Here is a 288358-nt window from a genome sequence, read left to right as displayed (position 1 = left end):
TCTTCCTGAAGTCCACTATCATTTCCACTGTCTTCAGAGCGTTTAGCTCTAGGTTGTTCTGCCTGCACCAGGTCACCAGACGCTCAGTCTCCCACCTGTAGGCAGACTCATCGCCATCAGAGATGAGTCCAATGAGAGTGGTGTCGTCTGCAAACTTCAGGAGCTTGACAGACTGATGGCTGGAGGTGCAGGTGTTGGTGTACAGGGAGAAGAGCAGAGGAGAAAGAACGCAGCCTTGCGGGGATCCAGTGCTGATGGTCTGGGAGTCAGACACGTGCTTTCCTAGCTTCACGTGCTGCCTCCTGTCAGACAGGAAGTCGGTGATCCACCTGCAGGTGGAGTCAGGCACGCTCAGCTGGGAGAGCTTGTCCTGCAGCAGAGCCGGGATGATGGTGTTGAAGGCAGAGCTAAAGTCCACAAACAGGATCCTGGCATAGGTCCCTGAGGAGTCCAGGTGCTGGAGGATGAAGTGGAGAGCCATGTTGACGGCGTCGTCTACAGACCTGTTGGCTCTGTAGGCGAACTGCAGGGGGTCCAGGAGTGGGTCAGTGATGGATTTGAGATGGGACAGGACAAGACGCTCAAATGATTTCATGACCACAGAGGTCAGGGCAATGGGTCTATAGTCATTTAGTCCTGTGGGCCTTGGTTTTTTGGGGACAGGGATGATGGTGGAGGATTTGAAGCAGGCTGGCACGTGGCAGATCTCCAGTGAGGTGTTGAAGATGTCTGTGAACACTGGAGACAGCTGATCAGCACAGTGCTTCAGGGATGATGGAGAGACAGAGTCAGGACCGGCTGCTTTGCGGGGGTTCTGCTTCTTAAAAAGCCTGTTGACATCTCTCTCCAGGATAGAGAGAGACGTTCCTTTGGTAGGGGAGGAGGAGGGGGGTTCTGATGTGGCTCTGATGTGGAGGTTAGTGTCAGGCTTGTCCCACTGTCTTTCAAAGCGGCAGTAGAACTCATTCAGATCGTTGGCCAGACGGAAGTCATTAATGGAGTGGGGGGGTTTAGGTTTGTAGTTAGTGATCTGTCTGAGCCCTTTCCAGACAGAAGCAGAGTCATTGGCTGAGAACTGGAGCTGAAGTTTCTCAGAGTACAGTCGTTTAGCTTCTCTCACCGCCTTGCTAAACCTGTACTTGGACTCTTTAAACTTGTCCCTGTCCCCACTCCTGAAAGCTTCCTCCTTTTGCCTCCTGAGCTGACTGAGCTTAGCTGTGAACCAGGGTTTGTCATTGTTATAACTCACCCTGGTGCGTGATGGGATACAGCAGTCCTCACAGAAGCTGATGTATGACGTCACAGCCTCTGTGAACTCATCCAGACTGTTGGAAGCAGTCCTGAACACCTCCCAGTCAGTGCAGTCCAAACATGCCCGCAGATCCTCTATGGCTTCACTGCTCCACTGCTTTGATGTCCTCGCAACAGGTTTACACAGTTTTAGTTTCTGCCTGTATGTGGGAATCAGGTGGACCATGACATGGTCAGAGTGGCCCAGTGCAGCCCGGGGGACGGCGTGATAAGCACCACTGATTGTGGTGTAACAGTGGTCCAGAGTGTTCCCCTCTCTGGTCGGGCAATTAACAAACTGTCTGTATTTGGGCAGTTCATGACTGAGGTCACCTTTGTTAAAGTCACCAAGGACAATAACTACGGAGTCCGGGTTGGTCCGCTCCACACACAGTATCTGGTCTGCGAGCGCCCGCTGTGCCTCCTGCACGTTGGCCTGTGGTGGGATGTAAACACCGACCAGGATGATTGAGGTGAACTCACGGGGGGAGTAGAAGGGCCTGCAGTTTATGATGAAAGTCTCCAGGTCAGGAGAACAGTGCTGCAGGATCACTGTCACGTCTCTGCACCAGCCACTGTTTGCATAAAAGCAGATTCCTCCACCTTTGGTTTTGCCGGACAGCTCTGTGTCGCGATCCGCTCTGAAGAGCTGGAAGCCGGCCAGCTCCAGCGCAGAGTTCGGAATCGATCCACACAGCCACGTCTCCGTGAAGCACAGGACGGCAGATGAGGAAAAGTCTCTGTTCTTCTGCACCAGTAGCTGAAGTTCATCCAGTTTGTTGGGCAGTGAACGCACGTTGGAGAGAAAGATACCTGGGAGAGGTGTGCGGAGTGCGCGCCGGCGGAGACGCGCAAGCGCACCAGCACGTTTTCCTCTCCTCCGGCGTTTCACTGCGAGAGCAACGGTCAGTGCACCTCTGACCAAAATGTCCAATAATCCCACAGATGAGTCGAGAAAAGTAGGAAAAAAATCCACTGGAGTTGTTTCTCTGATATTAATGAGCTCTTCTCTGGTGAAAGAGCTCCGGAAACCAAAGCAGAAAACTGGATTTATAAAGAAAATAAGGCAAAAAAATGCGCACCAAAACACCGAGGCAGCCATCCGCGGCGCCATGGCAACAGAAAAATGATTTTGCCAAAATTTTGTCAAAAAAAATATTGCAGAGGTGTAAAGCTTCACGCTGGCAAAGTGGGGTGAAAAGCTTGAGCTGTCAGGTATTTCTCTTTTTGCTTATCTGTCTTTTTCGGCCCTTCACTGCTCCCTCTTTAATTTTGTTTCCATATCCTTTTCTCTATGTCAACTTACTTGTCTAAAATCAGCAAGGAGCACTGCCTCTTCAATTCTGTCTCTTCTCCCAGAAGAATCTCTGACAAGTAAAAAAGGAGACCTGATAATTCATTGCAATGCTAATCTTTTGAAATTCTTTTAAAGAGTGTAATAACAGAAAATAAGGATTCTAGCTCTGCTTTTCAGCCAATGTGTTAAAAAAATATCCCGAAATTAAAGTGGGCAGTCGGCAGCAACACTGTCATTTCACATCCAAAATAATAAGAAAGTGTCACTGTCCAAATACTTGAGGAGCTTGCTCTATAAAGCCTTTCCTGAGCCTGGAACCCACAGTGGAAAGAAAAAAAAAAAAGTCTATCATGCCATAACGCTCCTGGGCAGAACTCACGGGAAGCCAAAGCTTATTTTTTCAGCTTGTCCCCTTCTCCAAATTGATATTTGAATTCTCCTCACTTTGTGTAAGAAAATATAAACTACAATGCTACTGTAGCTATTGTGCAGTCTTTTTTTGGACATATTTGTGGAAAATATGTCTGAGCTTCAAAATATAGTGATTTAAGACACCTTTCCCTTTACGAGATTAAACATTTGGGAGGACCAAGCTTGTATTTCACCCACAGAGTGGAAGCCAGCAAGCTAGGCTAACTAGTTTCTGCTTATACCCCATATATAAGCACTGAGGACTGAGAACACACACAACTGCAAGGAGCAATGTCATCACATGCACTTACAGAACAAATACACAGATGCAGTGGAGGAAGAGTGAGCTGCCAGCCACCAAACTGGTGTGGGAACCTCCGTCTGAGATGTTTCGATCAGTTTAATATTTTCAGAGCTGCCGCTCACTCTTTTACCCCTGAGCACAGTGTAGCCGCGGTGTTTCTGATGTAACAGCACTGTCCTGGACAGGTGACAGGCCTGTGTCTGTGTGCTCCGAAAGAAGTTACAGCAGGAAAGGGGTGAAAATGAGCAGTTTCACCTGGGTGTTGTGTTTACATCAATCTGAGCCGAGCTAAGCCGGAGCTGATAAATACCCGTGTCTACTGCAGAGTCATTTGACCTGGGTGTGAATGATGATTAAACCCATTTCCCTTGCCGACAAAAGCCAGATGTTAGTGGGTCTTAGCAGGTATTTGGACCAGTGGAAAAGGGGCTTTAGTTTGCTAATGTTAGCACCAGATTCTACCTCGATTTTACTTGCTGAGTTATTAGCAGCTCAGTGCTGTTTGCCTTTCATTATGGTCTAGCTGTGACCGTCAGTCTGAGAGTGAATGGAAAGTAAGGCCCCCAGACATGAGATGCAGGCTATCACTTCCTTTTGCTAATATAGAACATTAGCCAGATTCTTTGTTTATCTGGGAAGACAAGGTCCTGTTTCCTTTTCATCCTGACAAGGAAGGATGCCAACATTCTACATCAGCTCCACTTATATAACCAGGTTGTATTTTTGAGGTAACTTCGCATTAATCAATATTTAGTAGCTAGTATTTTTGTCACACCTTGCATACTACAAGATAGGATATTTTGCTTTTTTTTTTTTTTATCTGACAGGAACATTACATTATCACTCACCTTGTAAAAATGTTTTTTTAATGAGCAGAAGTGATGCACCTCATGTTTAGAGGCTCTAAAGGAAGTGATTAACCTCACATCTGGGGACCCAAGGTCTGTTAGGGAAGACAGTCGGGTCCGTAGATGTGAGGTCTGCAGTAGAACCCATCTCCACAGATGGCACAAACCATCAGCTACCAAGGTAGATCTCCCAGCTGTGAAGCTGTGTGTGTGGTCGGTCGTTGGCACTGAACTGATATTTGGATTTGAAAAAATCAGATGACAAGAATGCAATATGGTCAGTCGCAACGAAATCACGCCACCTGAAGAACACTAACGTAGGTGGTGCTATCGCTGCAGAAAAATAATAACACTTAAATTCCTTCTTTTTGGTTGTTACAATTTTGACCAAATGAGCACACAAACCATAACAAACCCAAATTATACATATACTTATTCCTTAGCAAAAATAAATTTTACTTTCAATTCAATCTTAGATAAACTGTTTCCCAATTTGTACTCTTATTTTCATGTATTAGTCACAGTGGTAGAATGGTGCTTATAATCCCCACTATGACTAATTGTAGCAGCTTAGTTTTCTTCTACCATCCACTGATGTATGATTCATATTCAGATTTGTATGTAAAAGGGAGGGCATGAGAACGACAAGGATTCTAGCTGAGATAAGTTTTTTCATTTGTTTTATTTTCTCTGTCTGCCTCTGGGCAGCACACCACAGCTGAGTCAGCCACAATAGCTCAGAGAAAACATTTCAGGCAGTCAAAATTACCAGCAGATATGCAGTTTATGCATAAAAAGCACTGCTGATGAAATGTAGATTTGATATTTTGCATCAAGATCTTTCCTCTAAAATTTTCAGAGAGCCTTGTTTATGACAGTGACCACATGATTTGGCATTACAACAACATACCAGACTGGATATTGTGAACACCATGTTGTTCACAAGTAATTTCACAACACTGGGGTAGGTAATGGAAACAGTTAAATAGCCTTCATAAGCATTCACAAGGCAGAATCAACAGATTTTATTGCATGAAGAAAAAGCTCCAACAACAGGTTTTCATAGAGATTGAAGGCAGGCCCCTGGAGATACGCTAACTGTCTCCACAAAAGATGAGAGAGCAAAGCAAACAGCACTTAAAAGCAACGGCAATAATATGCCACAGGTAGGAAAAAGAAAAGGCAGTGGTAGGAATTCATGTTTGCATTAGCATCAGGAGCTGGAAGCAGTGTTCTACAGGCGTAGCTAATTGGATTGATGAAGAGGATGGTGATTAGTGATTGGTTCCTGTGTGCGTAAGTGAAAGGAAAAGTAGCTTTAGGCTTACTCGATTAGATTAAATTAATCAGGAAGGCGTGTTCCTCTTAGATTCAAGCTGATAGGATAATAGCAGGAAGCAGGGAAATATCTGAACAGACAGGAGCCAGGAGGCTGTGAGGGTGATGAATGAAGGTTGAATGAAGTATATCAGGCACCATATCAGGTGGTTATGGATTATCTCACATTTATAACATGTTGTCAGAGCCTAAGTGCTCTTGTATGAGCCCAATATGATTCCAGTGCCAAGAAAGGGCAGCGAAACGGCAATTAAGTAGCCCAGCCTCAGAGGCAGTTGCTGTGGCTGTGGCTGTTTTTGAAGGACCAAAACACCACCAACCAGTCTGACTAAGAATGAGCTGCCAGAAAATAACTGGTTTTATTTCTGCTCCAGGGAAGTGCCAATTCTAATAGACAACAGCTCACTGTGCTGTTATGGGGTTTTGTCTGTATCCTGCTTTATTTTCTCCCGTGCATGTCACATTGTGCGGTGTGGTTTGAAATGGAGGTGAAGTGGGCTAGCCCAGCGGTGTGCAGAACCCGCGGGTTCTTTGTCAAAGGACGCAGGTGGGCACAGGAGGGTTTGTTGTAATGCACAGTTATGGCAGAAAATAATGGGTGAGGTGTTTGTCTGACTCAAACAGCATGTATAGAAGTGTCTATTAAAGCTTTTCAACAACTGCTCAAAACGTATTCTATGACGTGATGGGAATTAATGCAGAATACAGGCTGGTGGGAGGACTTGGAACATAAGGGTCTGTGCAGGCGTGTGAGGCATCGGCAAACATCCTATAAGAGTGATGAAAAATCAGAGAGAGCGGATGTGTGTGGTCTTCAGAGATAGACCTGTGGTATGAAACCTTCATCAAACATAAACTGGGAGAAACAAGAGAACAGAAGATTACTCTAGATGTTCATACAGTAATTGTCCAGCTATGTATGCTGGGCACCATTTACTGTGCTAACGATCACTAATTAGCGCCACTATAGCTGCAATGCTCTGGTACTGCACACGCAGGCGAGTTCAGACAGAATCTAATCTCTCTGTCGATGTGAATTCTGTCAGTGTTAATGAATTTAATGGACCATAAGCAGAGTCTCAGGTTAATTTCTGTTGTCCTGTAGAGTTAACAGCTCTGCAGTGCACATCCACATCCATAGATTGTATTTTCATGTACACACACATACGCTTACAGAGTGTAGGTTCAAAAACACACATTTGGGCTGTTACTGTAGTTCAGCAGCCCATTACAACTCATTCTGTGTACCTCAATAGCAATCTGCCCTTACTGAAGCATAATCACAATTCAAACCCAAAGTTGAATTTAAATTAACTCTAAACCTTTCCCTTAAAGCTGTACTAATCGGTTTTTATCGCAACAAAGAATCAAACGATTATGTGGGTCTTTCAGTGTGTGTACTTTCAGTGTGACTCCACTACATTCTTGTGATGACAGACCCACAGAGAATTATCACTCAACTGGTAGTTCCCCTCAGCTCAACCTGGAGCCCTTTGTCTCTGTCAGGTCATTTTGTTTGCTCATACTGCAAATTGGGATCTCATCTGGTTCATTTCCAGCCACAGCAGGCAGAGGTTTCAGCACAAAAGCTTTCATATATCCACTGTGCAGTACCCGCTGAGCACCAAACAGCTGACAGACTGAGTTAGCAACATAGTATTTAGCAGCTAAAGAGCTGGATAATGTATGTATTCCTGGTGGAGACCAAACTAGAGCTAAAAAAAAAACAAGTGAATATTGGATTTTCATTTTTTTCAGATAGCCAGAAACACAACTCCATTTCAGTGCTCATGTTGATCTGACTGCAAGATATGTAAACCAGTTTGCCATTACAACTAAAAATTGTGTTTACAGCTTGTTCTGTTGTCCCCTAGTGGCCAAAAACTATTGCTGCATTGATCCAAGTCTGAAATTAATTATAACCCCAAATCCAGATTCTTTTTTCCTAATATTGTTTTATCCATGAGGATGCTGGACCTCATAACTATAGGAATAAAAAAGTGCCCACATACACACACAAACATTTCACAATCCACTCTAACACACTGTGGTAGACCACAGGCAAACAGCAGGGAAGTCACAGAGTAATGGGACAATCCATCACCAGCAGCTGCATGCTGCTGCATGGTCTTAGTCAAAGAGACCCACCCATGGAGACACTGAGGCAGCAGGCTGGAAGGAAGCATCCAGAAGATACTGATTTAGAGACCAGAGGTGATAACTGGTGAGTGGGAGGAGGAGGGGGAGGCAGGAAGTGTTTGCCAAAATCATTGCCTGCAATCGTTGCACTGTGGTTGTGTGGGTGCACTGTATGTTTGGTGTATCTTTGTATACAATTAGTTTTATATAATATGGTTCATTTAAAAGAGTCAAAGAGTCAATCATGCACATTTAGATTTGAATATAATAAATTAGTAAATTTTCATTTAGAGATTATTTATTATGAGTATTTCTATTGTTATTTACCCCAATGCAAATAAGGGCTTTTCCTCAATATCACTGGTTACTGAATACAAGTTTTAATAAATGAATGAAAGCCAGCTACAAAGGACTAAAATGAAATAATGAACCCTTTTTTGAACAATAAATGAGAAGACATGTCACAATAATTAGTAATATTTTATTCTGCTTCAACAGACCAAGGGGACTCAGTTCACTTTTTGTCCTTGGTTTTTAAAACGTTTAAATTGTCCATTTGATTTAGACTGATTTCATCTAGAATTTAAAATTCAAATGACTGAAAAGTGACCCATTTTCCCCGAGCACCTTATTAGACAAAGCATGAAATCTTAATAAAGTCACTCTGAGATGACTGTGTAAGTACAGCAGCTGGTTCAACAGAAAAAGTGCCTGGCAGAACAGAGAAAAACACAATAATAAATGGATTTTCAAAACTGTTAGGTCAGCTAGAACTAGTGGGATTAGTGGGACGTTAACACTTTCTGTTGGTTTACTTTCAGTGTGACTCCACTACATTCTTTTATCATTTTTCCCCATTTCTCTCCATGTATTGTCTTTTCTGATTCCAATTCTGTTTTTGCTGCTGGTCATGGTGCCTTAAAAACAAAAAGTATTGCTTTTGGGCCATCACAACACACACAAACATACAAAAGATCTTACCACAATTAAATCAAACACACACAGACACATGCTGCCAAGGTAAGTCTGATCTCTTCAGAAGCTGATATGCCTTGATCCAATTCAATCTAAAGCTCACTGAGACCTGTGTGATGGAGACATGTGGTCAAATCACCAGGGAAAATGAAATTAAACTAGATTTAATAGAGCTGTATCAGGCAATGAAGAAAGCTATCATGGAATCAGCCCTCCATCCATTGTCCAAATGGAGACAGGTGATCAGCAAAGACATGGCCCACAGATACAATTAACAAGAATCAAAAAAGAGAAGGCTAGAGTCTGCACACACAAACATTCACACACATGAAAAAACAAAGACAAAGAGGAACACCAGTGCATTTCAAAAAACTGGAAAAAAAAGTATTGAAATCAATGGACTACACACAGATCAAAACTGGGCAAACAAGCACAGTATAAAGGTCACGACAAACCGGAGGAACACACTTTACCAGCACCTACAGTATATGCACATACATGCAGACACAAGCACGCACCCAAAAACGGCACTCACACAGCTGGTCCCACCTCTTTACACATTCATGCCACGAACGGACAGATCGATTCCTAACCCGGGGATTCAATAGTAACCACATTAATCCACCACTGGGCACAGTCGGCATGTCTACCAGACAGGCACTCAGTCAGCCACTCTGCTGCTTGGAATCAGTATTGGTTTACAGAGGGAGTCTGAGGGAGAGCGGGCAAGAAATGGGGATGAATGAATGACTGCAAGGCTCCCTAAAATGTCACTATGTTCTCTCTGCCTGCCCTTTGCAGAGATGCCTGGTAGTGTGCACCAAATCAAACTACTGTGTAAGGCAAAGTTCAGTCAATTGTACACCGTGTGTTTTGTGTATGCAACTGTCCTACAAAGAAATACAGCGGCATCCATCATGCTAAATGACCAAAAATGAACTCGTAAGTCATACAGAACTTTCATTTAGGATTTATTTTCTTTTCCTGCCAACAGTCAGCTTCAGCTTCTTTTAACCATGACCACTATCTTTGCCCAACAACGACCAAGTCGTTTTTGTTCCTTGACCTAACCCAACATTAACAGTTGTGGTGTCTAGTCAGAAAGCAGTTCATTTGTGAAACTTCGTCTTGTTCCTTTGCACGAACAAAGGAAATCTTGATATGGTTTCACTGATGAAAAATGAGGTGACAAAATTTTTTTAAAGAATGATGTAATCCAAATGTCATTCTTTGAATGGCTGCACTGTACATTTATCATACTGTGTGTCTGAGTCATCTTCCTGCGAATCTTGCGCAGCAGCGCACACACAACAGTGCCAGGCTGGGTCTTGCTGCTCTATGCACTTTAAAGGTCCCATATTTTATACTTTTCTGGTGTTTTAGCTGAAGTGTTGATATCCATAAGAAAATACATTTGTGGTTTTAAGGACCAACAACCATCTCAGTGTAGTTTTACATCTACTCTCTCAGGCTTCTCTCCAAGAGCTCTAATAACAACAAGTCAGTGTGCCAATCACAGGAGAGACTCTGAGCCTCTCTTCTGATTGGCTGACTGTTTCTGAGTGACTGAATAAAAATATAGCAGATTTCTGGTAAACACTCCAAGAAACCAAATCCTGCAAGGCTAGATGGTGGGTCCAGGTGGGCTGGGCTTGGGGCATTGCTGAGGGCAGTGCCTGCTTTGTTGTGACATCACAAAGTTACAGAAGTCCTGATATCTCATTTTCTGAGTTTCTGAATACAGGCTTAGCTTTTCTTTGTGGACTGAGCACATTGATACTTTCACAGTATTACTGCTTTATAATCAAAAAAAGACATGGAAATCTTATTTTATACAGTATGGGACCTTTAACGCTATGACTGTAGAAGCTCTGGCAACATGCATGAGGATGATGATGACGATGACGACCATGATGGCAACAGAGGTTCCTGGTCAGAAAAAATGGATTGACATTTGGACCCATTGCAAATATGGGAATGGGTCCAAATGCCACCAAGAGAAAAGGTCAGTTTGTCACATTGTTGGGCCAGAAGCCTTGTCCCTAAAAAAATTACTATGAAGCAAACCATATACCTGAGGAGACACTTCAAGGCACACCACACACAAACTGAGGTCATGTTAAGATGCTGAATACTGTTATGTTACTTTTAAAGCTATATTAAGCTAAATTCTAAAGGCATTAGTGTAACGATCATCTCACAACAACGACACACTCAAGGTTTTGGGCTTGAATAAACTGTGTTGGGCAGTAGCCAGCAGTCTTACCTAGTGTTGTATACAAAGAGGTTTCATTGTTTTCTTTACAAATATATTATATATAAAGGTAAAATTAACATGTACTGTAGGTGTAAAGCACAGTCTAGTATGACACTACCATTAAGTCCTACAAGGTTACAGAATAAAGTCAACACTTCAGTGGCACAGTCTTGACAAAAGTGACTGTTATAAAGGTAGGATTTAGTGCAGGGCTGTTGTACAGGGTTCTTTTTAATTGTGTAGGGTTTTTCTTTTTTTCTGGATCTTTGGGGTTTGTGTAATCAAATTGAAAGTTAAGATCATATCATTGACGCACTTTACAAGAGTTGGATTGCATAGGATTTGCTAATGTTGCATTTATCCATTGTTTTATTCTCTTTCATGTCTGGATGTATACGTAACATTAGACACAATCTCTGCAACATTGCATTTTAAATCATACAACTTGCCATTTTGTGTTTGCTTGTTGGTTTTCACTTCTATTTTCTTCTAACCTAAAATCAGTTGGATGAAATCTTATTTGCTAAAATTTGATTAAAATGCTCGTTCTTGGTCTGAACCAATACTAGACTAAAAATGTTCACAACATTTTTGTTTACTAATGTGATGTGTTTTTGTCAACTAAAACAAGACTAAAGTGTTTTTGGTTTTCTTTGACTAAGACGAGAGAAAAGTGCCCAGAGTTTTAGTCAACTAAAAATTGACAAAAATTAAAAAGGTGAAAAATTAGGTGGATTAAATATGACTAAATAGGACTAAGACTGAGATGAGGTGTAAACCTAGCTTCCTTAACCATCAGAAAGTTCTTGAAGTTCTTCAAAAGGTTCTTGGTCCCTTGGAGGAATTCCTGCAGTAGAAACACCACATAACAGAAAGGATTTTTTTTTTACTCTGAAAAAGCATTTCACTAAAAGTAGAATGGTTCCATATAAGTTACAAGGAATTCTACTGGGAATGCACACTTACATTTTCACTCATTCGAAGAGCACAACTGTCCCTCGTGTGTTTTTCATGTACTCCTCTGCTTTAATTCAATCAAGTAGCTATTTCTTTGCATGCCTTTTGTGTTGTCTGCTCGTCTCTGCACCTGCTTGTCTTCTCAGACTCACTAAGTGTTCCCACCTCTCTCCCCAATGAAAAGCAAATCTCTGGAACTCACTGAAAGGAGGACAGTTTCAGCAACCATGCTAGTGCGCAGGCTGCTGGCAAACTCCTTAATGAAGCCATCACAGCCAACACTCATTGAATTCAGAGAAAGCCGAGCTCCTGAAGAGCCCAATCCTCCCTCTCTTTCAGCACTCATTGAGATCAACTGTATTTTCTCTGCTTGGCCCGTTGGTAGTTCAGTTGTCTATAAACAAAGGAAAGTGTGAGGCTGATGCCTGAACCTGACGTGGCCTGAAAAGACCTTGCTGTTTGACTTAGGCTTTACTTTTTAACCGCTTTGGCTTAAATTTTATCCTTCAAATACACTTTCAAAACTTCTTACTAGATTACAAACATAATGAACTCCTTTACTACTTCACTTCAGTTTAATTGTATTAGATTAAAGGAAATGTCTATGTTTCCATAGATAAATGTGCTAGAGCCTGAGTTTGTGAATGAGGTTTGATCCAGTCATTTGTTTTCTGCCTGCAGTATTCCCACTGCTGTCCTCCATCTCTTCTTTTCTGTATCTCTCCCCGTCTCAAATAGCCTTAGGAGAATCTGCAAGCTTTTTTTTGTTATTGATTTGAATTAAGGAGCTTCAAAACACAGATAAATGGATTTTGATCCCAGCATAAATTTAGGAGAACCACATGCTTCTTTAAATGGGTTTGACGACCATGCAAAGCTGCTGTTCGGGATGGATTACACTTTAAGATCATCAGCTTTACTGATATGCATGAGTGGACTTCCACTAAGTGGGCGCGTGTGTATATGATTTAGTTTGTGTGTGCTCAAGGATTCGTGTTTGTGTGTGAATATGTTGCCTCTAGTGTCCTCTTTACAGCATAGAAACTACCGTCCCCGTGCCCTATGTCTCCGCAGAAAAACTAAATTTACCTGGAGCATGCACAAGTGCACACACACACACACACCTCTGTCAATAATCTCCCTTAGTGTTCAATAGCTTTTTCCTCCCACTATCCACCTGCCATCTTTAGTCTTTCCTTGGGGATCCTCACATTCTTAATTCATGTGCTATGAAACATTTAGCAGCACAACTGCTCGGTGCAGTTTCCATCCTTAATCGAAGCGAGGAACTAAAGCAAACAAAGCATGATTCATGAACCACTTCCTGAACCAATTCATATCCAGAGACATATATCCGAAGCCCCGGTCACGACAAGCACACTAATATAGAATAATGTGAAACTTCCTTGAAGCTAAGTAGCAGCTTTGCAGGTGTTTATTGAGATTAGAAATCAGCTTTCATACTTCTGATGCCTTCCAACCACTTTAAAATTGGAATGAGTAATAAGCCTGCTGTATTTCATATTTGCACTGTTTTTTAATTAGACGTAATAAGTGATAAACAAAGGCTGTGGACAGATTTTGAGCAAGTTAATTTCTTGTTTTGGGGCTTTGAAGAAGGGCTGATGAATACTGAATGTTATTAGGCCGCATGGCAACATGGATGTCAGTCTGCTGGACCTGTCAATCCACCACTGAAATATTTCAACAACTGTTTGATGGAGTGCCATGAGACTTAGTAAAAAACAGTCATGGTCCCCAGAGGATGAGACCTAACAAAGTAAGCAATACCCTGACTTTTCCTTGAGCGCCATCAGCAGGTCACAGGTTTTACTTCTTTTGTGAAATATCTCAAAAGGTACTTGTTGGATCTAAATAACATTTGGTACAGACATTCATGGTTCTCAGTTGATGAATCCCCATGAGGTCGACTCTGCTCTGTGACTACCTGCTGGCATGAAGGCGGAACAAGAATGACCCACCTCATCCTGTATTTGCACCTTTAATACAGGACAGTGAAGCCGAATAAAGACACAACATTCCTGCCTTGAACAGGATGTTTAAAAGGTCTGTTCGCTTGAGTCAGCCCTGGTTGGGGCTGAGGACTACAAGTTTGAAAATGAAAAATGGGTTAATGTAGGGACAAGAAAGGAGACAATATCTCTAGTTCTCCTATATCAATTTCAATCCTTTTTATTTTTTTTATTTCTATGTTTAGAAATAACAAATGGAACAAACTGCTCATGCAGTTATAATCACTAATTAAATGTTATCAATATGAAAATAGAAAACAAAAACAAACAAACAAAAAAATATATATATGGGCATTGGCTGTGTGGATGCAGATACAAGGTAAAAAAAATTATTTGTGATTACTCTGTATCCTGCTACAATGCATATACAGGTGGTGTTCTTCTGTTTGACAATTTGATGACCACTGCTATCTTAAATGGTCATATTTGGCTGATTCATGTGCATATAAAGTAAGAAAGAGTCACATTTGAGATGGAAAAGTGAAGGAATTTAGTTGATGCTGTCCCCCAGGATTCCTATCATAGCAGGTTAGTGTGATTGGTTCCAGTCCAGCGCTGCCTGGGCCCATTTAGATAATAAAATGGCCCGCAGTCTCGGGACTCATACATATAGATGCAAATGCAGTGTATGCACACTTGCACACACAAACAGACACATGCAGATAGGAGAAGGACGATATTTTCACAGACACTGAAACACAGCCCGACAGGCACAAACCTGCCTCCTCTGAAGTTTAAGGGTGGATGTGAATCAATTCCAGTGGATGAAGGCAGGCACCGGTGGCTGCTTCCATCTGTTTTAAAACTGCTACACATGGTGAATACACTCTACTATAAGCTCCTTCTCAAGATCGACTTGCCGGGCAATCAGGCCACTGCTTCACCTTTGTAATAGTTTTGTGTTAGGAAAGTTTAAAAATATATATTTCCTCCTCCCCCTCCGCTGGGGATGTAAGGAAGTATCCTCTGTCGGAGGTCTCATGAATCATTTTTAATCTTGTTAGGAGCTGTATACAATGACCTTTCTCGGGGCGTCTGTGTTTACCTGCCAGCCGGTGGGTCTATTGTGCAGTTTATAGGGCATGCAGCTCCTACACACTGTCATTCGAGACTAAGGTCAGACTGAGTCATTTTCTAAACCACTGGGTGTAGAACTGGCCTCATGTGAGCACACATACTGTACAGCAGCATGAAGTCATGCTCACATACACCTGGCCGGTAAGGATGCGGGGGATGGCTCAGGTTATTGCACCAGCATCTGTGTGAAGCCCCATTGACTTCCTGTCTGGAAACTTGCGAACCCTGCGCTATGATCACGGTAGAGCAAAATGGATGGAATATAAGTCATAGAATGTGAATGAAACTTCTTCTGTTTTTTTTTTTGTTTGTTTGTTTTTTTCTTATGCATAACATTGAATACATCAAACCAATTGCAGCTTGCATTTTTGGGGTCTGAACTCTCCATATAGTACACTGCCATGACAAATCATAATAGAACAAGGTTCATCACTTTGGAGACATCAGAAATGTCAGTGCTTCTGGTAAGACTTTATTTGGATAGTCTGCCAGGATATTTGTAACCTTTCAACAGCTTACAATTCAGCCCTAACCCTAATCCTCAACAACTCAGCTGTTGCACTAACCCTAACCATTAAATGGTTTAATAATTGTTGGCTGAATACTTGTATACATTATAATATTCAACAAAATTAGTGAAATGCTACAAACACTGTAAGCATCCAGATAAGTGTAAGTGTAACCATGCTTCAAGCTGAAGGGTTGTTGCTATGGGGATGGCAATGTTGTCCATCCAGTCTGTAGATCAGTCCAGACTGAAATAACTCAAGAACTACTGGATGAATTGTCATCTAACTGTGCACAAACATCCATGGGCCCAAGAAGGTAAGGTCTACTGACTTGGCAATCCCCTGACTTTTCCTCTAGTGCCACAATGAGGTTGACATTGTTGTGTTTTTACTAAAATGTCTTAAAATCTATTGAGTGGATTGACGTGTAATTTGATATTGCAATTAACATAATGATCAAGCCAGAATTTTGAGCCTCAGCGGTAGTATGTGTTTGCAGTGCTAATTAGCGAATGTTAGCTAATGCTAAGACACTAAACTAGATGGTGAATGTGGTTACAATGCAGCTGCTTAGGATGCTGATGGTAGCATTTAGCTCGATACACAGCTGTTCTTAAGACTCACAGAGCTGCTAGAATGGGTGTAGACTCTTGGCATTTTTAATCACGTTTTAATCATGTACAGTCATGTACAATGATTGTTTTAATCATGTACAATTTGTCTTCATGTTTCATCAGAATATATGATATATAAGTATTCATATATAATTTATATTAATTGTACATGTTATTTCAAGTTACACTTTCTTTTCTTTTTTGCATTTATTATTGAAGTTATTGAAAATTGTCCTTAAGAATGCTTACAACTAACATAATCCACTTTTGTGCAGTAAACGTGACCAATGATGTTTTCATCCCTAAGGTGGGTGTGCAGTTAACTTCTGTAGAAATTCAAAGCAGTACCAGAACTGGTCCAGGTTGATATTCTCCAAAAATCAGACCCACAGGCTTCCAGGCAAACACATGCAAACACCACTTGCTCAGATAAACACATATGTACATGCCCCCGCACGAAGCATGTTGCATGTCAATTATGTAAATGAAGAGCTGACATTTTAGTGATGCCTATATTTGTAAATTTGACATTTTGCTAAAAGCCTTACATTGTGTCCAAAGGAGCTCTCAGTGTAAGTATGTTGTAATCAAACCACTTTCACGTGACAGCGCCTGCTCCTGAAAATGTGAGTAATTACAGGAATAATTCTTCAAGGAAGTAAGAATAGGCAATCTTCTTGCTACGTGAAAATGGCTCTAAGAAGCGATTGTATGAATTTTAGAGGACAATTTTAGCTAAATAGCCAGATGTTTATTTTCAGTATTGGCACCTGGAGTTATAATCAAACCACTCCACCTGGGATTTCCGGCACCATATTCCACCCATTTGGCACCAATGGATCTCTTGTTACCATCTTGACAGGCAGTTTGAAGCATCTGTGACAACATTGAATGTGTACTGATGTTATGAATGCCATTTAAAGCAAGTGATTTGTCTCTTTATCAAGCTGTAGCACAACTTTTTTGAGTGGGTCCCCTGGAACAACTTGCACACACGGCACTTAATCCTCTTTAAGATGATACAGGTTTCTCCATCTCATACACATGCTTACAGAACAATATGCCACCATGTACTTTACAGATGTAATAAATCCCATTACATCTACTTAAGTTGTTCTAAATGTCTGCTTTGCAATTATACTAATTGATATGCAGTGTCTTAAGATCCATGTCTCAGCCAATTGCTCCTGACCCACGCCAAAGGTCCATCTGCCAGCCCCACACTTAGGCTTGAGACTTTGCACATCTCATATCATGAGATGTCAGCTCCAGATGCTTATTCGCATCCTGAAAACTATTCTAGTGAATGCACAATAAAACAAGCTTTGGTTCAAACCAAGACATGACCCAGTTCATCCCACGGCAGCAGAGCTGTCTTGTCTAAGACTATTATACTTCCTGCTGCCAAAGATTTCCATTTGAACTTCTGTGGAAGTGTTTGTTTTCCTTTTTGAAGATTTGAGTCCATGAAGTTGCACAAGCAACTGCGGTGTAATCACATTAAGGCTCCACTTTGGCAATATTAGTCTTAGTGGTTATATATTATACAAGTAAATTGGTACATTTCAGGGCCTTTTTAATGGAGCAATGTCAGGACGAGAATCCAACCCACTGGTTACACACTGGGATACTATATATTGTACACTTATTGGGAAACTGACTTCACAGAGTTGGATTAATTGATTTATTGTTGCACATTCCAGCAGCTCTAATGGCATGAGTGATGGGTGCCTACATGAACCCCCATATTTCAAGTTAAAACAGCCTTGGTTATTTTAAATCACAGATTTCTGTATATGTGTTTTTGTTCTTGGTTTTCTCGAAGGTTCGACATGGGAAGGGCTCATGTTGTTGTCCTGGTAACAATCATAAACACATGGTTTAAATTGTGGAACCAGTGTGGTTTAGTTAGCTTTAAACACAGAAACCACTTGGTTAGATTTAAGAAAATATCATGGTTTGCATTAAAATAAGTTCTTTGAGGACCTTTATCACCACGAACACAATAATAAACCCAGTTAAGGTTGTGCAACTGTAACAGATAAAAACAATTACATTCACATACGGGAAACGAATAATATACAGGATATCCTTTGTGAAAGTTCTGTTTTGTCGACCCTCCCTGGGGGCGGGGGCTTTAAATAAGCTTCCAAGAATTGCTTTGCAGCATGTCCTTTGTTCACCCAGACATTTGTTTAGTGCTAGAGATAGCTGACAGAGGAGCTTAGAGAAGCCACCTGTCTGATAGTTTCTGAGGGATGAAACTGTCGATTGGTCTGATTCAGGATTCAATACATCATACAGAGAGCAGCCATCTGTTCCACCTTTGCTGTCAAATATATATCTAGTCTACAACAAATCCACAAAACTCCACAGGCCACAGGTAGATGCTGGTAGCTGATGTGACACTTTCCATGCTAAACGAGATTCAGGGTTACTGTTGTTTTTGCCCGATGATTCATTCGTAGATAAACGGTGTTTGGTCTGGAATAGAAGGAGTCAAAGTGACACTTCTATCTAATATGAGTGGAAACCAATATATCGGTCTAACCCTAATTAATACCAATATGTAAATCTAATTCATTTTCATGTTCTTTCAGACATCAGCAGTTCAATAAAATGACAGTATGACTTTCTGTATTAAAGCTTTATATACATGAGTCTCAATGTTTGAAGTATATCAGACAGAAAATATCCTGCTCCTCATGTCCTATGACACTATATAAAATTCCAAATCAGATTATGTGTTGAAATTTCTTATAAACTGTGATTGATAGAGTAAATGATGGAACGAGCACTGGGCTAAATAAACAATTAATTAAAGTGTATTATATTTCTTTCTATTAGTGCAGTGACATAGCAAGTGACAGTTTATACTATATGCTGTGGAGTGATGAAAAAAAACAACTGTAAAACAGACACATATATCGTCTGTCATTTTACCAACTAGCAATTACCCATAACACACTGTTCATAATTACAAAATGCTGTGCAATAATTACCAAAATAAAATATTTGGATGACATGATAGTACACAAGCTCGAGATCATGCGCGCGCACACACACACACACACACACACACACACACAGATAAAAGCCTCTCTCAAGCAGTTGTTGTCTTTATAAAATGGTCATTTTCTTAATGGCAGAGGCACTTAGGTCCTGCTAGTTAGAAATGTAGTTTTTCATCATCAATTAGGATGACTTGGAGACTCTCTCATTCTTTTTTTCTTTCTTTCTATTGTTCACACACACAAACACACATCTACTTCAGAGGCTGTGCAGGCTGAGTGTCAGTGTTGATGAGTGAGGTAGCAAAGGGAGCCTGATGGCCATACAAATATAGCAAAGGTACTTATTGGCTTGTGTCCCTTTACCTTCTTTGTCTGCTCTGCAAACACACTGAGTCTGCTGCATCGGATCTGATGAATGTGGTCTGAATCAAAGTATACTGTGTGTGTGTGTGTGTGTGTGTGTGTGTGTGTGTATGTGTGTGTGTGTGTGTGTGTGTGTGTGTGTGCACTTTGAGTGGATTAATGCTTTGAGCAGGCCAAAGCCCGCCCTCACATATCTTGTTTACCATGGTCTGAAAAGGATGTTTGTATGGGGCAGCAAAGGTCTGTGTGCAGGTGTATGAGCGTATGTGTGTTTGTTTGTGTGTTTGTTTGTGTGTGTGTGTGTGTGTGTGTGTGTGTGTGTGTGTGTCTTTTCCCAGTAAGGAACCTTTCTAGACAGCCATGAGGTACTGATGTGGAAGAATCATCTGTGTCAGTATTAAGTATCATGAAAAAAAGATGCAAGTGGTCAGAAACACAGTGACACACATACACTTGTGCACACACACTTGCTCACAAATAGCACAAACAAATACCCACAGAAACACACAGGCACGTGAATACAAGACAACAAAGTCTGACCCACACAGAAATTGCCCACGTGGACATGTAATCTATAGACGGCAATACCTGAATTACAGTAAGTGATATGGTAACAGTCTAATTATTTTTCATCACAAACGTTATTAAACTCTTTACAATCTCATGTGCATAAATTATGGTGCCAAGTTGCCATTTGAAGGCCATGAATCTGGTCCTATATCAGCAGGTGGATAGCTAAAAAAAAAAAAATCCAATAATGTGTCCAATAATGTTTCAATCTTGTGCATGTATGTTGCCATTCAAAATTGCAACATTTGTTACATAGGCATTTCTTCTTTAGTTAGAATAAGCCTGGACACACCAGGATTTAAAATGGTGAAATTTAAAAAAAAAAATCTTTGAAGTGCAAAGTGCTGAAACCTGAAGGGTCAAAAGCAGAGGTAGAAAAACATCTTTTGAAAAAACTGTCCTAACTTATTGTCCTGTTAGCGACTGAGCTAAGCTAACAAGCTAGCCATTAGCAAGTTTGTTAGCTTGGAAAACTTTCATTTCCCTCTTCAATAAGGGTTTTTTGTGCAACGTTGAACAAAATGATGGAGCAGAACAGCAGAGAGAAGCTCCGGGAGCTATTGTGAGTTACTCGTGCTAGCCTAGCCAGTGCACGAGTGAATGTCACTTTATGCTGTGACCCTCACATAACATTAAGGGCTCTGTCACACCACCTTACAACTGAAAAAACTTTGCCATGAAATCAGTTTATTTCAACAAATTTGCTTTGCTTCACAAGTGGTTTTGCTTGAGAGGGTGCACGTCGAAAATGACGTGCTGCTGACCAGTAGTCAGTCGTCTTGACTGAGCTGATCTTTGAAAGGATGGAGAACTCAAAATGATGAAGCTATTGTAGCGTATTAGCTGTGTGGCACAACCCAGTTTTGTTTATCCTTACTCCATCAGGACATAAACTGTTCTATAAAAGAGGCATGGTTTGCAGATAGTTATTAGAGAGGAGTTAATGATAAAAATGTGTCTTTAGAACAACGTGTCATTGGTGACCAAGCTTACTAACCAATTAGCAAGCTAGTTAAATTGGAGAGGTCCCTACATTCAATGAAAATCGATGGGTGAATAACCAAACCAAACCCCAAAACAACCAAATCCAGTGTGCAAAGGTTAAGATTCCAGTATCATTTTGGATAAACAAAGCTGACAATTTCCAACAGCAAATGTAAAAGACAAAAAAAAAACAAAACAAGATGTAGCGTCAACCCTTTCATGTTGCTCCTTCCCTTTAGGTGGCAGATGTGAGCATGTGTCCTCATCTGCCCACCTGATGTGCTGCTGCTGTTTCTTGTCTCGCTGACAGGTTGGACCATTGTCTCTTACATACATTATTACCTGCAGTGCATTAAGAGTAGCAATACATGTAGAAGTTGTTGCATTAATATAGACCTTGATGTGAGAAAGAACATACAGTGTCAAGGACAAGTGACAGGCAGAGGATAACGATTCAAGTGGAAAAAACAGGAAGAGAAAAGAGAAAAAAAAAAGAAAGAAAGACTTGACACTGAATGACTGAGAGCAGTTATACAACCAAGGGCACAGAAAAACAAAGGGGAACATAAATGAAAGAGCTTTAGCTGTATTTATGGAGGAGGATGAAGATCAAATCACTGGAAATGTTCCACAATAGGGTCTGAGAACTGGGCTCCGATAAGTGAAAGCATTTTGAACATCAGCTCAAAATGATTTTCAAATCACATTACAACTGATTAAACAGTGGAATTAATTCCTCACTCGGTGGTACCACACTGGAAATAGAGGTGAAAACAGAAGTGTTATTACCTTATTTACTTCTCTTGCACACTTAACATTTAGAAAATAAACCAAGCTACTTTCGAGCTACAAGGCTGCTTCTCTAAAGGCTGCCATTACTTGCCACAAAATTGCACAAGTAGGTAATGGCAAAGATGCCCTGGATTCTAAGAACATACTTTATATCAACATATATAATATATAAAGTGTTCAGCTATGAAAAGCAAAGAGTGGTGTTCTAATTCAATACAAGACCATTCATTACCACAGTATGGAGTCCATATGCAGCTGAATGCCATTAAACAAGTCAAAGATGTTGCACAAATCAACCATGCACGAGGGTAGAAATATCATCTTCTCTGACCTTTCTACTGTTTATTGTGCTAATTAAGGGTAAGTTTGAATGTGCCTAAAGGTGATGGGATGTGGTACTCATTAGGCCTTACACTAACAGTGGAATTCATTATCGTTAGTACCACATGTGCCCTGACAATGCTTAATTAGTTGATCAAAATAACCTTGTAACCTAGGTGCTACAGCATAGTGCCAAATTATTGTCTACAATTGTGTGTGTGTGTGTGTGTGTGTGTGTGCGCGCCATCAAGCCTAATGGAGATACTAGAAATGGAAATGAGCAATCACTGTGAGACAGGGACACATCATTAAAACATTTATGGTCTTATAGTGTTATTAAACACTGATTTGCTTCATATCTGAAATTTGTCTGTTCCCTTTTTTCCTTTTTAGTTCGTGAGACTTCAAGAGGAAACACAATTAATTTAGTCTGCGGCGCTTTTGGTAAATCAGCAGTGAGTTTGTTTAAATGCATTCATTATTCTGTTCTGATTCTTGGGAAAAGAATACCACATTAATGTTTTCATTTATATGCAGTCATCCATATTATAGTAATTATCTGATTATGTCAAACACAGTCTTCCCAAAGGGCTAACTCACATCAATCATTTCCCTGCTGTCATAAACTGCATTCATATTGGTCCCTTGGCATATCTCCTGCTGCCATTTAGCTCACTCACATGAAACATGCTTCCTACAGGATCTGTACATGGCAACTATGGGTGTGGTAAACTTGAGGGAAGAATCTGAATTACAGCAAACAAATAAATTATTAAGCTTAGGCAACTAAAACTCCTGGTTAAGATTGTAAGTACAGTTGCAAGGCGGTAAAAAAATTAAAAAGGTGAACATTTACAGTTCTGTCACACGGCAAACTTCCACACTACCTCCTGCATTGGTAATAAAGCATGGCACTGGATGTAAATCCTGAGCTGATGCACAGAATAGTTTGACCAATCCCTCCTGCCAGCTAAACCGAAATCTAAAGTGTCTGTTTTGTTTTCGCCAGACAGCATACCTTGCAACTATCACATTTCCTTTGGCTCTTTTAGTGCCCTTGCTGGGATTTCACAGCCATGGAGGGAAACTTTCACAGATCACACATCAAAGAAAATAAGCTTAGTTTGAGCTTAGTTTAGTGATAAAATGCCAGCCTGCTGTCGATGGAGAAGTTTGCACCCGCTGCTACAAAGACATGGGATTCATATCTGTGTGCATTCAAATGAAAACAACTAGCCATGTACCACAGCAATGGGCTGTGAGGTGAGTTTGCCATGGAAACCACAATCTGTATTGCAGGATCACATGACACTCGCCCCAAAAAGACTTTTTCCTGTACACAGTCATCACAAAATTAAACAGTAAAAGGATGAATACATTTTCCTGATCATCACAAGCACCCAAAAAATTTTATTCATTAAGGTGAATACAATTTGTCACAGAGCCATATCAATAAATATTTTCATGCCTTTAATGTGGGCCAGGGGCCAAAATCAGCTGACTCAGCGAGTGAGTCCCAGCAAGCAATCTCTATGGGTCCGAAATCATGGAAGCCAGAGGAAGCCTGAAAAACATATTTAGCTGGGTGAGCAACTTAGACTTTAATGAAAGAGGAACAGTATTCAGTTCTCTTAATACATCCATGGTCTTTGCACACTGGAAATCGTGCAAAGGATTTGTGAAGGGGGGTAAAGTAAACCTATGCACTGCCATAAAGCTCATTAGTTGCAGGTGAAAAGAGACGGCTGGCTACAGCAGTTGTTATAAAGGTCTGTCTGCAGGCCTGCACTGGCCAACAGTAGAGTGAGCAGTGATAAGGTCCACAGGGCTTAAGGAACTGGGCATTTCATACTGGGAGACAACAGACAGAAATTGGTATAATAAAAGAAAAGATATACTTCCACTGCAGAGCACCATTTTTGGCCTCAGTTATCAGCTGCCAGCCATTGGCAGAAGAAGCAACAGTCTGTTAAGGTGGGGTGCTGTCTGGCCAGCCCAGCAAGAGTTCTGCTGCATTGTGACCCTGTTTCCACTGGTCAGCTGGAACATAAATATATATAACAAGTCTTGCCTTTTAGATCTTTGCAACTCTTTTTATTGTCCAGCTAGCTGATCTGCCAGTGTCAGCTGGCTATTAGCCAGGTGGTAGCGCTATCAGCTCCATTATGAGCTTCTAAAATGTGAAGATATTCATAACGTCCCACGGGAATGTTTTACTGAATTGTGGTTCTCAATTCAGACAGCAGACTGAGCTATAGAGATATTGCCAATCATGCAGAAGAAAGGAGAACGTATCTCAGCCAAAATCTCCCACTAACGTCAGAATAAATCAGTGGATGGCAGAGGTAAAGGCTTCCAGAAAGACACCGAAAGCAAGGCAGAGTATTATACACTGCAGTCATCGAAAGTTATCTCAAGTATTGAAAACTGGCGACATGCTCATTTAATGCCACCTTTATTGCTTTTTTCCTGTGTATCGACGATTTTTAATCAGATTTTTTCCCTTGTGGATGAGCAATGTTATATATTGTGTAATTAAATTTTAACTTATAATTAACTTTTAGAAAACATAGCACTAGAATGAAACAATGTCCTATTTTACACATTTTATGAATCGTAATGTGTATCTTGCTGCAAAATGCATCCCTAAAGCTGAAAGCATCTACAATCAAAGCTATTTTTCATGTGTTATTTAGATGGAAAGTAGTGATGGGTTCCTTTTTTTCATCCTGCTGCAACATCCTCCATCCTTCCCTGTGAAACTGTCACTGTGTCCACACGCATAATGATTAGTTTCAACCATGCATGAAACTACATTGAGGGGGATTGGGACAGTGGTCACGCTTGTCAGTGGTAGACAAAGGATGGGTCCCATTAAAGAGATGAGCTTTCTCACACACAGAGACACGCACATACACACATGCACATGCTCACTAAGTCAAGTAGTTATACAATAACCGAAAAAGTAGATGAAAGTCAGCTACACTGGGTAGAGGGTGATCCAGGAAACCAGTGAGAGCATTTTGAGTTCCTGTCACTTTCTAGTTGATGAAAAGCTCCTGTGAGCTGTGCTTTGAGGTTCAAGGTGAGAAGAAAAGCTGTGGGAGTAAGGGCCCATCCCCATCTGTTGATTTAAATGAAACATCTGAGCCCATATGTCGACACCAGAGGCCTTGCACTAAACATATTGCCACAAGGGAAGTACAAGGGAAAATAGAAAGTACAAATTTTTTCTTTTCCAAGCTAGAAAAGGTGGCGTGACTTCAATCACAAATTCAAGATCTACCAGAAAAAGGTTTTTTTTTTTTTGGCATTCATTAAATTAGTATGATGATAAGGTTAAAGGTCATATTGTGAATTAAATAAATGTTTTCATTTGACAAAGGTAAAGATTAAAAAAAACAAAAACGTCACTTAATATTCATTTCGACTTCGAGGCAGTATAGACCTTTTTCATGGCATAACGTTTAAAATATCTTAGCTAGAAAAGCAAAGCTGTAGGGCCTTTAATTATTATGAATTATTTGGTTTGACATTTTGGGAAATATGTTTATGCTCACTTTATTGGAGTTAGATGAGAAAATCAATATCACTCTCATGTCACCGTATCACTCTCACGATGCATTTACAGTGGAGCTAGTGCGGAGTTAGCTTTAGCATAAAAACTTGAAGCAGGTTTGGGGCTGTGGGCAAAGTTCAAATAATGTCGGAACTGTAAAAGCCACATTTATCATTTTTACATTTTTGCTTTTTAATTGACTAAATAAACAAGATATAACTTTTGAATGAGAGATTTTTTTTGAGAAGTATTTTGAGAAGTATTTTCTAAATTTGGAAAGAGCAAGACTGCTGTCAGTCTTATGGTAGGCTAAGCTAGTTGACTTATGACTGTAGCTCCACAGTTAATGCACAGACACAATAGTGGTATCAATCTTTTCATCGAACTGAGGTCAAGAAAGAAAATATGTTTATTTCCAAAATATCAAACTAGCTCACTAACTGAGCTAACAGCTAATGTAACTGAGGCATGGTTAAGAAATGTTATTTACACCCGTGCTTCAGTCAAAAGGTCTGCTTGGCCAACATGTCGTCCATGTTACCATTAAAAAAAGAACCTAAAGAATAGACTTCATTAATAACGGGCAATTAAAACTACATGCTGTGCTATATTTCCAAATAATATCACTGACAAGCTAACAGGGCGTGTGGAGACAGTTGCAAACTTCTTATTATCTTATTCACAGATGTTCCTGTGTACTGTGTCCTACTATTGGAAAGCACATGTGCTTTATTTCTGCAAGTTTTGTCCTGTTGTTGCGAGTTTCAGGCAGCAGGGGAGGGTGAAAGAGCTCGCGTCCCACCAAGAAAACTAACCTTTTGTGCTGCTAATTCAGAGTGTGTACAAATCATTGAGAAAAAGCACAAATAGTTACTCTGCAAACGTCCAGACAAGCTTTTCTTTACCTGATCTCCTTGCACTTATTGAACATGTCATGTTTAGTGCTTACAGCAAGGTCTCCTACAGCAACAAAGCTTTAGTGTGTTCCCTCACCCGTAACTCACTTTAGATAAAGGCATCAACGAAACATGTGAATATATATGTAAATGAGTGGGATAGCTAGCCTTTATTTTACTTATTATATTGTTTACTGTTATACAAACATCTTTTTTTTTCAATATTTTTTAAGAATCAAGTATTATAATTATTATTAAAAATATCACAACCTGAGCAACAATGCAGACAATTCAGTGAAGAATATGTAAATACGTGTACTAATAGGCTTACTCACTATCACAAATACAGGCCTTGCTGATGGCGGGCATTTTGAAATGTCACAGTGAGAAATGCACAGGTGTAACTAATAACATTACTGGTGGCTCTTCTCCAATGTATCATGCCAGTGAGCCAGCATGCTCAGTGCCAGCGGGCCCTGAAGCTGGACCAACTAAATGGAACACAGCCATCTTTTATATTAATTACACCTGTGTTTTTCATGCCGTAAGAAGCAAGAGTGCCTGCCATTAAAAGAACCTGTTATCAGGCTTAAATAAACCTGCTTTAAATTAGTATTATCCTGTCATATAAGAGATTAATGACCTAATTTCTTTCCATAAAGATGCAGGCAAGCTCAAGGCCACAGCACTTGGCACTCGTGCCAAATAAAATGGCACGGCCAAATCGTAGGCACAGTTTTTGACTTAACAGCGCAGTGGTTCATTCTGCTAAAAGAAGCCTCCCACAACAGCTCCTCTAAGCTCTCCCTCCCCCACCTACTCATGGCTGTTAAACATCACCAAACCCACCACACACTGTGTACACTGCGATTGTGGCAGAGGCATCACAACCTAAAATTCAGTGTTGACAAACTGAGTCACAGTGACAAAGTATAGCTTATACTTGTAGGAGTGTGGGAAGTAACGTGTTTTTTGCTGGTTTCTTGCTGTGAATATGGATGAAAAACATCCAACGAACTCTATGTGGCTGGTGTTGCAGCAGGTGCAGCAGGGACGAAGTGACTTTTTACATGCACACTCACACCAGCTTATGATGTGCTGTGTTCTTTTTGCAACATAACCAGTGAGAAATTCTTTCTCAGCTTATCGTTTTATGCAGCGGTTCTTTTTGCTTGTTGATGCTTTTTGTTGCAGAATGTGCTTCAGTAATTAATTTGCTAGTGCCCACGCTCACTTTCACAAATGACAATCTATTAGATGACTGCAGGCTTGCTTAAGTGATTGTGGGCAGGATGACAAAAAGAAACTCTTCTGCGTTTGTGCACTTTATGGTTGATGTGAATGACAAATAAATTTGTGAGCGTAAAACAACAACCACTTGAGAAGTTCTGTAATATAAAAGGATAATATTTAATGATGAGTCATGTGATAGAACACACACTAAAAGCCACAGGTGCCAGACAGGTCCCATAGCAAGTGGGTGTGAGGGTAAATTGTGTAATGTTTTCTGATCCAATAAACAATCTACCCAACATATTATTCCCAGGGGTGTGTTTTGTTCCCACATACCCCCTCCTGCAACAAGCCTATTTCTCATTTACATTAGAAAACATATCTTGTAAATTAATGAGCAGAAGGTTGCAATTAAAGACGTTATGGAGCATCTGTCCCTTAAGCTCCTAAAGCAGAAATGATTGGAAGCCGGGCCAGTATGCCAAGTGTTTTTCTACCAGACTGCCTCCGATTTTAAATTGTAAATTTGTAAATGGTGACAGGTGTTATGTTTAGTCTTTTTTTAATGCCGTGAACCTGTTTTAAATGGCAGCTGGTGAATTGTGGTGGATTTATCCTGTTTTTTTGATGAAGAAAGCAACTGGACTGCATGCAGCAGCGTTAGGTAATAATTGAACAATTCACCAAAAGAAGCAGGATAGTTAAATCATGTGCGTGTGTGTGTCTGTAAAAGCAAGTGAGCAGGAGATCAACTGAATGGGAGCGAGCTAACTCCTTACCTGCACATTAATTACTCTGTGTTGTGATTCAAACAGTGTTGCCAACTTAACATTTTTTCTCCCTAGATTTGACTAATTTTAAGACCCCTTTGACAACTATTTTTCAAAAAGAGCCAAGCAAATTTTAAAACCTTAACGCGTCTCTGAGGAGCCGTGTTGTTGTGAATGTACTCTATGATTTTCCAGGCTGACTCTGTACAGTGAGATGCGGAGAGAAGCAGAACAGACCCTGTGAATGTACGTACCAAACGGTTCCCCACGGTTTGTCCGGGGAACTCTTCTTCTTTTGTTTTTACTCTGAATGGTTTCGCTTTATTTATGACATCTCAGTCCCACGATCTGTCCCAACCATCATGAAAGGTTTCTGGAGTTCAAAAAAAAATCTGATTTCCTCTTCCAGGTTCTCACTGGACACCCTAGAGGTCAGGACCATCATAAGTGGGGGCTCCCAAAGCAGTTCAGCAGTTTCTATGGCTGGATCAGCCCTGGCGATGTGCCCAAACAGTCACAACTTTCTAACCTTGCCGACAGCTGAAAGTGGTGGCTGTGCAGTGAGCTGCTGGACTGGGGACCCTATGGTACCACCTCAGGCCTGATATCCTGCACAGACAGCTGGTGTTTAAGGCATCCAGACATCTATCCAGATTTGAGAACAGTGTTAAAGTCTCGGCAGCTTACAGGAGGACAGATGGGACCAGGCTGTTGTACAGGCTCAGTTTGGTACAAAGGCTCAGCTGTCTGTCCCGCCACACATGGTTGAAACTTGCTGAGGTGGTACCAGCATGAACAGTCCTGTGTTTCACATGTGGGCTGCAGGGATTGACCCATAGGATATGTGCAATATGTATGCAGCAGTGTAGAGTTATGTGCCCAGTCCTAGTGCTTGCTTGTTCACCTCCCAGCTGCTGCTGCTGGCCAGCCCCAAACACCATCCAGGCAAAAATGGGAGCTGAGCATCTGAGCATCCCCCTGCCACTACATAGCCTCTACCAAGACTCCTGCAGTGTCTTCTCATAGCAACAAAAGGGCATCATTCAACCTCAGGCTGTACTACAGGGGATTTCTGACCAGCAGTGGGTCACAGAGGCTTGAAGTGCAGGCCCACTGGTTCCAAGCCAATCACTGCCCCAGCTAAGGGTCAAAATGCTCACAGTAAGACTCCCCTCCCAGGCTGTACTTAAAGTGGGGTGGGGTCGTGCCACACGCCATCAACCCTCCACATAAAACCCCTCTGCTGAGAATGCAGCTCGCTAAAAAACTCAATGGATCTGATTGGACCGTCTTAATTTACAAGTAAAGAAACACTCACTCTCCGAGACCTGGAATGTCTGCAGGATGTATCGAGACGGTTCTTAAGTCAGGAAGACTGAGTCAGGTAAGACTTGCACAGAGGGAGTGAACTGCCTCTGGTCGGGAGAATCAAAGACAAGCTCGAACAATCCTCCTCTCCTGCCAGACACGGATGCCTTTTCATCTGTGTGCATGTGTATTATGCATTGGCCCAGCTCCTCACACAGACCTTGTGTTGAAAATGCACAGATAAAAACTGATTCAGGCTGGTTTTAGAGTGCGGCGTTTGAGGATTTATGTGTATTGGGCTGGTTATTTCTCACAGAAACTCTTTCAAAGTTCCCACTCAAACAGGCATGGCTGCGCCCACAAGTATCTTCCTGAAAACATCACAAACCCAGCCTGTGACAAAATACATTTTCCTTTTTTCTAAATATTTAATATATTTCCCCATAAATGTGGATTAAAACTTAATTGGGTGCCCTTTTCATTGTTAAAAAAAAAAGGCTAACTATTCTTTTATCACTATTAGCCACCTTTTTCTGTTTAGAATCACAGCGGGGACTGGAAGGCAGGTCAACTGGGCTAATTCTCACCACTACACAGTATTTGTACTTGTCACATCCACTGTATAAATTTAAGTTTGGAAAGCTATAGTTTAACTACACTTCAGCAAGAGTTACTCTGTGATTTTTTTTAACCTTACTCTGCATGTAATGTATGTGATATTGTCTGTGTTTTTATCCTGTCCCTTCAATGATGCTATTTTGTCTTAGACATATACATTTCTCCTCATCTCCCTCTCAGCTATTGTGAATCTGCACATATTTCTGGATTTCTCAACCATTTTTTTGCTAAACTTGTATAAATGTGAACAATACTGGAAACAGGCACTGCTGGAAATAAATCCTCTCGCTCCACTTCTCCTCGTCTGAATGCACAGTGTATGACATTTTGAATGAGACCTTCCCCCAAAGGATTCGACGTTTCTTGCAGGAGACTGGTGAAATAAAACATTCAGTATCCTAGTTCATTACATGTTAGGGCATTTGGAGACAAAATATTGAAAAATAAATAAATAAATAAAAACTTTGAGAAGATGTTCATTTTCTAGCACCACCTTGACAATGGCTTTAACTAGAAAGAGAATTTTAAAGATGAAATTTTAGCTGTGTCTAAATGGAGAATAGGTATTTTTGAACCGATGAGTCATATTCTGTCTGACACACTCATGCTGTCTTGACGTCAGTTGGAAATTTTATAGCAAAAACAGGATTATTGTTATTCTGTAGCAAGAATTCTTATAAGGTAGAAATGACACTCGCGCACTGTCTTCACTTGCTGAATAAAGAAGATTTAATTATTATGGTCATGGTCCAAGATCCTCTTCAGGTATGTAAGTGAAGAGCATACATTTCTCCACACCTTTGCACCTGTCACAAAGAGAGATTTTTGATGACCTGGTACACACATTCTTGAAATGTGATTGCACGATTCAACCCGTTGTTAGATTTTTATGTTAAAGGGGCTATTTGTAACTTTTGTTATTGCCACATAGCCAAGATTACTATGAGCAACTTCCTACCAGTCTCGAAGAAATTTTGCTGTTTGAGCATCAAACTTTATTCCTTTACTCGCCAAGAGTTGTCTCCAGTGGTGGAAAGCAACATCACTGTTAACTCTTGTCTCTATCCCATCTTGTCTTCTAAATTGACCTGTTAACCAGCTAATCCCAGCCCATCTCATCACTGTAGCCTCTAATCTGCCCCGAAGATGTAGCGCTGCTCAGAGAGCGTATTATAACCTATTGTCTTGTTAGCACTACAATGGCCGAACTCTTGGCAAGACAATCACCACCACCCACTCCTGGCAAGAAACGGCATTCAGTGGCAGAGAAAGGAACAAGTAGCTCCTTTAAATGGTTCTGTCTAGCTGTCTAATTCATTACAGTAGCAGTGGCAGTACATACTAAGCAAAGAAAGAAAGAAACAAAAGAATTTACAGGAGATCAAACTGTTTTAACTTGGCAGTTTGACACAGGACAATTCCATAATACAAAAAAAAACTAAACAAACAAACAGTGAAACGATGTATGAGACACCAGCTAATTCTTCCAAGAGAGACACATCATTTTATACGTGTACATCTATTGTGACTGCATTAGCTAACGACAGCGGCTACAGACAGACATGACATAGTCCTGCATTATAAATGTGACCTAAGTAAAAGTATGTAAGCATAATTAGGAAAAATGTACTCAAAGTATCACAAGTAAAAGTACTCAGTGGAGAAATACGGCCCCTATGATGGATAAACTGTATATTATGTTATTAGATTATTACTACTGATGCATTCATGTGTGAGCAGAATTTTACTGCTGCAGCTGACTGAGGTTTAGCGCATGTCTAACATTTTTTATTTAAGGCTGCACCTAATGACAACTGTAATTGATCAATGTGCTAATTATTTTCTTGATTGGTCTCCATAATAGTGAGACATGCACATGACACCTTAAAATGACTTGTTTTGTAAAAACCAATAATTTAGAAACTGTAATTATAAAAATAATTACAAGGATAAAGCGACAAATCGGCACATTTCATTTGATTAGTTAGTTTAATCTTTAATAAAGCAGCATATTTTATATGATCATTATAGGTTTTGCTTGTAAAAAAAAAAAATCATTTGTAAAGTACCTAGCAGTCTAATAAGTAAAAAGTACAACATTTCTCTCTTAACTGTGGTGGAGTAGAAGTATAAAAGGCATGAAAAAGAAAGTACTGGACTATTACAGACTTGTAACAAGTACTGTATTACAGTACTTGAGTAAATGTACTTTGTTACTTTCCACCTCTGACCTCTACACAGGTGAGCGAACGCACTTGCGCATAAGGGAGGATCATTAAGTCAACAAGCTGTAGCTGTGCCAGTGTGTCCGCCAGTTATTAAGGAGGATATCAGCAGGAACAAGCACAAGGGAGCTTTCAGTGGTCGCCACTTTTGCATGTTTCCAAATTCCTAAATTACGTCTTTGAGGATTTAGCCATCTGGCGAAGATTTGGAGAGGGGGGCACGAACTGGTGAGTCTTTTTTGATTTTATTGTGCTGTTGCTGGCAGGTTTTTCTCACTATGAATGTTACTGAATCTCTCTGTCAGTTTTGTGACGTTTGTACAAGTACAGTTAAGTAAATATGGATAGTTAATTGATATTGTACACATTTGGTGTCAGCATGCTGAGTGTGTGTGTGTGTGTAGTTTAAGAAGTTGTTGTAGTAGTAGTAGTAGTAGTAGTGTTGTTGTTTAAGGACACTTGTTTGATTACTGCTCCCCTGCAGTACAGAAGTAACTAGCTCTACTCAGTATAACTTTTTAAAGGCCATAAAGGTTAAAGTTGATGACATGAGCACTTTGAAATCTTTAGTCAAGTACCCTCTTTGCGTTTTGCCATTGGCTACTGGTAGACACTTGTTTAATCTAGGGTGCTGATACAGCATAACTTTTCCAAATGGCAGTTAAATGTAGTATATGGGTCCTGATGGGGTGTTTAAATAGGACACATTAGAAAACCTGCTGTGAAGAGACATTCTCTGAGGGGACTCAGATTTGTTGCTTTGTTGTCCCAGAGAATGCTATTGTTTGGATTATACGTGTTCTTTTATTGCCCCCACTAGGAAATAGGAATCTAAAACATGATTAATGTCTTCTCTAATGTCCTTTGGTAATGCAGGAAAAAAAAAGAGGTAAAAAAAGAGGCCTTCAAAAACCATGGTAATGAAGTGGTGAAGCATATCATTCAGAATCAAACAGCATGACATATATAATGAACATAGCCCATGCTGAGTCATGGTGTAAAAGTATTTCTGGTCCTTACTTTAAAAAATCAATTCATATCAGTGCTGCTCTATTTCGTTACCTGTATTAATATACTATACACCAAACAGCTGTTTTGATGACCAGTGTGAAATTGAACACCACTGCAAAAACTAATTTAATGCATGCCAGCATTTAAAATGTACTGTGGCCATTTTATTCATTAACCTGCATTAATAATACATTTTAAGAATAAATAATATATTGGCCCATTCTTCTATAAATTACAAATTTGAGTTTAATTGAGATTTTTCTTGTGCTGTTGTATCATTTATAAACCATCAAATGAGTCATTAGGGTTCAGTGGATTCACTGATTGGTGTATTTTGTAGACATTCATCTCTGATACAGTAGATATTGATTTCTATAATTGAGTAATTTGAAACTACATGCATGCATATAGTTGCCTGAGAGCCCCACAAGCATTTGTAAGTCTTTTCCACCCATTTTCATGACCAACTGACATGTACTGCAGCTCTTTGATTGCAGTATGTGGGAACAAAACGACCATTTAGCTGCATGAACAATGAGATGGCGCCTCTGTGCAGTTTAATGAAGGTTTCTGATTACAAATTGATTGATCTGTAGTACACATACTTGTGAGAGATGCCATCATCAGTGGAACATAAACCAACCAGAGCTGTTTTCTTTTTTTTTTTTTTACTTTTTGCCCTAGGTTACTGTCGTTGAAATCACGGGCAACGCGTTTAAATTAAGGCTACAAATAAAACTATTTTTGTATCAATTACCCATAAACTTTTATGTCTAAAACCCAAAGATATTAAATTTACAGTAATATAAAGCAGCATTTTGACTTGAATGATCAACTTTCAAAATCATTATCAAATATTTGATGATAGAATAGTCAATAAATTGTTTTAGCTCTTGTTTATATCCACTGTCTGTAAGGTTACAAGCAGTCATCATCATTGAAAAGGACACACGGAAAGTTTTGCAACACGATTGATGGTTAAAAGGGAAGTCCACAAATTTACACATCAAAGTCGATTTACAGCCTCTGTTACACTGAGTTACATTGTGGGTAATATAGCAGCAGGTTTTGATGAAGAATAAAAACTTGTCCATCTTGTGTTCAACAGTGTAATAGGAACGCAATGCCAAATAAGTGGATTACTCTTTTTATAGTGGTGATGAACTGAATCAGTGAGCAGAGCAACAGTCATTTCATCAGTTTTCATTAGTGATAAAGTAAAAAGAAACATTTGACCTTTTGAACCCACAACACAAATTGGTTAGTTACAAACTTTTTGGATGAGGTTGCAGGAGATGATTGTAGTCATTCGATATACGTTAAGTGTTTTTTGTTTGTTTCTGCCTTTTGGGAGAGATAATTATGTTACATTAGCAGTGTAGGCAGACTTGCATAACGATTTTAGTAGTTTGTGCTGATTTGTTGAATTTGTTTCAAATTGGTCAAACTTGTACGTTGATGGATCTTTTAAGATTTCATGATAAACGTTGAGACATTATGAAGACAGAAGACAAAATAAGCACCATGCTAACAATCTCTAACATCACGCACTGCATAAGTATGTGAGGTTCGGTTGCGTGATCTTATGCATAGTCAGCGGATCATTGAGGTTTTCTTTCTCTCCCTCTTCCTCTCTATGTCCTTTCACTTCCCCGTTTGGCCGTAAGTTCTATTTACAACCATGAAAAGAAATCAAACTAAGTGACACGTTCTGCCTGTCTATTGATCTCCTCTGTTGAATCACAGTGTGACACCTACACACAACAAACAAGGCTTCAATGACAGTCAGCTTGTCAAAGTGTGTGCCCATCAGTGTTGCAAGCATACAGTAGGTTATATGTGGGGGATGTCAATGTGAAACTAGGCAGAGCAATTGAATTGAAAACTAATTTAATACCACTAAAAATAGTAATAATAAGTTAATACATTTATGGGAAAACAAGCCAAACATCGTTTTGGCATTGGCAAAGGCTTAAGGTGTCAGCAGTCACTCTGATAATCGTCCATCACCAAGATCATCATCCACTGGCACAAACCTAACGTGAGTAGGTGTACACCCACGAGTTCCACTATAGTACTGAGTTTTTATTAGCAGTAGAAACATGCTCCCACAGTCCAGAAGAAAGGGATCAAACACTGGACATTAGACTCATATCTCTCTCTCTCTCTCTATCTCTCTATCTATCTATCTATCTATCTATCTATCTATCTATCTATCTATCTCTCACACACACACACTGCCCTCTGTGCTCACTTCCCCTCTCTTGACTGAATGCTTAGTCTAGCTGTCTCCATGGGGACTGTCTCCTAGCTACACACACACACACACACACACACACAAGACAACCACGCACACACTTGTCCCATCCCATTTCTCCCCTGGCTGATCAAAAGCAAAGCACTGTCAATCATGCATACAGCCCTCCAATCTGGACTTTGTCCTTGGTTATAGCAAACAGTCATCTTGTCTATTTCTTCTTGGTTCCCTCCATCCTCTCCTTCTTTCTCCCTGCTGTCTGTCTCAGCCTCCCCAGCCTTCTCATATCAAAGCCAGCAAGGACAGCTTTCAGGCTGTGGATCTAAACAGCGGGCGGCCGTCATGGCAGGAGGTGAATTAATCTGCCCTGGCATTTTAAACCCCCAGGCCTCTTTCAAACAGTTATATCTGCACAGCCCCCTGTATCTTCACCAGTTAATGCACGCCAGGCACTGATGTGAACAATGACACAGTTAAAGTAATCTGTCATCGCTCGACAATTAATGATAGATGGTGACAATTCCCACTTGCTTGCTGGTGGTTTTTGGAAGGTAACTGCTGATTGTTTATGATTTAAAGGGGGAGATCAGAACTGTCACAGTGAAAGAGAGAGTTAGGGATTTTTTTTACAGCTCCGGAGGGTAGTTTTATTGTGGCCCTTGCTTTTTGCCTGTGAAACAGCAGGATATTCCAATGCATTGTTCTGGTGGATCCAACCTGCTTTGAGTCAAAAAGATTCTACCTCACATTTTGTAACATACATGTCAGACTGTAGAAACCAATTTTTTCGATAAGTTGCAGTAAATTTTACTTCATTAAAATAAAAGACCAAAAAAAAAAAAAAAAAAAAGCAACTGATGAGTGAAAGGAGCTGATGAACTTTATGGTCCCACAGACATCATTACATAGTTTAAACAATTTACTGAAAAATGTCAGAAAATACTGGAAAATAAAATTTTTGAGAGCTCACAGTGATGTATTTAGACTGTGTGTTTTGTCTAACCTGCTGTTCATACGCACACATGCAGTTCATTATGATATGTGACAAGGAAAAGCATAGGCTTGACCGATAAAACAATAGCGATATATTCCATCGAAAGACAGTTCATCAATAGCAATATGTAAATTGTTCGATAGTGTCATGGTTGCATGAACAAACCCCATGCTTTGCACCCCCCTGACTCATAAACATATCCATTGATAATCAAGCATGGAGCGAGTGGCACACAGCCAATCATTTAACAGGTGGGGAGTGAAGAGTGCCGCTGATGAAGACAGTCAGGAATATTATTGCTGACAAAAGGGACAAGTTAGCTTGCCATGGCAGTTTTTTGGTTTCTCCGACCAATATCAGAGCAGCGGTATGTGAAAAGCGGCCCGACCAAGAGCGGGAATGCAACAAACCTTTCTTACCATTTTATCACCCTCTGGATTACATATGTCATCAGTCATAACCAACATCTGCTACATCTCAAGAAACAACCCACAGATAACAACATCGCATCACAAAACATCCAAATGGTACAAAGACATAACCCACGCAGCAGTGTACTACTTTTCTCCTGGTCTTTATTATAGATAGGCCATTAAAAATTATCAATGATTATTGATACCAGGTGATATTAAAAATTCTATTGTGATAACATTTTTGGCCAGCACTAGAAAAGCATCATATTATCACATTTTGGGTGCTTTTGCTTGAAAAATGTCAAATGAACAATTATCAGAATGTTAGTCAGTTTTCAAAGGACTTTTCCACCATTTCAGCTCTGTAATAAACACTTTTCTTTGAATTTTGGGAATGCTTATTCACCCTCTTGCAATGAAGATTGATACCAGTCTGATGTGTGATAAATATTTAGCTGGCTAGCTTAGCCTAGCATTAAGACTGGAAATGGGGGTATAGCCTGCCTCACTCCATCAACAGGTTATTAAATCCACCCTCCAAATAATGTCATTTGATTCATCAGGTTAAATTAAATTCAAAATTATTATTTTTATTTATTCATGTTTACAACATGAAGTAACTGAACAATTAACACAGGAACACAGGATTAGAACTCATAAAATGTATTTTTCACTGTGTCTACAGTCAGCTGCAGGAAAAGAATGACTGAAGTCTTTGTCATCAGGCCAGTTTTCTGCATCAGAACTGACACACTGACTGAAAACCTCTCAGCAGGTTTACTACATTTGAGTTGGAGTAACTGGTGTTGCCTGCCAATCAGGGTGCTTTATTGTGACTGCCTGTTAGGACTTGGCTTCAGATTGGAGTTAACTAAATCAGTTTAATTTGTAAAAAGAAACAACACATTTTTGCTGAACCCCATTAAGGCCATTGTTCTGAGGTTCTACAAATTGCATACTTGAAAACAAAGCTATAAGATTGAATAATATAGGTCGTATAAGTATAACCAGTCAAATTAAATCATATTTACACACACATAATTCATAATCTCACAGTGGAATGTATTTAATAATAGGTTTGAGGGGTCATTAGATAATAACAGTGCTGACATAAACCACTAGTCCCACACAAGTAAGACATTATAAAAGAGATGCCTTGTGAAGAGTGTTTCTGCTGAGCAGTGGCTGCAGAAAGATACACATTTTTCTTCTGGCTGCAGCTCAGCGACCGAGCAAACTAGTGTGTCTCATTTGGCTGGTCAGATAGATCCCTACAGTATGTTTCTGGCCAGTCTTATCTACATGCAGCAAAAGAAGACCATTATTCAAAGTCAGTTCCCTGGACCAGCGTTCCTGATCCCAGGCATGTTGCTCAGCGCTCTGTTGGCTGGTTATCTGTCAGAAGAATAGATTATGCTCTGAATGAATAGATTATCTAATCCAACAAGTGAGAAAGAAATTCATTTTCTTAAGGAAAATGTCTTTTTAGTAAAGAATATGTAAAACAATGAGGCCCTTTTCTATCAAATCATTACATCTCGTAACTTAAGTTTTTTGTCAACTCAGTATTCTGCAAATCAGATGACATTTTATACCCTAGTGACAATCAATGGTTCATCATGACTGGGAAATAACTTTGTCATCTCACATACAAATGTACCAGTGAGTTTGTATTTGATGTATTTCTATTTTCCTGCAGGTTTTTCTGGGTTGAGTTATCTGACTTGTGTGATCTGTTTTTTCTGAGGTTAACTTGTTTGGCTTCTGAGGCTGTATGGATAGACACATCAGTGAGGATTTGCAGGGAAGAATCCATACTGTATGAGAAAGTGAAGCAGAGTGAGTGGAAAGAGACAGTAAGACCTTCCCAAGTGTGGCTGCTGTTTCACAGAGAACTGAGCCCTTAGTACTTTCATTGTTAGCCAGTAGGGTTCATGGATCAAGATTGATCAGGCCCTATAGGGCTCCACTTAAGGTGGGTGTACTCTGCAATTTTTGGCTGTATCAGACTAAAGATGACCAATGTGAAAGAAATGTAGCGATATCTACCACTACAGCAGTGCAGATTGATGATGCATGCTGATGATGTTTTATTCTTGTGTAATGACTTGCTTGGTAGTATACGATTCAGTAGGTGTTAACACTGTGCAGTCTACATACATCAACCTTGGAGTTGTACCCAAGTTTATTAGAGCCATGTCGTATAGTATGGCTTGCAATAACCTTATAAGATTGTTGAGACCTCACAGTCTATAGGTGCCTTTCAAAGCATTGTATTAAAACTGGAATTGAAAACTAAGTGTGCCGGTCCCTTTGTTTCATGCAATCATTTGTAGCTCTACCATGCATCAAGAACTTATTGTGCATATGGCTCGTTGCTGTTCTGGCAAAGGGAGACATGTGTGACTTTTCCTGGCTGAAATTGTTCAGCAGATAGAGAGCCCTATGGTTTTCTGGCTGGGAACGGTGATTGAGAAAGGCCAGCTGGCTTACTCCTGGTCTGGACGTGAACTGACAGGAGAAATATGGTCTTGGGGACTGCCAGAGGAGAAGGGGGTTCTGGGAGAGATAGCTATTGGCCAAGGTTGGCCAACAGCACTCAACCATTCATGGCTTAAAATCTAGGGAAGGGTGAAGCACCCAGCTACAGTTGGACAGAATCTGACCCGGCAGAAACCCAAAATGAAAAGACAATGTCATGAAATATTGTAATGATATGATTGCTCAGTTTCTACATTACAACAGCAAAGGTGAGTTTAGGTCTCTTAATTAAATGGTAACAGTTTTATTTGTGACTATATGCATTCCGGGCAGCAAAAGAACCATATTTCCAGCCTAGTTATTTACCCCTGACATTCTGCTATAAGGAGGAAACTTCATTAAAACATGATGTATGCCTCATCATCACAGCAGTCCAAGCAAAAGCTGGCAATACCTGACTACTAACCCATGATTGTATACAGTATCATTCCTCATTTTAGATGTTGCCATGTTTTATGTCTTCACTTTCCCTTAAACGAGACAGGACAGTTATTGCCGTATTCAAAAATTTTAAGAAATAATCAACTAAATTAGGTATGGTACAAAAATGTGCATGTGGATTATGATAAACACAGAGACAGGTACATGGATCCCTGAAAGCAACTGACAACACAGAATATCTGCTTTAGTGCTGCAATTATTTGTATGTTTTCGGTTTCTCAATGTGTTGATGCTTTGCATCAATCTTGGTCCTCTATTCAACTGGTTTATACACAGAAACTGGCATATCTGCTCATATTGAAGGAAACACACAGGTGACTAGTGTGTTTTGAGGGTAAATATTGCACCAAGTACATGAGGTTCCATCACACTGCAGGTGAACAGGCAGCTATTAAAAAACAATTTGCAGCGACGTCCACTTACCCAAATATAACTGCCGTGATTGACTGCACTCATGTTAAATTAAGGGCACCTAAGGATGATAAATTGGTTTCCTGCTTTAAAAAAATAATGCTCCCTTTCCGTGCTAATCATTTGTGATGCAAAAGTGGTTTTGACAAATGTGGTTGCCCAACATTTCTGCTGTTACATTAGTTCATTTAGCAACATTTAGACATATTTGGTCACCCTGGTTCCTCGCAGCTTTCAGGTGTGCTCAACATGCACAAGTCTGCAACATTGCACACAGTAATGCACACAGTATGGTGGTATGTTCCACATGTTTCTGAAATCAAGTGGGGTGAAAATGTTCCATAAGCTGGAGGAAGCTAGCAATATTCAGCATTATATCATAGACAACCTGGCTGCAAAAAAATGATTGTCTTACACCTTTAAAGTACCATGATGAGCCCCAAAATGTGCCATTAGTCTTGAAAAACTGGTCGAGGTCTAGATCTCTACGGCACCCTTGAGAAGTCATTGACTTGGGTTTTATTTTACAAATTTTAATTATTCATTTAGTCCATCCTCTTGCTGTAAATTAAGCTTGTTCACAAGCACCTCATTTTCTGGTTAATTACGATTATAAGAAGATGAGAACTCACACCTGCCACAGTGCTAACTCCCTCCCACAGCCTGAATCAGAGAATTGAATCAGTGAATGAAACCTCAAGTATAAAACCACTGTATTAACAAAACAAAGAAAATATACAGCCATTTCCAATTTTGTCACATGGGAAGGATAGGTTGATAGTTTTTAATTCTGTCTTAAATTTATATTTGCATGCCCACATGCACTTTGAAATGGTTTTTGGTCGCTGTTATTGTTCCTCCAGTATATACTGGATCGCTGTAAAGAAGATCCCTTCATACAGCGATTCCTTTGTAAGAGATCAGGGACAAAATACAGTCGTCATAGCCAAAACTAATATAATGCTTCAGCAGTCTGAGTTAAGCAAATGAAGTGGGGATCTTCCAAAGTTACACCTTAATTCAGTACAAGATTCCCTCTTTGTATTTATCCAGACAGTGTTTCCTTGTTGAGCGCCAAATACACAGAGAATTTTGCACTAAAGAGACTCCAACTTGGATTAATACACACTTAATTTGTCCAGTTTGCTTTGGAAAAACATTAGAATTAGTATTATTATTTTCCCACTAAAGGAGGATTGGATTGGACATGCACTCGACAGGAGGGAATACTCTCAAATCAAAAATGATCACATGTATTAAGATAGACTTTAAGAAATGTAAAAGAATCACAGCTCTCAAGCAAATTCTGTTTGAAATTTGTAAAATCGGAAAAAAAAAAAAAAAGAAATTCCACAGTGAAAGACTTTAGACTTTCAGAGTTTAAATGTAAAACAGTATAATTGGAACCACAGATCTCAAAAGAAATTACCTGCTGTAAACCCAGGCTGAGTAACTCTGTACCCCACTCTTCCTGACTGAAGGGAAAACTGTAAGCTGTTTTACAGTATTTATGAGGACACTAGACCATGTAGTGCCATTGTGGTCATTCGTGTATTTCCTGTCTTTCTCATAGTGAGCAGACAAAATTTAGTTGGAAAATTCTTTTCTCTCCATTGAGTTACCCAGAATATCACTCACCACATTTACTGTTTTCTCTGAGGCGAAATCTCTCTCTCTCTTAAATTTCTTAACTACTTGAAATGAAAACTGATGAGGTATTACTTATTTTATGAATCTAAGTATTAGTTTTGAATAACAAAAATATCGACTCCTATTAAATCTTAACTCAATCAGTGGTAGCTTCATCAAATCTTTTTAAACTGACTTTGAATCAAAGTTGTCAGAACATCATTAAATTGTATCACTACGTTGGTGGATCATGTATCCCACTGTGTGTGAGGGACAGATAACACACACTTATCAAATACTTGTGGACTCGTGGCACCCCAGTAGCTCACCTGGCTAATGACTTCAGTCCTTACCACAGAGGCCTAGATTCAAATTCAGCCTGGGCCCTTTAGCTGCATGTCATTTCCTCTCACTCCCTGTTTTCATGTCTTTCCCTGCTGTTTCAGTCTAGTAAAGAGCAGATATGTTGAAAAAATAAAACAAATTTAGGAAAAGGAAATTTTTTGGACCGAACTGTCAAAGAAAAGAAAGTGTAATGCTACTTCTTTGATATGTTCCTTTAAGGAAGTTCTGCAGCTTTTTCTTTTTCATTTCATCTGTCTCCTTTATGAATATGCAGGAGCTTCACTTTTCCAGGTCAGGTCCATGGCGGATGTGGATCTTATAGAAAAATGTATATAATTTACACGTGCCATAACACAGTTTTCTCCTTCGCTCTTCAAAGCTTCAGTTATTCACCTCAGTTGCTGCCAAGCTGTGTTGTTTAAAGCCAACAAAAATTACTATACATACACACTATCAATCCTCTGCTATATTTTTCATAATATTTCATTCTTGATTTCCTGACAACTAGAGATCTTGACAGTCTGTCAAATTTATTGATGGGAAGTGGGAACAGTTCACCTGCTGTGACCTTAATACTAACTGCCTTTGGAAGTTATGCAAATTAAATGGTCCATACAGAGCACTCCAAAGGCGAGGAAACGTGATAATCAATATTTAAATATCAATCACACTGTGTCTACACTTGGCAGTGAATCGGCTTTAATTTACATCCAATCTCTACCATGTACAGTGTTCAGCTGCATTACTGTATAGACAGTGCACTCAATGAATTCTTTCCTCATTACAGTGCTGTACATGGACCTTTCATGTAGGCTGGTATTGTTGCAGTGAAATTTACTGAGCACTGATCAAATGGAGCCACTTCAAGAATCTGTCTTTGTAAAACACACAAATGGTTGGCTGATCAACATCCTTCAACAGACCGCGCTTTATTGTACAATAATTCACAGACTTGTGGATAAGAGGGTTTTACATAATGCCGCTTGCTATTCATTCCAAGAACAAAGTGGAGCCCCTCCTCATGTCTCACTCCCAAATCTGCGGGTGAGCTCATGATTAATGTGTAATTGACTTGATGAATGGGTTTCCCATTCCATGAATCCATCAAAATACTGCTTGATTAAGCATCCTCTGCGCCTCTGATTAAAAACCAGCAAGATCAGCTTCATTTAAACACAAGCACGGACCCATCATGTTTCAAAATCTGGTCACGCCCACTGATTATCTCCTTGCAATGTGGGGTAATCAATGCACATAGAGGCTGGGTATTGGGAGTGACATAGTTGTGGTTGTAGGGGATACTTTGTAGGCAGTGCAGCAGAGAATCAGCCCAGTTTCAGCAATCAGTCATGCCAACAGAAGTAGAATAGGATGGATAGGGGGCGGAGGAGGAGATGGATAGCGGAGGGTAAGAGTTTGAGAGGTGAGAATGAGATGGAATGGGATTCAGACAGGGACGGAGAGACGGATACAGAAAGTAAGACAGTGTAGCGAGAAAAGTTTGATAGGGAAAGCAGGGAGTGAGAGAAGGGGTGGGGGGGTGGTAGAGAAGGGGAGGTGCTGACAGAAGGGATGATGACCAGACACATGGAGATATGTTACGTGGTATTACGAATAGAAAGGTGGGCCAAAAACTGCATATGACACTCCCCTCCTCAAGTCTTCTTTCTGTTTGAATCTATACCTCTTGTGCCATCTCTGCTTGAAGTGTTGAAATGTAATTACAAAAGATGATGACCAGACTCTCACCCTCACAGCTCGCAGAGAAAAATGAAAGAGCAGTCTTTACAATATATCACCTGTATCTGGCTACTATATGACATTTTACAGCTCTGTAATACGCTACTGCTTCAATTTAAATCATAGGAAATTTCAACAAGCAATTGCAGCAACTGATCTTATTTAATGAAGGATGCTTTTCAGACTGTACATCAGCTATATGGTGTATAAAGGCCGGGGGGTTTCCCAGCCGTTTCTGTGCTGTGACTGTGTGTACTTGTGATGTGATGCCAAAACCCACAAGTATTATAAACAACAACCCTCTGGTTGCCTTTTTTTTTTTTTTTTTCTTTTCACACTTGATCACAGTCGAATGTGAATATGTTCCATTATGTGACATTATTGTAAATGTATTTGTCCTTTAGTAGAGATCCTGCAAACAAATAGCTTCTATCATCTGTTTAAGACAGTAATGATACCTGTGTGTATTATTTTGTCTTTATAATTGATATCTTCTCGAATTCTGTGGTGTGGAAAATTTGTGACACATTGGAGAATAGACAGATTTATAACTTCATGTTCTAAACAATGGGTGTGCACCAAAACCTGACCAGCACAGGGCCAGTTCTAGTCAGCAGGCATGATTTCCACATTTCTAGTTGGCATACAAATCAGCACATGCCACTTAAGTCGACTTGAATCAACGTCTCTATGTAGAGAGTAAACAAAATACCACAACAGCATCAGATAATGCAGACTTATAAACATATTTCAAGTCGCTTTTATTGACTGAATCCAAATGAAAAAGGTACTGTAGTACTGCAGAACATCAGCATTTACAGGGCTGCTGGTTCAAAGTGTTTTTACCTGGTCTGTACTCCCATTTCATTTATTTTTTCTGTAAACAATATCTTTAATGTCACTTAACACAGAACTCAGGACTCTTGTGGATAATGTAACCATCATACAGGTTTATGTTATGGCCATGATTGGGAGGAAGGGAGACTCACGTCACCCTGCCCAACTTAGTTTCTGAGAAATTTTAAGCTTTGTGAGCTGATGTTTCTTGTCAAAATTCAAGTTAGGAGTCGTAGTTAACTTGTCCGCTGAAAATTTCACATATTCAAGCTTGTACCTTTTGACTTTATATCAGAACCAGATATTCTGTAGCACTGTTGTTAATCATTTGGAATAATGATGTAATTATTAGAATTTAATGCTGATCTAAGCCATAGAAGAGCTCCTACTGCAAGTGACATAACATTGTTTGTGGGAAATACGAATGGGACTTTTACCTCAGGAACCATGGGCACCTGACACAGCGCCTCCATTGTGCAGCTCATATTAAAAAAACAAAAAAAGTTAGTATCCAAGAAGTCAAATCTTTGATTAGGAAAATGTCCTTGACTGGTACTTCAAACAATGGTAATAATGGCCTCCATCTAGATCTTATACGTGTCTTGTCCACAATAAAATGGGACTTTCAACTATCCCAGATTTTCTATATTTCATTCCCTTTGTGGTCCTCTGAGCCAGTTTAGTTTCCAGAGCTTTGGAGATAATGAGACTTTGGCTTGTCTCTGCATCCAAGAACACTCATTAACACTCAGATGAGTATTCGCAGCAGAAAAGCATTTCTCCCCTCTCTTCTCACCTCCCCTTCAGTTAGAGGTCTTTTTGCTTGGCAGCCATTAGTCCAGCTCGTGTTTTCTCACCGTGTCTCAAATTGTTGATCTTGTTTTCATCTAAATCCAACCTTTAATCTGCCAAATTTAACACTCTTGCTGTCTTTTATATTTCACTCTACTCTTTGAATCAAGCTCAGTCTGTCTTTTTGCGTCTCTTTCTACTAAATTTCTGTCTTTATTTCACTCTCCATATACACCCAACTCTTTTACCCTCACCCATGCTCCCCTCCTGCCACCCACCATCACTCCTTCCTACTCATACTGAACATCAAACAGAATCCATTTTCCCCAGAGAGCAGGACTAGCCCCTGTGAGCTGCTCTTGATCTCTGTCCGAGCATCTCTGTTTGACAGCTTACAAATGAGCCTGACCCCTTGTAAACAGGACACACACACACACAGAGATTCCCTACACAACCACAAGTGAAGTGCGGTTGTAACCTCTGTCATGAAACAGACCTTTGCTGGCCTCTCTGCTTTCACAGACATCGACCGATTGTGCAGCCCCACCCACTGATGTCGCATTTCTGACAGACTGACCTCTCACCCTCTGGTGTCACCTTTGACCTCAGTGGTCTGTTAAAAAGTATAGACCCTACATTTCACGCCTCTAATCTGTGCACCATACTGTACATTTACAGTATATGTACATATATACGCCCTTCACCACCTCAGCACACACAGAGAGCATTACCCTCTTCACTGTAACACTCTATGCAATTCTATCCTCCAACATGGGTTTCCCACCTCAGCACTGCAGCACGAGTATCAGTGGAGCTGTTATCGCTGCACCTGCGACATCGGCCCACTGCACCTCCTGACATTAGGTGCACACAGATGCCTGAACAGCTCCCAACGCGCTTCTGCTGTTTTGATGAAAAATTCATAGGGTAAAAATCCAGATGCAGCTTGATCCCATAAATATTTATCTGTCCATTAACTATTGTATTTCCCATAGAGGAGAAAAAGAGGACAGCGGGGGAAAGGGGTCACCTGACTTTTTCTAGGTGAGTGACCAAAACTGAAAAACAGTGTCAGCACATGCAAAACAGACCAGGTGAAAACAGATAAACTAAAGCTGAGAAACATTTTCTTTGTTCAAATGAAGAACTATACACAGTATTTACAATTAAATAGTTGCATGTTGAAATGTATGCATGAAAATTATTTTTTTACGAGATTATTGAAAGAGAGAGAAAGAGCCTTTCTACCTTATCAATTATTTCTGTCATCTGTATATAGTATATTTATTATGGACCACATCTCAGATGTCATTAGCATCACTACTCAACTACATTATTTAACAGAACATGACAATTTTATAATAATTTACAATTTATTTATTTATAATAATTTGATTCATAAGTTATTTAGTTTTTTTCAGAGAAGTTGCTATAACTAAATTAACTGTTTACACACTGATTACAAGTATGTTAAAGAGTATCTGGCATCTGCTATTAGTTATACTCAGAAACACATCAGACCACACGGAAGGGATTGACTGAAAGGCCGAGATCAGGCCAGATCATTGAAGCAATGAGGAGGTGTTTGGTGGCAAAAGCCACAATCCAGTCTGAGAAGCAAAAAGCATCAGGTAAAAGTGACCATAAAGTAAACAACTGTATAAAATACAAGCATGCAGATGTGCAATGATCACAGCCAGAAATGAGTACTCTGTTGCATTGCAAAAGTTTCTGCCTTTAAGATGCTGAAGATCCACAATCCACCAATATAAAAATGTTGGGGGTAAAAAACTACAGAAACTATCCAGACTCTTCCTACAACTTCCCGTTTTATCAAGTTGACTAATCAGGTGTGAAGGACCTCGGTCAGGAAGATGACCAGGGAAGGACCAAAAGCAGCAGGCCAAATGTTTGCAAATAGAAAATCATGTTAAAACCCGGAGAGCATGACACAAAATATGTGGTCTGATGAAACAAAAATTGACCTTCAGCCGGTGTTATGTCTGACAGAGACCCAGCACAGCACAGTTCATCATTCATCTAACACCATCCTACTGTGATGCATGCAGGTGGAAGAATCAGGCCAGGGAGAGGGGGGAGGGGTGCTTTTCTGTGGCTGAGACTTGAGATGATTGTGAAGGAATAAACTGAGAGAGACACAGGCACATTCATAAAGAGGAATAGATGCCATAAGTATACAACAAAAAAAAACAGTGGGTGGCTTCAGAGCACGAATGTAAAGCTTTGTGAGTTTTCCAGTCAGAAATTCAGCCTTAAACTTGCTTTGAGTCTGTAATGCATGAAAATGGGTGCTCACAGATGTTCCCCAAAACTGCAAGGAATAGTCCGGAAATATATGAAAGAATGTAGATCTGCTTAGCTGACATGGAGCATGTGATCATCTTCCCATTTTATGTTTCTGTTTTCATCATGCCATCATTAGGATTTTAGTGCAGACTGACTTAATGAATCACAAGTTGGGTTTGGTTAATGCTGTTTACCATGTAATGATAGGGGTTTGTCAGTCAGTAGAGAATTTGTTGTTCTATTTACAATGAGGTGGCTTTTCCTGTAATGAGGGCTGCAGCTGATTATTATTTTTTAAATCAATGTACTGGTTACTTTTGAATAATTTAATCTTTTAGTCCATTAAATGTCAAAAACCTAAAAATGTCCTCATACTATCCCAGGACCCACGGTGACACCTTCAAATCGTTTTGTCCAGAATCCAAGGCTATTCAAATTATTTTTAATGTCAACAACAAGAAAAGCAGCAAATCCTCACAAACTGAAAATGGTGGTGATTGACTGGTGATTTCACTTTTTTGAGATTGGATTAACTTTATTGTCATTCAGACTTAAGGACACAGTGCATAGCAGAACGAAACTGTGTTGCATCTGGCTCACAAATCCTTGATGTATTAAACAATTAATTGATTATCAGAATTGTTACTGATTAAATCTCTGTGGATCAACTTGTTGACCAAGCAACTAATTGTTCCAGTTCTACCTGTACTATCTCAGTGACCGTTTAGGGAAGTTTTGCAAATCAATGAACAGATCTGCTTTATGGCAGTCTTAGATTTCCAAGAAGCAATGATTTGATGAGTTATGTAGATTTACCAAGTATTTAATTCTTTGCATTGACCAGAAAAAGACATCAATCTGGTTATTTTATCTTTATGTCTGAACGAATAGATTTTTCCAAAAAATACTGATTTATTGACATAATGACATATTCCTGTTGTGATGTGAAATTAAATCTCACTCTAAATACTCTGCAATTACTTGATGAATTGGAATGAATTTTAGCACAGGCATTCATGGTCCCCAGGGGATGAATGCTAGTGACCTAAGTTATCCCTCGACTTTTCTTCTAGTGCCAACACAAGGTCCAACACATCTCTGTCTGAAAAACTTTTTTTTTTTTAATAACTTAAATTTTTATTGAGTTTTCACATGTATATGGGCAAAAACAATACAGTAAAGAAGGTACAAGTTAGAGTAACACTAATAACTAACAAACTGTCTGGAGATACTACCCTTCAGTCCACTGTTCCATTTAGCAATTGTTCAGTTGGTGTCATGTCTCATGTAAATGTTCCATTTTTCCCAGTTTTTTTGCAAATATGTCCTCTTTGAGTCTCAACAGGTATGTCAACTTTTCCATAAGAAGGATTTACTGGACAATTTCCAACCACTGCTCCTGGTTTGGAGCGTTCACATTGAGCCAGTTTCTTGTGACCACTTTCTTGCTTGCTGCAAGTAAGACTTTAGTCAAGTACAGATCTTCTTTCATTACAACCTTCTCAATATTCACAAGGTACATCACTGGACAAGTATTTGGGATTTCATATCCCAAGACATTTTTTACAACTGAGTTAACATTTTTCCAGTATATCCTCATTTTTATACAATTCCAGAAGATGTGTGCATGGTCTGCCTCCTGGAGAAAATCAAAAATGAAAAACATTTTTAAGATTGCAGTCTTACCTCATGATCCAATGTCAGTGGACATTGTATGACAGTATCATACTGAGAACACAGAAATAATTACATTACAGAAACATTTACTTCAATTAGCAGAAGTAAGTAAGAGGGATTTCCTCCAGCAGCAGCTGTTGGTCGTATTCAGCAGATACAAAGAATCTGTTTACATTCACCAGCACACCAGAGATGGCTGAGAGGCAGGCAAGTGTGTGTGTGTGTGCATGCACAGCACTGTGGCCATAAGCTAAACTAGCCTGTCCCACTTCTGCTAGGCAGGCTCCCACACTCACACACACACGCACACACACAGACAGAGCACTCCTCAATATAACACCTCCCAGGCTCATGCACACACAAACACAGAATCACTCTCCTACGCAGCATCTGTCCTCTGCTGGCTGAAGCAGCCTATGGACGGCTGCAGTGATGAGCAGTTCCAGCAATTTGGCGAACAGACAAACTACAAAGTAAAGCGTGTGTGTGTGTGTGTGTGTGTGTGTGTGTGTGCGCGTGTGTGTGTGCATGCACCTACAGTCATGTCCTTTAAGTGAGTTGGTATACATCTGCTCTTGAAGTGTCTTGAAATGTGTTCATGCAGCTGTGTGTGTGTGTGAGAGAGAGAGAGAGACCTGCGTTTATAGTTTTGCCTGTTTTTTTTATAAGTCTATGTGCATGTGTGTGTGTTTTTACATCTGCATATGCCTGGGCGTGTTTGTGTGTGTGCACTTACAATTGGAATATGTGCATATCCATGTTGCAGCAGTTGTTTGTGTGTGTGTGTGTGTGTGTGTGTGTGTGTGTGTGTGTGTGTGTGTGTGTGTAATTTGGCTTGGGGATGATAGTAGGGAAGCAGTGGAGCCCTTTCAGCAGAGGATGTCTGATATTACACCAGGAATGGAGAACACAGAGCTGTAATGTAGAGCGGTTATGCTCTGTTTACAGACAGCAGACTACCAGCTTGTAACTATGGACATGTATGTGCGCCATAGCAACCTCAGCACAGCACCTACACTCCCTCTTTTGATGCAGTGCATAAACTGAGCATGTTGGTTTATGTGAAGGGCACATAGGTTGTTGTAGATGTGGTTGTGTAGGTTATTGTTTTTTTTTAAAGGATATATAATGTGTGTATGCCTATTTATTTCTTTCCATTGAATGAAAACACCATGCTTTATATATTGAGTGGATGTCATTTATATCCTTGAACCATTGACCTCCATTCAAAACACTTTCTGCATTTCTACCAAATGCTTTCAAGGCCACCTTTTTAACTACTGTGTAGAACTGTGTCATTGCTGACTGGATGTTTTTTCGACCAATTATTTTTAGTTTGGTTGACTACTTGCTCTTAAGAATTCTTAGTAGACCTATTGGTTCTGTGGTCTTCAGATAATTTCCTTGAAACCTTAGTCATAATTTCCTGAAAATAATAGCAGGTACTTAGCTATATATTACTTGTATGTTTCCAAAAAGGCCAATATAATTGGGTGCTAATTATAAAGAAAATGGGAAAAAGTGTTGCTATAGTTGTTAAGCACCTGCTCATTATATTTGAGTTTTAAGTAAAGAAATAGTAAATAATGCAGCAGGTCAGTGAAAAATAGTTCACAAACAGATGTCAGTATTGATCAGAGTTTCAGAGAAAGATGAAAAAACATTGTTCATATTGATTCATTCATTCTTTCATTCATTTTGCTATACATTATAGATCTGCTTTGTAATCTAAATATTCATTAAACTGACGTTTGTGCTGCATATTGGTTGAATTGCATGTTAACACGTAGTTTTCATCTGCAAACTGATATGATGATTAACAAATAAAATACACTCCGTGCTATACAATTTCAGTGGCTCAGCAGTTACACTCACACTTAAACATATTTCCTACCGAATTTCCACAGACCAAATCTGTAAGATAAACTGACTCAGTGTGGCAGACTTAATTAAGAGTGTTTGTCTTTTATAGGAAACTCTTCTTCTTGCTCAAACCTTATTTTTTTGGAAACTAGAGGTCTTAATAAAAGACTGTCAAACAGACACTTCTTGTTGACCTTGTGTTCTGTTCCTAGTAATTGTCATGTCTCACAGTCGCTGATGTCAGACATAATAATAACAGGGGAAAAGGTAATGAATGACGAATTATATTTCTGACAAAGCACCCTGGATGTGAACAGCTCCCATGTAATAGCAGTGTGGACACATCAGGTACTCAGGTATTTTTAGAAGTGTCACATGCCTCTCCTTGGTGGCAAGACCTGTCTGATTGCAGCAAAGCTGCCAATTTCGCTCTCTAAATTTCACCTTCTGTCTAAATGATCAGTGTTTTTTTCCCCATCTCCCTCTTTTTCTGCTGTCTCTGTCCATTTGTGTCTGACTTCTTCTGTCATTGTCATTCCTCATCCCCCCCCCCCTGCATTTTTCAAATCTCCAACCATTCCTCCACTCGCCAACCCCTCCCTACCTGTTTTGTCTCCCAAAGTCATCCTAATTAGTGTTTAAAGTTCCTGCTCCCCCACGGCGAGGTCGTCTGTGCCCGTAAGCCACCGCTGCCTTGTCTTCACCGTGCCAGCTCTAATGAAAGAGCCCTATCTACTGCCATCTGTGTGTGTGTGTGTGTATATGTGTGTGTGTGTGTGTGCACGCGCAAGAGAAAAGAGAAACCACTCACACATCATTAACAGCATTACCTCAATTACACAGTCTGACAATGAGAACTAGCAGAGAGAGATGGGGAGTGAGTGAACGGAGAGCGCAAGGGGGGAGCAATTGACAGGGGGGTGAGGAGATGGAGAAAGAGGTCTCACTCAGCATAAATGGAGAAACTCAGCAGCAAAATTGTAATTGTTTTATTCACCTGTCAAGAAAATGTAAAACAGCTACTGTACACAAAACCAATTTCTCAGCTGCACTGAATTTAATCCTCCATTTCTGTTAAAAAAAAACACACACACATTCATTCATATTCAACACATTCAGGTTTGATTGAATCCACGTTGACACATCACTGTGACAGAGAGATATCAGCGCATGGAAGTGGTTATTTCTGTAAGGGTCCTTGATGCAATCATACATCCTCATATTTTTTTCTTCCTCGTATGACAGTGCTTTCCCCTCCCTCTGCAACGATGGTAACTAGATTTGACTCTCATCATGATTTTCTGCCCCGCGTTCCTCCTCCATGGCTGCTTTCTTCTTTTTTTTTTTTTTTTTTAAATAAACAAAAGAAGAACCGATGGCTGTCTTTTAGTTATCACTGAATTTCCTCTGGGAACAAGAAATAAAACAACAAAGGCTGGATAGAAAAGAAGCGAAAAAGGACATGATGGAGGTGGAGAAGACGCTGGCGGAGAGAGAAATGCTTCAAATCAATATCATGAATCTACAGGGATTTGAAATGGTGCCCAGGGACAGTTTAGGAGCAGCACATCCGCTGCCGATTGTGTGTCTCACCCAAGGGGCAAGGCCAGTCAGGGCTGCTCGACCACAGTGCTCGACAAATCAATAGTCCTGCATTTTGTGTGTGCGTGTGTGTGTGCATGTGTGTCTGTGCTATCTGCTCACAAGCCCAACATCCACTGACTGAGAAGGCCAGGTAAAGTGTTGGGTGAGAAAACTGTCCAAACAAAGAGGTTGTTATTGGAGCTTGGGGGGGGGTAAATAAATGCTGCAATGAAAATCCTGAGGCGAATGTGAAGTTTAGGCATTTTACAGAATGAGATTTTTTTTTTTACCTTGTCTTTTTTCTCTGTTCTGGAAAACTGCTCATAAAAACAGTGATGGCTAAATCTCATAATTTAAGCAACATGTTTTACTTATATCTGATTAAATTGGATTGTAATTAAACAACTAATGAAGGGTTGGGTGATAAGGTGGAAATCATGACACCTTATAAGAGCATATCAACCTGACCAATTCTCTCAAAACAAATGCTCTAAAACAAATTTAATGATGTTCAATGAGTTGCACCATTTCACTTTTATTTATCAGACAGTCCACACAATACCACTCATCCACAATTTACAAGTAGACATATATAACAAACAGTGATATTTGGCAATGTATTGCTAATAATTGCATAATTACTGCAGCAATGCATGTACTACAAAGTTTGAAACAATGAAATGTGAATTAGGTCATTTTAATATCCAAATATATTTAGTACACTGTATTTACACTTTCAGATATTAGTTTTTTTGTAAAATGAAAGGATGTTTGATTTGGCTGACTATCCCTCTGAATGTTCCAGGTTAACATCCTCAGGGGCCCCTGCTGACTCTAAATATTAGTTTAATTACTTCTCCTGACCCCCAGAAAACAATTGCTACTCTAGAGCTGTTTATCACCCGATTTAGTTGATTGACAGAAAATTAATAGCATTTTGATAATCAATTACTCATTTACATCAGTTTTCTTCAAAATGCCAAAAATTCTCTGGTACCAGCTTATCAAATCTGAATATTTGTTCTTGGGTGTAGACTGACTGTAGATTCAGGTAACAAGATCAATCTGAATATATTAGAGGATGATCGATTGTCACTGCCACTAGATGTCGCAGTAGATCACCAGGATCTCAGATCAAAACAAACACTTCATCAGCCGCACCTCCGGCCTCTGCCCTCATACCGCCTCTTCACATTTTCCATCAGCAAGGTGCTACAGAGCACAGTGACAGTGGCCACTAAACACACAACAAAAAGCTCAACTGAATGAGGTTTCCATGTGTATACGAGAGCCAACAAAGAACTATTCAGCCACAACCATTAGCCCATGCCAGCAATGCTGACAGTTAACCAGCCAGCAAGACATTCATAATATGGGAAACAGCACGTTGGCTAACGTCGTGCTACTGTAGCCGTCACTAATGGAGACAGAGCTGCAGAGATACCCATCAAGTTACCTACACACTGAGGGGAAGAAAAGCCATTTCTGTGTCAAGCTGGAGCTCTTTAGCAGCTCAGAGGGTTCTTCATCTCAGTAAAGACAGACCAGTATTTTCTCCACAGTCGGACTGGGAAAGAAATTCAGCCTTAGACTTATCCACTGAGACTGCAGGCACACAAATGACACTGATGGAGTCTGTAAAAACTTTATGGATGTTTTGACCGGACACTGGCCAACTGGGATTTCAGCTGGTAGTGCCCATGGCCAGTCCACCTGTGCTGTGGTCTTATCTCTTTCTTTGTCAGAGGCCTTTTAAGATGAAAACGTGGTTTCCTTAGCCGATAAAATTCTGTGTGAGCAGTCCCTTTGTGTTTACAAACATGGGAAAGGTCAGTGGTTTAACAGGAGGAACTCACATGCACTAACATGCATGTCCTACCAGACCCGCTACCAAAACAAAGAAACTCCAATTACAGCAAAGGGGGTGTGACTTAGCTCTGTGCTCTGGACGCCATTATTAGACCATATCTTTAAGGAAATTGTTGTTTGCTGCTATATTACTGTTTAAAATCTAATTTACAGAACCTGTAACTTAGGCGTCAGTGAGTAACAGTGGGCATTTGCACAGAAGTCAAACTACAGCAGATTTAAAGCATCAAAGGAATAAAACATAGTAGTAAAGGTTTCTGTCAGAGATGTGTTAATGCAAAGTTTGGGGTCATGGTTTGTGACATAGCTGTACTAGAGTGGATTGTATTGTATTGTAAAGCATTCATGTTATGGGAAAGTTTAATATTTAATGTTACATTTTTGAGGTGAGCCACAAGGGCTCAGAGCATGCAGCGTGACAAACTTGCTCTGTTGTAACTGCAGCTCGCGAGCCAAGTCACAGACAGTTTGTAGATTGCAAAGTAGTGGAGCTACTACACTGTATGGTGCTGCAACACCACTCAACATCTAAACACAGCACACAGCATAGATTTTGACATTTGCCTGTAAGTTAAACCAGCGAAGCCACTGCTGCAGACTTGTTAACTAGCTGACACACTGTAGGTGGGTGTATCTCTTCTTTTACAGTTTGCTGGCTTCACATGCTTGGTGGCACACACTCTTTCTGTCACACTATCAGGCTCAAACAGTGTCACCTGTGTACCAGTGATATTAATACACTGTTTACTAGTATTTAAATGCACAAGCTGTTGAATTCATTGTAAAATATGGCAATAAATTCTATCCTGCCAACAGACTATTTCAAAAGCAGACCTGAATCTAAATAGATGAAGCAAAAAGCATACATTATGATTTCAGTACGACCTAAAGCGATGCCTAAATGTGCATTTTGTGCACAATCTACACTTCACACTCCATCTCGCAGGCTGAGGCAATATTGTATGGTCTTCTGCATATCTATTCTTTCAAAACTCTGGTAATTAGCATACTGTACTTCAGGCAACAGCTGGTGCTCCATACTTGAGTGCATTATCTGTAAGCTAGGGATCAAACACATGTACACTGTTGTTGTTTTGCAAGTCAGAATCATTATTATTGCAAAGCTAAAAAGGAATCCAAAATTCAGGCAAGACAGCTGAGGGCGCAACAAGAGAAACCATTTGCATGTGCAGTTATTCTCATCAAGATTATTCTATTATTCTGTTATGTGAAATGGAAACAATTCATTGGTTTCAGAGCATCAATGATGTGGCAGAGGTCACTCAGCAAAGTGGGTAATTATGCTGCTATCTATCCTTACGCCACTGTGCATGTCACAAGGTGATGGATGATGTGTTTCAGTGTGTGTGTGTGTGTGTGTGTGTGTGTGTGTGTTTGTTGTCTCCAGTTATGGTGTTGGCTTTTGCAAAGACACTGTATATAATTTACACTCAGCTGTTCTCAGTTCTCCTTTGTGAGGGTTTTAATGATCAGTTTTTGTTGAAACTATGTTAAAGAGGTGCTGATTCAGTTCAACCTACCCTCGCTGATTTGAATGGGGTGGACAAAATGATAGGAAAACATGTCAAAATAACACAGTGCAGTTTTAATAAGAATGTTTTTGTTCACTTTTGTGTCATTTTATTCTCCATATTCGTTTAACATGTGCAGCTGTGTGGCCTCTAATTTTGTCTCAGCACATCCATGTTTTCATTACTGTGAACTGATGTGATCTGTGCTTGAGGTCTCAGCTCTAAATCAAGCCTGAATTAGTCTAATTAACAGTTTGATCCTGTTATGGGTTTGTTGTGTTCATTCAGGACAGGCTTTTCACAATAAATCCTGTTTTTCTGAGCCATGGGGCCGATCTGAGATGCAGGGGAACACACAGGCCAGAGCAAGAAAGAAGCCTAGTTGGAGTAGTAGAGGAATTGATATTGAGAAAGGTTTTTAAATGTATTCTCACATGGTTTTGGTTGATTCTGGAGTAACATTGAGTCAATTTTGGCTCACTAAGTGGTCTGAATTACTGCTTTTTATTATTGCTATTATTTACTATTTAATCATGGCCTTTTACTGATTGGCCCCCTTAGTCATTGAGTGCTAACAAGGCAAATATATACAGCAACAGTCAGTTTAACCTGTTGCCAAAGTACTCATCTTAGTCTCCAACAGTGCACTGGGCCTATATCATTAATGTTTCCCGTATTCGTTTTTTTTTTTTTTTTTTTTTTTCTGTTGAAAATGTCTCATTGTGAATAATTATAAGGTGTGATACAGTATACTTTTACTATTAACAGATCATTGCTTTATACACAAGAACTGATGTCCTCTGTGATAATATATCCTTCTTTTTAATCTTAGCCCTTGTCATCCTTTCACATGGATTTACCATGCGTTGACTGACATAAATTGCTCTCAGGTAAACATAAAGTGCTCCATTCGTCTGCTGGTTGGTTGTAACATTGGCAAAGAGGCACTTGCCTTACCTGGTGAATTTCCCCTTTCATTCATTTAGCTGAGTATTGCAGAATGGCTTCAGGGAGATTTGATGAGTCATCCATTCAAAATGATTTTCTGATGCTTCTCCGCTCTCCTCCACTTAAAGGAATAGCCTCTGTGATATTGACCCAAAACACCGGCTTTCAGTGAAAACTCCATCTGACTTTAATCTACATATTAAGTTGTGTGATACAGTACATCCAGCCAGCTAGTCTAATTCATCTACTGTAGGACATCATGACATCTTTGAACAGACCTGACTGTGAGTTCTATCTTCGATACATTTATTTTTCTTGAGGGGGCTATTACACCAGTGAAAACACAGTTAAGCAGTTTTAGTGGTGTGGACTGTCTTTTCTTTTTTTTTTTTTTTTTTTTTTTGCAGATGTCTGCACCTAAGGGAGTACACAAATAATAGTCAGTGCAGTGCATATTTTCAGCTCATGAGCCCCTGCACCCAGACAGAGACCGAATAAAGCTCTGTCTCAGTCTTTCTTTGTGTCATAACATTTTCACACAGAGGTGAGATTTTACATAACTTTATATCTCAGTAATCCTCTACTTCCATCCATCCTGTTTCAGTCTCTGCCTAGCACTTTACTCTACTGCTTTTCTTCTCATTTTTTTGTTCCTCTTTGTCAAATAATTACTTTAACTTTTGGCAGCACTGTTATAATTATCCCATCATTTTGCAAATAAAATCAGCAATGATGTGACGCTGCAGGGCTTAGAAATCAATGAAAAGCCCAAAGCATCAACAGCCACGCTAGTGGGTCTGAATATCTGTACAAAAGTTAATTGCAATCGGTCCAACCCCTGTACAAAACTGTCTTCCTCCAGCCCTCCTGACTGTGGGGTTGATCCCTCTTCAATAGCAGATACTAGACACAGTGTTGTAGAGAATATTTTGGTTAGTAATATTACCGGGCCAGTTTTCATCTCCTCGGCTTTGTCTGCACTACATTTAAAGATAACTTAAGCATATATGGTTTTCCCTTCCTCATGTCTCGTGCAGTGATGCATTTGAAGGATCCTTGAACGGTTAGCCAATCCGCAGCACCGTTGCAGTAGTGCTTTATGTATCTTGCTCAAGGGCATCCTAAATGTTGTAAGAAATCATATTAGGTCCTACTACGATTAAAAAAAAATAAAAAAAAAGCACCAGGAAGCTCTTCTGTTGGTAACAGCTGATGTTGTGTTGTGTAATTGCTGGTAATGGTTGCTGTTAGACCAACCCCAAAGGCAAAGCCACAGGGAAAGCACTCTACATAGTAGGTTGAGCTGACACTATCACTCACTGTTCACTGTCTGTGGACATATAATAGACAACGCGCTACACACATACACACACTTCCATGCTTATATAAACCATTAACCCCTGCCCTTCCATATACCTCAGTATAATTACATTCTACAGGTAATCTGCCACATCTGCCACATTGGTAAATGCAGGAAATAACCCGTAACTGCCCTGATAATCACTCATTGTGCAATAACAGAAAAAAAAGGTCACTAAAACTGATAAGGGTCTCAATGAAGAAATGACACACACATACAGAGTATAGTCACTCCTCTTGAGGTGATGTGTGACAAGGCAACGAGGTCTTGACCTTTTTACCGCACACTGATGCCTCAATTATTATAAGGCCTTAAGGTACACATTTTCAGACAGCGTTTTAAACCCTGATTCATTCCCTTAATTGAGCTTATCATAAGTTCTATACCGATGATCTGAGGTCAGCTTAAGATGACGGGTCAAACACAAGAGTCCTGCAAAGGACGTGTTAGTATGTGATAACTTAAAAGAAAAAAGAAGAAGAGGTGACTGCCATATACAAAACTATACTGTATTGTATAACTACTGTGAGTATTTAGCCACATTAGCAGTGTGGTGCTTCCATAATTTTGATACAATAATTTAAGCCACTGGCTGACACTGAATGTAGAGATATAGCCATGGCAAAAGTTTCTTTCACTTGAGCCCTTTTGTGTTTGTGTGTGAGGAACACACACACGAATAGAAACAGAGGGACATAATAATGGCAGAGGATAACTTTTTAAAGCCAGGTTCAATACCACTTAATTGTTTTTGTCATCAAAAAATGTATTATAATACAGATTCTATCATAATTTTCTTTGTGTTTCTTTGTGTTCTCATGAAATCCCAACTGCTTTGACAAATTATGGCTGAGTGAGGGAAATGCTTTGGCAGCCACGTGCTGGTAATCACAGCAGGTGGACATACCCAGCAGGGGTTTAAATCTTAAGAAAGCAATGGGGAAAAAAATGCATCAGACTTAAAACAATGTAAGAAGGGAAACTTACGGGATGAGCATGCCAGGAATACACTTGGTGTTTGAAGTGAGTACTTATGAATGAACTGATTTATTGGACTTAATATGTAGTATTTGCACCCACAGAAATTGTGTTTCAATATCCTCTTTTACACAGCCTGTTAAAGGTGAGAATGTCACGCCTTTATTCCGCATTGCCGTTCTGTATAAAGGTATAAATGGGGGCTGGGGCATTGTTGTTCCGCCTTTACGTCAGCAGAGGAGGTTGTTACAGATCTGAATCGACACAGGCATGCTATATAAAAATCACATTCTGGGGCAACATCATGCTATAAATGAGCAAAGGCGGCATAACAAGGGGTCTTCTTAACTGCAATATAGCGGGATCTCTGTTTAAAAGGGGTTTGTGTGTGCGTGACATAAAGAGAGGGGGTGGGGCTTTTGCACTGAGATTGAAATCCACTTGGACATTTTGACTGTTTGCCTTAGCCTGCCTTACTTGCCAGATGGCCATGGTCTGTGGTCTGGGACTGCTGTGGCACAGTCCATAAGGCAGCCGTCTCTCAAACCCATGTAAGAATCCCCGTGTGTGGAGTTGTTTTTTGTCTTCTGCAAATTCTCATTGTCTGTTACAGGCTCCGCTCTCTCGCTGGCTGAATTATAGAGAAGATACACAATGAGGGCAGGATGTTGGCAGTTGGGTTTGGGTAACTGATTCCATTAATGTAGTTAATATTATATTTTTACATCCCTACAGGGTAGCCAGGTGGATAAGTGAGACAAGGTCATTTTAAGTGTAGAGTATGTTGAGTTGACCGATTCTAAGCCTGATCTCTTTCCCTAAATGCTCCAATCACTGATGAGTCTGTACAAAGACAACGTTGGATAACTACACAGTACAAAGATGGGCAAGACCTTTAAGATACAATACTAACAGATGTATCAGTGGGACATGAGTTGCATGACCACTAATTGTGAAGTTCAAGTGAAGTGAAAGGTATAATTAACAAAGCACATTTTTTCATTTCATATTTTATTATTCACATAAAATGAAACAACAGTCAAAGCACAAAGCTTGCAGTGGACTACAAACTGAAATAACCATGCTTACAGGCAGTACCACAAGTTTGCAACCAAAGTAAAGTCCTCTATTTGTTGTCCAGCCTCCAGTCAGAGACTTTGATTTGAAGTTGACAGTGTGAGGCCATTTTTTAAACTGGAAACTCTGGCATGGCTACTATGGAAAAGTTAGCAGAGTTTATGTGAATTTCATCAACACTGAACTCAGGTTTTGGATAAATATGAGGCAAGAAATATACAATGAGCTTGCTGACTCATATTTCATTGACGCATCTACAGCACCTAGTTCAACTTGATGTGAAGAATCAGAAGTCGAGTCAGCAAGACAGTGCTCGAACTGGTACAATACCAGTTGCCTTAAGGGAAACAATATGAGAAATTTATAACATGACATGTTCAAGAAGCAGCAGAAAAGCTATGTCCTCAGTCGGTATATTTTACAGAACTATATGGAGCTGACTAAGCCAGTAGCTAATGCTATGATCATATACAGTGGGGTCAAGTGGTCAGATTTGTCAGATTCTTGTAGACTTTCAGTCTGAGAACAACTAGACCCCTCCTCCCTCTACCAGCTACACCTGTGAAGCAGTAGACCCTATCACATTCATGTTACAGTAACTCTTTTTTTTTTTTTCTTGCACAGTAATTAAAAGGAACTGATATGTAGAACTGATAAAGCACCAGACCAAGACGCATTCACAGCAACGAGTGAATGCGTCATACAACTTTTATTTTGTAAAAAAAACATATTATTCATTTAAGTTAAGGAAAATAGAAAATAAAATGAGCATTAAAAAACGTCAGTTAATTATGTAAAAGAAGTAATCTTTTTAGTATTAGTGCATGTGTGGAGTGATGCTCAGCTGATTCTCTTCTTTCTCTAAACATCTGACAATAGTTTGCTAATTGGTCAGGCTCCCAGTCACCAGGCCATCAGTTCTCAGATTCTATCACTTGGTATCACACGAATGTCTTAATGATAAGAGAATTACATTTTAAACCCTAAAAAGTTTTTTCCTCATGCACTGCATTCAAGCCAAAATCAGAACATCAGTCAATACTGAGCTTAACTACAGAGCAAAATGACACAACATAAACTTATGGCAAAATTAAGGATTCGCTGCTGACTTCTTTACATTGTGAATCAACTGCTGCCAACTTGTATTGGAAAGTGGTAAAAAGGAGAACACAGCAGATAACGTTACACCTCATGAAGCAGGAAGATAATTGTTATTGACTTCCTGGTTAGTCCTTGCTCCCTCTCGTTTTACCGCTTTTACTCGCCTCTTTCCCCTTCCTTCTTTCCTAGATTCATCTCTGTGTTTACTTCCATTTTGTATTCTATGCTGTAGCTTATTTAACTTTTTACCCCCCCCCCCACCCCCACTCCCAACCTACTACCATTTATCTCTTGTGTTGTTACATCCTCCCATCCTCTCTCTATCCATCCATCGCTTCCTCCTTCTCCATGTGGACAGGCCACTATGACCTGTATCTGTCTGGCATGGATGAGTCCCAGGTTTGGTTTAAATGTCCCAATTATTCTCCTGAATTATGATGTCTTGCTCTGGGCTGTGTTGCTGCGTCTCTGTGGCTCTCCTATGAAAGCTGGCACAGCACAACGGAACCACTTACAGGGGCCAGATTAAGGGCATGTTCACATGAGCAGCTCTACCCATGCAGCAGGCCATGGACAGGTGACGGTTGGTGTGGAAAACACTCAAGCCCAGATGTATCCATTTTTTACCTTCTGTATTTGCGGATATAATAGTCAATATTACATTTCTAATTTTCTACAAGGTGGGATACAATGAGCAAGGTCTCAATACCGAGAATTAATATATAACATGCAACATGTACTTTAGTGTGGTAACAATGACTGAAATATTTCTTTTACTATGGTTTGAAGGTCTAGACCACATACAAGATAGTTAGGTTTGAATGATTACTGGGAAATAGAAATGCTAGTCGTGTCTTGGTATTTGGTATAGCTTTTCTTGGAGCCACTAAGTGCAAAACTGGTGGCCCAAGTGCTGATGTGATGTGCTATCATTTAAAATTTTACAAACATAAGGCTGGTTGGAATGAAAACTGTAATTGTTAATGTACCCACATTAACAGTCTGAATGATTATAGGCAGCAGGTTAAGTGTGAACATTGTGGATTTTGTTGTTTGGCCAAAGCTGGCTAGCTGTTTCCCCCCTGTTCAATGCCTTTATGCTGAGCTAAGCTAACCAGCTGCTGGTTATAGCTTCCTATAACCTGTGCCGACAGTGGTATCAATCTTCTAATGTAACCCTCTGCAAGAAAGCAAATAAGTGTATTTCCAAAAATGCTGAACTATCCCATTAAATTCAGTCCATCTTGCAGTGCGGCAGTATCAAGCAGCCTGTCTTTGCCTGAAGGAACAGTCATGCTTTGGTGTAAAGAATTTGGTATCAAAATGAAAACCAAGGCAGGTGAGGTGACACGCTTTATATTCCAAGTGACTTGATACAGTACCCTAGTTGTACTCTCCCTGTTGGAAAGTTCAGAACACATTCAGCTCACACTTGGTTGAGCCCAATAAAGCCCAACCATCCCATCTTTTCAAAGCAACTGTGTAATCCAGCCTCCCTGGTTATAGTCCTCATTTTTGCCACCAGTGTAATCCTACATTACGACTGAACCCACTAAACCTCGGGTGACATATGTTCCACACTCTGAAAGGTAGTCTAATCATCCAGCTCTTTTTCTTCACCCTATAATTGATCATATCGCATGTGGCCTTGATTAAACACCCACTCACACTTCAGAATTAATCATGCATTGCATGAACTTAGCATTAATCACGGTATAACCCCCGCTCCATCTCCATTCCTCAGTCGGACTGTAATGGGATATTCATCTCTTCAACAATTAATAACATCGGCATGGGGGCTTCTGCATGCTAGCCCCATTCTTTCTTTTCCCACAGTGTTATTTTAAGCTGGTCGCGGGCGATGATTGAGGGGTCGCAACAAGAGCTTAAATGGGATTTATTAGTGTAGATGCCAGAGGTGAAAAGAGGAAAGAAGTGAAGAGGCAGCGGGGTGACTGTGAGAAGCAGAGAGAGGGAAATATAGAGCAGGGAGAGCAAGCAAGAGATAGGACCTAAAGGTGATAGTCATTGGCATGTTTTCACATGTGTGCTTGCTGGAGAGGTATCAATCTTCTTTATCTCTTTTAGATTTTTTATGTCTCGGTGTTTTTCTCTCTGTAATAACCCCCTGCCACCTACTAGGTGATTCATCTGAAACACTCCGCCGCAGAGCTCCTCTGGGGTTCATAGAATACCTGCCACTACGATCCATAACAGTACATCACAACACACACGCACAAAGGAATAAGAGAGCTGGAAAATAGATTATTATGCTCTTCTAAAAGATTCACTTGACCATAACAAAATGAGGGTAGCCTATCATACACTGGCGCTGCTGTGGAGAATAAAAAGCGCCAAAGAGACGATTGACGAGTACAGCAGCTGCCACCTAGAACTCAGTTCTTCAGTGTTGAGTTCTTGTACATGAGATGAAGTAATGATGGAAAGCCAAAGAACTTTTAAACTTATTATTTTTACTGACCCTGGCCTCCAAGTAATGATGGAAAAGCATTCATCAACTCATCCTGTGGCAAGAAAGAAACACACTGACCAATACAGGCAAGAAATGCCCCTTTCAAAGAATTCTCTGCTGAACTAAAATGAAAGTATCTTTTCAGAGTAAATCAATAGAATCTTTGGCCGATTCACTTTCTTGCTGAGTGTGAAATGAGAAGATTGATATCACTCATGCCTGTATGGTAAATCTGCAGCTACTATTGAGCCAACAGCCAATTAGTTTAGCATAGTTTAGACACTGGAAACAGTGATGATTGTGGCTTTACAGTGGGTCATGATACCAACTTGTTGTTTTTACACTGTTTTTTTTTTTTTTTACACAGATAAAGAAGATACAACAAGTTAACTAGTGAGCTTTAGACACAGGTACTGGTACTGGTAGACAGATTTTTGTTAGATTTGGACAAGCTATTAGCCCCTGCCTCTAGTCTATGCTAAGACTAGCTCACTGGCTACCGACTGGGTTCATGTTTACTGTACAAACAAGAGAGTTGTGTTATCTAAATCTCTCTAAGCTAATGACTTCCCAAATGACAAACTATTGCTTTATGTTAAGTTTAAGTTTAACTGATAAACAATAAGATAGATCCAACCTCAATTCAATACAGGTGTTGTGCTGCTACAGCTTTACATGGACAACAAATGGATAATGTAAGTTAGTGCTGGATAATGCTGTATAGAAGGGGGTTCGCTTTTGGAGCTCACTCGTGTCAACCTGTTACAAACGAATAACACAATATGACAAGAGTAAAACAAGAAGTTAAGGCACTGTACCTTGGTGTAAGACATGTTTGTTGTTTCCTGCTTTTCGTCCTGTTCCACTTGCTCTCTGTCAGATGTTCCTCCTCTGCAGTCTGAAAGTGTCTTAACAGTGGGCCACACACACCACACCACAAAATAAAATAGGTTGTGTTTTCCAGGCCAGTTTCTCTAAAAAAAACCAAGACTCATTTCCTACAGTCCTTGCTTTCATGAGTTCTTCTTCTTCTTCTTCTTCTTCTTCTTCTTCTTCTTCTTCTTTGTTTTAATGGCAAATTGCAGCCAGATGGAGCACTAGCGCCACCTACTGTTATATTTCAGAACCCTTCAGTACAGTGTCATTTTGGTAAATTAAGATATGTTTCAAAATACTACTTTCATAAGCTCTCAGTCAAATCACCTAATGATGATAATCACCTTTGAAGAGACTGAAGAGAATCTTGGGAAATGTGGGAAATTTCTAAGTACTTCCTGTAATTACCACTTGTGGCCACAGAGCCTGTTGTTCAGCAACACTTAATTTTCTTTTACCGGAGACAATGAATTATGCATTTATTGCACCAGATAGAGCCACTCTTCATCTGCAGGCCCCATGACGAGGTTGCCAAAAGTGTGCAAGTTGATGTAAAAGAAGATTTAACATTAAAAGTTAGTCGTGCTGAATGAAAACATTGCACCTTATATTCATCAGAATAGGAATTTTCCAGACACGTAGCTTTAATGCTGACCATCATAATCAGTGTATCTTAGCTTGAGTATCCTTCAGTCATTCTGTCCAACTGAAAGTCTATCTCGAGACAGCAGGGGCTGAATTCCTGTTTAAAATGTGTTGCATAAACAAGGTGACTCACACTCCTTCAGGCTTCCCAAATATTTACCATGTTTGTGGTAAGTTTGCATTTATTTCACATATACCATTGATCAAAATATACTCATCTCTCAGTAAAAGAAATAATTATGGGATGAAATTTAAAACAAAGGCATTCATCATCTGAAAAACACTGGAAATACAACAATTTTATTTGATATCCCAGCTTTAAAACCCGCATTTGAAAGGAACGACACAAACACTATACAAAACTACTAAAAGTGGGAGGATGCAGTTTCACCTTAATCAGAATTGTGAATACATTTAATCATTTCAACCAACAACCAGGAAGGCATCCCTCTCCCCTGCTTTTGGGAGCCCCTCTGTGTTCCCAGCTGTGGATGAAATCTCTGGCAGGTCTCATGTGGCACCTGATGCCAAAAACAGGATGTTTCTTGGCAAGTAGAGACAATGCGCTTGAGCATCAAAGGGTGCCAGGTTCTTTGAAGCTCCTTGGCATTGGTCAACCCCTCCAGATGTGGTGCACATCGCCCCCAGTGGACATGGAAACCATGGGGACAGATGTTTTGCCTCCTGCTGCGGCATAAGGGTAAAAATCCAGGACAGCTGTGGTTGAAATAATATAAACCCTACTGTGAAAATGATACGATAATGATTTCTCTTTTATTGATTTCTCAATAAAAGCTCTCTTGCATCAAGTGAGGATTCAGCATATTGCTCAAGGACAGCTCAATAAGGTGAATACTTGCTGAATTCAGATTAAACTTAGGTTTACTTGATTACTTGTATCTCCCTGTATCCTTTGCTTTGCCTCTTTCAGCATTAGCAACAGTGCAGACTATGAACACATGAGCCTTGATTTTTTTCCCCATTGTTACAAAACCCAACCTCTATGAAACATGTTCATACAGGTACAATCCTCAACTAAACAAGGCTGAACTTGAAAAGAGGCAAAAATATAAATAATAATAACTAATAATAAATAATTGGACTTGGCAGGAGGAGGTGCATTGACTTAAACAGGTATGTGTTAAACCTGTTGGGCTCTCGTCTGCCGTACTTCTACCAGTGCCTATTTGTTTATCTGCAGGCTCATAAGCTGGGGACCACCATTCATGGATGCAAAACTGAATCACTGTACACTTGAGTGTGACACTGCAGCAAACTGAGCAGCTGTACACAGTAAATTGAACAAATCTACATTGTCTGAGAAACATAATTCTGGACTTGAAGTTGTTGAGCATTTCTTTAGTAAGTGCACATCATCACCACTACACATTATCCCTGATATAGCTGTGGCCAAGTTTGTGTTGTATTATGGTTTCATTGGCCACACATTAAGTGCTCTTAATGTGAGGTTATTATTTTTAGGATTTGATGCTTCTTGGAAGAAATGTTACCTACTTTACTGCCACTTAAAATATTATAACATTTATGTGTATCTATGACCATGACTGTGCATGAATGTGTTTGTCTCTCTGTACGCCTCACTGTGTCCCCATTCGGGATACAATATAACTCAGTTTCACCTTCATTTCCAGGCCTAATGCAACATAACATCATAATAGGACAAAACTCATACAAAAAGGCTGAATCCAAATGCCAAAATGCCAAAAACTCCCTATTTATTCTATATTCTATATTTATCTACTATATAGTGGATGATATTTACTGTCCACCATGTTACTTCACAGCATGTAGATGTATTCACTATATAGTGCCCTCAGAAAAATCCACAATGGAACAAAAATAGTTTTGTCCATGGTATGCACATTACTTTAAGCTAACAATGACATAATTCTATAACTCATTTTACAGATTACAAAAAAGACCCTTCTGTGACTCTACAACTGACAGTGATTATATAAAATGACAATGACCAGTGTTCAAAGTCTTAATTTGCTACTCACTATTGAGTAAACTATTGAGTGTTTCTTATGTAGAAAGAAGTGAATGAGTGTATGACGTGTATCCTTTGTGGACATCAGTGCACCACAAACCATTTTGTCCCCTATTCAGTTGTTTAATGGCGCATTTAGGCCATTATTGTCAACTCATAACGTCAGGAAATATCATATACCCACCTGAACACAAACGGTGTATAAGAAAAGCTTTAACATCATTTACTCCAATGTTACTTCTCATTAGCTGCCTGTTCATTTCATGATGTTTCAAATAAACAGGAGTTTGACTTCCAGCCAGGTAAAACAGAAATTTGAACATTAGCTACATAAACCATATCAAAACACATGGAATATAAAATGGGTGAAAGCTCACATAGCTCGCATAGAATAATGTACACTGAGTGACAGCATAACATGAAAGACAGACATCCCGTCATCATCACCCAATTCAGTCGCTAATGGGCAAAACACCCCCCTCCCCCCTTTCTTTAAAAGAAAACTCAGCAGCTGACTCATCAGGAGAATTTAACCGTTTGAGGGCATGAGGGATGAAAGAATTTTTCACCATTAAACCTGTCCATTGGTATTTTAAATCCCCGTCTAGAGGAGAGGAGATCAAACTCTTCATAAAGATGTTAGAACAGAGTTTTGACAAGGTCTGTGAAGTCCGTAGCCCCATTTCAGTTTTCTCTTTAAACAATATTCTTAGTTTTACTTAACACAGAAACAAGGGACTCTCTTGGATAATGTTACCACTGTACAGCTTTATGTTATGCCCACCAGTTACTTTTTTTCTGAGAAATCATGTTTTGTCTGTCATTTTGGCAAAGCAGACGAGTATAAATACTACAGTACCCATGAGCCTGAGGCGCCGCTACCATGAAGAAGGAGCCAGTTTGAGGTGCGAATTGCAACAGTAGGAAATTGGATATTGCTTGGCAAATTGCACCTTGGGAGTCAGGAGTTAAATTCTCCCCTGAAAAGTTACATGTTACACAAGTTTGTACCTTCAATTTATTATGAAAGAAGCAGACAGTATGTCAGACTGATAATTTAACCGGTAGAGCTTCATGCTGATCCAAGCTGTACCAGAGTTCCAGCCGTCAGTCATGTAACATTGTCTATGGGAAAAATGAAATGGACTTCACCTCCAGAACTGGAGTCACCCAAAATAGTTCAGATTTGATCTTACTGGTCACTTTAACGACTGTATGTGCCCTTTTTTGGCCACGAAATGAACAAAGCAAGAAATAACAGACTAACTCTTAATTCAGGCGTCAGATGTCTCATCTTATAATAAGTTCTCATTTTACATGCACACTTTGTTCAGAGCAACTTCTTGGTGGTAAATAGTCTCCAGCTGCCAACACCCAGAAGCACTTAAGAAAATAAATGGATGGTACCTGATTACACAGTGGATAGTCTAGTGAATTACTCGCTCTGAGCAACAATCATCTACATTCAGTGCAAGTTTGTTTTCTTCGTGACACAAGAGCACCGCTATCGTCCCATCTTCTTACCTTGGCTTTCTCGTCACTATATGCATTGTATACGATTAGCAAAGCCCTAAAGTTCATCACCGCTTCTGGTGGCGCAGGAGAGAGAAAAGCAGCTGAGTCAAAGGTATGATAAACCCCACAAATGCCTTCGGTAGCCTCTGTTGGCTGTTTGGCTGTGTGTAAGACAGAGCTCCCACTGCTCTTCCCTGTGTCGGTGGCACTCAGAGCAGCAGCCTACAGTGATAGCACTCTGCACTTCTTTTCATGCTCGCTACTCTGCCACGGGGGGGGGAAAGACATTCAGTTTCCAAGGACATGAATTCAGCAGTGATTTAAACAGCTTGAGGTATTTAAATTTAACTACATCATTCCTGGAGAAAAAAAAAAAAAAGCGGTGCAGCAGTCAGCCTTTTCTGTGCCACGAATCCACACTGTGTTTGACTGTGATAGTAGCCTTTCAGCATACAGTATCTTTTGAGTTATCATTCCTGTGCTTTATCAGTAGAATAAAATAATACATTCATAATACAAGTCTGATTTCAAGACTTCAATACATTATTCTGTCTTCCCACGTCAGTATTATCCCACTGAGTACTATAGCAATTATAAAAGAAAAGCTGTTCTTTGCTTTGATTATAGGCACAGCAGTGATATGACAGTGCAGTGTATATACGCCCTGGTACTAAGTGCTGATTATATAACAGTCGTGCAACAGAAGAACGCTGTAGAGATCTTAGCAACCAAGTTATAATAACTTAAAAGGCACTTATTTCATGAGGGGTCCTGTTGTTTGCTTTCTTCTTTCTTCTTTGCAAATTATAATCAGACAGTGTTCATTACTGATTTAGGATTATTTTGAAGACTCTTCATCTGAGTGTTTCAAGGATTATATGTATTTTTAAAAGTATCTCTAACCTCTTTGCAAAGTTTTGTAACAGAATGAGCAGCTTACTTTTGCTTTTGTAACCTTTTCCCCCTTTCACATATATGCAGTTTTAATTCTCTTCTTTGTTTTGTTTTTTATCAAATTGCTTTGGGGAAATTAGCTAAACTGACCCATCATATAAAACCACAGTGGACTGCTCGGTGGTAGGAAAGCAGTGTCACAGAAGAAGGTGTGTTTTCATTTGGCTAAAACTGTATTCCTGTCTTCCTAGTCCTCCACCTCAAGCTCTAAGAGTTACATTGACAGCTATATTATTTCCCAAATATTGTTATTTTATTCTTGCTTTAGATATAGTTTGGATCAGATCTGTGGTTTCCAGTACATAGCAGCTAATATTCACATCCCTGAGCTTCATACATTCAGATGGAAGCTGCCCATTATAACCACAGACTCGTGTTGGTAGCCTCTGAGCAGATCTGCTGGAACAGTAGTTGGGTTAAGTCCACGTTCAAGGGAAATGCAATTTTTGGTTATCAGATCACACGTACTGTTATGAGATTACAGTAATCTTTTATTCCCTCTAACCCTCAAATTATTGGCCATTTAGTTCCATTCCTGGTGTCAGCCCTGTTGTCAGCCAGCTCTCAGTAAGTAGGTCTGATAATGTCGGCCACTGATAACAACGGAGGAATTCCCAGAGCTTGTGTGTCTCTCCCAATCCATTAGCCAGCCATACTGTCTGTGTGGCAGACAAATGACTGAATCAGATCTGAGTCAGCCTATAGGGGGGAAAATATCTTGGCCCTCCTAGATCCATGGCACATGCTCTCTTCCCCTGTTGTGGCTCTCTTTCCCTGTGATGTTTCAGTTTCCGAGAAGCCTCTTTCTTCCAAGCATTTCCTCAATTCTTGGTACATGACATCAGACCATTCATTCCACTTTTCTTTTCCATTTGAAGTTGCATCAGCTTCGATTTCACCTCAGTGCAGGTCAGTAATATTTAGAACTTCTTTCTAGTGTGACATCGGGCTAGTGATGAAACTATACGAGGGCCCAATTTGCTACAGTATGGTTATATATGTATGTATGTATGTATGTATGTATATATATATATATATATATGGTTATATATTAGTGACTTTACTTTCCTGATCCTCATTCTAAATGTGAATCATCTAAGGTCATAATGTCATTTAAGATATCAGCTGTCAAAGCGAGCAGGATATTCAATTAACAAAGCCAGTTTTACAATCTTAATGCCTCACGTAGTCAATATCTACATATGTTTGATTAATAATTGAATGTAAGAGCGGTGAATTCACCTCTATCTACTAATTATAGCTTGTTAATTACATAGGGGACAAACTATACATTAGTTCTGACAGGAAGAATGGGGCACATACTCAGACACAACACAGGTGGGCTGTGATACAGTCATGTCGCAAGGTAACCAACAAAATCCTGCAAGTCTCCTGTACCAAAACAAAAACTGACAAACAAAAAAAAAAAGTACTAATTTACACCGTAATCCATGCAAAAAACAGAGAGGGCTAAATTTGGATAAGTGCCTATAGAGATTGGTTTAAACTTCCTCACAGTGTAGCAAACTGTACTAGGCCATTTGCAATCTCTGTACTCCAGGATTTGGTCTCATGTTGTTAACTATACAAGCATTAGAGAAAAGGTCATTTTTTAATGTGTTATCTAGCAGTGGGTTATGTCCTCAAAGGAGTTTCTGTGATCTGACAAAAGTCTGCTGTCCAGAATGATCTGATGACCAAACCAACCGGGACCACTGCAACTGAGCAAAATGTAAAATTCCCAACAAATGACCCTCTGTCAAGTTGCTCACAACTGATCCTTCAAGGTCAATGTTTAAACTAATCTTAATGAGAATAACGGCAGCAACTGGATCAGAGGACAAACAGACTGGAACAGAATCAGTCCAGCTCGGTCCAATTAGTAGACACCTATGTCCCCGCCTTGTCTTGAGGTGTTTCGCACTCGTCTCTCTAGAAACGAAGGTATTCACAGAGCCACCTCTCCTGTCTAAACTCTTTACTGGTGCCACTCTGTATGTACCAAACTTTTAATTATATTTGACGAGCTGCCATAAAAATCCAATTTCCCTCAGTGTCTGCAGGCCCTTTATTATTGCTCTGTTCCAGTAGATCCTGCATTCCACGTAGACTACATACATTCATCTCACACAGCAGCATGGACTCTCTGAACATCTCTCCATCTTTGCATCTCCCTCACAACTCCACTTTCTTCCCTTTTCCTTTCTTTAGCCTCTCTACACCTCTTTGTCTCAGTGTTTCACACTTTCTCCCAGTGTTTGTGCCTCCTTACGCTTCTGTCAAGTCCTCTTATCTTTTGTATCTGTCTGTACATCTCTCTCTCCATCCTTCGTACTGGTGTGTGTCTCCCTCCCTCTCTCCCTCTCTCCCCCTCTCTCTCTCTTCTGGCCCAGAAGCAAATATGGTTCATTACATTTTTAATGTTGTTTGTAATTGCTTTGCACTCTCAACATGTCAAGAGCAAATCATTTTTCCAGAGCATTCGTTTATGTTTGGTGTGCAGGGATCTCAATGAGCCCTCTGCAAGTGTTGTACAAAAGATGTTTTTTTATCCACACTGACTGTCAGCATCTCATACCCCTTGAGTCGAGGAGCTTGTAATGTAAGATGTTGGATTGCACCTGGAGATTGCTCCATTAGGAGGAAAACAATATATTCTATTCAAGGATTTCATTTTTTTTCTGTTTTTTTTTTAAGTGCTACGTGCTGCAGTGCTGCATGTTGTGCTTTGCATTTGATTCTCCACCAAGACAGCCAAGGTATGCAGAAATGTTTTATCCATCCAACCTTATTTCTAAGCTTTTCGTATATTTTAAAATGCTAAATGAGGCAGTGCATTTTATGAGTGATGGTATAGCTATTTTATTCTTGCCTACAGTTTCCATATCCTCGATCAATTTCTTCTTCCTCTTCCAACAAGTCGCCCCCACAGCTTGTCATGGTCAGTATTGCTTTGCTTATTATCTCAATATTACTTTGCTTCAGAGACTTGGCTTGCAAACAGTCACATGAAGGAGAGAGTTTTTTTTTTTAGCAGATGTGTAGGTGTGTGTGTTTATTGAGCAGAGCTAGATGTTCATTCTATTGACTGATCATCTCTGGTTTATGGCAAGAATTTGTTAGACCGAGTTGTCCTGTTTTATATTTTAGATCCTTACTCCATATATATTACTTTAGATTGAAAAGCACATATCAAATTAGCATCCAGCATGTGTCAGTCAACTTAAAGACATAGTTTGACATTTTGGGAAATAAGCTTAATGGCTTTGTGGCCGAGAGTTAGATCAGAGGATCAATACCTCTCTTATATCTGTAAATAAAATACAAAGCTACAGCCAGGAGATGGTTGGTTCAGCTTGGCATAAAGAGTGGAAATGGGGGAACAGATAGCTCAATGGTCACTAAAAGTCTGCAGCAGAGGTCACTAACAGGATCTGGATCTGGATCCAGACCCAGACAATGTTCTATCTGGACCTGCACGTATAACCTATAAATTATTGAGAATTTTTACATTTTGACTGAGCAAGTTTAATACTTACTTACCAGCAAACCTTTTCTAGCCTTTACAGCACTGGTCACATGATGCTACACAGCCAATCATTGCGACTCGATTCAGTCAGTGAGACAGACACACAGGACAGATGACGTCAGTGAAATAAACTTTGAAGGGGGAAAGAAACAGAAGGGCATGTGATAAAATCTGTTGAGGTGTTAAGATGTGTTGAGATTGTTATAAAAAATGTTGAGACTGTTGATTAACTGTTGGTGTTAACAATAAAGAAGAAAAATGGAAAGCCGAGCTATACTTTTTATTTCATTATATAAAACTAAGCATTTTTCAAAATCTCTCTGTTCTGTAGTTATGACTTCTTACAGCCATTATTTTCCTTGAAATGATAAGAGAACATAAGGTTATTATAATATTATTATATAGAGAAGTGGAAAGTGTGAGCTTGTGAAGTTCCAGGAGTCTCACCATTATTTTGCCAGACAAGCCAAGAAATACTCCAGCACATGACCCTGCATCCAAACAAAAACATGTTAATAGTTAAGAGTTTTACAGGTGCTGGTAGGTGGAATTTGAACAGAGCCTTGATACCAGTTTCCTTCTGCTTACGTTCTTTATGCTAAGCTAACTATCTTGTGGCTCCAGCTTCATTGAACCAGCAGATGTAAGAGCTGTATCAATTTTTGAGGTAAAAGGGCAAAGAGAGTAAAAGATCCCTGCATGAAACTAATGTCAAAATAAAACCAATCTGTCTCTCTCCTATTTTCTATTTTTGTTTGATCTTTATTTAATCAGGCAGTCTCACTGAGATTAAGATCTCTTTTCCCTCGTCTCTCCTATCCACCAGCCCGCACAGGCCAGGCGCCTCAGCAAAACACAGCTCCTCCTACCTGTCAAAACACAAAGCTACTCAGTAAGCCCACAAGATTTCCTACAGGAGCAGGGCGCTCGCTGCTTTGTAGTGGGCAAAATCGGCCTTTCTTCTCACTTCAACAGGAGCTTTGAAAATACCCAGCCCCAAACAAACAGATGAGATCCAGAAAGAGGAGGAAGACAACTGAAGCAAAGCACTAGAGAGAAACAGAGAGAAATAAATATATATGGAAAATAGACAAAAAGGAAATAGAAACAGATCTGAAATTAACTGAAAGTCAAATTCCTTTTCCTCCTCCTCAACCACCTACCCACACACACACACACATACGTACTCTGACATGTGAGGACCTTCAATGACACAATGTTATTACAAATGCCTCCACTCAACATCTACGACTCTAATTGGCCCTGACAAAGATAGAAAGATGAGAACACCTTGCCTGTGCACTGACTGAGTTATGTAAAAGCTTGCCAATTAAATATTGAAAAGAACATGCAGGGATGAGGAGAATCATGAACAGGAGAGGATATAAAAAGACAGAACAGATAGAAGGGGTTTGTAAGGTGCAAATGATTTGCAACTTCTGTGCAAGTTGTAATTACAAAAGCAGTTGCTTCTCATATTCTTTCCATACATATTTAAAATGTCACTCAGAGTTAATACTTACTTTCCTTTTTCCTTTGTCAACAGGACATCTAAACTTTTTTCCAATTTTCCAACCAATTTTCCTCTTCAAGCTTTCATGATTTTAATTATTTTTTTCTTTTCTTCTTCAAGAGTAAAACAGCCTATTCCTTTAGGAACTATGCATTACACTTAAGGAAGAATAATATAGGACCTGAGCCACTCGCAAAGCTGTCATCATTACCAATGTTAAAAAAAAAAGGTTGGCCCACACAGCTATGGATAGTTGTCTGTGGTGGCTTCGTTACCCAATACAAGCTACCAGTGCAGATCATTGTGCAGAATCCTTTTCAGTCTGTCTTATTTGTAGATGCAAGCAGTAATTTCACAACAAGTGGCAACCCACTGTGACATCACCCATTGGTTTGTGAAGCCTCGAGTTTGCAATTTGGCCATCGCCATCTTGGTTTTTTGAAACCAGAAGAAACCAAATTTGGATGAGAAGGTGGAGCTGAGGAGGAGCGAGGGGTGGATCTGACCTGCTCTGTACTCTATCCTGACTGTCAGGCAGGTCGCCGTGGGTAGTACAGTCTGTCAATCACACTGCAGCCCCGCCCAAATGTATACATCACACATAGACTAAGACATGGACTAACAGAAGCGTGTCGAGTGGTGATTGTTTGTTAAAACAAATAGACCAACACTTGACTGAATCCTTACATTAGAGAAAAAAGGGTATCTACAGGTTATTAAAAGTTATGAAAAGCATAGAATTCCGTTCCCTCAAAATAAGACATTTGAAAGTGTTAAAAAGTCTCCAAAGTTTTTGAATATTTTTTCTTGTCTGCCATAGACGGTGACGAGGGAGTTCACCAAAATATCTTGACCCAAAAAACTCAAACTCAAAGTTGACAGCATACAAAAATGTGATATAAATGTCAGTAAATTAATAAACTTAATAAATAATTCTGTACCAGTCATTAGACAAAAATACAAATTAGTAGGGGTCTTATGATAAATACCACTTTTAATAATCGTGATTTGAAAAACATTTACCAACTGGAGTTAATGGCCATAAGAATATGTTGAGCACTTAGGTAAAAACTTGCCACAGGACACAACAGTACAATTTAAAGTGGTCACATTACATGAATGGATTCAGATGTCCCCGGCCTCTTCCAAACCCTCCTTATCTCAAGTGTATGAGCTCAGGTCATGTCACTTCCACTGCATTACCCATGCACATGTCCTCCACATGACACTGAAACACACAGCCCAGTGGGAGTGTGGATGCAAGTGCAGGGAGTAATCTGGAAGAATCATCTAATGCAGTGCTTATATTCACATAAAACAAGGCTTACAGCTTGGCAGAGGAGTTTTATATTGTCTATGGCTATTTTTTTTGAAAAGCTTTGTTTAGTCACAATGCAGCAGTAGTCTACAGGACTGTGTGTGTATGTGTGTCTATCTGTCAATCACTTTGGAGAGATATGACAGCTTTTGACCCACTCTAGCGTAGCAGCTCATATAACCAGCTTACTAACAGGGAGATAATAACAGTGAAGCAGCAGGCCTGTCTCCTATGTGTTAGTGTGTCTCCCAGTGTGAGTGTCTGAGCGACGATGAGACAGAGAAAGAAGGGGGGGGGGTCACAAGGCCCTGAATATCCACTTGAAGTCCCATGAAAATGAAAATTGTTCAAAGCACTAAAAGAACCCACCTCTTGCAACCGTCACTGTTCTGTTTCAGCGCTGGCAGTGACTCAGACTTGCATTGCCAGCCATTTATTTTATTTTTACTTTTTTTTTTTTACCTCAGTTGAGAAGAATTCCAGACTTATGAGGCGGTTGCTTGATGATCGCTGACATTGAGAGAGCACTGCTCAGTGACCCCTGCGACCCAGAGCCTTAAATCTCCAAACGAGAAAAAGGGGAAAAAAAAGGAGAGGAGGAGCAGTTTATGATATCACACTTGAGCGAGCACGGGAGAAGAGAAAAATAAGTATCAATTTTACGAGGGGCTCTAAATCAGGATGGGTTTGCAGAGACGACTTTATCGTTCAATCTGGCCGCCTGTTCTGGAGGTGTTAGCGAGGTTAGACAAGCCAGCGACGAGCAGGCCCGCCTCGCCGTAACAATAATCATCTAGCTAAGCCCGCAGCTCACGACCTGTAAATTGATTAAGGAGAGGATGGTGACAGAAAGATTCTCTGCGAACTTCTCCGAGGCTCTGTGCGATGAATTTTCAAGCCTTCATTAGATGGACTGTCTGTCCGAGCGTACTGAATCCAGAGAGGAGATGATGAGAGGGTGTGAGGGGGTAATGGGAAAACTCCAAACTCATTGGTGGTGTTTATACGAGCTGTCTACCATGAAGAGAAGGGCCACGGCCTGCTTTGTCCCGAGATGAATAAAAAAATCATCTTCTCTGCCTGTTTCATTACGGAGAATCATTTCTCCCAAATCAGAGCAGATAAATCATTTAGAGAAAGATGAGGGAGTGTGTGTGTGTGTGTGTGTGTCTGTGTGTGTGTGGATGTTGTTACAAGGCCTGTGTGTACATTTGCCTTTGTGTCTGTCCACCCATCTTTTGTGTGAAGGTGAGTTACAACACCCATGTTAATGCATGTGTGTGTTTGTGCGACTGTCATCTAGAGAGTCAACAGAAGGCATGAAGAAGTGGATGGTTATTTCTGTATCGGGGGGTCCTGCCCGAGGAAGCATGATTAAGATGCTGAATCAGACTCCGTGTTCAGACATCACAGCAGAATCATGCAACTTTAACTTCTTCCGACCCGTTGACACAAACAAGTTAGACATGACTCCATCCAACATTAATCAGCCCCTTCAGGAAACTCCAGGATGCGGAGGAGTTTTTTTTTTTGCGAGATAAACAGTTTCCATGCAAATATTGCAAGGTCTTGCAATTTTGGACAGTCTTTTACAGCATAAGTCATCATTTTGAGAATAACGAAGGCTGTTATATTTTTTAGAAATCATTAATTAATTACAGTAACCCATTTTTTTTAAATATATAATTATATGAATGTAATGCAGTTCTACATATTCTACGTTAACCAAAAATGTAGAATTTAAGTAAACAAAAAGAGTGCATCTATACTTTGGAAATAGTGTATAGCACTGGTGTTGTGTTGTTGAGAAGTATCAACACAGTGGGAAATGGTAGGTAAAGGCAAAAGGTTGTACTACAGCTCAGAACTTAATTGAAGGACATGAATATTTCTGGAAATGCACTTTCTTGTCAAGAGTTAACAGAAAATATAGTTACCACTGTCTGTATGCTAATTATTAATCTGGAGTCAAGAGACGGTTAGCTTAGCATAAAGACTTGCTCTTTCCACCTACCAGCACCTCTACCACCACTAATTGTCCTTTTCAGTCCAAAGTAATGCATTTGAGTTAGGATCTAAGATATGAAGCTGGCCAATTGAGAAATTTGATGTGTGCCCAGAGACAAGTAGTACCTGTTTCCCCCATAGTTCCAGTCTTTATGCTAAGCTAAGATACCTGGTGGTTAGCGTCACGATAAACAAATACACAAGAGAAGGTTATGTAATGAAACATCTATATATCCAAAAACAAACAAACAACAAAAAAAAAACATAACAGGTGATATAGTAAAGGAAGTTACAGACTTATGTTTGGCAACCATGTCCAAAGCCAGAGATGGAGGTTGCCTTGGTTACTAAATAGAGATTAATGAATGTTTAATTAGAAACATTACTACAGTTTAAACTCTCTGATATGACCCTCTGTTCATCTCCTCTATTCATTCAACTCTGTCTGAATGTCTTTGCACCACACACACATAGTAGCCAATCACTAATAAGTATCCCGGGGTTAACCCGATTAGCTGCACTTCTAGCATACTGCTTCCTGCTACTGACTGGAGCCAACATCCACACCATCATATCCACATACATCATTTTATTCTTTAACATCTTTGCTCACAAACGTAGCTTTAAAGCTCAGCTCTAAGATCATTAAGTGCTCATATTCCACTGTATCAAGAATTCTCTTTTCCATTTCCATTAACAACTCTCACATCATACATATTAACTACTGTTATTCCACTTACATTAATTACTCTCTCAGCACCCAGTCCTTCAAAGGTGTGTTAACAGGGGCCATGGATGGAGTTTCAAAACAAAAGTCGTGACATCTTTTTTAAACTGTCTCCCGGGGCTTTCTTACCCCCAGGCAGTCAACTGAAAACCCCTAATTTAATCTCTTACCTACAGATGTGTTTGCTTTGATTCCCTCTTATCCCTCCACACCATAAGGCACTGTTTTTTTGTGGTTTTCTTTTTAAAAGAAAGAGAAACAACAGACATGGCTCTGTTTCTACAGTTTCTTTTTTTATATACATATATATATATATATCCCTGGGGATGTCTTGGTGCGCCATAACAGTTGATTTCTAGTGACACCGAGCCACAGGAGGAAAGAAATGAGAGGTGGCTGAAGAGGAGCGTGTTACCTTTTTTCAAATGGAATAGTTCACTCCTAATTCAAGCAAATCTGCACCCATATCACTGAAATAAGACAGTAAGACATAATAACTACAACAACTTGTCCCCTGTAGTCCCACATCAGCTTCCTCCCACAATGCTGAAATGGTGGTTTTACTCACAGAGAGCTAAGCCCACAGCCCACACATTTTAATGTATTTCCAAATCACACATTAAAATTTTAATATATTGCCAAATCAGACATTAAGATTTTAATGTATTGCCAAATCACACATTAGAATTTTAACATATTGCCAAATAATACATTAAAATGTGTATCAGATTTCCCTAAACAGCTTGTGCAGCATAATCCAATTGTGTCAGGCCCAGAGTGCACAAATTTTACTTATTACACTGTACAAGCTGGTTCAAAAAATTAGCATTTGACATTTAATGCTGTGCAACACAGGTCCCAGATAACTTCATTAGCTTGGGAAATGGCTGACATGAAACTACAGGGAATAACTCACTTGTTGGTGATCTTACAATAGTCAAAGATTCAAGCATGGGACTACAGGCGGTATAACAACTGGTGGGAGAGACATTAAGATCCTTTGCTTAAGCAAAAGTAGCAATACCACGATGTTAAACTACTTAAGATACAATAACAGTAAAGGTCCTACATTTTTAACTTAAACTTAACATAAATAAAGGTGAATTAGAGGTTAAATGGCATCAGAAGTAAACATATCAGTTACATAGCAGAATACCTTCTTCAGTGTGACATTGTATTATTGGATTGTTATTATTGATGTATTAATGTCTAAGCAGCATTCCTGGATTCTTCCCTTTCACTGGATTGGAATGAAAATTTAAAGGGTTCATCCCAGGCCCATGCACCATACCTCGTCCAAGTTTGGCACAATTCTTTATGATATTTTTTGCGTAATCCTGCTGACAAACAAAGTGACACAGGTGGTGATATTAAAGCTATCCTTAAGAAAAAAAGCCATGTGGTGGATTGTTTGGCCTTGGCGGAGGTCTGTGCTCTACTGTGTGCTCTACTTCCATGTTTGCTTGCCAGGAGTTCACTTCTTTACTGTCTTTGTGCGTTTGTGTGCATGTACAGGGTGCGAACAAACTGGGGACCCACTCATATAAACAATGTGTCACACTGATGGAAAAACTCCACAGGGCAGCTTTAAGTACAGTACTTGCAAAAGTTCATTTCCACCATTGTGCACAATATAACATTTTGGTGTTACCTTCAGATACTACTGTGTGTCTGTTGATGCTGAATTTGTGCATCAGTGTCGTCTCATTACTAGATTCAAATATGCCAGAAAAGCATAATGTCATCTAAGCTCGCCTAATATTGTCCTGTACACCTTCCTCACAGTGGACTTTTTGACTTGTGATCGCAGGAAAAGCATGGCTGTAATTAATGTCATCACTGATAGCCTGTTTCATTCTGATGTGTCAGTAAGCAGCACCTACAAATAAACCCTACGCATGGCTGAATTAGACTGATTAGGGGAAATACAGGCAGGAATGTGGCATTTGTGATAAAAGTGCATTGATAAAGTGCCCTTTCATTACATACTTCCAGATGTGAATCTCTGATTAAGCGATTGACAAACATGAGCATGCAGGATAAACTCAATACCTTATGTGGATGTTAAAGGATGCTCTCTCCTTTTCTCATTATCGTGCATCCATTCCTAGATTTATTAAAGTTTGATAAACAAACAGCTCCGTCCTTAGAAAATGAAAATCATTCCTCTCTGTTAGAGATCATAGTTCATGCTTTTATTTCCTCTCTGTCAGTCAGGCTTATCTCATCTTATCTTGAGACTCCTCTCTGGTACCACATCTCCCCTGGACTCTCTTCACTGGTTACCAGTGGAGTATAGAATTGATTTTAAGATTCTTTTACTTGTTTTTCAAGAACTGCGTTGACTGGCACCAGGTTAAATCTCTGAATGCACTTCCAGACTCCTCAGATCTGCTGACCAATCACTGCTCTCCACTCCACGCACCCTCCCCCCTGAGCTCAGACTCTGTTATCCAATTAAGCTGCACTGTTGCTTGTCATCTATTTTTTGCTTCTTTCTTCCTTTTGAGGTGAGTTACTTCTTGGAGTCTCACGTACCCAATTATCTTTTTTTTTCATTCTTTACTCATTTCCATCTACATGAACACAAAGGCATAGGGGAAGCAGTTACAAAACAACACACATATACAGCACAGAAACGCGTATAAGCACAATGGCCCTGCACATGCCCCTGTTTCACACCACATGGACCAATGAAAGTGGGGGAAACCAAAGTGATCCAGAGCAGGCCGCATCTCCTCCACTTAAGGACTGAATTAACCTTTCCACAGATGTCAGTATATAATAGGTGGTACTGTGTGCCGCGCACTGGCATTTGTCTTGGATAAGGTGCAGGGGTCCTCCTGCTAAATGCCACCAGTAATGAAGCGACTCTCCATCTGTGCCTGTGCTTCCTCTAATCTGCAGCTAATGTCCCTCTAGAGTATATGTATGAAAATGTGTGTGTGCATGTGTTCAGTATGTGTGTGTGAAGAAAGTAGAAAGACAACTGTGTGAATTTGGTGTCTGTCCTTAAGGAACTGAGACACATATATTAATGTAGGTCATAAATGTGTGAGACGGTACTGCCTTCTGAAATGATCATTCATCAGCATGTGTAGTACGAACAGTGTAGTGATTCCCTTTTGTTAACAAGTGACTTGACATGTTACAGAAGGCTGTGAAGAAGAATCTCTACAAGATAAAACCCCTCATATATAGGAGAAGTTCTATCAATATTAAATGTCATTAAATTTATGTTCTCATCAAAAAAATATCTACATCTACCCAAGAATTTTATACATTTCATCAATATGTCTGAGTGTGCTGATAAAAATTACAGTGAGAGACAGTAAGAGCATCACCAAATGACTTTGATGATGCTCTTTTCATTTGTTAAATACTTAGAATTATGACCAAACATCTGCAAAACTAATGACATAATAATCTCATTATAATGAGTTTCTCTTTTTTGTTTTATGATACGTGTTCCCATTATTACGAGCCACCTATTTATTTTGTTTTTACATAAAACTTTCCTGGTTATATCACAAAATTTCTCATTATTTCACAAAGCCAATGCAAAACCAACTGTTCTTGTTATAAGTTGTTTGAAATCATTATCATTGAAACTAAAACAATAAGCAATCTTTTTTGTCACTGTCTAAACACAGCAGAGAAGTCACTGTGTCATCGCTTCTCTCTAAACTTTATCCGCCTCTGCATTGAGCTGCGTTTCAGTTTGGTTCTCCGCCACCACCCCAGCATTTCAACTCACAGTGTATCACTGAATTATTATTATCAGTTTTCTCAGAGCCAGCGTTAAGCAGCCATTAGGAAGACCACATCTAAAGGCACTCCTGCACTGCCTTCACCACTCAGCTGCGGTAGTAGCTGCTTGGGATGAACATATACTTAATGGATATTTTATGATTCCAGCTGTGTCAAGCATGAAGAACACCGGTTTGAGCGCAAAATCAAAGGCATGTGATTCTGGGTTAATTCTGTGATGGTAATCACAGATGTGTTTACAGAGCTTGATAATAAATAGAAAAAAGTACAGAATTTAACATAGATTAAAATGTTTAATAGTCAGAAGAACCTCCCATTTTGGGGGAAAGATCGCCAGTAAAACTAACTCAATAGCAATACATAGCATTATATGGACAGCCTTTATGTGTGACAAATGGATAAATGTCTCACATGTTTGTGACCAGTACCCCAGGGACCTGCAAAAGGACAGTAAGAATATCTGGTGAAGGTCTTTTCATTATACCCACTCTCTTGTCTCTCTGCCCTCCTCCCTGGTTGCTAAGCTCTATTGACTAGACAGAGCAGAGGGGAGGACCCTGTGGGCCTGACCACACATCACACAGACACAACACTACACCATACAACAAGGATCTGCCTCAGAAATAGCAAAGCAAAATATCTTGTTACTGTATGTCGTCATAAGATTTCAAAAAGTTCGAAAGGCAAGTCCCAAGCTCGAAATGTAGAGATTGTATATTAAAACTTTCCCTAAATAGCAAATATTTACACATTTAGGTTTTTCCACTAAAGAAATTGTGATTGAATATTTTTCTGTACTATGTTTCATTCAGCAGTAGCAGCAGTGTGTGTAACAAGCACAGAACTAGGAAAAGATTAACTGTGTAGGGTGAGCAGTGATAGCAACCGCAGTTCAACAGAAAAAGACAAGAGCCCTATAGCAACAACTTACCACTGCTGTTTAACAAGTTCATCAACTGCCTGCTTTTAACTTTCTATTTTTTAACTGATAATAAAAAACCAAAGTCTGCTGCTTTTTCTCAATGTTTAGCAAAGAGTTTTTCTTGCACCTGTTAAATAACTTAAGGATGGATCAAAATGTCCTTCAATGCTTTTACAACTCAGTATTAACGATATCTATTATTTTGGTAATTTGTTTAAATTTTGTAACAAACTACAGAAATGAACAGAAATCAGTCACACAACTTTATGATGGTCTTTTTAAAATAACTTATATGAATGACCCAACTCACTCCCTTCACCAGAAATATGATTTGTGAGTGTTGCAATGTAAGATCAAACTACAACACTTGTGCAATCTTTTGGTTCTGTTGCTGTCACAGCATTCAACAACCACAGCCTTCTGTTCAACCTGTAATGACAGCTGTCACCACTGATGTACTGAATGCAATATCTACACTGTCACTCTTATTGTGTACATTATACATTTTTAATAAGACAGGGTTATTTTTATTTCAAGTGGATGGGTAGTTAGAAGCCAATGGGTGAGGAGGTAGATCAGACTGGATTGAGATGACGATGTGGCCTGCAGGTTTTCTTTGGTATTATTCCTCTTATGGATGATCTCTATTTTTCAACATTATCTAATTTTGTATCGCTTCTGTGTATTCTTTGCACCTCTGACCAAATAAATTTCATCCTTTGAATAGTAAGGTTCAATTCAATTTGAACAGGCAGTAAATTGTGGAATGATTGGGAGTCTCACTTGTGAGAATATAAAAACAAGTCATCACAACACTGGCCACGCTGTTTGATTGCCACATTGTCATCTTTCTATAAGTGAATGTACGGCAAAACCAGCTCAGTATTTCACTGATTGCCTGATAATATTTATCATTTAAAAGACATGAATAATATGTTAGAGAAACCACTGTGATCTTCCCTGGTGGGAAGCTTAAGAGTGTACAGCCATTCTAGCTGCTCTGTGAGGCTAAATGCTAACGCTGGCATAGCAACATGCTTACAACGGCATCGGTAACATGCTGAGTACTTAAATTTACCATGTTAATTATTTTGTCTTATCGTGCTAGCATGGTAATATTAGCTAATAAAACCCGAAGCATAACAAGATAAGAGTAGAGGGGAACCGCATTGTGCAATTAGTGATTTCACTTCCAACATCATTTGTCGCCACCAATATACAGTTGGATGAAAAAGAGAAAGAGGGGAATAACAAGATGCAGGGAGAAAAGCAGGAGAACATCCTCCCTCTGTCTCTAAATACACAATTAAAGACTGAAGAATCATGTCGTAGTACAGAACAGTCAGTTTGTCAACGTAGAGAAATGTGGCAGATGCAAGAGTTCACCGGCAGGGCAGCCAACACTGTCAGTTGAAGAGCGCTGGAAGCATGAAGAGGCCATAGTCTAGCTGTACATGCCGACCCAGGCACTGATGTCCACATGGACTGGGCTCTGTTCCCTCTGGGGTCTCGAGGGGTTTCTCAGTTCAGTAGGTCAGAGCTGCACAGTCAATTCTCATCTGCCTGTTTTTAGCAGCAGCATTATCTGCTCTTTCATATTTCATCGCTCTCTGTTATGAAGTTTTCACTGATGGTTTCATGGTCATGCTTGTCATGATATAACTGACAAAAAAAAAAAAATTCAGGTGAGTAAATGACTCAATCAATTGATATTAAATTCTTGGGAAAAATAGAAAAGGTAAAAAGAAAGGTAATTATAAAAAAGGTGCCTTGTTCAGTTTTCCACTTAATTCCTCCACTAATGCACTGACAAGCTGAATGAAATCACTGATGGATCCTTCAGTTTTGTTTGATTGTAATGCTATTGTCCAAAGGAATAGTTTCACTTAATGAAAATAGTTTTATTCACTTGTGAAGATCAATACCACCCTCATGCCTATAAGCTAAATATCCATGTAGCAGCCTATATCAGCAGCCGGTTAGCTTAGCATAAAAACTTGAGGAGGGAAATAGCTAGCCTGGCTTGTAATGACAGAAAATAAAACAAGATATAAGCATAATACGTGAAATAGTGAGTTTTAGAGGTGCTGGCAGAAAGCTAGCTGTATTCCCCTGTGTCTTTTGCTGACTCGCAGCAAGACAGCCGACAAGCATCCTCCCCAAAATGTTGAGCTTTCAACAACAAGATATGTAGCTAGAGCCAGCGAGTTAGCCTGGCTATTTTTTTTATATTTTTTTCTGGTAACAGCCATAGTGAGCTTTACCAGCACTAGAAAGCATTATTATTATTATTATTATTGTTATTATTATTATTATTTGGAGAGAGCTAGGCCATCTTCTTCCCCCTGCTTCCAGTCTTTATGGCTGGACATCATAATGCCAAGAGCTATTTGACTCTTTAGTCGGTGAATGGTGTCTGATCATGTCCACTAAAGTCCTAACCTGCACTTCAGTACATGTTGTGGGTATAAGAACAACCTGGGAGCAAAAGCCTCACCGGCTTGAATGCAGAGAAATCTTGACAGGGAAAGACATGAATAGCATCCTCCCTCCAGTCTCTCAGCAAGTTCTATCAAGGTGAGAAAGGCAACTACCTCCCTCAGCAGCATCAGTGTAGCGGCTGTCTGGCCAGCAGCACAGGACCAGTGATGCACAGGGCAGCTCACAGCTGTGCATGCGTGTAACAGCGTTTAGCACAGTGCTGCTGAGGAAGAGAAATTGCGCTCAAACAAACTAATATTAGGGAAGAAGAAGCACAAGAAAAAAGTAGTTGATTTTCCTCCAACTGCTACGCTGTCCATTATTTCTGTCCTGTGGCAATGAAGGGGGAGCCAGCTGGCTGGAGACCTCAACAATAAACAAACACAACATTGTCTGGCTTGAACAAACAACCTGCAGTTTCCCCAGAGCCAACCTTTCCTCCCCAGCGATGATGAATATTCTCTGTCTCCCACAGTCATATTTTTCTGTTGGCTGTGGCGGGGTTTTTGGCTTCAGGGCCGGATATTGATAAAGCTGGAACAGGATTTTCTGCACTGTATAATGTGGCTATCGCTCAGTGGTGTGTGAGGAATGCTCTGTGCCACTCTGGATATAGATATCCAACCTCCAGCTTTGACACACAGGGTGACTGAGGTTTATGCACAAACAGTGAAGCAAGAGGAGTGTGTGTCAACTCAGTAATCACTAATCTCACACTGTCTCTGACCTCTGCACCTCTGTCCTGTGTAGACACACATGTGTTTGGTGTCCAGACACCAGCTCACACTGTTCTATTTGAGCTATTTACCCATTTAATCCCAGTGTGTGTGCTGCACTCCATTTCAACCGGCAGTAATGAGCTGTGGCTAGACCCTGCTGTGCGCGTGTGTGTGTGCGCGCGTGTGTGTGTGTCTAAATGCATCCTGCAGTGAGGTCTATAGTGTAAACCATGTCGAGTCACCCAGCACAGTTCAGCATAGTGGCACCTCACTGTGGTGTGTTTGTATAGTAAGGGGCTCACTTTTTAGCACTCCTCCTGTGCCTCATTGAGTCCATAAAAATACAGACGCACACATATATCTAGGCACAACTACACAAATGCACAAACACACTCACAGTAAACACACACAATGCGCCTCCTTTATTATTTCAGAAGCGCTGGGTTACCCTTAATGCTGAAAGAACATTCGCTTTCTCTGCTGGAGGTTATGTAGCAGTAAATAAATATAATTACTGTACTAAGTTGCATTTTCACCCAAAACTCAAGCTTGTGTACTACAGGGCTAATGTTCTGTATTAGTGCTACTTTCATTATCAAGCCTCTAAATATTAATGCTGCACTCAACAGGTTTAGGACTGAAACCTAAAGCAAAACAGGATCCAGGGTTTAAGAGCTATAAAAAGAGTAATATGCCAAAATGTGTTATGCAAAAATCAGAAGAAATAGTGCTGAGCCTTGGAAGAATGCGCTCTCTAGATTTGAATGTTGATGTGTTATAGGAGCAGCTCAAACAGCCTGGAAACCACACCAAGGGGGCCAGGCAGCCTAAAAGGTAAAAAACAAGCACTGTAGTAACACAACATTAACTGGCACTCTTCTTGTCTCATTCTGTAAATTGTTATGTTGCATATGTACTGTAGAACTGCAGTAGTTGTGGGGCATTTGCAGTGCAAACGTTATCAGTACACTGCTACTAGAAATACCAGACATAACTTCTACTAAGTTCTGTGGGGGTAATTGTTTTGAAAAGAAATAGTTGTTCATCAGGTAACATTAATCCAGCGTACCAGAAACTCTCTGTCTGACCCTGTGCATTGGATGAAAAAGACGGCAGGGATAATGGCTCCACAGAATTCTCAAAGGCAGGAAAGTTCACCGTGAATCCCGTGAGCTTTTTCAAGCGCTGAAGCCGGATGAAACTAGGTCCATGTGGGACTTGAATCTGAAGGCTAGCAAACCTAGATAACAGCATACGCATTCCTAATATTATCCAGCCAATACACCTCAACACTTGTACAATATAATGTTAGAACTATGATTGTCTGGGAGGGGATTACAATAAATTCATAATTCCACAAAGATTTAAGTGCAAACACAAATACTTTACAAACATCAAACAACATGAAAACATTGGAAACTTCATGTACACTGCAACTAACCAACCATGAGGTCATTCTTAACCAACTAAACCAAGCAGACTTGCAGATTGTTCACAGTCCAAACTAGTAGAGGAAAAGGTAGCCAGCCTGCCTCTTTGTGCAGCTAAGGTTTTACCACAGATGAGCTGCTTTCTACATAGATTCAGAAACGTCTCCCACACAGGAAGTAGTTCAGGCCAGGTAGAGCAAGACTGGTGTGGGAGGGAATTCTCACAGAGCCTGTTAGTACCTTTCTGGGGGGGTATGATATAAACATTTGTTCCACCAGGTCTTATGTTCAATAGGTAACAGCCAACAGCTTAATTGTGTAGTTTGGCTGACTTATGAAATAAATGTTGATACAGCTAATAAGACTCCGAGTCCACAGCTATGTGAGGCTGTACTTAGCCTCAAGCACTAGCAATGCTTTGGATGAAACATGTCAACATGAATAACCACTATGATCTCTCCTGACGGAAAATTAAACAAATTGCCAAATTTAAACAACACTTAAAGTCCACCGATTCTGTGAGGCAGTGCTAAATGCAACACCAGTGTATGCTGCATTCGCACAATGTCGCCAGAATAGGAAGAACTGCAAAAACACACCATCTTCTGACTTGGGATAGTTTGCACATTATTCAAAGGCTTTGTAGTCAAACCAGATAGAGTAAACAACCTAAATTAAAACCAGAAACAATAAACAACCTAAATTAGCTTCTTTTGTTGTGTTAAGGATGTGTAGCAGTTCGTTATATTGGGGTTATTATTGGATTGTGTTTTGGTGTAACTGCGAGCTGTGGTGCATTTGTGCAGTTTGTTGACATGTACGGTTTTTCCCACTCTGCTGCTTGTAAATATGGATTAAACCAGTGGTTCTCAACCTTTTCGAGTCAACACCTCACGACACCCTGACCACTCACACTTTGTCTCGCAGCTAAGGATGTTTGTGTGGTCTGGTAAAATAAGTATGGTTAAATTAGGGGTGTGGGTTTAGTTGCGGGGCTGTCCACAGGGCTGAAACAGAGTGGAGGAGATCGATAGACAGACAGAACATATCACTTAGTTTGGTTTCTTAGCCTGCTTGCTTTTGAGGTAGTAAAAAGAACTTACGGACCCCCCCCCCTTGTAGCAATGCACAGAGAGAGAGCTCCAAATGATAAACACCAATTTCTGTGCGTCTGCATGTCTCCTCCTGCTCTGATTAGTAAATACAATAAAATATAACAAATAAATAATAAATAGTGCTTTATTTGTGATGACAGTTTAGTTTTGCTCGGTCTTAACAGCCAGAACTTGGCCTGATGTGCCCCAGCCACTGTGGATTTAATGCATTCCTTGACTTTTCTCCCCCTGACCCGCCGGAGCAGCGCCCTCTCTGTGTTCCGAGACCTCTGGATTTACAAATTAAGCACTGAATATATGACTCACCGCTGTCTTTTGCCTCTGTAGATCTCCCTCTTGACGTTGAAAAAACTCTAAGGGTTTGTTGATGTGAGAGGTTTGTTTCATTTCCAAATGTCTCTGAAGTTTAACTGGTTTGCAAGCACTTCTGAATAAATAACACACTGTGGATATTCCACATTCTTTTTGGCTGTGCATGTAAACTCAGCCTGATATTTCCAAAGCTTGTTGGGAGCTCGAGGCTGTGTTGGCACTGGCACCTTGCATTTTTCAGTCGATAGTGCTGGTATTAGACTTTCAGGTGATTCACCTTGACCCAAGTCTAATTTTTTTTTGTTTGTTTTTTTTTCCAATCAAAAACTCAAGCACAGGCACACATTGAGTCTTAAAAACAAACTCAGTAAAATCTGTTCTAAGGCTAATTATATCACGGGTACAGGCTATGTTTTGTAAAAAACATTCCCCATTCTAAAGTATGTTATTTTTACTGTGTTGTTTTGTTTTTTTCTCCACAACCATCTAGCGACCCCTGGAAATTATCTTGCGACCTCCTTTGGGGTCAGGACCTCCAGGTTGAGAACCAATGGATTAAACAATGTGACATGAACGTAGCAATAGCAACAAGGCCAAAATGACACAATGCCATCATGCACATGCTAAGCAGGTCTGTTCACCACTTTAGCTTAGTGTTTTACATTTGCTGAATGTCATTAGCATTTGAATGTCATTAGTCAGGGGTCATAAAAGTCAATAGGATTCATCCTCCATGACCATGAATGTCTGTAGGATATTTCATGGCAATACATCCATTAGTTGAGGTATTTCAATCAGGACCTAAGTGGAGGTCCGGCGCTAACGCGGCTAAAAGTGTAACAACTAACATGCAACAACAAGAGAAAGCTCAGGTCTCAGGTCAACAACATTCACACAGGCACTTCAGCAGCGATGAACACAAAAACTGTGATTTACAAAGCATCAGCATTCATCTCCAGGACAATACAATTATCAGTGATTGTGAGTGAACCAGCAGGTGATTGGATGTCAGCTGCCCTATATAACCTCAACTCCAACATGCCCTCTGTGCTTCACATCCGACATTCATAATGCAGCTGATGTCCTCTAATGACGAACATGTAGATCTAATGTTGCACAGCAGTAGCTTTGGACCAAATAAATATTTAATAACATATTACACTTAATGGCTGACTGGCTGCTCACTGATGAGCTACTGGAACGCACGGCATAACGAGCTGTTAGCCGAGATCTCCCCGCTCACTTCTTCTCTGCTCTGATCATTCAGACTAAGACCATTACATTATGCATGAAAGGGTGCAATGAGAAGCTGCAAATTGCTAAAAAAACAGATATGTTGCTTCACTAATGGCTGGATTTATGATGCTTAATGGTGCCCATTCTGTCCGCGGTCACTCTTTGAAAGGGTAATACATAAAAATAGAATTACAGAAATAATGAAAAATACAGAATTCTACAAAAGTATCTTGATTTAAATTTTGGGCTATAAAAATGGTTGATCTAAGAGATATAGCTGGAATTGATGACTTTAATAATTGGCATTTTTTTTTGATGAGGTTAGAACTTTAAACAAATAGATGTTTTTTATAGACAGTGGTACTATTTTAGGGGATAGAGCCTTGAACATGAATGACTAAAATGGTCTACATTATTTTGATTTATATTTCTTGTACTTATGTACATTATGAGGTATTTGTCTCTTTCTCCTCCTTCTTCAAAACAAACTTAATACAAGCCACAAATAAACTGTGAGCTATAGATATGTGAAATTAAGTTTTATTGTCCAACTAAATTGGGGTACAGCTGGCTGAACCATCTTGCCTCAATAATCACCACACAAACTATTGGAGAGAAAAGTAGGAATATGGAAGTAGAATATGTGATATGCACTTAAATAAAAAACAAAACAAAAAAAAACAGTTAACAGCTCTTGTAGTCATGTTGCAACTTTGCAAAATAGTTTCGGCTGTCTTCTTCATAGTGTTGGAGCACCATTTGTCATGGTTGTTTTCTGTGGTATTTGCAGTTGAATGAAAGTACATGGGGACAAGACATTCAAGGTGACAGTTCGGGTTATCTGACGTGGGGTTGTGTGAGGTACTTATCTATAGTCAGTGTGTTACCTGCAGTAGATTTGGATCAGTGTGCTCCCAGTTTGGAGAAGCAGCTGGAAGCACTGGCACAGTGACTGAGTGATGCGCTGCTGTGGACGGGTCAGCAAAAAAACATGCTCCATTTTTCAACCGTTGACCTACTATATTCCTACGTACAAGCGCCCTGACGGTTAGCTCTGTCTGATTCAAACAGCTGATCTGCAGAGTGTGTCATTTCATCACTGAAGTGATGAAATGACACATGTATACACTTGTATATAGCTGTATATAGCTTTTAAACTGAATTATGAATTAGTTTATAAACCATTACTGGAGAAATACTTTGAATTACAAAAATTGTGAGAAGTAAGTCAATACTGAGCAAAATCTGGTTCTGTACCCTGTACTGTCACAGCAACAACAATAACATTAAAACGTCAGTTTATATAATAACATATGTAGGTGTACAGTGAGGGACTCACCAAATTTGACCAGCGTGCCCAGTGTCACATATTCTAGATGTTCACAAAGGCAGGGGTCCCCACAGTTTTGACTCACTCCAACCAGCACGGCTACATTGACTGGAGCAGAAATCAAAAGGATTGGGATCAGGGCCAGTTGTATCATGCAGGCACATGTTCCAGCAACAGCACTCTTACTCACCCAGTAGGGATTTAGCCATCCTGTTTTTGTTCCTTATACTGAGCTGAACCCCCCAGTGGTGTGACTACCAGCTGTTGAGCTCTTGCTGAGTGGGCTTGAGTGCAGAGGCCTGTTTCTGGGGCGCTCACCCCTGCTGGGTGCTTGTGGTTACACATGTTATTCACTCAGCAAAGATCATGCCCACTTGGTATGAAGAAGTTGATGAAACATACAAAATATATATCAAATAATCTGAACAGTAGAAAATGAGAAGCTCCACTCATCAGGAGACTAAAAGACTTGAAATGGATCATCTGTTAGCTGGTGATATGAAAATTAAAAAGCAGTCTTTCAATTCACTGGCACACCTGGAGCAGTCACTTTACATTTTACAACATCAGCTGGAGTGAAATGTGAACGAAAATCATCACACTGTATATTTTCACATTTCTTGCAAGAATAATAACCAATGGAAACTTGCTTTTTGCTGTGACATTACCACAACACTTAATCACAAAGGGAGACATTTACACAGGCAAGACAATGACAGAAGGTGGGCTGAGACACATTTCAGCTTTATTCTCTTCAAGACACACAACATTAAAGTTGAACTACGTCACCAAGCTTTCTGTGGGGATCGACAGGAAGTGCCCCCTGTGATTATGGCAGCTGAACTCACACTGTAATTAAACTGAAATTACCAGCTTTCTTCCAGTAAAGTGACAGCTAATCCAGCAATTTCAACACTTGGGACCATGGATGTATAACAAGAGCTAGATATGTGCTGTCAGTTGTAATGCCACTTTGCCTCAGTGGCCAACTGCAGTACTACAGCAAAAAATTGATTTTCCCCAAAGACCAGCACAGAGATATCTGTAAAACCTTTGACAGGACAACTTCAACTTTATACATGTTCACGTTTTTTATGTATTATCAATTTTTAACTCATTGAGGCCGTATATCTTTAAAACTTTCATGGAGCCTTGAGAACCTTTTTTTTAACGTCTGTGATGATATCCCAGTGTAAAGCCTGCAGAACGAAACCAGGGGGAGAAACACTGACGTTCATGTCCGGTGTGCTGCAATTTTCATTTGAATCAAACAGTGCCAGTTGTTACAAAGCATGTTTGATAATCTGTATCAGTGAGGGAGCAGAGTGAGAGGGGGCCTCTGAAGACGATGAAACGTCTTGCTGGTAGTTCATCCATGCAAATCATCCTTATGCTAGCTCATGGAAAGTTGTTGGCTAAACTGTTGCTACTGTAATTTAACTATTAAAATCTGCAATATTCCTTCTTTTGGTCGTTTTGGCAGTTTCCAGCTTCAGGTACATCACTACCACCTTCTTGAATGGAGTGTGGCTGACCCTGATTTGAAGGGAAAACCAAGCAGCAATCTGCGGGGCCAAGGCAACACACAAGTGCCAAAAACTGCAGTTCCTTGAATGGCCACTTGAGGCTTGCTCCAAAAGCAAGTTAATCCCCTTAGACTGCCTCTTTGCCCATTTTGGGATTAGTTTGGAGTTAGGTGGGGTTATGCACTGCCAAGATGGCAACAGCGTAAAAAACTACTCTTCAGAAACCTATGGGTGACGTCACGAAGACTGAAGAATTACATTACCTTATATTCTTCTTGCATTATCTTCACCTAGCGAAGTCATCTTGGGTGCAATGCATTTACCATATTTTACCAACATTACTTTGAATTTAATGAAAACTGCATTTGTCCCGGAGTAAAGCTTAAGCTGCCCAGTAGAGAGATGATTTATCAAACACTTCTGATCCAAACTGACAGAATACCAGAGAGACCGTGAACTAATCTCCCTTCTAGCAGTGAACAAACTTCACTGTCCTTAAATGGCTAAAAATCAATCCTTGAATGGTACTTGTAGGAGGTAAACTGATACTGTGCTCAGCCATACAGACAGAGAGAGAGAGGGAGGGGGGTCTCCATGGTTACTATGGCTGCTGTCATCTTCAATCCTGTGACCTTTTACACACTGCAGATCAATAATAGCGAGGTATAGTCTCCTAGGTAAACAAGGGGAGAGGAAGACGGCTGACGGGAGTAATTGCTGATATTTCTCAGGCAGATTTCTCGGGCAGTCAGTAAAGCTCTCAGCTGTAGAATACAGTGGAGACTTGTGTAAGACACTTGGAGCACATCTTTTTTTCCTCTCTGTCTGGTCCGAAATCACACACCAGACCAGTCACCAAACTTCTTACTCGTTGTGGTGCTGCACAAAGTTGGACAACTGTGTGATGAAGTGACAAAAACGTAATCTGCCGTCACTTCTGGCGCACCATCGTAGCCTTAGCTCGGCATTAACTATATTTTTCTAGAAACTTTAGTGCACAGTGTCAGGGAAGGCAACAAATCCATAGTCAAATGAAAGGGAGATTATAAATGTAGCCATACTATCCTTCTTTATTACACTTCAGATGGAGCTCGCGCTTATTAAAACTCTTCTCACGGGCTGTCTTAGAGCAGGCGAGGCAAACCCTTGGCAGAAGAGTAGGGGTTGCCTTGGTGAGGCTCCGTTTGAAGTTGTGAACTCCTAATTTGTTTTCCGTCCTAGGCTGCCAAAGCCAAGCCTTTTCAAGATGCCTTTTCAAGCTCCTCGTGGATGAAGTTCCTTCGGCGCTGATGATAGGCAGAGGAGAGAGTAACGCAGAAAGAGATGGAAGGTGAGAACGGATGGAAGGAGTGAAGGGAGGGCTTGTGATTGGGACAAAGACCATTGTGACAGTGACTAATAACAGGGGAAAGTGTAAGTGGAATACCTGATCGAGGTGAAGCAAAAACTTCTTCTCCTCTTTCTTCTCTTTTTTTCTGCATTTCATCCCTGCTGTTTTGGAATAATTGTGCTGTTAACTGTCAACTGTTAAAAGAAAAGGAACTCAAGCTATAACACGCATCTTAAAATACGATGTTGAAACTTGACTTGTGATCTCCGAGGCCGTTGTGCTTTGCTAGGTCCTTGAGGACATATTCAATATCAAATGAATTATTGAAGTGATGATTGCCCTTCAACAACAATGACTCCCACTAAAAATGCATGTCTTGCTAAGGGAAGCTACTTTTATTAGGGGAGGGAATCCACAATTCAATTTGGTTTCAAATCTTGGTGTCAGGATTCATCTCAGAACTGACTCTCGACTCAAAAAATCAATTCTCGATTTAATAAATAGGAAAAAAGATCTCTGTCTTTTTCATGGCCTTACTCTGGTCCCAAACCATTAATTCATTCATGTTGTTAGTTCAATAAAATGTCATTTGAAACACTAAAAACTGACAGTTAAGCTTACCAGCCTTGATGAGGGTCAATGTCTGTGGAGCACAAAGAGAAAATTGTGGGAGAATGCTGCTTTGTGTTTTTTTTTTTTTTTATGTCATTTTCTGTAATAATTTCTAAGCGTATTGCAGTGTCCTGTCTGTGTGAGCATAATGACATGAAGACACCACCACAGGCTAAACATCTGTAAAAACAAATGTTGTTCTGACTTTTGTCCAGTGGTGCAGGGTTGAGTGGTTGGTTCCCTTGCAAAGGTAGTTGTTATAATTATGGAGTCTGTGAATTGATTCAGAATAGCAGAGGACAAGAATTGCAATTTTAATTCCTATTGATTTTTTCATCCTCCCCAAAGTAATTATTCTTTTTTTCTCTTTCCTGTACTCACACACATTTTCCCTGTTTTCTTTTTGGAGGAATTTTTTTTAGAAGTGAGGTGTATTTTATTTGCCCCTGAGGACTGATGACATCTCATGTCTGAAAATAATTGTGTCTCGTGTACACTGTGTACATTTTGCTGTTGCATAGGCAATTTCTGCTGACAGATAACAGTAAAACCTATTTGTATTTGAATCACTAAAGGTTTCACAAGGATGAAATATCAAAACAGGCAGAGCAGACTCAAGTACAGGAGTGTCTGGTCTGTTCTTGTTTAGTTCACACAAACAGAAACGCCGGCAGAGCCTCAGTATTTTTAGACAGAACCAGTGTCCAGCACTCGGCAGCTCTCTGACAGCAACAAGGTTTCAGCAAACACCAATACTTGTACATGACACCTCCATTTCTTTTCTTCATCCTGACATTTCCACTTCTGTCCAACACTATATTACTGTCAATCTCTATTGTAATGGACTCAAAAATTAAGTGCTAGCGTGACTCGGTTGCCATGGCAACTGGTATTAAATCTTCGAGCTGCTTTCAATTTCACATTTTTCAAAAGTTTTTTTTTTTTTTTTTTTTTTTCATACAGTAAACTGTGCAAATGGACACATTAAACCGCAGCCACTGTGCACGCGCACACTCATGCACGTTCATGCACACTAGCCACTAGCACAGCATGAGTCCCACCAGCCAGGAGCACAAATACAACAGAATGAAAAGCGAGTGAGAGCATGAAAGGTGGGTTTATTTTAAAAAGCAGGGTTCAAGGCTGGAATAGGGTTTAATACCTAATTTCAATTTCAGCAGTGAGATGGGGGCTCGACGGGGGCTCGATGGGGAGCCGGAAACCTGGCAGAAAAGAGGCCACAGGAGAAGCAGAGCAGTGTCTTTATGTTTGACTCCTAAGCCTTTCTCAGTGAGGGGGAAGAGCCGCTCTGAAGCTCGGCCAGAGAAACACTCACACAATTAGTGCTGGAGTTTAGAGAAAGGTCAAGTGACTAAAGCTGCTTTGATGAAAATATCTCAAACTTAAGTAAATGTCATACTTCTTCACTAAATATTCAGCAGTAGGACAATACCTAGAAAACCTTGTAGGGACTTTAATTGATTATTAAAGCTGCAGTTACCTTAAGAGGCCCTGAAAGCTGAGTTTCACCATCACCCACCTCTCTGCCAGAGGTAGAGCAGTTTTTGCTGTTTTGTTTGTCCTTCTCTTTGAACTCCACTCACTGGTTTAAAGTGGGAGGAACTTGGTTATAAAGAGGTGAAGTCACATTTTTCTGTTTGTTTGGGTTGTAGAGACACAGTCACATTCACACAGTCGTGATGAGGTAGATGAGCTGACTTTTCAGTGTCACATTCTTAATAAATACTAACTACGAATTTTTTTTGTTTTTCTTTTTTGTGTGTTTTTTTTAACCAAACACAAACATTAATGGTTGTATATTTAGTAATTCATATTAAATTTTATACTCAAGTTCTTTTTAATCATTTTGTTAAACAAATATGAAATCATTTCTGTGGTAAACTTACATTTATATTCTTATATTTATATTTTTGTGTCTGTGTTGTGCCTCATTCTTGCAATGAGCACATAACACAGTGGCTTTGGCAGTTTCATGCCACAGTGTCCATTATTATCTTTTTGTCACCTCAGATGTCTGACATTCAATTATTTTAAAGCAAAATACAGTATAAGCAAAAAATATGAAAACATGATTATTTTTTAAAGCTATTGCTCTAATATCTGCTATGTTGAAATACTGGAAACATGAATTACACGAGGAGGTTGTATACTATTGTGTTAATGTTAATCTGTGGATTTAATCACATCAGAATCTGACATATTGATCATTTCTATCTGACTTCAGAGCATGTGAGCAGAGTGGAGCTCCTCGCTCACTGAGCTGCCCCCTCTCTCCTCTCAGTATCGCAGCACGTTCAACACAGATTTCACCCCGCTTCTCTCACGTCGCCCACCAAAAGATGAAAGCTGTGGTGCATCTTAGTTTTAGCCTAAACACTAGGACTGGGGCATGCTTCGAGCTCATGGTGTGAGCAGCACCGGAGCAGGACGGGGCAGGAGACAGGGCAACGCTCCAACTGCTGCATCCAACATCCTCCCACACGATCGTACTCCACTCAGCTCACATGCTGTGTCTCAATAATCGTCAGTATTTCCAGAAGCTTTTGAGTTCATCCAATAATAATAATAATTCCAAACACATACACAGTTTCATTGTCTTAAAATATTCCTTAATACTTCTATACTACAAACAGTCTTTCATGATCAGTCAAACATGTGGCTGGCCTTCTCGCACCCTGTATCTACTTGATTCCACAAAAAAATCAAGCTCAGCGTCTTATCTCTTATGCTCTGTGAAGTCAAATATGTCTGGCTCATGTTTTTTTTTTTCTTTTTGTGGCTGTGCGTGAGCTCCATAAAAAACATACCTCCAACACAGATCCACTGGACTACAAAAAAAAATCCTAGAAACACTTTCACACATTTGGTGTAAAATCATGAAGAAAATGGGGTCAAGGCTAAAAATGATCAATATTACCAGTTAATTTAAGAGATAAAATGATCCTTTCAGAGGAGCAGTGAGTGTATATCGTAACTGAGGCGGTGGATGAAGCCAACAGTTTTAAATATGCGGAAAAGGATTGCCCAAAACCTTGTGCAACCCAGCAGGGTGCCTGAACAAATCGGCCCCTGAAGTGTGGAAATCTACAGTACAAATGAATAGTGTTAATCTGGTGGGTTGAGTGCTGCACACTTGCAGAGAGAACATACTGTGAAATCTTGTTTGTTACCCTTTGCTCTCTTACTCCTTACCACCTCTCTCTAACCCCCCTCTTGCTCCACGATATCGTCTTCTCTAGTCTGTCCTCCTCCTCGCTGCGTCTTTTACTTCTCCCTCTCTCCCCTTCTCACTCCATCTGTCCCGTCTCTGTCTTCCTCGCTTGTTCCTCTCCAGCTCAAGTGTTTAGAGCCTGAAACGATACAGGCAGCGTCGCGGCGGGAGGCTGCCGGTAGTGTTGAAATCTGCCCAGCTTCCTCCCACAATCTCCTCCCCGCTCCCTCCTTCTCCTCCCTTCTGTCATCCACAATTTACATTGCACTGAAATGTTAATTCACTGATGTGATTCCACATGCAACATTCATGGGACCCCCTACCAGGAACAGAGGAGATGGCCTACGCTTCCACATGACTTCACACATATGTAGTGCTCTGTTGTTGGTTGTACGCTTGCTAGAGCAGACTGACTCCTGCTAATAACAATACTTGTTTGTGTGTTCATCCATATGGCCTCATTTGTAGTGATTTATATTACATAACTCCGCTTCTCTATTACATTACAAGCAAACTTTGTGCTTCTTTCTCACAACTTTACAATTGTCTTCTCTATATTTCTGTGTCAAAAACTGGAGCAGATACATGGTGGGATGATAGATTACCCACTGTCAAAAAAAACTGCAGGTTCGATCAAAAGCTTTGTGTTGGTGGTGGAGTTACTGCACAGTAACAGCAGGTTACATTCTTGCAAGAAGTGAAAATCCAGTCATGTTCTCAGTGGAAATGGCAAACAAAAAGGTTTTGAGAAGACACTGGGAAACTTAAAAAAAGATGTGGCAATATAAAGAAAAGCAAGGAAGCATGTTTGTTATACCCAAATGCACCGTGGCTGAGTGTATTTTGGGACAACTCCAGTGTATAGAGCTAAACTAAACTATGTCAAAATAAAGAATGTCTTCTTTGCTGAGTGCAACTCCAAAAGAAAGGAGATACAAGTAAAGACGTTTGTCATGCAGCACCAGCAGTACTTCAGGTTTACCCAGTGACTTAATACCTGGCTGAAAAGAAGTTTTTCACTGGCACGCTTGACAAAATAATGATGACACAGTTGCTGTGTCTCAATTCGCATCCACACTCGCACTTGCTATTTTGAGCGCATAAGTGCATTCACATTGACAAGTACGGCAACATGCAGTGCACCAAAAAAACACAAGAAAGTTAAAAAAAAATCATTTTAAAGACACATGAGCGAAGCAGCCGTCGGACGTTTTGGCGGGCGACAATCGTGGTCACAGGCTGCGATTGTCAAACAGCAGTGTTTGATTTGGAGCAACACTACCCTGTTGAAAATACATGCACTACACCAGTGAGTACACTGTGTACACACGTGAATACTACATGTCAGTAAACTATCTTAAGCATCTGATTCGAGACAAAGTACGTGTACTGACCAAGAAGCAACCTCCGAGGTTAAAAAATGAAGGCAACACAGTAGCGCCAAAAAACGCAGTTCACTGAATGGCCACATGAGGCTGGTTACAAAAGACAGTCCCTATAGACTCCCATGATAAAATGATCAACTTTACAGCAGAAATAAACATGTTTACAACCTGGTACGGGACACAGTTTTGCTCTCTATAGCTAATTTACTCCTTCATGGCAACTGCACAGGAGGGAATTTATATAACTCATCTGTTGAAATGTATTAAGGGTTAACGTTATGCAGAATTAAGGACATGCTGCTTTGAGTGACAGGTGGATGAGCCTATGCTTGCCACAAACTGGCATTAACAGAAGTCTTAGCGCCTCACGTGCCCACCTCTTTGCCCATTTTTGGGGAGTCAGCTTCAAAACAGCTCTTCAAAAACCAAAAGATGACATCACAGAGGCCACGTCCATCTTTAAATACAGTGTAAGGTACTGATATGGTACTGACTAAAATTGAACCTGTTGAGGTCAGCATGAACACGGTTTCCAGCTGGTGTCAAGATGCTCTTTAAACTTCAGTCTCAACACTACAACTTTACATCAAAATCAACATTTCGCAATAACATCACACTTTCCTCTGAACACTACACGGCAGTGCACATACAAGATTTACAGTTTTATTCCAATGTTGACATAAAACCAGTTAGAAAAAAAGCAAGTGTTTTAAATGAATGTTCCAACATCTCATTTTGGCAAGAAACTTGTCATTTGCAATTGCTTGAGTCAGTTTTCAGTGTTTCTTCTTTCATCTTCTGGCCAGAATCTTAATCTGGCACGTTCCTCCGCATAATAAGCAGCTTTAAAAACAATTTTTAATGTTGCATATTCAAGAGGGACATGGCTTTCTTTCTTCACCTCAAACTCTACCTCTGGTTTTAGTGGGAATCTCTTATCTAAGTAAGATTAAGGGTGTATTGCATCAACAAAGATTATTTTTAAAATTGGAGATTAAAGTTCAGTCGGGATGGCTGTCCTTTCATTTATGAACCACAAAAAGGTTTTTTAACTTGTCGTAGTAAGAAAAGCGCTTGTGATACCGTTAACATGAACAACAGCTCTGATCTATTCAAGTCTCTCAGTAAGCGGTGTGTAGCGGTGAGCCGGCATGCACAATACCAGGAGCCTGAAACTGAAGCAGCGGTGTTGAATTCAGCCAATATTGGTTTTATTATTTATTCCTGTGCTTTTCCTGCTGTGACGTGAAAAAGATATCTATGATCTATGTGTTGATGTTAAGCCAATCAGGTAAGCGTCAGACTGCAAGCAGTTTCCGCTGTGAACCTGCACCTGGGAACACAGTTGGTATTTGGTATGTTGATGTTGTGTAAGTGTATTATTAAGTGTAATTAAGTAGGGTTTAGTTGGTTTTTGTAAGTTTAAATTGATTAATTATAACTTGAGTTTTCTTGTTCACAGTTTAACAGCGTATCTTAGAATAGAGGAAATAGTTAGCTGTATGAGCCGATAAGCAAGTTTGCAAGTTTTGCTAATTAAAATCATAAGCATTGTTTCTTGGCCCAGACTGTGAAACCAAAGTTTGAAGCTGATGGTTGTTTCTCTTCACTGACCACTGCTGAGGATGTTAATTCAGGGAACTCATACCAGTAAAATTAGCTCCTGTGCTGTTTCCCTTGCTGTAGTTTCTGTGGTTGCCATGGTCACACATAGCCAGGACAACAAGTAAAAAGAACTATCATCAAGCTGTCTGATAGGACTACAAACAATGAAGGCAACAGCAGCAACCACTCACTGCCTTACAGCTTGTTGTATCTTAAACTGCTAATAACAACTATCAGGAAAATAGTAGTTGCCTAGAGTAACTGCAGTTCTCTGAGCACAGCCATCTACTGGGCAGCCCTTGAACTCACGGCTCCACTCCTCATAAATTCAGCAAACTAAGAGCAAAGGACTACCCTGACATGAAGTTTAAGAGCTGAGCACTTATGAATAAAATACAGAAGTGGAGACCAGAATATTGTGTACACCAAGCTGCATGGACGGCCTGCCTCTGTCTGTTTCTGTATTCTGAGCCCGATCTTGCTCCAAGTGCAGCTGCAGTAAGCACAGAATGGACTAAAATCATATCTTCATGACGCAACCAGTGAATGTCGACAAGTTTTACCTTACGTTCCTTAGTTTGATCATCAGATCAAGAGGCTCTTATCTAGGATTTAACGGGCAGAATCAATCTTACCACTTAGATCAATGGACATCTCTCATTTTTATTTTGGTCGATGTGTAAAAGTTGCAAAAGTGTATTTTCCTGGCAAAACCTGTGAGCAAACTGCCCAGTATTTTGACACTGATGTGACTTGTGAGATGATTCTGAAATAGGCAAATTTGAAGTCAAGTCTCATGCCAGGCCCATCTTTTGAAGTGTGGACAGAGTTGTGGTGTATCCTCTTTTGCATTTGCCCATCGTAGCCCTGTTCTTACCCTCTCCCTCCTCCTGACATGGAGAAAACCCTCTGTGGATTAACCAGCACGTCTCCTCAAAGCCAGACAACCAGACCACTGACCTGTCAGACACTTAGATAAAGAAAAAAAGAAACTCATTCAAGGGCACAGGGTTTCATACCTGCTGAAGTAATGAGACAGGCAACTGCAATTACAGTAGCCATGATTTTGAATAGATTATAGGTATATGATTGTATTTTTTTGTAAGAACATAATTCCTCTTACTGTTTAAAAAATTGTCATCTTACACATTCAGGGGCTGAATATCAGTAGTACATGATGTAAATTAATAGGCCCGAGGCGACTGCAATGCTCACTAAATCCCCTAAATCTTGAGCATCACTGTAGCGATCAGAGGCTTAGACAGTGATAAATGGCTTCGAGTATTGGTGACATTGGTTACTCAAGGCAGATAGTGTGGCATTAATGCAGATAGTTAAATGTACCTTTTAGCATGAGTTTGATTCATCGATAGTAGTTATTGATGATTCCTTTTAACCTAACTGGTGTGATATTACTTTTTAAAGAACAGTGGCATTATCCTGTACCTGGGGTGATAGAAATGAACTACCAATGCTTCTAGATACTTAAACTTTTACTTGGCATATTCTCCAGCTCCTTGTAAAAGCAGATACTTGAAGTCATCTTTACGTCAGCCATTTGTTTCTGTCAGGGTTATGTTTTCGCTTCAGGTAGCATGATGGGCTGTAAATTGTCTGTAATGACTTCATATGTGATGTCATCAGCAGTGGTTGTTGCTTTCCCTGAAACTAAATACAAAAATAAACCTTGACTATGTTCTGACCTAACCAAAGGTCAGACTTTAGACAGACTAATAAATTCATCTGTTGCACATAGCCATCTAGTTCTTGATTGTCTGGAGTAGGACTGATTTATGCTGAATTCAACTCAGAGAACTCAACAGTGATGAATTCAACAGTTACAGGATTATTTTACAGGGAAAATTTGGCAAAGAGAATAACAATAGAGTAACTTCCAGTAGAATGAAATATGAGTGCAGTGACCTGTAGCAGAGCCAAGGTATAAAAACGTCTGCCAACTCATCATTCAGACTCAGGATAATTTCCTAGGCCAAACAAAAACAACCAATGAATGAGTGCATTTCCAGCCTTACAGCAATGTTAGCGAACTAGAAAGTCTCAGACTTATTTTCCTCTTTTCTGTCAGTGGCACCTGTCAGCAGGTATAATTGACTGACACCATGGCTCTTACTGCAGAGTTAGCCTGGGTATAAGGTGGCCTTAAGGGGGCTATTTATACGTTTTCTCTGATGCAGAATGTGGTTTCTTGCTAGGAGCCGGTTGGTGGTGAAGAGCTTCAGCCGTTGTTACAAGACAATAGGTTATAATTTGCCCTCTGAGCAGCGTTACATCTTCAGGGAAGATTAGAGGCTACAGTGACTCGCTATTGGAAAGTGATAAGACAGGATGGGGCTAGCTGGTTAGCGTGCTAACTTCAGTAGGAGAACGTGATGGAGACGAGAGTTAACACCGATGTTGCATTTCACTGCTGGAGACAGCTCTTGATGAGTAAGGAAAGGAAGTTTGATGGTCAGCTCACAAAATGTCTTCTAGATTGGGAAGTAAACAGCCAGCAAAACCTACAGACAGGTCCTTTAATTGTTTTACTTGCATCATCTAAGAGCAAAATTAAAGCCGCTAAGGATCAGTCTATTATCTTTGTTAAACCGGCGCTGCAAGACATAATGCACATCCATAAATACTTTGCAGGTACTGAGTAAGAATAATCTGCATAAAAGAATGAAAACATACTCTCACAGTCTTTCTGTCATCCTACATGAATGTAACTTTTCAACCAGAAAAAAAAAAAAAAACAGAAATTGAGTAATCCTGAACTGCTGATTGTAATGCACATATGAAAATATTTTTTTTAAGCATATTTATGTGGAATTCCATTCAGATTTAATGTAGAGACCACAGACATATTGTGATAAGCAAACACATGTAAGGACATAGACAAGGATATAGCTAGTTTCTTCCATTTCCTTAACACTTTTTCCCACCTTCTGTGTGACAACAAAATCATCTGATTTATAAGTAATAACATTCTGCTGAGAAAATAAATTGAACAGAAATGAAAGAAAGGCAAAGAAGATTCCACTACTTCATTTCAAATCACAAACTTCTATCTTTCCCAGTGTAATTATGCTTTTATATTAGTTTAATTTTCAAGTTGCTTTATATTTTTTATTTCAGTGTTAGCATAGATTTCTTGGTTCAGTGTGGGTTTGTTTATCTTATTATTTTTTGATTGAATCCTCTGTTATACATATTGTAGACAGTAATAACATCATTGCAAATGTTTAGCTAGTTTATAATAAGATTTATGGCAGGTTTGTTTTAACATTCAAATGACAGATGATTTAATCAGGTATCACATAATCACATTCTGTTTTTTAGCATTGTCTAGGTGATGAGGAGGGTTTGCTTCTAAAGGACATCCCAGCATGCATGTCCAGGCTGATCATCAGAGGGAAAAGGGATCGACTAGATTAATCAACGTCAGGTCAGAGGAGGGCAACAGCTATTGTGTTATATCAGTTTACTGACAATATATGCATAGATTTTAGGAAATCAGATACATTTAAGTGTGTGAAGGTGCTCTGCTTCTGTGTAGAGAAAAGTGGATGCTGAAATGGACAGGGTGAAGACAAACACATGTCACCAGATGAAGATCCCCTGGCACGAGAAATCAGAGCAGCTATGGTCAAACTGAGGATCAGTGAACAAAGCAGTCAACCAGGTTGAGCCCACAAAAACAGCATGGCAGCCAAACTGTTTGCACTTTTCTGGGCCAGCTGTTATGCGAACTGGCACATATCTCACATTTTCATTACAAAATATTATTTTCAAGTGTTTGTTACACGGGAAGCTCTCTTTTGAATGTGGCTGCGATCTAAATTTATAGAATTTGAGGAATAAGTCCTCATATAGGCTGTTGTTTGATAAAAGGAGGAAAAGTGGACCAATAGTAATAACAGCTGGCCATTGCATCGAATCTTCCCACAGAGACCTTGTCTGAAGAAAGAATCACTGCCCATGCACTCTGTTCAGGGGCATATACTGTAACTACAGAGGCTGTGTCAGATCAAGCAGTCCTTCCACTTGTTATATATTGAGCAAATCTTTACACACAGACAATTGTGCAGTGAAGTGCTTTGATATCATCAGTTGTGGTTGCTAGGAGATTTGCACCACATTTGTAAAACTTCTGTGAAGAGTGCAAGGGTCAGTGTTCTTCTTTTTTTTTTTTTTGGGGGGGGGGGGGGGGGGGGGGGGGTTACTTGCTAAAAAAATGAATATAAGATTTGATGTGATAATATGGTTGCCTAGACAGCAGCTGAGAAAAGAACAACCCCTATAGAGGTATTGTGATGTCAGCGGTGCTCCATGGCAACAGGTGAGAGAAAAGGTAGAGTACCTAACAGACGGTGCATATAGACAGAAGTGTGTGTATATATGTGAGTTATGTAATGTGTGTATGTTTCTTTGACAGAGTGCAATGTACTAGGAGGATGTGGACAGAGCAGCACATGTGTCATCGTGTATTTCTGCATGTGTCTCACCTGGATGTGCTTTGATTCCTTTCGTCTCCATTATCAGATTTTCTTTTACTGGTTACTCTTATATAACTGCACCAGCTGCTGCCCAGCGATTTCCACTGAAAGCCAAGTGGGAGCAAGATAGAACCTCACAAACTCCATGTAGGTTTCATTTAGAAGTGGTGTGTCAAGCAGAGAAGCTTCAGGAGAAAGATAAAAAATAAAAACCCATTAGTCCTCTGTAATTAGTCCATGTATTCAAACACAAGACTTTCAGAATTAAATCAGTTCAATTCAGTCTATTAAACTCTCATTCCATTTCGTTCTCAGAATACATTTAGATTAGTGCTCCTTTGTGCTCTACTTGAGAACAATATGTGCACAGTTGGCAGCTAACTTAAACACTGCTTGTTAATTGTCAAGTGGGCGCTGAATTTAGTCATAAACTGGAGACGAGGGTGAGTGGATGGCCACATAACTGACAAGATTATCAGATTTTAGTCTGGACTCACATTACTACATGGCCTCGCCTAGAGTCATGTTGCTATCATGCCTAAAAGTGAGCTACAGGGAAACCCAGATAAAAAAAAAAAAAAAATATATATATATATATATATATATATAATTTGAGTAAACTGAGAGCACAAAGACAAGCATGGATTAAAACTCACAATAATACTTGCAAATTTAAACAGGGCCCCAACACAGCTGTTGAGAAATCAAGTGTCAAGGTTGATGTGTCACTTCAATTAGCTCAACAGTCACAAAATGATCACACAACAGCAGTCAAGTAGCTGCCTCTCACTCACTACTTTGTCTGAGTGAAGCTCTTTTCATTGTAATGAAGTGGAAGAGACATACTGTACCTGCAAGGTATCACAAATGATTTATTTTGACGTTACAGTCTCCTAATCCAAATTATTGTGGCTGTATTTTGAAATTAATGCACCCAGTTCCAGTCTATTTCATATTTCTAGTGATAGATCCGTCAACATATTGGAGAATAGATCTCATTTTGCTTCTGGGCTTAATCCAAAATGGACAAGGCTGAGTTTAAAAAACATAAAATATTCACAACCATTCAGTTAGGTTCCTTTGAAATAAGAAATACAGTTTTGTCAGTTTCAGCTTGAGTAAGACAACACTGCAAAACACTCCTATATAAGAGAAATAACTGAAGTGGAACAGATTTAACAAATCAAACTAAACTCAGGCAATAGAAAATATTACTTGAGTTTAGCACTCACCACCACAGACCAACTTCATTGACATTTTTACTCAGCCCACTGTCAGAGTCAGACATTTCAGATTTTGTCCATGAAAAGGTGTCTGAGCTGTTATGGCATTTACACAGGTCAAAAGTGAGAAGAACTGGAGACCTCTGTAACACTTTACATAACAGCTGAAACTTAGGGTTTAATTAAACCAAATTAACGGCGTACATTTTAATGATAATTGTGTACCTGTGCAGTACATACCAATACATACTTACAGGTAAAGGGAACAAGAGGCAAAGTTTTGGGAACAATGGGGGAAAAATCTAGGAACTTAATTATTGATACTGTAAGTATTTTCTAACAAGTGTATCTATTCTACATAACATATATTATGTTGAAACGTCCAGGTAAAGGGAACAAGGGTGTAACAGTCACCACTTAATATTATAGCCCTCATATCTTCTATGTACCCTGTAACGGCATGAAACATGGTGGTAAACTATATGTAGAAAAGTGAACTGCACTTTTGTTGTCAAAGAAGCATTTCAACCATAAATATGCATTTTGATCTAAGTCTTGTGTTTTATCATGTTACATTTGTATATTTCCTTGGACAGAAAAGGAAGCAGTTCATAGAGCTGAAAATAGGAAAGCTTGACTTCCACAGCAGCGCATCTGAATGAGCCACGACACCACTCGAACACAAATGCGATGCAAAATACTTAAGCATTAATAACTAACAAATCCTCAATTTCTCCAAAACATAATCTTGCAGGGTGGGTAAATTTTGTCCACCAATGGCAGACAGAGCCAGTTAAGCATGACCACGTTGAGAGCCACGCGCACGTTGTGAGACAAGCATCCAGTGTCAATGTTTGCTGGTGAAGTGAAAGATACCTGAGGCTGTCTTGTGACACCTACATCCCACAGTACATAATAACCGTCAAGTATTCAGCCAACAAGCCATAGTATAGGTCGTATTTTATATCTGAAAATGGTTCACATGGCTCACGGAAGGCAATAGTCAGCATCAGCCATCCACAATGAAATGTAAAAAAAAAACCCATAAAAAAAAACACAGTATTCATAGCATCTATGCAATTTTTTTGTTAAAAAGCCCCCTAAACTAAGCTTTCCCTTTCACAGATGTGTAAATTATCTTTAATTAAAACTAATGCTACAGCTGCTATATTACCACAGTGATGCTTAAATGAAATACCGACTCCTTACGAGAAAACACCAGAAACATAACACGAAAAAAGCATAATCAGAGCAGGAGCTGGTCTAAAAAGATAACTAAGCTAGTTAACTTACACATGTTAGCCAAGTAGCTTGTCATGCTTCTCTTCTAAAATGATAGCTATAAAACAGGCTTTTGACTTTCTGTGTCTTGTGACAGGTCGAACAGTGACTGTTAATGACTGAGTGAAGAGTTAAACAACATCAGATAGTGTCAGGCTGTTCTCTTTTAGCGTTGGACCAAAGAACTAGGACTCAAGGCCAAATAAGCGTCCCCTTTGCAGCAACACACACCATCTGTTCTGTCTTGCCAAGGCCTACACTTTCAAAACTTTTCAGAAAACCGAGGAACATAAAAGATTTCCCTTTTTTTGAGCGAATGAACCTCTTTGTTTGCAGTCCCCTCAAGAGGTACCTCAAGGTGAGCCTTCTTTTCTTTATTTATTTCTTTCTTTATTTATTTATTTGAAGAGCTGGCTGAAAGCGGGAAAATGGTCAGTGACCTTGAGTTCAGTTTGTTATCCACCAGACAGAAGAGGAGGAAGGAACTTTAAATAGCCGACTCCTGCACAAGGACAAACACTCCATGAGTCTGGGCCAATAGGCTAATATGTGCAAGGCCACTATGACCATTTGGCCGCACACTTGTATTCTCGTCTATTTCATTCTGGCCACGTCTTACCGCTGGATTCAACGTATTTAATTAAGTCCACTATCAGCTTTATTGGCAATTGTTTAGAGGAGCATTATTATACTGTATTATATTCTACTGTGAACGACTCGATGAAATACTGTTGTCTATAAACGTATAACTAGCATATTCCAATATATATTCATCCATGAATGAACGCATGTAAAACTCTCTGTCTGCTCTTTGCAGCAGTGTTCAAATCATATCGACAATAACAAGGCAGCACGAGGCTCGTTGTCTCACTCTGTCACGTCAGGCTGAACTATCTTGAAATCCCCGCCAATCCCGAAAACCACCACCTCCATGAAATGCAGGAGTTATGCCTCCTCTGAAATTCAAATGAAGATTAATCAGAACTGCTAACAAGGCAGCTTGAGTAACAAGCCCTCGGAAGGCAGTGTGATTCACCCTTTCACTGGAGGGAGAGGAGGAGGAGGAGGAGGAAGAAAATAAAAAGAGGGGTGGGAAGGAAGCAAGGGGAGAAAGGAGCAGTAATAGATGGAGAGGGGACACTGGCACTCAACAGTCTGTGTATGTGGATAAGGGTATTTCATGTATTTTCTTATGGAGTGTGATTGTGTGTGAAAATTTAAAACATATTGGTAAAGCACTTAATTTGCTTCACATAATGTGTGTCAACATGTTTTTTCATTTGCAGTACCTTAACGGAGTCCTGTGTTTTACCAAAATAAGTTCATGTAGCAGTCAAATAAAAAGTCACACATAAAATTATCCTTTTTGAAGAAAAAAATAATTGGCTACTGTGATCAAATAATCACTGGTCATTGGAATTTCTTTTTTTTTTTTAAAAAAAAAAAAGCTCAGTAGTGTGTAATGAGAAGACAGAACTTCAGTAACAATCGAGATTATGATGATTCATGCAATACTGATGATTATTCAAGGTTCCTGATCACACTGTTCAAGCTGTGTGTAAAGTACAGACATTGTTTGGGGAGGTCTGAGTCATAGGGAAAAAAAAAAAACCTAACACACTGCTATATTTATATTATTTCCTCTAGACATTGGTGGTGCTGACGTTCACAGTGCCTGTAGTGTAACATGAAAGGTTTGGGTCTAAGAGTGATTCAGATATGTTTAGATTTTAGGTCTAATTGTGAGGTACACCCTGATGAGTGAGGGCTATAACTGACAGTTCTTCAATGTACTCTAATGCTTATTCTAAACAATAAGCCATACACAATTTTCTTAATAGAATGCCATGTTACTGTGTTAACCTTCAGCAGTGCTTTTATTTGCGCTGCTTGTACTCAGTGCCTTCAGGACATACTGTGCCTGCTCTTTGAAAAAGGGTTAATTCTGTGTTATTGAGTGTCTTATTAGTTTGAATTCTACCCACCATAGCTGAAGAGACGTCTGAGCGACCTTGCGTTTTAAGAAGTTCTTTTTTTTCCTGGTGTTTGAGTTGCATCAAGCTGCTCTTTTTAAGCCACGTTTGTTTGCCCACACACTCTCTCGCTGTTTTCCCACTCCCACATTTTGATAAAGACTTGAGCAGGTGTGTACTCATGCTGCCTGGAGTGATGTACTTAAGTCGGTGTAATCCAGCCAAGGTGGCCTGTAAACTCAACAAGTCGTCCCATAGTAGCAAAACCAAGTATATAGACCTATAGACCTCTTTAGTCCCTCTCTTTAAAGTGGTCTAGTAGGAGTGGAAGAGGTGAGGGGTGAGTTGGGGTCAAAGTATTAACTTAATAGCCGCGAAGTGTCTCCAGAAGCTGCTCCTTGCCCTCTGATGGCTCCACTAGTCACACAGAGAAGCAAACTGGCTGTACACAACTTCAGTGTATGTTTGTATCTGTGCACACACTCCTGGTCTGCAGGGGCCAGTTACGCCAGTGATGCACCTCTGAGGGACGACTAAAGCAGCCAACCATCTAACACAGCTCTGGCCTGCTGTCCTCGCCCGCCCGACTCACTGGCAACGTTTCAACTTCGGTTTGAACTCACTTTTAATCTGAAGTGTGAAGGAGTAAAAATATCACTCACTATCAGAGTGAGCATTTAATTTCTTGAGCCAAGGCAAGGTTTTGTTTTTGTTCACTTTGCAGCAGGATCATAGATGCGTATAAAAAGGTGAATGAAATAAAACATTTTTATCTTTGCAGTCCCTGTACCTAGTCCAGGGTTTTTCCTAGAGAGAGCAATTTGGCTAGACATCTGTTTTAGTGCCTATGGGTTTCATCCTAGTGGGCAGCGATGAGGCTAGGAGGGGCTGTGTGATAAGTTTTTGACTTTGATGGCGGTGATATTTTGACTGTTCTTTCTTTTTGGTGACATTTTAAAGGTTACAGTTATTTTTAGGTCAGTGTAAAGGCTCATATCAGTGTGTGTAAGTGTGTGTTGGCAGGGAAGAGTTCAACTTTTGTTGTTGGACGCTTATGAGCTTGTGCATTCAGGACAGAACGCAACAACAACCACGTCTGATAATTATGCACTAACAGAGATTCAAGCATTCAAGATTCATGGAAAACTTATCCTAACCCGACACACATAGACTAGTTTTCAAAAGAGAGAGACCATATCTGAGGGGGACCTGAGCATAACCGGACCCAAGAATAATGAGACCTGATCCAAAACCTGAATATGCTGTAAAAAACAGAGAATGCCAACACCAGCAGCATCATGATGCGCTGTCAGGTCATTCAAACAATTAACAAGCAGCTGCAGTGGAACAGCAGCAAAATAATAATAATAATAATAATGTCCTATAATGAATATAAAGTCATGGAAATATATGCTTCAAAGACAAATTTATAAATAATACTTGAAAGTCGTATTTCCCCCTCCTGCACTAACAATGAAACACTCTATAGCCAGCTGGACAACAGACAAAAGATATTATTCTAACCTGTTTAATATCTGTGAATCAAATCCCAAAACTGCCTTTTAATAGCATAAATCTTAGTCTTGTAGGCAACTGATTTTCCCAAAATAAGCTTCAGTTCCCTTGTCAGAACAAAACTCCAGTGAGCTGTGAAGTTCACGGTTCTCATCCTCCCCTGTGTTCTCCACAGCGACTGTGACGCACCACGTTTAAAGGCCTGATGCCGCGTATGCTTGGGTCCATTCACATACGCTTGGGTGCTGGACATATTGACACAGACCCAAGACCATCGGCAGTAAAACCCTACCCGACCTGATTAGACTGAGTAGAATGTGGGGGAAGTCAGACTGGGACATGTTTATCATCTGACCTCTCCTCTGAAGTCTGCGAAATGTGTTAGTTTTCCATGAATACAGGATTCAGAGCAGATAAAATGGCATGGGGAGTGAGGTACAGCACACAAGTACATATATACATAGTATATCTACACTAAGGGTCAGCCACAACATTAAAACCACCAACGCACTGTGAACTGCATGCTGCTGCTGCCTTCTATCACTGCACTTTTACTTACTGTCTGTTCATGTTTTATGTTTATATGCCTGTTTATTATCTATTGTTTCATACATTGTGCTGTGTGGTTTTTCTGTCACGTGCTAGTCTGTATTTTTAACTTTGAGTGCTGCTGCTTTTCCTTGATGAGATGCCAAACAGAATCTCGTTGCAGAGACGACAGCGACAATTAACTTCTTTATCTTTACCTTATCTTATCATCTCACTGGTTTCTGCAACTGTAAGAGAAATCCTACGCTATTGTCATTTATTAAGTGCATAATAGGAGTACTTTAGAGAACCTCAATACCTGTTAAATGAACATTTTTCACATTGAAAAATGCAGTAATGAAACCACGTAACACCTACGTTAACACACAGACCCACACACATTTCAGAGACATCACAGTACAGCATGCCATCAGCTTAAACCCTCTTTGTCTCTCTCTTTTCCTTTAAGACACACAAAAACACACACTATGGCAACTCGCCAGCCGGCACATTGTCACAGCATGAGGTTTTGTGGTGCTAAAGGCAATGCAGCATGGCACTGTGTAAACTGTCATTTGGCAGCAGAAATGACAAGACTGGATCAAACTGTGGAACAGCTTTCGCTCCCTTAAAAACACACACATCAAACGTCCACATTTGAGCACATATAGACACTAATGAAAAAAAAAAAGATATGGATGTTCATACAGTGCATACGTGGACGGAGACGAACGCATCCAGACACTGCGTTAAGCCTCGGATATCTCCCGTGCAGAATCAGGATGACGTGGGTTAAAAGAATGAATTGTAATTTTTCAGTTTAACCTCAAAATAATCAAAAAAAAAAAAAAAAGCCAATAAGAGTATTTCCGATTAGTGTGTGTGAATGGATCTACTGTCCAGTTGGCAGGGTTGAATTGGTTAAGCTGCCAAATGAAAAGCAGGAGTAACAGTAGTGCGCACGCACACATGTACACACCAGTTAATTACATATCCTGAGTGTGTCATTGCTAACCATTCTGTCTTTATCGCTACAGAGTCACTTAGGCTTAGGCCAGCGGGGTCGGCCGCTATTTTAGCTAACACAGCAGCTTGGTGGCCTAACTGTGATAGAGGATGCACACATCCACACACACACAGACACGCATGCACCATCCACGCATGCACCATCCACACATACACCATCCACACATACACACACTTGCACCCCCAGTGTGTGAGGGTTAAGACATTCGTAATGCAGTTTTTAAATTGATGTGGACCTGAAATGCTACATTTTTTCCACCCAATCACCTCAGAAAAACAGCCACCGCAGCACTGAAGGGATGAGAGTGACTTTTACAGTGGGTGCTGTCGGTAGCTTATCATGTGGAGGGCTTCACTGCAAAAAGCAGCTGCAACTACTTTGGGAAGATTGCAAACTCATGTTCATTTGGACATTACCATTACAACAGTGTTTTCATTCGAGCGTCAGTGTGGTCGGGTTTGTACGCTGGTCAAACAATCAGTTAAGACCTGCTAACATTGGGCTTTTGTCGGTAATGGAAAGGGTACAATTGGCATTCACACCCAGGTCAGATGACCCTGCAGTAAAGGTGGGTTTTCATCAGCTCCGGCTGTGATGTAAACGCGACACCTGTGGTGAACCCACTAATATTCACCCCTTTTTTTTCAACTATTTATCCATGACTTTTAGCAATTTTTCCACTGTTTATCCTTTATTTTTAGCTAACTAGTTCAACTATCTATCCATAACTTTTAGCTATTGCCACTGTTTATACATGACTCTTAGCTGTTTCAACAGTTTATTCGTTACTTTTAGCTGACTAGTGGAACTGTTTATCCAACAGTTTAAGCCAACAATTTCAGCTATGTCAATCGATTGCTTTTAGCCATTTCAACCGTTTCACCAGTTTCCAGTTTTACCTTCAGCTATTAAAGCATTTCTCTATTACTTGTAACTTACAGTTTGAAGTGTTTAGCAGTTACTTTAAGCTAATTATTTCAGCCATTTGTGTGTTACTTTTAGCTGCTGTCACTGTTTACAGGCTTTTACTGAGTTTTCACATGCTCTGAATAACAATGTGTGTTGTCCAGGTGTTAGGTGTAACTCAAAGTGTTTTTTTTTTTTAATCAATTAAATCATAATTTCTGCATTTTTAAATAACTTCAGCTACTTTGCCTGTATCCCCTGGCAACTGCAGAGGTGTCCCCCGGGAGACAAATTCCTGGTTGGAAATCGCTGCTCAGAAACACCGAGGCTCATTTTTCAATTGCAGCGGTAATGCAGAAGCAAATGAGACAGTTCAGTTTTAGTGTGTTAGTTAATAGGTAAAACTTCTCCTTCACTGTCAGTCTCCTCCATGAAATACATTTGCAGCTTTCTAAACGGAACATTAGACAGTAACAGATTGGCACAGTTCAGCATTTTACAGTATGTGTTAGACCCTTTTCTGAGCAGCTTCCAGAGGTGTCAAGGCGTGACTCATCATCAGTCAGCTTACTGCTTGCTGAATTTTCAAGGGGGGGGGGGGGGGGGGGGGGACATGCATCATAGACATGCAGCAGCTAAGAATGCAGCTCTGGCTGTATCATCTCTGTAGCAGACAAATAATCCATGCTGGTGCTCCCGCAGTTATTTGAGAGGATGGAATTATTTGTCAATTCTGTGGCTGAACATCTGTATTACTGTGGAAAGGCAAGCGTCTGTCAGACTGAGTCATCTCGTGGATGGCAAAACACGACAGCAGTTCTTCTGTCAGTGGCATAAAGTGTAACCAGATCTGTGCACTGGACACAACCAGGACCACTGGAAAAGTAGAGCTTCGAACATTTGTACTTTGGTACAAAACATTACACCTGAGAGTAAAGCTCGCTGTCAGAGGACGGCTAAAAATGACAGGTTTTGCAGAATGTACAGTAAGAACAGAGCTGAGGCCTCGTCCGCAGCAGTGTGAATATGTTTATATCCACACTTTTGTTCTTTGTCAGGTTTGTGTCGTCAGTCAATGTCTATTTCCCTTCGTCAGATGACTGTACGTGCACAAAACTGAGGGTTATAAATCCATCCCACACCATTTTAGAGTCGCCAGTTAACATAACCCGCATGTCTACGGACTGCAGGAGGAAGCCGCAGTACCTGGAGGAAACCCACACACGCACAGGGAGAACATGTTAACTCCTCAGAGAGGGGCCCCGGATGCCCGGCATGTTTGAACCAAGAACCCTCTCGCTGCGAGGTGTCAGGGCTAACCACCGCACCACCACGCTGCGCTTGAAGTAATGTCTTAAATTACAAAAGCAGCACTCTCACGCACAATTTTCTCAGACCGTCATCACTCAGTTTAGCTGCCACTTCATAAGAGCCTGAAAATCATTTCTTGTACTGAGAATCTTTTTTTTGTATCAAGAGCTCATTTTGAATCAAAGCAAGAATCAAAATCATGCCACAAATTCATGTGTCGATCTGTTGCGTGCTGATTCTACACCAGTACAGTGGTCTCACTGAAATGAATGAGCGGGCTTGTGTTCACCACCTGACTGTGGAGATGGATTTAGAGTGACACATGCATAAAGTCTTGTCGAACTTGGTCACCATGATGCTGTCAGTGGGGATGGGGAGACGTTCAGCAGATCTGATGGGAGTTCAGCATCGGTTCAAGTTCAGCTTGACGTGATGAGTAAGCAGTCACTGTTAATTTAGAGAGTTCGGATTTCTTATCAAGCAAATGCAACCCTCAGAAAGGCTCCTGAGAATGAAGTCATGCTCCAATTGTCTGAAGTAAAGAATAAATATTCACAGTGTAAATCCGGGTTATAGACAGAGACATTCTCGTCTTCTAAAGGTAAAACAGATGCCATGTCAGAGGCCATGATAGTTAAGCTGCATAATTATCTGCTCGGATTTCTTGATTAAACACAGATGCTGAGATTTAAAAATTTGACTGAAGAAATTTAAAGGACAGATTGGTTCTTTGTTGAAGAGTTCAAATGAAGTGCATTCTTTAAATAGCCTTCGACTTTAATCTCTGAAGAACACACTGTTCTGCAACTTAGGAGCAGGGAAGGAAACTTTTTTTCAGTTGCCAAGTGTCAGGGTCTGATAAATCCCAGTGTTACTATGCTACTTTTTGTACTTTACCAGCTGACTAAAATAAAGCACATCTCTTAAAGTATTAAAATGCTGTAAATGAAGCTGTTATACGTCTTACTTTTGTGGCAGAGGAGCAGCTCAATTCATCAGCTGGCCTCATGTTTCCTGCTCAGCTCCAGCTGTATCAGGGTTGCTTTTTGTAAATGTGTCAACTCCCTGCATGGCTTCCACACGATGGCATTTTAGCTGCCAGTCACTTGTAAACCACACGTCAAACTCGCCACCATTTACCGGCATGTTAAGCAAACCAAAACACCTGCACAGTGGCCGCGATGATCCTCCAGCTAAGATTGGCTGTGTCCCCTGTGTCTTCGCAGACAGATTATCATGGTCACTGTGCAGGTGTTTGATTTGCCTTCTTAGTTGGATGAGGAATAAAAAGATTGCAAAAAAAAAACAAAACAAAACAAAACAGGAAGTTGCTGATGTTCGGACAGTCACAGCAAAGACAGCACCTGAATCACTGTAGACTGACGCTGTAGTTCATTGTAGATTTTCTGAAAAGGAAGATGTACTTGTGCAGATGAAACTGAGACAGATTAATGACAGATGGAGGTGTATTTAAAATTTAACACAAAATTTGCTGCTCTTAAGAAGCCAGAAATAATTTTCAACATATTTGGCTCCCTCTGTTGCCTCAGCAGAAACTTTAGATTGAAACTAATTTCCATCACTGTTGCCGTGGCCTCAACAGTGCATCAAAAATCCTCTCCTGAGACATCCTCTGTGTGCGTGTTATCCTCTATTGTGATAATAATGCTGTGGCTGTGCAGATCCTGTCTTCAAAAAAAAAAAATTGGATCAGGAAATTGATTTCAGACTCAGGCTTAAATTTCCATGAAAGTCTGTCTCGACATTTCTGCCTTAGTGATCCCAGAGTGCCACAACATTTGCACTGTGTGAGCCCCTGATGAAGAGGACTCACGCTGGTAAATACTGGTTTATAGGCCTGTAAATGAGGGGGGGTTAGGAGGGCATTTGGCGGTAAACAGGGAAGGATGATACTATAATAGTGACAGATTGTACATATAAATAGTAAACAGCCATTGATTGTGATATTTGTGCTATATCTCTTTAGCTTCGTAGTGAGCTCCAGCTGGTTCTTTGTTGGCACTTCTTCCATCTTTAATTGTCCGACTACCCTAGTGTGTGTGTGTGAGAGAGAGAGAGAGAGAGAGAGAGAGAGAGAGAGTGAGTGTGTGCACGTGCGCAAGCAGGCACCTTCCTGCGACCATTGTTGGTTTTAATGTATTTTTAATTTCCCATGAAGTGACTGGAGTCCTCAGTGACCGGCACTCCATAATTGGCTGCCTGTGTGAACATCAGTCAGCTTAACGAGAGCGAGGGCGCTTCTACTGCTGCCGCATGTGCTAGCGCGCGCGCGCGCACACGCGCACACACACACACACACACACACACACACACACACAGGTATGCACTCTCTCTCTCTCACACACACACACACACACACACAGGTATGCACTCTCTCTCTCTCACACACACACACACACACAGGTATGCACTCTCTCTCACACACACACACACACACACACACACACACAGGTATGCACTCACATTTGCAAGTGAATGCAGCTGGCTCTCGTTTTAGTATCTTCTCCATTCCTTCCTGTTGTCTGCAACGCGCACGCACGCGCGCACGCACGCACGCACGCACACACACACATGCACACACACAAGAAGAAAGTCTCATTAATCGAGCTGGTGCTGCCGTTGCTTCCAGAGGGATCAGACAAGAAGGTGTTTACCTGTTAGACTGTGTGTATGGGAATGGTGTATGAATACAACCAATACAATTACCTACGCGCTGCACATTAGTGCAGCTGTTAGCCACGGCCGGCTCGCCGCGCCGGCTAATGCATGCACAGGCACAAGGTTTCAAGACTGTTTATATAGAGAGGCACAGGGGACATGATGCTCTGAAATATATCATAGCATTAGTTTAATTCACTGCAATTGGACATGGAATATTTAGAGGTGCGATGAATTTCTTCCTGCTCATATCCTCCACTCTCTCATACGTACACACAACAGTACTGGGAAGCTTACGCACAACACGACGCCACATTCAAAGCAATTTTGTCATATATAGGATTTATTTACACTTTCTATTTACAGATTTTTGTTTCAAAATCTTCTCTGTACACATTTTAAATTCAAGAACCACAACTCCTGTCACCCACAATGCTCTAGTATTATTAGATTTTTCTGAGTGCTCATGAGGCAACACACACGGGAGGGTTTATTTTTCCCCCCAGTTTGGTTTTCATAAACATATTTTCATGTCTGCAGAAGTAGAGCGAGGAAAAAAAAAAAAAAAAAAAAAACTCTAAAAGAAATGAAAGCAGCTGAAAATGTTACTTAAGGATACCCTCCTGAAGATGCTCCAAAGAATGTTTGAAGTTTGCCTGCATATGTGTGTGTGTGTGTGTGTGTTCTAATAGAAATAGGGCTCCAGCCAGATAGCACCTAGGCCTTCATCACCATGGAGACGTGTGTGTGCTGGGAGCCGGTGGGCTACAGGCAGGCTAATTTGACACTGGGATCAACAGCATGTGCTTGTGTGTTTGTTTATTAAAGCATCTCATTTCACAAAAACCTGACAGGCAGCTAATTGTTGTTAAAGGGAAATTACTGCGTGTGACGTTACAGCAAAAACTGAGAAATAATTCTTACAATTTCAAAAGAAGAGGAGGCAGTGTGGGGCCTCCAGTGTTTGCCCATGACTCATACATACTCACACACATGCGTGGACACACACACACACACACACACACACACACACACACACACACACACATTCACAGAGTGTGCAGTAACTCTCAGCCTCCAACACTGTTGCCCTGGGCATCCCTTGTCACCACTGACTTCACTTATTCCCCCACAGTGTTCAATATTAACATGTGCAATAAGGCAACATAACGTTTTAATACAAAGTATTCTAGTAGGGCTTTGGATCTTGAACAGGAAAATAACTGACTGTTTGCTAAGCCCCGCCTCCCTCAGTTACTGTTACTATGCCTGTCAAGCTTTCCATTCTCAGCACATGCTCAGTTCACAATGACAACGTTGGCAGATTCAAGACCAGAGGAAGAGGAAGGGGCTGATGGATGGTGCCGCTAACGTTAGCCTAAACTCTGAAAGCATCCGGGACTGGCTTGGGGAAATACTACAGACATGACCCTCCAAACCCTTCAAATGCTGCATGTCTGATGCGCACCATTTCAGCATGTGGAGAAATTAAAAGCTTGACAGGCCTACTGTGCCTGGTTGACAGTTGCTAAGCTTTGACCATCGCTAATTAGCAAACAGTCTGTGGCCAAGTTTGGACTATTAATGTGGAGGAAATGCCCATAGGATAATTAAACAGTTTACATTGGCGGCTTACACACCACAAAACCTAGATGTGCAAACAAAAAAAAGATATTTTCTGTCTTTTCACAGCAAATTCAAAATGTCATAATATTGCTTACAGAAATCTAAAACCTTTCTAAGTTAATTTGAGATCAAAAACATATCTAGGATGTTGTCTCGTGTCTCCAGAGTCAGGCACAACTTAATAGACTTGTCATGTAAACAGCATAAAAAAATAAAAACCAAAAAGGAAAAAGACAAATCTTTAAAATGCTGATTGAAAGAATATATCTGATACAAAAAGAGAGAGAGAAAAAAAAGGCTATTCAGTTTTAAATTAAGTGTTTTTCCTTGTCAGAGAGCATGGGAGATGAGGGCGCTTGTGAAACTGGCGCAGGCTGTGTTGAAAAAAATCCTGACGTGTGATCAAAGACTGACAGCTCTCACAGAAAAAGCCCTGAAACTTCCAAAGAAACACAACTCGCTCCCTCTCTCCTTCCGTCTCCCCTTCACACACCTATGCACACCGTCTTTGTGGAGCTCCGGTGACAATAATGGATCCTGGCGGAGTCGCGACAGGAGGCTCCAAACGTTAACAGCCTTGTGTTATATCATGAATGTCTGATTACCCCCCCCTCCTCCCTTCCATCCACCAACCCCACCACCTCCACCCAACATTACACCAGTATGGTGCCACTGACTTAAGGTAAGACATCCCATGTGCTTTAAATGTACGGGACAACATACGCAACAAAGACAGTGAAGAAGACAAAGGTGCTGTAACGCTATGATTACAATGGCCAGTGTTACGTGGAAGGTCGTGCACAAGAGTAATAAGCTTGTGTTTAAATGCACCTGCGGTTTTTGTTCAGTTATGTGCAGCTCACTATGTGTAAAATTATTTTATGGTTACAGTTATGTGTAATAATTGTTATCTGTTGAGTCATGTTTCAGTCAGAGACTACATTTTCCAAGACATTTCAAATCAAATGCAAGCAAAACATTTAAAGCCATGATTCTGCTTCTGTCCCAACATGTTTTTATCTGCAGCAGAGGGTCTGTCTCTAAAATGAACTCTACTTTTGCCAGACCAGTTGGAAGAGATTGCGGTGGTGCAGGTGCACACAGCTTCGCAGCTTACCTTCAGCTTTATATAACAACATGGAGAGAGGATCGACGAGCGTCCTGAAGATGAGCTGCTTTCATTGGGAAGCGGTGCAGGAAAGCAGGTTATAATGGACTGGTTTCCTGTGCACACTAGCATAGATGTTATTTTGTCTTGCAGCAGCCGAGTGCTTCTTACACATGATTCAGTTAAGAACATGGACAAAGCATGTTCAATTACATTTGCAATGTGCAAGACGTCTTTCATATGTTTATAGGCAATAAAGGCCTAATGGGTGACATGATGAGAGCTATATTAAGAATCAGTCATTAATGTTGAGCTGGGTAAAGACAAACTGAAACTTTACTTGAATTAAATTTGTGTTTAAATGTGGTGGAACTCCTCTCCAGGCAATATGTAATATTGTAATATTGTAATATTGATTATATTGTAATATAATCAGACATGAGGTGAGGAAAACAGAAACTTTCCCTTAATTAAGCCGAAATGGTTAATTTTGATCTTCACAGTTTCCTAAATTTAGCTTCCATGAGGAGAATTCAATTTCTGAATTGAACAGGAATAGTGTACTGTGTGACCATTCATGCCTTAATGAGTAGATTTCCAGTTGTTTCGACTTGTGTGTTAATGTGTGCTCTGAGGTAGTCTCCAGTAGTTCAGAGAGGAGGAGGGGTTAATAGATAAGACGTGGCTCTTCATATAGACAGGTCTGAGGAAAACCTAATGAGTGGTAATAAGTGGCTTTCTTACTCCTAATGGCTTATTACCGTTGATGTCAAGCTGTCGACGGGTGACTCTCCTGACCGGCAGCTCTCACCACTGTTTGTCTTACACTCCGTGAAACGCTGTGATGCTGGTGTGCGGGTGGAAGGACAGGATATGGGGGATTGAGCTGGTGTGTGTGGTCTGTGGAAGGAGGGGGACATGATGCTTTCCCTCTAGACTGACAATCTCTCTCTCTCTCTCTCTCTCTCTCTCTCTATGAAATCCTGGTGTGTTCATGAAGGAAAACAATCTGTGTCCCTCCTGGCAGGAGGCGGGAGGAAGAAAAAAGAACAAGAGGAGGGGACATGGTCCTTCGGGTTGTGTTGTGACCACAAGAAGGGATCAGATATGTAAACCATCTAGCTCAGTGCCTTCTTGCCATCTTTCTTTGTCTTTGCAAACTGGAAAAAGGTCACAGCTTTGCCTTGGGGAACAGAGAACAATATATTGCCATGGTATTGGAAATAACAGTAAGCAGGAAAGAACATTCTTCTGAGCCAGACTACACCCCAGGCGCTGCTGAGCAACAGCTCATGGTCCTGCATCAGGCCTGAGGTTGCTTTTGAGGCGTCAGCTTGAGCGGACCAAACTCCAACACAAAGTTGCGGTGTGGTCTTCAATGATGAAGAAGAGGGACCTGCACTGGACTGCAGGAGTGCACATTTCAGAGCTGATCAGAAAAAATAATTTAAAAAAAGGCTCCACATCAACATGTTAGAATGCTACACCGCACGTCCGCCCACTCATTGGCTGATTCGAATCTCATAGTAGCTGAAAGGCCCATTGGGCAATCTGGGAAAGGGAGGTTAAGAAAAGGGGAGGTCCTTCCACGGAGGAATAGAGGCCTCTCAGTTCAGTAGACGACTGTGGGGAGGGAAAAGGAGGAATAAGAGGAGGAGGAGGAGAGCAGCTGCAGAGAGCCACGCTTATCATCTCTTGTAGTGGTTGGGCGCGTCAGCGAAGGCGAACTTCAACCTGTAGGCTTCGGCCAGCAGCACGCTCACTTCCTCGTTGCCCCAGTGCATTGTGGGAAGATTCTGCAGAAGGATCATTAGCCCCTGTTGAAAAAAAAGAGAAAAAAAAAACATATTTAAAAAGACTGAGAAATACACACTATGAAAGAGTCAGAGGAAACGAGCATAGTCAACAACAGTTTCAGAAAAATATTGATGCCAGAAGACGATAAAGACAAAGATAAATCAGCAACTGTTTAACAGCTAAGAGGGCAGAGAAGGTGATGGGGAGAGGAAGGGGATATCACACTATGTGGGCAGTGGTTGATGTGTTTTATGATATTAAGGAACATGATATCTATGCAGAACGCAGCAAGCTAATTTTCAAATTCTGCAGTGTGGGCTTAGGTCAGGCTCTTGCGTTGGTGTTTTAATTCCTCTGTATCTGACAAAGAACCAATTTGGGTTTTCTTAAAATAATAAAGAAGAAATAAGGCATCAGAAACAAGAGTGCTGCTTGGACGCACAGGTTGGCAACAAACGTCCACTAGAGAGGAAACCAATTCAGACAAAATTCAAATACTGGTGTTCAGGACCCAATTTACACCTGGTTATTTACATGCAATCTGAGGGCACCCTGATGGCCTAATAGTGAGGGTGGCCAAGTTTCCTGTCTCTATCATCTTGAAAACATGCACTCTCTAACTCAATGTCTTATCTGGATAAAGTGAATGCATGAAAATGCAGAGTGTACATGCACCCAGAATGCACGGAAATTTGCTGGATTGATCAGATCAGATCTGGAGGTGATCTAGTTTGCACCGTGCTCTCAGCCAGTTCTGAGGGCAGTCACTGCAGTTTAGCAGCATTTAAGAAAAAAAATAAAAAATCAGTGCAACAAGTTAATAAGTCACCTAATTAAGCCTCATCCGGCTGTCTCCAGCAGGCACAGCAAAAAGCCACAGATGACCTGTTCCTTGGCAAAGGGAAATAAGCCGAACCAGTGCAGCAGTAGGTTGCTGAATGCTTCAATCTAGTTAATTAAGTGCTATTAGGGTGTGTAGATGTGGCTGATTTTAGAAGTCGGCTGCATCTCTTCCTCGGTTTACTGTTTGTTTAGCTAAGTTTTGAAGATCACAGGGTGCTTTAAGGACTGCAACATCTGAATATATGGTTTGAATGTATTCTAAATGACATAACTCCTTGTTTCTGTTTTAGTTGTACAGAGGAAAACTGTTCCAGCCTCAGGTCTGTATTAGACTCAGCAGAGAACAGTTGCTCAGACCTGACATTAACATGGGACTCAGCTGTGAACACACTCAAGACACATTGAGGATGTATTTGAGATGCGATCATTCACACCACATCTGGAGGTGGTCTGAAGGACTACCTACTCAACTGCCACACTTCATAATGAACCAGAAACATTTTACTACTACAAATCATTAAAACATTATTTTACTGTGTACAGTGCAATGATTCACTCAGCCCCTCCTTGGCCCGCCCTCTCTCTCACACAAACACATTGACGACAGACCCGTCTGTCATAGTTGGACTGACTAAAAGCAACGAAGACATTTGGTCTTTGCAAACAGAAATGATGTGCTGTGGGTCCAAAAGACCATTCCATCCCATTCAGGAGTAGATGTTTATTTGCATATAGAGCAGGAAGTGAGACGCCATCACAAGTGGTCACTCAAGACCAGGATGCATATCAATGCCAGGTGTGAACAGGACTTTAGTAATACCAGGTGCAAAACCTGAGGCCAGATGTCATTATCTGTGTACGGTATCCAGATATAAATGGGCCCAAAAGTGACTTTTAAAAACTACAGAGCCCCAAACTCTGCACAGCTGGATGCAACTGCAGCACAAAATATTATTAGAGGCTGTAGCTGCAGTTGGGATCCCACAAAGTATACCCTTTGGGGTCTGGTATGTACAAGTGTAATGTTAGTGTAGCAGACAGGCACAGTTACACTTGCTTTCTGCCTCCGCCTGTGTGTTTGAGTGTGACAGAGATGTTATTAACCGAGTCAAAGTGGTTTAATAACAGCTGTGAGAAAGACGAGAAAAAAGACAGAGAGGTAGGTCGGGGTATAAGGGGAAAAAAAGGAAAGAAAGAATAAAGTGTCAAGTACAATTCAGTGAGGCTCACTCCTTTCCCCAGATTCCTGTTCAGTATATTACTGTGCTAGTACGAAGACAGACGACAGCAACACACACACAAACACACATGTGCAAGTTCAATCTCGCAGACTAATGCCTCTCTCTCAAAGGGGAATGAGACTGGTTAGCAGTGAGACAGACTGCTTCTGTGTGTGTGTGAGTGAGTGTGTGAGTGTGTGTGTGTGTGTGTACGTGCGTGCTATGGATCAGTATCCTGGGAGTTTTCATCATCAAGGCTGAAATCATTGCCGTGACAACAGGGTTTACAACCAATCATGGTGTTGATAATCACATCGAAGGACAAATCACATTGGCTCTTGTGGTGTCTACACTGATCTGACTCCTGAGCAGTTTGCTGCTGTCTGAGAGGAGGTGACTCTGATACAAAAAGTATTTTAACACCAGTTCAAGTATTTGGATATAACTGTGATGAGTCCGTGGTGTAGCGCTACACTTAACCTCTATTTTATTAGCATGTCAAAGTGCTTCTAAATTTTTATGCATATTCCACTCTCATCTTTCTACAACTGCTGTGAAATTCGAATGACACAAAACTTTACGTGGCTGTATTTACTATAGCGAGGTACTTTGTATTATTTTACCCTCCTGCGAATTAAATCCAAGGTGTTTGGCTCCATTAATTTTTTCCTTCCTCGCTTGTTTTTAATGAGCTGGTGAGATGACCCCAATGACTTTTCAACTAAATGCATTTGTATTCTGAGTGAGGGTGGAAAAGTGCAAGTTTTCTTCAACTAATGAAGCCCAAAGCTGCCATGCAAACCAGATTATACAGATTAGGCTGAGGTTTCACCTCTGCCTCCTGAATAACTCACAGCTAAACCCAGCTGAATATCAGTTTTGACATACGGTAAAATTTGAAAATTGTTTTTTTCACTTAACTAAGAGAGTAGCTGTAGTAACAGCTGTGACTGACTTTCATAAGCCTCAGGACTTTGAAATGTGTTAAGACCCTGTTGGAGTATTTAAAAAACTCACAAGCAGCCGCAGAGTGCTGCTAAAAATGCTAACAGATTTGGCCTGCAGTGTTGTCAAACATAAAACAGGACTCACTGTTCACGATCAGATTCTGTCTAAAATACAGCTCTATATCCAGACCATCAAAAACCAGCCTCTTGTTAATTCTACATTAAAAAACCCCACTATAATAGAAGCTCCTTTAAGAACTGGACCTTGACTTTGAAAGGTTGACCTAATGACTTCCCCCAGTTCAGAAAGATGCACTTCTCTGAAGCGTTTCCACTCTGAGCGATGGAGAGAGAGAGAGAGGGAGAGCGGAAGAAAGAGAGGAAGGCTGCCTGATCAGAATTCAACTTGCCTTTCTCTCATCTGTATTCAATAGAGCATCACTATCAGCTCTCTCCTTTCATCACTCACCCTCTCTCCCATTCACACACACACACACACACACACTCCAAATCCAACTACTTTGCTCACAGCTAACAGACTGCAGGGTGGATGCATGCGTTACATCTTTATGTTTATATTACATCTGCTTACATGAAAACAATCAGATGCAAAAAAAACCCAACAATTAATTAAAAACAACAATCAAACCGAAGATGTCCTGCTGAAGACCTGTGAGGTATGTCAGGCTGAAAATCACAAGTCACTAGGGGGCGACCCGATGGCTGAGTGGTTAGGCCGGATACCATGTGGTGCTCTGTGCAAACCGACTGGCCAAACTCTTTGCTGCAGGTCATTCCCCTTCTCTCTGTCTCTTTTCCTGTCACTCTCCATTGTCCTGTCAACTAATAAAATGGCCAAGAAAAATAAAAAATAATATAAAGAAATTCACCAGTAACTAATAGTTCGTTCAAATAGAAGAACAAGAGAACAAGTAAAAGAGAAAATATTAAGAAGAACAATGAAAAAAAAAAAAAAAAAACAGCCATCAGAGAATTGCTGACATTGAAACTAATGTGATCACAAGTAGTTCAAAACAGGGCATTTATCTATACATATATATGTATGTGATGTATACGCATCACCCAGTGGTCCTGGATGCCTGGGGCTACACACCGTGTACCTCCCATACTGCACTTCACTGCCCCAGGCTCCTCAGGTAAAATGGAGGCTTCCCTCTGCTGTAAATTAACACAGAGGAGAACTGCTCCACTAAAAGAGTCTTGTTAAATGAATTCTGAACGCCCGACAGTGGAGAGATTTATTAACTGGACCAGATAATTGGGATGCTGCAGATGATGTTGATTTAAACGAAAGCTGTAGTACTAGAGATCTGAAATGTTGCCTAATAATACTGACAATGAACGGGTGTGTTAATACTGAAATTTAAAGTCCCCCTCCACTCACATATGCATTTTGCTTATTTTCACTTTATATGTCTTAAAGATAAAGGGACTCGTTAAACCCTTTTTTCAATAAATGTATCTCCAATATATATCACCATGATTCCGATCACAGAGTAATGTAGAGGGTGCAGAGGAGAGGGTATTACCCACACATTACCCACAACTGCAACTCCAACTTTGTATGATGTGTGATGAACAAAGCACTGTGTGTGTTAGAGCATAACATAACGAAATAACATGAATTAAAAAAGAATGAAAAGTAACATCTAGTAGCACTCAGTGCTAATGTTAGCAGGTTAAGCCTCTTAAACCCAGCTGGTTGAGGCAGACGGCCGCCCACCCTGAGCCCGCTTATGTTGGAGGTTTCTTTCTGTTAAAAGGGGAATTTTTTCTCCCCCCTGTTTCCAAGTGCCTGCTCTTTGTGGGAACTGTTGGGTTTCTCTCTATAATAAAGCAAGGTCCCAACTTTACCCTTTAAAGTGCCTTGAGATAATGTATATTATGATATTTTATGATTTGGCGCTAAAAAAATACAATGGAATTGAATTAAGCTAAGAAGCATTTTTTTCCTAGTGGAAGCAAGTGATCCTCATTTGCTAATAGATCACAAGAGTAAGAGCACAACAGGTCCTCCAAAACAGTCGTCTTAAGTTGCTGATGTTGCTAACATAACAAACTCTGAGCACTTGTTGAAAAAATTATATTGTGCTACAGGCAGAAAATGAGGGAACTCACTTTGAATTGAACTAGTAATACTTGCAAAGTCAACTGCTTTAGCTTTTAGTAATGATGGGTTCATTACACTGAGATTTGGAGATGGGGCTTGTTTTTGAACCTCAGAAAACTACAATTCAAGAATATCTACAGTGCCTCTCCTGACTCTTATCAAATGTTCTCCTTGCTTCCTGTTTGGCCTCCACACCATCGCGATAGATGAGTAGCAGGAGGGAGATTTACCATATGATACCATATCTTTATAAATCAACAGATATCACTAATTGCTATACTACAGGAGAAGGACCAACTGCTGTCTAATCAAGTGCTACTTCCAGTGTCACAGCCGCAACACACTCAAACAAACATATACACGACATATACACGAGTGCACTCGGGCATGCTCTGCCACACACGTTAACACCCATAGTGACTGAAGAGCTTCATTAAGAGCATATTTCTGCGTGGTAACCATCTGCTGGCGATCACTTCTGTTGGGCTAATGACTTTTAATACGGTTTAATTGCATACATCTCGCTGTCAGGGGGGAACGCTGCACTCACTCCACTCCACACAGGTGGCAACACTTCACGCTGAGAGGCCATGAGTGTCTGAGTGAATGAGCGTGCGCGTTTGCATGACAGAAAAAGGGAATCTGTGCAGGCAGTGAATTTCAATGTATGGCTGGCACGTATGTTTGACGGGTAGTGAGGGGCCATGTATGCAATTAGAAATGAGAGATGTAACAAAAGTGAGCGGTGCGATGTACGGAGATGTGTGTGTGTTTGCTACAGTGTGTGTTACAGGAGGGAATCCAGTGAAAGATATGATATAATGAATTATAGGTACAGGCAAGACAGGAGGAGGAGATAACTGTGTGTGTGCACTGTCGGTGTGTGTGGTGTTTATGCAGCTAGCCTTGCTGTGTGTGTGTGTGGGTGCTTGTGGTTATTGAGGCATGAATATCCATTTATCCCACAATACTAACAAACACATTGATCCACCATTACTGTATACAGTACACTACCATAATAAAAAAAAAAACACACACCAAAAAAAAAAAGCAATTAGCTCTCCATCTCCTACGCTTGGTGAGGCTTAAAGTGGTTAATGGCTATTGATACTGAGGGGAAAGCAGATTGTCAATAGAGTCAGTGCTAAGGCTCTTTGTTCAAAAAGAGAATGGGATAATGTATCGGTTACACAGAGAGCCAAGGCCACTGCCAAGTGAAATTTATTCACACTGTATATAGTTATCGCTTTAACCTGGATCTAACCGGGGTGAACTGATTTAATCCCTAAAATAAATATATATATACATAATACCTGAATATCTTGATCTGCACTTTCTCTGCACATTCATACAGCAACATATGTTCAGTATAGGATCAAACCCTGAAGCTGGTATGGAATAAATGAAATAAAAGTCACATGATAATCTGATGCTAAGCAGGGCTGATTAACATGACGACACCACATTTCAAAACAAGCCTCACCAGGAAGTGAGCACTGCATTGCTTGAAATGATGTATGTGAGTTATAGATGACATAAATTATCAGAGCTGAATCCTCAAATTGAGTCAGAGAGAAATATTACTTCATATAGCATTAAAACTCTAAATAACAGCTATAATGGTAGCTTTTGCTAAACTCATACACTGAGGCAAGAGTAAACACACTGACACATGTAGAAGAGGATAAAACACACAATTAAAGGCCACTCTGCCTGAGAACCAAAGACTCTGTTTGCTGGCAGAATGAGATGGTGCTAAGTGAAGTGAGTACATCCAGTGCCCAAAGTCATGCGAGTAGCCTTGCTGTCTTTCCTGCAGTGTCAACTACAGCTCCCAGCAGTGAGCTGCTAAAGCCCTGGAGAAATTAATGGGGGAGCGATGACAGGTGTGGCGCGCAGAAACATACCAACAGACACACATTTGTGGCTAAAAATGGCAATCGTCCGCAGTAGCTGTTGTGTTTCTTTGACATGTATCATTACACCTCCGACCTCCTTCTACCGACACATCTACATGAACACAGACATGTAGATGAAGCTGCACGCACACAGACTGTCACCTACGAGCACGAGCACTCCAGGTTGCTGGTGGTGGTAATGGTGTTTTGCAGCACCCTGAGGTGTAATGGGCCTAGGCACTGCTCTGTCGGGGCCATTAGCTTGCTGTAGTTCGTATAATTACACAAAATGGGCACTCTGGCAAACAGTGGGTGCTAATGTAGGAGGGGGGCTCTGTAGGATGTGGAGGTAAGAGCTGACACAGGATGGCACAGCCAAGTTGTCTTGCAAAAAACGGTGGATGGTAAAAAGCCCAGCAGATTAATACAGACTGGTTGTGATGGATGTTGTTTCTATGATTATGTATTTCTGTGGCCGAATGAACAAGTTTATCAAATTGTTAGTTCTTTTTTTAAATGATTCTCCTTGTCACGTCTAATCAACATGCTGCTGAACTGAACTTAGCTTAGTTTAGCATCAAGACTGGGAAAACTACAAAATATAAATGTGCAAATATATGTGAACAATTTTCTCATCTCACATTCGTGTATTTCTAAAATACTTACTGTGCACTAGGTCAATACCAGTCAAGACTGTGGAAAGCAGACTAATTCATAAAATCCTGCTATGTCAAAGGAAAAAGATAAAGCGACATGTGGGATGTGGGTAGAACCTTTGGTGATTTAAATACCGTGGGAGTGTGAATAAGATTAAAGCTTGTGAGAATGGTTGATAGATTGGCTGAAAGCTTTCAGTTCACATGAAACCACAAGCGTGGGTGTTTGTGTTGAGGTTATTATTTGGGTACTCCAACCTCTACAGATACCTCACAGAAAGATTTGTTTAATGGATTTTATTCAATCGAAAATATAAAAGAGTAAATGGATAGTCTTCTATGAAGAAAAACAACTTGGATCACTTTGCTCAGTCATCGGGTTCTAGCCTTGCACCCATTCTGTACCAGTCAACGCCAGACCAATGACAAGTTCGTAACCTTTGGAAAAATGCAGCCAGAAGCAATCTAAGTACTAAAACAGCTGTCTGTGTTCTGTGTATTGAAGCATTTACAGTGATATTTCACTCTGCTTGAGTCGCTTCACTTTTCAGTATGTGCAACTTCAAAGTTCACCAGCAGTCAATAGTCAACCATTTGCCCCCTCTGCGGCAAAAACCAACCAACGTCTGGCAAATATTTTTCTTTATGCACCGTTTCAAACATGCAAAACTACTTCAGAGAACCATGTTGTCTAGTGCTCCACAAAACTGGCAATATGAACAGGTCAATGGGCACTTTACCATGCAGAGGCCTTATGAACTCGAACATAGTAAATTCAATAAAAGAGAAATAGAGCCTGAAGAGCTTAATTCCTGCCTTCACCCACTGCCAAGTTCAAAGAGGTTAATGCCACCCCAATCAAGAGTTCACGATCCCTGGAAAAACCCAGGAGCAGAAGTGCCTCAGTTCTTCCTTTGATTGCATGTGAGAGCATTTAAGATTCAATATTTATTTCTCAGTTCATGACCCAGCCCATTCCTTAAATCTCCTTTCTTCTCTCTCTCTTTTTTTTTTTTTGAAAATCTATTCGTCCCCCTCCTCCTGCAGTCTGTTTATTCCTTACGAGTGGGTCGATATTGCTGTTTATTTGCCATTTTTGTGTCTTAACTGAGTTAAGCAGGGGGGGCATGCGGTTGGCTTATGGGCTGACAGAGCTACTCCCGTTATTCTGTTATCTTAGGGCAAAAAAGCCATAAAACTCCGACTCCTCCTATCCGTATTTCCCTCTTTCTTGTGGATAAACCTCGGCTAGTGATGATGTCGGTAATGACACTCAGACATCACACTAATCACCTCGCGCACGGTTGTTTTGAGCTGATAAATGCTTTTTCGGAGACTTGTGGCAATGGCAAACTCATACCTGCATGCATTGATCAACAGAGCAACAACGCCGCTCGGTTTTGCAGCTAACATACAAGTGCGTTTGTGCACATGTTTTTACCACAAAGACAAACACACACTCACTGACTTTTGGTCTACACAATGTGCACACACACACAATGACTGATCACTACCGACTTTCCAAGCAGCTTTGGTCATCAAAATCGTACAGCACAATAAGTCAGCGTACAAGCCCACGCAAGTTAGCCTGAAAGCGAACTTCAGCTGTCAGTGATGGAGAGCGTGTAGGAGGAAAGAGAGCAATGAAAGAAGGATGTCACAGAATAAAAGGCAGGAAGGGGCGGAGGGCTACATAATTACTTCCACCATATTAAGTCCTCTGTTTTCCTCTCATTTTTCCCTCTTCTCCTCTTGCTTTGGCACAAATAGATTCATATGCCACGTCGGGCGCAGTACTCAATCAACGGGGTGATTATTAAAAGTTGTTTACTGGGGGGTGGCCTTGTCTCACTTTCAGCACTATTGACTACAGTGCCATCCATCAGAGAAGCTGCACACCCCTGAGAAGGTCCGCTCGATACAAGCCAAGTTTGGGAGCAAAGTTCTCGGGAAGAAGTTGGGGAGGTCTTGTCAGGATAAATGGTGTGAAATGAAACAAGGACAAACAAAAGAAGGACGCACATATACCAACTGAAAGAGCTTATCAGAGCCCCCGACATATACTGATGCAAGACACAAATGCAAATTAGCAACCATTTCAAGATGAATATTCCACTGTAAAAAAATGTACCTTTGCTGAAAAACCTTGTCTGAATGTCTTTTCAGTTTTAAAATACACTGCTGCCAAAGTATTGAGGACAGCCACAAGCATCTTTGTGTTGTTCAGCTGACACTGAGTTAGAGCAGCGTTTATTCAACTCTTTGGTCATTTTCTTCTTGGGCTTTGTTCATGGTGACATTGGCAGCTGAGTTCTACACAATTATACATTTTTTCATTATAAAATAACAGAAAAAGGACTGTGCATATAAAAGGCACTGCAGCAAATACAGAAAAGTGCTTCTTCCAGTAGAGGGCCCTATGGACTACACTGTTAACAATACTCTGCAGCTTGTGTTGGCACAGTAAAACATCTAGAGTGACCAGATGTCCCGATTAAATAGTGGGAGCTCCAATTTTCCAGCATTTGTCCTGGCGTCTTGACAGGGACACGTTTTTGTTCTGATAATTAGAGTGAATGGATTTGAGTTTTGTTTTTCCAAAAATAAACTTTTTAAAAGAGATCTTTGTGAAATATGTCACCAAGCAAAAATAATGAGGTAAATTAAGACTCTAGATAGGAGGAGCAGGGAGAAGGAGGACATATCAAAGCCGCAAACCGGTTATCAGTGTTGTAAATTTAAAAAAAAAAAGAACAAAAAAACATCTATAGGCAGACTGGAGTTCAGATGCTGGCACGCAATTAAAAGGACACTTCTTTTATTTGCATAACATGAATGTTTGCCTATTGATATCATGCTGAAAATAAAATAATTACATGCCTTGCCACATGTTTTCCTGATCTTTCTTCCCTTTATATTTATCTATCAAACAGATGTGCAGATGTGCTACTTTAATTCTTGTTTTATTCCCCAGGAGTTCTATGATTTAGAGCGTAGTACGTTGCATGTGCAGATTCTGCAGTTACAAACTCTTTCAGCTGCTAATATACACACACAAATTATGCAACTTGGGGCTGTTTGTGTATTGTTCCTCAAATAAAGTATTCATAATTACCGAATAATGGCAAACTAAGATCTGCCAAAAAGCAGAGCCAGAATTAGAGGTTTTCATCCTCTCTACAATATAAAATTAATCCTAAACAAAGTTGTGTTCCCAGTCATCGTGATTGAAATAGTGCTGACATTTACAGAACACCCTGGTTCCTCTGGAGTGCCCTCCTTTCCTTTATTGCTAGGGCTGCCTAACCCAAGGCGCTCTCCACACATAACTGATCTGAAGACAGATGCTGACATTTGCAAAGGTCCACAGTTTTTCACACACCATTAATTAAGGTGAAAACAAATCTTTGTCCCCCTCTTTCAGTCTTCCACCTCTCACTTTCTTTCCGCACCACAGCTCATCTGCATGTCTTCGGATAGAAAAAAAAAATTGCAGTGACAGTGAGATACCATTTACACAGAACTAATGGCTTTGCATTCATATAAATGCTGGGCCTCACATTAATGGTCACGATGGGGAGCTACGTGACAGGGGCTATTCAGCAACGCTAACTGGTGAAATCTAAAGGAAGCAGTATTAAATGGTCACAGGTCAAGGGGTTACACCAACGATCCTGAAATCCCTGCTGACAAAAAATAGTCTTGGTTTTGTTGTGAATGGACACAAATTGGAGCATTTGTGAGTCTGCAGATTAACTCAAGGGCTGTCTGACCTTTAAAATAAAGAATTAAATGACAGATAATATAGTCTAATACCCCTGAACACACTTTATTAAAAGAGATGTTATGTATTAAATTTTTAACAATTTTCGTGTAAATGACTGATTAATTGAGATAATAGAGCAGTAAATACAGTAGGTAGAATCTATCAATGAGCATAATAGGAAAACGTACGTAATTGAGCACCCGGCTTTCTTTATTCACCTTTTATCAAATTCAAGGACAAATGTTTGTGCACAATATGTGTCTTCATGACTGTAAGTGCAACTAGTCAACTAGAAAACAGACTGAAAACTGGAAGCATGAGATGTGTGGAGAACATTAAATAATATGTTTTGCTGCGGGAAATGTGACTTTACATTCACATTATCAAGTGAAGAGGGCGGAACATATGCTGTATGTTCTGATGCATTAAAATGTGAAGAGAAAAACATGTCACCATGATGTTTGAGTAAATACACCTGAAGAGATTCAGACACAGTGCACGTAGAGAATTAAGTGTGTGTACATAAAATATAACTGCCTTATCAAAACTTTGATTCTCTGTACTGAAAGTCAAGAAAAATTGCACTGTAGTGTTTCTGCTGCACACACAACATCACTGCCAACTTCAAAAGCATACGCGCTGAAGCTGGATCATATATGTTGAATATTTTGTGAAAAAGGTAAAAAGTTTTATTTGAACAGATTTAAAAGCAAACAGTAGAGAAAGATCACTGCTCAAGCACCAGCAAATATGGCAATTGTGTCTTTAAAGCTCGTCCACCAGCTGGAATAAAGTAAAACAGCCCTTTATGAGGCTGTCATCTTTAGAAATACAAATCTGAAAATGGCTAAATTGCAAAAGCAGCAATACTTCACTTCTCTATGGCATACATTACAAGGTGACATTTGTTCCAAAACCTGACAAAAACACTCATTTCCCTTAATTTCTGGCTGCTGTGGTTATTGCTTGGTTTCAAAATATCACTGAAAAACATGGCAGTTGGCTGCATCTGAACTTTGAGGGGGCGCTTTCAAATTCCTACTGGTCCACTATCAAATTTCCAGGACTAGAATCAAGCAGCACCACATATGTGGGCTTAAAAAGCAGAGTGCAGAGGTTTTTCAGAGTCACTTAGAGGCAGTGCTGCAGCAGCCCTGTTGGTGTCTGCAGGTAGTGCAGACTAATGGGAATGGCACTGACTGTGCTGGCAGTTCCTAAAAACAGCAGTGCACACACATACCTGCACAATATCTCTCCGCTTGTTACTGTGTGTGCTGTGTGTGTGATAGAAAGTGAATGTGAAATGAATGTGAAATGGCACGATGGGAAAGTGTTTGTGTGCATGTTTATGTTGTTGTGCGTGGCTTTGAATGACAGGAAGTGCATACTGTGTGTGTGTGTGTGTGTGTGTGTGTGCACCAGTGCTAACTTATCCATGCAGGCCAGGCCTGCACAGTTAGCAGTAGAGTGCTAGCTGAAGTGGAACAGTGGAAGGCAGATTGCTTGGGGAGTGCCATACTCCTGCTTTTCATTTAGCAGCTAAACCAATCCAATCCCTCAACCAGGGGAGGAGATTCACAGTTACTCTCCGTACTGTGTTTGATAACAATGCATGAATTATCCTTTTGAAATTACTTTCTGTATGCATTTTTTAATTAAAACTATTAAAGTGAATCAATCATTTGTGTTCCCTCTGAGGACCCCAAGCATGTAAAACGCCAGGAGTTTGTCATACACTGGTGCTCTCATGTTCTTCATTTTACAGTAAAGATAATTAGCTCACATGTTTTACTGCGATAAGTCACTAGTTATGTCTATTAAATTGACCTCAAAAGAAAAACATGCTTTTTTAACTCCCATGTTTGCACTTGTGAGTTCAAACCTGTGACTTTTCAATCTAATGCCTGTGCAGCTTTGATAAGTGGGGAAATGTACAATATTATGATTATGATTTGTTTCAGGGTTAAACATGTCCCCAACTCAACAAGTTCAAATCAATCAGAGCAATAATGTATAGCAATGAAGCAAAGCAACGAGCTGTTAATGTTGTACTGCGCTAACTAGCTGCTACAAGTCTAGTTAGCCTCCAGGCCGGGAGATATTGCAGCAGGAATTCAGTGTAATAATGAGCAGATTGATGAGAACAGGTTGGAAACCTTTATTATATTGCTGAGAGCATGTGTTGTTTGTGTACATGGATGTTCTAGCCTAAAAAGGCTACACTAATTTCTTAAAACCTTTTTTTCCACTTGTGTTCTAATGTGTTGTCTTTTTTAATTCTACTTTGACATTTTACTGCCTTTCCACTGTTGTTTTTTTTTCATTTCCTGCATAAATTTTGAAAGACCTGCTAAAATTAGGGAAGCAGTAATAAATTACATTGAGCTGACATCCCCTCTTGAAAATCAAGTTGTTGTTTTTTTTATATTCAGAGATAATGTATTCACATTGCTTTCATTAAAAAACAACAACAACAAAAAACAGAAACTGTCCAAAATGAGAAAATATGTAGTTTACAATTAGACATGACCAAAAAAAGCACCAAATTATCACATTGTATATCACAAGATATAACCAGCAAATGTTTGGGATTTTTGCTTGAAAAGTGATTAAAATGATCAGTCATCAAAAAAAATATCAATTAAGTGATTAATCTAATGGGTTTTGTTACCAGAATATTATAAATTCCCCATATTAGTCTATTATGGCACTTTGAGCCTGCTAACATTCTCATAAGGACAATGCTAATACATTTAATGTTAAGCAGGTATAATACTCACCATGTTCACCATCTTAGTTTTCTTCACGTACCATCGTCATTTCAACGCATTTCACAAATAAACACAAATGTAAACCTCATGGTGGCGCAACAGAAAAACCCATGGATCACCAAAATCAGTAGGACTCATTATCTCTGGGGACCATGAATACTTGTAACAATCCAACCGACAACCATCGAGATAGTTCACACATAACTGTGTCAACTTCATATTGGTGGAAGAGGACAAGTCATCACAAAAGTTAATGTGATTCATCATCTGGGAACCATGAACTAAATATTGCTGCAAGCCATGTCATAGTTGTCGAGATATTTCATTGGATGAATGGGAACTTATCCAGCTTGGCCTGCTGGTGGAGCTAGAGGAGAACTGAGTGGATGACCAGGAGGCTACATCCTCTATCATAAATGCCTGTACAAAATTTCATGGCAATAGCTGGTGAGATATTTTGGTCTTCAGTCTGACTAACACACACATTACCATCACTAGAAACCCTGTACTCATGATGTCAATGTAAAAGTGACATGTGGGTGGGAAGTAAAAGAAGGAGCAGGAATAAGTGACAGGTGAAAAGAAAGACTGAAAGCCAGAAATAAATAAAGAGACAGAAGGAAACTGTAAAACAAAAACAAGCAGAGAAAGGGAGAGAGGCAAAAACAAAGCAGGTGGGAATTAGCAGCATGAAACAGAGCGATAGATCCACAGAGAAAGACGGAAAGGGAAAAAAAGGCAGACTTGAGAGGAGAGGGTTGCTGGGTAAAGCATGTGGAGATAAGAGCTGTTCAACAGGCCCTTAAGAACCTGGCAGGCCCACGTTTGAACTCTGAGGCTCAGTGGATCAGAGGCAGAAATCTCTTGGAATTAAACCACTAAAGCTGAGAAGAGAAGAAATCTTTACTTTTCTCTTTCCCCACTGACACTCATCAGTGTCAGAAAAATACTTAGTAAATTGTATTTGATACATCAATTTGAGAAAATGAAAAAATTTATTTGAAAGCAGCAACCCTGTACCACGAGGCAAAAGTGTAAATGTATGTATCTTTTATCTTTAAGAACTGCAAACATGACTGCTTGGATATTCTAATTCAAAGTAACATTAAATTTCAATATATATATATGGAGACAAGATTTCTAAGAGTGACAAGAGAAATAAAGTGTGTGGCATGACTGTTGTTGTAATGACGATATTAGTGCTATAAGAAATGCACAGTATTGTGAATTAATCAAGACAACAGGTAAACATAGATGAAACATCAGGGTTGCATTAGCAGCAGATAGCATTAAAAACAGGAGTAGATATGAAAACAGAAAGAACTTTTACTAAAATGTGAAAAAAATAAAATAAAAATGGGAGAATAAGAAATGAAGGCCTGTCTCTAAAATAACCCTTTTTTAAACAAAGGCCTAGTTCTCACTGCAGCTGAGGCCACTATTTAGGAATTCATGGCATCTACAAAGTCTTTTACCATATTAGCACAGCAGGGCGAGCATTTTCTAAAGCTTCTTGCAGTCTCTGAGAGGACTATGTGCTCCTGGGGTTTTCTCATTTTGGAGTCTGGAATTCAGAACGACCACTGCAGAAAAGTTTGAACAGACTGTGCGGTGTATGCCTGGAGTACATGTTGAGGATACCCACTGTGGACTTGGTTTTCAATAATTTCCAACAGCAGAAAAATGTTTCAAAACCAGACTAAAAATCTTTGCTGGCAGCTCTGAGAGGCTGTTCTCACGGTGGTGCTTTGAGCTAAATGCTAACCTCAGCATGCTAACACCCTCTCACTTTTGCATGTTAGTATGCTAACATTAGATAATTATCACGAATCAAAGTTCAGCCAAAGTTGATTGCAATTCCATTAGTTTTTAACTTCATTTTGGGTCATAAACCAAAGTGTTGGAGAAATTGGACCTGATCATGTTGCTGGAGGGAGAATGAGTGACTCACCAAGGAGGGTACAGTTCATCCTGAGGGGGACATGAATGTGTCTACCCAATTTACTATTCAATCGAATAGTTGTCAAGACATTTCATTCTAAATCATAAATGTGGTCCTCATGGTGGTGCTACAGAGGAAGAAGTCAGGGGCTGACCAAAATTATTAGAAATCATCGTCTGGGAGGGGACAACAAACGTGTGTCCAAAATGTTGTTCTGTCTAACAGATGTTGAGATGTTTGACTGGATAAAGGACTTGCTGCGGGTGCAACATGAAACGTCAGGTTAATGTAATAAATCGGATTTATCAGAGCACAACAGACTCTATCTGCTCTCAGTCTTTCAACTTTGTCTTGCTCAAATGATGAAAATTTCTGATAATGCACAGATTTTTTTATTAACCTCTGTAATTCAAGAGTGGACATACAATAGTACTACATAAAGGTTTGCAAGGCTTTTCTGTGCACATGGTTCAAAACATGATAGAAATCCATTTAAAAAAAAAAAACTATCCTTAAGTTCAACCTGAAATGGAATCGAACTAAATGTAGCAATCTTATTTGAGCTTGAACTTGAGTGAGAGAAAAGGGGAAAGGGCGAGAGAGGCTAAGAAGAGTATGAAAGTAAGAACAGATGAGTAAGTTGATGTCTCATCTTCAAACTCAGACAGCCTCCAGTGTCTCACTCAGTGGGTGAATCAGCTTTAATCAGCTGGCCTCCATCTAAAACACAGATTCTTTAGAACTCTAACCCTCTGACTAGTGTTGCTTTTTAAGACTTTGTCTGATTTGTTACACAGTAGGAGTCATAGACAAGATGGAGCTGAGGGCTTGAATGTCAACGTTAGGAACACACTAAACTATTTTAGCTTGCTTGCAGTGGTTTTCATCCCTCTTTTCTCCAGAATAACCACCTGTGGGGAGTTACAGTCGAACTCACATGTGCAGTTATTCGTCACTCAATGTAGGAAAAATATAACTTTACAGTGACTTTAATAAATAAAATCTAGCACAAAGCTAGTGTTGTTCCATCGTGTCATTCATGCAAATTATTCTTTTTTACTCACACTGCAGGAAAACCATTTTCAGATTGTCATGATATGCTTTAGTCTTTAAGTCTGCAAAGCTATATGGAGCAAGAAGAAAAGTGCTCTTAAATGTGTGTATTTGTCTGAATGTGTGCTTGTGAGGTAGTGAAGATAATACAGAATATTTACAGGGCTGTAAATACAAAAATCAACACACATATGACCACACGATGTACCGACATAAGGAGATATGAGACGCAAAGTAAAGCAATTACGAAGAAAAGTTAAGATATGATGTGTAAAAGGAACGGAGGAGAACAGACAGAAAAGAAAGGAACTGGACGCAAAAAAAGGACAAACAGAGAAGAGAGCAGCCAAAGAGCAGCGATAATGTTTGTATGTGATGATATTCGACTGTGTTGCTACTGTTAAGAAGCCAGGTCCCCCGGTGAGCTGGCAACCAAAGTCACCTTCTGGCAGCTGTCTACTGTCATCTACTAATGCACTCACAACGACTTTTGAACCTCACAGCTAATGACCAGGGAGGTAATGGAGAGGGATGTAGGCCATGAACAACTCCACAACAACACTCCGCTGTTTCACTGTGTTTTTTTTTTTTTTTCTTCACACAACTGAGATTAATTTCCATAGATATAAAGCGATGCACATCAGTGTCACCACCTGAGTGTGAAACATGACATGATGTGACACGCAGCGCGTTTGTGTTTCTGTATAGCTTTATGTGTGGATGCCAATCTGTGTGTCGTAGCAACACAAAGGTTTACGGTGCCCCCAGTGTCTTGCGTTCACAGTACCTGAAAATCTCTCTCCTCTAGAATCTCTTTCCTCCACCTCACGAGGAAGGCAGCACACACATACAGGTGGAAATGGGAGAAGCCCTCTGGTTCAGCCTGGACAGAGAGAGAGAGAGAGACGAAAACGTTGATTTACACCAAGTTTAACATTTCGCAGCCGTAAAACAAATGACACCTCCATCACAGATATGTTATGTTTAAACAGAAGCTTAACGATGTAAAAGACAGCGTCTGTGCACTCAGAGTAGCTGTAGTTTTTCATCACATTTCATTTTCAGGACGATTTATAACCTTTTTTCTGCCACATACACAAAAAACAGGACGTGAAATGAAACATTTTTCTGTCACAATGCAGACATTTACATTTGCAAGGCGACTGAGACAAATCCCATTTTCTTTTCATGGCTTTTTATCAGAGTTAAGCCGTTACGTTTAGTAGCTCAGAGGGGGAAAGACAAAAGATGAGATGTACCTTGTTCTATTCATTTCTTATTTCTTTAGATTCAGGAGTTAGGGGGAGTTAGGAGTGTATGCTCCCTTTAAGGTGGGACACAGTATCCAAAGTGCATCTGAAAATGTGACATTTTCTGGTTTTCAGGGGGTTTTAGTTCCCCACATGTGACACTTTAGCTTAAAATTCATAGGATCAAAGTGTGGAATTGCTTGAATGTCTGTGTGTGTTATCCAGATGTACATGAGTGGAGAAAACACTCACACCCACACTCATTGTAATAGCATGAATTCATGCATTATTCTACAAGTGTGCTCTCTGATGTGTGTACTTTGATAGCATGCTGCATTCAAACATGCTTACATTTTACTACCAAGGCGTCAATTAGGTTTTTGGAAACACACACACACACACACACACACACACACACACACACACACACACACACACACACACACACACACACACACACAGATTCCATCTTTTTGGTGAGTTAATAAATGCTACAGTGCTACACACATGTACCAACAATTCAGCCATGTTTTGAACATTTATGTGTTAATTCACATGATGAAGTGTGACTCCTTCCTACTTTGTCCTGTAACCAACTGTAAGTGCTGCTCTTTAACCACCATACTCATCTGTACATAACAGTGAGCCATAACTCTGCAGGCATTCACAGAAACTGCCTTTCTGCTGTGATAATTGAATTTCCCTCCAGGAAGGAAGAGAGGAGGGAATAAACAGATTAATAACAGATTTTAACAGAGAGATGGTGTTATAGAAGTAAAAATGGGTGTCCGCCTTTTTTCCACAGCATTGTTGTTACTCTTATGTTTGGGCTTTCTAAAGAGATTGATGTTCTCTATGTCATTGTGTGTGTCTCCTGTTGTTTGGGTTTCCTCTTACTTTACCTCCCACTCCATTTAAACGATTTTCAGAATTTCCCAACTGAGAGTGGTTTTGTATGTGTGTGAGTGAGAGAAGGAAATAGAGAAAGTAAGAGAGAAAGTGAGAGAGAGAGAGTAAAGAATGTGATGAGAAGAGAAGAAGAAGAAAAAAGTGGGGTGTTTGTGAACAGCGAAGCGTAGCATGATGTGAGTTGTAAACTGGCAGGTGATTGGCTTGTTGGTCTAACCTTGCAGCTCCAATTCAAACAAGTGAAGCAAGTAAACACACACACACACACACACACACACACACACACACACACACACACACACACACAAAGAAACACAGATGAATGAGTATATGAGTGGCATACGGGAGCACAATGTTTATCAGTCCCCAAAGATTTGCACAGTTTTAATTTCCTTTCTTCTATGAGTTTTTGTGTGTGTGTGTGTGTGTGTGTGTGTGTGTGTGTGTGTTCATGGTTGAGGGCACCAATGAACTCTTGGGGAGTGTGGAACTATTTCTGCCCCCTCTCTCTCTCCCCGTTTTCAAAATAACCCCTCCATCTCTCCTCTGCTCTGTCACCTCCCACAGTCTCATCCAACAAATGTCTGTCACACACTACTCTCTCACTTTCTCATTAATACGACTGTGAGGACTATTTCACAAATTAGAAAGTGATTTATCTTTATCAAAAACAACTTCTCCTAACAAGTAATCTTGATATTTTGATTTGCCACCAATCATTTCCAGGGTGATCCACCATTAACTTGAAATCTATTGACTCCGTTGGCTGCAGCGGGAACGGTAGCCTAACTAATGACAGTGGATATGACTCACTCTGTAGCTGGCAGCTGAGAAATGGCAGAAGAAACAAGAGAGAAAAATGCTCACAACTCAGTCCCTTGTTTAAAGTGCAAAATCCTGAGGTGCCCCTGCATCTGCAGTCACTGTAATAATGCTCCTTAATTATAATCATGGACATCTAAGACACATTAAAGGGAACGTTGCATAGTGGCATTAGTATGCACAATGAAAATGTGTGTATTTAATAATTATTTATTATTAATCAGCTTTAAAAGCAGAACATCTTGAATGAATTGGTCTGTACTTGACTGACAGACAATACTGTGAGGAACGCACAGTGGTGCACTGATTAAAAATGTTTTTAGCTCATTAGTGCTGAAAAGAGTGGCTTATTATTTGAATGACAGTAAATAAATTACTAACTTTACTAAAATATTCACCTTAACTTAATTATAAAACCTAGATGGTTCCAGCTGATCAAACATGAGAATCTGACTCTTCTTCATGTTTTATATCGTATTAACATTTTTCACCAGTTTTGGTACAATTGATTGTTCAATCCCTTTTTCCCCCAGATTTTACATACCTCCATTTAATGCATAATTACCCATGTAAATATAACAGAACCATGGTTAATGGGTTGAATCGAAGAAGACATTTGTCAAGTCACTTTAGGTTGCATGCATGCCTGACCGGCCATTTTTACACAGCTGCTGCTTTCAAGTGGTCCACGTTTATTGGACTTCAAAAGTACTGAGGAGGAATGCACAGTTTATCTCTATTTTAAGGGAGCTGTTGTCAGCAAAACATATTTGATACAAGAAAATCTCTTCTGGATATCTTCTTGCAAGTGAACAGTTCAGAGTGTTCAGTTCTTTTTATTCTTTGTTTTTGTTTTGCTTTGATGGCAAATTATTTTGTGGCGGTGAAAAGGTCAAGATTTTTAAATGTCTTTAAACAGCCTTTGGTGCTGCACTCAGCTGCAATAAAAATATAAGGGGGGGGGGGTGTATTTAACAAGTGCTGGTGTATTTTGAACTTTGGAGTGAGCTGAGATGGCTGTTTCTGCCTGTACCATGCTAAGCTAACTGACTCCAACCTCAAGTTTCAGTTGATGAACATGAGATGGTATCCTCATCCCACCCTCAGCAAGAAACTGAGTCAGCACATTTTCTCCTTTAAATGTATAAAAAACTTTTGAAAAAATAAATAAATAAATTACAGCCTGAAACTTTTACATCTCTCTCCTATCCTACCACCCCTCACTTTCTTTCTTTATTTCTACCACTCATTGTTCTCTCTGACACTCCATCCCTCCATTCTGCCCTCTCAGTCCACTGCCGCTGCCTCAGCTCAAGCCTTTCTCATCATTATGATTTGCAAAATAAAGTTTGTCATGGAAGTCAAGGTGACTCCATCAAACTTGTCTCTACCTCTTATCCTCCTCCATTGTTATTCTAGGTCCTCCACCCCCCTTTGTGCCAGGGCAGCCATATTGGCTGAGACAGACAAGACTCTGACTGACAAGCGCTGCTGATCAAAGTGTGTTGGGCGTGGGGGGAAGTTCGGGGGTGGGAGGGAGCATCAGGGGAGAAAGGGTGATGGGGATTCAGGGAAAGGAGGAAGTAAAGGTGAGTGCATGAGAGACAGAGAGGACAGGAGGCTAAAGGTGAACAAAGGAGGAAAAGGGAATGTGGAATACAGAGTGAGAGTGAGAAGGAGTACAGCAGTGTCACAGAGTCTTTAAACTGCTGCGTTGGCTGTCTGACTAGTCTCATCCTTCCAAAACAAACAGGCCTGATGTGGGACTTACCGACTGCAGACAAGGTGAAAAGGTGATGGTGCTGAAGGCTGATGTAAGATGATAAATGAGCAGATTGAAACTGATGTAACAATTACACGGAATATGATGAACCGCTGGTGCTCAAGTGGTTGTTTTAAAGCTCTTCTCCTCTCACAGCTTATGTTCATGGTGGTAGTGACTGTACAAGCTGTACGAGGATTCTCTTCTTATCTTCATCCCTAAGCGCTGTGATAGAGTGCACAATGTAGGTTTGTGACTGCAGGAAGAAACACTAAATGGCAAAGACTGGACATTTTGATAAGTAAATTACCACGCAAGGTCTGACCAATAGCAAGAAAAGACAGATGACACGAATCAGTTAATGATGCAGTCCAACTTCCACTGTGTAAATTTTGACAGTTTTTTTGGAAATTCCATGGGTCAAGTTTGCTATAAGAGGAGAAAATACCCTGAAACTAGACTTTGTTTACGTCTGACTTGTTGCTGCTAATGTATGAACACTCACTCCGACCCTTAAGTCTGTGTGGCATTTGTATGTGTTCATTATTAGTTTACAGTTTTCAGATTTAGTCAACATCTGCATTTGAAGAATGAAGGCAATTCACAAGTGTCTATAAAACTTGTTGCGAGCCAGTACATTAATTCTGCGATAAATGCTGCCTATATTTATTTCATGCTGACACTGTGTCAAAGAGAGACAAGAAAAGAACAAGAGAAGAAGAGAAGTACTGACGATCGTGCCAGTGGGAGTGGGACAGAGGGCCAGAGAGTGGAGAATTTCATGTGCGAGTGTGAGCATTTCTGGAAGATGGTGTGTGTGTGTGTGCGCGTGTATGGCCGGGGTCCTGTCTACAGAGGCCTGTCTTATTCTTTGGAGTGACCACAGGGCCAACCATTACTATAGATGGAAGACAGAGCGGAAGGAAAAGTGAGGAGGGCCACTTCCCTCAGGGATGATCACACAATCTCTCTTTCATTCCGTTGGCAGGTTGGTGTTATTGATATTCATGCACGAGCGCATGTAAGCCTTACCTTTAGTCTGATAACTGACTTTGGCACAACTTTGTGAGTGAGCTCAAAGATATAAAGGTCTGAATGAAGTGCTGCATGCAGAAAGGTTACTTCCCCTTTGTTTCTGCCTCAGAGAAAGAACTAACACAAACACTACAGGAAAGAATGTTTTGAAGATACTCAAGGCAATGTAACATTTTACTGTTTGGATTTTTCATAGTAAGGGATTAGTAGTTGTAGTAGTGTAAAATACATCTGTATATGTAAATAACTCTCTTTGCAAGGACTTTTAATCTTTTATCAACACCCGGAAGAACTTTAATCAAATTCTATTTCCTTCATTACCTTTTACTTGATTTCATTTATCTGAGACATGCAGTTCACATTAAAATAATGACGATAATGTGCTGGAGTCAGCCCATTGCTAATACTCATTATATAAGGTGATGAAAGACATAAAGGAAAACACAGCCTGTGAAAAATATGCTTTAGAAATAAAATTGGACCCTCAGACAAGATGAAGCTTAATGAAAGGGAAATGACAGTTATAAAACATTAGGTGAAATGAGAACATTATTGAGGTCCGCGGAGGAAAAAGTATTCAGATTCTTCACTTAAGTAAAAGTACTGATACAACAATGTAAAAATACTCCATCACATGTTGAAATCCTGCATTCAAATTTCTTTTAAACAAAAAGTAAAAAGAAATGTCTCCTGTGACAGATGTATTATTATACATGACATTATTAGATCGTTCATGCTAATTGTTTAACATTTGGTAGCTTGGTCCAGGGTTCCCAACCCAGGGGTCTGGGCCTCTTCAAAGGGTCATAAGATAAATCTTAAAATTTCTGAGATAAGAAAAAGGGGCAGGAAAAACATCTTTGTGCCTCAAACTGTTATTAAAACTAGGGAACCACTAATCCTAAACAATGCATCATATTAAATAAGATTATCATGTGCTTTTATGTAAAACCTCAATCAGAAAAGCAACCAGCTACTAGAGATGTGAAATAAAGTACTGGAGCTGTAACCAACAACCATTTTCATCAATTAATGTGCTGATTTTAACAAATCGGTCGATTAATCATTTGGTCTAATCCATTAGAAAATGGTGAAAAAACACTCATCATATTTCCTATTTTCCATCTTCAAATTTCTCATTTTGTCTGTGCAAAACCAAAAGATATTCAGTTTAAGAATCACATTAGATCAATTAAAGAAGCAAGTTATTTTCGTCACTAACAAAACAAGTCCAAAATAGTTGCCTATCAATTTTCTGTCATTCAGATTAATTGGTTGTTCATTTAAGATCTAAAAAGTACAGTATTTCACTATGACATGTAATGTAGTACAGTACAAAGCATTATGGAAAAGAAGTAAACTATCTCAAAATTGTGCCTCAGTACTTGTGTTTAGTGAGTTTCCGACACTGATCAAGGTAAGAGCTGAATGAATGCGAACTTTAAAGCAACAGTCTTCGTCTTTGTTCTTAAATTTCTTAGCTATTCTTCTGACTTTTGTTGCAGTAAATTACAAACGTCCCCATCTGGAATTGACACATATGATCACGTCTTACACAGCAGGTTTAAACTTGGCCACTAACACCGCTAAACAGATCCCCTGCTTGGTAAATTCAACCACCCATATGGAAAAAGAACCATGTTTTAGAACCTGAAAATGTCACCGTATCCCTTTAACAGCCATGCTAATGCTGCCACACTGAGCTACTTGCTAATTTCATGCTCCACGCAACAGGGATAATTTGGTCCCTGTCTGTCTGCCCGTCTGTCTGTCTGTCTGTCTGTCTGTCTGCAGGGGAGGAGAGGTCTGTGTATGTGTGTTTCGCTGTGAATCATTCTTCCTTTTCTGTCTGTGTTTCCCTCCCCCCCCTCTTCCTTTTCTTGAGATAGTGACAAATAGAGAAAAAGTGCAGAAGAGAAAAAAAGGGAGAACTAGACTGAGGGCAAAATAGACAAAAAAAGAAAAAAAAACATAAGACAAATGTCAAGAAGAGACTGTAGGTAGAAAGACAGAAAGAGAGAATGACAGAGATAGAGAGAAAGACAGAGCAAGAGCTGTCTTGTGCTGGATTAGGCAACTGAACAGATGGCCACACCGCAGAGAGAAGACCACAGTGGAGACATTACAACACTCAGGTTAAAATCTCCCCTGAAACACACACTCACACACACACAGGCTCAGTGGCAAAGGGCAAGGTCTTTCTGTTCATTATCAGCATTTCTGAGGGAGAGAGACACAAATGCTCACTATGAATTAAGGACATTTGTCAAATGGCAGAATTTTTCTAGTTTGGAAATCCAGATTGTTTGGACATTACTAAATAATGCATATTTGGTTGTGTTGAAAAGGGGCACATACAGCAACCGAATCATCAACAAAACAGAGACACATCCTGGCCTCCAAGGGAAGGTTGGTAAAGCGTGTCGAGGGCTCAGACAAACACACAGACAAACGCAAGAAAACACACTAACAAGGAAAGGAAAGCATGCTCACAAAACTTCTAAAAGCTAATTTTACCAAAAGCAATCAAGCCAAGGATAATCTACGAATCCTTGAGTGGAGAGGAAGCTCTCATGACTCAAGAGCACTGTCCCTTGAGCTGCAGATTAGAGAAGCACTTATGTACTCAGAAGGATGCTGTGTGGTAGAGATCACGTGCTGTGGGTTCTTTTGTGCAGCAGACCCAATCCCAACAAACCTGGCTGTCTGCTCTGGACTGTCTTGCATAAGCATCATTTAAGGGCGGTTATGAAGGAGAAGCGCGAGACTTAAGGACATGGAGGTAAAGGAAGGACAGAGAGTAAATCTGCAATGAGTTCAGAAGAAAGATGATGAAGTAGAGAGGAGGTGGGCAAAGAGTGGAAGAATATCCGTCAAGTTGAAAAGAGGAAAAGTATATTAGACAAGAACAGCTTTGTGTCTTGCTTTCAGCTCCAGTGAAAGTTTCATGAGTGGAAATGGCCTAACTCCCCTACCAGGGCCGGACCGGAGGTGAGGGACTGAGACAGAGCCTGCCAAAAAAAAAAAGGTGTATGTGCGTGTTTGTGTGTTTTCTGGAAGGGTGTGTGGGTCGTGTGCAGCATCTGTGTTAAGGCTGCGATCCAAACGACATTGTAAAACATCAAATATTTAGAGGATGGATTACAAGAACAATGTGTAGTTGGGATGCTGTCAAGTCACGACAAAGCAACAACACCGTTTAATCATTCATTCCTTGTTTCTTTTTTAGACTCGAGGTGGACGGTGCGCCTTTGAGTGTAGTTTGAGATGTTGTTCTTTCACATGGTAATTCTTGGTTACAGTCATGTCAATAGACTCCATCCACCCATTCTAACCCACCGGGTCTTTGTGGCACGAAACCTGCTAACTTCACAAGGAACGGCAGGTTCAAACCAGAAGTTCTTCTTACATGAAAGGAAAGCAAGGCACTCCCTACATCCTTACCCCCAACTATGTCTTCCAGCCCTTCTCAAGATGTTCCTGCCTCCACAGGGAGGCATTCACGAGGCATCTGAATCAGGTGCCCAAACAAACTCAACTGACTCCATTCAGTGCAAAGGAGCAGCAGTTCTTTGTATAGCTGCTTCTAGATTTTTGACTGTTCTGCCTATTCCTAAGGGTACACCAAGCCACCCAGCGAAGGAAATGTCCAAGGTGGGTGAACCAGATTTGGGGCTAAATACTGCAACTTTGAAAAAGTAAAAAATCTGGGCATCTGAAGGTAGAAACAAGTGAGAATACCAGGCCTTGGGGGCCCACTCCTCATCTCTGCTTCAGGCCAGCAGCTGCAGGCTACAATAGCCACTGCTTGCATTTTCCTTAATTTCTACCCAAACTCTTTGAGGTTAAGTCACACTGTGGATAATGTGGGTGCCTGGTTCTGATGTGATGGAATAATATATGGAATAAAACTCTGAATCTGCTGCGTCAATTTTGATCCCCCCCCCAGCACCACTAGCAATGAAGGACAAAGCTAAATTGATGGAGTACTCTTTTAACCAACTACTTTCAGCTGTCTAACCTTATCCATAATGTAGTTGTGAAGCATGGACACTGCAGGAATAATACATTTTTAAAACATAGACATATAACATTCAAAATGCCATTTAATTTAATGTGTGGGTTTGCAGAACTGCCCAATATTAATATTCTGTTTGGTGAGTGTGTCAGATAATTCCACCAATGTCCTGTTTAGGTGCCTGTTTGCACAAACATATACTGTGTGCCTCTGTAAATCAGCAAAATTATTCAAAATCATCACAAATACAAGTTAAACTGAGACTGTCCTGTGGTGTTAACTCATTCATCAATGTATCCACTGCTCTGGCATCAAGGTGCAAATTATGTTCAGGAAATGAGACATGACTTGTGACTAAATGTCAGAACAAGGTATTATGGATTTTTCTTTGGAACAGAAGTAGTTTATGATGTGGTAAATCCATTTTGAAAGCAGGACTTTATGTTCCCTTCGTATTGTTCTCGCTGACTGTGTTTTGCTCATTAGATTGTGATGCTCTCATCCATTCTTCCTTCTTTACTTCTGTGCTTCTTTCAGTAGGATGATGATTAGATTGGTCACTGAGCTCTTAACTGATGATGCATGATGAAAAATAACCGCTTGTTACTATGGATACCATGCAGACATCATGTGTAATAGAGAACATTATACCATAGAGTTGGGGCAGGTACAGGGGTTTAGTGGGTCAGCTAGCTTCTTACTCCACCAAGTATGTTATGTTTACACCGAACTTGGTGGAGGGATGGGGCATTTGGTGCCAATCTTGTTAAAGGGGCAGATCAAGGATTTTTTTTTATCACTTTCCTAAACTTTTCAAGACTTTTTGGCCATTTTTTGATATTTTTGTCAATTTATCAGGAAATATGTTTGGGCCTTGATGTAAAAAATCTGACGTACTTATAGTGTTGAGATATATTACTTTGTACAATTTGGTCCAGATACAGATAAAAGTATTGTTTGGCCTTGGTGAACATATGCACTCTGAGTGCCTTTCTAGTGTTCAAAATGTGATCAGTTATGCATTATTTACTTTCTCAGGATAATCCGGAGTGTTGCAAAGGTCTTCCACTTTTCCTCCAAACCTTACTTAAATCATCTTTCAATACTTCCATCAAAAATAACTTAAATAACCAGAAACCTCTCAGAGGAAAGGTGTCAGAAAACCTACCAGGGTGTTAGGAGGACAGACTTGTACTGTACTGAACTCTGAAATAAAAACACCTACAGAACAACTCAAGATATATTTATCTCTCCTGCCAGCTGGCTGTGGTTCAATGAAATATACACAAGATAGAACTTCGAAAGATGGAGAGCACAAGAACTTGTTGTAATGATTTAGCATCAGTCCTTCACTAGAATAAAAATCAATGACTATCAGTAATTATAATGGATAGCTGACCAGGAGGTTGGTTTATTAAAACATAATGATGCTGTCGGGTCCACCAAAGTGTTTCTTATGAGAAAATGCGCATATGAGTCATGTGAGTGGAAAGACTGCACTTAAACTGGAGGACTTTGAGTGTTCACGATTCATTTTTCCAGGTTCATGAGCAGAGCACTGTAGACAACCCAGCACTTTTAGGTCACTGGGATGAAGACCATTTTCACAGGCAGGGACGATTTAGTAAGATTAAAGCCTTATAAATCTTTGGAAGCTAACATTGTCAGATTAAAAATATTGACAACTCTTGGGTGCATGTAATAGTTTGCTTAATTAGAATTTAGCAATTAATTAAAAAGCCAAAGTCTCAACAAAGGAGAAGATGTGTGGTTCTTACCTGTCAGCTGCGCTCTATCTCAGCTCATTAAGATTTAGATAAGAGTCATTTGGTATTTATTCATTCAAGTTATGGTTAGTGAAAAGCTCTTCAGCTATAAACTGCGATGTGTCATTTCATTTTGATTTTCAAAATCTCTCCACATCTCTCTGTTCTTGTTCACTTCTATTTTTACTTTCTACAGTCACAGCCTTTCTGTTTATTGCCTCTCTCTTTTTTTCTCAACAGTCCACTTTACTCCTTCACCTCTTACCCTTCTGAGTGTGCTTCCTCTCTCCTATCCACTAACTCATCCTTTCCTCCCACCATCCCCTGGTTTTCCCAGGGAATGTAACTGCAACCACAATGGTCTCATATAGAAACTGTTACTTGACAGAAGTCCTTATTTTACTGGGTCATATTTTTGTGAATGGGCAGCAACTATTTAAGCAACTTCACTGGGCTTCAAATATGAGTTTTATCAATTTTCTAACTTACACATGACATCAGATGTCCAGGAAATGTCAGACCTTTGATTTACATGGAGGCACTAATTCTGCAGTTGGGTGAAGCTGAAATGTTGTAGAAGAAGACAGCAACAAGATAAAGCTAATTAAAAGAGCAGCAGTCAAACCTCAAACAGTGAAAAACAATGCAGAAATCACTATGGAAATATGGCATTTCTTTTTGTTTCATGTATTAATTTGAGGAAGGTTACATCGCTCCACACAGTTCTGATGTTTTTGGCTGCTGCTTTACTTCGTCTCATCGGTGAAGCCAAAGCTTCAGTGGACGTTTCATTTCATTAATTATGTCTGTTTCCGTCGTACATTGTCGCATTTTACTTTAAGTTACTTCATTTAACGACCGTTTTTTCTACCTCAGCGAAAACTTTTTTGCAACAGGATTTTTTTTTTTAATCTGTGAATTGCAAATATAAACAGGTGGACGTAAACCTTCCTAGTGAGAATAAAGATGCTGAGAGCGGCGGCAGAAAGAACAGCGGAAAACAGCTGCAAACACTGTTGCTCTGACGACAGCAGAGAAGATGCACACACGTTGGTGCTACCACCTGGCACAGCTGAAAGTGCCACCGATGGAGGAGCTCATTTTAAACCTTACCTTTACTCTCCATTCATCTTCTCTCTGCTCTCCTCATCTAATCAAACACTTTGATGTGATCACACGTCTTACACTCTCAACTCCTGCATCAACAGGAAAATCCATTATATCTACTAGGCTCAAGCCCTGCACTACCCACACGTGTCCCAGCATGTACACACACCCGGCTGAATCAATAGCAGACATTAGGCGTTATTGACAATGCCAACAGAGGTTAACAATCTGGCATAACTGTAGGTGTCGCCTATTAAGCTGTGTTTAAATGTGAAAGGGCAGCAAAATGAACAGGTCCACATGTGTTTGAATGGGATTAAGATCCTGCTCTCGCTCTCTCTCTTTCCCATTTCTCATTTATACATCTAGGTCAACACAGTAATAGGCTTTACTTTGACACTCAGACTCAGACTCACACACACACACACACACACACACACACACACACACACACACACACACACACACACACACACACACACACACACACACACACGGGCACAGGCACACACAGAGAAAAAGAACACAGCGGCCATAAAATGAAAATTAAACCATAAGTTAAAACAGCTAAAACTTTTTGTTCCATGCATGAAAGAGGCTACGTACATCTTTGTTTCATTTCTGAATGAACTAATCCTTCACAATCCCTCATCCACAAATCTTCTGCAGAAATGTTTTCTTTTTTTAATTTGCTTTTTTTTTTAAACCTCTTCTTCTTTGCAAACTTTTGTCCATTCCCTCTGATACTACTATATATTATCAACAGAGCACTATCTCACTCCACGTGTGTTGTGCTAACACTGAATAAAATCAACTCCTGCTGTGAAACTAATGACCTCAGTGTAAATTTGTCAGAAGCTTGGCTGCATGATAAGCTCTGAATAATTAAGGGTATCATAGAGAGAGATGCCATGTTTGAATACCTTTATGAAAAAAATATCTTTATTATGTTGCATCATACCACTGGGTTGGCTGGGATATAATGGTAGGAATTACAAAAGAGGCAATCATAGATGTTATTATCAGAGAATATCTCCGTTTCTGAAATCTCATGCAGAGCCAGATAGAAATGGAAAGATAACAAAAAGCACAATAACAGTAGCTTTGTGTGTGTGTGTGTGTGTGTGTGCGTGTGTGCATACCTGGTAGGTGTCCCACAGTCTGATCGTGCAGCGTAGTGGCAGCTCCCTCATCAGGAGGTTGTTCATCCAGCGGAAGGCAAACTGCAGGTACTCCACCTCGTACTGCTGCATGTGGCGGTGCACAGACTCTGCCCAAAAAAAAAGAATAATAAGAAGAAGAATTAGAAGAAGAATAACTGTCATTGAAAAAACACCTAAAAGTCCTTAAGTTCTGGCATTAACAATAGTGACAGTAAGACAGTAAGTAGATCGACAGATTCCTTCATAACGCTCCTCTCTGCTGCAGTCAGTCTCTCTCTCACACACACACACACACACACACACACACACACACACACACACAATAGAGATGTAATTACAGAGCTATCAGAATTGTCTGAGAAAAGCTACACACTAAATTGGGATGTGAAAAGGGAGTGCATTCATCGTTCAGCAAAGCTTCAAAGCAATTGCATGTCAGCCCAGTGAGGAATGGAGTGTGTGCACTCTAGGTCAATGGCATCCAGAGGTGAGGATGTATATGTGATGCATTGTGCATGTTTTCATTATTTCTTGGACATTATAGCTTCCAATAGGAGCTGATTAAAACTATATTTTTGTTAATTTCTGTCGTAAAAGGTCAGTGTGTACAAATCCTCTTCAACCCCCTGTCGCTTTTAACAAGATTGTGACCATTTATCTTTTTAGTGGAAGGGAAGTAGGGTGATTTTAATCCTGTACAAAGCACATGTGTGATTCTTCCCCCCGATCTCAGTATTAATTAAAGTCATAAATATCTACTGTTATTTGGCGCATTCATTGGTCCTCCCTGTCGAAACACACACTTTGTATTTTAAAATATATCTCTTGAGCGTTTTTCTATGAGGCAGGATTTTCATGCATTTCCTGTTGAGCCTCATTTGCTCTGTTTGCTGTTAGAACTCTATGAAACAGTGCTCAAGGGATTTTCTAGCAACATGAAAAATATTTTAATTTGGCAATGACCAGAAATCATGTAGTTAGAGAACAGAAAATATTTCATTACCCATCAAGGTCAGGTACACTAGGGCTTAAACATGTCACTTTAACTCACAAATTTCTGACATATTGGACAGAGTTTTGGTAAACAAGTCATTGTGTGACATCAAAGAAGAGGAGTTCAAAAATGCATTAGTCCGTCTTGATCTGTCACGAACCAAACAACGAAGGTGTAAATCTTTAAAAACTTGTCACAAATATACACTTAAATTTCTTTACAAAAGGTAAAATCATCTTCTAAAGCTGCTGGACATTTTAGTTTTCAGTTAACAGGGGCAAATACTGCTTTTGTTTGGAACTATTTTCACAGTGGATTAATACACATTTGGGGTGATAGCAGGTATTTCTGGCACCAGGACTGTGTATGTGAGCAGTATTTGCATTAATTGTGATGAGGTATCATGTCACTGTGTAACTGGCTCACTCATGTGTTTTTAGTAGTTTTATGGACAAACACAGGTGCTTTTCCAACAAAATGCTAGGAACTTTAACATCTTAAGACCTAATGTCCGGAAACTTTCCCAGGAGTAAAATTTGAGTTTGAGATTCCCACACAGATCAAGAAAATTGCTCTGCTGATTAATCAAAAGCCTGACGGTCGCCTTTTATGTCACATGTGTTGTTCTTGACTTATCATCGACATTCAGTGCTGCCCATCCTGAAAGTTCCTCAACCTCCAGAAAATACTACCCCACCCCCTCTTCTCCAGAACTTAATTTAGACCCTGGTTCCTCCAGTGGAAATGCAGGGGTAGAGGAGCTATGTTCCTCAAAAGGTTTTCTGTTCCCCCAGGGAAAGTTCTTTCAGTTTGAATTGAGGTCTGTGAACACGGAAGAATAAGCTACATCAGGCTTTGGATTCACAGACTTGTAAGTGGAATCAATTCATTGTTGGTTTTGGTCTTTTCATGGCATTTGCCGACAATAAGAAAAATACAGAATATCAACAGCCTTCTTCTTCAAAGTACGTATGATGGATTTTCTGCGCACATTACTGTAATTCATCTTCTGTGGTATCAATCTGAGATGGGACTACATCAAGAACCAGCTGAATATCAGCATCAGTCGAGACTGCAGCTTTTGTTTTGTTTGGCTCAACTTCCAAGCAGAAACATTAGCTGTATATCTGATGCTCACATTTATCTCCTTATGCCCAATAAAATTTGAGTTCTTACCCTCTGTAATTAGTTCAGATTATGTCCCACTGCCAAACAAACCCCACAGAGAGAAGACCATACGCTGCGTCAGGCGGTTGCAATATGTTCTCAATGTGGAGTTCAAACGTCAGTGTTGATGTCAGTGTCATGGCATGGCAGGCTGGCGCCAGCCCTCGCTGAGAAGAATGGACGAGAAGCAGAACTGTCAGCTGAAAACTTGCCACATATGGGGCTGTGACACTGAGAGCGGCCGCCTTTGTTCCTTTCTCTGTTCTTGATAAATGTTTGTTTTATGCTTCTTTACATAACAAAAGATTAAAAATACCACTATTACAATATTCAGCGACTCCCTATTTCATAATCACCAAACCCATGACACTCTTCCTCTCTCTCTCTCTCTCTCTCTCTCTCTCTCTCACACACACACAAACACACACACATGTGCGCATATTTCCTGATAGAGCCATAATTATACAGCTGTCAGAGAATCTATGAGAAAAGCCAGTTCGGGAGGAACTATAGCATCCTCCTCTCTCACACTCTGTGCTCCTAATCATGGCTGACTGACAAGCACACACACCCAAATACAGCTTTAATAAAGCTTTAATCGGTGAAACATTATGTAATGGTATTTCCAGCCAAGAATACATACATCCGATACATACGCTCAAACACACACTTGAATGACACCTGTCTTGCACTGCTCACACATGCCTGTTTAACAATTAGGCACACACTCCACCACATGAGCGGGGCGCGAAGTAAACACAAAGCTATTATTTCACACTCCTCTCCGCAGTTTAATTATCACATGCTGCTGTAAAAGCATAAACAAGGCAAGCTCATTAACGGCGTATGCATCCTGGTGACAGATCTGAGCTAGCTGCCAAACAGAAAGGGAGAGAGTGGGACAACTTTAGACAATGTTAAATGACACTAATGAACCTGCTCTGCCTAATATAAGTGACTTCACCAAACGCAGGGAGGAAGAGGTGCACGATGGGGGGAGTGGTGGAAGGGAGAGTCGTTTGTCATGAGGAGTTAGCACAGTAGGAGAGGAGGAGAGGAGAGGAGAGGAGAGGAGAGGAAAACACAACGAACGGCACCGCTAAAACTTATGACTTTTTAACCGTGGGCTGCTGTCCAGCTGGCACAACGCTCGGCATGCTGGGTAGCATAGTTATGGGGGCTGAGGGAGGTTAAGGATGACATCTTTCATAGACACTGATTGACTGATGAGTCTTGTCCTCCTTCCTACCGCTGGTTAAAGTTTAGGACGGAGGCCACGGTGCTGGCTAGTCCGCGCTCCACAGTGGACCGCAGCTCGTGGCTGGCGAGGTGCTGGTGGACAGCGGGAGGTCAGAGGTCGCACAGTGACTAGTGAGCGGCTCTCAGGATTCTGCTGATGAGGCCAATTCTGCCTGACTTCAAGCTCTCCTTGGTGTAAAACGTAATTACAGTAACACACTTTCCTCTCCCTCTCTCGGCTGGCCTTCATTTTTTCTCTCACTCTCACTCAGTCTGCTCTGATACAGTTGCTTTATTTTAATCTGTCCTCTGTCGTTTGCTTCCTCTCACATGTCAACTATTCCCCCTCCCTCCTCTGTCTGTAAATATACTGTAAATACACAATGAATGTCTTCATCTCACTGCAACCTTTATTAATTTCCTTTGATTTTACTCAACAGATTTAAACAAATCCAGCTGTAGATACAAACCAGGCAACAGTGACGCGTTTGATCAACGCGGTTTGAAAACATCCACCACACCACCTAAGTAATCACTCTTGTGTACATGCAGTAATATGTGCTGGTCTTTGGTCTTTTACTTTAGATACTGTATGGAACTAACGATTGGCCGAGCTTTTTCTAGTTACAGTAGCTTAGCTACGATTGGACAATCACTGTTTGGGGGAGGGGTTCATCTGTATGACATTTTTCCTATGCAGCAAAAATAATGTTTCTTAAAAGTAAATGCATTTGTTTCAATTTCTGTTGAGCTTGTGTGTGATCACACAAACGGATGATCACACTGAATAACTACCAATTACCTGTGCAATAAAACTGGGCCTAAAGTGCAATAATCAGGTTTTTCATTCTTACCACGTGTAAATATCTGTACATATTACCTGCCTTTTTATACCTCCTTTATTTTTAATTTTGTGCTCTCTTTAGGTTTTTATTTATTTTATTTATTTTATTTTATTTAATTACCATTGTTTGCACCAAGGGAGCAGCGCTCAAATTTCGTTGTACTATGTATAATGACAATAAAGGCGATTCTGATTCTGATTCTGATTCTGAACATGTTATTTATCAGTCTCTGTGTTTCTGTATTTTCCGTATTTGCTTCATATACATATACAATTAAACAATAGATTATATTTGAAATAGTAAACATTTATTTGCATATTTCTTTTTACTATGATTAAATCTCTGTTTGTTTGTCTGTCACACAAAGAGAAACACCCTCCAGTAGGACACAGCTATAACAGGTAGAAATGAAAATGTCTAACAGCCAAGTCAAGTACAGAGAGTACAAAGAGTCCACTGAGTGATGCTTGCTTAATTATTCCTCTCACACAACAAACAACCACAAGGTCACACATTTGTTACTGATTAGCCTGCGGGAGGCTGCAGCAACTGTGGGGGAGGTTATGTTCTCATGATGTTACTATATATGTATATGTGTGTGTATATGTGTATATGTGTGTGTGTCTGAGTGCGTGTGTGCGCATTGTCAAGGATCAACAGTGCTTCTTTTTCATTTCTGTCCTTAACGTGAGGCATAAAAATAAAAGTGTTCACACAGACGACCTCACACAAGTATATTTTGTGGTTTTAGCGACAGATTTCAAAAACATCAGGTTCAGAAAAGTGTAAATAATATGTGCAAACATTATAAAACACAGGCTGCTTGGAAATGTGTGTGGCTTCTGAAGTCGCATAAGAAATCCTATTTTTCAAGTTGTGCAGCAGCCAAGAAGAAGAAAACCCACCACAAAACCCTGTGAGAGTTTAAAATCAAAGACATGGCCACTGTAGGGACCTGACGTTCACAGTTTCCTAAAGGTTTGGTAGAGAAGGTTTGAAAATAAAAAGGCTATAATGGAATACATCTTACCTTAAATAAAAGCAGGTGAGGAGATCTAACGCACAGTTAAGGATGTAAAATGTGAAATTGCTGCGGGCATAAAGAGTAGGGTGCATGAACACCGACAGGGTGATGTCTGAGGGCTGTGGAGGGGCGGCGTGTGGGAAAACAGGGAAAAATGGTGTAATTGGTGGCAGGCAGCTTGAAGCTAAACTTAATATGCCTTTAAAAAAAAAGGCACAATTTCCAAAGAAAAAAAACATAGAAATCTGTGTAACTGCTAGAGACAAACATATCTAAGTGTGAATTTAATTGTAAATCCTGCTCAAATAAAAATTTCATGCAGGAAAACAAATAAAATGTAAACACACAAAATCCAGTGGCCACTTTGAAAGGCTAATTAAGTTGAATTTTGTTTTGAAAACCATAAAAATGCATTGTATTATCAGGCACAGTCCTACAATCGAGCTACCAGCCTTTTAACACAATTCAGGCTCAGAGCGCACACTACCAGTGCGTCCTCCAATTTGCATAAATAAATTCACCTTTGGGCAATTTGCATGTTGATGAACTTGCGCTAACACACTTGCATGCAACAAATACACAGAAAGAGATATGGCAGAGATAAAGAGATCAGAGAAACATTACAAGCATGCCGACAAAGTGGCTTGTCCTTTGAGGAGGTACACGTGCCGGCGTCAGACAAGTCTAATGGGAGTTAGCGTCACTTATTACAAGTAGGATTAATTACAGAGGGGTGGGGGTGGGGGGGTGTTGGTCTGAAGGAAGGGCAAGTAGAGAGAGAAACAGATATTTCAAAGTAAAAGCCTTCCAACAATGTCACCAGCTGTTTTCAACTAAAGGAATCAAAGTAGATAAATTAACAAAATAACAATTTTCTATTTATTTTTTTAACAAATCTGTGCAGTTTTTTTTTTTTTTGGCCTGCTTATTTCAAGTTCAATTAGAGCTTACGCCACAGGACTGGATCCACGGAAAACAAATTAAAATGGAATATTTAAAGAACACCTGCAGAAAACATTTGATCCTTTTTGCAAAAACTATATAAATATATTTGAGCTCTTTTATACTGGGTGAAGATGACTGAGCAGGTAAGCACTTTTGAGCCCTCCCCTGCCACCTCAGTAGCGACACTTGAGGGAGGAGGGAGTGTTTTTCCAGTCGTTCCAGGACATAAACTGGCGGCATTACAGTTATTAAACCTTATCCTTAAAATACTGAAATTTATTGCTGTCTCAAGACTCTAAAATTTTTTGACATTTTATTACTTTGTGAGACCTTTTTAACACAAGCAATCATTTTAGTCTGAAAGTATCTTAAAGGGTAATCTTAACCAAGCTTTGGTCAGTGTATTGATGCTTGTGTAATGGTGTAGCAGAGAAATACACTGCTTAACATCTCCAAAGACTCACAGTTGGTCTAACTATACATTGTAATTTACTTTTAATGTTCATTAAAATAATTATTTAATGTGTATAAAGCCACAAATATTGAAGAAATTTATTTCTGGTAAACTTTTGTCTTGGCTCCAACAATATTCTGTTACCCTGCTGTATGCCTTTGAACATACTGTAGGTAACACTTGTACTGTACATGTCAGTTAGCCCCCCCCCACCCCCCGTGATAAATGATATAGCCATTAACGGACATTGTGGACATGCTCATAAAAACCCTGTGCATTATCTTTCTTTCCCTCTCTGTGGCTGTACAGTATGTGCAGTCACATGCAGTCATTAAAGAGGTAGAGAGATGGTGACAGAGAAAGGAGTGTGAGACAGACAGATCAGCAAAGTCCTATCCCTGCTGACCCAGTGCTGCAAACATTAATACAATGAAAGACTCATCTGAGGTCAAAAACATCCCAGACTCCCACTCTCCCGCTGTCCCTGTCTCTCCTCTCATTGTCTTAACAAATATACCATCTACTACTAATGTCCCTGTATCAGATACCTGAGTGAAGGCTGAAAATGAAAACCAGAGTCTCATAGCAACAGGTAATGCATTTTCTTTTGCCATTTTGGAATATTACTACCTCTCTCTAATGGAAAATGAAAGATTTTTATTTTTTTTTTTAAATTATGTCTACTGCAATCTTAAGTACTACTAGTGCCGGTAATGTGATGGATTGGTAATCTCAGAAGAAAACAAACAAAAATCTCTGACAAGAGAAAAATTCTGCAATTTGGGATTTTAGCAGTGAGAAAGTAATATTGGTAAATCTGTAGTCAAAACATATGCCTGTTGTAAAAAGACATGGACGCCACCCTTTGTCAAAATACATGGCACTCTGGATAACCCTGCATCTGATAAGCGCTGATAGGTAATTTTGGAAGAGATGAGAGGCCACTGTTCCAAAAACAGATGCTATGTCGACAGCCAGCGAAAAACAATCCTGTAACACAAGATAAAAGCGATCGGTGATCTCATTAGAGGTGGTAATGTCAAGCTAGAGAGGTATAAAATGGCTCTGACCCAACTATGATGACAGGGCACTTATGGAATACGATACAGTAAAAACATCCAGTCATTTCTTATGTCATTACTGGTGTGTGGTGGAGCGCGGATGGTGCTTCTATTTATTTTTTTTCCCTTTTCTTTTGTGTACGTGTATTTCTTTCTAAACATAGAACAGACACACACATACATAATTTGTGACCCACACATACACACAACCCTCTCACAAAGGCACAGATATAAACACACACTTCATGTATCAGTATATCAGTTTCTTTTTCATACACAGACAACAACACGCACCAACACTGACCCCTCATATACACATGGCCTTTCTATAGGCAAGTTTACTTGTCACAATCACACATGCAAACAGACAGGCCTGCATATACACACTAACTTTCACAGACACATACACGCACGCACGCACGCACGCACGCACGCACGCACGCACACACACACTCACACACTCACACACTCACACACTCACACACTCTCTCTCTCTCTCTCTCCATCCATTTGAATGCAGAGAGTGTGTCCTCCCTTGCCTCTGGCTGACGGAGCGGGTGACAGCAGAGTCGGACAGCACCAAGGTTAGTCCAGAACATGACCACTGTACAAAGGCATGCTTTGATAAAACCTTGTTTGGCACAATGCATCCTGGTCCGTTGCAAACGCCACCCGAGTTTTAAGTGACAACGGTGGGCTTGGATAGCTAAAAGCAAATCAGGTGATATTTAAACACTTACTGTTTTGAAAAAAAAGGAAGTTAGACTGAGAAAAAAAATCTGCTTTGCTAATTAACACTAAGTTGCAAGTGTATGTGAAATGTCACAGTGCTGTGTATGAGTGCACTCGGCGTGCATACATTAACTTCCAGGGCTCAGCAGGCCATTGCTTTGCACTAATAATCACCAGCACGTACACATTTCCTTGACAGCCGGGTGGAATGAAAATTAGCGAGACACGAACGTGGTGTCGTGTCACTGCAAACTGACAAAAACCTCAGAAGAATCAAGGCGTGAAATGTTATTTTCTGGTGTGTATCCAGTTCTAACATGAGATTTCAAACTATCAAAGAAAGTTTAAGCAAACCGCAAATCAAAATTGAGGACAGAAATTCTCATTAAGGACATTTTTGAAGTGACTTTTTTTTTTTTTTTTTTTAATTTGTCTGGGTTTTTTTTTTTTTACCCCTGCTGCCTGGTGGGAGACACATCTCTAGAAACTTAAAGACATTTACACAAGATAAGTATTTTCCAATCACCATCCTTCCTCCTCACTATTCATATATTTAGTAGCTGAACATGGTCCTGCTCTGGCACTTAAGAAAATGAAAGAGGCAGAAAGGCCTCATCTGTGAAATGTTCATACACAGAGTATGGACTAGTTGTGATTTCCTTTGTTTAGCTCTGGGATGCACATGGGTAAGAACAGAATCTATACTGACATACACAAAAGGGTGAGTTTAGGCTACAAGCTAATTTAACACAGCTGATATTGGGAAAATACTAAATAAACAAGATTTTTATTTAGTTTTCATTTTTCAGTATTCATCTTCATTTTCTCTCAGTTATAAAGAATTTTAAGAAAAAATAAAAAGAAAAGAAAAGAAAAGAAAAGAAGCAACTGGAAAGATAAGAAAAAGTAAATGGAAATCAAGTCAAACTGGCAGAGCTGTGAGCAGAAAGTACTTTATGGATGGCTGGATGGAGGCAAGGCGGACGACTCACCATCAATCCTGCTGACCAGCTCCTCCAGGGCCTTGACTTTTCTCTGGATGCCTGGCTGGGCAAATGTATAGTTGTCCTGAGGAGAAGAAAAATCAGGAGTCAATATGGAACGAGTCTCCATCTACAAGTGTGAACATTTAAATAGTACACTGACTCCCAAAGTGCATGAATGCATGTATGAAAAAGACTTCAAACATGATGCAGAAATATTACAAACAACCACAAGGAGCACAGAGGACAGAGACGTGGATAATATCCCTGTGAACCTGAGATGACCATGTCACTAAAAATAGTGTAAAAAATAAAAAAAGGAATTAAAGGAATATTCGTCAGATTTCTGTTATTTAGTAGACTGTGAAATGGATCCCTTGTTGAGAAAATGAACATGACTTGTTTAACATTGACATTTTGCAGCCGTTTGGCCTGAGAGTCAGCGTATCACAGCACATACTCAAAAGGGTTCGAAATTTCACATTTTCACTTCGAGGATTCATTTTCAGAAAAGTGCGATGGCAACTGCAGATTTGAAGTGTTTGCCAGGCCTCATTTCACACCTCACACAAAGCCCGGGCCATCCTTAAAAACAGTAAATAGAGAAAACAGGCCGTCTAACTAGCGCTGGCGTGACAAAACATGCACAATGCTGGCCTTGAAGACAAAGAAGAGAGAAGGTCCTGGCCTCATAGTAAGTAGTAGTAAGTAGTTTTTTTAAGTCTTCATTTCACTGGTGTCTCTTTCAAGTATTTTCTGTAGCTCATGTAGTCTGGATAATGCCAGCAGGTTAACAAAGCTTGATGGTAGGAGAGGTGTGTTTGAAAAGCTACATATCAAGCCAAATGTAGGGAGATCCTATAAGGTCCTTTAAGCATTAACTTTCTACATTGTGTGCAAAAAAGCTTTACAAACATCCATCAGACATGTTACTGGCTTTTATTAAAACAGCGACTGTGTATTTACTGCTTATGGGCTACAGTAAAAATCAATAATATGTAAATTTTTTTTTTCTTGGAAATCCTACATTTGGCATTTGTATAAGCCATTATAAACACTGACTGCAATTATTTACATCAAATACATTTTGATTTTCAATGGAAATGTGCGATACATCACATGAAGCTGTTAAAAACTGTCTACAACTGCCATAAAGTTTCAACTTCTAAGACAGCAAGTTTCACAAGGGCAATAATGTAAAATATAATGTGTGTAAGTGCCGTATAAAAACATTTCTTTTGTGCTTCATTTGCACTTGAGAAAATCCTACATGTCTACACTTTAATATGTGATGTGATTCAGTTTCTTGAAAAGATTTTATGAAATTATTGTAGGACTTCTTTTTGAAAAGGAACAGAATCCGTGAATATGATCACAGGAGTGGGCAGTGTCGTTTGGTTGAAGTTGCAGAATACAATACGTGTGAGAACAGCACATAAGCATTTTGTGTGTGCATGTACATCCAAACACACACACACACACACACACACACACACACACACACACACACCAAAGATTACATTTCCTTGAGGGGTCATTTCAGTGTGGCTCGAGAACAGCTGATGTGGCAAACTATCCAACAGATGGAGGGAGGGAGAGAGGAGAGAAAATGAGAAGGAGAAAGAGAGGAGAGAGCGAGAGAGAGAGAGAGAGAGAGAGGAGAGAAGAGAAGTCATTTAGCAATAAACAGCTCCAGTTGTCCTTCAGGCTCAGCAGAACCAAGGCACGTGTCCTCCTGAGTCCATCAGTGGCTGGCAGTGAGAGGCCGAATTCTCTCCTGCCGTTTTTTAGTTCCTCCATGTACAGCATCTTCCCATCCTTCCATCCCTCCATTGTCCCTAATTGTAACCTCTTCTTCCAATTCCTTCTCATTCACCCAAGTTTGCCCCTCGGCCTTGGTGAGGGTGAGGGTGAGAGTGTGTGTGTGTGTGTGTGTGTGTGTGAGAAGGGGGATTACAGTGTGTTCCTTCCATCATCCTCCTCTCATCCCTCCCTCATATTCCTTCATGTTTCCTCTATGCTACATTTCTTTTCATTATCTGACTCACCCTTGAACTTCACTAGATTTTTTTTTGCTCATTTTACATTTATATATCATCTCTATTTTCTGTCCGGAGCTTCTAAACCCTCCCTGGCTCTCTCTCTTTCTACCCCCGCAGTGTTAATACGGTTAGGTGCTAAGCAAGTGTGAGAGCCAGTGCAAGTAATTACATTTGCATTATTGAAACTGCTGGCTTTAATCAACTGCCCTTCCTTCTCTCTGTCTGTCTCTCACTCATCACCTTCTTCTTTCTTTCTTCTTTCATTTCAATTCTCTCTATACCAAATGTCAGATGCTCACCCTGTCTTTCTTGCTTTTAAATAAAAAATTTCACTTTTTATCTGTTTTTATTCTCATATTCTTTATTTTGCCTCTTTGTTTCTTATATCTTTGTCCAACACTTTCCTTTTCACAAATCTGTCCGGTTGTCTTCATGTTTTTGCTCATCGACACCGCTTTGTCAATCTTCATCTGTCAGTCTTCACATTCACTTTGTGAACCGATTGCTCTTCCAGAAACTTGTTGTTAAAGCTATGACTCATGATTTTTAGTGCATTGCTGATTCAACTTTCTGGTGAGACATTCTCTTCCACACAGGAAGTAATAGATTTGATCTTTAATCTCTTTTTTTAATTTCTGGCAAATTCATCACGGAAGCAAACCCTGAATCCAGAAAGCTTTGTTGGCTTATGCACCAGGTAAGCATTTTACATTCAAGTGATTTAACGCCGTCTTTATGTCCGGTATCCAGTTCCTATAATACATTCATGATCACATAGCACAATACTAACAAAAAAGGGGCCAATTTGTAACCCATTTGCTACATCTTTAAATACTTAAAGGTTCAGACCGAGTTCAAGTAACTGCAAGATAACTGAGATCAGTCCTCAGATCACTTCTTTTACTTCTGACACCTTGGTTCATTCTGCTATAGCTTTGATTTCTATAAGAAAGACAAGACAGCTTTCTGCTGTTATTGAAATAAAAGTAAAGGGACATTTCTCTTTCTGCTCTAGTTATGTAATCATAAAAAGATATTTAAAAAAAAGAATTAAAAAAAAGATAGCTCTGTATTTGAGGGTCGAGAGGTTTTCAGAGCTGCTGTTTGTCTGTGCTTTCAGGTGCTGACTTTCTCTCCTCGCTTCATCTCTTTTCTCTTGTTCCTCCCTATATCTTGCTCATTTTCTTCCTTTTCCTCTCCTCTATTTTTATTGCATCCCTCATATTTCTCCCTCCTTTTTTCTAGCTTCCATACTCATATATTTCCCTCTTTTCTCTTATGAATCTCGGTCTATTCTTTCTTCATTCAATTCCTCACACATATCGCTCATTTCTCCCTTTATCAATCTCTTAACTCTTCCCTTCTCCCACCGTCTGTTCTCCATTTCATTGTCTAGTTTCATCTGTCTGGTGGTGTTAATGAGACTAGACTTGACTAAGTGTTTTGAACATGCTATTATGTCTCCTCTGCTTTGTTGTGTTCCCTGGTGTTTCATTTTGTTCCATGCTGTAGTGCAATTTATTTTGTGACTGATTGTTGTTTAGTTGTTTTTCTTTTTGTGTGTGATGAGGAAAAGATACTAATTTAATTTTTTTTGGCTTTATTTTCTTTTTCTTCTACATTCACACAAATCATATTTCCCATTGCTTCAACTGCTCATCTCTGCTCTCCTCCTCCCCAGTCCCTCTCCCTTTCTCTTCTTCACCCTCACCTCTTTTTCTCCTTGTTTTTTTTTGTCCCATTTTCTATTTTCTGCCTGTTCCTCTTCCACTAACTTCCTCTCTTTGTCAAATCCAATATGTCAGATCTTTGATCAGCTGAGGCAACAGGAGGAAATCAACTCTCACTCTTTCATAATTCATATGTTCTCCTCTCCTCCCGCCATCTGTCCATCCACCACATCTGACCCAGCAACTATGTGGAACTGCCCCAGTTCAGCCACGTGAACGAAGGGACACGCAGTGCACAAACATAAAGTCTGTGTTTCTCTGTCTAAGCCAGGTGTCAACAGCCTCTCGTTCTCTCCTTCTTTGTTCTCCCTCTCTCTCCCCTCTTCTCTCCCAGTCAGCTGAATCGATAGCTCCTCTTCACCTCTCAGTCCATTCTATTAGAGACAACAATGGCTCCGCGTTGGACTAAGATTGCCTCCTATTGAAGCGCTGGATGTCTATCAGCGAGTTGGACAGAGCCAACACAACAATGCTGCGAGGGCATGTGTACGTGTGAAAGAGAGGGGGAGAGAGAGAGAGAGACATAAGGACAGAGGAGAGAGAGAGAGAGAGAGATGACAGGTCAAGATAAAGGGTAGACAATAATGGACACACAGTGTTGTAGAGAAGAATGAAGGACAGGGCAATGATCTGTCAGTCTTGGGGAAGTGTGCGTGTGAGAGAGAAGTAGAAAGTGATTACATGAGAGAGATGACAGGTTGTGATAAGGTGAAGACAAAGGTGCAGATGATTACAGTTGTTCAGAGGTACAGGAGGATTGGTCAGGTTTTATTCTGCTGCTTTGTGTTAGTGTGAACATCAATGGCGTGTAGCTTGAGGGCAGTGAACTTTAATGTGTACCCACAGCGGAAGAAGGTAAGCAGTTCACAAGTTTGAGACCCAGCAGCAATATTCAACCAAGCTGATGGTAAAGGTTTACAGGTGGGGCCAGGACGTGTGGGCTGCTGGGTAACCTAACATCCTTTTTGGTACCGACCAGAATGTGTGTATGCTGCAGTGTCAACAAGAGTCTGTAGCCATGCCAGTAATGCTGTGAGGCTTTGCTTAGGCACTGCGGTGTTTTGAGCTGCACGCTAAATTGCTAATGTTACAAATGCTTCAAGTATCTTGGGTTAGCATGCTAGCATGTTAATTTTTGCTAATAAGCACAAACACTATGTACAGCTGAGGCTGATGTTAGTTTTGCAAATATTGCAAAAACCAAAGAAATTCCAGTTTGTTTTGCATGTCTGTATCAAACCTAATGGAAATCCATCAAACTATTGTTGAGACTTTTCACTAAAAACCAAAACTGTCAACCTCAGCGCTGTGCTGGAGGAAAAGTTAGAAGATAGCCAAAGTCATTATCTGAGAACAATGACTGTCTGTACCAAATCTTGTGCCAATCCATTGAATAGATGCCGAGATATTTCACATCACCATGGACAATGAAGTTAAGACAAATAAAAACCACAAATGTCAACCACATGGTGGTGCTGAACCATAACAGAAGACAGAGGATCGCCAAAGTCAGTTGGATTCATCCTCACTGAAATAAATTCTATAAGTTTCATGGAATTTCATGTAATACTTGGCAAGACAATTCAGTCTCGACCAAAGGAATGGACCAACTAACTGACTGACAGACCATCATTGCTATCCCGACCATCATGTTTGTACCTCTACCAAAAGCTGGAACTGGACGCTTTCTCAGATTTCCACTGTTCCTTACTTATTCTTTCATGAGATGATTTTGGACATAAAACCAACTTTTTTTTTTTTTTTTAAATCAACCACCAATTTTAGACCTGTAAAGCTTCTTTTGTTAAGACAACATTTTACTTTTATAAAAACTGTTATACATCAGTGAAGTATTCAGCTCTGATCATGGATGAGGGATAAGGGCACATGATGATCATATAAACACTGCACTTTCCCTCCTTTCCCCTTCTGTGACTGCACAGTATCTGTATGTTTTTCCTACATCTGACAGATACACTGGAGGACGACAGGCAGAGAGAAGATGACAGAGAAAGAGCGGCTGGACAGATTTAAAAAGATGATTAGGAACCCAGTTGCCCATATGCATGGTTTCTCTGGCTGAAGAAGCCCAATCACAGAAACTGTGTTTCTCAGCAGTGTGATGTTTAAAGAAATCAGCTTACTGCAGAAAGCACATTGTAACCTACTCTTAAGTCCATATCTCTTGGACAATGAAATCTTATTTATAGTAATTTCCTTCTGAAGCGGCCTCTTTACCTAAAGCAACCCAGTACTGGTTGTTTAGAAACAAAAAAGCCTTTTTCTGATATAATAAGGAAGCACATGCAGTTCGTGAACAAGTACTTTGAGGCTGCCTCGGAGTATGATTTGTGTTATATAAAGAGACCTGTCTTGCCTTACATGACCCCTAAAATGAACAACACCACTTGTCGCTCTGCTAACAAGGTTTTCGTCCGGCATAACGGAGCACACTCTTTTCTTTATGCCACTCTCATTACAAAGACGTCTCCATCCATCCTTCCTGTGCCTGTTTTTCCTGCCACAGCCTTTATCCTCAGCAGCTGTTACTGCTTCCACCTCCACTGACCTGCATGAAAGCTACCTTAGCTATCATGATGCCCCTTAATCTGTCAAAGAAAGGGAAACAACGAGGGGGAAAGTATGTAAGGCTGATATATAAGGAGGTGAGCGTGTTACGGTCCAAGTTGTTCTCCAACAGCAGATGCATTTACAGGGACACCAATTAGGCAGACAATACAAACACATATACGAACATGTTCTCAAGCATCACACATGCAGACACTCCAGCTGGCAGATCACTCCTCCTCTGTGTGTGTGTGTGTGTGTGTGTGTGTGTGTGTGTGTGTAGGTGGTAGATTGAGTGACAGCCCAAGGTGACGGTAGGGAACCCTTGGGGAAACCAGAACAGGACATGGCGTCTGGTTTGGTCTGGCTGCCGTCTGCTAGACGTCGGTCCACGGACCCCTGTTCCCACTCAAGAGAGACCCCATCTCTTGCTGGCACCGTGGAAACAGATGGTTGCCTTGACAATGAGCAGACACACTCCGATTTGCTCATGCTCCGAGGGAGGGGCTGGAAGCAGCTCAGATGTGGAGCAGCAAGAGAGGGAGCTGGTGACCATTTAATCTTTGTGTATTTTACATTATTTAAATTATGTTTATTTATTTTGTTGATGATTTACTGCACAGAGGTTCATGTGATACAAGTTAGTGATAAAGTTAACTTGTGTCCAAATATACGATCACCTTAACTTTACTTTAGAGGCACCTGACATCCAGCACCTGATTCATGTCATAAAATCGTATTGAAAACCTGCCAAACATTATTCTTGCCAGCTAATCTGTTAAAACTTTCCAGCCAAAAAGTTGTTGTAAACTGAATGAATTTAAGTATTTTTCATGTTCATGTTTTCATGTTCTCACTCTCTGGCTATAAATAAGAGTGATTCTGAAGTTCAAGTACAAGCTACATTTATGTGCCTTATGAATAAAAGTGAACATTTTCCTAACAAGTATGCATCATGTCACAGGTTAATACATCAACCCATGGCATTCAGACCACAAAAAAAAAACAGTCCAAGACATTTTTATGTTGGACCCCTACTTGTCAAGACTAACCGTTAAAATATAATAAGTTCATATCCCTGGGAAATATTAAATTTCTCAAAGTTAGGTCCTGCACTGGAAAAATACATTTGAGAGCCCCTGCTGCAAAAGTCATATCTGCAGAATTAGCATAAAAGGTAGGTTTTCATCTGCTGGCTTTAAAACTGAGAGCCCCCGGGGCTGTGCTGGCAGAATAATAGACTTTTTAAACTTTTTGACTTTGTTGGCCTCTCTGGACATGACAGGTAAGACACAGGCTCGCTGGCTGTACATGGACAGCACATTGCTGCTCCAAAAGGGATGCACACTTTCAGTTGTTTATACTGTGAAATGTTACAAAGATTAAATTGGTGAGACTTTGACTGTTTTACTGCAGATGTCAATGATATTTTATGGTTTGAGATTAGTGGGACATGTTTAAATCAACAACACAATGTTGGGCAGAGATGATGGTTCCACTTAAACTCATTGAAACGACAGATATGGAACCGTTTTAACAAACTACATTAGTCAAGTTAGCCAGAGGCGCTGTCCAATTTAGCACAGTACAAGACTAATTGGCTGCTGGAGAGACGGGGGTAACATTGGGGTCAATTTAACAGAGCTGTGTGGGTAAATGCGTAAATGTACCAATGTGTGGACGTTCCATTTACTTTTGGGTGGTTATTTTATGTTAAGCTGTCATTCAAATTCAAATTTGTACCTCAGTTTAGAGGCAGAGTCATGCTTAAAAGCACCTGAATGTGTCACATGATTGAGTGATCATGGAAAAAAGATAAACACAAGCCCATTTGAACGTGAATAATGTGCCCCCTCTGGTCCAGGAGCTCAGGTAGTTCAGCCATGTTTTTTTGATCATGTCAGAACTAGACGTGGGCAGTCTGTTTGATGTGTAAATGGGCTGTGGAGAGCCGTGCACTGTTATCTTGTTGATGCTGTTGGAACACACACATGCACACACCGGCGCCTGTCCATTTACCTCTGCCTTAAAGGTCATGCCAGGACAGAAGAGTGGCTGTCTTCATTTACTCCTGAAACTGTCACTGGCTGTCTGCTAAAGCAGCGGGGGCTGTTACATGTTCTGGCATGGGTATGTAGCCCTGGATGTCAGCCTAGACAACAGCTTTAATTTCATCAATAATACATACAACACAGAAATGTTGCCCTGACAGTTCCCAGCCATCTAAGTGGGCATCCAAGGACTATTCCGAACATTTTAGTGCTTTTGAAGCGTGAAGGCTAAGAAGAAAAGTTGTCTTGTTCGAAATATCTCTTCACGTCATTCTGATTTTTGTCAACACAGACAGGCAAGTGAAGTTGCCTCCAATCAACTGATCTCTCTAACCTACCTTTTAACCCAGCCTGCTCCTTTGGAGGAAGGGGCTGCAGTGCTGCCAATTTAAGCAGCTGCTCATTAGAGAAGCTGCTTAAATGAATTGACAGCCAAAATAGCCTGTTCCATTTTAGCTGGGAGAGAAACATGGTGGTGAAACACTAAAACCTTAGCTAATGGCCAATTTACTGTAATAGAAAGAAAAAAATCTCTCAAAAGTATTTCCACTGTATACGAGGTAATTGTATAAAACTGCAGCTGTGGTTCATGGAAGGAAGAGAGCAAGTTTGTGACCTTGTTTCTGTGTCGTGATTCAATCAAATATTTTACCCAAATAACCCAAAACAAGTAGAAACTCGTGTGGCACCAGTTCCAGAGGAAATACTAGGGGAAGTGAGCAAGTGAAACTGCTCGGACGGACTCTGGCTCTTTCTAACCCCCAGACTCCCACCTGCAGGCCCTCAGTTAAGTCTAATAGTGTATAGTGGATGTGAGAGGGTTTGAGACGAGGTCAGAGCAAGGATCACCAACTAATTACAGCGCTGAGGCACTCAGCCTTCATCAGATTGTTTAGAAAGCATTAGGGGGGAAACATGGGCTTCCCTGGTGCATTGCACATAATTAGTTTGGAGCCAAGGTCACAAACAGACACAAGCATGGGGACAAACAGCATCCACACAAATACAAAAGCATTCACAAAGACACACACTCTATTCTTCTCTCTAGCTCAGCTTTCTCTCCGTCCTTCTCTCTCAGGGGCAACAAGGCACAGCATCTATTAATTTCTTAAATAAATAGCCGACTAATTGATAGTTATTTATTGATGCCCATTTTTTATGCACAACACATGCTCCTTATTATTAATTACCTTTAGTGTAGGGCAAGGAGATGTTAAGTATATTTTAATGCAGTGATGTGTGTATTAAACAAATTAAGTTTACAGAAGTCATCTATTAAAACAGTGTTCTTTTTTCTCACTTAAACTCCACCACCATGATTAAGAATGTTTGTTTTACCGCTGAGTTCCATACAACAATAATCACATTTCATAATCAATAATTTAAAGCCTAACTGCTGCAGCCATTCTCTTAAGTGTTACTTTAGATTAGAGGCATTGACCCAACTGTGAAGACTTGGCACATGTTTCTTTAACAGTGCCACAAAATCATGAGTAAGTCAAAAATGTGAAATAAATGAATGAATTAAAAAATGTTTGCCACTTTTTCTTACAGAACAAATAGCATCTACAAAAGGCACAAAGTCTCCTCTATTGGCTTGGACTTGGTGCTTTAATCCAGCACACACAGATATGGTAAAAACATATTTGAGGGCCAAGGCAGAAATGAGGATGCTAAGTAACGGTGCTACTGTTCAGGGTAAATCTACCACCGGCTCAGGCAGGCACGTTTAGAATTGACAGATGGCTCAACCATGACCGCTGAGAGCGAGGTCGATTAACAGAGCTGCTGGGCAAAAGGGTTTGGGAAGAAATGATGAAACAAAATGAAGTTTGGTGCTGCGGTCTGTGTGCAATTATCTAGTCTCCAGACACTCCGGCCTGCTTCGGAATATGCAAGACAATCACATTTCTTAAAACCACACAGAAAAGCTCTTTCATACATAATGCTTACACTGTTACAGAGGCCCTGAAGGCTTTACGACAGCCAGCAATGTCAGACCACCCCAACACTGTAACATTCAACACTGTGCATACAATTAATTATCTGTAGGGGTGCATCATGCACACACACAGTAAAACTAAGCAACAATGCAACCTACATTGTCTCTGTGCATTAAAAACTCTTCACAGTGGAAAAGCACAGTAAATTATGAATGTAAATACATATACAGTGGCATCCAAAAGTCAGACTATTATGGTATGGTGTGTACGTACTTATGCACCTTTGCACTTAGGTGTGTGGCCTTGCATGTCCAGATGACTTTGATATGACAGAGCTAGTGCATGCAGCTGCATGTGTTACCTGCATTCACGCTGCGAAAAACAAGATCTACAAAGTCATTGAAAGTCAATTCTGTCTCCATTCAAGTGATGAACAAGGAAAGCTTGGCTAAAGGGTATGTACAGGTGATCGAAAATGAACCTCCCGAAAGTACAACCTCCCCAGACAGGGACTTTTTTAGGGGGTGAAACTATCTCCCCAGAACTTAATTTAGCCAGGTATTGGAAATAAGTGGAAATGGGAAATAAGTTAGTCATCAGACATATGTGAGGCTGGCCCTTGTACAAATATGACAGCTGAAGCTTTGATTAGAAAGAAACCAGTAATTTAGTCGACCAGTCGATGAAGCAAACTCAAGCTTGATAACCCACACGGCGAATCATATGAGTCCCTGTAATATGAAAAGAGTTAGTGCTGCTAATGCCACTGAGAATCAGCACCCAAGGGAGCATCTGTACACAGCCTCCTGCCACTCTAAGATCAGTATTTTGGATGAACGATCTCTATGGTCGGGAGATCTAACCCTTGGGTTATCATCCGTTCCACCTCATTTAGAAGCGTAGAAACACTGTACTTGCTATTTTGCAAGCCAATTGTAAAGTTCCTACCAAGCATAAAAAGGTGGAGAGGTGAAGTAAACAGAGAGAGTGAGGAAAGGTGAGCATCTACCAAAGCCAAGAAACCCTGATAAAAATAAGCGAAGGCTAGTCTTGCATTTGGTAAGTAACCTGAAGGATGAAGGACATCCAGAAAGCTCTAAATGTGTAACAAGAGGCCGGTTACTATTTTTACTTATCAATTAATCATTTAGTCTATGAAATGAGTGAAAAATTACCCATTGCCCTGTCAAGACTGGATCAGAAAAGCCTGTATCCATACAAAAAACTTTTAAAGAGAGTGAGTAAAAGAACTAGGAAGAAAGAAAGAAAAAGGGGGCAGACAGATTACACAGAGGAGGGAGCCAGCAGGAAATAGAGCATCTACAGCATGTTGGTATGAAAGTATAAGACTGTGGGTATTTTCATCAAAGTTTATTGTAAGGCAGCCTACATCTTTTCAACACGTACGTACACACATGCTTACCTGGATGCCGTCCAGCAGTTTGCTCATGCACCAGAAGCTGTCAGCTTCAATGTTCCTCAGAGCCTCTTCCTGGAGACTGGACACGTCAAAGTTTTCCACTTCCTCCTCTAGAGAAGAGAAAGGAGAACAGAGAGCGAGTGAGAAATAAGCACTGCAGGAGACAGACAGAAAGAAACAGAGAGACAGGTGCAAGAATTATGTGAGAGGAAGTTAAAGGTAAAAGGAGAGACAGAAAGAATGGAGACAGGACACACACACACACACACACACAGAGCAATGCAAGCCCAGCACCACAGCAGAGGCTCCGTCATGAGCCCACCATTCAGACACGAGAGCAAGAAAGTCAAAGGTGTATAGGAAGGACAAATTCAATGGGGAGTGTGGGTGCAAAGGAAGAGGTAAGGAGGCGGGTTATGAAAGAGATGTGTGGTAAGGAATGAAGACACTGACAAATTGGAGCCCAGGAATAAAAGAGGGATGAAGTAATGGAGGGACTGTGGTGGCGGAACGTGTGGGAAGAAAATAAATAGCAGACTAATAGAGCAGGCGAATGATTATCATCTTTTAAAAAACAGTGGGTTCTCCATGGCTGCTTCGAGCATGGATAAAATGTCACACTGTCTCCATGCACACGCCATTATCTACTTTTTATATTGCAGATGCTGAATGTATTTAACATACTTTCTTGGGCAAACAAAAGAAATTATGCAACTTTTTATACGTCTTTGAACCGAGTGAAGTTATATTACCACCCCAGAGTCACATCACTGACTTTTTAAAAAGTTTTGTACTTTCTTATGTAAATTATTCTTGTTATAGTCCTATCTCTTTATTCTTCCTTTTTGTTGGTATTTGTTGTTGTGATTTCAGGCTTTGCATTTGACTGTTTGCGTTTCATGTAAACTGCTGCAGAATAATTACAAAGGCGATTGTGAAGCAGTAAAGGAAGAAGTGAGGTACAGGCAGGAGGGTAAATAGCCTGTACATGCATAAGGCAGAATTAGGCTCAGATATATCCTAAAACACAGTGCAGCCTGCACAGAGGAAACAATTTCCAAGCAGCAAGTGCACTGAGTCCCCAGTCATCTCCAGTGGGTGACTTCAGCGATGGGTGTCATCAGATGTCATTAACGGCAGCAGTGTGTGACGGACTGCAGGGGCTTTGACGGGCCTCTGACAAGCCACTGACAGCCAGTGGAGAGGAGATGGGACAAGACTGATTAACAATGATCTAGAGAGAGAAAGAAAAGAGAGAGAGAGAGAGAGAGAGAGAGAGAGAGAGAGAGAGAGAGAGAGAGAGAGAGAGAGAGAGAGAGAGAGAGAGTGTGTGTGTGTGTGTGGGGGGGGGGGCAGAGAGAAACAGAGAAAAGTGTGTCTGTGTGCGTGTGTTAGTTTATGTGTGGCCATATTACCAAAAATCTAGTGTCTGTATGTATTTGTATGAGCTTGTGCATCCCTAATACACACTCGCATACACAATCAGGACCTGGCAGCGCTGCTTGGTATCCTTGGCAACCCCAGTGGAATGTTGTCAAGGTTGTAATGAGCATGCTCAGTCTGACAGACAGACAGACAGGGAGCTGGCAGAGGGCCATGACTACAAAGCCACTAACAACCAGGCTGTATGCTTGTGTGTGTGTGTGTGTGTGTGTGTGTGTGTGTGTGTGTGTGTGTGTGTGTGTGTGTGTGTGTGTGTGTGTGTGTGTGTGTGTGTGTGCGCGTGCGTGTGCTCGACCTCATCATTGTCTTATCTTGCTTGAAGTCAGGTAAGGGTGGACAGAGACCAGGAAAGAGACTTCATTTCAGTGAGACTTCTCATCCTATCACACCCGCACAGATCAAGGTCCATTATGTTTGCATAACTACAAGATGTTTAATACCAGATATGGAAGTGGTCAGGGACTGCATTGTGATTACATGTCAGCATAGTTCATTCTAACCACAATACTAACACAAGCAGTGTGAAAAGAAAAATGTAATAAAGCCGCAGGCTACATATAACTGCCATGACTAGCGCAAATGTACAGAGATATAATCTAATGAAATCCAATTTTTAGAATGAGATTTATTAAAAAAAAAAAAAAAATCAGTTTGCAATGAGAAGTGTAAATATATTTAGAGAGGAAGAGGTCAGCCACCAAAAAATATTATGAGTCAGAGGCAGCTGATGGGATGAATACTCACAATATTTCTCCTCAGCTTAAACAGAGGCCACAGCAGAAGTCAACTACAATCAACTGGACCTAAATGTAGTCCAGGAGCAGCTGCTCTAACAGTGCAGAGACAAAAGGAGCCACCATCTGACCAATTTGAAGCCAGTATTTAATTTGATAGCTCCTCTATAGCCATGCAGAAGACAATGACAATACATGAATACAGGCTTCTCTCTGTGGGATGCTGTGGCTCTGGGCATTAAATTTGTAGTTGAAAAGATTAATTGTAAACAGGCTGACTGGCAATTCGTGTGGTGTCATTGCTGATTAACAAGGTGATGAGTGCCACTGCTCTGGCGTTCGGGGACACCCAGAGTATCCCAAAGTCTCAAATCAGTCTTTGTCGTGGCTAAAGCTTTGCTGTCGGGCGCAGTTCCAAACCTAGACCTTGACTCCGGAGCAGATTAGAAGGGACAGCTGCTTCCAGGAGTCCAGTGGTCGTACTGGAATTGGGCATAGCTCATCACAATAACAAGGACACACAAGAGGAAGGGGGGCTGAGAGTAGGAGAGGCCATGACTGGACTCAGTGTGGCTGGATCATAAGGCAACAGTGCCCCCTGCGATTGCTCATGGCACTGACGCTAACACCATTGACCAACTGTTCACAGATGAATACTTAAAAACTCAGACGTCATTTTTCATGGTTGGGGAGTCCGGGCAGCTCTACCTGTTCCCTGTTTAAAGGGTAAAAGAATCAAAGCTGTGTGGTGAATGGCTGATCTTTTAACAACCTGAACCTGGCTGAATTCAGTTTTCATGACCCACCTGACCCACCTTAAAACCAGGATTGTTCTAGAAACATAAAAAACTAAACAAAAAACACCATACGGCCAGCTCCCTGGAACATTCAGACTTTGTGTCTCAGTTGACCTGCTCTCAGAAGAAGAAATTGCTAATTACCTTCATGGGATCAATGCCTCAGTGGAAATTCCTTCAAGAGATTCTCTTGGTAATTACTTTTGGAGCTCTGCCTCCACAGTAAGGACCAGCTGACAATACATGTCTGGGACATGATCTGTGCCTCACTGGAAATGCTTCACAAATAAGAACCTGGGGAATTTGTGGAAGTTCAAGCTTCAGTGAGCCTTGCATCAGAGAATGAGAGTCTCAGCGGCTTTAACTCTGTGTGAGATGTTGCTCCAAAATAATCTTTCGCCAAATAATATCCTCAGGCTGTTGAGACAGCAGGTCAGACACAAACTAACCTTGGTAGAGGACCTTGTTTGATGCGGCCAACTCTCATAAGACAAACACAAACTTCCACATGTCTGCGTGTTGTGATCAAATTGGCAGTACAGCACAGCGCATACAGACCACAGACTTGGAGGCATAACCAAGGAGCACCACATGCATGCACACGCACACACACACACACACACAGTGATTACAGAGCAGTAATTGTTTGCTTGAAAGTAAGAATCAGCATAGAATTTCTTTGATGTCTGTTCTTAATTTGACAGATACTGAGTGAAATGTTTAATTTAGGAATCTAAACTTTCTCCAACAACCTAAGTTTGAGGTCAGCTATTATTCTCCTGACATATTTTCACTTGTGCCACTTCATGTCTCCTCTCCTCCATCAACACACCGCTCCTACCTCTTTTTACACCTAGACTTCCCTCTGATATTTCTCTTGATCTCTCTGTTACTGGTACATCAATGCTTTTTCTCCCTTTTCTCCTCCTTTGTTCCCTTCACTTCTGTACAGCCATTTGACATCTCTTCTGTTGCTATTGCTACCCTGCCTCTCCAAGCCCCCCCCTTCCCCCGTCTTCACCTCTCTTGCTATTGGCCACGGAGCCAGTTTCCTGCCGGGCCCCAGGGCTCATTTCCTGTTTGTCCTGGCGCAGGGGGCAACTTGTCCGGAGAGACCAACTGCTTGGTCGCTGCCAGCTGTGAGCACTTGGCACAGCTTGGCACGCGGAGCCGGGTTACACCTCCGGAGACCGAGCGCGGGCACCTACACAGACAGACGTGCGCACGCGGACCGAGTACACACAACACACACACACACATGCCCACACACACACCAGTGCTGCCATCTGCTCTTTACAACTATGGGCCACGAGGTAATGTGATGTAAGATGATAAACGAGCTAGTTTGGCCTGATGTAATCATAAAGTGTGTGTGTGCTGAGCATGAGAGTCAGTGTGTGTCTGTGCAGACAGCAATTGGGAAAGAAATAACAGTCCCGTTTGACAACCTTCTGTTGGTTCAGATTAATCACAAGCTAACCTGAGTTGCCAACCGCCACAGAGAGCGCGTGCGATTGCTTTTAACAGCATCTCGCCATCCAGAGCTTATAACATCACATTAAGTGGTGCAGTCATTACTTATCATTTACAGCAGCAGTTACAGTTGAATCTAATAAATCTAATGACTTACAATTCGGGTAGTGAATCCAAACATTTCACAATCCACTGTCCACCTCCAGAATGACGCCCAAGCAACAAAGCCCCGAAGCCTTGACACGCGTTAGCTGCTCATCTAGCATGTACAGTTATACTTCCACCCCCCCCGCATGTCTCTGACAAATCCCCACTCCACCTCTCACTCAGGCTGCAGCAACAAAAAAAAAAAAAAAAAGAATAAAAAAAATTGTGATTTCCCCACCGTGGCACAATTAGTGCGATAACACCGATGTTAATGAGAGCTGAACATTTTCCAGAGAGGTGGCATTCATACTGTTGGATAATTAAGAAGAGAGTCAACCTGGCAAACTTGGTGTCACCAACACATTGAGAGCGCGCACACGCACACGAACACACACACACACACATAAATATGCAGGATCACAGAAGATTTGAGTGCAATGAGAATGGGATTATTGCAGTGTGCGAAACAGGATGTGAAGATATGAAAATAGACAGCTGGAGGTGAAGGAAGGTAGGAGCAGGAGTGTGTGTGTGTGTGTGTGTGTGTGTGTGTGTGTGTGTGTGTGTGAGAGAGCAATAGTACAGGTGGAAGTGATACGAGTAGAGGTGAGAAAAGGAATAATAGATTTTTTTCTCTCACATAATTTAATATAAATAATTTAATAATCATAAGAAAATCTTTTGTTTCCTTGAAACTTCAGGTTTATGAGATTTATATTAAGTCTGCTGTCTAGTTTCCAAAAAAAAAAACAAGCCCATTGTCTTCATTTTATATTTCTTAGAAGTTACAAAGTTTTTCTTTTTTCAGAACCCTGCTAAGCTTAGTCATTGAAAGCATTGAACTTCAGCCTCGCCAGTGATAAGGAACGCTCTAGGCCCTAAAATCTACACAATCACTCAAACAATTTTCTCATCTCCCCCTATCTGCACTATGAGCCGTGTGTCCATACATCAAACAGCAGGCCCCACAGCTGTTGGCAAGATAATGTAAGTCCTTGACATCAAATGGAGCACAGCTATTAATACCATATCTGCCTATGTGCAGACACATAATGATCCACTTGCCCTGAGGTAAGATGGTGTCTTGTATGAGGAAGCTTAAAGTGTTCAATGTTGAGTAAGGCCACCGCATCGCATTAACTGTTGCTACCGCTGCCAATGTCTCCATTCGCACCGCAAACCCTCCCCATCACCAATCCTTGTACCAGCCCGCGGCATATTTGTTCGGCACAGATGTGTGTGTGAGAACTTGTGTTTCCACATGTGTGCAGCTGGCAACGTACTCCACAATTGTGTAACCATGGCAATGCCAGAGGGATGCAACACTGCCTGAATGAGGTCTGTTTGTGTTTTCCTCTACAGCTTTTTTAATTCCACGGTGATCACATGCAGAGGGTGGCGAGGGCATTGGTGATCAATAGCACAAATCACAGCTGGAGCAACAGGACGGCTCCTGGTAAAGCCTGTAAGATTCACACCAACTGCAAAGGGCCATACATGAGGGGCAATCTGAAAAACACTTTTTGTGCCAAAAAGGCTTAAGGTGGATTTGCCAAAATCCCAAATTTCAAACGGCATGCAGCAGGACATGAAGACATGAGGCTCCAGTTTAGTTTATCTTTAACCAACCAGTTGTGGATTGTTTAAATGGTGTTATAGCGCTTTTATCCAAGGCTCTGTACAATTTTAACCCTCATTTATACATTCTCACACACACACACACACACATATTTGTACTTCCATCTTTGTGAGGACACTCATTGACATAATGCATTCTCTAGCCCCTTACCCTAACCTTAACCTAAACCTAATTCTAACCAAAACTCTAAAGCCAAGTCTTAACCCTCAAAATGTGATTTTAAGGTGTCTCAAAAAGTGAGGACTGGCCAAAATGTCCTCACTTTCCCAAAATGTCCTCACTCTGTTAGTAAAATACTTTTTTTGGTCCTTACTATGTAGCAAGTACAAGTACACACACACACACACACACACACACACACACACACACACACTCACACAACACGCTGGCTCAAACATCAGGAGCAATTACCGAGGAAATTCAGTGTCCTAGGGCCTGTTCTTTGAACGTGGTTTAACTAATTCTAGCTAGCGTGCCGTTATCAGGCTTCAACAATCCTGTTAATTCATATCCAGCTAATTTGACTCTTTGAGTATAGTAGTAGGGGAACAGATTGATGGACATAAGTCTCACTTTATGTGTGTTCTTTTGGGCCATATTGTGCTCAAAATTCTTCCACACTTGCACCACATCAGATATTACCAGTCTATGAGATCTGACCACAAGCCTGCTAACCTTTCTAACTCTTAAAATGCAACTGTAAAAGCATAAACCATTTTGAGCAAAGAGAATTCTGCAGTTAGTTATTTCATAAGTTTCAGTGTTGAAATGACAAACTCCAGTTTTAATGTCAAATCAAATGCCACATTTTCCATTTTCCTTTTCCTTTAAACAGACAGAATCTGGTTGCTGAGTTGTTGTCTTCTTGCTCACACTATTTCCAAATCTGGATCATTTTGTTTTAACTGCACAAACTTCTATTTTGTTTTATATTTTGTGAAGTATAAACATGCGGCAATTACATCAACGGATCTCATTGTTTTCTCAATAAGTTCTCGTCTAAAAATCATAATTATATCAACATTCTTTCACTGTATCTATGAGAAATTAAGCCATTTTCATGTTTCTTTTTTTTCTATTTTTGAACCAGCTGTAAAGAACCAAATAAATCCAGACTCATGTCAGATCATCAACAATCTCAAAGAAGAACAGGGCCTTGCCCCAGGACACTTCCACAGGAGGAGCGAGGGATCAAACTGTCAAACCTGCGATGAATGAATGACTCACTTTACCTTTAATAAGTAGCTGAATAATCAGTCAACTGATGACATATTCATCAACATTCATTTTGATTTGAACTCAACCCATTAGATCACATACAACTTGCGCATCCTTCTCCCTTTAAAACCGGGTGCGACGCCTACGTGCTTTTTCCCTTTAAAATCAAATGAGATTTTAGCTCTTCAAAAAGATTTTGAAGTCACGGTTTAGACAATGGCTTTACTTAACAGGATGAAAACAACAAAGTCAACGACTTAGAAGACTGAGACACTGACTTCAACCTGCTAAGCTGCTGAGACATGTCAGAGGAGGAGGAGGGGGAGAAGGACAATGGGTGCTAACTAGAGCTAAAGATTCACCTGATGCTGTCACTAAAAGCTTTATTTCTCAGCCTCAGAAGCAGATAGAAAGATGAAATCATTGCTTTTACCTGCGCCCTTAGGTAAAGGCAATGGGAAAGTAATTCAATACAGCTAAAAAGAAACACCAATTCCACTTCTTGAAATTTTGGTGTTTCCTTGTCTGTTTTAATATAATTGCAAAATGTAAATTACATTTATTGGTCAAACAAAAAACTTAATTTGAAGACATCTGGACTGTGGGAAGTTACAAAAGACCTTTTTCACTATTCCTCACATTTTAAAGAGTAAAAAATTGATTGAAAAACATACAACAGTTTCATCTAGCACAGAAATAATTGCTATAGAGATCATTATTTCACAGAGGAAGAATTCCTAGACAGCTATTTGTACCACACACGCTTTTCTGCTTCTATCTTCTTCCCTTTTATGCCTTGTATAAATGTCTTTGTGTTGCCTTGTTGTTGAAAGGTGCTATAAAAAATAACCTTGCCTTCTGCACTTGTGCTGTAGGCGTTTATATGTATTGTCAAAGCTGACAGGATTACACTAGAAAAGAAGTGGTTCATTTGATGTGTTGTCTGACCACGTTGAAACTCAAATGTGTTTGTAGTTGTTCCAAACAGCCACACTTCAAGGCCAAGTGAAGAACTGAAGAGGGAGACACAATATTGTTTTAATATGGGGATAACAACGCATATTTTCAGACAGTCTCTCCATTGATAGAGATGCGTTTGGTTGTTCACATTAAAATTTTGGATCTGAATATCGGATTTCTGGCTTCCGAAAGTTACAGAAGTTGTTGCACACAACCTCCCTTGATCAGATGTTGGAAAAGCACAGAGGAACAGGATTTCCAAAGCTATTCGATCGTCCAACAGGCACTTCTGACGAAGCTTACAGGCAGCTTAAGTTCACACTGTTTCTTCAAAAGAAAGCTATTTTGACATTATTCCAACTGAAACCAACACATTGTTGTGTGCTCTTAAAAGTACTAACCAATTCTTTAGTAATTAAGGAAGTGCCACAGGTCAACAGTTGCAGTGTATTACAACCTTTGTTGTTCAGTTTATTTCTATATATACTGTGCGTTTTCTATCTCCGTTTGGTCATTGGTTACATATGAGGTAAAACAATGGCAGCAATCCAAAGCTAGATACTACTCTGCTAAAGAACATGTAGCCAACTGTCGAACATGATGTCCTTCTACTTGTCTAACCAGTGTAGTGTATGCATAAGCAGGTTATGCCTCATACTGTGTCACTTGCTGTAATAAAGTGGTTTGTACATGTAACATGAAGAAATCAATTACTTAATCTCAGACACTTTCTATAGGCAACCTCACATCGAAACACTTTTTAATCACATACGACGTCCAATCCATTCAGAGCACAGTAAATCTGCCTGGCTAATGTGGGCATTTAGGAGCTGAGGGAAAGTTTCCTGAGTTGTAAGCGAAGGATCAGTCCATTAAGTCATTAGTGTGTGTAATCTGCAGGCTTAGTTAGGAAAAAAAAACATTAGGGGAGCAGTAATAAGCATGCATTATGAACAGCAGTAGTCACATTTAAACACACAGGCAGTCGATGTGCAGAGTGGTGAGACAGGCACCTCAAGACATTATCCTGTGCTGCAGCGTTCACGACTATTTGTGCGAATGTGTGTGAGAGTGCAGTGTGTATGTGTTCTCACATACGAGTGTCCAGATCCTTTGAGTGAGCATGGCTGAGTGCGTCTTTGTGCATGAGTGCTACTGTTTCAAACATGCCCACGTGTCTGTGTGCATCTCTGTGTGCGGGTGTGCATGTGTGCACGCGCGTGGTCGTGATGCAAGCAAAAACACCACACACCACCAGCGCGGCAGCACGGTAAGATGACTGTTTCAATTGCCTCCAATTGCATCAGGTCAAGCGGAACGCGTCTCGCTGGTGACAGAATGATAAAACAGATTTTCTTTTTTCCAATCACACGGCTGACAAAGAGAACGAGAAATAGAGACTTGGAGAGATCTGAAGCTTCTTGGTGAGGAGAGTTTCAATTTATGGCTTTTTATAGTCAAGTAATTAACTTAATCTAAAAATATTCAATAACCCCTGCGATTATTCACAGAAGATAAATCATTTTTTGACAGAACTATTTCTCTGGATCATTTCAGAGCTCCATTGCTTTTTATCAGGAGCAATGAGAGAATCTCTGGTAATACGGGGAAATAAGATCAGGTCGGATGCAGATGAAAGCTGTTGATTTTCACCTTCACAAACTCTATTGTCAAGCATTGACAATGGTCTGTGTGGTTTCACCGGTCATTTCTACACCGTAGGCCAAAACATGTAAGGCTCACAACACACAATTAAAAACAACAAAAACAAATGTGCAACACTGCCTTTGCAAATGGCTAGCCAGGGGGATTTTGCATTTCACACCATATTACATTTTTGTAATTACATTTCCTGTCTCTACCTGCTGAACAGCTCTATGACTGAAAACAATTACCACACTTTACCCTATTCTCTGTCGCATACTTAGGTTTTAGGAAACAGTTAAATGATCAGTGAAATCGCTTGGTTTTAACCCATCCCAGACCCCTCGCCTCTGGGTTGAAACATTATCCTCTTTCAAGAAATGGAAAGTCTGGTTTATTCCATTACATGTTAATCTACACTCAACAACACACATAACAAATATTCACAAAAAAAAAAAAAAACAAAGGAGGATGGAGGGAAAAGCATATAAACACTAAGACAAAAATTGAAATGAAAACACTAAAGACTAAAAGTTAATGTAACTTATTTCCATTGTGGTTCTGCCCAGCTCACAATAACAACAATGACTGTATTACAGACTTATGTGACAGTACAGTGACATGCAGAATCAACTATAGTGCAGTAGAGTTTTTAAACCTGTGTTTTAAAAGATTATTTGATCTCATCTGGTGAGCAGTTCCAAATTTTAGCACCCAAATGATTTTGATTATGTGTAGTATTATACTTTCACTAGTTTATAGTACCTTAAACCTTCATATTTAGGCAGTTTTATTCAAATACAAAATGATTGTGTTATGTTATTAATTATTGTGTATTATTGTGTACTATCTGTAAGTCATCACATAAAAGTTGCTGTTTCCTTGTAGAATTAACATTTCATGATGAAGTACTGCTATTTGATTCAGATTTATTGGAGTGTCTTTATTAATTATTGGGTTTTTTTTTCAGATATTTTTAGATATTTGGCATTTGGACAAATTCTTAAACAGCAGAATCAGCAGACAAATTTTCATCGCGTAACCCACATATAAAGGTTATTATGTGGATTTTTTTGGAGGGTAATTGTTAGTTTTCCCTGCCATCAAATGTGTTTTTTTGTTGGGAGAGGGTGGTGGTAAGAGCTTCGACCCTCGTTTACAAGACAAGAGGTTATAATGTGCCCTCTGAGCAGTGCTAGTTCTTCAGGGCAGACTGGAGGCTACAGTGAGCTACTGTATACAGCACTATACAGCGCTATTGGAAAGTGACGAGACGGATTCAGGCTAGCTGGTTAGCGTGTTAACTTTAGTGGAAAATAAGATGTGATGGAGACAAGAGTTGACATTGGTGTTGCTTTCCACCACTTCAGACAACTCTTGACGAGTAAAGGAATAAGGTTTGATGTTTCCCTCACAATGTTTCCTCTAGACTGGTAAGACAGCTGTTAATGCTAATGTTGGCTCTGTAGTATAGCAAAACTTACAAATAGCTCATTTAACTACTTATTCTAAGAACAAAAGAATACTTAAAAAGCTGCTGGACACAGCTGTTGTTAGATGGATACACGGAAACAATCAAATGACCAGACGTATGTAATGAATACAGTCCATCTCCTTGTAAAAAAGGTTTACACTCGTGTTTGGAATGAGGTAATCCAGTGGCCTTAAAAATGTATGAGAGTGGCAACCAAGTTATACGGGCACAGATCAAGATGTTAAATGTGCTCTAAACTAGAGATTCGAGGATACTGAGTGTAACTTCTTTAAGGAGAAAGAAGTAGAGGATAAATGTAAAGTGTTAACCATCAAAAGTCTGAAAGAAAAGAACATATTTCAGGGGAATAAAGAGACATTTATACAGAGAAAGGTGGAGAGAGACAGAGAATAAGGGTCAAAACCACACAGCCGATTCAATTTCTGCCAGTCCAAATGCTATTACTTAACCCATGAAACATGGTGATTCTGGTCTAAACCAAATAGAGGAATGGAGACTGAGACGAAGCTTAAGCCAGGAGAAAGACAGAGACAACATCAAAGAAAACAGAAGAACAAATCTCAAGCTGTCTGGGGGAAAATAATGCCTACACCAAGTCAATAATCTCAGCAAATGATTAAAGCAGGAGAAATTTGAGAAAGCAAAAGTAGATAAAGACCAAAGTAGAAAAGACAGTGTTCCTGCTGGATGTCAGCAGCTGTGCTTGGGCAATCACTAAGCAGCTCATTAGAGCTAATAACAGCCGTTAATCAGAGAGGGACTTAGAATAGAAGGCTCAACCAACAGTAGCCAGACCATGGGGAGAAAGAAGCCAATATTAGTTAACCGCCTACTGGCCAAGATCCACTCCACAGATTGCTCAATTTATAGACGGACAAACAGGCAGATGGACGACATGTAGGAAAGGAGAGGAGAGGAGAGAAGATGAAAACAGAAATACAAATAGAAAAGGCAGAAGCACTTTAATCCTCTGATGTGATGGTGCAAATGAAATACAAATGAGCACAGCATATTACAGCATGGCAGGGCACGCTGTGCCACGACTAAAGCTCCATGCCATTGGACAAACAACAGGTCAGAGAAGAGATATATGGGGAAATGTGGAGAGGGGGAGAGTTTAAAAAGAAAAGACAGGAGAAGACACAATGTCATGCTGACAGGGCCAGAAATGCACAGAGTAAAGCAAATGTGCGTCACATTGCAAACTGCTGCTTGCTACAGAATACACATCCAACCTGAACTGATGCATTCAGGTAGAAGAAATGTTAATTCACATAGTTTCCAGTCAGTTAGATGTAAGCTCCTGTTTCCATCGGGCCAGTTTATACTCTTCTTCTTACATCCAAGGTATCAGACTCATTCTATTGTCTGGTCTGTGTGTGTGTGTGTCTGTGTGTGTCTGTGTGTGTGTGTGTGTGTGTGCGCGCGTGCAGTGATACACTCCTGCAGGCATTCCATCACAGCTGACTGACGGTCTCCTTCAATCTTCCTAGTTTTGTCTCTGGGTGCTTCACCTACCCAGTCTATCTGCAATGCTGCCACTGCCCCCCCACCCCTCCCCACCACACACACACACACACACACACACACACACACACACACACACACACACACACACAGACAACAGAGGCTGAAGTCTATGTACATGTATAAGTGGTCCCTGCTGCATATTGATTTTCTCAAAGAGACATCCAGCAGAGCTCTTTCTCTCTCTCTTTCTCTCTCTCTCTCTGTTCTGAGACATAGGTTCTCCAATACCCTGCTTCTGGTACATTAGCAACACTTAAGTTGTCCATCACAGCCAGTCCCTGTTAGGTTCTGCGCAGACACACCTGTGCAGACAAACACACACACAAAATAATATACACAAATAGAAGGATAGAAGAAATATTTAACACATTTATACTACATTTCTTATACTTTCAGTGTGTCAAAACAAGTCAAAACTAAGTTCTCTCTAAAAAAAAAACCAATGATGAAAAACACACTTCAATACAGAGGCAACTTGTCAAGCACACACAATCTAAGTCTAAAGTCTAAAATGTGATAATTATTTTTTATTTTTATTTCAATCTTGATTAGGAGCATTTTTCTCAACTTGCAAATCAAGTTTTGTAGCAGTGCAGCTCAGAGAAACTTTTTAAAACAAAGTAAAATTAGGAGACTTGAAAATCTTATTGATGCCAAAGAAAATTGTGTGTATAATTTACAAATGTGCCCTTAGCAGACACCAGTTGCTCTGCATAAGCAAGTGATAAAAAGCACATTGCAGAGTGAAGCACACATTTTTCTCCATTTGTGAGAGTTTAAAGTAGCTTTTTGAGAAAAAGCATGTGTCCAGGGATCTGAGAAGTCTTTATGTTTTAAAAAGGCTGCCTGAAACACACAGACATGCACACAAATACACACACATCTTCCACAGCAGCGGCAGAACCTCCATCATGCAGGCATATTGCTCTTACTCCTCCTCATTCCCTCCGTCTCCCTTAATAAACACAAGGACACATCACCAGAAACTTTCTGGTTTTACTGATGGCTCTGCTCCTTTACCTCTGTTTGCCCCTCGCTAAGTGGTGTGAGCTGTGTAAATGTCTCAGGCTTCTCTTTTCAAACCCCTTCCTTTAGTAAATCACATTGCCATTTGGAGATGAGCCTCTGCTTCTTTTGCAATAAAAATGAATTTAAATTTTAAAATATACTTAACCTAGAACATTTTATGTGTCCTCATCCTTCCCTCCTCTAGGGTCCCCACTCACCAAGTACATTATCCTATTTCTACAAGGACGACAACATATGTCTGCAAAACGGCAGGAAGTACATCATGACTTTGCAGAACCAAGATCACTTTCATCTCGGCTTACTTATTTTTTTTTTTTTTTTTTTCAAATATCAAAACAATACAGAGTGCTGTTTCTTCTTCTAAGAAACAGCATTTGACTGTATAGACAATGGCCCAAAAAGCAAATAAACCAAACAACAGAGAGCTGATAAAATCTGCTGCCAGCATTTCAGCAGTCACCAGCCAGAAATACAAATCCTCATCTCTAATTTGTTACATTAATGAAAACTGTGTTAAACTGTTGTTTGAACAATCTTTGATCCTGTAGGCTGTTAGTCATCAGTAAAATATAAGTGATAGTAAACTTATGCTAGAGCCTCAAGCATCTTATAAAAGCTGAAAACACAACACTAATGTATCATCACCTTTATAACTAACTGGCTAGTTTGCTAATGTTGGGCTAGCTTGTTAGCTTGCTAATGTACATATCCATAGTAGCGGAGCTGCATTAGCATTCATTTAGATCCATTTTCATGGCCACTTTGTGAATATAAGACCAGTTTTCACACTACTTTTGCCTTGTTTTAGTCTCCACCATCTCCTGAGAAAAACAAAAACAAAAAAAGATTGCAATTTTTTTGATAAAGGTAGAATGCGTCACAACATTGCTGTGCATTGTTGGCAGCATAAGCGTTGTGGTGCCACAGATATGCCCTGGCGTACAAATCGTATTCTCTGTTGTATGAGCTTGTTTGGTACAAGCCTCAAGATCTTTTTTTTTTTTTAATTTTAGTAAAAATGAAATGCAAAAAAAACATTCCAACCAAAATCATGATTAATCATGATGCAATCTCTGCCAAAATAATCAAATATCTTTGTTTTATATATATATATATCTCATTCAGCCCTAAAAATTAAAAAAAATTATGATAGTGAATTTAAAGCTCTATTATGGCTCTTACTTTAAAGATTAAAAGGACAACATACTTCACTACTGGAGAACCCACAGACAGCATTTACAAAAACTTTTACTCTGTGAACTTTAGTATATATGTGAAGCTCTTGGTTGGATATTTAATCAGACAGATGAATGCTACACATGAGAACTACTGCTTTCACACAGTGATGACAGCGCAATCAGTACACAGCTAATAGCTGAATTCTTCATGAAATCCTAGCAACAGAAAAACTGTTGCTGGCCACTTACTGCCTGCTATGACAAGTGCAGCTTCAAAGCGGAGGATGGTGATGGGGTACACCAGGCTATTCATCTCTTAGCTGATAGGACGAAGGACTGCCTGGCTTGGCTGCTTCCTGACAGCATGGGGGCACTTTCTAAGTTGGTCATTTACCCCTTTATTGGAAATCTTGTTTGCCTGCTCTGTTGTTTGTCCCCTTCTGTCATTCGTCATGCCCCCACTATTTCTTATTCCTAAGCCTGCCTAGAGACACTCTGTCTGCTGTTATTTTCTACTACTCTGTCTCCATTCTGCTTGTGCTTCTCTTTCACTCGTGGTTGTCAAACCCTCACCTCTTTGGATTTTCAGATACAGTGCCTCGTCTCCTTCTCTGTCTCTCTAACCTGCCTCCTTGTGGATCTATACTTAGACATTGGCATGCAGATTACATTATGGATCCACTCGCCAATCACAGGCCATTCCACATGAAAGGAGGACTGGCCCAGCTCTTTGGCCCATCATGGCCCGTCCTGGCCTTAATTAGATGACTTTTATTGTCGGCTAATGGAAGAGGCGCTACACTGTGGAAGATAGGGAGAAGACAAAAGAAAAGTAACGCCTCACAGTTGGGGAACAAGAAACGATAGACTCGCCAAATCAATTTCTCCTTTGACAAGAGGGAGGCATACTAGATTGCTTAAAAGTCCAAGTGGATACAACACAACCTCAGTGGTATTTTTCCTTCTGAGGCATCAGCAGAGTTTATCAATAATCTCCCAATTGGAGTTTTTCAATTTGGATTAACAGCCAGGTATTAATGAAAGCAGAAAAGGAGAGCGGCTACAAAGAGGGAGTGGTTAAGGGGTCGAGCCATCGCTCCACATCGCATCACCAAAAGGTAAATGGAGTGTATGGCAGCCGAACAAACACTGCTGTGCCACACCAAAGCTGATACATGACTCGGAAAAAGATGCCGCGTGAGAGAGCTCAGAAGAAAAACAGAGGTAGAGAGATGCGAACAAAGTGACAGATAAGAATGCTGTAACAAAAGGAAGACGAAGGGAAGACAGAAAAGACTTGTTTAGATGAGAGATTAAACAGCGGCAAACAGGTCCATGTCTTAATCAGGTTCCCAATCAGTGAAGTGGCTCACATCCGCAGATACTGGCTGTCACTCAAACTCACTGAAGGCTTTAAACCGCTCAGACACAAACACACACAAAGTTGGATCAAGAGTTAGAAAATTAACTCTGAACATCTACATTAGTGTGAGTGAAAACTCAAAACTCACTTTGTAAAGACACTTTGGAGTGGGACTGCACTGGAACTTAATTTGACTCTGCAGGACACAGGCCTGTACTGACCTTTATCGCTGCAAGCTGATCTAAGCCACTCTCTCACCTACTGTGCTCCTCATTTCGTTTTACAGCTTTTAGGGCTACTAATTAGGCGGCTGTAGCCAATCAGTGCTGGTGCGGAGCAGATCTGAGCATATCAAGGCCCACTCCCATCAGCAGTCATTGCTGTGTGCATTAAACAGACATCTGCAGTGGACGCTCTGTGCAGGACATAAATGAATAGAGGCTTTTAGTCCTACATATGCTATAATGCAGATACATAAACACATAAGCATGTACCTCAAACTGTGTCTACAGTGCTGGGATCAGCAGATCCTTGTAGCATCACCACTGCTCAACTGGGCCCAAAGTACCCACCAGGAGGCGTATATCTAAAAAATGTTGTTGTGCAAATGACACACAGATACTGAGTCACTAAAAGTGACAAAACCACCGAGAATTATGACCAATTCTGCAGCTTTTTAGCATCTTTCACAAATCCAAATAAATGCTAATGTTGGTCCAGATCTGTTAAACAGCAACTGTTTGCTGACCTGTTCGGGGTATCAGCTTTAAAGATACTGAGAAGATGTCAGTGTTGTGTTTACAGTTTGTTTCTGCTGCCCCCAAATGGCTCTTCACAAAAAAAAAACAAAAAAAAACCTTGAGGCAGGTTTAAACATTCCTTTCAGCCTCAGTAAGTAGGTCTGAGATGTTCAAACCTAAATCTGTGAAAACGATTGTGTGTTGTTAAACTATAGTCATACGTTCTGACAACAGGTTGAACACTGAATTTAAAAAAAAAAAAACAATAAAACTACCTTTCACCTTGAAGTCTCTGTATCTCTTGTTTCTTAAGAGGTCATTGTTTGCACCACATAGTCTCTGGGTTTTGACAGATCAGTGTTTAACTTCATGCAGAGAACAAAAGGAGAAGTAACAGAGACAAATATCTCAGTTGTCTGACCTACAAAAACCTTCGAATGTGACTATTTTAGTGTTTGTTTGTGCAAGAATTGTTCAGGCAACATGTCTACATTGCCCACGGAGTGCATGTGGAATAGTATTTATTTTTAATCATTCTTAAAGAAATAAATTCTGACTTGAGAGAATGAACTTCCTGCATTCACCACGAGCCCGCAAAGGAGGAAGGGGAAGAGAGAGGGAGGGGGAGCGTGCTGTGAAAGAAAAAAGAAAAACAGATGGCAAGAGAAGAGGAGAGACAGCCAGAGAGAGCAGGAGAGCACGACAGCATGAGATAGTATATCTCACACTTTCTACCCCTCCACAAAGGACCAGAATTAGGCGCACCTCATGAAAGAGCCAAACCTCTCTCTGCACCAGAAAACAAGACAACAGCAACCGGAGCGTCGGCCCATCGTGTAAGACGCCAGCCAGGCACGTTTGAAGGTTTGTTGGCTGTGTACGTTATTCAAGGCTCATCAGCTCATGGAGATGCAGGGGAACAAAGCGCGGGGTGATGCTTTGAAGATCTGACATTAGTCTGACTCACCCACAGAGAAAGGCAAAGAGAGAGGAGAAACAAATGCGGAGAGAGGCAGGGACGGAGAAAGAGAGGAGTAGAAAATGACAGAGAAAGGAGAGACGGAGAAAACACAGGACACAGGAGAACGAGAATGTAACGGGAAAGGAAAAGAGCAGAAAAAGTGAAAGACAAGAGGCTAAATGAAAAAAAAAATCAATGAGTCATTCCTTTTTACATTATTGTGCACACAACTTGTCACTGTGGTAATGATTCCTCACCATAATCATGCTCTTTATACACAAAGTAATTCATTGTAGGGCTGCACCTAACTTATATTTTCATTAACAATGCTGCTGATTGATTTTTCAATTAATTAATTATATCTTATCTCTTCAGATGTCTTGTTTGCTTCTAGTAGGGCTGTGACTTAAAAAAAAAAAAAAAAAAAAAAAAAATCAAGTTCAAACTAATTCAGACTAGCACATGATTCAACCCAACTAATTTAAACGTCATGATCAATGTACCATAAAATCAATGATCAAAAAATGTTGCTTATAAGTTGCTTCCTAAGTTTAATGTGTTCAATGCTTCAGATTTTAAGAAACTGTCTTTCATAAGCTGTTGTGTAAGGGAAGGTGTTTGGGCCACACTGGATCTAGTAGCAGCCACTATCTTGTAAGAGAAAATTTGCAGTTGACTGAAATCTCATCCACTCAGCTTTCACTTTAATATGTACACCTGCCTAAATCTAACACTGCCCTGTGATAAACACTACTTTCATAAAGGTTATAATGTTGCCTATTTGTTGAAACTGTGGTGCTGCCGCATTGTATTGTGTTATAATAAAAGAAGTAAAACAAAGTAGAAGTTACACTCATTAGCTCTAAGTAAAGTGCTGTATGTCTAAACACAGTAAAGAGAAGCACTTAAGTCAGAGTCCTTTGCATCCTAATTATATCTCTGTGACCAAATTTGGTCCAGACAGTGCAAGGTACTCCTCAGAGCATTGTGGTTTTCACTGAGTTGAGCCTGCCAGCCCCAAAACCTAAATGAGCACAGTATATACAATATGTGGGATGTACAGAGAAAGTCACATCACAGTGGGAACTTGCAGAAACCAGCAATGTTCAAGTAACAACAAGCATTGCTTACTTACATTTTCTATATAGACTCTTTACTGTTGAACATAACCATCATGAAAAGGAGGATGTTGCCAAAATGCTTATTGAAAACTCCAGTTTTCTCAGTGCTGGGGAACAAAAAAAAAACCCCACAAAACCTCCCAGCAGTAGGTTGAAAGGCTGTTTTTCTGCGGAAAAATTAGCATTTGCAATAAAGGTGGAAAAACATGGACTTTGTGAAAAACATGGAGGTTTGATTAAATTTGATTTTATTCTACCTTTTTCATTTCTCCAGACTTTGTGCATCTGGTGAATAAAATAAAGTGGTTCAAAAAATGTAATAAAGAAAATATATACAGCACATTCTGCTGACTGACGGTTCAGAGACTTTTATGATATGTCGTACTATGACTGTCTGTCACTACTGTCTTTTCTGTCAACTAACTGGACGGGATGGAGATGCAAGTAAAAAAAAAAAAAAAGCATAACTGAGGTGGAAAATATTGTCTAAGTAATTCATCCTTACAGTTCTGACAATTAAAATCATCCTTGAAAGACTGACAGTCTTCATTTCTCCTCCAACTGCTTCCAGTCTGTGTGCGCTTTGTAACTGACAGTGTGTGTTTACACTGTCAGAAGAAAGGCGTGTGAGAATACAACAAAATATTCATCTGCGTAAATGTGGCACAACATAAATGCACACAGCGGGGGGGGGGGTGTATGGGCTCTTGGGGAGAGCAGTGTGTTGTGCATGACTGAGCACACGCGTGCCCACATATGTCGTGCTCTCTCACACATATGCACGCGCGGCCTAATGTTGAGTGTTAACCAGAATGCTTTGAGAAACAGAGCACATTTAAACCCAAACAGTGATTGAAGTGTGCATCTACAGTACATGAAAGAGGAAGAGATAGATGGGAGAACAGAGAGTGAGGCAGAGGGCACAGAGCTGCAGGAGGAGTTCATTTGCAATTTGTTGTGGAAAAAGGGGGACTGTCTCGAGGGTGCCAGGTTTGATTCCCTGTGACCTGCTGTCATGAACCCAGTGAGTAAACCCCGAGTCTTGCCAGCTTCAAAGCTGCCAAGAGGGGCAGCAAAAAGAGCTGACTGATCCTCACCTTAACAGCATATCACACAAAAGATTAGGGAGTTTTATAGTGACAATGGAGGAAATAAAAAGAGAAAGCAAGAGGTGGAACTCACCGATGTACTCAAAGACGTAGACCACAAAGAACGGCGTGACCAGGTCATTGATGCCTTGCACGTAGCCGCTGGCCGGGTGGCGGATGGCCCAAATGAAAAGGATCCGCTCAAAAATCTTACACACACAAACATACATACAGAGACAAAGAGTCAAAACAGTGGTTTGTAGACAAAACACATTTACATTACACAGACAATACATCAATTTACAATGATATGGAACAGAAAAGCAATAAATCCCTGTGTTGTGAAGAAGCATAATGAAAAACTTTAAGTATAAAACAACTTTAAGCATTAACCATCTGGCAGGTTTTCTGTCATCATCAGTTCCTAGCTAATCTTTTCATCCACAAATGATCACTGATAATGAAGCAAAACTTTCACATTCAATGAAATCTTCAACAGAGAAGCTAATTATGCCTGCAAATGTCAAACGGGAAAACGTCAGACTGTTAGAATTACAGGTTTGAATTATAAAAGTTGAGTTGTTGTAAGTGTTGATTTTAGAAAGTGAGTGAGGTGTCGGATGTAGAAATCAGAACATTCTGAAGCATGCCAAGCTGGTGAAGGAGAAAGCAGTTGAACTGGCATGACCTTGCTTGCTATGGGAGTCAGTTTGGTTGTATCTGTTCTACATTTGCTGATAACAGACACTGAATGTTGTTTGACCTCTTTCTTCTCCTTTGTTTTTGGATGTGTTCAAAGAACACAATTAAAGGTACCCCGTGGAGTTTTTTTGTATGATTTATGAGCCATTTTGTTTGCATTGTACACACACACTAGGATGCACATGCACTTAGCTAGTCCGCTGATTGACTGCTGACGGCCGCAATGTGCAAAAAGCAGAGCAATGCGCCAACAAATGCAAGCAAGATAGAGACATTCAGCTAGCAAACATGGGTGTTAACAATTAAAGATTTTAACTGTATTAAAAAAATGGCTTTGCAAATGTTTTATGAGGAAGGAAATACATTCAACGTGTTTGTTAGCCCTCAAGGATCCACAATAAAACTCTACAGGGCACCTTTAATGGCATAAACTGGACCTTGAGACTTTTTAATATTGACTTTCTACCAGCAAATGCACCAACAACATTTAATTAGAGATGATATTAGTTGATTTAAATGTCACATTAATCGCGAGTAAACATTCTCATTTAAAACCTTAGCTTTACTTTTTTCCCCATATCTGTGCATGTGTGTTTTATTCCACCACAACCACCTTCATAGTTAGTGTCTGATATTTGAACTGCCTACTATTCACATCTATTCTCCTGGGATAAATGTGGGAGCGTACCAGATTTAAGTAAAACTGCAAATCTGTTTTGAGAAATGATTTGTGAAAACATTGTCAAGAAATCATCTTCTGCTATTTTCCAGTTAGATCAGGACTGTTAACCCAAATTAAAAATTACACAAGCACAACCAGATTGTGGACACTGTAGAAAGGGATTAGCTGTGTCTAAATTTGAGATGAACCGTTTCTTTTCCTCTCTCAGCACAGAGCAACTCCTCACTCTTTGATTCCTGTTGCTTTTTTTTTTTTTTTGTGCACAAAAAAAGGCTCACGTTGAACTTTGTTCTCTGCTTTGGTCTTGGCCTCCTCCCTCCCTTCTTCTTTTTCTCCACTTAGTTTGTCTCTCGCTCTTCCCCACTGAGTCTGTCCTCCTCCATCTCTCTCTCTCCACACTTCTCAATATTTTTTTTTGCAAGGCAAACACTTCCATCTTGGTTATGGGTGGCTGTTTAATGCTGTCAGCCCAAGTGAATTAGAGGAGGCTTGATGTTCAGATTGTTTTTCACACACACACACACACACACACACACACACACACACACACACACACACACACACACACACACACACACACACACACACACACTCTCTCTTTCACCTAGCTGCACCACACCCATCCAGCACTTTCTCATTTTTTGGAGGTACGTCATGTTTCTGTCACTTTCTAAATAACCTCATAGCTTATTGTTTTATGGAGAAACAAAAAAGCACAAGCACAACAATGTAATTTTTTCCGAAGCTGTGCACACAAAGTCTCTCATTTTTATTTAACGTAATTCAATCAATGTTAAGACATTCAGAGAGCTTGCTAAGACGCAACTCTCTCTGACTTTCCCCCTGCGCGTTCTCCTCAAACCACCCTCACCTGCCTGCACACCTCACACCTCCTCCCCCCTTATCAAAGGCCCATCCATCAAACAAAGAGAGGTGCTGGCGCTAGCAGGGGGAGTAATGGGACTTTTCTTTTCATGCAACCTCAAAAGCTGACATACATATTTCACACTGGCACCTACACACAGAACAACTTTGAGTGAACCCGAGCTCACACACACCGCCCTGCCCTCATTAGTATGGGCAAAACTGAAAACAAAGACAGAGAAATTCAGACGCTAACCAAACAAATGTTGCCTTCAAGTTTAACCAGAGTTCACTCTGTCTGCCAAAACTAGAATCCTGCAAATTATATTAATCTCACATGAATTTCAGTTTCTTCCCATAATGTTGTGCCTCTGTAAGACAGGAAATCTGCTTTTCTTTTGTCTCCTGTGTCAACCTGTTGTGGCTTCATCCCATTAGTTGCAGACCTCCAAGACCCTGATAAGCTAATCTTAAGAGGGAGAAAGGAAACTGACACAACAAATGGTGTCAACTCAAATACGTCGTCACTGACAGCTCACATACAAAGTGAGAAAGACTGAAGGAGGGGCTAGAGGCTTGAACGCAGAGCCCGCTGTCAAAAGATGATGGGACTCAATCTCTCAAATATCCAATAAATTAATCAACAGCCACTTCACGCGCTTGCCACATTCATTTTAGAAGCATCTGTTAAATGCTTCAAATGAAAAAAGAAAATCTGTTTTCTTAATATGCTTGACACAGAGGTTTTGCTGATAAATTCTGCTCTTTCAGCCTGTAATCAGAGTTTGGAGGGAAAAGCGAGCGCTTTCTTTTCACGTCGGGAACTTGTAATTGCTGATTATCAACATCTCATGAAGACTGTATTGTTCTCTGAAACAAGAAAAACTCAAACACTTAGATACCACTTAGGAAATCACTGCAGAATTGCTTCAATATCCCTCTCTGCCCGAAATGGAACAGGCTGCTGACTGCTTTCCATCTCGACTAAATCTCAGCGAGCCCCATGGGAGGGGGCAGAGGGAGGGGGGAGAGGGAGGGCTGGCTGAGACAAGCAAGTTAATGAAATGAAGCAAAGGTGATTTTTAGGTGGTGGTGCGGCAAAACCATATTAAAAAAAAAAAAACGGGGGGGGGGGGGGGCTTGTAGTTCTCATTCGGCAAACAAAGTGAGGTGAGCTGGTGTGTGGGGACAAAGGGGGAAAAGGAGGTGAGGAGAGAAATGCAAACATATACAGTAGCATATACTGTACATAAGATAGTCGGGAGGAAAGAGTCCACCTCATCCTCGTCTGATCTTCTCTTTTCCCTTCCAGCCTCACTGGCTACAGCCCCAGGCTGCATCCTATATTAGACAGGGGGCAACAGGAGGTGGCATTGCCTGGGGCGTTGTGTGTAACTGATTGTATTAATGTATTATTAATATTATTAATGTATTAATGTGCTTGTACAGGTGTATGAGTATGTTTGTGCACAGATAAATGCTGGTATGCTTCCTCATCTCCCTTTCTTTGACCTGTATACACATGCACATATTGGTGTGTATGCTTTCAGGAGAGCGTGTGTGTTTGTGTGTGTGTGTTCTTGCTAACACCTGTGTGTAGGTGCGTACACAGAGCACAGCAGTCCATAGCACTGGCCATCTCATTAGCCTGCACCTCATTATGGGATTTTTCCTATCGCTGTTTTCAGTTCTCAGCGTCTCAGGCCAGTGGTTGTGTATGTGACAGAACCTCCCCGAAGCATTGTAATACTAAGATCAGCTTAACCCCACAGATATGAATGGCGTCCAGTTAATTTCCGTGTTAAGTTGCACTGGGAAGCTGCTCTGATAGTCCCTCAGGCCTGCTGAGCCAACTTCCTACACACACGCCTCAGTCTGCTTATTACAAGAGAAACATAAGTGACCACATTTACATTTTAAGTATATCAGTAGCATTATTCTCTAAAGCAACTTACAATGAGTTCATAGTTGAGGATTGTAGAAATGACTGCCTTGCTGTCTGTTTTCCTAATGTGCCCTAACTACCACATAATATAAAATACAATGCTTAAGAGGTCTTTAAGACAATTAGTTCTTATATCCCCTACAACACAGTGCCCAAGTGTAACAGGAAATTCTTTGTTCAGTGGTTCAAAGCAGAACAAAGAGGAGTGAGAGTGGTTACCATGCAGCGTGAAAGTTTACTTGGATCTGATCACATGCATGACTGCAGGTATGGTATAATTCTTCTTTATGTGTTCTTAGTTTGTGCTTCTTTATATGTGTGTGTCTGTGTGTGTGTGTGTGTGTGTGTGTGTGTGTGTGTGTGTGTGCACCCATGCCAGACCATGCAGTGTACTAAAGCAAGGGTTTTCCCATTTTAAACTCCTAGGCAGATGGAAAAAAGAAAAAAAAAAAAAATTTGACATCTTAAATTTCCCTTCACTGAGTTCTGTGATTATACGAATACGACATTTCACTGATACCATTAACTCGCCACTTACTGTCGATTATTCTGTTTCTGTGCGAGTCAAATTTTTTTATTTTAACTGCCAGTTACTTTGATTTAAGCCACTGTATCTGCCCAAAAGCCATGGGGAAAACCCTGCTGGGTGAGGTGGTGTGTGTGCAGCAGAGGGGGTGGGGATTGGTGGGGTCTCACCTCTTGGACAGAAGCTTGTTGGAAAAGAGGAATAAGAGGATTAGTTCTCGGTATGTCAATGTGAATCTGCAGAGAGACAAAGAGAGAAAAAAAAAGACAAACACTGAAGCAACGGGCAGGTTAGCACAGATCTGGCCATTACAGACAGTGACAGAGACAGAGAGAGAGCAACAGTTAGTGGATTGGTGTCCTTGATTGAAGGCAGACGGGGGTTTTGGTGGTCTGAAATGGATAGCAACGGTGGTCTTGAGTGTTGCATGTGTGTGTCTGTGCAAGTCGAGCTGTTCTCTGTGATAGTATGTGCTGGAGGGTACATTTGTGCGTGCTTTTGTTTCGTGTGAGACCACGTTTACACCATTTCAGAGTGTCTACCCTGCAGATGAACAGTTCAACAGGCGGACAGATTCGTCAGAAGGGAGCCAGACGGATGCAGGACAGCGACTGGAGCCAAGCCGGCTGAAATAGTCCAGGCCGGACGGGCGGACTGCTTGTGAGAGTGTGTGGCTTGTTACTGACAGGGTTGTATCCACAGCTCTGTCCACCTTACCTCTGTCACCTTTGGCTGCAGCACCAAAGACTCAGGACTCATCCTAGGAATGTCTATGTGGATCTGACAGCAACATGGGAGAGAGAGGTGTTAAACAAACAAACACACACACACACACACACACACACACACACGCTTACACTTGTGAGCACCAATGCAGAAGTTCCCCTCATACACTCATCAGTATTCTACATTTAAACCTGAATTTAGCATTTAGTCTTGAAGGGAAACTTTCTGGTATTTTTAAACCTGGGCCCTATTTTACCATATTTTCAGGTGTGTCCAGTGTTGAAAATGGCTGAAGCAATGTCCTAAAATGGGCCAAATGTTATTGTTGCTCCTATAGCTACCTTGCTGTGTATGGATGCCAACCGGGGGCTTGGGGTTTAAACATGAGCCACTGAAAACGAGGCTTACTACTGAAATATAATATCAAACAGAGGGAATTAGAGATAAAGACCTGTCTCTAAAAACGTCTTGTTACATTCTGGAGTTGAGGTAAATAAAGGCTAAATTATTATGGATCCCTGACAAAGGCTGTGCACTGTGTGAGAGACAAAATAAGAAAAATATTCAGTCTCTTCAAACTTTCTGTCTGAGTGAACATCACTGAAATCACAGCACAGTCTTTGTCTTTAATTCATCTGTTTGGTGATTTTGTCAGATGATGTTGCACCTATAAAATCAGGATTTGAACACAGGTGGTTCAGCCACATACTAGGTTTTGACCTAGTCTTGTTTTCCTAAACGGGGAAATGATAAGAACTGGAATCAATAAAACTCAAAGGATACCCTGCCCTCCTATCTTCTTTTAAAAAAAAAAAAAAAAAAAAAAGATAGATTTTTTTTTTTTTAGACACTTTCTCTTGGGATGGAACGAAACTGCAGCAGTACTTCAAAAAGATTGCAGTGCAGGCTGGAACTTCTACAATGGCTGCATCCATATGCATAAGTATACACACATACACACAAGCTGTTTAGGCAAGTTACCAACAGCATAAACAAGTATATAAAAGAGACAGATGGACAGAAATAAGAGACAAACTCTTGAGCCAGATGGAGATTCAAGATGGATGCTGGACCATCCCATATGAACACAGATACAAAGACAAGCATGAGACACACAGGTACATGTATGCGAATACATCTACAGCCACTTCAACATATAGACAAACAAACCCATTGCCACGTCCAATTTGAGTGCCAAAGCAACATATGTACAAACACGCATAATCACACAAACAGAAAAGAAAAAAAATTACTGGAAATTACTCTCACTCCATCGACACAAACAGAGCTGGAACAAGCAGAGTTTGGCAAAAAAAAAAGAGGCTTCAAGACGTGATCCAAACAATCATCAAAACAAAGTATGCCAGCTTTCTGCCACAGTGTAGAGGAGATCAATGGGAAATTGGACAGAATATGAAAAATGTGTGTTTTTGCTATCGACAGCTCACTTTGATGTTTCTTATCAGCCTGAAATGAATAGGAAGTAGTGGAGTGTTAAAAAAGAAAGAGTGTGTGGGGGGAGAGACAGATAAACAGAGACGGAGTAAAAAGCAGATATTATTTTCAAAGCCAAAGAGAAGTGTTCATTTAGGCAGCTTTCTGAAGTTTGGGGGTGGTTGTGTCTACTCTGAGCAGAGCTCTAACACACTGCCTCCATGTCAACACAGACAGGCACACAGACAGACTGAAGTTCAATGAGTCCAATGAGAACATGAGGGAGAGAGAGAAAAGGACACAAGGAAAAAAAAAATAACAACATAGAAAAGCACTTTTTGGTAGATAACCAGTTCCAGTAATCCTTTCTTCAGGGACCATTCCTGTCAAAACACACCCTCCCTGACACACATACGAGCACAAACGTACACATAAACAGCTTTGTGTCCTGGGTTTGTGCTGAGGGAATACATTAGGGACAAGAAGTTGTTATTGTAATTGGAAATGGAATCCTTTGTAGTCCGTCTTTCATTCTGTCCTTCAAACTCGGGGATTCAGACAGGTGTTTAAAAAAAAAAAAGTCAGATGTAGAAGAAATGATTCAACGTAAACGCATGTAAATTGTACTGTGAATGTGCGTGTGCCTGCGCGTACGTGTATATACCTGTCTGTATGTGTCTTGATGGTGTTCGTCATTGCGGGAGTCATAGTATTGCTGGATGAAGCCAAAATATTCTTGTCTCTTCCTCTGTAGGACACTCTCTCTCCTCTCTGCATTAGCTGGCAGGTAACCCTGAGAAATAGACAAAGAGAGAAAGAAAATACAATAGAGAAGAAGAAAGACAAAAAGAAGGAATGAAGTCAAAGAGCAGATGAAAAAGTGGACAAGAGGGATTTTTTTATTTTTTTTACTGAATTCAGACTTAGAAGTTTACACTGATGGGGGAAAAATAATTAAACAAGAAAAACATATTCATTTGAAAATGTTGAAACTTTAAAAATGTAATCAGTGAGAGTTCAGTTTCAAAATAAAGTTGTGCTTAAGGAGAAATGATTTCATGGCTTTCAGCCTTTTATCGGAATATTTTGGGAAATATGTTTATTTGCTTTCGTGCCCAGAGTTGGATGAGAAGACTGATACCACTCTGACGTTTGTAGGCTAAATATGAAGCAACAGCCAGCTCAGTTTAAAGATTGACTCTGCTGTCAGTATAAAATCTGCTTTCTAGCACCACTAATCTCACAATTTAGCACATTACATCAGTGCTGTTTTGATTCATTTGTACAAAAATCAGAGAGTAAAAACAACAATTTATGGCTTCACAGGGGGTTATCTGTCAGACTCTTTATTCACTGGGAGCAGTGACTTCTTGGAATCTCAATCTACATACTGTAAATCTCCAACTTACAGATCAGTTTTTGTAAGAAACAGGATGTGTAAATCTACTATCTGCTAACAAAATCTGCTAGCAGGGTTTGGACAGAGCCAGGTAAGCTTGGTTCCACTGTTAGTGCTAAGCTAACCAACTCCTGACAAGAGTGGTAATTATCCTCTCATCCAACTGTCTGCAAGAAAGATTTGTTGAGCTACTGTTCTAAATGCAATGTTGTGAAATCTGTTTTCATTTGAAATTTAAAAACATTAACCTTTGCACTATTAAATGAATATATTACACCCAACTTCAAATATTTGAAAGTGTCTGAAATGCACTGTGGCATTATACCACCACCAGTCCAGGCTCAAATAAAAGCACAGCCAGGTGGTGATAGTACACCTGTCTGTTTTGCTTGCATTTTCTTTGCTCATGCATTCCACATGGGACTCATTGAGTTCTATAGATATTCAGTAAGGCCATCATTTCAGAAACCACATGGTGTTTTATGTTCTTTTCCTCTCTATTATTTATCTGTCATTATATACGATTTAATGAGTCTTTATTTTGAAACTCTCGTTCTAAAGCCTTGACTTGTTTTGAGTCCGTTAGCCAAGTTCAATCAGAAACCAAACACCACCACCACCTGGGACTACACAGTCTGCAAATGATACACCTCAGTTTGTAAAGAAAACTTTCTGCTGCTTAACCATAAGCTTTCTGCCTCTTCGGGGAGGTACCTGTGTGTGTGTGTGTGTGTGTGTGTGTGTGTGTGTGTGTGTGTGTGTGTGTGTGTGTGTGTGTGTGTGTGTGTGTGTGTGTGTGTGTGTGTGTGTGTGTCTCAGAGACAAGTTTGTGTGAGCATACATTTATGAAAGTGTATATCCTCCTTATGTAGTCGGGCTTATGCAATGAGGAGAAAGTCCTCTCCAAACTGAACAACAAATCTAAAGTCTATTAAAAGCAAGAGCTGGGACCAGAGGCTCTAAAAAATTCACAAAGTTAAAATCTTCAAAACACAACTCAAACATGAGTGCTCGCCCTGAAAACTAGTCCTTGTGATAAAAAGCTGGACTGTCTCGCTGTTAAACCTATAAAGGCTCTTAATGAAGTTGCTGACATGTTTTTATTATGGCCTCTGTGCATGTTCATGTGTTGTCAAATAGTTCCTCAACATTTCATTAAAGCCATTTGTCTTAATAGAGTTACAGTTCATGAAATGTATTTTAACAATATGGCCAACAATGTTATGGCTTGTAATGTTGCATTAGCATTGGCATTATATGTGTGTTATTGAAATAAATACTATCATTTAAACACAGAGTTTTGGTTATTTTAGATTTTTCTTTTACTCTGCTTCCTTCATTTAGAAAAGAGTAGAGTCCAGACAGTTTAAAAAAAAGTGCTGAGCACTGACAGCCAGGGTTTATAAGGATGTTTTAAGTTCTTTTTAAACACATCTCTGTTTATGCACCAATTTTTCTCTATGGGACTTTTTGTCCAGTTGATGTACAGCCACCTGTTATGTAACAACTGAACCATCTCCATGGCAACTGAGCAAAGTCCATCCACTGATGAACACTGTGTGATACACTTGAAAACCAGTTTTTTTTTTTTTTTGGTCAAATCTAACTTTCATCACAAAACTTGTTATCACTCGACCAAACGTACGTCACATGAAGACACTCGACTAGTAAGTGGACCTTCCTTACAAACAGTAAGTTGCTCCCACAGGTCAAGAATAAGGGTCAGGTTATAAGAGCACATAGGTGGTTTGTGCGGCCTGTTGTTCGACCGTGAAGGAAATCAAAGGTGATCCTAACAGCTGCGCTCAAGGGCAGAGCCAAATGCCAGCCATTATAGAGAAGAGGGAGATGTAATATTGTCTAAAAATGAGAGCTGCAGCCATCTAACCATCTGACAAACAGTCCAGACAGAGTCTAGCGGCCCCTTAAAACTCCAAACTCAAATCTTTCTTGTACATTTTTCAGCAAATAGATGTTGCATTAGACATATGCTCTCTCCATTGCTCGGTCTCTTACATTTATTGGTCATCACTCACAATTTAAACTGAGCATTTTTCTGAGAGCACATTTGCTGTTCAGACATATCTGCTCTGTTTTGGACCGGCTTCTGTACAATCCCCATCAAACTAAACTCATCTACCTGCACCAACACAGACAGTCTGCACAGAAAGCAAGACACAGGAAAACACAACAGGCTTTAAAAGCATGATGTTGGCTCGGTGTGTATGAAATATGAGTGTTTGTGTCCTATGTGCATCTGTCTTTGTTACGACTCTGCTGTCTGTTGTTTTCGGAAGCGTGCTACCACTTTTTGGTAATACGCTAGCAAGCATACAGAAAAGACTCAAACTATCAATTTTGGGCAACTGTCTGGAGGAAAATCAATTGGAGCAGCAGCAAAAAGTTTCTCTTTTCTTGTGTTTTTATTCATTTTTTCCTTCCTGGAAAAGGCCCCAAGAGAAGTCTGGAGAGTCTAGAGGATTATTTGTTGCACACAACAACTTTGCTTGCAGACACAAACACACACATACACCTGGCACACAAACACTAGAAACGTGTGAAAAACAAGCATGCTCAGCAAATCCAAACACTATAGTTCCACACACTCACGTGTCTGTTATAACATAAACACACATCACATTTCTCCTTCTCTGTCAGTCCATCAGTGAAAAATTTTTTTTTTATTCTCTTTATCTCCTGGTTTCATTCACTCACTCTAAAAACTAAAAAGAGCACCCTTGCACAACACAAACTCTCTGAGGGAGGCGGACGCGTTACTAGACGGACGGCCACGTTTCTGCCCGCAGAAATCAGACGACACATCCACTGCGACTGTTCCCAGAGTCGCTCTCTGCCAAAAAAGTCCACACATCACATGGTGAAAGTGCTCCGTGTGCAAACAGGCGCACACAAAACACAATGGGTCAGCTAGAAAGCAGCGGGCTTTGTCAGGTGCACTCTGCCAAATGAGGGAGGGGGAGAGCGGGTGTGTGTTGAAGGTTAATGGACAGCTTAGTGGAGGTCAATCACACCACAGCTGCATTACTGCTTGACAGGACAGGAGCACCCACCCACACCCACACACATTTATTTATCTATCAAGAGGATGTAAACTGTGTCACACACAACACTTTATAACTTCTCTTCATTACTAATCTGAGGATTTGACAGATGAGAGGTGTGAAAAATTCTTTATTACTTCTGCAACAAAACAGTGGAGATTAATCAGCATATTAACACACATTCAGTGAGCTTGAGGTTTGCTATTCTTTTAATTATCTCATCTTATTTTATATCCTATGTTTAGGATTTTATTACTTTTATATTTTGTTTTTACTTCAAAGTCCTTGGTAACTGTTTAGAAAGGTGTCAGCTATAATATATATTTTAAGATAAATGAGTAGATCTAAAAAAAAAAAAAAACTTCAAGTGCCCAAGATCCAAGAGTACTCATGCTAGAACCTGACTGACTAATTTTCATTTAATTTGTGGTCGACTGGTTAAAAAGGGGTGAGTGGAGATTTCAAAAATGGAGAGATGGAGGGCTAAAAAGTGAAGCATAAATGCATGAAAGCTCTGAGAATACTGCCAGTGGTACAAAATGTGGCAGCATAGTGCTTCAGTGCTGCCTCTGTTAATCAGTCTGCATAAAGCTCATCTCTTCATTCTTCCTTGCATCAACCTACTCCTCCATCCTTCCATCCTTCTAATGGATCTTCCACATCAGTAAACTCTCTGTAAAAAACAGGAGAAATATGCTTGGGGAATCCATTTGGGGAATTTAAATGAAACTGTGTTTTTCTTTTTCTTTCCCCCACCCTCACAGTCTAAATTGATTTCTACTTAGCAGGAGCACATTATCCTGGAAAAGCAGCCTGGAAACAAACTGTCCCGCTACCGGCCCAGCAAAAGTTGAACAAACAAAACTTTACTTCCTTTTTACACACACATCTGGTGAGCTTCTACGTGATGTGAGTCAGGAAGCATCCGCACAAGAATCGACTTAATGCTAGAAAAAACTGCAACTTTATGGCCTATTTCTCGTTATAAATGTAATCAGAAACTTCTTTTGGTGGATGATTTTCAAAGAAATAACAGCCAAGTGAGAGGCATGTTCAGCCATTCAGGGCTGGAAGGATTCGTGTTGATGTCTGAGTGGTCTCAAGGTTTGGGCAGAATTCTTTACAAGGGCTTCACTGTCCCGCTGATCCAAACTTGATCTCTTCTATTTCTTATATTTACTATGGCTTCAGATTTTAAATATTAATAAACACTCAGAAGTTTAGCAATTCAGTATTTTTACCCACAGAAAGCTAGCCTTTGTGCACTCTTAATGAATATAAAGCCCAGTGTGGTTTCTTGCTGGATGCGGGTGGTGGTGATTGTCGCTTTGGCCATGGCTTTGTTTACAAGACAAGAGGTCATAACATGCCCTCTGGGCAGAGCTACATCTTCAGGACAGATTGGAGGCTACAGTGAGACACCATCAGAAAGTGACGAGACGGGCCAGTGCTAGCGCGCTAACTTCATTTGAAGAAAAGACGTGATAGAGACAAAAGTTAACATTGCTTTCCACTTCTGGAGACAGCTGCTGGTGAGTAAAGGAATACAGTTTGATGCTGAACTTACAACGTTTCTTATAAACGGGTGAGTAAACAGCAGTTAATGCTAACGTTAGCTATGTAGCAAATAGTAAAACTATTAATAGCTGCTTTAAACAAGTAGGATGGATTCAAATTCATAAACCCTTAACAGTCAGCATATTTACATGCACATTACTTTCTCAGTTGTGAGTTTGATCTTGATATTCAAGATCTGGATACGGTGTTTAAATGCCACAGATGCAGTTTGGGTTTTACATGGGCAGCACAACCTGGTAACAACCCCAATACCAGTGCGCATGTTAGTGTGGTATGTGCAGTCAATAAACCTGTGGTATAATCCAAAAGAGATGCGGGCAGTGTTACGTTTCACTCATCTTCACTGTTAAGGATGATTCTTGATGTTCAAATGCAGAGAGTGGATTTTCCCGACAGGTATGATATACTGTACACACACAAAGGCAACATCTTTAAATTCCTGGTCCTGGATCTGTTGACAAAAGGCTATTTGTTCAGGTCTTAGTTGATTGGATTGTTAATATTGAGAGACGACAGTGGAGCTGCACTACAGTAGAAGTGAACAAACTGAAAAGGAACAAAATGTTCCAGCGAGGTGTGAGATGCATACCAAGGGAGGTTGATTACAAGTCTGCCTCAAATAAAAAAAAGAAAAAAAATAAATAAATCACATTGTTCTTTTCTCTCAGGCGATATAATTATGTGTGCTGTTGTAAGGTAACAGTTGAACATCATCATGTCTAAATCTGTCCCTGCTGCCGCTGCTTCTTGATGCATCTCATATAACCCTTTAGCCTTATCAATATTTCCACAGCCAGTTAGTTTTCTCCTCTCCCGCCACCTCACACTTAACAGCCACACTCCATTAGCAAATGTACATATTGCCACAGGCTGACATTCTTTCACAAAGCAGAAAAGCAATTTAATTTCTTCCTTTCTCCTGCAGGCTCGGACACCAAGTGCTCTTTAAACAAATTAAATAAGAGGGTATTATTTCTGAAATAATAGGAGGTTCAACTGGATCTGTTTCTGCTCAACCTGTGGAGCCTCTTGCTCAAAAAAGTGGAAGGAGGTAGAGGGAGTCTTCTAGTCAGGCTAAAAACTGCTCTCTCCCTCTTGGCTTGGCTTCAGGCTTTTTTTAATTTCCACACTGCCTAACAAGAGCGGAGACAGTTATGGATGATTCCTGTGATGTGGTGGTGAATGAGGGCCGTTGGAAGAGCATTGCCGAGCTCTGACCGCAGTGGGAAAACTTGTTTCCCGTCTTTGTCAGGTAAAGAAGAGCGTGAGTTACGCACACCTGCTGGAGGGGAAGGATAAAAAAAAAATAAAATAAAAAAATCAAATAAGTTGGTGCACAGTGGTGAGCAGGAGAAGGGCACAGGGGACACCGCTGGAGTGAAGTTTTATTAGGTGCCTCTGCCAAGTTTATGGAATACAGCACGGGCAGTGAGTCTCAATGTGTGTGTATGTGTGTGCGGCCCAGAGAACAGATTTTGATCCCTCCTATCTATTTCTCCACCGGATCATACCACAGACAGGACAGAGAAGCAGTCAAGTGTTATGACACTTCAGAAGATATGAGAGCTTTTGACACCATACCCACTTTTTTTTTTTTTTTTTGCTTTAATCCAAACCTTGGATTTAACCCTGGGATAATTCACGCTGCACAAGGCTCTAAGATCTCGATATCTATTGAAATCCTCATGAGGTGAGGATGAGATTACTTCAGATATGAATCTCAAGTTTGCACAGTCAAAATACCTCCTACATATTTATTTGAGGCCCCCTAGAGAGAAATGCCCTCAATGAAGATGAATTGCGTTCTGTTACAGCTCATTTAAGCTTATGATGAGGATGCTGGATAACAAAGCACCAACTTGGTTTTCAACTAAACAGACAGAAAGTTGCAAAACAAATATTGAGACTGTCGCCTGAACTGAGGAAATACACTTGTTGTTTAGGAGCTTTGGAGAGAAGGTGAGAGAGTGATACTGAAGCTGTGTATTTTGCAGTATTTGGTGTGTAGAACATACTGGGCATCCGCAGGGTTTCTGCAGGGTTTCTGCAGGGTTTACCAAGCTAAATCTAAAACTTTTTAATTCCTCACAGAATGCTATTTAATTCCTGTTTCACAGTATGAAGTATGAAAACCATCAGGGACATGATGGCCAAGAATTATATCTACTATTATTTCACTTTTTTATTCAGTACTTCCAAGAAGTACATAACAAGAATATCTCATGATATACTTTAGTTTTTGTGCTGCAGACAACTGAAACATTTTACAACACACATTAAAACTGAATACAATTTTTCCTATTGGTCAATTCAAATTCACAATTACAAAGTACAACAAACACTCGTAACTGTTTTTAACTCTGCTGTTGAGTATTTGTTTTCACAGGAATTATTTTTGTGATTATTCAGTTTTAAGTTTTAAGTCTCAAGATACTTTGAGATTTAAATAAAGGTTGAATGAATGAATGAGTGCCCAGATCAACAGCATAAAATAAACTAACCAACTAAATCTGATGAACTAATTTGCTAAAAAATCAACACTTATGAGACAACTGTGTCAGCTCCTGTAGCTAAGCTGTATTCATAGCGACGGTGCTGACTGAAACTCCACTGTCAAAAACATCCCACTTTTAGCCTACAGGAGTATAGCTTCTCCAGCAGCCTGCGATCAGACACATAAACATTTTATAACTAACATGAGTGCCTATGGCAGACATATTTTTTTCAACACCCCCCGATGCCTTTTCTGAGGAAACAAAGTTCAGTGCCTTTTCAGATTTTTCAAGACCTGCAGATACACTGATACAGTTGGACGTCAGACAAGTGGATGTCTGCAGGAGATGTTTCTGTGAATGTCTCTGAACAATTTAAGACCACATATGATTTCTCTAGCCTGCTTCCAACCCTGTAGAGCGCTAATATTTTACACTTAGTATATTATTATTATTTTACGCTTCCTTTTTGAGAGTTGGAAGAGAGGAATGACACCACTCTCATGTCTGTACAGTAAATATTGGCGAGGCACCAATCCTGATTTTCTAAGAACTATTACTGACAGTTACAGAGATTTTGTAACTTTTCTTTAATGGGCAATTCAATTTTATTTTCATAATAATGTACATACACCATGTAAGGGTGATGGAGTGGTGTGGTACTAGTTTTAGCCACTTTGCCTCTGCTAGTTTCTTGAACTTGGAGATGTTTTCACATCACCAGCCAATCGGTCGGTGCATTTCCATAGAAACAGAGACAGCAGGTGATTATCTTAGCTCAGCATAAAGATTGGAAGCAGGGGGATACAGCCTGGATCTCTCAGAATATCCAAAATCTGACCACCAGCACCCCTTAAGGTCTGAAGTGCTGATGTTGAAGTATTCCAAAAGGCTAGGATTTGAGTATCAGCAGCGGTAGAACCTATAGACGAGGGAGTGTTATTATATTTCTTATATTACAGCATCTACAACCCTGTCATTTCATTTTTCTCTTTGCTCTTTTCACTTCTGAATCTGTTTTGTTCCTGGACGCCTTCTGTTTTTTGTGTGATTTTCCTTCCTTCTTTGCCCTCCACACAATCCCCACCTCTGCTGCCTCAATGTTTCTTTTCTCTGCAGGGAAGCAGAGGCAGTCCAGCTGTAATTTATACAGGCCACAGGCCAGCTGTGCTTTGCTTCTTTGCTTACCCCAAAGTTCACTGCAGTGTTCTCTTTACATATGTACATACTGCAGAAAAACATATGGGAGTGGATATGTATACACGCAATAGCCACCCACACCTCCATGCAAATGCTCTGTAAGATACATGCACAAACCATTATTCCTGAGTTATCTATGCTACATTAGCTAAAACACCCACGCAGACACACACATACACACAAACACTCAGCTAAAGCACTAAGGCGCCCCTCCCCTCCCCTGAACTTGGCTGCCTACACTGCAGCCAGTGCTTTGCAACTTCATACAGTGTTATGAGCCTTCACTTCAGTGGAGTACCAAACAAAGCAGCCATTAATGGTTAAAGCGCCCAGTAGGTAACCTCCCACCACCAAAAAACACAAACAGGCAAACAGACACAGACACAGACACACACACACACCTTTAATGACATCTTTTCTGCGGCACATTAGCTATTGTGCGGTAATTAATGAGAGAGTCATGGCGTTCAAAAAGCCAGTCTTCTCTCTGCAGACTAGGAGCTGTACACCACAACAATGGCTTAATGAGTAAACACACTGTGCGTCTCATGAATAAATTATTTGTGCCTCGCAATTAATTTTCCCTATTGAAGTTTGAAAAAAAGCAGGACTATTACCAGTCTTCATAAATCAAAAAAGGGAGGGAGTACGGCTAGAGAACATGACAGCAACTCTGTGTGTTTGTGTGTGTATGCATGCCTAAGATCATCTGTAATGTGTTTATTATTTGTGCAATATCTGTGTTTAAGTGTGTGTATGTGGCTGTCTGTGCATTTGATATCCTTGCAGGTTCATGTATGAATTAACATAGGTTCTGTTAGAGTGTGTTTGTATGCAAGTGTTATTGTGAGTGTTCTTACATTTTATACACAAAACAGTGATTGTTCCACTGTTGTTGTTTGAATGCTCAGTGGGTAATTACTGTATTTAATGTGTGCTGTAAGAGTGTTTGTACATAAAACTTACTGAAAGGAGTTTCCACGTAATCGGTCGCACTTGTCGCGGGATTCCAGACCAACTGAGTTTCCGAAGCTCCTCTGTAAAACAGAAACAAAAATACCAGAAGCTAAATTTTACAGTCACCACTAAGGCTTTTGACACAAACACATAGATTCCCTTCTATGAACCATATTATTGGCCAATATCAGTTCAGATATATTATATACCCATGTTATCATATTTGCTGGCCCATAAGTAACAACACATACCACTTTCTGTAAATTTTATCTACCAAAGAGAACAGACTAGTTTATCTCTAAAATGTCCCACTTACTACAAATTACAATACACTGCATTACATATTAGAGCTGCAATAGTAAAGCGATAATTGATTAGTCAATCAACATAAAATTTACTGGCAACTATTGTGATAATCAATTCATTATTTTGTCAATTTCAAGCAAAAGTTCTAAAACTTTGCTGGTGAAGCTCCTGAAATGTGATGATTTGCTGCTTTTCTTTGTCACATCCACTTATACATTGAATATTTTTGTATTTTTGACTGTGTTGAATAAATCAAGAAAATATAATATATCATCTGAGACCTTTGGGGATTATTGTGGGCACATTACTTTATAAGATTATCTGACATTTTATAGATAAAATGAGAGAAAGTAATAGACTGGTTAATCGATAATGAAAATAATTGTTAGTTGCAGCCCTGCTTCATATTTTTATCACATTATTAAACACAATTTAAGGGGTCCTCATAAAAATATTTGTTTAAGAATGGCTATAGGGTAAGGTCAGACACATTTTTTAAAAGTTGAGGAAATAAAGACTTAATCTCAAAAGTAAGATTTACAATATATATTTCCTTATCTTGTTTTGATTATGCTGACTACAGATAAAGAATGACGCAGCCATCAGTCACAGCAACAATGAGATGGAAGAAAAGAAAATAATCAATAATGTTTGAAGCAAGAAACTTATTTATGTTTATTTATGTGTTCATTCATTGACTTACTTAAATGCATTCAGCACTAAGCACTAAATAGCTGACATACGCTGTTATCTTGATAATTAATGAAGAAGGATGAGGATCTTAAAACAGCATGTTAACAAACATTGACTAAAAGAAATTCTTTTTGTTCCACCGGAAAAGAATTCTGACTGAAAACAATTTGCGAGGACCCTAAATTATTCCATTAAAAACTGTTTCAGACCATTATTAGATAATTAAGTCTTTCCTGGAGAGCTGAATCAATCATTCAATCTACTGACCAGTCAAACAATCATGTCCTTGCTGTCTGTCTTCCTGTCTGTCTTTCCCTTGACTGAAATTATCTGATGGGACAGGAGTGGATTATTAACTACATTCTCCCCAGGCCGGGTGGGAGAGCCGGTGGGCTATAATGTGAAATAAATCTGATGGAGAGGTGCAAATTGAACTTTTAAATTGGCGGAGAGTTGTTCCCTTTGGGTCCATGAAGACCCAGAAAATATGGCTTAGTGCTAGGTGCTACAGATTACCTCCAAATCATACCGCTCCCTCTCTCTCTATAACACACACACACACACACACACACACACACACACACACACACACACACACACACACACAATGGCAGTAGGAGAGGACGGGTGGGTGTAGGGATCTAGATGCTTTGTCTTGTTGTGTTTAGCCACTTCTATCTTCCTTCATCCTATTTTCAGTGAATCGAACTTAACAACCAAACTACGAGAAAGGCGTAGGATCTAATTTCTCTGCAGCAGAAAGAGATCATGTTCACAAACAGAACCAAAACAACAGATTGTATCCCTGCTTCTGTAACAGTTCTTTTCAGGGTCATACTCAGCCTTCTTTTGGGCTATGACATAATAGCCAAGTCACACATTTCAGATCATGTGTGCGGCTCCTGAGTGACCTGCAGGTTAGAATATTTAAATTACAAGACTGTGTTTTTCAGGACTGTTATTTTTTCAGAAGCAGGAGAGCCTTGGATTAGTTCTGACTAACATTAACTCGTCCTTTATTCACAGATAGGTCTCCCTCTTCACGGGCCCTGCATGTCCACAAACCCTCATTAGTATCCAATGAGAAACTAGAATTGCTGCCTCCACCAACCAGTCAAGTTGCAGTTGACATCCATGTCTGTACTGACTAATATAATGTATGTAGTGAAGACCTTGAAGGAATTTAATAAAAGGTATATAGTGTTTTTCCAGGACATAATAAATTCAGCTTTGTTATGATCAGTGTAAGAATTCTTGAGTTAAGGCCAAAAACATGTTTTGCGAGTTCACGGCAACCTTAACCTTTGACCTTTGACTGCCAAATTCTACTCAGTTCTTCCTTGAATCCCCATGAACGTTTGTGGCAAATTTGAAAGGATTCCCTCAAGGTGTTCCTGAGATGTTACATTCACCCGCTTGGGGCGGACAGAAAACCAAAAAAACGTAATGCTTCAGGTGACAGTAGTCGCCAGCACAGAGGCATAAAAACGCGAGAGAAATCTCTTTACTTGTAATTGCACTGCCACTGTCTGACCTGCATTCCAAGAGTGAAGGGAAGAGGGTAAATTGATTTCCGTGCAAATGAAATGGCACTGTCTTAACGTACTTTTCTGAGTGAAAAAAAAAAGAAACAAACAAATGTACCTAATGAATAAGCCAAATTCTTCCTCGACTCTTATTCAAGGCGCTAGCTGGAAATTGATAAGCCCTTCGCACAGAGTGAACAGTATTGATTAGTGCTGCCAAATGACTCTGCCTTGCCTGTTCTTCAAGGCAAATGCAATGGAGAGTCAGTGACAGATAGCAGAATAGGAAATAGCAATCACCTAAACAGCAATGGGCTAAGTCCATTGGCTAAATTGAGTGAAACGCATTAGAGCTTGTTCAGCTGATGGGAGTAGCCATTTATTCACTATAGTTCCTGTGCATCTTCCACTTAAAAGTTCTCCCTTACCTTGTCCCCTGTGACTTTAATTATATAGAAATTCAATACAGTGATCTAGTGCGCAGCACGGCTCTGCTGGTTTGGAGGGTGTCAGAGATCCACAGTGTGGGAGGGTTTCGATTACCCCAAGGCTTGCTGGGCAGCAGCAAGCTGCATTTAAAAACAAAGATTCCAAAAAAAAAAAAAAAACTCTCTCAGACACAACACAGACCATACATGCCACAATGTATGGGAATCTGTGTATCTGTTTGAAAAAAATAAAATCTAGGGCTGTAGTGTTGGGCAGAAGTGAGTTTACCAGACCCTTGTAGTCCACTTGATCCCTGCTTGAGGGTAGCAGCTCAAGGCTACATTAGCAGCGGCTGAACTGTCAGTGGTCGAGCTCCTTTATGGGAAATGTGGGTGCCAGAGTTTGACAAGGACAAAGAATGTACAAAATAAAAAAAAGACAAAATCTCTGCTTCTGTTGCATCAATATTGATTCTTTTTTCAAACTTACCCTCCTTGAGTCTTGCAATGTTATAGAACCTCAATGCTAAATGCTTAAGTATTCTCTTAAAAAAACAAAATCATTTACTGCTAGCTTTCTGTTTTATCAGTAAAAACTTGTCATCATGCAACGCCTCATGTTACTGATATAATACAACATTGATGCCACAACAGGGAGAACTGTTTAGCATTGTGGTCCTGTCTCTGCGCTGGAATCGTAGCTGGTCCCAGCGTGGTTCGTTAGGGTACATCCAGTTTCGCAGTTTCAGGAAAGACTGAATTATAATTTGTTGCTATTGATTGCCACCACTGCATTTCAAGGGACCTGTGTATAATTTTATTTTTTCCAATTTTGCATTAACTTTCACAGCTGACTGTTCCTGCCAGCAAAGAAATTTTACATCTTTGAATCTCTGCAGCCACTACCTCTGTGTGTGTGTGTGTGTGTGTGTGTGTGTGTGTGTGTGTGTGTGAATACACCATTAGGCCACTCTCTGTGACATCTACCCTTTACACATGTAAAGTGGGACAGCTGCAGTGAAGTTATGGAGGATTTATTTACAACAAAGTCCAAGTCTTTAAGGGTGAAATCGTTGTGTGTGTGCCTGTGCACATCTCTACATTCATTACGCTCCTAAGAGCTAGTCAAGGGTGTCTCTCCTCTTGCCTTGCACCCTTTGAACCTTCATTTGCACTGTCAGACAAAGAAATGAGTCCATGAATCTTGTGGACTCGGGCTTAATTAAACTATGTTATATTTCCCCCACCTGGCATTAATCTCACCGTAGGGGGTATAGAGAGGAGGGGTGAGGGGGGCGTGGGGCACAAGTTGGCTAATGGTCTGTACATCCTGATGCCGCATTGATCTCCAGAAAGCCCCCATCCCCCTCTGGTCAAACGTTTTGCAGGAATGATTTGTTGAAGAACAAATGAAAAAATTAATGTGTGCATCTAAGAGGCTTGTGCATGTGTGTGTGCCGGTGTGTGGAAAAGTGTGAAAAGGGCAAAGAGCAAATATTTACTTGGCACAATGTGGCCAACAGAACAAGCAGATGTGCCCATTCGACCCATATATCATATATAGAAAATGGCAGACACAGCCTCTACTCCCGCAAATCGCTGTACTCCAAACACTCTCCAAGAGCAGAGAGCCGGACTGCTGCAGAATCCAAATCAACGTGAGCTCAGATGACTTATAGACCCACAGCTTGAAAGTCAGGGTACCGATGAACTGCACTGGTACAGTACATGAAAGGACAACGGTAAATCCTCCTGATGAGGACGAGTCTTTCATCGTGTTTTTCCAGTTTCGCACATTTTAATTAGCGGGTTAAAAGGCTGCTTTGAGAGGAGATCTGCATGAGGAAATATATAATCTATAATCCATCTGTGAAATGGACTCTGTGATGATGCTTTCTTTGAATGCAAATGCACTCTCATAGGAGATGTGTCTATTCCTCCTCTCCCCTGTTTCCTAAATGCTTACTATATAGCTGCACTCATCTCGGCTCCAATTCCTGAGAAATAATTTCTGAGAAATAAAACTCAATTTCCCACAGTGGGCAGAGAAAGCGAGGCCAATATGAGCATAGTTGACGTACAGGCTAAATTGCAGATGTCGTTTCATTAGTGTGAGGCAAGCTCATCTCTCAGAAAACATATCTGACTCTCTAGGGCATCTCTTGTGCATTATGAATGAGACAGTCAAGCCCTAGCTCCTCCGGAATAAATTAAAGGCACTTCGTGACATTTTGAAAATTAATCTGTTGTTTTTTTGCTCAGCGGGCACTTGTCACAATGTGAGCAAAAATAAAAAAAAGTTTCTGCAATTGTCCTGGAGGTGGCGAGGGACTAGCTGTCCATGTCAGTTTCTGGGAACAAAGTTAACAATGTAAACAAGCCATTTTTAGCTGACAAATTTGTCACTCGCCCTACACATAATAATTTTTATTAAAAAAAAAAAAAAGAACTCTGCTGATTGTAATTGTGAAGACATTCATTTAAGAGGTCTCTATGCAAACAATGCAGAAGCAAGTCATCAAAGCAAAAACTCTATTTACAGTCAATTCACTCCAAATGCACTCGTTTCAAAGTACACATAAAAAGGTGCAAGCAGGGACGAGAGAAAGCACAATTTCCCTATTGGGACCGAGAAAATATCACATTATTATACACATGCTTTGGATTCAGTGTGATCAGAGCTGTGGGTGTTTGTCATGCTGGTAAGCTCAGACCTCAGGGGATTGGTCTGGAGGAGGCTCTATTCTTCACTGGCATGAAAAACACCTGTAACATCAGCAATGGGCAATTCAAGGGCAACTGCTGCAAGTCTTTCTTCTGCGTGACTACTGTATTCCATTATGCATGAACTTAGAGGGGTGCACTTTGTCTTGGCTGGAGTTAAGCTGGGGACCACAGGGGGTGATTAGGACACCATGTACCTTCTGTTGAACACCCACAACAGCTGCTCTGATGTGGGACTCTCAAACGTAATGAATGCTCAATGACTCTTAAAACATTCAGAGGGCAAAATATAACTAAATATCGTGTTTTTATTTCATTAAAACTTATTTAACAAGCAAAAAGAACCACAAGTATTATGAAACGGCAGCTTGAGGGTAATTTAAAAAGGAGAGGGAAGGTCACATCAAGTGAACACAGTGTGGAGTTTCCCAGTGCAGTTGCTGGTGTACCTTTGCCGACAGCAGCTCCAGTGAAGCAGATGGGGTTGGGTGTCTTGATAAAGGCCAACTCAACTCTACTGTACTTGCTGAGGGAGGAGAGAGTGTGTCTTATTCACCTTTCTGGCCCAGATTCTCTCGGTCTGCATGGGGATTTGGACCACTTACATGTAGGTCACAGGACCATTTCTTTAACAGTTTGGCTATGTAACACATTTTCAGTCGCAAGGGCCTCGACAGAGAGCCGAAGTGAAACCAGAACTTAGGGGTTTTGTTCCACAGATAAATTTGCAATAACACAAATGACTAAAAATCCAGCACTGGAACAAAGCCTTACCATTCTATAAGGAAGGTAATTTAAACTTAAGCCACATTGCACCTTTATTATAGATATAGACTAAACCAAGCAGCGACATGAGTACCCCTGCTGCTGCACTGGCAAATTCTCATGGTTTTCTTCTATATGCAGACAAATTAATAGTTGTTTAACTTTTACCTAAGTGCTGTAGTGTCTTAGGTCCTGTTCAGACGCTTAACCACATTCAAAGGTGATCTGGGTCATATTCTTTTAGTAGTGTGAACTCAAATGTGTCCTGGGCCACAGTGAAGGACCACCCACTCAACTGATGTCCTCTCCCACAGTCTAATTAGTTCGGACACCAAAAATAACTGAAATGCTACCAAAAATATTTGACCATTTCAAATGGCTAAAACCTTATTTCATTTGTAGTGCTCTCTCTCTCTCCCTCTCTCTCTCCCTCTCTCTCTCCCTCTCCCTCTCCCTCTCCCTCTCCCTCTCACTCTCCCTCTCACTCTCCCTCTCACTCTCCCTCTCCCACACACACACACACACACACACACACACACACTGACAGCAGACCCGTCTGTCAGATCGGCTAAAAACAACAACGCATACATGTGTATTTGCATATAGAGCGGGGAAATGAGATCCAATCACAAGTGGTCACTCGAGACACATGGAGACGCATTTTAATGCCAGGTGTGATCTGCCGCACTCAGAGCTATCCACTTGTGACCTGAGACGCATGTTAATGGCAGAGTCTGAACAGGGCTGTGAAAAGTAAACCCCAGAAGTGAGTTTCATTTTGCAGAAACAACAATGAAAGAAAGGTCTGTTGTGATGTCACGACTTTGGCTCCCTCTCTCTCGGGTCTGGATCTAAGGATCCTTTCAGAATTTAATTTAGGTTCTAATCTTGATTAGACACAAAAGGGTGGTTTGCCTCCTGCATGGACTGAAACAATAGAGCTCTGGGAGCTAAACGGGCCGAGTGAGGGTTCTTACTATGAACAACCATTATGAAAAAAAAAAAAAATCAAATGAATGTGTGCATATGTGTGATTCTAAGTGTGAACGTGTGAGTGTGTACCTGCTCCTCTTCCATGTCTGCTTGTCTACCTGCCTGTCAGTCAGTCTACCTGCATGTGTGCATGGTTCTGTATGAAGGCAAGTAAGAAGAATAGAAGACAGTGAGCAGGGAAGACGCGCTGTCAGTCAGTGCTGGCTGAGCAAGGAGCTGATGGGAGAAGGAGGGAAGACGGTTGGCGGGCCGGAGCCATGCACTATTCAGGCATCATTCAGACGGAGCGCGACCACTGGGGCAAAACACCACAAGGGTCTCGGCAACACGCACTTTTACGCATGTGAAGACCGCACGCACCTGCCAAAGACTGGGGTTTGTATTCTGAAACAGGAGCTGCCTCAGCAAATCAAGAGTCAACACTGTGGTACTAAGGTTTCCTCATATACTGCAGTCTGAACCATTAAGAAGCACAACAATCAGTAGCTCTGTCGCTTGCTGTAAATGCTGTGGTACGTAATCTTGGATATTACAGTAGATGAATGCCTTCCCCTCTCGCATTGTCCCAGTGTCATCTGCAGCCATTCTGCCAGTGAGGTCAGAAAAACAATACAGTCAGGACAGACACCTTTATCACGCAGTGTATTAAAAAGTTAAGCTCCCCTCCTATAAACCTTGAATACTGTGAGAGAGTCCTGAACTGTCTAACTCATCTAGAGGACAAAGTGATGGCGCCAGGGAGCAGACGGCTCGTAAACTAATGGGACTCTTGTAAAAAGATACTCCCCCCTGGATTATACCTGCTCAGGAGGCCTGATGGATTGCCCAGATGGCTGGGAGAGGACACCCAGCATAGATGAGTGTACAGGTGTGAGAATGTGTGTGTGTGTGTGCTGTAACGAGGACTTGAATAGTCAATTCCCAGGAGCTTGCCGGGCCTTTAACTGATTTAGATGAAACTGGTTCTTAAATATCTGACCGACTGACATTTCTTCTTTAAAGAATATTCAGACATTTCGAATTTTACTGATGTGATTTTTGGTAATGGTTATATGAGGAGGAGTGGTTTTCTACCTTTAAAAAACAGGTCATTAAAAGCAGTGTAGACTTAAAGGATAATGAGCTACCACAGTACAACTGGTAGTTTGAGAAATCAGTAATAACAGGCACATTTATGACCACACATCTATTAAGCTCTAACGATCATTAAGAAATGTTAACCTAATCATGCAATTTGCACACACGCACACACACACACACACACACACACACACACACACACACACACACACACACACACATCCCTTCTAAATGTTATCAAACTGATAAGAGAAGGTGAAGCTCAAATATACAGAATAACATATGTTGAACTGTGCTTTTTTTCATGTTTACAAAGGCTTATGTAACCCTCTACAAAGCCTACACAATACAGTAGACGTGAAACAATTAGATGAATAATCAATGAGTTGATCAACAGAAAAAATTATCAGCAGCTATTTCGATAATCAGTTGATCATTTAAGAAATATTTTAAGCACTAGCTCCAGCTTCTCATATGTTCTCTTTTTCTCTTGTAAACAATATCTGTTAGTCCAACATAAATTGTTTGAAGTTAATGTTGAATGTGATGGACAATTTTTTTCTATTTGCTGACATTTTATAGACTAAAAGATTAATCAACAATTAAAATGTCTCCCCTTCGACACAGCAATGGTTTTATTTTCCACTCAAAAAATAAAAGTCACAAGTCAGTGAGATTTTTTTTTTGAGTTCTTTGGTGTGATGAAACATAAAATCACTCATATAAAAACATTTCATATATCTGGGGTTTACATAAGCTTAACATTACTAAGGTTGTAGCTAACCTCAGCAGTGGTATAAAACGAGAGCCTTAAGGAAAGAGAAAAAAGCCTGACATAGGGCTATGCTGAGGATGCGGTATAAATATGTAATGCCATTTAGACAGAATTCACAGAATTGATAAAAACAAACCTCTGGCTATTTCTTCCAAACCCTGAGTTAGTAAATCACTAAATGTAGATAATGAACTGTAGGTTCAAACTAAAGCTGTTGCCAGTGGACACATAAAGCAGCACTTGCCAGTGGGCAGCAGAGAACAGGTGTGCACTGTAAAGGCTGAAGTGTGTTCAGTCAAGCTTCTCTTTGAAAAGACAGGATGAAAAGTTCACATGGACGACCACATGGTGTAACATAAACTCAGCCAGACAATCTGGGAGGCTACTCACACAGGAGACAGCTGGTGGTTGGACCAACCTTATTAAGTCAGGTGTTTTGCCTGGGGACATCCTCGGAGGCATCTCTCACACACACACACACACACACACACACACACACACACAAACAAACCAAAATTCATGTGCATATACTGTACATATACCACTGACTGTTAGCATGGTTACTGTGCAAGAAACAGCAGATCCAATTTTAAAGCAGAAAATGGGAAATCACAAAATGCAGTGACTTTAAGATTCAGTATTTCTCTCAGCATCTGCTTTCTAAGAATAAGAAAAGAAAATAACCTACGATGCATTTTCTTTTTCCTCTCTAGCTTTCACCAAACGCATGCTATTAATGTCTCAAGTAAAAGAGGAACACTGCACTGAGAAATCACATGTAAACCCTCCTCTCTGCAAATTTGCCATACTTCCCAGAGAATTAAATACCTAGACAGTCTAATGCCACATTATCTCTTCTTTTACATTTTCCAAGCCCGTGACACACACCTCTGAAATTGTCACACATGCACAGACGCATTAGTACTGAGTTAAATTGAATTACATCACCACTTCCCCACTTTGATGGCGGCTATTAACTTTGCAAACAGTGCTGATGGTAAGCCTATCATATGGTGGCTGCTGTGTAACACGATTGCAGATTGTGGCACTACAGAGTGTGGAGCGAGCAACCCGTAGCATAAAGTAGCAAGCCTGCTAACGGGCACGGCTGCTGCAGTGAGGGTGATGGCGGTTGGGGAGAAGCTGTGCTATGGTGGTGGTGGAGGTGTAACAAAGAGCTGCAGCACCCCCAACAGAGGGTAGAGACACACCGACAGGCAGCAACACAAAGAGAGGAAGTGTGTGTGTGCATTTTTGCAGTTTTCTACTTTCTACTTTTTTGATTCTTTTTACTATTACTATGTTTTCATCTGCTACTTACAGTGTGGGTGGCCTGTACATGTTCAGCGTGTGTTTGCACACATATGTGGGAGCACATGTGTGACGTGGACTCTGCCTCATATAATAACCACACAAAGAGCAAACAGAAAGTAGGACAAAAGACAAAGAGAAGAGACAAACAAAGACAGGTTCTGATTAAAAGGAGAAGTAAAAGACAGAGTGAGGATAAATTGCTAGGAAAGAGAAGAGGAGAAAGGACCATTGCCATAGCAACAGCAGTATTTCTGTCATCCAGCAATAACTGCTTGATGTCAGATGCCAGCTCTTGGTCTTAAAATCTATTAAAAAGAAAAAAATATGCAGAAAAGTCTGTAAAACCCGGCATTATGGCTTATAGCTCATCATATAGCAAGTGGCTCACAGAAGCTTTACAACAGTAAACACACAAACAAAATCTGCCACACACACAAACACTACTTATTCCTGAATTATGAACAGAGCTCGCAGAGAAAAAATAAGTTTTGCAAATAGCTGAAATATATAACAAGCTACAGGAAAGTATGACAGACCATCTTGTCAGACACACCCTTATGGACGGGCCCCAGGGAGCCAAGAGTGTTGCGCCCACCAAATGAAACAGACAGGACTTTTAACTACAAGCTGTGAACTTTTCATTGTTGTTTTTATATTTAGTCTAAGGGACCTAACTGGGAGGCTGGCATATTTGCTCACTGGTGTTGTTTCACAAAAACACACAACACTATGCTCAGACAAGTGCACACAAACTTATTTTTCTAATTCAGAAAGTTTTAAATTACTTACAGGACACTCAAATTATGGAGAAGAGCAGAAGTTGTGACGTTAGAAAAATGAAATGAGAAACAAGACTAGGGTCGCCCTCAGCAGAGCACATACCTCTGTCAGGGGCAAACAGTTTCTTCCATCAGATCAAGATTATTATCAGAATCTGCACCAAATTGTACATAAATGTGTCTGATTTTTTATATCAAGATCCAAATATCATTTAATGAGAAAATTATGAAAAAGTTGGAAAATGGCTTGCACTGCACTTCTTGCAGTGTTGAGCAAACAGATAATAAAATCACTGGATTCGTCCCTTTAACCGAACCAGCACCAAAATTTAATGGGTTCTTCCCTTGGCTATATCCCTCCACCAAATTTGGTACAAATCACTTGAATAGTTTTTGCATAATCCTGCTGACAAACAAACAAACAGACACAGGTGAAAACATAACCTCCTCTGTGAGGTAAAAATGCCCCTGGCCATATGGAAAATCAAACAGCCTCAGATTTTATTTAAGTGGTGGGGAAAGAAACAGTTTAGGTAATAGAAGCCTGTTAGTGTGTTCATGTTTATGTCTGGTTTAGTAGTACACATTGATAGACACTATGATCAATGCAGATCAATATCAAAATCTGTAGAAATCAATGATTTTTTTTTGGATGTAACAAATTTCAGTTAAAATCATCTCTGCTTTTGATTGGCTAAATATTTGATTTGATTTCACCAGGGATCATAACAGAGTTTCTGAATTGTGTTGTGTTAACGCAGGAAAAGTGTATTGATTGGCTAAATATTCAAGCACATTTCCTCCTACAAATAATGCCACTGTTGTAAGTGCCCCCCCCCCCCAATCCCCCGTTTCCCAGCTGAAATAACTCCCTCCTCTATGAGCACACAGTGGGCGCTGTGTTCAGGTTCACGCAACAGACTGACTCGCCTCAGGACATCAGGAATAATTAGGCGAGATCAACCTGACATCAATCACCCTACTCTCGCACATGCACAGGTCATCACCTTCTACAAGACCTTACATGCTAAACAGGCCCCTGTCACAACCTGTCGCAAGGCTCAAAGGAGAGACAAAGAGAAGCAGAGAGGGAGAGTTAAAGGGACAGGGATATCACAGAGCTGAGTGCAAAGGAGATCATGGAGGGAAGCTGGACAGGTATAATGATCAAAAAACTGAAAAGAAGACAAGTGAGAAAAAAAAAAAAAAAAACAGGTGGAAACAGGTAAGTGAAGGTGCACCACTTCAATTCAATGCATTTTCTTCTGACTAACAATGTTGTACAGCAAAGTTTCATATCACCTGAGGAATGAAAAGTGTAACTTCATGCTGCCTACACCTGTGACAAGACTAACTAGGCTGTGACACAAAAGTCGAAGTAGCCATGAAGCCAAGTTATGGGCTAAGTCCGTCGAGTTCAGAAAATCAGACGCAGTCACACAGTCAGAGACATACAAACGCGCTGCACACTCCAGAGACTGGCACGCCCGACATGTCGGGGGGCTTGTCCCAAAAACATGGCTGCCTCTGCAATTAATTACACCATTCAAGTGAGGGGCAAGCCAATGGATCATCCCGCCCCCCCCCCCTTCCTTTGAGCTCAAGGACGGTCGGTCGAGTTTCTCTTTTACACAAGGGGGCGTCATCCCCACCAACAGTGTGGAGTGGTATGTGTGGGGATTTGTATAAATGTGTCACAGACAGCATGTGGGGACAGTGACCTACGCTTTAAGGACAAGGAGTTTAATTCATTTTTTCGTCACCCTTTTAACTGAAAACTGCAATAATCAGCTCATGTGTAAATGGCAAAAGACTGTAAGTGAAAAGAATTATATCAGTATTTCAAACCACACATATTCATGCCCAAAAACAGAACAATTTTGTAAAACAAGGTCTAAAATGACTCATAACCATAAGCAAACCATGATATTGTTTACTTTTGCCCCAGAAATAGGTTTAAATTCCTTCACATGGTGGCAATTTCTTTTTTTGTATTATCATCTATATCCCATTTTTTGCCACTGCAATGACCCAATTTCCCCATGGGGATCATTAAAGTTTCATCTTATCTTATCTTATCTGCCCCTATCCCTCTCCCCTCCCCTATCACCCCTCATCACCCCCCTCACCCCCAATCCTTCACTTAATTATGTCCCATGAATGAAGTTCATCTTTCATGCTGCCAGCAGCCGGCAGCGTGGCTCGCCCGTTCTGGGCTATCTAATCATGGCGCAGAGACTAAACTAAATTTAGACAGCCGGCTTGTGATGCCTGCCGGGCCCTAATGGGGGCTGACATCTCAAGACACTCTGCTGATGTACAGGATACACTCTGCTCGAGCAGGCCGCAACCACCGTTGACTAATGCTGATGACTTGTGAACCAGTTTGTTTTGCTCCAAAAGTTTTCAAGGGGATCACACACACACACACACACACACACACACACACACACACACAGAGGTGAAGGACTGTGCTGACTAAGGCCATTCAAACTTAATGAAATTCAGCATTTACATTTTAGGATCTTAGCCAACGCTCCCAGTGTGTGTATCTGACAGTAATCCACATGTAATCTACATGTGGCAGGTACAGCAGTGACAAAGTGACACAAACTTGGACACTTATATTCAAATAGCAAACCAATCAGCTGTGTCTGCTGACGGCAGAGGATCTGTGGATGCAGGTTAACATAATGGATAAGACATTTTAACAGTGGCAGTGATAACACGATCATCATTAACAATTGAAAGGGATCTGTACTGATTTTACACATGAAGGCCTGAGCACAGGTGTTGGGGAGTACAACTTCTACATGTGTGAAAACAACAGTATGAAGCCTTTACACTGCGACTCCAGAGAGACCCTGATGAACTGCCTCAAGTGATGTCACTTGAGTCAGAGTCAGCTGGGGCTGAAGACCACAAGTTCAAAATTGCAAAAAAAAAAATGTGTAGAGTTAGAAAGAGATGAGGTTACCAGGTCTCCGTAGCCTGTTCCTCATAGCTGTTGAGGCCAAATTAACTCTTTTGACATAACCTGATCAAACTGTCAGTGGTCAGCAGGTAATGTAGGCGCCAGGTTTTCACACGGATAAGTGTGTGGTTCTGCTGTATCGATTTTGACTTTTTTTTTTTCCACCTGTCCATAATGAGTCCAAAAATATCATAAAAGTGCTAAATTGGAGGAGAGCTCTTTTCATATTATCACAAATGTAGTGAGGAATCTGAAGCCTTCAGTGTGAAGCACAAGATTCAAGTAAATTTTGATACTTTCTGCAAATGAAAGCCTGACTGATAAATCAGATGATATGTGCTTAGTGTACGCCAGGTGATAATCACAAGAAATATCAGTGCAGAAATATGATTGAGGTAATTTAGTTATCAACCTCAGAGAACTGATAACATTCAGGAAGGCAAATCATGATGCATCTAAAACAGTCCCGACCAGTATCAAAACCCAGAGGCCGAGCTGCAGGAGGCGCTGCAGGTTAGAGATTGGGGCATGTTTAAAGTAAGCACTGTTGATGTCAATGAGCTAACAGTTGTGGTCACATGCAAGAGTGCTAAATTGATTGATGATGATGCTGCTGCTCTTAGGTTGCTCTACAGGTAACTGTAAAAATCTATCCAAACCAGAAACCATGGGTCAACAAATCAATACACAAGGTCTTAAAGGTGCATACTGCACAGGTCACATGGTACCTTATAAAGCAGAGTCCTACAAACTTAGAAAAGTGGTAAAAGCAGCTAAGCAGCATTACAGAGACAGAGTAAAGGCATAGCTGGATGAATGAGACAGCATTTGTGTATGGCAGGGTCTCAAAACGATCACTGGAAGCAGACTCCTCTCTGGTGAAGGATTTAAACAACTTTTTTTGCACGTTTTGACGCCGGCCACACTGGAGGCCGCACTGCTGCTGCTGACACTGAGGTGAACGTGAGAGCCACTGGCATGTACTCAGCAGGTGACTGCTCATTAAGTGCCGCAGTGCTGAAAAAACTCTGAGGAGGGTGAACAACAGGAAAGATGCGGGCCCAGACCAGCAGCCGATATACTGTTATTCTGTGTTTTTGTTTTTAACTCTTAAATATCTGTATCGATATTGGCATTTTAAAAAGTCCAGTCTTGGTCGGGATATGCTGTGAATGTTTCACAAAAAATTCTATTTCAGTATTGGCCTAAAAACTGAAAAACAGTATGAGTCAGGTTATAGTTCCATTGTTTCACAATAAAAGCCTTCCAGGGCAGATAATTATGACCTCTGAAACACTATTAACGTGAAACAGATGGAGGAAGTGTTGACTTTGCATTGACAGCAGTGACACTAAATGTCTGTGCTATAGCAACAAGAACAGATTACGAAACAAAGACATTGCTTACTAAAATATGATCAAGTATACTCATAAAAGAGGAGAAATCTGAATCAAAGACTTGCCTTTAATAACAACCTGTCTCAAATAAATGCCTGGGTGTCTCTTCAGTTGAGGTAAATTAAGACCACAGCCACCATCAATGCATGGAGGCTACAATATTCTCTCTTTTTACATTTAAGTTTGAGGAGGTTTTTATTGTCATTCCAGCATGTTGTACATGAAGGGCAGCAAAATGGGGAACTCTGGTTCAGGAAATAGCAATAATAAAAGCACACAATAAAACACAATTATATTTAGGGTATTTAGACAGGAATATAACCCATTCTCTTGCCAAGCAGCACATTTTCCTTATTCTGTCTCCTAGCCTCACTTCATACTCCCCTTCGATCAGGCACACTCAACACACACATAAACACACACACACACACACACACACGCACACACAGCACATAAGAACTACCCAAGGACATCAGATCAACATCCTTAATCTTAATACAGAAGAGATCTGAGAGCAAAAACTGCTTTTAACAGAGACTTTGACAAAACATCCTGCATCCTTTTTCACAGCATGCACACATCTTCTGCCACCACAACTCAGGTCTGAACATGCGGCATGAAGACATACTGTATATAAAATCAAATTTTCAAAGTGGCGCAAATTGTCTCCTGCCTAAATCTTGACAGAATCATGGCTGTTGTCACAAAATATAACTTGATTGAGAACACAAGGCAGAGTACTTAACCAAGTATGTCACTCCAGTCTGTATCTGACATAAACATATTAAGTTTGTTTTTTCTTCATTTAAAAGAAATGTTTAATGTTATGATGAACACATTTTATATGGTTTGTTTTATATTCATTAGATACAATATGAGGTTTAAATATATCAAACTCCTTTGGCAGCCTTGTTCTCTCCCTCCATGCTGAATATACCTGCGAATGCTTTTGCAAAATGTGCGTAAAATTCATATTCAAGGTACGTGACATGATATAAATAAATTATAGATTGGTCCCTGACTGGATCTTGACATTCAAACTGAACACTCAGACTAGCTCACTATGCAAACTTGTCTTTGATGTTTTATGTACTTGAAACAAACTTGATGCAACAAGTTGGTTCACAGCAGTCGCCAAAACTTAGTTTTAGGGGACAAAAAGTTAACTGTAAAGGGGGGGGTGTCTGCAAGGATTTCATGGCCACTGGGGTAGCAGTGATAGCAAACAAAGTCTCTAGGGTTGGATAAACAATAAAGGCCTGTCGTTTGGTTAGAACAAAGGCCTGTCATTTGCTTTTGTTGTTTTTCCCCTTGTAATCTGCATGTCCAGATGGCTGGATGACTTCTCCCTCACAGCATCATTAAAAGTGCGGCACAGCTGGCAGACTGAGAGTGAGCAAACTATGAGTGAGGAAGCAAAAGTGAGAGAGCTTGGAGAGCAAAAAAGAAACAGGCAGAACTAGACAGAAGCTGAGAAGTGAGGAGAAAATGAACAATCTCTTACCTAGATCTGTGTTGGGCCCCGCCAACAACTGTTTGAACTTATCCAGTCGGGACGCTTCCCTCTCAGTCATGGCCGGAGTGCCAGATGTGTTCTGGTCAGCCATGCGGGCCACTAGTGGGATGACGGGTGGCCGGTGGGGCAGAGACCGCTGTCTGTGGAGCGCTGCACACTCACCTGCTGCATCTGGTGGGCAGATAAAGACAAGAGACAGGGGAGACAGGGTGAAGGCTCACATTAACACACACACACAACCTAATGGAGGGATTTCAAAAGATGCTGCACAGGATCTTGTGGCTGCGATGAACATCTACAGCTTTTTGCATGTGAAAGGACTGAAAGTTTTGTGTTTACTACCACATGTTAGCAAAGTCTGATCAGAGGTGTGTGTTTAGATCTTAATGTTTAGAAACAACATGTCCAAAAGATCATGGTTTGGCTCTAATGTATCACTTTCTCCCTCCCATCTTCTTCCTCCGGATCCCTGGGTGAGGGAGGTGTGGGTGGAGGCTAACAGTCTTCTACAGCCCCATATTGCTCTGTATTCACTAAAGCATGGCAGCCTTTGAGCGATCCAATCAAATCTCAAGGATCTGATTTAAATCTCTTTTCACTCACTTCAATCACTGCGCACAAGTTTCTTCTGAACAGAGAATTCCATTCAGTCTGTTTAGAGGGGAGGGCAACTTTGATTAGCCTTTTTTCAAGAGAAGGAAGAAGTGTCCATGACCTTCCCTCAGCTTTAATTTGAGCAGCAGTAAGGTGACACAATGTTGCAGCAACTGCTGTGCACAGCAACTTCCCGTATCCCTGCTAGTTAGTGTGTTATCAAAGTTAGATTAAAGACCTGCTTTTTCAGGTTCACTGAGCTAATAGTTTTCAAACTACAACTCTAATCTGTATTACTATAATGTGGCCAACACATAGAATACATAAAACCACTGCAACCTAAACTTGAAACCCAATGGGACTATTGGATTTTAGCTATAATTCTGGTGTATGGTTCCTCAAATCTTCTTCTAGCCAGGTGGTAGTGAATGCAGTTACTGTTAATGGTTTGTTTTGTAATGAGCCGCCAGGATGGCAGCAGTTGTTGCAAAATTTCTGTGACGCATCTATAACGGATACACAAACACATTAATTCAGTCTGCTGAGGGCCACATGCTCTCCCAGATGTGCAAAAAATATAAAACAAAGAGTCACATGCACACACAACGAACCAGAGACGCCACACTCGCAGACAAGTTATGAACAAGCTGGTGAGGTCAGGGCGGCAGTATGGAGAGGGATGCTCCTTCTGTCACACTGAGCAAAGGTTCAGAAAGAGCCCTGCCAACATTTCTCAGTGCTACAGCAAACTGTGGCACATCTACTGTGTGTGGATTGAGTCACACAAACACTCAATAGCAATTAAGAAAACTGGAACGCTGCCGATTTTAATACCCTTTTCAGTTTTTACAGGAACAAATAAAAAGCTACAAATCTGTTCTCAACCACTTTATTTGCACTTTCAAAAATTAAAAAAGATTATTAAAGCCCGTGGCAGTTTCTCTGTAGTGGAACCTTTTTTGTAACTGTAACAATGAGCCCCTTTTATAGTCCATTTAATAACTTTTAACTTTTAAGAGGCTGTAAAAGAAAAAGTCAAGTTAGAGGAAGTTGGTTATGCCCACTTGTCTATCACAGTATACTGCTTCAATTATCACAAATAATGGAGGAAAAATACATGCATGCATGAGCAGAGAGTACTTCCCCTGAACCAATATTACAGACAATTATAGCAGCAAAGTGTATATTTTTGTCAGGAATAACAGAGACGGCAGAGATCCCCAATGACCACTAACTTCTGTGTGTGTGTGTGTGTGTGTGTGTGTGTGCGTGTGCGTGCGCGTGTGCGTGCGCGTGTGCGTGCGTATGTGTGTGTATGAGTGTGTGTGTCCCTTGCTCTCTTCAATGCAGTGTAGCAGGATGATGAGTGCCAAGTCTATGAGAGATATATGGAGAGAGTCTGAGCCCCACTAATGAAAGCCATGCTGCGTGCCATTATCTAATTAGACTGGGGCAAGTGTGTTCACGCTATTCTTTGTTTTCTTGGTTTGTGAAGAGAAGAGAAGAGAAGAGAAGAGAAGAGAAGAGAAGAGAAGAGAAGAGAAGAGAAGAGAAGAGAAGAGAAGAGAAGAGAAGAGTCTCCACATGTCACTTGGTTTACCCACCTGCCAAATACATTGACTGTGCATGTATGAAGGTTTGCATCAGTGCTTGTGCTGACGACATGCTCACTAAAGGTGCAAGAACATGTCGTCCTGTATATCCCTGTATCCATACATGACGTGACAGTGCATGCAGGCCTGTACTGCACCTTCTCTGAGGAGATAAGAGGAGCTGCCTGAAGGCAACAGGCTGCTTATGTTATCTGTGTCTAAACACAGCGACGGGCAGATCAGCAGACACAAAGGCAGACAGACAGACAGATGACCTGCCAGACAGGACAGCAACGTCTGCTAATACTACTGCTGATGTTGCAACCTGTAATGCAACAGCAGACCTATCTCTTCACAATCCCTCTCCTCAATGTTTTGAGAAGTAGCACAGTGCTACTGTGCCCTGGTTTACGCTTTAACACTTCTATCTTTTAACTAAAATGCTTTGATTATAAAGACTTAAGTATTTGCATGTTCGCTCACTGTTTCATTGTTGTTCTCTCTGCCTAAACTGCAAGCAAGTCCAATCAAAGCACAACATTGGCAGTCTATCAGTCACCCTGCTGAAAACATCTGCCAAATATTTTTTCGCACATTTCTCTGCTGTTTGGATGCTGGATGGTTATTGCAGAAACTTGACATTATTTGAATGTGGTGACACAAAAGCAGCTGTGAGACCGGCATGAATAAATATACAAAAACAATGAAGCAGAGAAAAATAATTGTAGTTTTTAAAGTGAGAAAGTTATTTCCCAAAATCCTGAATATGTTCAACTATTCTATTCAGTTCTAAATGGAAAACCATTAAAAGTTTCCTGACATTTCCTGTGGTTTTTCCCAACAATTAACTATTTATACAGGAGGAACACCTGGTTGATAGTAAGAATAAAATAAAATCATGAAACAAAGTTAAAAGTTATGGGCATGTGTTGTATGGGGAGATTGATGAGAACTGTATTCCAGTTACACACGGGTTTCACAATGTCATTTCAAAATATTCCATGACACTGGTGCTCTAAAAGTAAACACAGTCTGTCTTCTAATATGCAGCTGTGCTAGAAAACTTTCTCGACACTGAGCAATGGTGTTCACTAACCTTTAGGTGACCCAATTGGAGCTTCGCTGTGGGACTTCACCAGGCGGCCATCAGTATAAGGGCTGCTTTGGGAGGCAAACGACAACTCTGGGCTGGTCACGTCTCCCTCCTCCACCCTGTCCTCCTCGTCCTCCTCGTCCTCCTCTTCCTCCTCCGCCGCCTCCTCCTGTGTGTCCTCTTCTCTCTGTTCCAGCTCTGTTGTGTCGTCCAGCCTCTGTCTCTCCTGCTGCTTGCTGTGATTCTCAATCACCTATAGAGTTTACAGAAAAAGGCTTGAGCCTTTGACCTCCCTATACAGTATTAAAAAATGTCGAGTATATATATATATATATATATATATATATATATATATAAATAAACATTTATTTTTTCTTCACCAATTTTTTCAACATCCCCCACCCATCATACATGCAAAGACGTGTGTTCAGACAGGCAAGTAAACAGTGTTGTAAGTCACACGATTTTCACTTCTGTCCATCCAAGAGAATTAACTGTAACTGTATCATTATGAATATGAAGATTCATAGAACCTGTTTGTGCAAATGTTGGTGAAATGCTTCAACTAGACAGAAAAGGCATATGGCGACTGTTCTATGACCAAACCCTCCCTAATTCTTCTTTCGAGCCCTGAGCATGTGTTCACCTTATTGGCTGTCTCCATGACCACCTCGATGTTAAGGTTCTGTGCAGCCATGGCCAGCAGCTCATCATCGTCATCCCCGACATCCCAGGCGTCACTTGTGATGCTCTCAAATTCCTGGAAGGTGGTCGCCTTCTTGGGCTTGCCTGGCGTGGCCGGAGGAGGCTTGTTGCCTGCTTTAATTAGACTGGAGAACAGAGAGAGGGCCATGAAGACAGAGGAGATAAGGGAAAGAGGACGAGATTAAGAGAAATGAGAGAAAAGGGGATTCGGGGAGGGGAGCACAGACAATGTGAACAGACAGGCAAGAGGAGAAAAGGAGATTAAGTAAATAAGAACAATGAGGATAAGGGAAAAAATGGGCAGGAATGAACAGTGAATCATTCTGACACTGACAGATGGGGATGGAAATAAAAGAACACTAACCCTTTGAAAAAGAGGAGAGCTGATCAATTAATAAATTAACCAACACTTGAATTGAACAAAGTATTTAAATTTTACACACGCACTGACAGTTTTTTGAAAGGCACTCGATAAACAATGAAACTCATAGGTATGTGAGTCACACAGAAGTCTCTATAGTCTCCTGCTATATTGCCATTAAGACGACCCCTCGTTATGTCGCTTGTTTTCACTGATGACGCTCATGTTTGTAGCTTTTATACAGAACAGCAAGGTGAAATAAAGATGCAACATTCCCACATTGAACAGGCTACAAACTGTTAATTGCAAAGACTTGAATCAAAAGCAGGCCTCAAACAGCGAACAGGGCAGAATCTGGCCAACGTCAAAAGACAAAATTTCACTCAGTTACTTTCTTGCACTGCAAGGATACCCCTTCATTCAAGAAAAAGAAATGCAACAGAAAAAAGAGAATTCAATTAAACTCAACATTTCCTGTTTAATCACGCGATGCAGAAAAGGGGAAAAGGGACGGGGGAGGAGGGGAAACTGGGGGCTGGGGTAGAGAGACGGAGGTGTTCTGATTTCTTACAAAGAGAAGGATTACCATAATAAAGAGAGAGACTTGTCCACATTAGCTCACTTCCATCATAAATTAGAAGAAAAGAGTCTGAACTTATACTCCGACAAAAAAAAAAAAAACAAGCAAATTAAATTCAACCCCCTGCGGGAATCTACATGATTAAACATCAGACAGAAGAAAGAAAAGGATTATTACTGAATAATAGGCTGTTTTTCTATCTGTGAGTGAGTGAGGGCGTGTGTGTGTGTGTGTGTGTGTGTGTGTGTGTGTGTGTGTGTGTGTGTGTGTGTGTGTGTGTGTGTGTGTGTGAGGAGAATTGGAACAAGATAGGTACATCACATTATAAAAGACGTCCAAAAAGTCACAAATATTTCCAAATCAGAGGAGAATGATCTGTTCACCTATGCATTTAGCGACTAGATTTTCTGGTAGGGTCACTTCCTCTAAAACAGCATACCAGGAAGAGCCATTCAGCGAAAACAATAGGCTACCAGAATAATACCATAATAGTGAAAATATGACATATTACACATTATTCATTCAATCATGTTGCAGTTATGGTCACACCCCAGTCTATGATGTCACAGCTGGTTCCTTCGTCAGCTCTCAAATGGCAAAACAAATGGGTCCACATTCCTGACTGGTATGTGGCTAAAAGTGTAATGTGTGACACCATCAATCCATGCCACAGCAGTTTTCTGTCCTCTATGAGTGGCTGAGTAGATACCTGAAGAGATCTCTACATTGTTTTTTGTATTATTTTGTTTGATGTTTTCATTGTTTTTTTATCTCCTGCCAAGTCACCACTCTCTACTAGAATCCACGGTGAATCAAAATGGGAAAAAACTGTAGGAACTTCGGGAAAATATCATTCAACATGGCTGAAGTTCTGTCTTATGCTTATGTATTCTTGTCTGATTCTTACCAAAAGTCTAGCAGTCCAGTTTTTGTGTGATCATCTGTAACATCTATATTGTTTAGCATCAAAGACCCATCTACCTCCTGAGTAAAAGATCCATCTCCCATTCAAAGAGGAAGAGACAGAAAAGATTTTTAACTGATACAAACCAGATAAACCTGTCTGTTTGTTAAAACAGTTTCCATGCTGAGGGGAGACATTTCCATTCACTAATATATCTAGACAAATCTGTTTTAGAGGATATTTAGGGCAAAGGGAAAGAACAGCAAAAGAATGAGAGCTACAAATAGGTTTTTGGGTATACCTTTCTGAACTCAGACACACTGTGAACACACAGAAACTTAGGGAAGTAAAAGTCCAACAACTGCTCCCATTCCGCAACAAGATCACGGGGGACTTTGCCAAAAAAGAAGAAGTACATTTATTTAACTTACTTAGCATGAAGGAGCGGGTCGAAAGGTGGATGTTGTGCGCCATATACATGTTGAATGCTGAGGAAGTGAAGAAGAGTGAATGTAAATGAATGAGCTCATTTAAAACTGGCTGTCAAGCTAGCCTTGTTAGCTTCTAGTTATCCCAAACAATACCAGTTACAACTGTTATAATGCGACCAAGAGTGACAAAAACGATATTAATTTGTTGTAAGACCGTAGCTACTCCGTAATATAAAACGGTTACTGCATCATTAGTTACAACTCTGTGAGTGCGGTGTGGTTAAATTACTTAACTGATAACCGCTGTTAGCAACGTAGCTCTTAGCCAGCTAACAGCAGCAAGGTGTAAACTGACTGCGAGACTAATTTACCACCGACACTGGTATAATACAAGGAGAGAGACTTGCAGACTTTGTGCAACACAGCAGGACAGTCAGTGAAAGTGAAAGTTGCGTTTGAAGCTCAACAGTGCAGCGTCAGTTGAGTGAGGCTAGCTACGCTAAGCTAGCCAACAGGAGGGAACACGTCACTCACCTGCCAGGAACCTTGGCTACGTTTCTTTTCCAGAACTGTTTTCTGTTTCCGTCACTCGACATTTTCCCTCCGCGGTTCCAGTCAGTCCTAAACACGAACACCCGAACGCTGTCGTTATCTGTAAAACGTGAAATTTGTGTTTATTTACACCAGGTCCCCCTTCTCCAAAACTCAGAAAGCTGCCATGTTGATACTGCCTAATGGCCGAGCAAAAGCGGCTGTGATTGGCTGGAGCGATACTTCCTCACTGTGAGCCAATCACAAGTGAGATGTGCTGTTAGGTGGCTCGGGGACCAGCTGACGTCATGCATCGCTGTCTTTGCTTTGTTGACAGGAACTGCGAACTGTGTGTCAATCAAAAGAGAGACCACCAGCATCAGGACCACAGGCACAGAGAGAAAAATACTGAACCATTACCAGTATTTACCATTTCTGCAGCACCTCTAAACCTATGTATTTATACATCAGTAAGGTGAACTAGTGTTTAAATCTTTTTGTATTCATACATTATTATCAGTCAGACACAACTTTGAAAAGATGGGGTGTTTATAGAATATAAACTATTTTTTTTTCTGAAAATACATTGATGGATGGAATGATGATTCATCACTGACAAGTTCATTGCTATGTTATTAGCATTGAGTGAGAAATGGCATAAGAGATCATTAAACATGTACCGTTAAATACATACATAAAGATATATTAAATAAATCTTTCACAAAAACAGTGTCGCTTATCTATACATTCACTGAGCAGTTAGAGTACCCTGCCCCAAAATAAATAGTTTTTGATAAGAGCAAGTCTATGATTTTGTATGATACATCACACTATTTTGCTGTTTGAAGAAATTCTCACAGACCTGATCTATTTATATATATTCTCGGGTGTCGAGGGCAAGTCAGTTAAACACAGTTTAGTCATCATTTTTGTTAATGTTGGTCTTTGCCTCGTAATGATCACTGTCTGAGAGGTATGACAGACCAAGGTTATTATTCAACTCTTCAGTCTGGAAGCAAGGAGGCACCAAACTGCTCTGAGTCATAAATAAGAGCTTATGTGTCTATGCAAAGTGCTGATGCAGTGTTTGTTCCACAGGATTGAAGCAGACAGGAAATATAAAACATGAGCTGTCACTCTGTCATTTTCTTCTGATACGGCCAATGTCATGTCTGCTGTCAGGCAGCAAAGTTGTCCTGACATGTTTTCTGTTGAAATATCAAGAATTAAAGTTTATTTTATTTTATCTTATTTCATTTCATCGTGCAAGTTTCATGACAGAATGTAAAATGGGAATCATGGAGGCTTCCAACTCCAAAACAGTTCCAGGCAATAAAAAGTCAGTAGTAAACCCTCACAGATGTGTCCTTCTTCTTCGATATTGAGCATTACACATTATATCTGAAGCCTCAATGAAAGTACTCTTTTTTTTATTGCGTTCCCATTGAAGAACGTATTATTGATTGGCTTTTTCTTGAACACGGTTATGACAACACTCAAGGTTTTTGGTTTCCAGGAAATCAAAGAAGCCTATCGAGATGATATGGAATAAACTTCAAGAATGTATTAAATGAATTCAATTATTTTTCTTTCTTGGCAACGTCTTTCATGCACGGCATGGACTGACTCCTCTACATCCCTGCTTTGCCCGTTGAAGGAAAGCGCAGAATGAAAAGTAGGCCAGTTACAGTCTTACTTCTGAGTGGATCATCTTGCTCATACACGATCTTTGTTGCAAATCCCCGCAACTCCCCTGACAGCTCGGACTGACTCAACACACCGCACACGCTCAAACGCGTTGTGCCGTGCGGGCCGCGACCAAGTTGAGATGAGGATCATCGGACGAGAGCTTTAAGTAATGACACGTCTGAGCGAAATGATGGAAAAACAGGCCAGATTACTGTCTTCAGAGCTTTTCCAGAAGCACAGACAGTTTGAAGTTGTTTTAAATCGCAGTGTTTTGGCTTGGAAGGAAATTGAGAAGAGCAGAAAACGAAGCTCAAGCACCAGCAGTGTTTCTGAAACAGGTAAGGAGAGAATGAGTTTGATGGCAGCTTTTTTTTTTATTTTTTTTTTTATGTCTTAAAACTGAAGAATTATATGTCACATAGATGTATTAAAAGCAGGATAATACATATTTACACAAACTGAAACAATCACAAAAGGTCAAAACAAATAGCCTATATATTTATTTACAGTCTCCAACGTTAAGCCTGTTCCTCCCTTCAGTAAATCATATGCCTTCTGGAAATGTAACTATTGTCACCCAGAAGCAGCAGTGTTCCCACTCCGCTCTCCTTATCAGGACCATGCACATGTTGAGGGAGCAACAGTCAGGTCATGTGGCTCCTGTAGTTCAGGTCTTTACACTGACAAGAGCAGGTCACGCATGTGGATTCTCAGTCAGAGATAATTAGGAGGCTCCCTTTCTTACAAGCAACTTCTACCAGGGGTTGGGCTGTTATTTAATATGTCTCCCAGGAAGGAGTTCATTCATTCTTTCATTAACTCCTCCATGAAAGCTGTTTTCTGCCCCAGTGAGCTCTTTGAAAAATCTCCAAAAATGTGAGCTTTTTTTTTTTTTTTTTAGAAACTAATTAAAAACGTCTTGAATTCAGCGGGGTCACTAAGTTTTGAGTTTTTATCTCACGGAGTCTGACGAGGTATAAAGAGGCAGAATTTCCTCAAAACACACAGGGAGTGAAATTCTACAACTCAAGTTGTCAGGACAAAAGTCAGGGTCTCAGCGCTGCGCCCATTCATCCATCTGTTGTTGTTTTTTTCTCTGTTGACCCCAAAGCAGGAGTTGGTTGCACCAGAAGTTCAAACTTTGCCCAGTTAGTAATATTACATAAGTTAGAGATTTATACATTGCTGAATTAAAATGGATTGCAATACAGAAGCTAGTTCTTGCATAGAAGATAGCTGTTACTGCTAAGTGCACGCTAACTGTTGTGCAGCTAACATTAGCCTGCTAATATATGCTGACTGAAGACTGAAAGAGATAATATGGAATATAGTAGAGACATCTGATCTAACAACAACCTAACACATACACTTACAAAGGACTGTAAGTTATATCACATGGCCCTCTGAAAGTTGGGACGTTTTGTTTACATAAGTGATGATAACAACCAATTTACAAAAGTGTTAAATAGCCAAGACATATGTTAAATTATAATGGTTCAACCTTGTTTAGTGAATTATGAGTCTGAAACCAGTCAGTTATAACTTAGGAAGAATTTTATACGCAAACAAATGGAAATGGAGCTTTTCCACCATGAACTTATTTCCAGGAACTTCCCCAGGGAAAAATGTCACCACAGCAGATTGTGATTTGTGTTTCCACAGCACAAGTGTCACATTCAAAGCCCTGGGAAGATTAAGCAAATTAGTGTACTGACATATTAAAAGCATGAGAGTCACCTTTTACGCAATTTGTACAAGCAACAATTCAGTGTGAACGATATTTGCATTCTGATATACGCGGTAACACAAACATGGAGGAAGTGGTTGTGACATTTTTTGAGCTTCTCCATCCTCATTATTGTTGGCTATGAACTACAAGCAAAACAGTTTGTAGTTGTGGGTTTTAGAATGTGACAGGTGTATAACAGTGATGTTCAGCTCAGCAGTCTTCACCCAAAATGTTCCTGAACTTTCAGAAAGTACCACCTCCAGAGCAGGGGCTTTTCTGGGGTCTCTTTGGAATCTCCCTGAACTTTTTTTTTTTTTTTGTGTGTGATTTGAGGTAGACTCCCACAATGCACTACAGTAATGGTCTGTATCTCTGTAAGTTCTCTTTACTATCACCAAACTTTCCATCCTTTGCATTAGACAACTTCCACTTCATCCAGACCTCCTTATAACCTCCAGAGGCTAATGTTTGTTCATCTAGATGAGTTCCCTGGTCTGCAATTACTGTACCACACTGAGTGGAGTGATTACAGCTGGCACTGCACACTTCAGTTTAAACCTGGCCATTGACCTTCCTCAGAGTGGTATCAAGCGCTCTATAATAACCTGCCATAAAGACTTTCATTTATTGAGTCAATGTTCCACGCAGTTACATCAAACCCCCCCCCCCCCCCCCCCCCCCCCCCCGTGTGATAACTGGGAGAAGAGCATGTCAGTTTACCCTGCAATTAGGATTCAAAGAGACTTTGCCAGTAATAAATACGCAGGAAGTTCAACATTGAACACTGTTGTTAATGGCGTCACATTCATTTCTGAGAACATCAAATGACTTAAAATGCTTAAGCAAATATGTTTACTTTTTCATACTTGTAGTACTTTGAGCAGAGTCTGGTTAGTGGTCAGTACAGTGTAGTTAATCAGTTACTATAGTAAAGACAGGGGTGGTTTTTACTGGAATTTTCCTTAACGTCTTTGCGCCTACCCAAACAAGAACTGCTCTATTTCTGGACTCCACGTTTTACATGTTGTTGACTTACATCATGGGCTTCTCAAACATTCCCCACTTCCTTCTGTGTGTGTGTGCTTCTTTCTGCCTCTGCGTGTGTTTACCTTAGATTTGAAGCAGTGAAATTTCACAGCTGTCTGACACTAACAGGTGAAATGTGAGATATTTGTTCAAGAGCTGGCTACGTTTTTTTTTTTTTTTGTGTTAAGACTTAAGACACCTCACCTGCATGGTCACAGATTCAGCACCCATTACAGCATAAATGCAGCAAATGAAAAAGTAAGTCAGGAGCAAGATAGACTTACAATTTAATTTTCCAATTCAGTTTACTCAAATTGAAAAAAAAAAAAAATGTGGCAAATCAAGCTGCGGTATCAGGAGAAATAAAGCAGATGGAAAGAGACATTTTAGTTGGTAGAAATTTTTACATTTTTGAAATCAAGTAACATTTAGAACAGTGGTTCTCAGATCTTTTTCACATCAAGGACCTCTAAACTGACACAAACTGACATTTTTGTCCCAAGATTTTAGTTTTTAGACGTTTTATTCTAGAAAGTGTTGGAAACCTGTGACCAAAACATTCATACATTCTGTCATTGTGTTACTTATGGATGAAATTTTTATGCTGTGGACCCCCACAGACCCCACTTTGCGTACGACTGATTTAGAAGTTAAGAGAATCAGTGAGTCCACCGCGGCTCTGAGAAGCCAGAACGAGTTCATCTCAGCTGGTAGCAGAAAATCATGCAGCGTGACTCAGATTTGACAGGTCTTCCTCAGCCTGTGTTTTCCATTTTTTGCCCAATATATTTTTCCCTACGATCAAGCTAACACAAGTGCCATTAATGCAAAGAGGAATTGTTATCTGTGGGAAACAACACTCTGGCCTTGATGTTTTGGCTTACGCAACATAAGTGGGTGTTACTGCTTGACATATAAGTGGACTTGGTTGAATCAGGGCATCTATCAGTCAGATGTGCTGAGTAGAGCACAAGACAAGGGATCCTAGCCAGGAATGTTATTTGTGTACACACAAAGACTCGCTCTCACAGACACACTAAATGCAATCACTGAGATGGCATGGCCTGTTAGTCTAGAGCAAATCCAGAGTAAATGTATGCTCCGGTCATGGAGGAAAATCTTGAATAAATCATGGGATATGCTTTAGAGAGGGTCTCCCCATTCCTGCAAATCACTTTGCTTAGCAAGGAGTACTTCCTCAGGCCCTGGATATCTCTCTTGGCTGGGGGTGGGGTTTAGATATTTGTTTTCCCTTATGGAAGAGCTGAATACATACCCAATATGTCACAGACACAGATTTACCTGTAGTGATACTGGGTGTTTTGAAAATCTGGCTGAAATAGGGTATCAGCAACACAGAAATTTCTCTGTGACAAAATCCAATGGTAAAATCCACATATTACAAGTTCAGAAGCAAAAAAGCAAGCTACAGGATTTTGTGCATCAACTACAGTTAAGTCTCAAAAGTTTTGAAACAGACAAAAAGAAGACTAGAGCCATGCTAGCATCTCTGTAAGGCTGTATATGGACTCAGGCTGATGAGAATCCGTTAGTTTTGCAGGTATTTGGTGACCAGATTATGGTGCAACAGGAAAAGTCAGGAGATCATCAAGTGATGACAAATTAGCCCTTGAGGGACATTAATGTCTGTAGAAAATTTGATGGCAATCCATCCATTTGTTGTTGAGACCTTTCCCTAAAAATAAAGTGTTTACCTCATGTTGGTGCTAGAGGTAAAGTCAAGGGATTACCAAAGTCACAGGGATATATCATGAGGTGACCATGAATGTCCCATTTTTTGTCCCATCCAGTCAGTGAAAAGATATTTCACTGGATAAGTGAAAATTTTGACCTTTTGCTGGCACCAGTTGAATCAAGAGATCAACAAAGTCGCCAGGCTTCGCCTCTGGGGACCATGAATGTCTTTAGAAAATTTCATGGTAATCCATCAGCCATCACCATCTCTAAAGCCATGTCGCTACCATGGCTAACAATCCAAGAACAGCACATTAAAAGGGAGATCCATAGAATGTCGCGTTCCTTTCAGAAAATCAAGGTGACAAAATAAGTCTGCAATTTTTTAATTATCAGCTGCTCCTTTTGGCATAGGTAGTGAACTAGCCGTATCACTGCACCCCCAGTGTCTGTTCTTCTGTTATACCTTCCACCTTGGCTGTCCTTTCTTCTCCATCTGTTTGCCTAAGCGTTGGCTTAACAAACCCATTGTGCCTGGGAAAAATCCACGTCTTGTTTGACAGCTTACTGCCATGTGTACCCAGGCAGATCTGTGCTTTGTAATCTAAAGCTGGTGCTCAATGCACAGCCCTGTCTGTACATTGAGAGACGGCTGCAGAGGGAGGGAGAGATATACAAAGAAATAAACACTGCCAGAAAACGACAGCTGCAGACTGAGTAAAAATGTGCAGGTTTCTACTGCATTACAGGCAACAATACAGGCCCTTTCATTACACTGATTGTATTTAATTACCTGCGACTTAGTTAGGACCTCTAAAGCTAATTACTGCATGCAATGAATCAATGACCCGGATGATGATGTATTGGTATGGTTGAGTGATGAATAAGTGCTCAGCTATCCTCTCCATGGTAGGACACCCACCTTGTTTGATATTAACTCACATTTTCTGATGTATTTCAGTATAGCAGTTGTTTACAAGGATCATCGCATCAACTAATATTCAGCATGGGGCCAAAAACCCTAAAATACTAGGTTGAATACCCAACAACATAAACAGTTTTATCAGTTTCACACCCTCAGTTAAGTCTTATCTCCTCTCTTGCACCTGTGTTGCATGTCACTTGGAATGCAATATATAAAAGCAAAACAGGAATGACATCAAAACAACATAGTGTGGGAACACCTAAGAAAGCAAGCATTTCCTTAAGCTTGCACTAGCTTGTCCTCTAACACGTCGCCAATGCCAAACCACAGTAACAATAAAGGGATTACATATTGATTCACGGTGTAAAGGGAGGGGTGCAGAGGACAACAGCAGAATATGAATACGATGACAGCTCGTTGTTGTCAGAGGACTAAAGGAAGACGAGGGCAGGCGCTGTGCTGTCAGAGATATCATGCACACAAACATAAAATCTCTTGTGCAAACATGAATGCATAAGATATACTTAGTTAAGATCAAATTCAGAACAGTCATCTCCAAATCTATCACACAATATACCATTTTACATTTGGGTTGATGAAAGAATCTGGGTTGGGTCACTTCAACACCCATGTGCGAAACATCCAGGGTGTGACGGGGAATTCAGATGTGATGTTGACGTTAGGCACTCATTTGGAAACAAGTATTTTGAATGGAATCCTGTCAAGTGGGATGCCATCTTGTTTTAGGGAAGCAGGGTCAATAATACAGTCAAAACATTTCCACGAAAGCTTTTTCTGATTTACTCTGAACTTACCATTACCCAAGTCAGTAACTGTTGCTCAGTTGTCACAGGGGAATAACACTAGCTTACCACCACAGAGAATGAGGTCCAACCCTCTGTTTGCACAACTTTAGTAAACTTTGACACAGGAATATGCTCCATTGACCAACTCAAGCAAGCTGTATTGTCAGTGCTGTCTCAGGTGAAAAGAGGCCAAAATGTCACCGCTTATTAGCTATGATGGCTGCACCATATGTCGTCTTTTAACCACCTCTGAGTATAAACTGCTTCCCAAAAGAGGAATGGTTTGCAAACAGATAAGAGACAGGTATCGGTGGTACGAATTTGTCTTTTGAATCACCGGTGGGAAATGATTGTCCTGTTAGCAACTCAGCTTGCTAACTGACAGTTAGTTTGCAAGCTTGTATATATATTTTTTTTTTCTTTATTCAATGACTTTTTCTTGAATGAAATACAGTGTAGGGAAACAAAAAACATTTTGAAAAAATAAAAAGATTGAGATAAAAAGGGGAACTGTTGTTACTGACAAGTGTTAGCACGTTAGCGGTCAGTTCTCCTGCTGCATTAGTTTACAAGCTAGCCCTAAAAAAGTTTAACGATAAAGAAGTTACATTCTTTATCACTTCGGGTACATAGCTGTGCTTTTGAAAGTCCAAAAATGCAGGGGTATTGTAGCGTAACATATAGGTTTCCACCAAGCTACAAGCTTTTGTACACCAAAAGGTACAATACTGTTTGGCCCTTTCTCTTGTGTGCATGTCTGCCACAATGAACAACAGCTCTTCTTCAGAGCCATACTCTTGAATTACATGGCGGATTGTATTTCTACCAAAAGAGCTGAATTTAACTGACCCCCTAAGCTCCATTACATTGACACAAAGATCCTCTTTGTTCCATTATTGTAGGATACAGTTATTGCCAGGACCAGTCGCTCTCAATCCCTGACAAGTCCTGCAGGACTTCCAGCTCTCTTGAGAGTTAAAGTGCCACTTCACTGATTTTTATGCCTAGCTTCTTCTCTAAATATGACATACTTTAACAAATCACTACAGTCATACACTGGATGATACAGTCCTGGGCTGAGCAGGGATTACAGTGCTTACATTAGGAGGATTTAGTGGATTGAATGACAGAATATACAGATTACAGATAGTACTGGCTCCCAATGTCTGGATATTACCAAGTGGTCACAAGAGAAATCTGAAGGGCTGACAAGATGATAATATGGAATAGGAATGCAGAAAAACACATTTACACTACACAAAATGTATATTTTTTCAGACTTTCCCCTATTGTTTCATTCATCACTCCTTGGTTAAGATAGCAACAACTAGTTGACATACAATTTGCAACAAGCCTCATTTTAATGAGCAACTGGTGTCTACAGTCATGTGCAACAGAAATTCAGATTGTTTCAATAGCTACAAACTGGTCCTGGCTCTTTAACTGTGTTCACTTTGCAGCGCAGGTGTTAATCCATCTCATGTGGTTACAATGGAAACCAGTCGCACCCTGGGCCCGGAGGACTTGGATGTTTCTGGCTCTATAGCGAAAGGCACTAACAATGCCAGAGCTAGGGATTACATTCACACTCAGGGCAAAGCAACGCACTGCCATTGCCAGGATATGAGGTCCGGAGTCACACATGCCAGGCTCGGGGGAATCATTCTCTGTGTTGCCTCTTGTCCTCATTTCACGTGACTGTCTCTTTGAACTTGGTCTCGTTCCCGTGGCAGTCAACTTGAACCTGTCATGTGGTGAAAGTGAACCCTGAACTGAAACCTGACAGGTTGTTTACAGCTGCATAGCAAAATGACAGTTATTGTGTTATTTTGTAAACTTCCCAGTGACAACAAATGGATTGCATGGAAATGAGGAAATCAACAACAAAATCAGCATCTCTAAAGTTCCCTTATTAACAACTGCGAGCAGAGAACAAGCTTTTTTTTTTCCCCAGCGTGTTAGCTGCACAATAAACTGCTTCACTTATTACTTTATACCTTGTTTGTTTAATCTGGGTAAAATCCAAAGTGGAGAAACATCAGAATGTGGTTTTATGGACGATTTCTCAGCCAGACACAATCTGGGAGGCAGATTCTGTAACCAGCTGCTGGTTGTAACTTTATATTTACTTATAGATGTGAGCTCAGTATCAGCCTTGCTGTTTAACTCTCGACAAACAAACTAATTTTCTAAACTATTCCTTTAAAGTGATACTCTGTATTTAACAGCCAGCCTACACCTATACAAGCAATACTTCTGGGACTTCAGGAGATATAAGTTGAAAAAGTGTTTTGTTTTTTTTTTCCACAACTCTACACAATTTAAAGTCCATGGCTTTATAAGAAAACACATCAATATCACCTGGCAGTCTCAGGTGTTTACAGTGGCCTCATCCAAGAATCGAGTCAGCAACACAAACACAGAGTGTCACGCTCCAGGTCACACTAATTTCACCACTTATGCTTTGAATGCTGTGGAAATGAGAATAGTAATGTTTGTTTTTAATTTTGTGCTGTCTAGGCCCTCCTCACGACTGATCATTTGTAGTTTGTCTCCTGGAGATTTTAGAGCTTGTCCTCTTAGGCTTAATTGTCACAAGTCTTTTATTTGGAGTAGCTGCAGATAGAAAAAAAACAAGTAAATTAAGAAAAAAAAATTATAGATGCCATTCATTCTAAAATGGATGCAGGGAATAGAAGGGAGACATGACCTGAAATGAAACCAGTCTTCTGTATCAGTGTCCTCAGGTATCACGGCAGCTTTACAGCAACACAACAAACATTTGAATGCTTTCCATCAAGTGCAGAACAAGTTCCAGACATTAGAGAATAAACCTTTTTCCCCCCACTGTGCCTGAAAAGCTGACTTTTTGCAGATAGCAGACCTCTGCGACTCTCAGCAACACACTGAGCCCTGTGGTATGAATAGGCAGTGCACACTGGGCTGACTGCCAGTGCTAAGATTCTTCTCAAGCACAAAGAAAAGTATGTCAGTGCAGAGCAGAGAGGATCTGCCTTGTATGGCCGAGGGCTTAGCATGTAGCTTAGGGACTGCACCGAACTAAAAAGTGGGGAATTTGTGTGTGGGTATGTGTTCTCTGTGTGTGTGCGGTTATGGGATTATTGTGTACTTGTGTGTGTGTGTGTGTGTGTGTGTGCATATGTGAGCGAGCGTGTGTGTTTATTCTTCTGTGAGTGTGTGTGGCAGGGTTATTGGAGCAGTGTTACAAAGTGGGAATGTCAGCTATTGTTTCCAGTTCCTTCCCTAACACAGTTCACTGGGATTGTTAGCCTTGTGCTTGTTTCTGGGGTTAATTTGACCAAGTTGTCCAAAGGAACGGCCTGCTTAGAGAGAGAGAGAGAGAGAGAGAGAGAGAGAGAGGCTGCCTGGACTGACTCACTGATGAATGTTAGTTTTTTTTTGTTGTTAGAAGTAGCTTTGACTACCAGGTTGAATAAAATATATCATACATTTTTCATTTTTTGGATTTCACCTGAAGCTAGGAAGCTTAAGATAACAAACATGTAAATGTGTAAGATAAAAGATAAGATATTCTAATATATTCCACCCAGTGTTTTGGCACAACTCAAGTACAAGTTTGGTTCTTAGATATAAAAAAAAAAAAAAAAAAAAAAAAAAAGGAAATGCAAGATTTTCTGTTGAATTATTTCAAATCGTACACAATTTGTTGTAATCTTCGGTTCATTCTCACTACAGTTGTCACTATCAACATTTTACCAAAGATAATCTGCTTTTGCTTATCTGTTTATGCTTGCATGAAATGATTTTTGACATATTAGAACATCCTGCTCAACACACTGTGTTTATTCTGTCAGCACATCTCAGTGATAAGTCAAACTATCAGCGTTACATGTTGCACTCCTTTGCACAGCATCAGTGAAAAGTAGATTTGAGTCTCAGCCTTCTTCCTGCTGGGTTTTACTTTACACAGTCGCGTACATGTGCGCAGAAGGTGCGCTTAAATCAACAGCTTAGACAATACATTTCCTCATTGATTTGTTTGTGGAAGATACTCCCTGTAAAACCCATTGTAAGCAACCGCAGGTGTTAGTCGGTGTGATGTATATTATCTTATATCTCATTGTCAATAATGAGCAATTGTAGGCCTTTTTCACAGAAGACATTTCTCAGAAGGAAAAGCACTTGTGTAAATAATAAACTTAATGACGGATGAACTCTGTTCAGCTGCTTCACTTTTCAGGATGCCCGTGTTGTGCGTGCTGGCTCCTTCCTATACAGTGGCCACAAGTGGGAATTATAGGATAATGGTAAATGCTAAAACATGGTGTGACAGTAGTATAGAGGATTAGGAGTCATAAAGTCAACAGAGTGTCTCACTTGTGTCAGTTGCACAGCGTTTTATCAATCTAAAGTCTGCTAACATTAGCTGCTATAAGCTACTGGTTACATCAGTAGTAGTAGGCTAAGCAGTGTTGAGTAGTGAGGCAACACATTACTCAGTCAGCTAACTGACTCGGTAACGTCAGTAAGATAGCATTTGATTTATCTAAAGTTTGCTAACTCTAGCGAATGTACCAGACCAAGTAGGCAGCAGAAGTCCTCAATGTATTGAATTGAGCAAAGCTGCATTTTATTGCTCATGAACGCTGTGGGGCAGTAAAATGTTACAGTGATGTGATTACTTTTTACTCAGTAACAAATAGTTAAAGAGATCACAATTTGAATTTTTTACAGATACTAATCCCAAGCTCTGTCATGTCAAGCTTGGGAGTCAACTTGTTAACTGTCTTACCTGTAGTTTGATGGCAGGTTTATGTTAGTTTGATCTCTCTGTTTTCAGTCAGAAAAGGTGAGATATTCACTCAGTGTTTGCATGGGTTTTCTTCCTCACTCCAAAGACATATGGGTCAGATAACTGAAAACTCTAAACTGAAAATGTATGTATTCATCCATATGTGTGATACATTGGTGACCTGATCAATGATCGGGTAGTGTCAGGGCCCCAGTGACCCTGATTGGGATAAGCAGTTTAGAAAATAGATGGAACTTTCAAGTCACAGTAACGTTTGGTAATCTATTATAGATTTTAATTTAACACCAACAATCACTTTGGCAGAGCACTAAGTGTCATTTTTCACATAGTTGGAATGAATCTCCTCATTCTTTTTTTTTTTTTTTTCTGAAATAAAGCCATTACCCACATGGCCATAACTCTTCTTCCTATTTGTCAAAGTGTGAATATCGATGGCCATAAAGTTATTCATGCCTGCATGGTGCATCATCTTTATTTGAGAAAGAAATGAAATCCTATTCCCTGGGACTCCCAGGAGAGAAATAATATGTCATGCTTCCCTCCCATTCATTTCACCGTATCAGCTGAATAAATTTGTTGGAGTGACTGGAATGGCTGTATGTGATTCAGTAGAAGAGGTCAGTTGAACTTGTTGCGAGTAATATTGTCCTCTCTGAGTACAGAAGTGCACATGTGAATTTGTTTTGTTAGCAGCACAGCTATCTGTTGTGCTTGACTGCTCAGAATTTCTGACTTTAAATATAGAAAAATGTGAGATCTAGTGCACAATATTTAATCAGCACCCTCCTAGCACTCAGTTGCACCTTTCTACACTCCATATCTTTGGGTTTTTAAAAAAAATAATAATTTCAATGCCTTCATCTGGATTTTCTCTGGTCACTCTGTATCATAATAAGACCAACTTGTCATCGCTTTAGAGTGTGGCTATAAAAAGAAACCATTTCTCGACAATTCCCTCTATGTCCCCGATCTCTGCCTTTCAAACATAGTAAATTAATACCTATTAAATCCTTTGATGTCACTTAGCAGCTCTTTTAGGCGGCTGACCCACTCTCACACTAGACTTGACAAATTGTGTTAATGAACAAACCATTCGAATGTTGCCAAAGTCTTTCATCCAAGAGTCAAAGCAGCCTGAATCTAGTTTGCGTGGGAAAGAAGGACAGAAAGATTCGTCTCCCCATCTCTCTTGGAATATGACCGTGTTATTCCTCCCATTCTCTTAATTGTTTGTGCAGTCGCTGACAGACTTCCAATAAGTCGGATGAAAGCAGTAAAACTAAAACAATGATCTGAAACATGCTGAAATATCCCATAGAGCCGAGGGGAACTGTGGGGTTGTTTGTTGTTTGTTGACATTACACATTGTCATGTGATTCATCGTTGTTAATAATGATTAAAAAAAATTGACTATAGCAGCTTTAATCTTCACTTCCTTTGTGTTGAGATTTGGTTATTGTGTCATGCCGTTGAGTACAGGATTAATACATTTATTTACTCATCTCCTCAGCTCACAGTCATGCCGTCCAGGTGTGTGAAATAGTGGCTGTCCACAAGAGTGAAGAAGACGACCAAGATGGCACAAAGGCAGGGAGTCAGAAAAAAGCGAAGCAGTGCTCCCAGCTGTATCCCCACGCATTCACAGGTACAGAACTTGCACTTATATACTGTATATACTTAAGGGCAAATCATCGTTTATGGTTTCTGTCTTTTTCATGTTGTTCCGCTAAACGCAATCCACAAAAGAGCTCTTCATCTCTCCATCAGAGGTCGCCATCGGTCACATTTTGCAGTGGGCATATGTGTTTGAATACACGTACCCCATATCCACAGTCCGTATCTGTCTGAGTGCATGTGGAAACCATGGGTTGGCCCGTAAAGTGACAGCCCACTGATCTGTTTGACAAGTTGCATTTTGGGAAATGTAAGATATAACATTATGGGAATTTGACAGAAGGACAGAACATCTTTGCTTTTACTGTGTTGATTTTGACTTTTTTAAAATCTCTCCTCCATCCTCCATCTTTGTGGAGGTGCAGCGCTTAATCGCTGAAGTGGCCCTTTAAGAAGCAGATGCAGCATCTTTTGTTCCTTCCAACAACACTGCCCGAAGCCAGTTTTCATCATTGTCACTTTCGTTTTATTGCAGTAGGTTAAAGCCACATCACAGTTACATTTTGGGTTAAGTGTGCCAAGAGCAGCCCCACCAATCACAAGTGATCTGACACTGGAAATAAGCCTGTAGACAGCTCCACAGTCTGAAAGTAATGCATTAACAAGAGAGTCCCTCACAGCTTAGCTGACTGGGTCTAAGATGGCAGCATGCCAGTGACTTAGGAGCTAATGCTTGATTTTGAGCCATTAGATTATATCCAAACAAGATCGGATTTACATTATTTATCACAGCCAAATGTTAAAAATGACCTCACTAATGTGAGCTTTAACTGGCATTAGCCTGTGTCGAGTCTGATACGACAGCATTCCCACAGTCTGTGGAAACTTGGCTTCAAAGACACGTCCCATCACTTACATCCTGATTATGTAACTGACTAAAAGATGACTCTCAACGTCGCTCTGCCTACCCCACTGTATGTATGAGGTGCTGTAAGTGATTTCTCCTCAAGAGCTTGCCTGAGAAGTTAACTTTTCTATCTGATGAAAAAAATGCTTAGTGTGATCATTTGACTTTGAAATGCTTAGTGAGTGAATCTGCAGTGTCAAAGTGCTTAGCGCGTGAATTTTTGGTCCTTAATGTAAATATTTCAGTTATGTTCCAAGCAGGATATTATAGAGACTCCATCTCTACTTTTTGTCTGACTGTCAGCAGAGGCCTGTTTTTACTTAACCGGGTTCTTCTTCATTTCCCTTTCATGCCCTCGTTTCTCACACATTCACGTATCTGATTGACCTGGCTGGTGCAGATAAAGCCAGGGTTCATTCTCAGTCACAGCGGGTTCAGGTATGGCTGAATGAACTCAGTGCCACAAAAATGAGTGAATAAAGTTCGATACCTCTGCTGACATAAAAAGACCCACCCCAGAGCTCACAAATATTCACCAAGTCAGACAGTATCATGGGTGTTTCACAATGATTTATATCAGGGGAACTACTTTTAGATCATGGGTGGCAAACGTATGAATGGAAAAAAAAACTGTCGGAGGCTTTATTTAGCACTTGTGATGTTATCTCCTAGAATCAGATTAGAGGAGTTCTCTTGTTCTCATGATACCATCATTCTCCCTTTGACACTCTTTTTCCAATCTCACTGTGAGAACCATGAAGTGTTGCTCGGTAAGTGGTTAGAGTACAAAACAAAGGTTTCCATATCAGCGGACATGACGTGAAAGTATCTTTGTCTTTATTTCTCTACAGTCTCATACGTGAGGAGGACAAGGCAGCACCAGTGGCGGTGCAGTGACGTCACCTTCCACTGTGGCGATCAGGCCCTCTGTGAGCAGTGGATCCAAGTTATCAATGAGCAGCTGTCACTACTCAGTACGTACTGTTCAATGATGTTCTTTAACAGATGAGATTATGCACTGTGGGCTTAATCAGAATTTAATCAGACTCAGTTTATTGACTATGTGCCATAAAAGTGCCCCGTGGTACAGTAGGGCTTAGAGTGCAAACAGTCATTAATCTGCACCACACGGAGCCAAAGGGCAAATGTAACTGTAGGAAGAAGTGTATTTAGTAGTAGATTAGTTAGTCTTGGTAAAGCTAATACTTGGAATTACATTACATACTGTTTTCTATTGTGAAACTTTGCAAATATTTGGATCATGCTAAACAATAAGACTTTGTTTACCAGATGGTTCAGAAGCTGCTACCGCTGTAATTTGTCTGTCAGGCTAAGATCGGACTGGAAGGTGCTGCGCCAAACAGTACAGCACCTTCTGCTCGGACCACCTTGTCACAGGGTGTTCTGTGAGGATCAGGCTTCTTGACCTCTCAAGCAATTTCTAACACCTGAGCAATTGCAGGCTCTGGATGTACAACGCAGTGTTTTTCTTGACTTTGTTTTTTTTGGACTACTCCACTGGGACGCCACCGTGCAGTATGTATTATAAGGCATTCTTGTTCCCAAGGAAAACTGTTCCCTCACCTTCCCTCATCATTTACCATCTGTACCAGCTACTCTCCTCATGACACTGCCTCCTGTCACATTCAGAAATGCTTATATTAGATTTTTATCGTGGGCTACATGACTAATGCTTGAGACAGTCTATGGGAAAATGATAGAGTTTTAAGTGTGCTGTTTAGAGATTGATATCAAAAAATATTAATGTCAAATTGGCATCTTCTGCATCAAGAAAATACCAAAAGCATGAGTGCTCATGATGCAGAATGGTCCATTTGAAAATCATATATATTACAGTATATTGTTGGATCAAACTAAAGTACCTAAAAATTGTACTGAAAGACAGAACTTTGAATTTACTTAGTTACTTTCCACAACTTCTTTCCACTCTTCTTTATTGAATTCATTCCATACAAGCCCTATGAGCTCTTTGACTCCAGACTGCAAAGAAAGTGTTTATTATTGTCCATAAAAAAATTTAAAAAATTTCAGTAGCATTTCCCGCACAGTGAACCCCAGGAGAGCCCAGAGGCAATGCCACAATAGACATGGCCTCCTGCATTTCTCTTCTAGACAGTCCCTCAAAGGCACAGGCAGAAAGGATGGAGCTGGCAACAACAGCCCGATAAAACATATAAATAGTAGTATTAGAAACAGTAAGAGAGTGCAGTGTCACATAAATATATCTTCAGCTGGCTTGTGTGTGAAGCATGAAGAGGATATCTGAATTAGCGCTCACTGTTACATGTTAACAGGCTTTTCGAACACAAAAAATATAAAACCGAAACGGCACATAAGCCATCATCATCACATCATCTGTTTGGAAAAGAAATGATCAACCTAACTGTGTAGTGAAGAATGTTATGTTTTCCAATGATGTATTGACATATTACATTACCATGAAAATGTTATTACACTATCAGTCAGAACATATCAACCTTTATTACATTTCCGACCTAGTTGAGTGCAAAATACAGTGTTTTGCACTTTGGGGCTTATAATATGATTGCAAAGTGATTGTATTATTGAGTTCTAAAGGATTTAGTGTGCATCTAGTGTGTGGAAGTAAGAGTGTAAGATGGGTTTAACCCATTTGAAATGGTGTACTTGGCCCCATTTCACCTGGAAAGATGAATCAATTCAAGAAAATTAGCTACATTCATTGTGAAGATGAAGCCTCAGTGTGTTCAACAGTGTTAGTGTCCTCCACAGTTCACCTTACATCACCCGTTGGCAATCCATTTATGTAATCTAATGGAACTTTTGTCTTATTGCCAAACAATATCACCCTATGTTTCTTTATGCTCATTTAGCACTTGATCCCAAACCATTTGTTTTCAATTTGAGCAGCTGCTTTGTTCTAAACTGTCTTGGTTTGTTGTCCTAAACGCAGTCTTCCACGGCAGCCATAAACAAGCCATTTAGTATTCTCCATCACAGCACTTTGTAGGTTTATCACCAAATGATGCAGCACCTCTGAATTTCTCCACACTCCTCCCACAGTCAGTAGACACACCATTTATTTCTTGAGCAGTGCATTTTGGGGGCCAGTCAGTTTGACGGAGCATTTTGAGAAAGGTCTGTGGTTAATAAAAACTTCATCAAGCTGCTGTCAGCTACACATTTGTTAAAAAAAAAAAATAAAAAAGGTAAATGCTGATCTTTTTTAATGACTATCTCAAACCCCTGCTTCACTTCGCAGCCGACCGACCGAAGAGCCTTCTGGTGTACATCAATCCCTACGGCGGAAAGCGGCGCGGGAAGCGTATTTACGAGCAGAAGGTGGCTCCACTGTTTCGCCACGCCTGCATCTCGGCCGATGTGATTGGTGGGTCCCTATCAGTAGCGTTCCTCAGCATTTGAATAAAAAATGAGTCCCGATGGTCACCATATAGATCTCCATGGCCACCATGGCCTCTTGCAGGGACCGAACAGGATTGCAAGGATATGATTTGGTTTATAGTGTCATTAATCACACCAGCACCTTAATGGAAGCAGCGATAGTTGATAAGCTTGGGTATCCAAACACATCTATTATTCAATAAGTGTTTGCCGCAGCAACACATAGTCTGGGGTATTGATGGTCCATCAGAGTGAATACTATTCACTTTATATGCCTGGTAAACAAATTTACTGTTGAAATATTGTTTTTGTTTTTGTGGGCCCAGGGCTCATTTTGCAGGCTAATATACAATAGCTGAATAACATTGTTTTGTGCCACAGTTCCTTAGCCTTTTCTGAACATTAATCTGCACGACAGCCTCCAGTAAATGTTTCAAAAGTGCAGCACTTTTCCTTGTCATTTTAAAATGCCAGTAATAGCATGCTTGTGGTACGAGACAAGTCACAAAGCATCTAGTCATTTTGTCTGTGCATTCTCTTTCATTGAAACTGTACTAACACTTGCTATTTGATTTGTTTCTATAGTTACAGAGCGTGCCAATCATGCCAGGGACCACTTGAAAACGGAGGCCAATCTTGATAAATATGACGGGTGAGTACTCAAGATAGGTTGCTGCTGCTTTCAGGCTTTCAACACTGGCTCTTCACTGCGATATGGAGTTGACTGTTGTCTGTTCACATTGTAATAAAACCACTGAGACACTTGGCCATGAGCTGTATATCAGTTAGCACATATTAGAAGTTTGTATGAGGCCCTTTTGTCTTGTAATCTGTGTCCTGTCAGACTGTAATCACTGAGACAAAGCCCTGTGCGTTTCTCACACTCAACAGCCAGTGTCACTGTGATTATCTCAAACACTGACTTGCATTCCCTTGTACAGAGTTTGGTTTTCTGTAAACAGGCAAGCAATTTTTGATCAGTGTTACTATCTTTAGACCAGGATCTCCAGACATTTGGCAGATAAACATTAGTAAACATGCACACAGATACTAGTGTAACCCTTTCTGTTTTGTTAGGTCTTCTTCATCAACCTCATATTCAAGTGTGGGCTCCAAATAATGTTGCAGCCCTAATAATAAGAATGATGATGATGGCAATAGGGCTTCTCAAAAGACGTAAAACCAAGACATGTATTGCGTAATAAAAACTGCATAATTAAGATTAAAATAAAGAGCAATCACAGGATACAGGGGGTCAGAAAGTCAGAAATATAGTCCTATAATGTGCCTTACATGAACATATTTGACTTGCTTCTGATAGGTAGGATGCTTTTCAAAATATCTGACCTTAAGATAGCATGCACACAGAGAGTATTAGTGAATCGAGGACTAATCCCTGTGGCACTCCAGCGAATCATTGATATATTAAAATCCACTCTAAAACCAGGCAATTCATGTAGATATACCAAAATTAGGACTCCAGGACTTTCAGACTTTATGCTTGAAAACAAGGACCCTAACTGTGTAGAGATGTGACTAACTGAGTGTGGACCTATATTAACATCTGATATAGCAAATGTATCATAACAAAGACCTGAGATATCCAGAGAAATGAGAAATGTTGGAGGATTTATATTCCCTTGCAGTCACACAAAGGTCCTTTTAAGAGGGAATAAAATCTAAAACACTACCCAATATGCCCACCCAGTGTTTGAAAGGTTCAGTTAAAGTCAAGGGATCAACTGTAGCAAAAGCTGCAGTTAAGGTCTAAAAGCAATAAAACTGATTTCACTAAAGGTTTATTAGAATTTCCACATTTTACCATCAGTTTTAGGATTGTAGACTCACTTATAACAGCTGTACAATAAATCAAAATCTACAAGTCACTCAGCAACTCAGCTTGTACATGATGCTGCTGCTCAGGTCTGTGAGTAAAGGGAGTGTTTGAGGCTAAATGCAGCTGATACATAAAGGGCATCAGCAGCATGAAAGGTTTCTCCTGCAGGGTGCCCCGTCAACTCCAGCCTCTGTTCATCAGATATTTGGTCCAGCAGAGCAGGTTTAGAGTCCATTACGCTTTTACTTCTCAGTTCATAAAAGTTATGGGAGCGTTTCTGCAAGAGATAGACTTAAAAAGCTGTGATGCAGGGTGTCACAGTGTGATATTCTTATTTATTGAAGGCTTTCAAAGTTAGACCTGCTGCCCAGTTGTGTTATTATCAAGGATGGAGGCAAGAACTCTCAGACCCGTGTATGCAGCTTGTGAGTTGTTGACATCGTTTATCTTCCCAGGGTGGTGTGTGTTGGTGGAGATGGGATGTTCAGTGAGATCCTGCATGGGTTGGTCACCAGGACCCAAATGGACCACGGAGTGGACCAGAACCAACCAGATGCTAAGTTGGTGCCGTGTTCTCTACGCATAGGGATCATTCCTGCGGGTGAGCTTTCATCATATCATGTAAACATATCCAGGGTTTGAAGACAGCAGTGCATGCTCAGTGGTTTTGGTGGTAATGATTTCTGGATGTCAAATGAAAGGGTATCATCTCAGGGTTAGTCTGATTTCATTAAAAGTTTTAGATGAATAGTTTAACATTTTGGGGAATATGCCTATTTGCTTTATATCCAAGATGGCAAGATGGATACCACACTTATATGAGTCAACAGCAAATAGCTGGTTAGCTTAACATAAAGTCTGGAATAAAGGAGAAACAGTTAGCCCACATTTGTTGGATGGAAATCCAACAAATACTGAATACCAAAAACTGAATACCAGCAACTCCAAAACTCACTTATTAACATGTTTGTTATCCATTACCAGTAACTTCTAAGCTAAGTTAAGCGAATAGGGACGTGGATGTAGCCTTAGCTTTAAGGTATTGATCTAGTAAGGCACTTATCAACAAATTCTACTTCCAGAAAGACTTGAATATTTCTTCAAAGCTTTTCATAGCTTTCATAGCTCTGAGCACCTTGATGTGAAAGATCTTAGAAGTAACACAAGATTGAAATCAGACACCACTATTTTCCTGCAGCAAACTGTGGAGGATGTAATGTAATGCTTGCATGACACATTATAATTTGCCTTGAGTACATAACTTTTACTTTTTCTCAAATGGAAAAACTCTCCACCTACACATACAGTAAAACCCACAGTGGAGTGCATTGAGTTCACACCAGGTCTCCCACAGTTGTCAAAGTCCCTGTGGGAAATGTAAGAAATGACTTCTGAGTCCATCGTGGAGTAAAAAAAATAAGTCCTGCAGTCACACATTGATTGTATAGAGGGCTATAGTAAATGTACATGTACTGTACATGTGAAGTGTTTATGTGTTTTGTCAAGATGCTGCAGATTTGCATGATTGATGCCAAGTTTCTCCCTAAACTATATAAGAGAGGTTGTGAAGTTCAGAAAAAGACTTAAGTGGTCACTCCTGCAAAAACATCCCACTCATCAGAAATGTTATTGATTCCCGTTGTGAAGAGCTTCAGCCCCGCTGATCCTGGATTGCTGAGTTACATAAGAGAATCTCTATGGCAACAGGGCAGGGGGTCCCACTAAGGCCCTGTGGAGGGTCAATCATCCCAAGTGCCATAAATGGGAACGTGCTGGGTGACATTTCGAAATCACTGTAATTTTCATGAGGATAGAAATACAGTGCACAAAGACCAGTATGAGGCTATGCGGTGCACAGCTTGTTGGTAATAGCAGATGGGTTCAAAAATCCACAGGGTACATAGTAAATGATTTTCAGGTCAATTACAACCACGATTTGGATGTGGGGACTTCGTTTTTTGTTTTTTTTTTCCATTCTTGCCTTTTTTACAGAAGCAGATGAGGCAAATTGTTCGTTGTGTAACACTTTGATTTTCAACTGTAGAAAGGTCTAACATCTTATCATCACACTTACGCTCAGAGACTTAACTAGTTATCAGTGAAAACTCATGGCCGGTGGGATAAAAGCTCTCAACTTACAACAACAGATCCAAAGAGGTTTTCAAGTGTCATTGGAATGATGTTTTAGTACAAGGACCTTCACAATATTAAGTCAAAGAAACTGTCAAGTGGCCAAGGCCAATCTCTCTTCAGTGTTATTAAACCCAGAGCAAATTTTTGACAATCCTTTAAGAACATTAAATAGGCACAGACACGTTGATGATCAGTAGCTTAATTAACAAAAGGCACCTTGTCACTGATGTCAGATGTTTTTGTCAGATATTTGGAAATGACAGCAGCAGCAGCTACAAGAACAAATCCAGCAAGTTGTGAGAAGTATTTATTTGTTTCGTCCAAAAGTAATTTTAGCGAAGGAACAGGAAGTGGCATTTCTGTCAGTTCACTGTTGGTGACTGTGGACCTGTTCATAAAAAAACCAATGAACTGATCTTGCTAACCAGTATTTTCTATGTGGCCAGAGCCTCTGTGCCGTAGTTCAGTGTTTTCAAACTTCTTCACATCAGGGACGCGTGTGTTGATACAAATTAGACCATGGATGCCTATTTTATATATATAATAAGATCTTTGCTTTTAGATGTTTTATTACAGAAAGTGTTTGAAACCCATGACCAAAACAATCATAAATTCTGTCATTGTGTTACTTATGGATGGAATTATAGTGAAAATAAGGACCCCTGGGGGTCCCCCACATTGAGAACCACTGCCATAGAGCTCCATTATTCTAAAAGAAAATATTAAAAACACATTTTGCAATGGATGATATCTTCTATCATTACAATGAACATGTGGATTGTAGCTTTTTTTAAGTAAAATCTCCCATTTACTGCTCTGGTGCCATAAATACTAGAGCACCAAATGTGTATTGATCCACCAGTGAAAATAGTCCCCAACAAAATGTAATATTTACTCCTGTTTGAAGAACATTTGCTAAAGACTACAGTGCCCAGATAGTTTATGAACACGGCCCTTTTTTCTAAATGAAAGTGTAGGCTATATTTGTGAGGTGTTTTTAAAGACTTACATCTTTAGTTGGAACAAATGGGTTTGGGTGTGACAGACAGGGTAGAGTGGGTAAGTCAAAAAGTATTAAAAAACATACAAACATGTTGATTTTGGTCTTTTCGTGTGAATTTATTGTTAATAACAAAAATATATTTTAACATTACCAGTTATTATTATTCTATAGATTAGAGCATTCTCCTTCTTCCGCCGTATTGACCTAAAAAAGACTTAGCTTTACGGTTTTATTGTCACCTCTGCCAGTCATTCATCTCCTTTGCTTGTGAAACAGTTTGTAATTTCCTTATAAAACTGCCAGTAATGTGTGAAATAATGGTGATAATGGAAAGTGTCTCTAATATCTTGGCACACACACACACACACACACACACTCACTTTTGCTGAAAGGCAGCAATAGCAGATATTAAGGTTTTGCTACAAAAAGCTGTGGCCTGTTATGCAGCCATAAATTTTAATTCTGTGCTTGTACCATGGCAAAGGACTGGACCTTTTCCACCTGGGTGTGATTTATGATTTCATCAATATATTAATCAATATTGCTGTCAAAGTCATTGAAATGCCTTGGTAAGGTATCAAAGTCCTGTGTGTCAAGGTTCAAATGAAGAGTCACAAACTCATTTATGGCCTTCTCTCAGAGCTTCTGTACACCGACACTTTCCTGTTCCACGAGATGTCCTTATTGTTGTCTGACAGAGAATAACAATTAACCCTGAAACAATAAAAGCAGATAATTGTGGTGAAATTACAAGAAGTTTGTGTTGTTCAAAGATGCCATCGTCTGGTTCAAAAGGGTTCACTGATGTCGTTATATGATAGTCAGAAGTGCAGCTATAAATACATTCATGTTGTGAGGATTAAAATGGCAAAAATATCCTTTTATGGGGCAGCACTAAAAAGCATCTAGGCTCCATTGTTGTCCCTGAGATAAAGATGATCTCGCTGCCAAGATGATCTTACTGGCGAGACAGTTTTGGGGGAAATGCAAATAAAAACTGGAACTTCTCCACTGAGGATATGTCTTGTGACAGTTTATGCTCTCTCCTCTGAATATGCCAACAGGCTACTGTGGCTGAGTAACTTAAGGGGAATAAAACATTGAACATCTGAGGGCTGAACATCATTGAACATCTGTGTGTGCCACTTAAATCCATTCAAAGTCAGTTGGCTTTTACTGCGTAGCTTTAGAAGAGTCAAATGGCATATGTCACCGTTTTTACGCTCAGTAATAATAGCAGGCAGTGCAGTGCTGTCAGGAGCAATTGGAAAGTGTTCGGATGTGATTACGAAGCTTGGAGGAGAAGAAGCAAAGACCACATAAGTGATATTCATAAAAAGTCAGGGAAGGCGAGAGAGGGGGCTCATCTTCATGCTCATCTGTGTCCACCGCTGAATGACAGGCCTGATCTCCTCTGTCACGCTTCTGCGAGCCAGCTCGAAAAAACATCACTAGTTAGATTTCACTCTCTTCTCTCCTCTTTCCCTCGCCCTCTCCGTCTTTTATCAGTGGCAGTGGGCCCATTTCACCACTTGAAGATGATCAAAAGTAGGGCAGATAGGTCTGAAATTACGCCATGTGGTGCAGAAACGGAGCGATAGAGCCCTATTACCTCTCAAGTTGAAAGATTTAATGTCAAACTCAACATTTCTCTCAGGGGTGGGGAGGCCTCTTATCCTCCATTTGTTGGCTGAGGGGAGTCGATAATAGCCCAGGGCCCAGAGCTATCCGATTAGTTGACTTTATGACAGAAACGTCTCCCCACTTCCGCCGAATAAAATCAGTCAACTTCGAGCTCTCCTTACTTGAGAGACGTGTAACTCTACCAAGAACCAAGCCTTTTATGACTGATTTAGGATCTTTCCAGCTTTACCGGCCAGTAGAGTCTGGCAATGAGCCGGCACAGTCTGTTCTGATTATCAAAACATAGTCATCAATAAAAAGTAACCAGAACTCATCTGCAAAAAAAAAAGTTAATATAAATGTGGTATTGTATCTCAGTGTGTGTTCAAGTTCACTCTAAATAGTTTTTATATATATATATATAAACCCTTTTAATTTTACAGACATGGGAAAATATCCAGCATCTGATTAACTTCCTTTACGCTGCGATGGAGGAAGAAACCAGTTGAAAAACATGAATGACAGTCGACCCATCCCAGCATTGTTGCAGGAATGGGTCGACCAGCCAAACCGGCGCCGGTGCATAAAAATAAAACAAAACTACGACACAGTTGAACGATCCTTGGCAGGAAATAGTCTGTAGGGAAACAACACTCCCTACAAAACTGTCCCTTTACAAGGAGGGTTGCAAGGTGGGCCAACTCATGGGACATCACTGAGGGCGAGAAGGGAAGTTTTACTTATCCTGCAAAAAACAATACAAAAAAAAGAAATTTTAAACTCAGCATTTACCTGGTTCACCTTTGTGGTTTTTAGTGAAATGTCACAACAATTACTGACCTGATTATCAAAAATGGTTTGATTAAAAAAAGTTTTAAATCATGTTCTCTGTAAAGTTTGCTTTTAGAAAACTGATACAATCTGATGAAAGCTCGATAGTACCGCTGAAAGCTGACACTTTAAAAACACAACACCTAGTCGCTTTAAAAAGGGAAAGTTTGCAATAAGAACGTAAAAAAAATGTTTGTTGTTTGTGTTCGTTTTTAATAAAAGGTTGTTTTTCATTTCACAGTGTCTTTAACATGTCAGTGCTATAATGGCTAACTATCGACCTGTGTGCCTCTTATCCAACAGGGTCCACTGATTGTATCTGCTTTGCCACAGTGGGAACCAACGATCCAGTTACTTCTGCTTTACACATCATTGTGGGTGAGTAGAAGTCGTTGAAAGACTGACAGCATGCGTGTTGTTTATCACAGTGTTCGGGGTGGCACCTCTATCAGTGTTATCAGTGTTGTGTAAGAAGCTGCAACAACCTTTGAATGATTAATACAGCGGCTGCTTTTAGTTTCGTGCTCATGTTTGCGTGTCGCATGTTGTAAAGGTAGCGTCATTTTACAACTCTGCTGGGTGTGTCTTTAACAGGTGATTCCCAGCCGATGGACGTGTGTTCAGTTCACCACGATGACTTCTTCCTCAGATACTCAGTCTCGTTGCTCGGCTACGGTTTCTATGGAGATGTACTGACAGACAGCGAGAGGAAGAGATGGCTGGGTCCCGCCAGATACGACCTCTCAGGTTTGAGGGCCATCATTCTTTAAACTTGAGTGACTCTTCAGGCTAAACCTGCCTACACACTTTAACCTTGTTTTTTTTAACCCGTGGCTCTCTGACCTCAGAGCTTACTTTACCACACACCTGCTTATATTAATGTTGTGTAACCTGGAGTTTATCCCACTGTGTGCTGGTTTGGCTTTAGGTCCCGGCTTCGGAGGATTAAAGATATAAATCTAACACACAGCCTCGGGCTTATGGATTCAGTGCAAACTCTTGTGTAGGTTTGTAGAGAGGCTCACGAACACCAGCAAGATTTCTCCTCCCACTGGGGCCACACATAAATATTTGCATTCATTGTACTGTAAGGTGCTTTAAACAAAGACATCCACCCTATGATGCAATTTATGAAACCAGGCGAAATTAAACTGGGGCCGAATGTAGAGAGGAGGAATAATTCTGAACTGCAAGGCGGAGGCCTTACTTATGAAAACATGCATAAAACAAGTTTTAAATGTGTGCATACAAACTGCCAGCACGAACTAAAAAGGTGGCATTTAACACTCACACCTTTGCACAATGATCAGTTACAAACCAGCATGCACTGGGGCAACAGGCTTGTGGTCAGACATCTCATTTGAGGCATTTTCCCATGTTGTTACCAAGTATTACAATATACATTTTCAGTTGGACACTAACAAACAAGTTGATTCCATTTCCTTCCTCATAAAACATTTGCAAAGCTTATTTTTCTGTCAACATCTTGAAACCTCTGGTGTTCACATTCATGTTTACCAGCTTGCAGCGCTGCCGGAGCATCGCTGCATTACACGGCTCGTTGCCGCCACCTGAAGATCAGCAGAATAGTGTGAAACCAGTGCACATCTCCATGTTCACGTGCGTGTGCATCCTCATGCGCGTGCACTAGACAAACAAAACAAGACCCACTCACACAAGGTTCACGCACAAAACTTTGTGCACACACTATCTATAAATGAGATTCCCTGGATTGCATCTGACACCACAAACATAATAAGTGCTGTAAATAAAACTCTAAAAACTTTGCTGATGTTATTTTACTCAGTTAAACCTACAGCCTCCAGAGAAAAAGAATAGTGGTGCAATTAGCTGTGCAGATGTGTCAATTTTACTCTTAATTGTCCTGTCAGGTCTAATTGGAATTAAATTAAACAGAAAAAAATAAAAGAAATTGGTGTGCATTCTGTGGCCCAACACTGTGTTTTTGTTTCAGGGGTGAAAACCTTTCTGAGCCACAACTACTACGAAGGCACCGTCTCCTTCCTCCCTGCTGAGGACAACCTGGGGAACCCCAGAGACAAGCTGCAGTGTCGCTCCGGGTAAATATAGCATCGGACAGATCCATTTCTACAGCTCTCCTGCAATATTTTACAATGTGCTAACTTATCTGATGTAGCTGTGTAGCAGAGGTGCCCCTGCCAGGGCTTAAATGGGTTGGTTTACGTTGTCAGGAATCCTATCTGATTTATTGTGGGCTGAACATATTCAGTCTTTTTGCTTGACTAAGTGCTTTGGTTTTTGGAGATGCAGGGTGCAGACGTTGTTTGCATTCGTTATGGGGGCTGAAGGGGGGGGGGGCTGAAAACCATTAATCTGTAAAAACGCTGTGTTTCCTGACAACTCGTTTAACCATTAAAAACTGATATGACTATGCTACAAAAGGCCTTTCTAGCTGTAGACGTCTGTGAGCATTTGTGACAAAACTTTTAATATTTAAAAAGCTAAACACAGATACAGCATGTGTCAGTTTAAAATGGACTGAATTTATTCCCACCTAATGAATCATTTAAGCCTGTTAAAGCCTTGCATGTCACAGCGATGCTGATGGTTTGATGATTGTGAAGGAAAAAAAAAAAAAAAAACAAGGTTACACTGATATTTCAGGTGCCACGTCTGTCAGCACAAGCCCTCATCAAAGGACGAGCAGTGGGAGATGTCAGAGGAGAAGGAAAAGTCTGATAAAGGTACAAGTTTGGGGTTATTACTTGGGATATGTCAAACTAATCACACCAAAAAAAAAGTGTATTTCTCATTTCTCTGCCTCGTTATCTGCCTGTTTGTCTATTTTGAAACCATTTCTAGACCTGTGAGATGTGTGAAAATGAGCGTCTCTAAAGCTGCAGTTGGAGAGAAAAGACAAAAAACAAAAGAAACACAAAAGAAGACGAGACAATCCCACTCTGGCTGACTTTTCCCTTGAAGTCACACACACACACACAGACACACATGCACGCACACTACAAACCAAATCAGGGGAGATTTGCATTTCTCTCTTTTTTTCGGGGTAGATTAAGTACCTGAGGTGGACTGAGAGTAAATAACATCATCTTCTCCCTCTCAAATTTCACTTCATCTCCATTTTCTGTCGGGGCTGTTTTCCTCCCGCAGCATGGCCAAATTCTTGATGAGATTCTTGATGAGTTATTGACGAGAAAATATAAACTGATTTTAGTGACACTGCACAGCTCCCCATTGTGCCCTGTCGGAGCCTTGTTTTTTGGGGGGGGTTTTTTGCCTATCGATTTCTAAATCTCTATAATCCACCCTCTCCGTCTGCTTGATCAGATTACGTGTTGGCTGGTGTGTGTCTGTCCACTCAAGCCTGGAGGAGGACAAAGTCACCTCCTGTTGCCATGACTGGCCCCCTGACCGTTTCACACACACACACACACACACACACACACACACACACACACACTTCATTATCTACAATCCTCTCAACCTACTAACACAGCAGCACAAACCTCTGGAGGCAGATGAAATACTGACTCCCGTGTGTGTGTGTGTGCACTGGTTCATGTTTGTGTGTGTGTGTGTACTGGTTCATGTTTGTGTGTGTGTGTGTGTGTGTGTGTGTGTGTGTGTGTGTGTGTGTGTGTGTGTGTGTGTGTGTGTGTGTGTGCTTTGAGCTGCAGATGAGCTGTGCTCGTTCTTTTTCCTCTCTAATTAGTGTTGTGATGTTAAATTCAAGATTTTCTATCTTGGCCTGGCTATCTGAGACCGCAGCCTCCTATAGAGAGTGTGTGTGTGTGTGTGTGTGTGTGTGTGTTTTCTTGTGTCAATATGAAAGCGAGGACAACCTGTTTGTGTATGTTATGTGACAGACTCCCACTAATCAGGAAGAAATTTGGCTGTGCCAGCTCTGACAGGGGGTTTGCCTCACACCAGTGCTGCTGTTTGTTTTGCCTGTTTTTTTTTTTTTTGTTTTTTTTTTTCCCCTCTTCCTGGCGAGGGAAATCTCAGACAACTGCTAAATCAATGAGGCATGACACACTCTCTCTGCAAATGAGCCAGCCTCTCCTCCGAAAGCAAACAGTCATTTGGAAACGTTCTCCTAATGCAGAACCCACAGTCCACAGTTGGATTTGTTTTGTTTTTTGATTTTTTTTTTTTTTTTTCCTTTTTTTAAATTTAGCTTTAATCACTACTTCCCAATTAGAACATTGTTGTTTTTATGTAGCCTCGGCGGGCTTGTTATCATTGGTTCGCGTTATCACCTCTGTAAGTTTGTTTTGCGAAATGAGGGGGAAAGGTAATGAATCGTTTTGCTTTCTGAGATCACATAATTTTCCCTCTGAGATGCTCATAAAACAGTCAGACGCTGATTTGGACGTCTATGATCACTTTTTGCAGCTTACTCCAATGACTGTCACCCTGGTGACAGGCACTGGCAGTCCCGTGGGTGATACCGCTGTGTCTTTGATAGACCATCCCTTGTAAACAGTCTCTAATCTCCGAGGAACAGAGTGGTGATTTGTGAGGTGCAGCCATCGCATCTGTCATTTGAGATTTGGAGGCCACATGTGCGTTCAGTCATAACAAGAAAACCTGAAGTTAATCCAGTCCGTCTTCTACCGACTGTGTGCGGCTTTCCTCCTCAGATACCGTGAACCCCTTCCTCAGCCGAACTTATTTGCATTTCACAACAGATGACATTCAGCTTTAGCAGATTAATTTCAGCATCAAAGTTTCTATCCCGCCTCGATCATGAGGGTAAAAGCTGCTCTGAGGATAACATCTGGATCTTAATGGACCCTCGTCAGCGTCACCACTGTTGTGTGACAAACCTGGAACTTAACCTCAGGACCCCTTAAGCAAAATAAGACAGTATGATTTCAAAACCACATTCCTGGTGGTGCACAGATGATCTGGAATAACTGAAAGGAATCAGGACTCTGTAGTTTATGTTTTACCTCTTATCTAACTGGTACAAGTAAGTAGCTTGAGTCTGGCAGAATACTCAAAAACAAACTCAAATCAGGCATATCTGCAAATGCTGTTGAATACAGCAATGCAAAAATAAATAAATAACTTAAAAAGCACAGTATTTTCACTGCAGCTCAAAGGTCTCCTCGTTTAAAAATGTCAATGTCAGATGGAGGAGCTTTAACACTGCAGTACAAAGAGAAGAGTGAGGCAAGCCAGAGATGGTTAGTGGACAAGGCTCTGCAGCACTTGCTTTTTTTTGTTGCAAACTCACCATTTTCCCTGTGTGAACATGCCAAATTTCATTTTTCTTTGAGAACACTTGAATAAAAGTGAGTTCACTTCTTTGGAGTATGCTGCCGCCAGGAGCGCCTACGTAGTGTGTATTTAAACTTGACTTCTTTCGTGTGGTTCAGTTGTATAGTGGAGGAAAATGCTGTTCAAGTTTCACAAGCAAATATAAAGTAAAGTAGTACAAGTTAAAATACTGGCAACATACCTCAATACCTTTAATAGGACAGTATTTTTATTTTAATGTTCTTTGTTTGGTCTCGCATCAGTCCTCAAAATACATATTTCTTTCTTCCTTTTCAGTAGAAACCTATGAAAGATACTCGCTGGTTTCCTGTCTGTACATTAGAGAATTTACATCATCTAATCTGCACAAAACCAAATCAAAGCTGTATGTGTGGTCATAGTTGAAGTCTTGACTCCTCTGTTTCAGATGGCAGCAGTGGTTGGAGTGTGATTCATGGTAAGTTCATTGCCATCAACGCAGCCAGTATGAGCTGCGCGTGTCCCCGAAGCCCAAAGGGCCTGTCGCCCTCCGCCCACCTCGCCGACGGCACCACAGACCTCATCCTCGTCAGGAAGTGTTCCCGTTTGGACTTCTTCAGACACCTTCTTCGACACACCAACAAAGAAGACCAGGTAGGAAGGAAGGAGGTGGTGTTACAAGTAATCTTTTGTCACTCTGTGCCTTTTCTATTGCATGCCTGACTTTTCTCCCTCATCACTTGTACTTGTATGGAAAACATACATGAACATTGTGCATGAGTCACCATATTTCGGAGCTGAAATGATCCAGGAAATTTCGTGTGATTTAGATCCAGTTGGGATAAAAGAAGCCTCCTCTTTAAAAGTGAAGAAATCTCAAGAAAAAAACAAAAAAAACAAACAAACAAAAAAAAAAACACAAAGTTTTCAAGACAATTTTATTCATCCAGCCATAAAAAAAATCAGTCCCTGTGCTGCAGAATTTAGTGCTCAGCATCAAGAGTTTCTCAATATGTGCACTGATGAATTGAGAGTGTGTTAAGTCTGTGAATGAGCCTGCTTGCTGTGCTAGCACCTACGTTTGCTGACTCCACTCAATTTCCCAACTATGGTTCACTTTAGTTCAAATGCCTCAGCCCTTGTGCCTTCCCACGTATCATAAATAACCTCCACCCTGGTCCGGAGAGGCACCAGTAATCGCTGCATCAGGGATATGCTGTATGGGAGAACAGGCTGATACCAGACTAATGCCCTCTCAGGATAGTGCAAGTATTACCAAGGGAAGTCTGGTGATTAGTAATTATTACCTCAGGAAGGACCTCGGGATGTTTATCCCATTTAGAAGAATCTTGTAAGTAATTTCAGTTGCCGTCTGGTAACAGTGTGAAATTGCAAAGTGCGTTTTGAGCCAACACTGACATCCTGAGGTGAGCTTCAACTCTAAGATCAACATTTTTTGATCACAGTATTTGCATTACAAGGAAGATTTTAAGTTTAGGTTTTATTAGATTGACCCTAATCATAGCCCATTATATATTTGCAGCTTTAATTGTAATGGGATTCAAACAGTTCACTGCCAGGTAAAACAAAGAAAGGCGTGTACAGGCTGTTGCTATTACAGTGAAAGAGTTTGCTGCTCTGTGTGACAAAGTGTGTCCCTGCACTGCTACAGTCCAGCAGAGGTGGGGAACTTGAGTCATAGCAAGTCACAATTCAGGCTACATCCACACGACTGCATTTTAGTTTTAAAACACATCTCTTTGTGAGGTTTACGTCAGCCGTCCACATTACTCCAGAGTTTGCGTTTTAGTCTGGACAGGCAAAAATGGAGACCTTCGGAAGTGATGACGTAGACACCCACAGTCTGTCTTATCAGCCTCAACTACCAGTGGTGAAAGCAACGTGGACAACAAATTACAAGCGTTACTGACTTTGTTGTCTTTGTTGTTTTCATTTTGATTTTTAAATGAAAACTAGCAGTGTGAATGTAGCCTATGTCACAAATTTGAGGACTAGAGACTTGCTTGACTAACACTCATAAAAGACTCAACTTGACTTTGAGTTGAACTCAAGACTTGAGAGTTGACCTAGAAAGAAAGAAATGAATCGAAAGTACTTTAATTAAAAAAAAAAAATGTCCACAGTGCAATGTCCACAAACCAGCAATCACGGGGAGAGGCTAAATTCAAAAATAGTCAAATTTGGAGTGAAGGAGGAAAGAGAACAGAGCACAACGCAGGTTCCATATATACTGTAGCTGTAAATGTCACAAAATGTCAGACATCAGTAAGATTTATAAGGCTAAGCAGCTGCAACAGTTTTCATTGAAGTTGAAAATAAACTGTTGGATATACCGCTATGAAGTTTTCTGCAGACCATTTCATGATGAATCCTACTGACTTTCCGTGATCATGTCGTCATCGCCTACGGACCATGTACAGTATCTCAGGGCCCATAGTGTTTTATTGGCAGTGAAACATCACGATTTGGTGCGTCTCTGCCTTCAGGCTGTCTTGGCTGCTTTACTTGCAACACACTGTGGTAGACAAGTAGTTGTATGAGTTGGGTGAGCGGGACTTTGCATCAGAGTTCACTTAATATCAGCATCACTGTCCAGCCAAGCGGAGAGAAACAAGGAGTGAGGAGCCACTAAGTGTATTCATGGCCTTGTCAGAAAGCCTTTTAGGCAGACCGTCCAGCCTGAATGCAAAGCGGCTGCAGTCATAAAGTGGGTCTGATGTGAAATAAATGGCTGTCACTCCGCTTTCGGGATGAGAGAGGGCGAGAAAGGGAGAGAAGGAGGGAGAGAGAGAGAAAAGAGGGGGGAAGAAAAGAGAAGAGAATAGAGAGAAAGTGGCACCCCGTGAAGTTGAAGAAAATAGTGTGCTGGACAGAGCCGAACCTTTCTGTGACACTGAGTGAGATGAAAGGGGATTTTGACAAAATAATTTCTTTTCATCTCTCTCTCTTTCTTCTTCTTTCACTCCTCTGACGTTTACACAGTTTTTATGCACCTCCATTTCATCTGACCTCTTCTCTCCCTGTTTCCATTTCGTATTTGTTCTCCTGTTTTGCTGTTTTCTTTCTCATAAATGGCAAAACAGAAGCACAGGCCCACATGTAGTTTTGCTTTTCATTATAAAATCAGTTGGAGTCCATAAAAAGACAATAGAGGAGAAATTAACTTTTTACCTCACCCACCAGGAGCTAATAAACTAAAAAAGAATGACATGCCAAGAATCTTACCTTGTAATATAATCATCATATTTCAGAGAAATATTCCGCTGTCTCTCTTCGATGCCATTTTATGTATAAGAATTAATAGTTTATGTTCATCTGAGACATTTAAATGCTGAAAAAGTTCATGTTGCTTTCAAAAGATAGCCCGAGCACTGTGTGAGCCCTGATAAATTCATCCACCAGAGGCAAATGTCAGTGACAGTTAATGTTTGATGCATTTGCTTTGTTTTTGTTTTTTTTTTACCTTGACTGGACCCAAAATGGAGATGGAAGAGGGAAAATGTACACACAGAATTGAGTTTTAAGCAACAAGACTACCCTGAAAACGCTACATGTTCACTGCTCATTGATAAGAATACCAAATTATTCACACCCTCTTGAAATTATTAGCTTCTGCAACATATTCACAAGAAAACAAAAAGTTCTTTTGCATCTTTCAGCTCATGGGCCTCCATCACTCCTCTGTAATTGTATAACCTCCTCAAATCATTCAAGACAGCGGGGTGTCCCCCCCCCCCCTTCATCTATTTCTCATCCATCCCTGTTTCCCCCGACTCCCCAGTTTGACCACTCGTTTGTGGAGGTCCACCGGGTGAGGACGTTTCGTTTCCAGCCGCAGCACCAGGAGCTGCTTTCACTAGAGGACCTGAGCGAGACTCCGAAGAAGACCAGCTTCACTCCCATGTGCTCCGGCCAAACAACCTGCGACTACAGGAAAGCCCACAGCAGCTGGAACTGCGACGGGGAGATCCTGCCCCACGCTGCCATCCAAGTCAGGTAACTGATGACGGAATCACCTGTGGGCCGAACGTCAAACGTACAGCAGTGGTTCAAGCAACGACCTCCATGCTTTGCAGTATTTATGCTTGATCAGAAATAAAGAAGTTGCTCAACTGAAACCTGAAGAAAGTCAAACTTTTGCAAAAAAAAAAAAAAAAAAAAAAATTCTGAAACTTTTCAGCCACCAGTGGAAAAAAACAAGAACATTTATTAGGTAGTTAGTCTCCTGTAATGATGAATGTCCTGTCCATGTGCATGGCTTTCTAACACTGAAACATATATATTTCTTTGTGCCAGCCAAAGAGCGGCACCGTTCAATCATTTTTCCACTGTGCCCGCTTATTTTCCGTCAGGCGGGATCACTCTCAGCGTAGATGACAACCGGCAAATGGCTCTGAATCTGTGCAAATAATATTGTAGAAGCGCTATAATATAAGAAGTGTGGAAATACTTGCAGAGCCCATACCTGTTGCATCACCGTGGTTGGGTATTCACTGTAAAGACTTTTCTTTTGGATGCTAAGCTTTAATGTTGGTTGAAATTGCGCTAAAAGGTTTCTGAGCACCATGAATTGAAGCCAAAGCAGGAATAGATCATGTTCTGTATTCTCAGTTGACTGAAGTGACATTTTTAGCCACACTAGACTTTGATCCAGACTGAAATAGCTCAGTAATGAATGGATTGGTATGAAATTCTGTACGGACATTCATGTTGCTCAGATGATTAATCTCTATGACTTTTGACTTAATCAATATGAGGTACTATACTTACTGAGGTACTATATTTTGGTGTAGGGGATGTAGTGGCACACATACACAAATCTACAGCATATACACACCTCTGGGCAGGATTTACTGTACAGCTAGATAAAAATAGCTACAGATACGTGTCAGTGCACATCTTCCAGAATACTGGTAATCATGTAACAGGCTTTCATGTACAGTAGGCTGTGGGTCCAGTGAAGCTGCAGTACACCATCTACCAAGACAACAGGGGTTAGAGTGCTTACATGCAAAATAAGATGGGGAACAAGGTAAATATTACACTGAGCATTCAGCTCAAACAGCTGCAGTGCCTCAGTTCAGTCTCACCGAGCTGCTATCATGGCTGGAGACTCCTATTCTCCTCCTGGTACAAAGTCTGCACAGTGTTAGTGTCCGTATGTAGAATAGTCAGTATGAAGGAAAATGGAGCGTTGCCTCTTCTTGGTGCTTAGTATCAGCTGGTAATAAAGAAGTTCTCCTCCTTGGCTTGACAGAAATGAGAGCAGCAATGCCATTAGCGTTGCTATTGTGTCTGATCTGGAGACTCTTTCCCTGTTCTCTGTCGGACGAGCTCGGCACCTCGATGGAATTGCTGCCCCCCACCCTCGTTATTCTGGCCCTGTCCACACTTCAGCCTTCCCCCCACTATCAGATCTCTATATAGCTGGTGTGGCACAGCTTGACGCATCATTTATTTCATGCTCCATTGTACTTTGCCAATGATGCATGACGCTGTAATGTTGCTAATTTAATGGCCCTCCCCATGTTAAAAGGCTACTCCCCTTTAATTAAAGCAGAAGTCCGTCCTTTTATTGCCTCTTCCTCTCTGCTAATCGTTCTTGGAGTGAGCCAGCCAGAGTGCTGCTCGGATAATTAATGGTAATAGCCCAGGCGAAACGGAAAGAAAGTAAGAAAGGAAGAAAGAAGGAAGGAAAGAGTTTTGCTTTTAAAGTTACAAATGCACATTTAGAAGTGAAACTCAAGGTCACAACGATTGAACCAAACAACTGAAACGAGTTAGGGTCCACTTATGTAATTAGAACCTAAAACATTCTGTTTCCTTGATTTTAGAGTTATTATTGTACTGAAGTTATATAATTCTGGAAATAAACCCGTCACACTGTGTTGGATATTATAAGTGCTAATTCATTATATTAAGTGCTGGGGAGCCCTGCAGGTAAACTACAGGTGTTCCAGTAAAAATACAGGTACGATTTAGAAAACTACTTTTACCCTGTATGCATCAGGATCTGTTACGTGTGTCAGCCCCATCTGTATGATAACATGTGTTATAGAGGCTCTTTAAAGGTCTTCAAACTTTACACACCACAAAGATTGTCTCACTTTCAAGTTTGCGTGTCAAGTCTGCACACAGTGGTGCCGTTCCATTGCTTTTACATCTGCCACATGGACAGTAAAGTGTCATTGAAATGAGCATAGTCATTAAGTTGATGGTTTGTTATTCAGGCTAAATGATGCGTGTGTGTGTGTGTGTGTGTGTGTGTGTGTGTACTCTCTCTCTCTGCAGTGTCCAGTGCCAGTTGATCAGGCTGTTTGCCCGCGGTATCGAGGAGCAGCAGCAGTAGTGTGTGTTTGAAGACCTTTGCACACTGTGGGCCCTGGAGCCAAGCACACTCTGCTCAGTGGACTTGGAGCTGGACGGGACATTTAGCCGCTAGAAAACAAAACACAAAGTCGCACTTGGCAAGATTTTCCTGGAAAAAACACATGCATGACATCAGTGTAAACTGCAAATGCTGGCATCCCATCTCTCTTTGGTGTGTTGGCCTGAATGAAACACGCAGGAAGTCCTTTCTCTGCACAAGAAGTGATGGAATGAAAGTTAAAGCTGCTTTAAATCCAGTTGAGGATAGAGAGCTGCCACCACCAGCCTTAAAAAAGGAAAGATGAAGATGCAAAGAGAGGTTACTGAGGAGTGGAAAAGCAGCAGTCTGGGTGTTCGGACAGGCACATAAAACAGAGCTGAACTGGACTGAGCTGGATTCAGCCACAACAATCAGCTAAAGGTTTCCATACTGCCATGAAGGAGAATGTAAATAGGATTTCTCCCTATGCAGAGAAGAGAGACAGCCAAGAAGATACAGCTTTGTGTGAGGGATGAAGAAAAAAAAATGCCTGTGAAGTGCACTGATAAACTGAAAAGACTTAAAAAGCCAGGGCTGCACCAAAAAAAATAAAATAAAAAAAATACACATGCAAACTGATCTTCCCTTTTTGGGGAAAAATAAATTCATCTGTGACCCAGGTGAGAGCAGATATGAGCCAGGGGCACTAATGAAAAGCTGAATACCCTGCTAATACACTAACAGGACCCCGGTGGCTTGTGGGTAATAAGGCAAAGTGGCTGCTAAGTGATTTGGTGTGTCTCAGCACTGCTGCACCGCACCTGTGGCTCCGAGCTCTGCTCCTCTCTGGCTAAAAACCACAGACAGTTCAGTCATCACCTGGGGTTAGCCAGAATTATGCATTGTTAACGTTATTAGATAAAAATCTATTGTAAGGCTCTGAAATTAGCCTCATTTGTAGGTCAAGCCGGTCTTGATGTGTCTGGAGAAGAAAACCAGCAGCTTTTATTTTTGCTGGTCCTGCTTCGATAAAACTGTATCAGATGAAAATAATACGTAAGGGTATGGTTTGTGTGTATGTATGTGTGTGTAGGGTTAAGTGCGTTTTCCACAATCCCTTTCGAGACGTGCAATCATTGGAGTGTGTGTGTGTGTGTGTTAATGTGCCTGTGAAGGTGCCAATGTGATGAGCTAGCTATATCACAATTAGCCTCATGACTGCCATTTTGCAGATGTTCTCTTACTGCAGCCAACACACTGCTCACACAAGCACCTACAGTGTAGCTGAGCAAAGACAGGCGCACACTCTTGGAGCTTCTGTCTCTCTATAAGGCTGCTTTTGGACATTCAGTGTCTTTCTGCCTCACACCCCCATTTACACACTTTGCTTTTAACACCATAAAAGCCTCGTCCTCTCTTTGAATCCTCTCCAGCTCAGTTAATACTGATTCCATATGTCAATAATGCTTCACCTTCAGCGCTCAGATTTTGTCAACTTAACAGCATGATGCTCTTTCAAAGCTTTTAAATCCTCACACACACACACACACAAATGCAAGGAAGCAAGTACTGTTCTAGGGATTTAGCAGACAATGCCAATGCTGAAAAAGAAACTGAAATTTAAATTCCCTTCACTTAAGGAGTCACATATTTTGACGATAAATGATATTGGAAGCTAGCAAGCTAGGTCAACTAGCTTCCACCAATAGCTTCCACTTGAAAAGTTAAAGCTAATTAGCTTAGCTTGCTAACATTAGCATGTATTGCTTTTTGTTTTTACTATTTCAACACTGTACTCCTGAAGCTCCCCTTCACTGAATAGTGTGCCCTTAAATGATATAGAAAAGGAAGGCTGTTAGCCAGCATGAGAGTCTGATGGCGAATGACAAGACTGGAAAAACTCACAAGGGGAGTTTTGTAACCTCGGCACTCGGCACATTACTGTGTCCGAATCACAATTCAAAATAACCAACATGTGTAGACACATAAATGGCTCTTTATTTATTTATTTATTTTATGTTAACTGTCTGTGTTGAATTTGAATTAATATTATGATCTACTTTTAGCAGGACCAAAAAAAAAAAAAAAATCACAGCTCTTGACACTAATGGACACAAATCAATTAAACAGCACGGCTCATACTGATTTCTAGCAAAACGAAATTTTTATTTCAGCTCGACTTGAAGCTTTCACTGCCGTTCTCAGCATATTTGAGTAAACACGTCAATTAAACTGTGATGTAAGTAGTTAAGTGATCTATTTTCTGAAAATACTTAATAAAGTTCTTTTAAAGTGCGGTTCTTTCTTCATTTGTGTGATCTTCGTGGTGTGCTTGACGCCACTGGTGTTTCATTACCTCCTTTTTCTTTTTCGTCTCTCTCTCTCAAACAGACACACACACACACACACACACACACACTCCTACGCATGCACACAAAGGTCAGCGCTCTCTTGCTCCGGCTTTCTCAATCTCACTCTCCCTCTGTCTCCCTGTATGAGTTGAATTTAGTAGGGTGCTCTGATGTGAGCGAGATGTTTCATTAAAGAACATCAGACATCAAAGGTCTCTGCTGAGATGGAGTGGTATTTCAAGCTGTGCTCATTCTGCACACAGTCTGGATCTTGTTTCTTTTTTGATACCACAAGGCAATTCCAAAATGTCAGACAGCAAAAGAGACTGGAAATCTGAATTTGGTATTTAAAATTTCTGAACCACAGATGTGCAAAATGTGGTTGAAATGGATTTTGGTGACAGAATATCCCAAAACAAACTTGGTGGGAATTATTCTCTTGCTGACAGTTAAAATGCACAACCAGAGCAGTCATCCTCTGAAATGTGTAGCGTCTGTGCTCATAAGACCTTGTAGTTGGCTACAAATTACTTCAAAAATTCAAACCAATCACACGCTGAAATTTTCTGTCCATGCACTTGTGACAAAAAAGCTATTTCTTATGGGTTTTGAATGTATTCTGTGGAAATAACATTGCTGCTGACCCCACACCACATTTATTATCTTTTACAGGGACACTTGGGACACATGGGACACTTTCCCATTCTCAAAAAGTGAGTCCAAACTTTTGACTGGTACCATAAATAATGTGGAAATTCAATGTCAACTTAAGGGAATTTGTCTAAATGTAACAAACAATAACAACAATAACATCACAAAAAATGCAAAAAACTAAATCCAGAAAGGCTTGAGCAGTACATATCCTACATATCATCCTTTATAATTTAAATTGTAATAGAAATAGAAATTAGACAAATTAATGAAATGATTATAAGTCTAAGGACTTAACTTTAGATTTAAAAATAGATCAAAATTGATGGTACAGAGATATCCTGACCTTTAGTTACTAATATTGATATATACTTTTTAAAAATTCAACCATCTTTAGTTAGTCCCTCCCCACTGGTAAACCCCCATACCTGTAAAAGTCCATGCTGCCAGCTTATAATGCAGACTCTGTTACAAATTTGGAGTCTTCAAGCCCTGATCAGCCCCTCATCATCTCTTGCCATGTAAACTGACCTTAATTTGTAAAATTTGTGTAGTGTCACTTTAAATTAAAGCTACAATAGTCAAAAAACTTTATATGGGTTTTTTTTGACCCCATAGTGATAAATCATAGAAAGCATAGATAGCACCTGCAGCTCTCCAGAGCATGTTAGCATCATTCAGCTCATTGTTTTGGTTTTACGACCAGCAACTTTAATGTTTTAGTTCTACTCACCGCTCTCATTTGTGTCACTTGCAGCCACAGAAAACAGCTGTTTTCAACAAAATAGCTTTAATAAACTCTCCGTGTGCTGCCTGTCCAGCACCAGACAAAGTTAAGCAACTTGCTGGTGCCCATAATGACGCAATTATATGCTAAAGAGCATCTTGCCCTGCCTCTCCCAGGCGGCCGAAAAATCAGTGCAGCTTTAACTACCTCTCAGGATACATGTTAGATGGAAACATATTAAGTCTGTCTTCCTCAAAGTTACACTAATTACGTGCACACTTAATCTTCAGCTAATAAACTTCTCCAAAGTTTCACACAAAAAATTATATATATATATATATATATATATATATATATATATATATATATATATATATATATATAAATTTTTTTGTGTATGCTTATCTCCTGCTACCACTTTTGACTACTTAAGTGTGATTGCACTATTCTGCTGTTATAAGCAAGTACTGAGTCATCTCTAATGACGGACTGTCTTCAAAATGGCCACACATTACTCTAAAATAAGGGCTAGTGTGGCAACAAACACCAGAGGGACTTTCCAGCCTCTCCAGTCTGCAGCAGCAGCTAAAATTGTTTTCCCTCCATCTCTTTTTCTTCCTTCATTTTCTTGCTTTGCTACTTTCTTATTGATTTATTTTCCATCTGCTTGTCTGCAGCCCATTGAGAGCCGCTATCTCATTCCCACATCCCACCTGAGACACAAGGTGAGACCGAACAGCGGGCAAACACCCTCTGCCGCTCACACACACAAAAAGCAGTCGGCTGTCCTCAATTCACCAGAGTCTTTACCTAAAGAAAGGGCTCCTAACAGGACATGACGGTTCTGCCGCGGCCCCTGGACACTCTTATTCACACGCTCACCTTCACACACACACGCATATACTTTCACACTGACACTCGCATCAACATAACTCTCGTTTCTCTGCTCACGTAAAGACTCACGCCTGAAATATCCCCTCATCCTCTGTTCTTTTTCAATTCCCTCCTTTCTCCCCTCATGTGCCTCCCACACACATTCTCTCTCCAGAGACTCTGTGGCTTTATGAGGTGTGTTGTGGACCAACTCTGAGACTCTACCAGTGAGAATATACCTGATTTTTGCACCTTCATCCAACATTATTTTCTTTCTAACCTTTGTCTCATCTCACAACAAACACATCACACCAACAGACTGTTCTGCAGTGGTGGCAAGCAGAGAAGGCGAAGTCAGATAAGGCGGCAGGCAACCTTACACCCGCCATGGTTGCACGACAAATAATTACAGCGGTCCAATCTTGTTGCTTTCCCACTGCAGGTCAGCCAACAAGAGCCAAACAAAAGCATAAAATATTTGCTTGTGTGAGAGACTGAGGGGAGTGAGGTGGGTGGTGTGAAGGCTTTGTGAGTGAGAAACAGAGAAGGAGGGACAGACAGAGCAGATATTGCAGGGGCGGTGGTCCAAACAGCACTTCTCTCTGTATTGATCGGAATGGGCTCCCTGTGAGAGATTTAGATCAATGAGGCCATAACAGTCTATCTTCTCAGTCAGGAGCCACTACCGGCCTCTTATCTCTCACTCTCTGTCTCACACACACACACACACACACACACACACACACACACACACACACACACACACACACACACACACAGCTTTACTCACACATTTCAACCCACTAATGCACTCGCACATGCTGGAGGTCAGCCCTTAACACTGAAACCAGTGATGTTGTTTTTTAATTAATATATCATTTTAGATTATTATCTGGTGGAGTCTCTCTCTCTCTCTCTCTCTCTCTCTCTCTCTCTCTCTCTCTCTCTCTCTCTCTCTCTTTCTCTCTCTGCGTGCGCGTGTGCGTGCGTGTGTTTGCGCCAAGATAATTACTTTGGAAGAAGTGCACCTGATCTGACATGATAGGGTTATAAAGGGTTTATAAGTTGTAGCTAGAGCTGAAATGATTCGACTATTTGATTAGATTATCAACTAGTTTATCAATAGAAAATTATTCAACATCTATTTTGGTATTTGGTTAATTATTTGATTGATTTTCCAAGCAAAAATGCCAGGATCTCAAATGTGAGGAGTTTTTTTGTTTGTTTGTTTGTTTGTCTTATATAGCTGGAAAGTCAGTATCCTTGAGTGTTTAGGTGATTAGTTCGGTAAAATAAGCAATAATTAGTACAATAGTATAACACTTTTAACTATTATCTTACATTTTATTAGCAAATGGTTAATCCAGAAAATCATCTGCATGTTGATCAATAATGAAAATTAGCTTTTTAAGTTAATATTGTAGGTAATGATGGTCGATATATAATTAGCTGATATCTCAACTGAAGGTTCACTTCCACCAACCGGTCTTTCAAATTAAATGACAAAGTCTAATATTTGTCCATGTCCTCTAGAATGACTGGTTGTTGTTCTGATGTCTCAGACAGGACGTCATTTGTCTATGACAAATTTAAGTTTAAGTCTAGTGAAGTTTAGGCACGTGGCTCTTTCATCCCTCTGCTGCGGCTCCTTGTGGCTTTGGAAAATAAATAATGAGTATTTAATTTAAATTTATTTTATTTTAGTTCGTTAGTATTTTAAATGTTATTCTAAATTTGAAGATTATGGTGATCTTGTAACATTAAAACAAAACGTGTTTAATTTTTTGTCGCTCAAAATATGCGTCACACCCGCCGATGTGGGACACCCGCCGGCACGCGATAGGCCAACCATGGATAAATCCAAGAAAAGAAAAGTTTTTGAAGAAAACAAAACTTTTAATGCTACGTGGACAGATTCGTTTGCTTTCACTGCTGACGAGGAGAACTCAAATAGACACTGAGTATCTTATTTGAAAGTAACCTTCAACCAAGCGTCTTTTTTTTCAGAGTTCAAAATGTTTTTGTTGCATGCAGAAATCAAATTCAGTTTTCTCTGTAGCAGTTCACTGATTTCATAAATGCAACACTATAAAGGTACAATATAAAAGGTAAAAAACGATATATACAGTGTTATCTTCTTTTTAGATGTCAAAAGGGTTTTGTGGCTCCCGGTGTTTTCTTTTCTGTGGGAAACGGGTCCAAATGGCTCTTTGAGTGTTTAAGGTTGCCGACCCCTGGTTTAGGCTAAAAATGACTGTTAGGTTTAGGGTAAGATTATGGTTTGTGTTAATATACAGTGTAATGTTTAGGAAAAATACAATCAGTTTGAGTTACAGAGACTAGATCTTTAAGACTGAGGACGGTCGTCGTCATGGTAACAATGATAAACTCTCAGTGAAGGTTCGGGAACAATTGTGTGGAAGTGCTTAAAAGAAGAAATCTGAATTGAACATCTGTCTCCAACGTTCTTGTGTCTGTTTATCTATTGAAAAAAAGACCCTGTCATTGGTAAGTGGCCCTTGAGTTGAGATTATTTTGTCAACTACAATTTTCAAAGTCAAGACGGAACTCTAACTTTGAGTCAATGTGGATGAAAAGTTTTAAAAGCGCTTGAAGTGATGGAAAGTTAGAACATTTACACAAAGCAAACCCCATCTGCTGATGAAGACCTCGAGATTGTTGCGTCAACTGCAGTTTCCAAGGTCAAGATTGAACTGTGAAGCTCAACATTTACTTTATAGATTAATTATAAGTCATAAATAATAACAACTTAGGGTTTTCCAGGAAATAAAATCAGATGTTAACATGAAGCAGGTTACGTAAATAAATGATAACACCAAACAGCACAGTGAGACAAGTGTGGAGTAGAAAACGTCTACGATTCAACAGGTGTGATCAGCAGCCCAGCACTTATCACCAATTTATCATGACTATTCTGAAGTAGCGACTGAATCAGCAGCAGCACATTAAAGCTCATTATGAAGTCTTTTTTTGACTTAACACTGAACCATTTTCCTTATTATGGTGATTTTGAGTAAAAGCCAACACTCAAAATGAGAGGCCCTTGAATCAGCATATATACAGCAATTAGCTAGACTCTAAGCCCAGCATCTTCTTAATCTCACAAATCGTAATATTCATCTCATTTTAATGCGGTGATATATAATTTACTCCACAATGTTAGAGGAACCTTCACTTTTAATTTGCACTAGGAGTGAAAACCTTTTGCCTGTGGTACCATCATTTTGAATGAATTGGGTTTTTTTCTTATCACTTGCTTCAGTTACACTAATGCATACCCACCCCATCTTTGCATGATATTTATGAGAGATCCCTGTCAGCGGAGGCCTGTCAGAGTGTTTGTAAAGTGCCCAGCATAGACACATTAACATGTTGATGGTGGACAAGTGACAACATAATGAAACACTCTACTGGTGCAATGTTTTTTCTCTCGGATAAAGCAGAGGTTTATATTTATATTGGTTTATATTGAGTGTTGAAATTATGATGGAAAATTACTGGATAAGTCTGAAAAACTGAGCGGACCACTGCAGAGGAAATTACACATTCATGTAGCAATATCAATGTCTTTGGTTTGTCTTCTAGTATTTCACATGTAGCCATAAGCGACCAGTGATGATGTGTATTAATATTGGACATAATGTTTTTAAAAAGTCTGACTGGTGTTGTAGTGCATTAGTGGTATGTGCTCTTAGTTACTGTCCAAAATCAAACAATTCAAATCAAATGTTTAAAAAGTTAGTTCATAATAATTAGTCTTGAAGCGCTTCATCAATAGACAGCGAAAACCAGGCAGCAATTACAAGCTTGTGACTCATTACTTTTCAATCAATAGGAAACAATCTGAGTCTGACAAGAAGTCAGACTCAGATTGCCATCACATATGATTTAACAATGCTGCTCTGGGGTAAACACAAATGATTGAACATTTCAATATTTTATTAAGCATAGACGATAGAATAAAAAAAAGCTGGAAGAAAGGAGGGCTTCTAATAATGTAATCAATATATGGAGTAGGAAAGTCACTTGTCTGACAAATTATTGTTGCTGTCAACGCGACCATTGTGGTCACAGTTACTGATGAGGGAATGCAGAAATCTTTTTAAATGTCTGAATGGATAATAGTACTGGATTAATGAAATTTGGGAAAATTTGGAAAGAAGGTTGATCCCTGTAGCAAGTAAGTAATAAATAATAAAGTCCCTCAAATCCTATCAGTGTGTCCTCAGGATTGTCTTCTCATGTCCAACAGATTGTCACGTGTGGAAATGCTACTCCATTGACTTTCGTCCAGACTGATTTTCAGCAAGTTTTTGATCATGCAATGTGTTCGCAATGGAAATGTGACACAATGAAGTATACTCAGTATACTTGTTCACCCATGACAGGTGTGAACATGAGCCCAATGAGACAGACAACAGAGATGAGGGCCATAGCACAGCCCTCAGAGCCCAGGCAAAACACCAGTGACATGGTAAGGTTGACGATAATAAGGCTCATTTGGCTAGCTTGCTTTTTAGCCATATCAGTTGTAAATGAGGTAGCTAACAGATACACAATGAGACATTAATATGATGGCTTACTGGCTTTTGCTTGATCAGCACAGAGACGAACCACAAGTGACTTTTTCCAGGTGTAATGAAAGAAAAACTACGAAAACGCTTGGACCTGTATTTCTCAACCTGCTGTAGCTAGTGTCTTGTTGAAATTAGTCTGTTACTATAATGACTCTTGCCTTTTCTCTAACTGGGAATGTCACAATAAAAAATATTGTCCGTACAGCCACTAGCCTTGTGTGTACACTATTATTTATCTGTTGTGATCAAGTTGTGCTGAGGTGATAACTTTACTTGAGGAGAGCTAGATAGGTTTTATAGTTCATGTATTTTAATGGTTAATTTCATGAGCCATTAAAACACTTATACAGGAATAACGGTCTCTGAAGACCCAGACCCCCTGACAAATGCTTTGTCCGTAGAATGGGCTGACCAGGCAGGGACCAATTCCTGGGCCATTATTTTGCCCCAGTTCTCCCCTGCTTGGAGGTACACAGATTGGATCAGTACATAACTAATAGGAAGCAGGGCATGACACAATACAACTGTTCAAATGTGTTAAAAAGTGATCATTTATGAGGTACAAGATATCCTCCCCTTAACAATAACATTAGGCAGCACAATACAAAAATTCAAAAAGGAAGTAGGCAGATATTAAGCATTGAAAGTCTAAGTCTTGTCTTTCTTTTAGAAACAGCAGAAAACTTCCATTTACCTCCTTTGCACAGGTGTGGTGGCTCAAATTAAAGACGTAGACATGAAGTCATCAAAACCTTGTCAGGTAAAACTCACACCATCATCGTGTCAAGTGAGAAAATATGTTTCTTGCTCTCTACAGCTCCAAACTCAGTGTCCACACTGTGAAGTTGGGTTGTGCTTGGAGTCATAGCCGCTGAATCCACAGTGGCGCTTTGGCCTCTGCTTTGTAGTGACAAGTCATTACCTCAGCTGGCGCTTTGTTCGCAAACAGGGACTCTGTTGCTGGAACAATCTACTCATTACTTGTTAATCACTTGAATAGGAGGCCCTGTTTGTGCAAACACACATAAACCGAGTCGCACATGCACAAACACATTTAGTGAGGGCTGTGTTGGACTGTTTTCTGCTAAGCACAGACGCTGTTGTGTTCCTAATGGTGCTTGAAGTAATTACACCCTATAATGTTACTCGCCATCTAGTCCTCTCCAGCAAGCCCACAGCATGGTAGTACAGAAGTACCATCCACATGCCACCATCCTCCCCTAAATGACTCCATTAGCCAGAAGGCATCTGCAATCACTTCTTCTTGTGCACGCTTCTTGAGGCACGCTTCAGCAACAGCCTAACTGACTGTATGAAAGGGGCGGTTGGTCAGCAGGAGCAAACACACAAACAAATTATTAGTTATAGTCATTGTTAGGAGTCTGTGTGTGTGTGTGCTTGTGAGAGAGAGAGCTTGAACTCTTTGACAAAAACTTTATCGAACAATACAGGACAGGACAAACAGACACTTTACATTTCCGTCGTGCAAACAGTGGAAGAGAATGTGAGACAAAGCTGTTGAGCGTGTTCAAGAAACTCAAGCGTTGATGCAACCTCCTGCAACATTTCAAGGTTAGTCTCACTCCCAAGTTCTCACATACGGAGGCTTTGTCATGATCTCCTGGTGTTACTTTTTAAGGCACTGGCTTCCGCTTTAGCATCATTTTTCAACATGCATGGTGGTGCGATGGATATCCAATGTTCTCTGCTGTGTTGAAAGTTGATTCTTGAGTTAAGCAGACAGCAGCCAGTTGTATACGTATATGAGGTCAAGACCCTCGGTGTGCACTATGGGTTTAAAAACTTTTGACTGTGGTGGTGTCGTTTTGAATGAGTTGGGTTTTTACTCATCATTGGCTTCAGTTACACTAATGCATACCCCACGTACTCATCTTGGCATGATATGTATGACAGTTCCCAGTCAGTGGAGGCCTGTCAGAGTGTCTAGAAAGTGACACATTAACATGTTGATGGTGGACAAGAGACAATGTAATGAAACACTCTACTATTGCAGTGTTTTTCTTTCTGACAAAGCAGAAAAAGTTTTCTGGATTATATTGAGTGTTAAATTTATGACGGAAAATTCTGTGTAAAACAACTGCAGAGAAAATACGCGTCTATTAAGTTGTGTTTGTACTGATATTTATATCTTTGGTTTTTCTCCTACCATTTCATCTGTAGCCATAAGCAACCAGTGATGAAGTTTCTTGACGTGTGTTACCAGTGCATACCTGGTAACTATAATGTGCTCTAGTTACTGTTTATGGTTTATTATGGTTTTCATTATAGTTTTTAAGTCACAGTGAACCTTTCTGTTTAAACCACACCACAATCGTTCCATGACCCAAACCAAAGCGCTTTTGTCGTCTCAACCTAACCACAGACCAGACTGTGACAGTCGAGCGCTTTGAACACCTACCATTTACCCCAACCAGAGAGTGAGAACCTGTTGCTTTTCCCTGGAAATTTGCACTTGCACAGCGATGCACTGTGTTTGGAATTGGAGAGGACATTATTCTAGTTATTATCTATAGTTATCTATAATTATCTGTAATTGCACTTCCACAAACTACAGCATCGCTTTCACACACTGTTTCAGTTTGTTGTCGCATTTCTCAATGTTCATTTATT

At 40.4% G+C, this 288358-nt stretch overlaps 2 protein-coding genes and 1 long non-coding RNA gene across 7 annotated transcripts; 2 read left to right on the top strand and 1 right to left on the bottom strand.

The window, feature by feature from the left end:
* Positions 1–73479: 73479 nt before the first annotated feature.
* On the top strand, positions 73480–74738 carry LOC139635585 (uncharacterized). The gene is made up of 3 exons (XR_011694257.1): positions 73480–73642; positions 73762–73824; positions 74444–74738. It is a non-coding gene; the product is annotated as an uncharacterized lncRNA (long non-coding RNA).
* Positions 74739–120244: 45506 nt separating this feature from the next.
* On the bottom strand, positions 120245–239181 carry tbc1d22a (TBC1 domain family, member 22a). Of its 5 annotated transcripts, XM_071501819.1 has the most exons (15): positions 238902–239175; positions 238368–238424; positions 236033–236216; positions 235390–235639; positions 232096–232278; positions 214847–214917; positions 204814–204942; positions 202707–202769; positions 202160–202225; positions 197365–197479; positions 176714–176820; positions 164966–165041; positions 155492–155619; positions 142468–142563; positions 120245–124473 (listed from the first exon to the last, which is right to left on the bottom strand). In XM_071501819.1, exons 1-15 carry the CDS (start codon positions 238961–238963, stop codon positions 124345–124347), a joined length of 1716 nt encoding a protein of 571 aa, XP_071357920.1. In that variant the 5' UTR covers positions 238964–239175; the 3' UTR covers positions 120245–124344. The 5 variants fall into 5 exon arrangements, with proteins under 5 accessions (XP_071357920.1, XP_071357921.1, XP_071357924.1 ...); XM_071501820.1 differs by lacking the exon at positions 238368–238424 and having other exon boundaries at positions 238902–239181; XM_071501823.1 differs by lacking the exon at positions 202160–202225 and having other exon boundaries at positions 238902–239173.
* A 1491-nt stretch (positions 239182–240672) lies between these two features.
* cerk (ceramide kinase) lies at positions 240673–277056 on the top strand. Its single transcript, XM_071502276.1, has 13 exons — positions 240673–240925; positions 253074–253208; positions 254936–255058; positions 257347–257472; positions 258072–258138; positions 259779–259924; positions 265217–265291; positions 265508–265660; positions 266889–266994; positions 267560–267639; positions 270606–270811; positions 273960–274174; positions 276470–277056. Exons 1-13 carry the CDS (start codon positions 240757–240759, stop codon positions 276525–276527), a joined length of 1659 nt encoding a protein of 552 aa, XP_071358377.1. The 5' UTR covers positions 240673–240756; the 3' UTR covers positions 276528–277056.
* Positions 277057–288358: the final 11302 nt, after the last annotated feature.

The sequence above is a fragment of the Trachinotus anak genome, unplaced genomic scaffold (genome assembly GCF_046630095.1).
Source record: "Trachinotus anak isolate AG129_WGS33_773 ecotype Australia unplaced genomic scaffold, CSIRO_AGI_Tana_v1 ptg000018l, whole genome shotgun sequence".
NCBI lineage: Eukaryota > Metazoa > Chordata > Actinopteri > Carangiformes > Carangidae > Trachinotus > Trachinotus anak.
The sequence above is the reverse complement of the archived record's forward strand: the minus strand, read 5'-3'. Positions and strand labels throughout refer to the sequence as shown.

Excerpts from the sequence above, each read along its gene's own strand:
- tbc1d22a (XM_071501819.1), bottom strand. The coding sequence starts at position 238,963 with ATGTCGAGTGACGGAAACAGAAAACAGTTCTGGAAAAGAAACGTAGCC. Across the intron at positions 202,770-204,813 it reads ATCAAGACACATACAGACAG|ATCCACATAGACATTCCTAG; the intron begins GTATATACACGT and ends TGTTGCTGTCAG. Across the intron at positions 155,620-164,965 it reads GCTGGTCAGCAGGATTGATG|AGTCTGTGCACCGCCACATG; the intron begins GTGAGTCGTCCG and ends TTTTTTGGGCAG.
- cerk (XM_071502276.1), top strand. The coding sequence starts at position 240,757 with ATGACACGTCTGAGCGAAATGATGGAAAAACAGGCCAGATTACTGTCT. Across the intron at positions 258,139-259,778 it reads AATCTTGATAAATATGACGG|GGTGGTGTGTGTTGGTGGAG; the intron begins GTGAGTACTCAA and ends TTATCTTCCCAG. Across the intron at positions 274,175-276,469 it reads CACGCTGCCATCCAAGTCAG|TGTCCAGTGCCAGTTGATCA; the intron begins GTAACTGATGAC and ends CTCTCTCTGCAG.